The 216,867-nt window shown below is 42.7% G+C and overlaps 1 protein-coding gene across 2 annotated transcripts; it reads left to right on the forward strand.

Annotated features, from left to right (window-relative positions):
- Positions 1-90,140: 90,140 nt before the first annotated feature.
- adcy8 (adenylate cyclase 8 (brain)) lies at positions 90,141-210,181 on the forward strand. 2 transcript variants are annotated; one of them, XM_055634162.1, is made up of 18 exons: positions 90,141-91,610; positions 93,768-93,917; positions 125,423-125,553; positions 126,081-126,192; positions 141,104-141,231; positions 150,026-150,184; positions 151,144-151,414; positions 165,530-165,727; positions 166,217-166,317; positions 170,260-170,461; positions 176,326-176,415; positions 188,063-188,235; positions 190,551-190,632; positions 194,080-194,238; positions 196,281-196,427; positions 204,959-205,051; positions 205,151-205,265; positions 209,661-210,181. In XM_055634162.1, exons 1-18 carry the CDS (start codon positions 90,753-90,755, stop codon positions 210,146-210,148), a joined length of 3,657 nt encoding a protein of 1,218 aa, XP_055490137.1. In that variant the 5' UTR covers positions 90,141-90,752; the 3' UTR covers positions 210,149-210,181. The 2 variants fall into 2 exon arrangements, with proteins under 2 accessions (XP_055490137.1, XP_055490138.1); XM_055634163.1 differs by lacking the exon at positions 165,530-165,727 and having other exon boundaries at positions 90,146-91,610.
- Positions 210,182-216,867: the final 6,686 nt, after the last annotated feature.

Below are 216,867 nucleotides of genomic sequence, written 5' to 3' on the forward strand. Positions count from 1 at the left end.
AACAAAGGAATCTCATCTTAGAAATGATAAACCATTCCTGTAAATGTTATAATAAACAGCTTTAGAAATAATATTCACAAAATAAATCACTGCCGTGGAAATTCAGGCCCTAATTTTCTCAAATAACTTGAATCCTAATATTTTTACATTTATAATTCCTAAATAAAAGTCTACGAACTCTAACCTTGGATACGGACCCGTGTCACTATCCCATTTCAATCTCATATTAATGTGCCAATATACTACATTTAGTCTACTTTGACTGAATGTCCAGTGCAAAAGTTCTAAATTACATTAATGAAAAGTGATTGTATCTCAACAAGTCCTTACCTTTGGAAAGTCAGACATGATACAGAATTGCCATGATTATCAATTAATAACACTTAAAAAGACCATTCCAGAGTTATTGGGTTATACAGCATGGAAACAGGTCCTTCAGCCCAACTTGCCTTTACCGACCACTGTGTCCCATCTACACTTGTCCCACCTGTCTGCGTTTGGCCTATTTCCATCTAACCCTGTCCTATCAATGTCCCTGTCTGATTGTTTCTTAAACATTGCAATAGTCCGTGCCTCGACTACTTCCTCTGGCAGCTCGTTCCACACACCCACCACCCTTTGCGTAAAGAAGTTACCTCTCAGATTCCTATTAAATATTTCCCTTTGGTCTTTGCTAATATTTATACTCTCATCTTACCATCCCATCCCTGTATCTCTTTATTCACTTCTGAAGCCAACCATAAGTTTGTCTATTTAAGCCATAACAAGCAGCTGTAAATTACATGGTCTATCAACTTTGTGCAAAGAAGTTTTAATGTCTTAAGTCAAGCCTTCATGCAACACTCCAGATGAGACCCTTCCTTATACTCATTGACATGCTGAGTTGAACAACACCTCAAATATATTTATGAACCTCCCTCCACTCAGTCCGTCTTAACCTATCTGATCTTCCGGTGGCTCAACACCTCAACACCCCCTCCCATTCCCAATCTTACCTTTCTGTCCTGGGACTCCTCCATTGGCAGAGTGAGGCCCAGCACAAATTGAATGAACAACACCTCATATTTTGCTTGGGTAATTTACACCCCAGTGGTATGAACATTGACTTCTCTAACTTCAGATAGCTCTTATTTTCTCTCTCTATCCCCTCCCCCTTCCCAGATCTCCCACTTGTCTTACTGTCTCCGACTACGTTCTATCATTGTCCTGGCCCCTCCCCTGACATCAGTCTGAAGAAGGGTCTCGACCCGAAACGTCACCCATTCCTTCTCTCCGGAGATGCTGCCTGACCCGTTGATTTACTCCGGCATTTTGTATCTACCTTCGAATATGTTTATTCTTAGTAACCATAGTCTGCTCTCAGCTTGTCTCCAATCTTGCAGCAGACCATTAACGATTGTATGAGTGGCCCAAGCTATACATCCTGAATAATGTAGCCCTTGGGCCGACTGTCTCAGACACTGCTGAATACATTGTTCCACAAAGGTCCTTGGTGTTAATGATGTTCTCATTGAAGTGCAGGTGCTGTATCCAGTGCAAAAGTCTTTGATCAAAAGCATCCAGGCTGCTGTTCAGAGGCATAGTTACTGACCGCATGTCTGAAATGTATGCCTGCATGGGGAAGAAGTACATGTTGTGTAGATAAACCTGTTCTCTAATAATCTGTGGCTCACTTATGCTTATGCCCCCTCGCTTTGGATTACATTCGAGTGGAGGCAGCTTTCTTATATTTCCATACTTCCTTATGAAAGTAAAGGAGGCAACTTATCAAGAAACTGAACCATCCTACCCCAACCAGAGAATAGCCCTGAACGATTATCTACCTCATCGGGGACCCTCAGACTATCTTTGATCGGAGTTTACTAGCTATACCTTGCACTAAACCTTATTCCCTTATCATGTAGGTACACAACAATGCTGGAGAAACTCAGTGGGTGCAGCAGCATCTATGGAACGAAGGAAATAGGCAACGTTTTGGGCCGAAATCCTTCTTCAGACCCAGTTCCCCAACTAGACCCAACCCTACCTCCCAGTTCGGACCCCAGCCGAAAAAAAACTCCATAGATGCTGCTGCACCCGCTGAGTTTCTCCAGCATTTTTGTGTACCTTCGATTTTCCAGCCTCTGCAGTTCCTTCTTAATCCCTTATCATGTATCTGTACACTGCGAATGGGTCGATTGTAATCATGGATTGTCTTTCCACTGACTGGTTAGCATGCAACCACAGCTTTTCACAGTACCTTGGTACACGTGACAAAATACTAAACTGATAATGAAACTGAGACTATTCAGCCCATTGGCTCTATTTCAGTCACAGAGCAATTCCATTCCCCCATAATTTTTTTCCTGTAAATATTTCCCACACATTCCCATTAATTCTACCATCCACTCTACACCACTGGCAAGTAACCATGGGCAAGTAACGTTCCAATCCAAGCATCTTTGCAAAGTTAAAGTAAATCAGAGCACCTGGATGAAATCCACACAGTCACAGGTAGAACGTACAAACTCTGCAAAAGCAACCCCAAAGGTCAGGATTGTATTGAGTTTTGGAGATGTGAGGCAGCAGTTCAAAGCACCAGCCATGTCATTCACTCTGCAACCCTTACCCCATCTGATTATGTTATTTCATTGCTTAAAAGCTTTCTATCAGATTTTCTCGATGCCCTTTTCCTGTTTTCTCCTAAGTATCCATCACTCAAATGTTTATTGCAAGAAAACTTGTCCAAGAGTAAAGATGCCAATTTTTCTCTGACCTCAGCTCGATGACTCATCACAAACTGTTCGATTGTCCCCCAGATGTCTCCCAATTACCTCCGATCATTCTCCTTCTCAGCAGCCTGATTAATCAATTGACCCCCAGCTCATAACCCTAACCCATCAAGTTCACAGGTCTCCAAGTCACTGATCATTCCTGACTCACAGATTAACTCACCACCTATCCTCAGATTCAACTCCCCCAAGTTACTTGATCTCTACAATTACATGGGGGCTTGTTACGTACACATCTGGAGAATTGTATAAGATTTTGGTCCCCTTACCTAAAAAGGAATATACTTTCTGCAGAGGGAGTGCAGTGAATTTCCTCCTGACTGGTTCCTGGGATAATGAGCCTATCATAAGAGGAGAGGTTGAAAATGCCCAGAGGGTGAATATGCGCTCTTGACCCAGTCTGAAGAAGGGTCTTGATCCAAAATGTCACCCATTCTTTCTCTCCAGAGATACTGCCTGTCCCACTGAGTTACTCCAGCTTGTTGTGTTTGGTTGAATATGCTAGTTCCCTATTCTTTGGATTTTAGAAGAATGAAAGGTGATCTAATTGTATGTACGTCATGTTTACAGTGATAGACATGGCTTATGTGGAGAGGAAGCCTCCCATAGTTTAGGTGTCTGACACGAGGTAGGTCTCCATCAATAAGGAGAAAAATTCTTCTCTACGAGGGTAAGGAATCTTTGGAATTCTTTACCCCAGTCAGTCATTGAATTAAAAACATTTCTGAATATTAAAGTAATCAAATGTTTTTTGGGAAGGGCAGGGTATTTGTAGAAGATCATCTACAAGTTCATAAGTTCATAAGTTATAGGAGCAGAATAAGGCCATTAGGCCCATCAAGTCTACTCCGCCATTCAATCGTGGCTGATCTATCTTTCTTTTTCAACCCCATTCTCCTGCCTTCTCCTTATAACCCCTGACACCCTTCCTAACCAAGAATCTACCACTCAAAACAATTGTTAAATAGTGGAGCAGGCTCAAGGCGCTGAATGGCAAAGTATTAATCCTATCCCTTCTGCTCTCGCATCTCATCACGTTGGAATGGATGAAACTACAGCATGCCCCAAACACAAAGACAGACAGTTTTTATTTTAATGCTAAATTAATCTAATTCTTCTCTGAATAATTGAAATGATCAATTGGGAAAATTATCAGTCACATTGTGGAATGTACAGCCATAGGGAGAACATTACTGGGAACATCTTCATAAACTTGCAAACAATTGGCAAACCTGATTGATTCCCATGAGATCTTCAAGGGACTGCTCCTCCAGTAGTCCAAGGTAAGTAATTCAGAATCAATTTACCAGCCAGCTTTCTTCCTTTTTGCAGAATCTTGATATTCTTCCATTTATGTCCCTTAACAAATCCAGCATTAGCATTCTTCAAAGAAGTTTGGATGGTAACTGTTTTCCTGCTGGGTGGAGGTGTCTTAACAAGGCAAGCACAATCTGGAGGCGAGAAGTGTCCCGTTAGAACCTGAAAATTGCAACATGGTTATATTTAATTGGATTCACAAGTGCTCTTAGTTGGAATATACTTAACAAAAGAATAAAATAGAATATTTCTATTAAAGTTTAAAACTCACATTGTACAATTTAAAATACATTTATTCTATTGAAACCTCACCATTCTGGGCACCCAAACTCATCAATTGTCCCTAATCAATCAATTCGCCCCTGACTCATATCCCTAACCCATCAAGTGCTCTGGTTCGCAGGACATCAGCTCACTGGTCACTCCTGACTCAATGATCAACTCTCCGCTTGTCTTCGGATTCACTTTCCCCCAAATTCACTGATCACATCCCCGACACAACATTGTAAACTCAGCAATCACCCCGCTCATAGCTCACCCCACCAACTTGCTAGTTGAACTCGACTCAGCACATAATGACTCACCAATCACCCCCAACTTACCCACTGGCCACCACTAGTTTGTCTCCAGTCCTCATTGCAAACAAATTCCAGAGAAGAAATAAGATTTGCACCAAGGTAGCATTTGATCAAATGGCATCAAGGTGCCCTGGTAACCGTGAAGTCATGAACATTTAGGAATAATGCACTCAAACGGTTATACTTTGCACAAAGAAAGAATGCTTATGGTTTTTGGTCGCGATTGTTGGAAGCTATCCATCCCAGCCCCAAAGCATTACTGTTGGACCTTCAAAAGGAAATGTCCTCAGTTCAGTCATGTTCTGTTGCTTCATCTTCCTTCCATCATCAGTTTGTAGGTCAGTTTGTTGATGATTGCATAATATTCTGTTTCATTCCCAACAAAGGAAGCAACCTATGAATGCTTGAAGCAAAACCCAGACCATATTCAGGCAAGTAAATGGCTTCCTCCTTAAACCCAAATCATTCCAATATCTACAAGTGACGGAATACTCTTATCTGCTGTGATATGTGTAGCTCCAAAAATACAAAGGAGGTTTGCCACCATCTATCTATCAATACATAACTAAAACTCGATCTTGTGCTCTTGCGTGGTTTTTCTATTTGCGCAAAAACGGTTCTCCTGTGCTGCTAGTGCAACAAGTTTCTTTCCAATCGATTGTATATTGTAAAGGTTATTAAGGTTTAAAAATCGTAAAAAAACATGGATGCGCAGATTTCTGTCAGTCGCCGCCACGCAGATTGGTCTCCTCTCCTGTCAGGCAGGAAGGGGCATCGCCAGGACAGTGACACCCTTCCTGTCACCATCACCGCACTGATTAGCTGCATCCACTGTCAATCGGCTGGAGGTTGCCATGGTGAAGGAGTGTCGCCGCCGCCTGATGAGCTGCTGCCGCGCAGTGCCTGGTGGGGACGATGCTGCCGCGGACCAAGCCCCGGAACTGGGCCTGTGCTGGAGCCGTGGGCCATGCCCAGGGACTGGGCCCAGATTGGAGCCAAGATCAAGCCTGGGAACTGGGCCTGTGCTGGAACCGTGGACCGAGCCCAGGGATTGGGCCCAGATTGGAGCCAAGATCAAGCCTGGGAACTGGGCCTATGCTGGAGCCGTGGGCCGAGCCCGGGGACTGGGCCCAGATTGAAGCCAAGAACAAGCCTGGGAACTGGGCCTATGCTGGAGCCGTGGGCCGAGCCCGGGGACTGGGCCTGGGCTGGAACCAAGGACGAGCCTGGGTCCGGGGTTAGGGACAAGCCCGGAGATGAAGTCGGGCCTGGACTGGATCCCAGGCGGTGGCCGAGCTGAGGGCTGGAGTGGTGTCCAAGCATGGTCAAGATGCCTCGGGGGCCACATGGCCACCACCATCCTGCAGCACAGCCTTCGCTTCCTGTTCTGCGGGCAGCTCTCGTTCGGCCGGCCATCACACTCACCTGGCCTCCGGCACAGCGAGCCCGGCTCCGTTAAGGCCCTGGTTCTCAAGTGTTTCGGCCGCCTACAGCTAGGGCCAAGTCGAGTATGAGAACCAGGCCGAGTTCCAGGCTCCAGCGCTGCTCTACGACCTGGGTAGGTGCTGGGGCAGGGAATGACGGGAGGAGGATGAGGGAAGTGAGGAGGAGGTAGATGAAGTGATAGAGGGAGATGGGGGGGGGGCAGCACTGAGCCTCGCTGTCTACCCGCTGGCAAGGGACCCCACGGGTCCCGGGACGTGCAGCGCTCCAGTGGTTCCTGCCCACGAGCGCGGACACCGGGCGTGGCCCTAACGCACCGCACCGTTACACGGAGAGAGGAATCGCCGCAGTCCGGCCCACAGCACAGGGAGGGGAGAGAAGAGGGTGGGAGGGGGGGGAGGGAGGGGGGGGGGGGGAGGGGGGGAGGGGGGGGGAGGGAGGGGGAGAGGGGGAGAGAGGGGGAGAGAGAGGGAGAGGGAGGGAGCAGAGAGAGGGGAGGGATGAGGGAGGAAGAGGGGAGGGAGAGGGATGAGGGAGGGAGAGGGAGAGAGAGAAGGAGGGAGGAGGGATAGAGAGGGGGGGGTAGAGAGGGAGGGAGTCGGGTGGAGGGGTGGTGGATTGCAGGAGGGTAGGGAGGGGGTAGGAGGGGTCAAGGGTGATGGGCAAGGTGGGATAGAGGGGGGAGAAGGGGACAGGGAAGGGTGGATTTAACGGGAGGGGGATAGGCATGAGTAGTGGAATATTGTGTTGGGGGAATGGGTGAGTGATGGAATAATGTGTTGGGGAATGGGTTGCGTTTGGGAACCAGGCCTCCCATGTGACAGGGATCCAACGGGTCCCACTTAGTCTAGTCAAAAAGAAAAGCAGCCCATTTGATTTGTACTTACCTCATCTGTCTCTCTTAAAATGAATTCCTTGCACCACTGGTGCACAACAAATGCAGTATACCATCTACAAAGTGCATTGCGGTTACTCATCTTGCAGTATACCATCTACAAAATGCATTTTGGTTGGTATTAATTATTCAGATATGTACGGGTGTACATCTGTAATGCTTTGTGGGTTTCTGGATAACCTATGCATAAAGGATTTTGAGTTTAAGAGGCCAATGGTTAATTCAGTTTCCATGAATTCTTAAATATTTCACGAGCACTCATACATTATACTTTATCGCACAGGTTGCACGTTGTACAAATAACTATTAACTCTTTTTGATAACCAGTCTTAATGAGATTTATTTCCAACATTAACTTGAGAGGCGACTTGATTAAGCAGTTAATCAAATAATTCAGGTGGGCACAGACATTAATGTTTGAGAGTTCACCAATATTCAACATCATCATTTGACCAAATCCCCTGCTACAGATACGACAACGGAGGATATGGCTTTGGGGGCTGTTGTGAAAGCCAGTGGCCAAATGCCTTATTACCTGAACAGGGTAGCTTTTATTTCACACTGAAAATTGAAATAACCATAACATAGCAGTTAATATATCCAAATTAATATTCAAAATATTTTTCCTTAACATAGCAGTTTTACTATTAAATGATTTTTATGTTGTAATCCCTTCAAGCTAGCCATCATTTTGCAGAGGAGTATTATTTTCTAGCATAGTGTCAAAAACAAAATCAATAACCCTCAAGCAAGATTACAGATTAAAAAATATTTTTTCTCAGCAAGTCATGCAGTGCAGGAATAAGATGACTGATGTCAGCCTTACATGGCCCTGCCTGCATTTGACCCATAACTCTCCAAACCATTTCCAATCATGTACCCGTCCGAATGTCTAACAAATGTTGTTATAGTACCTATCTCAACCCAATTACTGTTGTTTCATACACGCACCACTCTCTCTGCTAAAAATCCTCACCTTCAGGTTCCTTTGCATATTCCCCTCTAACCTTAAACTTATGCCCTTCAGTTCTTGATTCACCTGCCCTGGGAAAAAAGATTGCATTCATCCTATGTATTCCCATCACAATTTTGCACACCTCTACATGATCATCGCTCTGTGTCCTACATTCGAGTGAATAAAGTCCTAGTCTGCCCAACTTCTCCCTATAACTCAGTTCTTTGAGCTCTGGCAACATCCTTATAAATATTCTCTGCCCTACTTACAGCTTAATGGCATCTTTCCCATAGCAAGTTGTCATCGAGTCATTCTTATTATTTATTATTAAATCATTGAAAACATTAGCGACGCCGTGGTGCTGGTTTCCAAGGGGCAAGTGACGGAAGCATCACACAACTCTGTCCTCCATGCAGCTGGCAAGTTCCTCTTTTGTCTCCACACATGCGTCTTCCATCAACGTCTTCAGCATCGTCTTGATTGGCCGTCCCAGGTCACGTCTTCCATGGGTGGGTTCCCACAGCACAACCTTGTTTGCTGGCATTTCTGGGTGGCGGTGGCAGTGACCAGCGAGCCTTATCCTTCTCGACCAGATCTTCTGAGTCAGAAGTGGATTCTCCCCAGAGAGCAGGGCGTTGGTGATGTCCCTCCAACTGACATTTTGAACTTTTCTGAGCATTCGGGTGTAGATACCATCGAGAGACTTGGACAGTGCTCGAGGGAGAGTCCATGCCTCATGCCTGTACAATAATATGGTCTCGACAGTTGCATGGAAGAATCTCAGTTTGAGACCCTTATGGGCTTGTCCAACTTAGGCGACTTTTTAGGCAACTGCAGGAGACTATGGTCGCCACATGTTCACAGGTGGTTGCCGGGGAGTCGCTTTCATGGTCGTGAGGAGTTCCCGCATTCTGGGAACTAGTCGCGGCCTCATTTTGGTCGCTGCAAATTTTTCAACATGTTGAAAAATGAGCGGCGTCTAGAATGAAGCCTCCATGGAGAATAGCAAGAATCCCCATGCAGTAGGTGGGTCACCAGGAAGTCCTAGTGGGTTGCCAGGAGGTCAAAGGTTCTCGTAGGTTCTCATAGGTTGTAGCCAGTGCTGACCGGTGAATTTCATTGGCTCATTGGGAAAAAAAAACGTAAGCAGTCATTTTCGGAACCAAGGATAACCGACCGGTAATGTTAATGTCCGCCGAGCTTCGCAGTATCTCTGACTTCTTAAAAGTTGTCTCCACTCCTTCTCCCCCCTTCTCCACTCCTTCTCCCCCCTCTTTTAAGGGATTTACCGTACACTGTGCTTTAGCCATCTTAATTACAGCGCCAATCTTCCTCTTCATCGCGGTGTCACCTTGGCTTTGCAGCGTGTGAATTTCACTCAGACAGCTCTCCCCCCGCTTGCCGTGTCCCTCGCCTGCAAAACGGGCTGGTGAAGGAAGCGATGTGTGTGTGTTCCACTCTGACAGTTGCTGTTCCAGTTGCCGGTTTTTCAGGCGACTGCCGGCAACTTGACATTTGCCAGCAGTCGCCTGAAAAACTGCCTAAGTGGGACAGGCCCATTAGACATCCGAGGCGTCCAGATTTTCCGCATGTTATTGAGGGCTTTCTATGCAAGCGCTTTCCGGACCTTGATGTCATGGCAAAAATTGGTATCGTCTGAAATAAATACAGAAATTTAGGTTAAATTAACATTTTAATAGCATTGATTCAGCCGATTAAAGATAAGGACATTGGTGACCATTTAGTAAACTGGTGTTTAATATGGTCAATTAAAGGCATAAAATTAGCTTTAAATAAATCCTTGTGTTTCTTGGTGATCTTAATACCTAGATAAGTAAAACTTTCGGTAGTCAATGTAAATGGAAATTGGCCATAATTCGAAACTAGATTATTTAATGGAAAAAGCTCACTCTTACCAAGATTTAGTTTATAACCAGATAAACTATTAAATTGATTAAGTAATGCAACTATTGCCGGAATAGATTTCTCAAGGTTAGAGATGAATAATAACAGATCATCTGCATAAAGAGCTAGCTTATGTGTCTATTTGTCACGGACAATACCAAAAATATTAGGGGATTCCTTAATAGCGGTGGCCAAAGGTTCTAAAGCAATATCAAATATTAAAGGACTTAAGGGACAGCCCTGTCTAGTACCTCGAAAGAGCCTGAAAAAAAGGGGATCTCTGATTACTAGTAAGTACAGAAGCCTGCGGTATATGATATTTCAGCTTGATCCAAGAAATAAATTTTGGACCAATCTTAAATTTTTCACGTGTATTGAATAAGTATTCCCATTTACTCTATCAAACGCCTTCTCGGCATCAAGTGAAATGATATATTCTGGGGTTTTATTTGATGCTGTATATACAATGTTCATTAACCTCCTAATGTTAAAGTATGAGTAACGATTTTTAATAAAACCTGTCTGATCTTCAGAGATAATTTGCGGTAAAATATTTTCCAATCTCATAGCTAATATTTTGGAAAGAATTTTAAAATCTACATTTAACAGTGATATTGGCCTATATGATGTCGCTTCAGTAAGGTCTTTATCTTTTTAAGGATTTCATTAAAAGATTGTGGTAATCTATTCCTTTAAAAAAGGCTTCTTTAAATACCTTGCATAGCCAGGGAGACAATAAATTTGAAAAATACTTTTAAAATCCTACTGTAAACCCATCTAGACCGGGAGCTTTACAAAAATTCATTGAAAGGATTGCTTTCTGTATTTCTTCTTCCGTGATGGGTTCATCTAACAACAGAGACTCATTATATGGTAAATTTGGTAAGTTCAGTTTCTTTAAAAACTCATGCATTATATTGGAATCAGTAGGAAATTCTGATTGGTATAGGGAGGTTAAAATTCCTGAAAGGATTTATTAATTTCGTCATGGTCTACAGTTAGTGTACCATCCCGTTTACTCACTTTAGTAATCTGAGGCTTGGCCAACACCTCTTTCAGCGAGTAATTTACCAGATTTTTCGCCATGTATTTAAAATTGACATTTGGTTTTAAGTAGCTGGTTATCAATCATTGATACTAATAACAAATCATATCTCAATTGAAGTTCAACTCTATTCTTATAGAGCTCTAAACTAGGAGCTTTTTAATATTTTTTATCAATTTCTTTAATCTCGTCAGCCAATGTACGTATTTCTTTTTGCATTTGGTTTTTTAATCCCGCGGATTTGTCCATGAATATATGCCTTAAAAGCATCCCAGACTACACCATTGGATATTTCTTCAGTAGATTTTGTCAAGAAGTAAAAAGCAATCAGATCTTTAATAACATTAATAAAGTTTAAGTCTTGAAGCAAAGTAGCATTAAATCACCATTGTTTAACACTAAACTTGGAATCGGTAGTTTGATTGATAGTTTCAATGGTGATGATCAGAAATAGCAATTGCATCATACTCACATGCAGTGACTGATGAAACTAGCCGAGAATCTATTATAAAGTAGTCAATCCTAAAATAACTATGATATACATGAGAGAAAAAAGAAAATTCTTTGTCATTTGGGTGTAAGAATCTCCAAACCTCTAACATTCCGGAGTCAAGTAAAATAGAATTGATAAAACTAGCTGATTTATTTGGAAGCACATGATCAGATGTATATCTGTCAATCAAGGGATTCAGACAGCAGTTGAAATCTCCACTTATTATTAAAAAGTGTTCATTTAAATTAGGAAAGGATACAATTAACTGTTTAAAGAACTCAGGGTGATCAATATTTGGTGCGTAAACATTCACCATAGCAACTTTTTGCTTATAAAGAATACCAGTAATCACCAAAAATCTGCCATATGGATCAGAAATTGTTTCATAATGAACAAATGGAATTGAGGAGTCAATAAAAATAGAGACTCCTTTCACATTAGCCTGTGAATTTGAATGAAACTGCTGTCCTCTCCAAAACTTGAAAAATCGTTGATTGTCATCTTGCCTTACATGAGTTTCCTGAACAAAGATAATCTGAGCATTTAGTCTGCGAAGAGCTTTAAAAAATGTTTCCTCTTTATGGGATGGTTCAAGTATTTCACATTCCATGAAATGAAGTTAATAACTTTATCGATATTGCTTGTAAAAATCATGTGGGATGTAAAGGGGTAATTTCTTAAAGCCTAATAGTTCATGATACTGGAAGAAGAAAAATATAGGGCGGAGCCAGAAGTGACGACATTTCAGACATTTTTGTAGTTCAGATTTTGCACAAATGAAGAACACTAAATAAGAAACAAGAGACCCCCCCCCCCCCCCTCCCCCCCACCCCCACCCCTGTAAAGCCCGAAACTGACAAATGGACACTCAGTCAGCTAAATCCCTTCCCTACCACCATCTCTCCTAGCAACAGCACCCAATTTGTTCATTTTGTTCACGATTTAATCTTGTAACATAGACAATTTTCCTTGAACTTCCTTCAATTTGGTCGAAACTCCTTTCACCATTTCTTCCAAACTGCCAAATATTGTTTTCATTTCATTTTTCAGTTCATTTTTCAATTCATCGTTCATTTTCAATATTGCTTCTATGATACTAGTCAGAAGCTGTGGCTGTGGTTGTGGCTTTCCCCTGTTCCTTCCTTGGAGAGCCTCCTTTCCTTCTTGTCTCCATCCTTTTCAAAATTAAGGCATGTAAAAGTGTTATTACCACTTTATGAAAAGTCAAGTAGTCACAAGTAACATTGAAAGAGTGGTAAGTGAAGGTTGAAAGTTAAGGGAGCAAACGAATTTGCTCTGAAAAAGGTTTTTGGCCCGAAACGTCGCCTATTTCCTTCGCTCCATAGATGCTGCTGCACCCGCTGAGTTTCTCCAGCATTTTTGTGTACCTTTGATTTTCCAGCATCTGCAGTTCCTTCTTAAACAAACAAATTTGCAACCTTTACAGCATTCTGCCACTAGGAGAATCTCGCACTCCGTCTCGACGCTGCCGAGCATCTCCTGTGCCTCTCTAATCAGGTCAGACAGCAGGACGATGTCATCAGCAAAGTCGAAGTCTGATAAGTTGACTGGCCCGATTCTTTTCAAATGCCTTGGGGTGATTGTGAAGCCGAGGTCCACATGTTGCTTGAGCGCCTACCTCATGGCATAATCAAGGACAATGACAATGAGAAAGGGTGTCAGCGTGGCTGGCATAGTGTATTACAGCATGGAAATAGGCTGTTCAGCCCAACTCATCCATGCCACCCAAAATGCCCCACCAAAGCTGGTCCCATTTGCCTGCATCTGGCCCATATCCCTTTAAACCTTTCCTATGAATTTACTTAGCATGTCCATGTTCTATTTTGAAGAAAATACTCAATAATATTTGAATTGGATGGCCATGTGTAACTGATTTACATTTAATGCTGGTGAAGCATGTTTTCCAATTCTGGGAATAGTGGTGTGATCAGCTGGCTGCAAAAGTGTGGTTTCTTGAGCAAAGACTCTGTCAATCGCAACCATGTCCCATCACCGCAATAAGCCATCCAGCTTCTGCTTCAGTGCCTTCTGTCCTGTGACCTGCTGAGCAAATCTCCCAACACCAAATCACGAGCTTTCCTAATTGGAACCAGTAACATGCAGTGAGGTCAATGGCTGGGGAGGCACTGTCTTCTACCCCATCCTAACTTAGTTGTGTGTGTGTGTTAGTTGTCTGTGCGTGATGTGTGTGTGTGTTTGTTGTCTGTGCGTGATGTGTCTGGGAGGAAAGGAGAGAAGGGAGGGAGGGAAGTAGAGAAAGAAGGGAGGGCGGGAAGGAGAGAAAGAAGGGAGGGAAGGAGAGAACGGAAAAGAGAGAGAGGAAGGAGGGAGGGAAGAAGGGAAGGGAGGGAGGGAAAGGAAGGAGAGAAGGGAGGGAGAGGGTCAGCGGTGGGAGTGGATGCCGGGGTCCCAAGCCGAGAGTAGATTACTCCAGTGCGGGGCCCAATTGGGAGCGCTCAGCGGCCCAGAGCGTCCGAATCGGCCGCTACAAATCAACGAATCAACCTACCAGTCAGCGCTGCCCGCGGCTGGAAAATCAGCGCCGCCAGCGGTGGAATCCAGTGCTGCGCCGCTGCTGCTGAAGCTAGCTAACGTGGAGGGAGAGCGAGGTAGCGTCAATTATGTGAGCCTACGTAATTGAAGCTCGCTCTCCCTCCACTGGGCTCAAGACACGCCCCGTCAGTGAGGCAGACGTGATAGCTGCCTCCCCTGCTGCTTTTTCATTGTAGTTTTATGAAGAGACCAGCGAGCCTAAATTTAATATATCATAATATATTTATACATGAAATAAGTTACCTAGACTATGGAAGGTGAGGCCATGTAATGAAGGGATTTACAAACATTACATTGGTGACATGCAGAGAGATAGTAACAGGCACACGCTTATTGCCCGCGCTCCATACAGTTTCTGAGGGGTTGCGCAATCAGAGGGGAGGCTCAGCTCGCTGCTGCCTCACCTCTCAGCTCTCCCTGTATTTGCAGCGGAGCTGCGAAAATTTGGCGATTTTTACAATAAAAAATGATTGGATTCATATAGAAATTACATTTATAACAGATCAATGGAAAAATCTTTATATTTATTTTATTTTACTATTATTTTTCTTTACTTTTCTTCACAGCTATTTTCATTGGAAGTATGACAGGTGAGGCTCTGCCTCCCCTGACCACACATCCATGATTGGAACATGATTCCCCGATCTTACATGATTCCCCGATCTTACGTTGATGTTCCCATCTATCAACACTTACAGCATCCATCATGAATTCAGCTTTCTGCTTGACACATTATTAGAAGCAAAGACAAGTGATCTTACAAGGATCAAACCTGATCCTCTGGTGCCATGAGGCAGCCACTCAGCCTGCTGTGCCACTGTGTTGTCAAACAAGAAAAGGTTTGCGCATTTTAGTGAATCATTCTCTGAAGGTCGCAAGTAATATCATAAAGTTGTAGAGGCAATATTATGTGAGACAATATGTTAGGGAAGACAGTATAAGTGTACATAAAATACCTTGATTAGACTACAGATGGAATACATAATCCATTTTATTCTTCCCACACAGTGAGGGATTTGGAGCTTATGGAGAACCAAAACATTAATTCTCAATTTAAAACATTTTACTAACCCAGATAAACTTAGCAGAGCTGCCTCACTTAACTTTAGAAAACCATAAAACTATAGTGATTAGCCTGAGAATTATAAATATTGAAATAAGTAGAGTGTACCCTTGTGAATCAATCATTTTGACTGAATAGGTGAGGTAGGACTCATAAGTACAGGTTTTATCGGACAATAATTAGGCTAGATGTTAGAAGGTCTGAGATTGGAGGAAGACCACGTGAAGTCCTTCACGTTATTCCCTTTATCATGTACATGTACACTATGGATGGCTCGATTGTAATCATGTATTGGCTTGCTGCTGATGTTCGCATGCAACAAAAGCTTTTTGCTGTACCTTGGTACACATGACAATAAACTAAGCTAAAATCAATAAACTATAGTAAACTTCCACCTTGAGTTTTTGTGTTTTTTTACAGCCAAGTCACTGATCTTCAATTTTGCTTTCTGAATGTTTCAGTTATTTCATCACTTTTCAAATGTTTCTTAAAACCTACCCCTGGCCAACTATTTGCTTATCTGCTTGATGAAGCTCTTGTGAAACAGATTAGAATATTTCATGCCGTGGAACCTATTATAAAAATAATTGCTGTTTAATTTTCTTACGAACAGAATAGTAAACAACTCGAGTAGATATTGGCTCCTGTGATCAATGCTGATCTGTCAAATTCCTCCAACAATTGTTTGTACATTTTTGATAGGGGCACTTATTAAATAGATGCCTGTAAAATAATCCAGGTGCAATGTGAAACCCTGAGTTAGTTTTGATTATTTAATTTTAAGGCAATGAAAGGAATTTTTTAGATTATTTCCTATTGTAATGCTCAACATTTTACCTAGAACAGTCAATTTGCCCCATACTTTTAGTTTAGTTTAGTTTAGGATACAGCGTGGAAACAAACCCATTGGCCCACCGATCCACGCCCACCACCCATACACTAATTCTATCCTACACAATATGGATAGTTTACAGACACCAATTAACCTACAAACCCACACGTCTTTAGAATGTGGGAGGAAACTGGAGCACCCGGAGAAAATCCACGCCGTCACGGAGAGAACATACAAACTCCACACAGACAGCACCCGTAGTCAGGGTCAAAGATCCTATAGCAGAGCAAGATCGGTTACTCTCACGCAAAAGTGAAGTACGTTCATGGGTGGATTCATGGACGATTTTATGACTCATTTTAGCAACCAGACCCCGCCATCTTGTTCCGCCATCTTGCTCCGCTTTCTTGCTCCCGCCTTCTTGCTTCCGGCCAAAGATTGGATCCGCAGCGAGGAGAAGGAGTGCGGGGCCCGGGTCAGTGGGGAGAAGGAGTGCGGGGCCCGGGAGTGCGCGGCAGCGAGGAGAAGGAGTGCGGGGCCCGGGGCAGCGAGGAGAAGGAGTGCGGGGCCCGGGGCAGCGAGGAGAAGGAGTGCGGGGCCCGGGGCAGCGAGGAGAAGGAGTGCGGGGCCCGGGGCAGCGAGGAGAGGCCCAGGGAAGGAGTGCGGGGCCCGGGGCAGCGAGGAGAAGGAGTGCGGGGCCCAGGGCAGCGAGGAGAGAGAGTGTGGGGTCCGGGGCAGCGAGGAGAAGGAGTGCGGGGCGGCAGGGAGAAGGAGTGTGGGGCCCGGGGCGGCGAGGAGAGAGAGTGTGGGGTCCGGGCAGTGAGGAGAGAGAGTTTGCGTGACCCGGGGCAGCGAGGAGAGAGAGTTTGGGGTCCGGGGCGGCGAGGAGAGGGGCATAGGAGGGGGGGGGACATTGTAGTAAGGGGTCAGGCGAGAGAGTGCCGGGGGGATAAGGCCTAGTGTGTATGAAGTTGCAGGGAGGTTTACAATGTTTCTTATTTACAATGTTTCTTATTTAATGTCCCTTGTCTAGTCTGAAATAAAGTTAATTATTGGATTAGAAGAAATATAATTGTGTGTGTTATATACATTTATATAATTTTCATGTATGTGTGTTTATAAACATTTTATTCTTTAACAAGAATCAACAGAATTATGAACTAACAGAATTATGAATCTAACCCTATATCACGCACAAAAAGTCCCCCCCTGTCAATCACCCTGCGAGTCGGGTCGGTTCCGGTTACTACAAAATCAACTCAAACACTGCTTGTGAGCCATTTAAAAATAAATGATTTAAAAAACATTAAAAAAGACAATTACCAGAATCAAATTTTATTCTTGACAAGGAGTTTGAACTGACAGATTTATGAATCTGACCCACACAAACTGTTGCCCTGCAACATTGATTACAGTGCGAGTCGTGTCGGGTTAGGTAGGCTCAGGTTGCTAAAATGGGCGTGGAAAAATGCCCATGATCCCCTCCATAGCGTACTACACGTCAGTCCATTGCATTTAGCTGGAGTAATCCATCTTGCTCTGCTATAGGATCTTTAGTCAGGGTTGAACCTGAGTCTCTGGTGCTGTAAGGCTGCAAATATACCGCTGTGCCACTGTAAATTATTCTAATAGACCAATTCCCATATACTTGCAGTGGATCTGAAAACCCCTGGTATTTGCATTACAGCTGTTTGTTGTTAGCATTGACAAAGATATTGGGTAATCTTTCATATCAACATCTTTGTGGGGTGTTGGATTTTAATATAGGTAGGTCTGAACCTTAAAACCAGTGTAATAATTACAACACCACAAGAAGTTGAAAAATTCCTGTTACCATATGCTGTTGCTATGCATAAAATGCCTTTGTAATTCCAGATTGGTACAGTTGGATCCTGTGCACATCTCAACCTCAGTTATTTCACAGTAAAAATCTCAGATTTACTTTGTGAACTTACTAGAAGATCAAGTTCACAGATCCTTGCTTCCAGCTGAGATTTGCTGGAGAGGAAATCAGCTTTGCCAGAAGATAAGAAGATCAAAGAGTAATTAACTTCAAATGTCCTTCTTTGTCTGTAAAAGTGGCTTTGAGGCACCCTAAGGTTGCAAAAAACATGGTCCATAAATGCTAAGTCTTTAATCTTTGTCCATCTTCTTCGTCAGTTGGAGGAATTTTCATCATTATCCAAATTTGCCCTTGGCAACATACGGACATTTGAAAAGTTCATCGTTCGAGAAAATAAGATAATCTGGTCAAGTTTCCAAGCGTGATTCCTTCTCTCCACTTCTTTCCATGGCATTCTTTATTTCAGGCACTTACCCTGCACCCATTTAGTTTAGTTCAGTTTAGAGCGTAGAACCAGGCCCTGTGGTCCACTGAGTCCGTGCTGACCAATGATCCCCGCAAACAAACAATATCCTACACAGACCAAGGACAATTTACAATTTTTTACCAAAGCCAATTAACCTACAAGCCTGTATGTCTTTGGAGTGTGGGAGGCAACCGGAGTACCCGGGGAAAACCCACACTGTTTCGGGAAGAATGTACAAACTCCATACAGACAGCACACATAGTAAAGGTTCAAACCCGGGTCTCTGGCACTGTAAGATAGCAACTCTATCACTGCGCCACTGAGCTGCCCCCTACACAATGAATGGTGGCTTGCATAAAATACATTTTCCAATAAGGATATGCACTCTGCACCTATAAACAGTTGTCTTCAGTAACTGGACCTATTACTGCATTGTGTTGAAGACACAAGGAACTGCAGATGTGTTTTACAGCATGGGGCTTCCCATTCTCAAAATTTACTGTAGCTGCTTCATGATCATCTGCCCCCTTTACATACAGTACATGATCTTCTTCCTGGTATGGATCTCATTGAATTTAAGGCTTGCATGATACTTTCAGTGAATGGTAAGGGCTCCTCCCATCATTCCCATAGCACTGATGTCCTCCATAGTGGTCAAAGTGAGTGTTTCTGCTCGGGTTGCCATGGGAAGAGTGCCTTAAATGAATGATGTCTTTCACATAAAGCTACACAGCAATGCATCATGAAATGCATTACAGTGAGTTTAATCAAATAGATCTTGTTTAATTTCTACGTATAAATCATCCTGCATTTTGTGCTATTTCATATTTTTTTGCAAAGATCCATTTCATCTTAACATTCAACACATGCAAAGGTTAATGCACCAAAAATAGGTGAATTTCTCAAAACTACAGCTTTCATATAATAAAGTATTTTCCTGTATCAACTGGACATAAAAGATCCCAGGGCACCATTACATCGAAGAGCAGAGAAGCTATTCTCAGTGTCCTGGTTAATGTTAAAACTTCGATCAATGTCACTAAGACAGATCACCCTGTCATTATCACATTCCTGTAAATGAGAGCCTTGTTGCTCTTGAACTGGCTGTAATTGTTCCTACATTTTAAGACAACTACACCCCATCTGCCTATCAAACCTCCCTCCCCCTCGCCTATGTCAACCTATTACCTGCCACGCTTTGTCCTGCCTCTCCTCTTTTCCAGCTTTCTTCTTACAATCACTTTGAAGAAGGGTCTCAATCTGAAATGTCATCTAACCATGTTCTCCAGTGATGCTGCCTGATCTGCTGAGTTCCTCCAGCACTTTGTGTCCTTTTGTGTATTAACCAACATCTGCAGTTCTTTGTTTCTACATTTCATAATATTCCATTTGATTGACTGCGAAGCACCTCGGAATGTCTCCATAAAAACAGTGAAAGGCTGCGTACGAAAATAAGTATTTTTGATTTTACTGCGCAATGTCAGATGTTATGATTTCCAGATACAGGAACAGCTTCTTCCCAACAACTTCCCAACATCACATTTTCTAAACGTAGAGAGAAACCAGAAATCGTAGGTACAATGGGACTTGGGAGTGCCTGTGCAGGACTCCCAAAAACTTAATTTGTAAGTCGAATCGGTAGTAAGGAAGGCAAATTCAATGCTAGCATTTATATTAAGAGGACCGGAAAACAAAAACAAAGATGCAATGCAGAGGCTCTATAAGCCACAGGTCCGGCTGCATTTGGAGTATTGTGAGCAAATTTGGCCCCCATATCAGAGGAAGGATGTGCTGACTCTGGAGAGGTTCAAGATTCAAGAGAGTTTATTGTCATGTGTCCCAGATAGGACAATTAAATTCTTGCTTTGCTTCAGCACAACAGAATATAGTAGACATGGATAAATACAGAACAGATCAATGTGTCCATATAGCATTGAATATATATATATACACACATAAATAAGCATATAAAGTGCAATAGGCTATTAAAGTTCAGATTTTTGTTTGAGTTGAGTTTGATAGTCTGATGGCTGTGGGGAGGAAGCTGTTCCTGAACCTGGATGTTGCAGATATCAGGCTCCTGTACCTTCTACCTGAAGGCAGCGGAGAGATGAGTGTGGGGCCAGGATGGTGTGGGTCCTTGATGATGCTGTCAGCCTTTTTGAGGCAGCGACTGTGGTAGATCCCCTCGATGATAGGGAGGTCAGAGCCGATGATGGACTGGGCAGTGTTCACAACTTTTGCAGTCTTTTCCAGAGGAAACATAGAAACATAGAAAAATAGGTGGGGGAGTAGTCCATTCAGCCCTTCGAGCCAGCATCAACATTCAACATGATCATGGCTGATCATCTAAATCAGTACCCCATTCCTGCTTTTTCCCTATATCCCTTGATTCCTTTAATCCTAAGAGCTAAATCTAACTCTCTATTGAAAACATCCAGTGAATAGGCCTCCACTGCCATCTGTGACAGTGAATTCCACAGATTCACAACTCTCTGGGTGAAGACGTTTTTCGTCATCTCAGTCCTAAATGGCCTACCACCATGAAGCTTACAAACTCCACCTCACTGCCTACAAAGATGCCCTCATTGCTGCAAAATCTGCCTACCTCTCCTCGAGCCAACACTCTGCCTACCTCTACTCCGGATCTCTGCAACTCATTCCTCCACTTTTTCGCTGATAAAATCAGCACCATCTATCAATCTTTATCCCCTGTACCCGACTCCCCAGCATCTACTCCACCACCTACCAAGGCCCCTCCTTTCAACATCTCCACTGACCTCCTTACCCTTCCTCCACACTGCTTCCTCTCCCAGTTTGACCTGGACACCCCTACTGAAATCTCCAAACTCATCAGCTCTTCCAAACCCACTACCTGCTCCCTCGACCCTCTCCCCACTCCCCTGCTGAAGTCCTGCCTCCCTGTTCTCTGCCCCTACCTCACTAATCTCTTCAACTCCTCAATGTCCCAAGGAATTGTCCTCTCTGCTTTCAAAACTGCTGCTGTCACACCAATCTTAAAGAAACCTGGTCTTGATCCCTCCTCTCTCATTAATCTCAATCCCAATCTCAAACCTCCCCTTTCTTTCAAAAACCCTGGAGCGTATCGTTGCGTCACAACTTCATTCCCACCTGCGTATAACCTATTCGAACCCCTCCAATCTGGCTTTCGCCCCCTCCATAGCACATAAACTGCTCTCCTCAAAGTCCTCAATGACCTCCTCACCTCTGCTGACACTGGTTCCCTCAACATCCTCATCCTCCTCGACCTGAGTGCAGCCATCGATACAGTGAACCATAACATCCTGCTTACCAGACTTGGGGACCTTGGCATTGAAGGTTCTGCACTCAGCTGGCTCCGTTCCTACCTTTCTAACAGATCCCACTTCATCTCTCTCCATAACCACACCTCTGCTACAGCCACAGTCACTCAAGGCGTTCCCCAAGGCTCCGTACTCGGCCCCCTCCTCTTCATCATCTACATCCTCCCCCTTGGTCAGATACTCCGCCACTTCAACCTGGACTTCCATTGTTACGCCGATGACATCCAGATCTACCTCGGCACCAAATCCCCCCACAACCCTCCCCCCCTCTCCCATATCAACTCCTGTTTGTCAGCTATAAAAACCTGGATGCAACATAACTTCCTCAAACTCAACAGCGATAAAACAGAATTCCTCCTCATAGGCTCCAAATCCACACTCAGCAAAATCAATAACCCCACTCTCACCATCGACGGCACCACTGTCTCCCCATCTCCCCAGGCCCGCAACCTTGGCGTGATCTTTTTATTCCACCCTCTCCCTTGAGCCTCACATCCGCCATGTCATTAAAACCTCCTTCTTTCACCTCCGCAACATCGCCAAAATCAGACCCTCTCTCACACCTCCCGCTGCTGAAAGACTCATCCATGCCTTCATCTCCTCCCGACTGGACTATTGCAACTCACTTCTCCTTGGCATCAGCTCCACCTACATCAACCGACTCAAACTGGTCCAGAACGCAGCCGCCCGACTCATCACCCACACCAAATCCTGGCATCACATCACTCCAGTTCTCAAACAACTTCACTGGCTTCCCATCTCCTACCGGATCACCTACAAAATCCTGGTCCTCACCTACAAAGCCCTCCACCATCTGGCCCCCCCCATATCTCACTGACCTCCTCTCCCCTTACCAACCCTCACGGTCCCTCAGATCCACATCAGCCGGTCTCCTCTCCATCCACAAATCCCACCTCCGCAGTTTTGGGGACAGAGCCTTCTCCAGGGCAGCTCCCAGGCTCTGGAACTCCCCGAACTGATCCACAATTCCGTGTCACTCACCATCTTCCAGTCCTGCCTCAAAACCCATCTCTTCACCTCTGCCTATCCTTAGCCCCACGTCCCCCTCCCTTTTCATCTGTGCTTGAATTGCCTCATATTGTGTTTTGAATTGAATTCTGTCTTTAATTTGTGCACTACTCATGTCTCTACTATTTATTTCATTCTGCTTACATGTTTTTCCTCCACTTGCTAAATTTTTGTAAGGTGTCCTTGAGACTCTTGAAAGACGCCCATAAATAACATTTATTATTATTATTATTATCCCATTTTCTCAAACTGTGACCCCTGGTACTGGACTCCTCCAACATCGGGAACATTTTTCCTGCATCTAACCTGTCCAATCCTTTATGAATTTTATATGTTTCTATAATATGCCCTCTCATCCTTCTAAATTCCAGTGAATACAAGCCCAGTTGACCCATTCTTTCATCATATGTCAGTCCTGCCACCCCAGGAATAAACCTGGTGAACCTACACTGCACTCCCTCAATAGCAAGAATGTCCTTCTTCAAATTAGGAGACCAACATTGCACACAATACTCCAGATGCGGTCTCACTAGAACCCTGTGTAACTGTAGTAGGACCTCCTTGCTCCTAAACTCAAATCCTCTTGTAATGAAGGCAAACATGCCATTAGCTTTCTTCACTGCTTGCTTCACCTGCATACTTACTTTCAGTGATAGATGTACAAGCACAACCAGTTCACATTGCACCTCCCCTTCTCCTAATCTGACACCATTTAGATAATAATCTGCCTTCCTGTTCTTGCCACCAAAGTGGATAACTGCACATGTATCCGCATAATACTGCATCTGACATGCATCTGCCCACTCACCCAATCTATCCCAGTCATCTTGCAAACTCATAACATCCTAATCGCAACTCACACTGCCACCCAGCTTTGTGTCATCCGCAAACTTGGAGATGTCACATTTAATTCCCTCATCTACATCGTTAATATATACTGTTTTGTAAATAACTGGGGTCCCAGCACTGAGCCTTACGGCACCCATTCTGAAAAGGACCTGTTAATTCCTACTCTTTGCTTCCTGTCTGCCAACCAGTCATTACCCTCCCCCCAATACCACGTGCTCTAATTTTGCACATTAATCTCTTGTGTGGGACCTTGTCAACGGATTTTTGAAAGTCCAGATACACCACATCTACTGGCTCTCCCTTATCCATTTTATTTGTTGCATCCTCAAAAATTTCCAGAAGATTAGTCAAGCATGATTTCCCCTTCATAAATCCATGCTGCCTTTGACCGATCCTGTCATTGCTTTCCAAATGCGCTGCTATAACATCTTTAACAATCAAATCCATCATCTTCCCCACTACCGATGTAAGGCTAACTGGTCTATCATTCCCTGTTTTCTCTCTCCCTCTTTTCTTAAAAAGTGGGTTACATTGGAACTGATCAAAAATCGAGAGAACATTTGAAAATGATCACCAATTCATCCACTAGGGCCACCTTCTTGAGTACTCCGGGATGCAGACCATCAGGCCCTGGGAATCTATCTGGCTTCAGTCCCAATCGTTTACCGAACACCACTTCCTGACTAATGTGGATTCCCTTCAGTTCCTCCCTCCCACTAGATCCTCCATCCCCTAGTATTTCTGGGAGATTGTTTGTGTCTTCCTTATTGAAGTACTCCATTCGTCTTCACTAATCTTTTCCTTTTTACATGTCTAAAGAAGCTTTTAGAGTCAGTTTTTATATTCCCCATAAGCTTTCTTTCATACTCTTTTTTTCTCCTTAATTAACCCCTTTGTCCTCCTCTGTTGAGTTCTGAATATCTCCCAGTCCTCCAGTTTGCTGCTTCCTCTGGCCAATTTATATGCATTTTCCTTGGATCCTAGAATGATTCTAGGAATTAATATGTTAGCATATGATGAGCGTTTGACAGCACTGGGCCTCTACACGCAGGAGTTTAGAAGGTTGAGGGGAAGCCATTTTGAAACTTACAGAATAATGAAAGGCACAGATTGAGTGGATGTGAAAAGGATGTTTCCACTGATGGGAGAGTCTAGGACCAGAGGTCATAGCCTCAGAATTAAAGGGTGTTCTTTTCGAAAGGAGGTGAGGAGGAACTTCTTTAGTCAGAGAGTAGTTAATCATTGGAACTCACTGCCACAGAAGGCTGTGGAGGCCAAGTCAGTGGATATTTTTAAGGCAGAGATAGATAAATTCTTGATTAGAACGGGTGTCAAGGGTTATAGGGAGAAGGCAGGAAAATGGGATTAGGATGTAGAGATCAGCCATGATTGAATGGCGCAGTAGACCCGATGGGCCGAATGACCTAATTCTACTACTATAACTTATGAACTCGTAAACTTGTGAATAACCATCAGGCTCTTGAAGATGACAAACTCCAACAAAACAATGAACTATGAATGGTCTTGGTTGCACGTGGGACTTCTGGCCTTTCTATTGCAATAATATTGTTTATTTATTTATTTATTTCTTTATTGCTTATTATGTTATCAATGAATATTAAGTTTACACACCAGTTATGCTGCTGTAAGTAACAATGTTATGGTTCTGTTTTTGGTTCATATGACAATTAAACACTCTTGACTTGACTTTGCAAACTCTCCATTTAAGCTTTACTTTGGTTCTTTATTTGATGGGGTACTTGAGAAAATGGAATCATAGAAGAAAATGATATTTATGGTTTGCATTCACAGAGGTTTTCTAAATCCACAACTGCCACAACAATCCGTTAGACGGCAAAAATATGTCAGGAAAAAAAAGTGATGAAATATTTATGTGCGTCAAAACTGTGAGTAACATTTGACGGCATCAGGATGAGTGCGTGTGCCTTGAAATTCTTTAAAATGAGAATGGATTAGAAGATTTCCCTGTTAATCACTGCTCTGAAATTTTACACCAAAATCTTTGCCAAATTTCATGTGCACTCACGTATCACCAATCCCACAGTAAAAAGCAATTTATTTGTTCAATTTAAAGAATAACAACTCAAAGAGGAAATTAATCAAGGTTCTGCACTTTGTAGTCTTCTGAGCATACAGAAAAAGCCAAATCCTATCAGTGTAGTTCTTAAATCTTAGATCAGACGGTAACTGAAGTCTAACATTATTAAATAAACAAATCCCTCAATAAAATGTATAAATTAAATAAATGCTACCTATTTTATAAATAATTGAATGGGCTCACCATTTACGTTTTGAAATTGCCCAATGATATTTTTCAGACTTCCAAGTAGGAAAAGACCCATTTACAATGATTGCTTCATCATGTTGATGCCAATCATCCATTTACAGCCCTAACTTAATGACTTTGTTTAATCTGCCACACTTGTGTGGGGGACTTCATTTAAATGTGCGCAGTCAATCAGCGGTGTGGTGTTTATACAAAATCAATGATGGACATTATCACTGAACCTAGAGTAAGAGTCGAGAGTCAAGAGTGTTTTATTGCTATATGTCCCAGATAGAACAATGAAATTCTTACTTGCTGCAGCACAACAGAATATGTATATATAGTACATAAATGAGAGAAAAAAGAATTCAGTGTGTATACACATACACGCATACTCAAAAAACAAACAATTATAGTGCAATAATAATAATAGTCTATTGTAGTGCAGAGCTTATTTGTTGTTGTGTTTAATAACCTGATGGCTGAAGGGAAGAAGTTGTTCCTGAACCTGGACGTTACAGTTTTCAGGCTCTTGTACCAACTTGTACCGATCGCAGTGGTGAAATGAGTGTGTGGCCAGGATGGTGTGGGTCTCTGATAATGTTAGCTGCCTTTTTGAGGCAGCAACTCTGATAAATCCCTTCGATGGTGGGGAGGTCAGAGTCGGTAATGGACTGGGCAGTGATCACAACTATTTGCAATCTTTTCTGGATGTTGCTGGACGTTCAAGTTGCTAAACCAGGCCATGATGCAACCAGTCAATATGCTCTCCACTGCACACCTGTAGAAGTTCAAGTGAATCCTCTTTGACATAGCAAATCTCCGTAATCTTCTCAGGAAGTAAAGGCGCAAAGTAAGTAGTGTAAGGTATAAGGTAATGCAGATTGGGAGGGAAAGACACTTGTATGAGGTAATAATTGGAGGTAAAATTACAATGTTATGAACTTTTCTTTGCAGCTCATGATACATCGTACATGTATCAGAAAAAACATAGGTATCAAGGACAGGAGTAGACCTTTACTATAAATTGTCCCAAACGTCGGTGGATGGTAGGGGAATCTGCAAGGAGAGAGAATATGTTTAGAGATACAGCATGGAAAGTGGCCCTTTGGCCCATCGATTCCTCGTTGGCCAGCGATCACTTATTTACACTGGTTATTTACACTATGTTATCCTACTTCTCATCCACACTAGGGGCAATTTTATAGAGGCCTGTTAACCTACAAACCAACACGTATTTGGGATGTAGGGGGAAAGCGGAGCACCCGGAGGAAACCCCACAGTCACAGGGAGAACGTGCAAACACTACACAGACAGCAACCAAGGTCCGGTTGAACCTTGGTCTGTGACGTTGTGAGGCAGTGGCTCTACCAGCTGCACCACTGTGCCACCCAATTATGTTCTAGGGAAAAAAGGATTGATGAAATTGACCAAATCAGTCCATTAAGCAGATAAAAAAAGTCATTCTTAAAAAGTTCTCTATGTTAGAGGTTTATAGAACTCTGGTTCAGCTGCATTTGGAGTATTACGTGCAGTTCCGGTTGCCCCATTACAGGAAGAATGTGGAGGCTTTGAAAAGAGTGCAGAGGATGTTTATCAGAATTTTACCAGGATTGGAAGGTATTTTCTAGCGGTTGGACAAATTTTCAATGGAGCGTTGCAGGTTGAGGGAAGACTTGATAGAATTATATAAAATTATGAGAGCCATCGATAGGGTAGGCAGTGAGAACCTTTTTCCCATGGTGGAAATGTCAAAGTTTAGAGGGTTTAGCTTTAAGGTGAGCAGAGGAAAATTTAAAGGAGATGTGTGGGGCAAGTTTTTAAACAGAGAGTGGTGGATGCCTAAAACACATTGCCAAGGCTGGTGTGGAAACAGGTACATAAGAGGCTTTCAGATATGCACACAGTAGTGCAGGGAATGGAGAGATGTGCAGGCGGATAAGATTAGTTTATTTTGGCATCAGATTCAGCTCAGACATTGTGGGTGAAAGGGCCTGCTCCTGTGCTGTACTGTTCTACATTCTATTTCCAATGTGGAAGAATAGTAGGCCCCATTTGGTCATGATTGACCATGGGTGATGCATCCTAGTTTGCAGGTGAACAGATGTGGTCGGATGCAAGCCTGGGCAATGTCATATGGAGGACAGGTTGTTGCCCATGCAGCACCTTTCCCCTCTCCATGTCACTGATCGATCCAAAGGAACAGCAGGGCTGTTACAGTTTGGCACCAGCGCTGTCGCAGGAGCTGCCAGAGCTACCAGGTAGACAACGACAAACTGCCTTAGGGGATCCGACTGTGGATTTTCTTGAGGTTTACTCCAGGAGCCTTTCCCATGACTGGTATGGCCACAGGGCAGTGGAGGTTTTAAATCAGAGTTTTCCCTCTCCTAGATGGACCGCCTTCCCAGGCTGACAAGCCCCATCAGCCCAAGACTCATGGGGGCGGGAGCATCTACCTTCCCGCGCAGGTCTATAGCACCTGCCCACTGCCCAGAAGAATAATCTGGAAGAATGGCAGAATAACCTGGCATAAATTACATGACCAGATTGACCACCATAACTGGGTTGTTACATTGGACTTTGGGTCTAGCATCAGAATATATCAGCGAACATTGGTTCACAGCAGAGGCTTAGGTGGCAATTAAATGGTTCAAAGAGATTTGAGGAAGAATGTTTTCACCCAGATGGTTGAAATCTGGAATGAACTTCTTAAGTGGGTGGTGAAGGCATTTAGGAGTTGGTGGTGAAAGCATTTATGTCATTTAAGAATTATCTAGATGTGTATTTGAATCACAAGCACATAGAGGTGCTGGTAAATGTGAATGGGTACTTGATGGACAGCATGAACGCCGGGGCCCGAATGGCCTATTTTAATGCTCATTGACTCTAAGAATTATTAACATTGAAAATTGGTATATCACAAAGTAAGCATTTTTATTGTGCATTCTACCACATATGAGTACATAAAGCACAGAACATAGAACAATACAGCACAGGGCCAGACCCTTTGGCCCACAATGTCTGTGCCACACATGATGACAAGATAATCTAATCTATTCTGGCTGTTCATGAACTATGTCCCTCCATTTCCTTCATTTCATGTGCCTAAGAGCCTCTTGATCACCATTAACTGATTTAACTGATGTAAATTAATGGAAAATATATACAGAGCAATCAGAGACTAAAGGGCTTGTCCCACTTGGCCTTCATTTACGCGACAGGCCGGTAGTGACTAACGCACGGCAGTCGCGCGCGTCATCGTGCGTCCGCACAGCCGTCTGGAGCTCGTGACGTCATTTGAAGATAGACACAAAATGCAGGAGTAAGTCAGCGCGACCGGCAGCATCTCTGGAGAGAAGGAATGAATGATGTTTCAGTCCCGCTGAGTTACTCCAGCATTTTGTGTCTATCTTCAATCGTCTTGGCCCCGTTCTGGGAGTAGGAGTGGGGGCGGATCCGGATCCGCAATAGCCGTGAGCCCCAGGCCGAGTTCGGCGATCGTTTGCCTGCTTCTGCTGCTGTTGGAGGTGAGATGTTGCGCCACGCCAGGGTCTTGGGCCTGTCCCACTTTGGCCGTCAGTTACGCGACAGGCCGGTGGCGCGCGAAGAATTTGTGCAGGACGAAGTCCACACTCCTCCACGCCACTCCACACTCCTCCACACCACTCCATGCATCCGTCCCGCGCTACCCACACACGACCCACGCGCTACCCACACGCATGCTACCCACACACTAGCAGGTTGCACAAATGGCGCACAAATGATGGCCAATTGTAACAGGCCCTTAAGCTTGTATAAAATCATGAGAGGAATAGATCAAGTAGATGCACAGAGTCTCTTGCCCAGAGTAGGTGAATCGAGGACCAGAGGACATAGGTTTAAGGTGAAGGGGAAAAGATTTAATAGGAATCTGAGGGGTAACATTTTCACACAAAGGGTGGTGGGTGTGTGCAACAAGCTGCCAGAGGAGGTAGTTGAAGCTGGGAGTATCCTAACATTTAGGAAACAGTTAGACAGGTACATGGATAGGACAGGTTTGGAGGGATATGAACCAAGTGCGGGCAGGTGGAACTAGTGTATCTGGGACATGTTGGCCGGTGTGGGCAATTTGGACCGAAGAGCCTGTTTCCACACTGTATCACTCTATGACTCTTGATAACATTAAATTGGACATATCACAAGCAGAGATTTAATGATGGAATGAAGGATTAGTAAATTAATGTTGTGTGCAGGAACTTCTGCCTACTATGCAAATAAATGAATGATTGTCAGAAATCTGCAAGTTCTATGCAAGCCCAATGAGATGTGCCACATAACAGAAAGCTTAATGATGTCCGGAAGTGGCGGCGCTGTGAACGGCTGGGGCTCGCCTGCAGTCCGTTTGTCTTTTACTTTTTTGTGTTGTTTTTTTTCGTTTTGCCTAGTTATGTTTTTGGTTTTTAGTCTGTGTTTATGTGGGGAGGGTGGGGTGGGGGGTGAAACGGGGGTTGCTGTCACTCCCTTCGGGGGAATACGACCTTTTTGTCATATCCCCCTTCTCTGCCTCCGTCTACGCTGAGGCGTAGCGGAGCCGGCGACCTCGGGACTCTGGAGGCAGCTGACAGGACTCATCCTGGGCTCGCTCCCGGCCCAGCCCGGGATAGAACGGTGCTCCCGTGAGAGCGGCCTGGTGAGGGGCTGGAACGGTAAACAGCGCTCCCGTCGGAGTGGCCCAGCTCGAGGGAAGTACGGCACTCCCACTGGAGTGGCCCAGCCCGAGGGAGGAACGGCGCTCCCGTCGGAGTGGCCCAGCCCGAGGGAGGAACGGCACTCCCACTGGAGTGGCCCAGCCCGAGGGAGGAACGGCACTCCCGTCGGAGTGGCCCAGCTCGAGGGAGGAATGGCACTCCTGCTGGAGGGGCCCAGCCCGAGGGAGGAACGGCATTCCCGTCGGAGTGGCCCAGCTCGAGGGAGGAATGGCACTCCCGCTGGAGTGGCCCAGCCCGAGGGAGGAACGGCACTCCCGCTGGAGTGGCCCAACCCGAGGGAGGAACGGCACTCCCGCTGGAGTGGCCCAGCCCGAGGGTGGAACGGTACTCACGTGAGGGCGATCCGGTCCGGGGGCTGGAATGGTGCTCCGGTGGCTGGGACGACGTTCTGGCGGCTGTGTCCAGAGTCATGGGTTCAGCCGCGGGCCAGCGGCTGCGTGTGCTGGACTGGAGGGCGGCAGCTTCGACCACCCCGGGCCGCAGTGTTTGAACCGGCCCGTTCCCGGGGTTCGGTGAGCCGCGGGACTGTTTGTACCATCGCCTGGTGGGGAATCGCCTCAGCGCAGATGGAGAAGAGGAGGGAAGAGACTGCAGCCCTAAGATTTTTGCCTCCACCACAGTGAGGAGGTGTTTGGAGGACTCACTGTGGTGGATGTTAATTTGTGTTTATTGTTGTTTATTATTGTATTATTGTATGTATGACTGCAGGCACGAAATTTCGTTCAGACCGTAAGGTCTGACTGACAATAAAGGAATTCAATCAATTCAATTCATGTCAGAAACTAGAGCTCTTGCTCATGTGGATTGCATCTGTTTCCTGATTGCTTTAAACCTGAACATAACCTGGCATTAACACCATACATTTTCATGTCAAGCTTATTTAGACAAGTGCACAAAGTCAGCATAAAATTACCAACACAGAGAAATTTCCCCCATGGAATAAATTGCAGCTCAAAGCATACGTCATATGAGTAGAGCAGCTTGAACACTGCTGCATCTACATTATATTTTGTCTGCATAGTTCACATCCCACTCAAAGTGAAAGATACAATGGATGTTGCAATCCTACAAAATCAGCAGAAACTGGTACAAATGCAGAGTAGGCCTGTCAAGAATAAACAATTCTTTATGCAATCTTCTTAAAATCAGGTTTTAATAAAGGACAGTTGGAAATCCTTTGTTTATACAGAACCAAGGAGATAGGCAACGTTTCAGCCCAAAACCCTTCTTCAGTTCTGCAGGGATCTGTGCTGGGACATCTGTTGTTTGTGATATATATATATATATACAAATGACTTGGACATATGTATGGATGGGTTGGATAGTGTGTTTGCAGATGACACCAGGATTGCTGGAAATACAGACTGTAAGGAAGGTTGTCAAAGTACAGCGAGAAACAGATCCGCAAGAGACCTGGCGGAATGGCGGATGGAATTTAATCCCAGCAAGTATGAGGTGCTGCACTTTGGGAGGTTGAATGTAATGGAAATAATAAAGTTAATGGCAATACTCTTAGCAGCATTAATCTACAGAGGGATCTTGGGGTCCAAGTCCATAGGTCGCGGAGAGTGAGGCAACATAAATACATAGAGTCGTAAAGAAGGTGTATGACATGCTTGCCTTCATTGGTCAGTGGCATTGATTATAACTTATGGTGCAGCTTTATAGCACTTTGGTTGGGCCACATTTAGAGAATCGCATGCAGTTCAGCTCACCCCATTATAGGGTGTATGTGGATGCTTTGGGGAGGGTCCAGAAGAGATTTACCAGAATTCTGTCTTAATTAGGTATTAGCTATAAGGAGAGGTTGGACAGACTTAGATTGTTTTCCCTGAAACATCAAAGGTTGGGGGAGACCTGACAGAAGTATAAAAGCAAGTGAGGTACAGATAAGGTACACAATCAGGGACCTCAGGGTGAAAACATCAAAGACTAGAGCTTTAAAGTGAAAGGGGCAAAGTTTTTCACAGAGAGCGTGGTGAGTGCTTGGAACACAATGCCAGGATCAGTGGTGGAGGTAGAAATGATAGTGGCATTTAAGAAGCTTTTGGATTGGCACATTAATATGCAGGGAGTGATATGGGTGATGTGCAGGTAGATAAGCTTCGTTAATCTTGGCATCTAGTTAGGTAAAGTCATAGTGGGCCGAAGGGCCTGTCCGTTTGCTGTACTTTCCTATGTTTTATGTTAGAGTCAAAGAGTCACACAGCATGGAAACAAATCCATAGGCCCAACTTGCCCACACCAACCGACATGTCCCATGCTCCATTTTCAAGAGAGAGGTAGATTTGGCTCTTAGGGCCAAGGGAATAAAGGGATATGGGGTAAAAGCCAGAACGGGCTGCTGATTTTGGATGATCAGCCATGACCATATCGAAGGGCCGAATGGCCTACTCCTGCACCTATTTTCTATGTTTCTATGTTTCCCAACTACCTTAGTCCGACCTGCCTGTGTTTGGCCCAGATCTAAATCTATCCTATCCAAGTACCTGTCCAATTGTTTCTTAAACTTTGCGATAGTACCTGCCTCAACACCTTTGGCAGCTCATTCCATATACCCACCACCCTTTGTGTAAAAAAGTTACCCCTCCTGTTCCTATTAAATATTTCACCTCTCAACTTAAACCTAGTACATACAGTAGGTTTAAGGTGAGAGGGAAAAGATTTAATATAAACCTGAGAGGTAACTTTTTAACGCAAATGTTCTATCTCCAATTTTGCTCAACGTCTTTTTAGACAAAATACATTAGGAATGTGCATTCAGTTATTCCCTGGTAGTAGATGCCTTTCAGGCCATTATGGTTTTGTGAGGTGTGGCAGGCTCCCACTTTCATGCCAACCCAGCATTGCTTTTTATAACTGGCTGCAGCATAGTAGTTATCTAAAATATAAACTGTTTGGAAATAGTGATTATTTTTCAAATAATTTCACATTTCACATTACATGTTTCTATGTTTCATAGAAACATAGAAACATAGAAAATAGGTGCAGGAGGAGGCCATTCGGCCCTTTGAGCCAGCACCGCCATTTATTGTGATCATGGCTGATCGTCCCCTATCAATAACCCGTGCCTGCCTTCTCCCCATATCCCTTGATTCCACTAGCCCCTAGAGCTCTATCTAACTCTCTCTTAAATCCATCCAGTGATTTGGCCTCCACTGCCCTCTGTGGCAGGGAATTCCATAAATTCACAACTCTCTGGGAGAAAAAAAAATTCTCATCTCAGTCTTAAATGACCTCCCCTTTATTCTAAGACTGTGGCCCCTGGTTCTGGACTCGCCCAACATAGGGAACCCTATTAAATCGGCAAAATGTTAGCTCAGCATAAATGTTCAACTAGTGCTAGTGCCAAGAGCATATCTTCCTCGAAACACAGAACTCTGAACATAATAGGTTTGTCCTGTCAGAATAGTACTCCCAGATCTTGACCAATCTTCCAAATATCTACTTTATTTGTATACTTTTTAACAGAGTAATCTCCTGTGAAAAGGGTCAGATAATAGTTAGGATATTGAAATATAATAGTGAATTCAGCACCCAATATGGTTATAAATATCACACCAATGTGGTTACATATTGAAAAACATGTTTTGTTTTGTTTTTGCATTGGACAATAAAGGCTTTGTAATGGAGGGATCCGAATCAAATATTTGCAAACTCAAACAAATTTGTGATATTCAACAATTTGCACGCTATAATCAGGTTAATTTAGTTTAGTATTATCATGTGTACTGAGGTGCAGGGAAAACATTTTGTTGCGTAAAGACTATTGCAAGATTACAATCAAGCAGTCCACAACGTGCAGATACAGGAAAAAGGGTAACAGATGAAATAAAAATTTGAAAGAGTGTAATGATTATAATGTTGATAGCTGATCCACTTCTGCAACCAGCACACAAATAGGTTTGAGTAGGAACTTGGTATAATTGCGGGGGGCATTGTGGCAGAGCGGTAGAGTTGCTGCCTTAGAGCACTTTCAACTCCAGAGACCTGGGTTCGATGCCGATTATGGGTTGGATGCCGACTCACTACGGAGTTTGGACATTCTCCCTGTGACCACGTGGGTTTTCGCCGAGATCTTTGGTTTCCTCCCACCCTCCAAAGATGTACAGGTACTGTAGGTTAATTGGTTTGGTATAAATGTAAATTGTCCTTAGTGTGTTAGTGTGCGGGTATTGCTGGTCAGTGTAGATTTGGTGGGCTGAAGGACCTATTTCAATGCTGGATCTCTAAACTAAACTGAACCAAACTAATTCTAGTATACACACTCATACTTGCGATCTAGGAGTGAAAGCGAAGCTTTATTTTATTAAAATGCACCTGCATTATATAATGCTGACAACAAGGTGAGCACTATTATTGGAGACAAATTTATTTTGTTACTTTTAATATTGTCATAATTATATAATGGAAAACAATAAAGTACTGAAGTGTTTCTTACATAAGTGAAAATGAAGATTTTTTCCATGTAATAGTACATATGAAGGTTTTTAAAAGTTTTTTAAATGCACACATTCAAGTCTACATTGCACCACAAGATCTTGGAGAGGATTTTTTTTGTGGTTATGGTTGTATTTTAGAATTTCAGCAGGGAAATCATTTGTTCCTGTGGTCATGTTGATTTTTAGTTGTCACATGGTTTTAGAATTTCGACGTTTGAGATACAGTGTGGAAACAGGACCTTCGGCCCACCAAGCCCATGCCAACCCCGTACACTAGCATTATCTAACACACAAGGAACAATTTACAATTTACAGAAGCCAATTAACGTACAAACCTGTAGGTCTTTGGAGAATTGGAGGAACACCCTTGGAGAAAACCCATGCGGACAAAAAGATAAAATGCACAAATTCCATAAGACAGCACCATCTGTAGTCGGGATCTATCCTGAGTTTCTGCCGCTGTAAGACAACAACTTTACAGTTGCGCCACTGAGCCACCCCAACTTCTTCCATCCAGTAAAGAGAAATCTGTTTCCTGGAACAGTGTGGCATCCATCCATTAAATCCATTTAGAATTATGCGCAGGTAGATAGGAGATGATCTGGACGTCATGTTCGGCAAATACATTGTGGGCTGATGTGCCTGTTCTTGCATTGTAATCTTCTATGTTTTATGTTAGAGGCACTAACTGTCATAGGTGATCTTTTCTCACCTCACTAAACCTTTGAATTAACTGAGCAAGAGGGGCTGTGGGGAATTCAGCTCAAATGTATCTACCCTCAGAAATTCAACTATGTCCCACATCTGCAAGTTATGATTTTTGCCATTGGCCCAAAGACAAATCGAATCGCATCAAGGCTATTTTATCACTCGTCTTTTCCACTGCATTGCTGTATTACCTCTCTTTCAAGCTTACTACTGGAATGGAGATAATCTACAGGTTAAATGGAAAACTACCCAATTTACATCACCTGCACTCCAAAACCAAGTTCACTACAACTTCAGTCAGCTGCAGCATGCTGACAATGCTGAGTGTATGCTCAACCCAATATAAGTTTGAAAAATACTACGGCTCCTGATCTTTTGTCAGGACATGTTGCAGCCTTCCAGACTCAATGTCAGATTCTCCTAATTTACATTACTTATTTTCTCTGCCTGGAACGGAACTGGCTGTGGTATTTGCTCAGTTTCTCTCTATGTAGTAGCACAGCTTGACCAGCTAAGCATATCCTGGTGTCATGCAAATTGCAACTTACAGGTACATTCCTTGTGTGCAGCTGCCCTCACTTCATAGACTTTCTATTTATTTTCTCCTTTGCTATCAGCCTTGAGGCAGCACAATGGCGCAGCGGCAGATTTGTGCAGGTGCTGTCTATATGGAGATTTATGTTCTCCCTGTGACCATGTGGGTTTTCTGCAAGTGCTCCAGTTTCTTTCTACATTCAAAAAGATGTGCAGGGTTGTAGGTTAATTGGCTTAGGTACAGATTGTAAATTATCCCTTGTGTGGAGGATAGTGCTAACATACGGCGATCCTTGGTGGGCTGAAGGGTCTGTTTTCACGCTGTATCTCTAAACAAAACTAAACTAAATTCAAATCCAGTTGACCTAAAGACCAGATAACCTTTACAACATATCCCCATGACAATCTGACCTTACCCATTTAGAGATAAACCAATGATCCTATCTGTTGGTTCCCCCACTTTCTTCGCAACTTAAAACAAATGTATTTTCTCTCTTTCCCAGCTTTGATGAAAGGTTTTTGACTTTGTTCTCCTTTCCATAGATGCTGCTTGATCAGCCTGAGTTATTATTTGCTGACTATCTAGGCCCCAAATACTGATCCCTGCAGAAGCTCACCTGCAAGCCCAGAAAGAAAAGTATTGCATCTCTCTTGATTCTTGGCCATCCATCGTTTATCAATACATGTCAGTAAATTACCCCCAATCCCGTATGTGTAAAAGGCTGGATAAAAAATGTCAAATCCACTGTTTCTTCCTCTTCTCATATCCGTTATTCAATCCATCCGACCCTTCCACGGTGGGTACATTGGTTCAATTGCTGAATGCTGATTACAGGATAGGCAGTAAGAAAGACTATGGATTTCACTGCCTAAGATGTCTCAGTGGCTGAGTATATTCAAACTAGAAATCAATAGTCCATCACAGGCTCATCACTTCCTTCCATCCTGCCCATCTTCAAGGTGCATGCATGAGGAAGGCTAGAAGCATTGGCAAGGATTACCATGTGTTCTTACTCTGAACTTTACCTCATTTGGCTTTGCTCCATTTTTGTACTTTGCTATTTTTATTTTTGCATTTCTGCAGATTGCACCACAATCTTTGCATAATTCAGCAGTTTTGCATTTGCCATTATATTTGTTTGTATCTATTATTGCCATCTTCATTGCACACAAGTGTATATGATTATATGCTACCATGAATCTAAATCTGAAAAGATTTCCAGCTATTATAAAGTAAAGGGATATGGAATTAATGCAGGGAAGTGACACCGGGAGTTAAAAGTTCATGTTAGAGGAGACGGGATATCGGTATTTTTAAATGAAAAAAACGGAATTTACCAGCTCCACCTCTGACAAGACTAAGAACCAGACTGCTGGCCGTTCAAGACTCAGAGAAAACAACCCCTGAAGAATCTGAGGAGGAATCTGAAGGAGAAGGATTTATTGCTACTATGGAAGAAAATATAAAAGAACAAGAACAATCTTTCAGACAAACTATGGCAAAGGACTTTGGTGAGATTCTAACTAATCAGCTGACTACTCAGCTGGGAAAGTTAGAAATAAGAATGGATGTCGGGAATAAGGAAATTTGTGGAAAAATTTATATTCTACATGATCGCATTGAAGAAGTAAATACTGATTTGCAAGAAGAAATCAAACGGCTTGAAGAAGATTTCAGCAAAAAGTTGGAACCTGTTCTCCTCACTTTAAAAAAACAAAACAAAGCTATTAAAGATCTGGAAGCTACAACTACGGACATGTCTGATACGATGCAAAGAATGAAGGAAGACCTAGACCGTATTTCTACCAGAATGATTGACAAATGCCTAAATAGAAACATAGAAACATAGAAATTAGGTGCAGGAGTAGGCCATTCGGCCCTTCGAGCCTGCATCGCCATTAAATATGATCATGGCTGATCATCCAACTCAGTATCCCGTACCTGCCTTCTCTCCATACCCTCTGATCCCCTTAGGCACAAGGGCCACATCTAACTCCCTGGGATGGTTCAGGTCATATCTGGCAGATAGAACCATGCGTGTAAGCCTTGGTGGCTTTGAATCCTCCTCTGCTCCCTTGGCATATGGGGTTCCACAGGGCTCAATTTTAGGGCCTCTGCTTTTCTCCCTTTATCTACTTCCACTGGGCTCAATTTTAAGAAGGCATGGCATCTCCTTTCACTTTTACGCGGATGATAGCCAGTTGTACATGCCACTCAGGAAAGAAGATAATTATTCCCTAAAATCACTTCTGTCTTGTCTTGAGGACACTAAGTCCTGGATGGCCTTAAACTTTCTAGGACTTAACAAAAAAAAAACAGAAGTGATTTTGTTCGGACCTAATGGCTGCCGTGAACCTCCCTTTGTTGACTTGGGTCCACTGGCAGTGTTCGTAAAGCCAACAGTTTTAAACCTGGGTTTTATGATGGACGGTGATTTAAAATTAGATAAACAAATAGGCGCGGTGGTTAAGTCCAGCTTCTTTCACCTAAGGAAGCTGGCAAAGGTGAAGCCCATTCTCGAGCAGCAGCATTTTGAAACAGTTATCAATGCCTTTATTACATCTAGGCTGGATTACTGTAACGCACTCTACTCTGGAGTCTCACGAGCTTCGTTGGCTCGTCTCCAGTTGGTCCAAAATGCTGCCGCTCGCCTTTTAACCGGAACTCGAAAGAGGGAGCACATTACGCCAATTTTGGCCTCCCTTCACTGGCTCCCAGTGCACTTTCGAGTTCATTTAAAAATTATTTTATTTGTTTTTAAATCATTGAATGGCCTCGCCCCGCCTTACCTCTCTGAGCTGCTCCACCTATATGCTCCTGCCCGGTGCCTCAGGTCAGCGGATCAGCTGCTCCTTGAGGTACCAGGGTCTAAGCGGAAGCTCAGAGGGGATAGAGCCTTTTCTGTTGCTGCCCCGGCACTCTGGAACACCTTGCCGCTGCAGATCAGACAGGCCCCTTTACTGTCCATCTTTAAATCCTCCCTAAAAACTCACTTTTATTCAGTGGCTTTCAACACTGGCTGAGACTTTGTTCCTGTTTTAGTGCTTTTAATGTCTTTTAATTTTTATTGTTTTTATAGTCCTGTCGTCTTAATGGTTTTAGTAGTTTGTAATAACTTTTTGTTGACTTCCCATGTACAGCACTTTGTGGTAACTGATGTTGTCTAAAAGCGCTTTATAAATAAAGTTATTATTATTATTATTATTATTATTATTATTATCCGTCTTTTAAAGCCATGCACACACACAAGCTATACTCCAGATCCTCTGAAGATAGGCACAAAATGCTGGAGTACCTCAGCGGGTCAGGCAGCCTCTCTGGAGAAAAGGAATTGGTGACGTTTCAGGTTGAGACTCTTCAGATCTTCTTCTTCCCCCTGCTCTCCGTATCCTTCATTCTGCCTATTAAGTCCCACCATTTCCAATTCACGTGTTGTCCCTGTGCTTCCAACATTCCACCAAAATTCTTTACTGTAAATGCCTTTGCAGATCCCAACCCCATTTGCTGGGTTTCTCCCTTTGGGCTAGTAATTGAAAGCAAAAAACATAACTGGTGCAGTTGATGTAGCTGCTTAAGTGACAGTCAAAGCCTCATTACCTCTTTCTTCCATCTTCCATGAGGCATAGTGTTTTGGGGTATCGAAAGGAAAATGAAATTATAGAGATATTATAGTCAAGCAGCAGCAATCGAGGCTTCTCTGTGACCTTTGAAGGTGCCCGGTAGGGTTCCGTGGTATTCTCTCTGCAGTTCCATTGTAGAGTAGAGCTACAGATCCTTCAGATACATTCCTTCCTGCCATTCACCCTCTTATATCTGTTTGGAAAGGAATATAGGACCAAATGCAGACAAATAGGATGCATGGTCAGCATGGACAAGTTGGGCCAAAGGGCCTTTCTTTATGATGTACAGCTCTGAGTCTTTAACGCTCTATGACTCTTTCCACAATGATGGTCCACCGAATCTGCAAGGATTCTTCTTGTTCATAGAGTTATAGTCATACAGCATGGAATCAGGCCCTTTGACGCAACTTGCCCTTGCCGACCTAGATGCCCCATCCAAACACATTCCACCAGCCTGCCTTTGGCCCAAGTCCCTCTAAATGTTTCTTATCAATGTACCTGTCCAAATGTCTTTTAAATGTTGTTATAGTATCAATTGCACCATGAAGGGTGGCTTTTGAAACCATACTCAAAGATATTTTAACTGCCCTACTAAGAGTACAAAGGGCTGAATGATTTGCTACTGCGACCAATGTAACCTTGAGAATAAATTTGATACTAAAATCTCTGAAGTTCAGCAGTTATAAATACATTTAAAGCATAATTAAGGAAAATCTTAGGAATTAAGGAATAGCATAACACATGACCTGACAAACATAATCAATAATCTAAGAATAATGCTTTTACTCTTTAAACAATAAGACAAATAGAAACTGCAAAAGTGTTCCTTACAGCTTACCGCTCCTCAACTTAACAGATGGATCAGCATATTGTTAATTCATTGTTCTATATCTCTCCACATCATCGTCTCTACCTCTCGTTTCCCTATTTTTTTAATATTCTGCATGTAACAGAATATATTGTAGAGTTGATTGAACCAATCACAGTTTGAATGCATAGAAATCAAGCACTAAAGCTGTTAATGTTTAATTTCTATTGGATGTACATTATTGAATTAAAGAACATTTTTGATTATCTAACTGCCAATTTGACTTTTGTTGCACAGAAGCCCTCATCTTTAGTTGATAGCTCATATGCTGGTTAATCCAGTCAATGGAAAAGGATTTCAGAAGTAGAAGATGAAGTGTGTATCTTCACAATTCATCTTTAAATGGTGAACTGGAATCGATATTTTAAAGAGTACCTGACATTCCTTTAATAACAGCTCAGCTCTTGTCATCAGCTGAATTGATGGACAACATGACCATTCTGCACGGTGTTTGAGGTTGGAGTCTATGCGTGAAATTGGCCACGTTCAATTGCTTTTTTCATCCGGCATTGTTTTAAAAGCTCCTTCTCTTGCTCCTAAAGCACATTTAAAGTATTCTCTTACAAAACACCAAGGAATTTCCCTTCTCCAACCAATCTAGTAGTTAAAGGTTACTTGGTTCCAGTCAGTGGATTCTGAGATAGGTGATGAGGCCAATGTGGGAGCTACAAATACTGGCTCCAGTAGGGCAGAAGGTGGATGAAGTGATGGTTAGGCTTCTATAAACTCCCAATGCATCAACTTGAAGTTTTCAATGCTGATCCAATGCTCCCTATCTATTTGGAGTGGCCAGAGATATTCAATAGGCTTTTGATGCATTTCAAGGATTCTTTGAAAACATCCTTGAATTTTTTCTGTGGTAAATGAAAGTTAAAATGAAAAAACTCAGGATGCTGGATATCTGAAGTAAAAACACCAAATGCTGGCAAATCTAATATTTAAAAAGCAGGTCAGGTAGCATATGTGGAAAGAGAAACAGTCAATATTTCAGGTCTAAGCTTGTTTGTCAAAACTGGAAAAGAGGGAATTATAAGTGAGTTATTTTTTCTTCCAGTCTAACCAACATGGAATAAGTTCTCATCTGCTTTCAACAGGATTTCTGCCAATCCCTTCTCATTCATTCTCAATACTTTACATACCAATCCCCATCCTCTCTCCTTTTAAAAACTAACATATTTCTCTCGTCCCTCCAAACACTCGAGTTGAGGAGGTTATTTACTTGTAGGTGACCTGGTTAGTCTGTGTTCAAACATTATGTTTCAGTCAACATTGCTAAACCAAGATAGAGTCAGTAAACAGCAGAAGCATTAACTCCAAATAATTATTTCTCCATTTCATTCAGATTAGAATCACAGCCTTTGTGATTCTAATCAGAAGATGATAATTAACACAAGCATCAACAATGAACAAGAGGGCCATAAATTAAATTGAGGTAAAACCTTTGTGCTTTCCTGCCATGAAGGATTAATTCAAATAAAAATGCAATTGTGAATAATTCGGTGTTATCTATTTCGTATCAAATAATCTGAAGGTAAGGTCTGGAGAAAATGCCTGAAGAAGGGTCTCGACCCAAAACGCCGCCCATTCCTTCTCTCCAGAGATGCTGCCTGTCCCGCTGAGTTACTCCAGCATTTTGTGTCTACCTTCAATTTAAACCAGCATCTGCAGTTCCTTCCTATTTAAGAAAATGTCTATACAAATTGGTAACCTTTAAAAATCTGGGAATGAACACAAAAATCAAAGGAAATATGCATATCCAAAAATAGCAATTATCAGTTTAGAGTCAGGGAGTCATAGAGTGATACATCATGGAAACAGGCACTTCGGCTCAGCTTGCCCAAACTGGCCAACGTGTCACAGCAACGCTAGTCCCATCTGCGTACGTTTGGTCCTTATCCCTCCAAACCTGTCCTATCCAAGCAGTTTATTGGGATAAAGGTGGTGGAAAAATTATTAGTTCATGTTCATAAGTTATAGGAGCAGAGTTAGGCCATTCGGTTCTTCTAATCTGCCATTCAATCATGGTTGCTCTATCTTTGGCCCTCAATTTAATTTATGGCCCTCTTGTTCATTGTTGATGCTTGTGTTAATTATCATCTTCTGTTGACCCTCTCAACATCATTCTCTGCATAACTCCTGACACCCGTACTAATCAATTATGAATATATTTGTTGGCTAAACCTTTTTGTGACAATTAATTTTATTCCAGGAACATTCTGCCTGTAGATATTGGGTTAGGGAAAAATGTAAATCATTTATTTCTCCCAGTTGCACGGTTTGCACATACTTTACTGCTGTGCTGACTTTAGGCCAGGTCTAGATGCAACACTGGTATTCCTGCCAATTCATTGCTGATTCTAGCTTGCTGTCTGATGTCATCTATCTATCTATATTACTAAATCTCTGTTTTTGACCGCTTTTGACCTTCTGTGCTGCAATTTCCGAGAGAACGCCGCCACCTACGGCTGTCATTTTTGGCCACCTTGCTCAGAGCCCCCCTCCGCCGCATGTGTGCTGAGGATTTTTCCCGTCGATGAAAAATGACAGAGATATTAATGCTTTCACAAAATTCCACATTCTCTCTGCTGCCCCTGCTGGAGGGAGGGGGAGGGACTATACAACCAGGAAGTGGTTTGCCTCAATCAGTCTCTGCAAGTGATGTGCCTCAAATAGAGCTCTGAATAACACTGAACAAATGTCTCCACAGCTGTGAGTGCCCATAATGCGGTTTGAAAATGAATATATGGTTAGTTTGAGGTAACTCTCTCTCTCTCTCCTGGCTCCTCTCTCTTCTCTCTCTCTCTCTCCTCCTCTCTCTCTCTATCTCCCTCTCTGCATCTCTCTCTCTCACTCTCTGTCTCTCTCTTTCAGCCTCTCTCCTCTCTCTCTCTCTCCTCCTCTGTCTCTCGGTCTCTTGCTGTCTTTCTCCCTCTGTATTCTCTATGTCTGTCCCTCTCCCCCACTCTCTCTCTCCCTCTCTATTCTTCTCTCTCTCGCTCTCTCTCTCTCTCTCTCTCTCTCTCTCTCTCTCTCTCTCTCTCTCTCTCTCTCTCTCTCTCTCCCTCCTCTCTCTCTCCTCTCTCTCTCTCTCTCTCTCTCTCTCTCTCTCTCTCTCTCTCTCTCTCTCTCTCTCTCTCTCTCTCTCTCTCTCCTTCTCTCTCTCTCTCTCTCTCTCTCTCTCTCTCTCTCTCTCTCTCTCTCTCTCTCTCTCTCTCTCTCTCTCTCTCTCTCTCTCTCTCTCTCTCTCTCTCTCTCTCTCTCTCTCTCTCTCTCTCTCTCTCTCTCTCTCGCTCTCTCTCTCTCTCTCTCTCTCTCTCTCTCTCTCTCTCTCTCTCTCTCTCTCTCTCTCTCGCTCTCTCTCTCTCTCGCTCTCTCTCTCTCTCTCCTCCTCTCTCTCTCTCTCTCTCTCTCTCTCTCTCTCTTGAACCTGTTGTGCTAAACCTGTGCCAGTACCAATCAATCAATCAATCAATCAATCAATCAAGCTTTATTGTCATCTTGCAAGCAACAGTTGTACAGTGCAAAATTAAAAGACGTTTCCCAAGGAATAGCGGAGCATCGCACATGAAATTTAAAACGTTTCACACATAATAACACTAAAAACAATCCAGTCCCTGATGGAACAGTATAAATAAATAGTTAAAAGCAGGTAAAATACAACGTTAAAATACAAAAAACCAATCATAAAAATGTCCGGGGCAGCTGATTTGATTGGCCAGTGCCAGTTATTAAAGTATCCGTGCCAGCCGCAGAATCAAGTGACTGTGAGTACAGAGTGACTGTTTAGCAGCCTCACAGCCTGTGGTAGGAAGCTGTTTAGCAGTCTTGTTTTGCTGCAGTAAATATGATGGGAAAGCACCTTAACACAGTTAATGGCCCTATAACTCATTTATTATCAAAAGACCATTTAAAATGAACTCCAAGACGTCAGTAATCTGTACCATTTTAAATGGAACATTAGCATTAAACAACACTTCCCATTTCCTGAAAAAGAAATGTACTGGTTTCCCTTTTTTGGTGCTATCTCATCACTCTGGAGTGAACCCATACAAGGATAAGTGTGCCAACACCAGCCATAGGGCAGTCTATTCAGAATCTGCAGAGCATAAATGGATTTTAACATGCAACGGCTGATTTCCCGTGTCACAGCCTGAACCAGCAAAATTTACGTTTAGAATACCCGTATAAGGTTGTCTTATTATTCCCAACAAATCGGGAATTTAAGCTGCATAGGCCAATCAGACAGTAGGAAAACCTAAAGCGGGATCTTGATTACTTTATTTGAAGACCCGACTGACGAGGAAAAATGGAGGAAAATATAAAAGACCATTCCTCCTCCTTGTAGCGAGAATGTATCTTTCGCCACTGTTATGCCACATATTTTTGCAACCTGTGAATAAGCATGGCAGCAACATATCGATATACGGTGTTCTATTGAACCAGAAATTCATAAATACTGTGTGGTCCAACACCCATTCAATGTTGTCATGATCTGTACTTGATGATACACCAGTGACAATTGAGATTAGGTAAAACCATTACAGGATATTTTTACTTTTACTTTTACTTGATTGCACCCATGTGACAAACATATGCCACCATCATAATGTATCAACCTGAAGTTGAGCATGCAGAATATGCATATTCGCTCAGTCACTCTTTAACCCATAGAATGCACATAGGGTCTATAAATAGTTGATACCAATAACTGAAAAATTGTTAAATCATTCAAATCTCCTCCACCTCCAAACTGGAGATGACCTTCGCAATTTCCCACGTTAGGCCATTAGCATTATTTTGCAATATAACTGCAATATTTACTGACCAACTGCTGGAACTTTGGTAGTTTCAGCTAGTAATAGCATTGGTGTATTAACAATGACCTACATGGCCCTTTAGAGTTTGCCATGTAGCATGATGCCAATTCTCCCACTTGCACAGCTGAATCACAGCTATTATATTGCCAATTAGTCTTAATGAGTAGAGGCCGATTCTAACCACTAGGCTGTTACAGGTTTCTAGATCTGGTAAATCCACGATTTCCATTAGTTATCAGATTTTCTAAGATATCATAGAAACGATTTGGTATGTGATTTCAAGGCAATGATTCCTATACTAGTCCTTGCCTTTATTGCCTGTCCCAAATTGCCCCAGAACTGTGTGACCAGCTAAACCATCCTTGAGGGTAGCTAATAATCATCTACCTTGGAAGCCTGGGGTCACACATAGCCCAGCCCAGTTATGTATGTTGGAGTTCTTCCTTGAAGGACATTAGCAAACCAGACACATTTTTAAGAAAATCCAGTCAGTTCATTCTTCATGGCTGAGATAGCTTCTTATTTCAAGATTTACTTATCTCAATGTAATTAATTCCACAGCTTTACTTCCCCAGATCAGTTTCAAATACATGCTTTAAGACCAGTCTAGATCTTAAAAGTCTAGTCTGGGAATTTAGTTAATTAAACACAAAAAGCTACTGCGACTTGGGTGGGGGAGAGATGGAGAGAGAGGGAATGCCGGGGCTACCTGAAGTGAGAGATATCAATGATAGACACATAAAGCTGGAGTAACTCAGCGGGACAGGCGGCGTCTCTGGAGAGAGGGAATGGGTGACGTTTCAGGTCGAGACCCTTCTTCAAACGTCACCCATTCCTTCCCTCCAGTGATGCTGCCTGTCCCGTTGAGTTACTCCAGCTTTTTGTGTCTATCTTCAGTTTAAACCAGCATCTGCAGTTCCTTCCCACACAATTTTGTTAGTTTAGTTTCTTGTTACGTGTACTGAGGTACAGTGAAAAGCTTTTGTTGCATGCTAAACAGTCAGCAGAAAGACAAAACATTATTACAATCAGGTCATTTACAGTGTATAAGGGAGTACCGTTTAGTGCAAGATAAAGCCAATCACGTCTGGTTAAAGATGGTCCAAGGGTCACCAATGAGATAGATATTAGTTCAGGACTAATTTAACACCTGTGCCTCCATATTCTTATGAAGTGGCAATGCAGACACAACAAATAAACAACATTTGGTCCATTGAGTCTTTGCTGACTGCAAGAGCATTTCCATCAGTCCCATTCCCCGACTTATTGACTGTAACTAATTCTTCCTCACATTGGAGTCAACACCCAGCATTTTGCATGACACCCACCAACAATAGAGACAGTTTGCAATAGTCAATTGGCCTTTTAGCTCATCTTTGGGATGAGGGATGAAACCATACATGGCAATCGCAGGAGGAATGTGCAAAGTGCACACGTACATCAACAGAGTCGGGAGCCAACCCAGGTCTCCTGAGCCTTACAGCAAATTTATTCCATGTATGTGATGATGGAGGCAGAATTGTAGATATCATTGATTGGATACAATAAAACATTGTAACGAACAGACAGCAAAGATTTGTTGCGCTTCCTGCAACATGTCAAAGAGATTAATTATTAGTCATGATCCCTATACCCATTCCAACTTACTCTTTATGACCATAACCATGTCAAGAGCACAGCCAATGATTTGACTTGCACAGCACATACTGCATTTTATCACAATCCTTCTGTTTAAAAGACTGTGCTTCACATTGCTCTTCTTACTCATCTGAACAAACGTGCAGGTGTGCCATACGTAGTCTTTATATAAATATCAGCTCCATTTCGCGAGCAAATGCACCAGGGGATTGCAACAGCTAATCCAAAAAAGTATAATACAGTTTATAAAACCAATTTCAATATTTGATAACCAAGTAACATGTGCAGCTGGTGACAACAACACCGCATGAATTTGAGCCTGTTCAAATCTGAAAGGAATGAGAGAAATTGTGCTGGATCCCCATAGGTAGTAATTAACACCTAGACATGCTTTATTGCTGAATTTCATAAAATGGATCACTTAGTTGCAGTTCCAGTAAAGATTATTTTAAGGCGACTCACATTTGACTTGGTTAAACCTTAGTTTAACATTGGGTCAAACGAATGCTGTGACAGTTCCAAATCAGTGTGCTCAAATCCACAGTTTCTGATTTGCAATGGGAACTGTAGGTAAGTTGCAAATCACCGCCTTTAAACTTGGCATGCAAGAGTGGTATAAAGAAAATAACAAAAATAACACCTCATTATCAAGCAACAGCTGAGCATCAGAAAATCGAGTGTGAAATTTACAGTGACTGACTGCAGTTCTACGGATGGTGTTGTGTTATGAATGTCTGGAGGAAATTAAACCTGTTGTGGGTGTTCCAGGTGCCATTTCCCACCACAGGTCTGTAGATTTTCGAGCCACGTTTAATTGTGAGACATCTGGCCTATTTTCTCATTCCTCACTGTGGAAATGTAATTTAAATTAACAGGTGTCAAGTATTTGTCTGTTGGTTATGTCGCTTTTTTTTTACACTTTGTAAAATATTGGTACCTCTTCGCATTTTTCACGTTGACACAAGTACAAAATAATATTACCATACAGCCAAACTATAAAAAAGCAACAAAACACACAACTACATAAAAGTTGACATAAACATCCACACAGGGGATTCCACATTCCTCACTGTGATGAAGTCCATCTTCTTCCATCTACAGACAATAAAGTCCATCTTCTTCCTCTTTTATTCTCCAGCGGTCGGGGCAGTCGAACCATCCGCAGTTGGGATCCGCAGTTGGGGCGATCGAAGCTCCCGCAGCCGGCGATTGAAGCTCCCGCGTCTGGGCGATCAAAGCTCCTGCGGCTTGGAGTTCCCGAAGTCGGTCTCTAGCCTGAGACCATGAGCTCCGCGATGTTAAAGTCCGCAGGCTTCCACGGTTGGCGCCCCAAAGTCGATCCCCGACAGGGATTGCGAGCTCCACGATGTTAAGTCCGCAGGCTCCCGTGGTGGAGCTCTCGGTCGGTCTCCAGCAAAGGCCGCCAATTCCTCTATGTTAGGCCGCAGTGCGGACGGAGATACAATACGGAATAAAATTGCATCTCCGTCGCGGTAAGAGATTAGAAAACGTTTCTCCCAACTCCCCCCACCCCCCACATAAAACAAGCTAAAGAACACTAAAAACATAGATTTAACACATACAAACAAACAAACAACAAAGAAGGGACAAACAGACTTGTTGGCGAGGCAGCCATTACTGGTGCCACCCGTGAAGAGATGAGAATGAGCATGAGCAAGCAGACTTCTCAGCACAGGATTGATAGATTTTTGGGCATAAAGGGAATCATCTGGTACATAGCCCAAACGAGTGATGCAGAGGTAAAAGATTTTGATCTTATTGATTGGTGAATCATGAGTGGGGCCAAACAGTTTATTCCTCCTACTATCTCTTGTGTTCCTTTGTTCATCAGCTCACACACACAGGAGGTTAATCCATTTATAAACATAATATGATGCATGGCTCATCAACTTGGCACTGAAATAAAGCTTTAAACTGACGGGGTAATTTCAACCTAACCTTCCCATGTCAGGTTTTCTCCCCATTTCACCCCATGAAATGGGGTGGGTCAACATAATATGGATAGTTAATCTAATCCAAACAGTTTCCTGATCATTGTGTCCCAGTTTCTTCCCTGCTGTTATCAGGCAAATGTACCGGCTTAGACAACTAGAGAACAGTCCTCAGCTACTATCTACCTCTTTAGAGACCCTCAGACTATCTTTGATCGGATTTCACTGGACTTTATCTTGCACAAGACGTTATTCATGTTATTCCTTTCATCATGTATCATATACACTGTGGATAGCTTGATTATAATCCTGTATTGTCTTTTCACTGGCTGGTTAGCACACAACAAAACCTTTTCAAGTGAACCTCGGTATGTGACAATAAACTAAACTAAACTAACGTAAACTGAACTAAACTAAACAGATGGAATGCAACTTTAATGACGTGGCTAAATGAACTGTGAACATGAGATCTAAACATACACTTGTAACACCTTCAGACGCCTGCGTCTATATGCACCAAAAGAAGACCAGCACAAAACAGCTCAACTTCCGTCTACTCTTCAAGAGAGTAGTTAAAAGAGTGCATGGTTCCGGATGCTTGATAGAATGTTAGCAACTGACCTTCACATTGAGGTAGGTAAGTGTCAAGGGGACAGACCTCTGAAACATTGGATATCGGAAGTTCCTGCTTGCAAAGTGCCTAGAATCACACTAGGGTAGTTTGTAACACAAGCTCCACATCAGCTTTATGGATGACAACCACTAGTGTTAGATTGAAGAGTCAACGGCAGTATCAACCCAGTAAACCTAAAAGAAAGAGAAAGACTTGCATGCAATACCAACTTTCAATGTAGCACACAGTGCAGCACAGTAATGAACATAGCACAGTACAGCCAGGGCCGGCCTTAAGCCGATTGGACCAATTACTCCCAATTGGGCCCCGCGCCTAAGGGGGCCCCGTGCTAGAGTAATCTACTCTCGGCTCAGGTAGATCTACCCCGGGTGGAGGGGGGAGAGAGGGGGTGGAGGGAGAGTAGAGAGGTGGAGGGGGAAAAACGGTAGAAGGGGAGGGGGTGTGAGGGGGATTGGAGAAGGGGGAGAGGGAGAAGGGGAGTTGGATCGGTCCCTCACCGTCTCGGGGCAGCGTTCCCGCCCCTCCAGTCGCCGTGCTTCACGCACACAGCCCCGGCTCCACCCCTCTCTCTCCCCGGGAAGACACGATGAACAATACATGGAGGGCCGGGCCAGGCCGGGGGTTGGAGCAACGTTTACAAACCTCGGCCTCAGCTCACACCCATCTGCCCAGACCCCAGCATCCGCTGCTGGTGCCGGCCATCTCCTTCCCTTCTCTCCTCCCCTTCTAACTCTCCCTTCCCATCTTCCCTCGCTCCCATCTCTCCTTCCCTCCCGCCTTCCTCTCTCTCTTCCCCCTTCTCGCCTTCCCTCCCTCCCCTCTTTCACTCCTTCCTCTCTCTCTTTCACTTTTCTCCTTCCCTCCCTCCCTTCTTTCTCTACTTCCCTCACTCCCTTCTCTCCTTCTCTCCCTCCCTCCCTCCCTCCCTTCTCTCCTTTCCTCCCACATACATAACGTACAGAAAACTAACACACACACATCATGCACAGACAACTAACACACGCACACACACACACACACAACTAAGTTAGGGCAGGGTAGAAGCCCAAAGGATAGGATGGGGCTGAAGCCAAAAATTTAATGCCTGGACTAGTTTTTCGCCAATTGATTTTCCAGCATCTAGTAAAAATTTTTTTTTTTCATTTCAGTCACTAAAACAAGTGGCATTGTAACTACGTGCTTTTCAGAGGTGATCTACACATTTTGTTTGTTACTTGTAGGCTTACATGTATGCAATTTTATATTAAAAATTTAGCTTAGATCTGTTTGGTCCATTAACTCGCAGGCAATTTTTAAGCGCACATTTTGATTACTTTCCATTCTACCATAGATATATAAAGTCTATAATAGACTTTATTTGTATTTCTATGATTCTACTGACCTTGGCGGGGAACCTGGGGTTCACCAAAATTGTTCACAATTGGGTCCCGCACCTCCTAAAGCCGGCCCTGAGTACAGCACAGCATTGGCCCACAATGCCCATGCCAAACATGATGCCAAGTTAAACTAATCTTCCCTGTCTGGTGTCACAAATAAGAGGAGAAGGCAGGAAATCGGGCTGGGAGGGGAGAATAGATCAGCCATGTTGAAATGGTGGAGTAGACTCCATGAGCCAAATTGCCTAATTCTGCCTCTATGTCTTATGGGCTATGCCTGCACATGATCCATAACCCTTAATTCCCTGCAAATGCATTTGCCTATCTAAAAGCCTCTTCAATGCCACTATCATACCTGCCTCCACCACAGCCCCAGGCAATGCGATCCAGGCACCCACCACTCTCTGTAATGCCCCCTAATGTAGGAAACACAACAGTTAATTGGTGCCCAGCTAACTTCTACAGACATCAATGTGTTAGCAATCAGATAATCTGTTTTGATAATGTGGATTAACATGGTTTTAGAGATAACTTGTGCTCCTCTTCAAAGTGCGCACAGGTTTTTTCACGTCCAATTCAGGCAGCACATAGTACCTCAGTTTAGTTGCCAATGGTGCCCCACTTAGTACTGCACTGCCTTGTTAGCCCACATTCTTGGGCTCAAGTCTCTAGAGTAGCATTTCTGACTCAGAGGCAGAAGCACTGAACCACATCTGACACTTGTTCACATGTGCCATAGAAACCCTGCACACAAAAACACGACCTTTTAGATCAGCACAGTCTTGCACATTCAATCATTAATAGAAATAGGCACAGCAAGTACAGACATCTGCATAGTAATGCATAATAAATGTTGCCACTAATTGAAATATCATGCTGTCTGAGCCGGTGCTGTAGAGGTCATGTGATTTCAGCACATACTCATTAGTGACCATAATGGTTCAGATGTAAAGCAGCAATAATTACAGCAGTTATGTTCACCAGAAGGATATTTACCTTTGCCAGTGATAAACTAACAGTGCAAGGGGACCATTGAAAGTTCACTTCACCCAAAGGAATACTGCCCCAAACAGTGGCTCTGGACTATCATTTAATTGGTATTAATTAACAGCGGGCGATGAATTAACAGCAGAACATTGCATGGTTTCCGAAATAAAATGTCACGGTATGGAAAACAAATGATTTGGCCACAACCTCAACCACTGCAGTTTTAGACTGTAGACTCTAGACTTTAGAGATTCAGCATGGAAGCAGGCCTTTCAGCCATCCGAGTCCACGCCAACCAGCGAACACCCCATACACTAGCACTATCTTACGCACTAGGGACAATTTACAATTTAACATAAGCCAATTAACCTTCAGACCTGTACGTCTTTGGAATGTGGGAGGAAACCAGCCCACCCGGAAAAACCCCACATGGTCACTGGGAGAATGTACAAACTCCATACAGACATCGTCCGTAGTTAGGATTATATCTGGGTCTCTGGCGCTGTAGGGCAGCAACTCTACCGCTGTGCCGCTGTGTGGCACACTATTAACACTATTGTTATTTCTACAAGGAGCCGCTAGTAAATTCACTGGAAATACCAAAAGAGGTGACATTTTCTCCATCATATTTACCATGCTGTTAGCACAGAGTCAGAGGACTGCTTACTCTAATCAGTGTTTTGGTAACGTTGAGTGGATTTCAGGCAGTGTATTGAGACTGCTTGACTATTCCCAGTGTTAGTTTAATCTTTTTTCCTTCCTCTTAGACTCTCAGTATCAGGGATGAATTCCTTCCACTCCAGTTCTGTGGCATGAGATGGTTAATGAAACCAATGCAAAACCCTGAATTCTTGCCGCCGATAGGGCTAAACATGTTTGATGTAGAAGGCAAGTGCTCGTGAACTCCTTCCGCCATTTAAGTTGGTCATCTGGGTGTCCCCAATGACTGACTATAGATTCTCAAATGTACACAAAAATGTTGGAGAAACTCAGCAGGTGCAGCAGCATCTATGGAAAGAAGGAAATAGGCAACTTTTTGGGCCTAAACCCTTCTTCAGACCCTATAGATTCTCAAAGCTTGTTCCCAGCTGTCACTGTTCATAGGCCATCGAGCAGTACAGTGGCACAGCTGTAGAGTTGCTACCTTAAAGTGAAGACCCTGGTTTGATACTGACTACGGGTGATGTCTGTACAAAGATTACATGTTCTCCCTATGACCTGCATCACAGAGAGTTGTGAATCTGTGGAATTTACTCACAGAAGGCAGTGGAGGCTAATTAACTGGATGTTTTTAAGAGAGAGTTAGATTTTACTCATAGGGCTAATGGAACCAAGGGATATGGGGAGAAAGCAGGAATGGGTACTGATTTAGGATGATCAGCCATGATCATATTGAATGGTGGTGCTGGCTCAAAGGGCCAAATGGCCTACCCCTGCATCTATTTTCTATGTTTCTCTGGGTGACAATAGACAATAGGTGCAGGAGTAGGCCATTCAGCCCATCGAGCCAGCACTGCCATTCAATGTGATCTGGCTGATCATGCACAATCAGAACCCCGTTCCTGCCTTCTCCCCATAACTCCTGACTCCGCTATCTTTTAGAGCCCCATCTAGCTCTCTTTTGAAAGTATCCAGAGAACCGGCCTCCACTGCCCTCTGAGACAGAGAATTCCAGACTCACAACTCTCTGTGTGAAAAAGTGTTTCCTTATCCTCGTTCTAAATGGCTATCTGCCCAGAGAGTTCACCTCCACTGTTGTGACTGCAGCCTATATCCCTCCTGATGCTAATGCCAAGCTTGCAATGAAAGAGCTGCATACTGCCATTAGCAAACAACAGACGCACAACCCCGAGGCAGCCTTCATTGTTGCGGGTGACTTCAATCACTCCAACCTGAAGACTGTACTCCCCAAATTCCACCAACATGTATCCTTCCCCACTAGAGTAGACAAGACACTGGACAAAGTCTACACCAACATGGCTGAAGCTTACAAAGCCATCCCCCTCCCCCACCTTGGTCAGTCTGATCACGTCTCATTGTTCCTGCTCCCTAAGTACTCCCCACTCATCAGATGGGTTAAACCAACTGTAAGGACAGTTAAAGTCTGGTCAGAGGAAGCGGACTTCACACTTCAGCAGTGTTTTGGAAACACTGACTGGAAGGCGTTTGCAGCCCAGGCCACCCTTGACTCTCACACGGACATTGATTCCTATACATCCTCTGTTCTGGACTTTATAAACTCCACCATCAATAGTGTCACCTCCCTCAAACAGGTGACCATATACCCGAATCAGAAGCCATGGATGAACAGCGAGGTCAGGCTACTGCTGAAAGCACGGGACACCGCTTTCAGGTCAGGCGATGCTCGAGCCTACAGTTCATCCAGGGCTAACCTGAAGAGGGGCATCAGGAAGGCCAAGCACTGCCATAAGCTCAGGATTGAGGAGCACTTCAACAACAACTCCGACCCCCGACGCATGTGGCAAGGCATCCAGGCCATCACGGACTACAGACCCTCCAACATCACCCCCACATCCAGCGACGCCTCCTTCCTTGAGGAGCTGAATCACTTCTATGGCCGCTTCGACAGGGACAATCTAAAGACAGCCATCAAGGCTGTGCTACCTGCCGATCACCAACCCCTCACACTCACCCCCTACGACGTGTACGTGGCACTGAGTAGGACTAATGCACGTAAGGCTGCTGGCCCTGACGGCATCCCCGGGCGCGTGCTCAGTGCCTGTGCTGCGCAGCTGACAGACGTCTGGACTGACATCTTCAACCTGTCACTTGCCCAAGCAGTTGTCCCCACTTGCCTTAAAGCCACCTCCATCGTGCCAGTGCCAAAACACTCCACTGCGGCAAGCCTCAACGACTTCCGCCCAGTTGCACTTACCCCCATCATCACCAAGTGCTTCGAGAGGCTGGTCCTGGCACACCTCAAAAGCTGCCTACCCCCCACACTGGATCCCTATCAGTTTGCCTACCGCAAGAACAGGAGTACAGAGGATGCCATCTCAACGGCACTTCACTACGCCCTCTCCCACCTTGACAACAGAGGCACTTATGTAAGAATGCTGTTCATCGATTACAGCTCAGCATTCAACACCATTATTCCATCAAAATTGATCACCAAACTCGGTAACCTGGGCATCGACCCCTCCCTCTGCAACTGGATACTGGACTTTCTAACCAACAGACCCCAGTCTGTGAGGTTAGACAAGCACACCTCTTCAACCCTCACCCTGAACACCGGCGTTCCTCAGGGCTGTGTGCTGAGCCCCCTCCTCTACTCCCTCTTCACCTATGACTGCACACCTGTACATGGTACTAACACCATCATCAAGTATGCAGATGATACAACGGTGATTGGCCTCATCAGCAACAACGATGAGCTGGCCTACAGGGAGGAGGTCCAGCACTTAGCAGCATGGTGCGCTGACAACAACCTGGCCCTTAACTCCAAGAAGATCAAGGAGCTCATTGTAGACTTCAGCACGCACACCCCCATCCACATTAACGGGACGGAGGTGGAACGTGTTTCTAGCTTCAGGTTCCTGGGAGTCAACATCTCCGATGACCTCTCTTGGACCCACAATACCTCTACTCTGATCAAGAAGGCTCATCAGCGTCTCTTCTTCCTGAGGAGACTGAAGAAGGTCCATCTGTCTCCTCAGATCCTGGTGAACTTCTACCGCTGCACCATCGAGAGCATCCTTACCAACTGCATCACAGTATGGTATGGCAACTGCTCTGTCTCCGACCGGAAGGCATTGCAGAGAGTGGTGAAAATTGCCCAACGCATCACCGGTTCCACGCTCCCCTCCATTGAGTCTGTCCAAAGCAAGCGCTGTCTGCGGAGGGCGCTCAGCATCGCCAAGGACTGCTCTCACCCCGACCATGGACTGTTTACCCTCCTACCATCCGGGAGGCGCTACAGGACTCTCAGTTTGCCGGCTGTCACTCTAAACAACGTACCGGTGACTGCCAATCACCCACCACCCCCCCCCCACCACCCCCCCCCCCCCCCCCCCCCCCCCCCCCCCCCCCCCCCCGGACACTTATTATTTTTTTAATTCAAATCGTTTGCTATGTCGCTCTTCAAGGGAGATGCTAAATGCATTTCGTTGTCTCTGTACTGTACACTGACAATGACAATTAAAATTGAATCTGAATCTGAATCTGAATCTTATCCCTTATTCTTAAACTGTAGCCCCTGGTTCTGGACTCCCCCAACATGTTTCCTGCTTCTAGGTTGGCCAAACAGTTAATAATCTTATATGTTTCAATAAAATTCCTCTCTCATTCTAAATTCCTGAGTATACAAGCCCAGGCGCTCCATTCTCTCAGCATTTGACAGTCCTGCCATCGCGGGAATTAACCTTGTGAACCTACACTGCACTCCTTCAATAGTAAGAATGTCCTTTCTCAAATTTGGAGACCAAAACTGCACGTAGTGCTCCGGTTTCCTCCCAACACTGCAAAGAGTTACAGTTTTGTTGGTTAATTGGCTTTGCTAAAAATAAATTATCTCTTGTGTGCAGAATATTGTCTCGGTGGGATGAAGGGCTTGTTTCCGCACTGTTTCTCTTAAGTCTAAATTCCCCTGATTTAGCAAGGATTGTTGGGTGTTTCTGAGTTCCTGGTATCCAGATGGTTCAGGAAAGAGTGGAGAACCAGTGTGCTACCACCCTGCTGTTGATCTTTAGTGAACCCAGGTAATTTCTGGGGCAGGAGATGATTCGCGCCGTAAACAACCTCTCAAAGCACGCAACATGTAGAAACAAGGAACTGAAGATGCGGATTTACACAAAAGAACGCAAGGCGTGGAGTAGCTCAGCAGGTCAGGCAGCATCTCTGGAGAACATGATTAGGAGATGTTTTGGGTCAAGAACCTTCTTCAGACTGATGGGGTCCTGACCCGAAACATCACATATCCGTGTTCTCCAGAGATGCTGCCTGAACTGCTAAGTTACACCAGCACTTTGTCTCCTCTTGAGGTACTGTGGGTTCAGGCAGGTTTTATTTTAAAATACCAGTAGCTCACATGAAACTGTGTGTGTCAGGAACTGATCACTTTAACATAAACACTGAAGACCTAAACTTATCGACACGGTTTCACTGGGGTGTTGCTGATCACTGTAATAAGAATAAATATGGTATAATATTTTAGAAAATAACATGAAATGAAATGAATTTGAACACTGAGTTTTGACTGCATGATTAAACAAATGAAAATCGAAACAGATAATTATTTAATCTCATTGACATGTTTGTGCACAGTGCCATCATTATTATTTGCCTTTGCTGGGTGAATCCATGTGTAATGAAATCATTACGATCATCACCAGATGCAAGCAGTCACGCCAAAAAGGCTTCAATACTGCAATAGTAAATAGATGTAGTTAATTTAGAACTGAAGATTGAGTCTGACACATCAATGTCTGAAGATAGACACAAAATTGCTGCAGTAACTCAATGGGGCTGGCAGTATCTCTGGATAGAAAGGTAACATTTCGGGTCAAGACCCTTCTTCTCGACCCTAAACATCACCCATTCCTTCTATTCAGAGATACTGCCTGTCCTGCTGAGTTACTCCAGTATTTTGTGTCTATCTTCAGTTTAAGACAGCATCTGCAGTTCCTTCCTACACATGAATGTCTTATTTGCGTTATATCCCTATTGTTTCCAACTAAAAATAACATCTGCTTTATTTAAACCAAAACATCTTGATAACAAATAATTGTAACGCCAACCTAACAAGTTCACAACTAGAGTCACTCATTAACTTCAACCACCACTAACCAATGTAACCATTAATTAATACTGTAAATGAGACATTACACACGTGTAACTTCAAGATAGTCTTTAATATACATTCAGACTTAACAACATATTAGTAGTCACTGGCTCCAGCCTGCTACTGAACTGTGTAGCGGGAGAAGTGGGTGTTAGTATAAATGATACAGTCAGGCGGGATTAGTGATGCTAAGATATATATGATTGGTTGCATTCATAAACCAATCTACATCCTTCCCCTTAGAAGATTGAGTATGGTGGGTACCCGTGCCATTAAAGTTAAACAAAATCACCATATCTAACAGGCGGTTTACTGACACGGCCCGAACGCGTACGGACCAAACCCTCAACCCCTTCATCGGAAAGATTAGAGGGTGGCGACAGGACCGGAGGCGAGAAGGACGTGGAGGGGGCTAGAGGCAGCAGAGTGGATACAAAAACAGGAGGGGTGAATCTGCAGTTAGTAACAGCTGCGCCACGCAGAGGAGAACGGAACATGCGAGGGGTGGGGGACGTGCAGGGGCTGGTAACTGGATCTGCAGCAGACGGTTGGAGCAGAAGTGGTGGAGAGTAGGGACCAGTTGGCAGCGGACGGGGTTCCTGCACAGCCAACAGATGTTGACGACTTCTGCGGTAAACTGTCCCTTCATAGTCCACAAGGTAAGATCGAGGAGCATCAGCTGTGCCAACCACGGTGGCCAGGCAGGAATATCCACTCGCAGTTTGTAGACGAACAACCTGTCCCGGCAGCAGAGGCATGAGGGGTTTGCATGACCTGTCGTGTGACCGTTTCTGAATAGTGTAGCGGGAGAAGTGGGTGTTAGTATAAATGATACAGTGAGGCGGGATTAGTGATGCTAAGATATATATGATTGGTTGCATTCATAAACCAATCTGCAAATACCTTGCTGTTTTATTCCAAACTTCCAACTGCAAACTGGCAGACACTGGTAGAAATCTGAACATAGTTTCAACCAACAGTTATTTTCTTTAATTAATGCAAGATTTAGAAGTGACATAGATAGGACAAGTTTGGATGGATATGGACCTAACGCAGGCAGATGGGACTAGTATAGCTGGGACATGTTGGCCGGTGTGGGCAAGTTGGGCCGAAGGGCCTGTTTCCACACTGTATCACTCTATGACTCTATGACCTGTAGAAAATAAACATGTGTTGGTTGGCAAGTATGGGGGTTGCTGGCTAACATGCTAACCCCTCACACAAGTCCAAGAAAACACACTCAGTCCAGACAGACTGGTGGCAGAAAGTTGCATCATTTTCTCGGTTTATAAATGTACTGGGTTTGATGCAATCTCATCCCAGTTGCTAGTGGGTATAAATCAAACATACAGCTTCCCACAGATGAACTCCTATGACGTTTATGACTTTCCATATCTTTTCCACTTCTAGATCCCAGAACGCTCATATCTCAGGCTTTTTCAAGTTTATTGATGTGATTATTTATCCTGAAAAACCTCATATTTTCTGCCAGTAACAACCTTGCACCGTATTTTATAAAGAAATATGACAGAAAAAGAAAAAGAATGAAAGTAAAGTCATGAAGGGCAAATGCCTGACCTCAATATTTCCTTCAAGTGATTGAACACTTTAGGAATGCAAGTTCATAAACCCTACCCATCAATGCCCTGATGCTGCAAGTATGACATGATGGTTAAAATGAATCTATAAAAGTCTAATATCTATGCACACCCATTCACTTGCAAAATATTCAACCATAAATACACCCATAAAAAAAATCAGAAACTTAATACCATATTTTGTGTGAACAATAAATATGTACACCCATTGTCATTCAAATTCTGCAATTAAATTATGGAAATAAACATGCATATGTTGAACCTAATTTGAGCAAAGGTATTTCGAAGTCCTAAATTCTCTGGAGTTAAACTTAGATAACCCCATTTAAAAAGGCATGAAGCCTGTTTATCTAAGCCCATTTGATCTGTCACAGGAATTAAGTTTCTGTTGCCTTGTAATTAGAATTAATTCAATGAATAACTTGCACAAAGCAAGCTGTTTATTGATTTACTAGACTAAGTGGGACCCGTTGGGTCCCATGTTCACACGGAGTGCTGGTCCCACAAATCAATATTCCACCTCTCCACCAATTACAATATTGGTGGCCTGTGAGGTGGGGGCCTTTCTGAAGCACCAGTATGGGTGTTGTGGGTCAAATGGACTGGTTTTCAGACATTGTGGGCCGAATGGATTCTTGGGCTGGCAGCTCAGTCACTCAGGCCTGGTGGGCTGGCAGCTCAGTCACTCAGGCCTGGCAGCTCAGTCTCTCAGGCCTGGTGGGCTGGCAACTCAGTCACTCAGGCCTGGTGGGCTGGCAGCTCAGTCACTCAGTGTGTGTGTGTGTGTGTGTGTGTGTGTGTGTGTGTGTGTGTGTGTGTGTGTGTGTGTGTGTGTGTGTGTGTGTGTGTGTGTGTGTGTGTGTGTGTGTGTGTGTGTGTGTGTGTGTGTGTGTGTGTGTGTGTGTGTGTGTGTGTGTGTGTGTGTGTGTGTGTGTGTGTGTGTGTGTGTGTGTGTCACCTCACCCCAGTGTTTTTCTCCCTTCATTGGCTCCCTGTGAGATCCAGGATATACTATCAAGGTCCTTTATCCTCCTTCATTGTTTTAGATCTATAGAAAATAAAAAGAGGTAAAATGTCAAAAATTGTCTCTCTCCCCTCTCCCTCTTGTAGATTCCCCTTGTATGTACTGACTCACCTCACCACGGTATTTTTCTCCCTTCATTGCCTCCCTGTGAGATCCAGGATTGACTATCAAGGTCCTTCACGGCTGGTGGGCTGGCAGTTGACTCACTCACGGCTGGTGGGCTGACAGTTGACTCACTCATGGCTGGTGGGCTGGCAGTTCACTCACTCATGGCTTGTGGGCTCACAAACACACACACACACACCCTCCATCACACAGACACATGCACACGCACACACACTCACACACTCCATCACACACACACACACACACACCCACACACCCTCCATTTCTCACACACACTCACACCCTCCATCACTCACATTCACACACACACACACGCACCCACACACACTCAACATATATATGACAGTAAAACTCTACTCACGCAGTTGAGCATGGCCTCTCCACTGAGTGGGACTTCCAGAGTGAGCGGGACTTCCGGAATGAGCGTGACCTCTCCACCGAGTGGGACTTCTGGAATGAGCACGACTTCCGGAGTGAGCGCAACCTTTGGACCAAGCACTGTGCAGGCCAACAACTCAGACCAAGCACTGTGCAGGCCAACAACTGAGTTCAATCACAGTCGAAGCCAACATCTGAGATCAAGCACAGTGCAGGCCAACAACTGAGTTCAAGCACAGTGTAGGCCAACACGTGCGTCCAAGCACAGTGCAGGCCAACAATTGAGTTCAAGCACAGTGCAGGCTAACAAGTGAGTTCAAGCACAGTGTAGGCCAACAACTGAGTTCAAGCACAGTGTAGGCCATCACGTGCGTCCAAGCACAGTGCAGGCCAACAAGTGCGTTCAAGCACAGTGCAGGCCAACAACTGAGTTCAAGCACAGTGTAGGCCAACACGTGCGTCCAAGCACAGTGCAGGCCAACAAGTGCGTTCAAGGACAGTGTAGGCCAACAACTGAGTTCAAGCACAGTGCAGGCCAACAATTGAGTTCAACCACAGTGCAGGCTAACAACTGAGTTCAAGCACAGTGCAGGCCAACAATTAAGTTCAAGCACGGTGTGGGACAACAATTCAGTTCAAGCACAGTGCAGGCCAACATTTGAGGTCAAGCATAGAGCAGGCTAACAAATCACTTATTCCAAGCACAATGCGGACTAACAAATCATTTATTCCAAGTACATTGTGTGCTAACAAATCATTTATTTCAAGGACAGTGGGGGCTAACAAATCAATTATTCCAAGCACATTGCGGGCTAACAAATCATTTAAGTACATTGCGGGCTATTCCAAGCACAGTGCAGACTCACAGTTCAATTCACTCATGGCGTAGAATCACAGTTCTGGACTCTCACTCACGATCTTCCGGGGTGACTGACTCACGTCCGGCCTCCTGGCCCCCCAGAAGGGGCGTTACCTTCACCATAGTGACTGACAGGCGAGCGGACCAATCAGCTGATCTTACGATTTTTTAAACATTGATAACTTTTTTAATGACGAGGCAAGCTCCTCCCCTGCAAAAAACCTTGGTGGGGGTTGGAGCGGAGGAGGACGGTGAGTAAGATGGCGAAGAAATCATAGCGATATACGGTAGCATTTTTTCTAAAATGCATTTACAATGTAGGTCAGAAGTGGTCAAGATGAGACTTTTAATAATAGTATAGATTGCCGCGTTGCTCCATGGTTTTGTGGATTGGACTGGATTTATAATCCAGGGCATTTCATTGCAACAAAAGGCTGTGTGGAGGCCTAGTCAATGGATATTTTTAAGGCAGAGAATGACAGATTCTTGATTAGTACGGGTGTCAGGGGTAATGGTGAAAAAGCAGGAGAATAGGGTTGAGAGGAAAAGATAGATCAACCATTATTGAATAGCGGAGTCGACGATGGGCCAAATGGTCCAATTCTGCTCCTATAATTTATGAACATTAATTCATGAGGCCACTTTCCAAATCAAAATAAGCTCCAGACTATTGGGTCATTTCATGAGGAAGAGGCTTTATACTAACCATATGTAGTCTGAAGAAGGGTTGGAACGGGGAGGGGGTTTGGAGTGGTCGGGCAGGCGTGCGTGGGAGTCCAGCTGCGGGAGGCGTGGCGCGAGCGTACTTGGGCTGGACGCGTGGCTTTAGTCCACACTGACGGGGTGGCGGGGCCTGGAGGCAGGTGGGCCTCGATTGGTGGGAATGTGGGCATTGTGACATCAGCAGCTCAAGCAGCGATTATATTTTTTACATGCTGTAAAATATGAACAACTTACATGCTGTAAAATCCTTATAACTCCATGTAAACCTATTTTCATAATAATAATTAACTCCATGATGTTAGATTTCTAGCAAGACATTAACTGGCATCACTTTAGTATCAGCTTCGGAAACACTGGCTTGTGTGAGCCTGACATTTTGCTAAGAAATCAAATCACAAAATGAAATCAACTCATCAATCAACAGACAACCAATTGCTAGTGTCTGTGCTAATGAATTCAAATAATCCCAGTCAGATCAGCTTTAGAAAGGTTAATACAAATCTCCAGAATATTTCATTACAATTGTCAAGGTGCGCAAATTATCTTGCATCTTCCCCTTTGCAATATTATTAATCTAACAGTAGGAGAGAGTAGAGGATAATTAAGCCTAAGGATTTTTCTTTGTGTTTTCCTAGGCACTCCTCATTTTCTCCTGTTGTCAACCTTTTGTTAGAGAGCAACCCCAGAAGTTTAGTTTTACTAGCTGCCTGCTCAACTTTGGGCGGCATCATATAGAGGTTGGACATTGTTCAAGGCAACGCACTCAGAATAAAAGGATGTACCTTTAGAAAGGAGATGAGGAGGAATGTATTTAATTGTAGGGTGGTGAGTTTCTCTGAACACCTCCGCTCAGTTCGTCTACACCTACCTGATCTCTCGGTTGCTCAACACTTTAACTCCAAGGAAACAGAAGCAGCATTAGGCCATTCAGTTCCTAGCACCAGCCCTGTTCATATTTTAGGAAGGAAATCAAGAGGAATTTCTTTAGTCAGAGGATGGTGAATCTGTGGAATTCATTGCCAGAGACAGCTGTGGAGGCCAAGTCATTGGGTATTTTTAAGGCGGAGATTGACCGATTCTTGATTAGGAACATACCCATATTCCCAGCAGAATCAGTAATCAGAGGCATGGATCTTAACTGATTTCTCTTCCTAAATGATTGTTATTGGGATCACGTGCAATTTCTCTGCTGATAAGTAGAAACAGGGAACTGCAGGTGCCGGTTTACACAAATAATCTGAAGAAGGATTCCGACCCAAAACATCACCTATCCATATTCTCCAGAGATGCTGCGTGAACCACAAAGTTAGTCCAGCACTTTGTGTCCTTCTCACCTGATATCATGGCTGAGATTATCAATCTCATCACCAACTGGAAATTGAATTTGAGAACTTGCCGAGAGCTAAAAGTGGGGATTCTATCTGATGAAGAAAATTATACTTGTTTATCAACATAGTGGGTTGATGAAGGGATTAGTTTAATTTGGGATCATGTTCGTCTAAGATGTTGTGTGTCGAAAGGCCTGTTCCTGTGCTGTACTGTTCTACGGTCAACGTTTTATGATGACATTATGTTGCGGGATATTTGCTGAACACCTTTCAGAACTTAGTACTGAAGAGGAAGGGAATTCCTATTTAAGCAAGTATCATGGGGATTGTTAGATAGCATTATCTTAGAATTATCTCCAAGATTTCCTGTAAAGAGATTAAAGGGAGTAGCTGTCTCAACAGGACAGATTATACAAGTCTGATAGAGGGAGTGGGTCAAACAGGCCATGGAGCTTTTCTCATTTTTAATGAATTCTAATGAGAAATATATTTGCTGCTGTTTTAAGATAAGAGGTAGATTTGGCATTGCATTAATGTTCAGGATCCAATGCTGAAGAATTTTAATTTTTTTAATCTCATACCGTTCTCAAATTCCAACCAAACATATTTGGGTGATAATAGATTGACATGATTTAGGGACTTTTCCTCTGCTAAAAATTTATGGCATTTTCTTAAAGTTCAATATTTTCTAATCAATCAAAATAAAATTGAACCGTGAATTATCTAACATATGTTGTCATGTGAAAACAGCATTTCCAGGATTAATTTGAACATTAGATTGTATAATCCGTGTTTGCAATTTAGTGTGGTTCAAAGGATTAAAATCAGTGACTTTGTCTTGTTCCCCAGTTCACTCTCTGTGCCACGAAAGGAGAGCTCTGTTCATCTCTTGCACCACGCAATCCTAAATGCATATTTGCCATAATCTCTCCAATGCAATTTGTGTTTTATATTTTAAAGCCTCCAGTCAGAATAAGCTTGTATACAACATTTTTTTAGTATGAAATCTTCACTTCAGCGTTATGAGAAATTGACATTGACTGCAATCAGTACAATCAATTCAATAACCAATTCAATGTGCAAGGAAATCGCTTTCTAAGTTTTTTAAATATTTTAAGTCCTTTTCTAATATTTGGTTCTTATTACCATTTGAGTTTTTCGATTACTTTATGAATGAATTAAATACAAGGATATCCTTGCATCTTAACAACTGAGCATTAATATTTATAGACCAAATAAACCAAAGTTTATAAAAACCCATCCATTTCTTAAACCAGCAGTCTTAATTTATATTCTGTGCTAATCTGGTACCAATGCCAACAACTGTTTTCATATTTTACCACAGTGCTATTGTCTTAGTCATGAGCACCGTGTCACCTTATACAATGTTCTGCATCAACCTCCTCTGAGCATACAGTATGTTTTGGTTCAGTGGCAGAAATCTTGCTTTGGAGTCTGAAGAATGTGGGTTCAAGCCTTACTCTATTCCAACTGAGTCATGTTGAACAATTCTACTTGACTCCAAATAGAGTCCTTACTCTACTCTCCAATTCATTCACTGCCTCGTCCATCTGTGGCCAAAATAGCAATCATCTCTGCATGGCAGGGTTCTATAGGGACAGCATATCATCATTATCTTGGTCACACCTCCAGTCTTTACACTGCAGAGCTTTAGTCTTTAGACATACAGCGTGGAAACAGGCCCTTTGGCCCACCGAGTCTATGTCAACCAGCGATCACCCTGTACAATAGCACTATCCAACACGCTAGCACTATCCTACACACAAGGGACAATATACAATTTACAGAAGCCAATTAAATTATAAACCTGCGCGTCTTTGGAGTGTGGGAGAAAAACCCGAACACTCGAAGAAAACCCACGTGGTCACAGGAAGAACATACAAACTTGGTACAGACAGCACCCGTAGTCAGGATCGAACCTGGGACTCTGGCACTGTAAGGCAGCAACTCCAGCTATGCCACTATGCCCCTTTTTTTCTTCTTTATTTTAATTTTAGAGCAAAAAGCAAGCTCTCAGACAAGGCCAGGCTATAAAATCGCTGGACAGTTTGTAGGATAGACACAAAATGCTGAACTAACTCAGTGGGTCAGGTATCATACCTGGAGAAAATGGATAAGTGATGTTTCGGGCCGAAACCCTTCTTCACAGATCATTCAATCTCAGTTCTAAAATGTTTAAGTGACCTACCTTCAAACCCATTTTGGAGGAAGCAGTTGCAAATGTCTTCCACCTCTCATGAGAAGAAAGGTTTTGTGAAATCACTCACTAACTGCAATTTTAAGCTTGGCCCGTGTTCTTGATTTTCCCACAAGATAAAATTGTTTTTTTCTATCTACTCTATTGAATCCTTTAATCATCTCAAGCACCTCAATTAGATCGGCTCTTAATCCTTTATATTCAGGAAAATGCAAGCCTTCTTGATGCAACCAGCCTCATAATTTAAACCATTTGATCCTAGAATTATTCTACCAAATCTATGTCATATGCACACCTAAATTGATCTTTCCTTCTGAAGGTATGGTGCCCAGAGCTCATTGCGATAATCCATGTATTCATGGTATAACCATTGTACACTCCAAGTTCCACAAATTTCCCCTCTCACTTAATCCATCAATGTTCCTTTGTAACATTTTGCCCCATCTCCACTATTTGCTGTGACAAACAACTATGAGTAAACTTAGATGAACAGTTGCTTATTCCTTCATTGAGTCATTTATAAATATTGTCATATGCCAAACCTACTGAGAGACCCCGTAAATCCTATACCACCACTTTGAATTTATACCTATTTCCCCCTCTTCAACCTCTTATCCAAATTCCTAACCAAGCTGATAGGTTGTTTACAATTCCATGTCTTCTCACTTATACTAAAATGTCTTATGTAGAAATTTGCCAAGTACCCTCTGAATTTGATAAAGGACCTCGAGGTTAATGAGCCATGAGGAGGCAGTGACCATAACATGGTCAGGTTTAATCTACAATTGGAGAGGGAGAAGGGTAGATCAGAGGTGTCAGTGTTACAGTTGAATAAAGGAGACTATGTAGGTATGTTGCAAAGCCTACCTGAAGCGTCGCTGAAAATCAGTCCCAGCCCGTGTGCACGATTTTGGCGCCGTTTAGAGGGGGGCGGGTTTAAAACGCGATTTTTCACTAGGCTGTTCAAATCGAGGTTTTTCAGCTAGTTAATTATTAATGAAAAATCGCTGGACGATTCCGTAGCTGGAGCTATTTTTAGTTTTAAGGGCTTTCTATACTTGTTATAGTAGGTTAAAAATTAACCTCTAAACCCCCGACCGCCGGCAACCGGCCGGATCTCATACAGGGGAAAACGGAAGGTAGGCTGTTTATTTTTACGTTAAATAGGGCTTCTTAAGATCCCTTTATACAAAGTTTAAAGTTGCGAGTAGCTAATTTTGGCCCCATTATATCCCGCAGTATTTTTCTGGGCATTTGAGGGCACAAATCTAGTGCAATGTGAACGTTCTAAACCAGCGCGTTCACAGGATCCCACTAGAAAGCTGATTTAAATGGACTTTAATTTACAGCAATTGAACACTAAATTCCTTCCATTTGGCCTATAAATTAATGTAAATGAGACTTAAAAATCATGTTTTATTGTGAATTATTTGTGAATATTATTTGGACACACGCTATTTAAAAATGTTAATCATTTATTAAGAAATGGATAGATGTTTAGATCTAGTAATTGAAGTCTGAAATTAGCTACAATTGGGTAACTAACTAATTATATGCTTTAATTTCAGGTCATCCAAGTAAGATTATTTTATATTTGTTTCAGAATGCTTCAATTTATGATAACTGAAAATTTCATTCAGTTCTCTTAATTTTTAAGAAAGTTATGGGCTTTTGACTGTCCACGATCACAGCTTTTTTGTTATGTCCATAGAAAATCAATAGGGAACAAGATGCTAATTTCCGAGTATGAAAATGACCATAACTTTTTAAATACTTGAGATATGAAAGTGAATTAGGTGTCAAATTAAACTTATTTTTATGCTTTATCTGATGGGATAAATTGCAGACTTGATTTTTAAAATCTCAAAATTTTGTAACATTGCTAGACTATGAGGCCATGAGGGAGGAGCTGGCCACATTGACTGGAAAGATACACTAACAGGGATGACAGTGGCAAAAAAATGGCAGGTATTTCCAGGAATAATACAGAAGGTGCAGGATCAGTTCATTCCTAGGACGAAGAACGATTCGTAGGGGAGAAAGGGGCGACCATGGCTGACCAGGGATGTCAGGGACAGTATAAAAATTAAAGCGAAGAAGTACAACATAGCAATGATGTGCGGAAAGCAAGAGGATTGGGTAATGTTTAAAGAACAACAGAAGATAACCAAAAAGACGATATTGGGAGAAAAGATGAGGTACCAAGAATATAAAGCAGGATAGTAAAAGCTTCTTTAGGTATGTGAAGAGGAAAAAATACCAAAAAAGGTAAATTTATTATGGGGAACAAGGAAATGGCAGATGAGTTGAACAGGTACTTTGGATCTGTCTTCATTAAGGAGGACACAAACAATCTTCCTGATATAGTAGTGGCCAGAGGATCTGGGGTGACGGGGGAGCTAAAGGAATTCCACATTATGCAGAAAATGGTGTTGGATAGACTGATGGGACTGAAGGCTGATAAATCCCCAGGGCCTGATGATCTGCATCCCAGGGTACTTGAGGAAATGGCTCAAGAAATTGTGGATGCATTGGTGAAAATTTTCCAATGTTCTACAGACTCAGGATCAGTTCCTGTGGATTGGAGGGTAGTTAATGTTATCCAACTTTTTAAGAAAGGCAGGAGGAGAGAGAAAACAGGGAATTATAGACCAGTTAGCCTGACATCGGTGGTGGGGAAGATGCTGGAGTCAATTATAAAAGATGAAATAGCCGAACATTTGGATAGCAGTAACAGGATCGGTCCGAGTCAGCATGGATTTACAAAGGGGAAATCATGCTTGACTAATCTTCTGGAATTTTTTGAAGATGTAACTAGGAAAATGGACAAGGGAGAGCCAGTGGATGTAGTGTACCTGGACTTTCAGAAAGCATATGATAAGGTCCCACATAGGAGATTAATGGGCAAAATTAGGGCACATGATATTGGGGGTAGAGTGCTGACATGGATAGAGAAGTGGTTGGCAGACAGGAAACAAAGTGTAGGGATTAACGGATCTCTTTCAGAATGGCAGGCAGTGACTAGTGGGGTACTGCAAGGCTCGGTGCTGGGACCGCAGCTATTTACAATATACATCAATGATTTGGATGAAGGGAATCAAAGTAATATTAGCAAATTTGCCGATGACACAAAGCTGGGTGGCAGTGTGAACTGTGAGGAGGATGCTATGAGAATGCAGGGTGACTTGGACAGGTTGGGGGAGTGGGCAGATGCATAGCAGATGAAGTTTAATGCGGATAAATGTGAGGTTATCCACTTTGGTAGCAAAAACAGGAAGGCAGATTACTATCTAAATGGCGTCAAGTTGGGAAAAGGGGAAGTACAACGGGATCTGGGGGTCCTTGTTCATCAGTCTATGAAAGTAAGCATGCAGGTACAGCAGGCAGTGAAGAAAGCGAATCGCATGTTGGCCTTTATAACAAGAGGAATCGAATATAGGAGCAAAGAGGTCCTTCTGCAGTTGTACAGAGCTGTAGTGAGACCACACCTGGAGTATTGTGTGCAGTTTTTGTCCCCTAATTTGAGCTGGGCTTGTATACTCTGGAGTTTAGAAGGATGAGAGGATATCTCATTGAAACATATAAGATTGGTAAGGGCTTGGACACGCTAGAGGCAGGAAACATATTCCCGATGTTGGGGGAGACCAGAACCAGAGGCCACAGTTTAAGAATAAGGAGTAAGCCATTTAGAACGGAGACAAGGAAACAATTTTTCTCACAGAGAGTGGTGAGTCTGTGGAACTCTCTGCCTCAGATGGTGGTGGAGGTGGGTTCTCTGGATGCTTTCAAGAGAGAGCCAGATAGGGCTCTTAAAAATAGCGGAGTCAGGGGATATGGGGAGAAGACAGGAAGGGGGTACTGATTGGGGATGATCAGCCATGATCATTTTGATCTCGAAGGGCCAAATGGCCTACTCCTGCACCTATTGTCTATTGTCTATTGAATGCCCATATAAATAACACCTGAGATACTTCCTTCTCATAGAGTCATAGAGTGATACAGTGTGGAAACAGGCCCTTCGGCCCAACTTGCCCATATTAGCCAACATGTCCCAACAACACTAGCGCCACCTGCCTGCATTTGGTCCATAACCCTCCAAACCTGTCCTCACCTCGATTATTACCTCCCCAAAGAATCAGCTAATTAGATGCATGTTATTCTTCACAAATCAACACTGACTCTCTCTGCTTTACTCATGCAGTTCAAGTTCCAAGTTCTCACTCATTTTATCCCTTTTGACAGTTTAGCTCAAGGCAAATCTATATTACTAAAAGTCTGATCTTGACCACTTCCTGTTGTTCTGTATATTGATTTTAGAAAAAATGCTGCCACTTGCGGCTGTGATGTTTGGCCATCTTACTCAGTGTCCCCCTCCGCTGTGCAGGACAAGAGGATTTTTCCCATCGATGAAAAATAAAATAATTATTAGTGTTTAAAAAATGTTGAGATTCTCTTTGGATGCCGTTCTCCTTCCGGAGGGACTACAAAACCGGAAGTGTTGAGTGCCTCAGTCAGTCTCCGCAAGATGTGGGAGCGAGAGGGTCACGCCTCTCAGTCTGAGCTGTGAATAACACTGAACACGTGTCTACTAAACTGTGAGTGTGGTTTTACTGACCTTGAGTGCCCTTCATGTGGTTTGAAAATGAAGAGACATGAAGATTGGTTTGAAAAAGCAAAGCAAATGGTTGTTGGTGGTGGTTGGTTTGAAATAAAGCACAGCAAATGTTTGTTGTTGGTGTTTGGTTTGAAATAAAGCACAGCAAATGGTTGTTGGTGGTGATTGATTTGAAATAAAGCACTGCAAAATGGTTGTAGGTGGTGGTTAGTTTGAAATAAAGCACTGCATTAAAAGCCTAAACTTGACAACTTCCTGTTTGCACTGTATATTGATTTTCGATAAAAAGCTACCACTAACAGCTTTTTGGCCATTTATGGCCATCTTACACACTCATCAGGTGCAGAGGATTCTTCCCATCAATGAAAATTAAAAGTGTTATTAGTGTTTTAAAAATGTTGAGAATATCTCTCCTGCCAAACACGCCATGAAGGCCATGCCCCTTCCGGTGGGAGGGGGAGGAATTATAAAACCCAGAAGTGTGGGTGTGGCCCAGTCTCTGCAAGATTGGGGAGGGAGAGGTCAACTGAACACACTGAATGTCTACTGAACTGTGTGTCATGTTTATGTGGTGTTTATGTGGTGTTTTGTGTGGTTTTATGGGTGGTTTCACCTTGCTTGAAATTATATGAAAATGCATTTGAATGAGTTGGCTTTGCACCCTGCATGGTATTAAACTGCACTTGAATTTGGTGGCCTTGCACCCTGCTTGAAGTGGCATGAAACTGCAATTGAATTTGATGGCCTTGCACCTTGCTTGAAGTGGTAAGGAACTGCACTTGAATTTGGGGACCTTGCACCCTGCTTGAAATGGTAGGAAACTGCATTTGAATTTGGTGGCCTTGCACCCTGCTTGAAATGGAATTTCAAAGAATAGCCGTGAGTCAACTGCCAGCCCACCAGCCGTGAGTGAGCTGCCAGCACATCAGGCTTGAATGACTGAGCTGCCACCGCAAGAATCCATTTGGCCCACAATGTCCATACTAGCCCTCTGGAAACCAGTCCCTTCAGCCCACAACACCAATACTAGCGCTCCAGAAAGTGCGCCCCCTCCCACCCCTCCACTGGCCACCAATATTGGAATTGGTGGAGAGGTGGAATATTGCGTTGGTGGATCAGCCCTCCCGTGTGAACATGGGACCCAGCTTAGTCTAAGTGGTCCCACTTAGTCTAGTGTTAGACTGGTATTCTATGATACAGTATCTGAGATTATTTCCTATTCTAAAAGAAGACCATTTCCCTGGGTATCCAGTGCCTTCCACATGCCTATTGATGAACAGTTTTTTTTCTCCCACTATTCAAGTTGGTTAATGTGTATAGGGCAGATTTTAAATTCTACTCAAATTCCCAATCCCGGATTTGTTTATTGCAGGATCTGCAAATCTATATATCAGGGAGAATCTTGCCACACTGAAACTAAATCTTAAGACTAAAATCCAAACTAGTCTTTGATTATTTTAATTGGCAACCTCTGTCAACATTCTTTTCTGTTTTGTTTCTGAGCTCAAGCTAATTTAAGTGTCTGAGACAGTTATGCGTGATTCCTCGAAATAATTCATTAATATTCTAAGTTGCAAGAAATTTACCAAGTACTTTCAATGATTACAACTGATGTCCAGAAGGGATGTAAAGAATCATATTTGAACCCATATTCAGCACTTCCTATTCTTTGAGCATTTTCTTAAGGAGAGGATAAAATCTTTGGTCAGAGGGTGGTGAATCTGTGGAATTAATTGTTGGCTGGGGAGGCCAAGTCTATGGATATTTTTAAAGCAGAGATTGACAAGTTCTTGATTAGTAAGGTGTCAGGGGTTATGGGGCAAAGGCAGGAGAATGGGGTTGAGAGGGAAAGATAGATCAGCTATGATAGAATGAATGAGTAGAATTAAGATAGACACAAAATGCTGGAGGAACTCAGCGGGATAGGCAACATCTCTGGAGAGAAGAAATGGGTGACGTTTCGGGTTGAGACCCTTCTTTATACTGGTTGGCTGCCGGGAGTAGACTTGATGGGCCAAATGGCCTAAATCTGCTGCAAGAACCTATGAACTTGTGAAACCACAAAGTGGTGAAGTAACTCAACGGGTCCGGCAGCATCTGTGGAGGATAGGATCGGCAACTTTTCAAGTCGGGACCCTTCTTCAGATTCTGTGATTTGCTCATGATTCCAGCATCTGCATTTCCTTGTTTCTCTTAAATGAGGCAGCACTTTCTTCTAATTGAGAATACAAAAGCAATGCCAAAAGTATCACTGCACAACATGTCCGTCAGGTGTCAGTTAAACTCTAACATTTTTACATTCTACACAAATACTAGGAAAGTTAAACAATCAAGGAACTGGAGGAACAGAAAATACATTACTCCTGAAGGAGCCTTTAGGTACACTGAAGCATCTCCATCCCACTCGCACTTTAGTACATTGGCATGGAAAGATCTCAGAGATTGCCACCAAAATATTCATTCTTCAACTCCACTGATTATAACATTTGGTAACAATTCTCAAATAACAATGAGATTTGTTCTTAAATTGATAATTGAAGAAGCAGAATTAGGCCATTCGGCCCATCAAGTCTCCTCTACCATCCAATCATGGTTGATCTATCTTTCCCTCTCAATCGCATTCACATGCCTTCTCCCCATAACCCCTGACACCCATACTAATCTAGAATCTATCTGTCTCTGCCTTAAAAATAGTCTGTGACGGCCTCTACTGCCTTCTGTGACAATGAATTCCACCGATTCCCCACCCTTGTTTTGTTTTTGGATCCTGGGGAACTGATTGGGAAGCAGTCAGGGGGAGGGACTACTCCACCTGAAGAACATTTGAGGAGATTAGATTGCTAAACTTCTTATCAGGTGTCACCTCCTGTTTCCTTGAGCAGGCTTTACAAATGCTAAATCATGGACAATAATTAACAAACTCTGAATATCCACTTAAATCCTCTTAACCCCACAATTGTTTCTATTACACATGGGGGGAAGCTTTCCCTATCATTTGCCATCTAACCAGCACCACTGATACCCTTCTGGCAAACTTAAATAGCATTTAAACCTGTTATGCCCTTAGATTGCTTGATAGCTTGTGTTGTTTAGCCCAGGCTTATTTGAAAAACTATTGTGAAGGAAGGAACAGCAAATGCTGGTTTACACCGCAGATAGACATAAAATGCTGGAGTAACTCAGCGGGGCAGGCAGCATCTCTGGAGAGAAGGAATGGGTGATGTTTCGGGTCGAGACAGAGACATAGACATAGACATATTGTCTGAAAAAGGGTCTCGATCCAAAAAGTCACCCATTTCTTCCATTGCTGTCTGTCCCGCTGAGTTACTCCAGCATTTTTGTCTATCTTTTGAGAAAACACTGTACAGCCAAATATATATATTTATTAAAGAATTTGAACAGATATTTAGGTTTATAATATTGCAATTAAATAATCTCCAGAAGAAATGTCTTCATTTGAAATAATCAGTAACTTGGCCCATTGTTAGTTCTTTGTCCTTTAAATGAAACATTGCAGATTCAGAATGCTGTTACAAGAAGGAAAGGCTGACAATTTATTACGGAACTGAAAAGTACTGCATTGTCCGAATTGAATGAGAAGTTAAACGGATTCTCCGTGTTCTCCATTTGTGTATGCAAAACATTCCAAAACACTAATTTTGATAAAGTCATTCTCCAAGCAGAAGATTGGCTTTACCCAGCAATTAACAGTATCGATTACTGCAAAATTAGTCATTAGTTCTCTTTGCTTTGTCATGTTCATATTATATGAGCAGATATAGGCAAAATGGCCCATCAAGTCTATTCCGCCATTCAATCATGGCGCTGTGCACGGCTGAAAGCGCCCTTAGGGCACCGTGGGACTGGGGCATGATGTTGGTCATTAACTAACTGGTGGCCTCCATGCACTGACCACCTTGGCCCCATTGGCCACCTTTGCTGGGTTCATCCAGAGGAAGTTGGTGGACTTCTTCTGGGGCAACGGAAAGCACTGGGTCTCTGCAGCGGTCCTGAGACTCCCGATCAAGGAGGGCGGTCAGTCACTGCTGTGCATTCGCACACAGTTGGCAGCTCTCCACGTCAGGACCCTACAAAGATACCTGTACTTTGGGTGTCCTCCCAGGTGGCAGGTGCTGGCGATGCACTTTTTCCAACAGCGCCGCTGCCTGCAAGGGGGTACGCGGATACCGGTGGTGGACGTCACCACCCATATCCGCCCACCACCTGCAGAGGATGCCTGGCTTCTACTGGGACCTGCTGAGAGTCTGGATCTTGGCTGTTGTCGATTGGGGCCCACCTCTGCCGGCGGAGGGTGATGGCCGCGGTCATGAGAGTGGCTAGCCCTTGTCCCGCCCCATGTCGTGTCGGGGAGGCTCGAATGTGTGGAGTACTTGCAGCTACAAACCTCCGCAGCCGGAAGTACCCAGGTGCCGAAATCCTTCTAGGGAGCTGGTCCCACACAACCTGAACTGCCTTACCTCAATACCCCTCATATATCTCCGAGATGCAGAGAAGTGTCTCCTGTATGGGCTCCTCCTCCGCACCCTGCATTCTCTCGCCCTGGTCCACTGTCCTGACTCAAGTTGGCGGTCGGTGTTGCCTTTTGGTTGAGAGAAGGCCCCCCAGTGCGGGTCCCTCTACGCAGGGATTCTCCCCCTCCACGTCGGGGACCTGTGGTGGAGGGTACTGCACCAAGGAGTTCCTTGCAACCTGCTTCTCTCACGGTTCACAGACCCGCCAGCTGCTGCCACTTTTACGGGCTGGAAGAGTCTGTGTTCCACGCGTATATGGAGTGTGTGAGGCTGCAGCCCCTATTCCAATAGCCAAAGGGGCTGCTCCTTGCCTTCTGGCTGCACTTCACACCCACCAACCTCATCCTTGGACACCGTGTGCATAGAGGAGAGGGTAGGGCCGAAGATGGCCTGGTTGGGTTGTTCCTAGGCCTGACCAAGCTGGCCATCCAAGAGTCACAGCGCCAGGTGGAAGAGAGCTCTGCCTGAGCCGGCTGCCTGCCCCTTTTCCGGGATTATGTCCACGCCTGGGTAGTTTTAGAGAGGGACTAAGCGCTGTCCACAGGCGCCATGGGAGATTTCCGGGACCATTGGGCACTGCAGGGGATGGAATATATTCTCAATAAGGATTGTATTATAGTTATTTGAAAATTTAGTGTCTTAGATAATTTGGTGATATTGTACTATGGTGGTGGGTGTGTTACCACAATTTTGTTTTGTATTCTTTTGTATAATAATTGAATAAATTATTTTTGATTTTAAAAAAAAGGTAGGACCGGTAGGCCGGCACCGCAGACTCCGAACTCAGGCCCGAGCCACCGGCATTGACTAAGAACGTGGAGGGACGTGGAACATGAGGTCGGAGGTCGAGGCCGTGAAGAACAAAAGGGGACCTAGCGTGGGGGGAGCCACCAAGAACAAAGGTGTCCCGGCGTGCGGGAGCTGCCAAGAACAAGAGAGACCTGTGTTGGTGGTGGGGGGGGGGGGGGACAAAGAAGGGATCAACAATATTTAAGGGTACTTTGAAACTTTGTCTGCACTTTATGGCGACTCTTTTGTGTACTGTGTATGCAAAAACAATGAACTGGACCATCACGGTTCATGTAACAGGAAAGTATGTCTGTGTGTGTGTGTGTCTGTCTGTGTGTCTGTCTGTGTGTCTGTCTGTCTGTCTGTCTGTCTGTCTGTCTGTCTGTCTGTCTGTCTATGACTGATCTATCTTTCTCTCTCAACCCCATTCTCCTGCCTTCTCCACATAACCCCTGACACCTTTGGTAATCAAGAATCTGTCAATCCCTGCATTAGAAATATCCATTGACTTGGCCACTACAGTCGTTTGTGGCAATTAATTCCACAGATTCACCACCCTCTGACTAAGGTAATTCCTCCTCATCTCCTTTCTCAAAGAGATCCATTCAAAATTCTTTTCTTGGTTCTTGCTTTTGACAATTGTTTGGCATATTTACCTATACAGATAACAAGGTATCCAGAGAACTGGCCTCCACCGCCCTCTGAGGCAGATAATTCCACACTCACAACTCTCTGTGTGAAAATGTTTCCCCATCTCCGTTCTAATTGGCTTACCCCTTATTCTTAAACTGTGGCCCCTGGTTCTGGGCTCCACAAACATCTGGAACATGTTTCCTGCCTCTAGCGTGTCCAAGCCCTTAACAAACTTATTTGTTTCAATAAGATCTCCTTTCATCCTTTTAAATTCCAGAGTATACAAGCCCAGCCACTCCATTCTCTCAACAAATGACAGTCCTGCCATCCCGAGAATTTAGCTTGTAAACCTACGCTGCACTCCTTCAATAGCAATAATGTCCTTCCTCAAATTAGAGGACCAAAACTGCAAACAATACTCCAGGTGTGGTCTCACTAGGGCCCTATACAATTGCAGAAGGACCTCTTTGCTCCTATACTCAACTCCTCTTGCTATGAAGGCCAACATGCCATTTGCTTTCTTCACTGCCTGCAGTACCTGCATGCTTACTTTCATTGACTGATGAACAAGGACCCCCCAGATCTCGTTGAACTTCTCCTTTTCCCATCTTGACGCCATTTAGATAATAATCTGCCTTCCTGTTTTTACTACCAAAGTGGATAACCTCACATTTATCCACATTAAACTGCATCTGCCATGCATCTGTCCAAGTCACCCTGCATTTTCATAGCATCCTCCTCAAAGTTCACACTGCCACCCAGCTTTGTGTCATCTGCAAATTTGCTAATGTTACTTTGAATCATTGTATATTGTAAATAGCTGTGGTCCCAGCACCGAGCCTTGCGGTACCCCACTAGTCACTGCCTGCCATTCTGAAATTGACCCGTTAATCTCTACTCTTTGTTTTCTGTCTGCCAACCAATTTTCTATCCATGACAGCACTCTACCCCCAATACCATATACCACTGTACACCACTAAGATAGCTCTTAGAAAGAGCAAAGTGGGGCAGTTTTTCTCTCATCAAAGCCTATAAAGACATTATAAAGGCTCTAAATGTCTTGGATACTTAGAGACATTTAAAAGCTATTAAGATTTATTTAAAAAATGAAATAATTTTTTCAATCTTTTAAAAAAATGACTAAACATCATTAAAACAGATTTAATTAAACTATTGAAATAAAGTACACTAAATAAAATCCAATAATGTAAATGTGCCTACTTACCTTTTCCTAAACTCTCTACAAAGGTTGGGAATCATCATTTAAGCCAATCGGATTGCTGCTCCTGCTCCAAGTCTGGCTGATGTAGAACGGAAGGTGAGACCAGATCCCCCAGCATAATGCAGGGGAATCTCATCTCCACCTCTGAAGCTTGGCAAAAGAGATGGACTAGCATCTATCAGTCGATACATCCCACACTTACTGTGGATCTGTGCAATTCTGGGATCTACTTACCTGGGGCACTAAGCATCTGTAGTTCTGAGGAGGTTTGATTGTCTAAAATACTAAGTGGTTTAGACTTTATATTAGACTTTAGAGATACAGAGCAGAAGCAGGCCCTTCAGCCCATCGAGTCCGTGCCGTCCAGCGATCACCTTATACACTAGCACTATTCTACATGCTAGGGACTATTTAGAATTTTACCCAAGCTAATTAACCTACAAAAATGGTGTGGGAGGAAACCAGTGCACCTGGAGAAAACCCATGCAGTCACAGGGAGATGCTACAAACCCCTTATAGAGAGCACCCATAGCCAGGATCAAACCGGGGTCTTTGCCGCTGTAAAGCAGCAACTCTACCACTGTGCCACAGAGCCGCCCCATTAGTTATTAACAATTTAAAACAGCACAAAATGTATAATTGCAAGTCTCCTTCGATTACCGCATGATTGGTTAAACTGAAACTAAAGATTCTGACCAGCTTGTACTGGAGAGTAATGTCTTCTTTCAATATTCCATTTGCTACTCAAAAATAATGAGCATTTGTATGTCAAAGAATCATTGACCTTTCTTGGTCCTATGCTCATCCAGGGTTTTGATTAATCATGTCATTGTGGCTTGTATCATTATTGTTCCACCATCCATATATTCAATAAATGAAGTGCAATTTGAAAAATACTTGCATGAATGGACTGCCTTTGTGTCCCACTATTACCAATGTTCATAAATAAAACTAATCTCTACAATTAGAAATGTGTCCACAATCCTACATTGTACATTGTTATTTCAAGCAATAGATTTGATCTTACACCCAGAAATTAGCTTCTCTTTATTTTCAAATTGATAAGCAACAAAACTTGTATTTTACATGGCATATAATAATTTATACACAATTATGATGAAATGACATCCAAAGCCATTATGCTTTCAGATAATCTTTATAGTCAACATATAAATATTGGAAAAACAGTAAAATAGATAAATACACAATAAAAATGTGGTCTCAGGCTCGCAAATACACAGCACATTTTCCTGTTCGGATTAAAAAGATGTCTCTTGTCACATTTGATAATATTCTTTTGGTTATTCAACACTATTGTTTATAATTGTTCTACATTATAAAATTCTTATGCCCACGGAGAACCGATGCATTTTCTTTTAATTTTGTTATCTTGAGGGCACAATTTTAAATATGCAAAATAATATTACCTGTTGTGCACGTAACAATAAAGGAAGTAATTAATTCTGCTCATTTTAATACTTGGGTTCATCACAACCTTTGTTATAGTTTGCCTCATCAGTAATCCATCAACCTTTCTGAAACACAATTTCAATGAGGTATCTTGCAGCTCTTCACCCAAAATAATATAATTCATACATGTCAAAGACTGTAAAATATTTTTAAAAACATTTGGACTGGTACATGGACAAATCCTGACAAAAGATGCTGTCTGTCAGGAGCTTGTAAGTTCTCCCTGTGGGTTTTCTCCAGGTGCTCCAGTTTACACCCACATTCCAAAGATGAACAGGTTTTTAGGTTAATTGGCCTCATGAAAACTGTCCCTAGTGTGTAGGATAGTGCGAGTGTATGAGGTGATCATTGGTTGGCGCAGACTCAGTGGGTCCTGTTTCTACACAGTATCTCTAAAGTCTAAAGTCTATACACGGGGATATAAAGCAACATTGAACTCAGCTGGTCAGGCAGCACCTCCATGAGGTTTCAGGTCGGGACATTTCTTTAACCTGATATTCTGGTATTATTCCCATTATTCCCAGAGGTCTGTTAATTTGAATGACATGCTCGCTACAAGGAATGTTGAATCTTTGGTGTTTGTTCATGAATAACTCCTAACATGACTGGATAATATCTGGGCATCCACTCCAGCATTCCAAATCAGAGCAGTAAGAATGCTGCACTCTCCACAATGCTCCTCCACAGGAACATTAAGCCACAGCCATGCATGTCCTTTCAGGTGGGTAGCAATAAACTTACCATTGCATCCAAGGAAGTATGCCAATCGATTTCCCAAGGACTTGCCTAATATTATCTAATTATCACGCTGATGTGTGTGTTGGACTTTGCTATGGGAAATAGATTGGCATACTTCCTTGGATGCAATGGCACATTTATTTCAAACTTACATTGTTACATTTAATATGCACTGATTTAGATGTGAACCAAGCTTAAATATAATTATAGCATTTGGTGCCTCCCACCACAGGTCAAGACTTCGTCTGAAGGTTTCACCACATACCACATATCTGTTATGGATCCAAATTACTTAGAAAGAAATAGTCGAGTTTGATGCAGTGCCTCGAGTCAGCTGACCTGCTCTTCGGAAACAAAACAAGAGGATTTGAGCATAGGAGCAAAGAGGTCCTTTGCAGTTGGACAGGGCCATGGTGAGACTACACCTGCAGTATTGCGTGCAGTTTTGGTCTCCTAATTTGAGGAAGGACATTCTTGCTATTGAGGGAGTGCAGTGTAGGTTCGCAAGCTGAATTCCTGGGATGGCGGGACCGTCATATGATGAAAGAATGGAGCGACTGGGCTTGAATTCACTGGAATTTTGAAGGATGAGAGGCAAACTTATAGAATCATATTAAATTATTAAGGGATTGGACAAGCTAGATGGAGGAAACATGTTCCTGATGTTGGGGGAGTCCAGAAATCTGGGGCCACAGCTTAAGAATTAGGTGTACGCCATATAGAACTGAGATGAGGAAAAACTTTTCCACCCAGAGAGTTGTGAATTTGTGGAATTCTCTGCCTCAGAAGGCAGTGGAGCTCGATTCACTAGTTGCATTCAAAAGAGCTCCTAGGGCTAGCGGTGTCAAGGGATATGGGGAGTAGGCAGGAACAGGGTAGTAATTCTGGATAATCAGCCATGATCACATTGAATGGTGGTGCTGGCTCGAAGGGCCAAATGGCCTACTCCTTCACCAATTTTCAATGTTTCTACGTTTCTAAAACAATCGACACTGAGCGCTGAGGTGAGATCTCGGCGTCAATTGATACATTAAATTACAAACGAAAATACTTTGTTCACACATATTCGTGGAAATTTGGTTTAAAAAAATTGCCCCATCATTGGAAGTGAAAGAGTAAACCAACCCGATGAAATGTCTCCGTTCATCTATACTAGTTCTGGGTTTGCATCTGATGAAGTAGTTGGCTTGTAAATGCAGGCATCCTACTGAACCAATTGCCTATTGGGCTGATTTAAGAAATGTCCGGTGCATGTGGGTGTGAGTGTGTGCCATTTGTCCAAACGTTGAACCTAGGATGATCTTAGGAGTCTAGAAAATACTGGCGATTATCATTTTCATTTTTTCAAATGCCAAGGTCCATTCTCTCACGCACCCGCTTTTTTTGTTGTAAAAGTACCTAAAGGCAGCGTTTTGAAGCAGGATACCCCTTTATGTAATCGTCCTGTTACCTATAAATAACCCCCAGTGTGTGAGACCGCCATCCAGTGAGAGAGAAGTTGGAATTGCCAATAATATAGCCATTGGCATTTGAACGATTGATTGAACCCAACCACTTATGTATTCATGGCCTGCACAATATAAATCAACAGCGTAAACAGAGTCATAATGTTTTAAAATATTCCTATTAATTTATGTGTAGAGTAGATGCCCAAATTCACATATGTTGTAACCCTGTGACCAGCTCAAGCTATGTGTGCTGTAGGCTCACAATACAAAAGAGACACAAAATGTTGGAGTCATTCAGCAGGTCAGCCAGCATCTCTGGAGAAAAGGAGTAGGTGACGTTTCGGGTCGAGATCTTGCTCCGGAGATGCTGCCTGATCCGCTAAGTTACTCCAGCATTTTGCGTGTCTATCTTCGATATAAACCAGCATCTGAGGTTTATTCCTACACGTTCAATACAAAAGGGAGATTGCTCTCATTATAAGTATCCATGTAACTGTTTAAAACGCTTATATGTCACAAAAGCATATAGCGTTATAAATAGGCGACGTATACACACATAGGCAAAACACTTAGCACAACACAGAATTACACGCGCTCAGGCATTTTATATATAATTACCTATTTAGTAAGTAAAAATATAAATATGCTTGTCATTTTTTACAAGCACGAGTTTGGGCATTGTGGCTATCTGAAAGCAAAGGTACGATACCTACATAAATGCCTCAACAATATAATTAAGATGCAAGTGTCTATCCTTTCCTCCATTTAAACCAAGGTTCTCTCTGGTTTTCACCTTGTTACAGAGTTAATACTGTCCTGTATTTCTGTCTCAGACTGCTGGAGCTGAAGAAGGGTCTTGACCCGAAACGTACACCATCCTATTTTCTCCAGAGATGCTGTCTGACCCACTGAGGTACTCCAGCACTTTGCTGGAGTTCCCATTTTCGCTTGGCTTCTCACCTGTTCTCCCCTCCTTCTCGCTGCACGCCTCTGCACCGCTCCCCTTTTGCCACTCCCCCTTACTCAACTACTCCACCTACCTCTCTAATGCAATTTACACTCCTCTCCCACCATCCTCTGAGCTCCCCCTCAGATACCTGTGCCTTTGGAGCTGCCACACGGGCCGGCGCTGAATACCCGGGTTCGATCCTGACCTCTGCTGTTGACAGCGTGGGGTTTGAATGTTCTCCCTGTGACTGCGTGGGCTTCATTTGGGTGCTCTGATTTCCTCCCATATACCAAAGACGCGTGCCTCTGTATGTTAATTGGCTTCTGTAAAAGTGTTCCTAATGTCTATGTTAAAGTGGAATAACATAGAATTTTATTTCGAAGTTGCGTGAGTGACTACGTGAAGAGCCCACCATTCCGAACGGATCGCAGCAGTTCGCAACTGCTCCGGCAGGTAAGTGAATTTTACTTTCAGCGGGCCGCTGCGACAGCGGTCCCAGATTAGCTGATGGAGGAGGCCGTTTTTGGCGGCAACCGCCATTGGAGCTCCATACGGAAGCAGGTGGCTGATTTATCAGAGGCCGCTGTGGAAGCTCCAGATGAACTCGGTTTCATTATTGCCGGCCGGATTTTAGCAACCATGGAACTCCATTAGGAGTTGGGGCTGCCGGTACGGCTTGGGATCTCGCTGCTAAAAATAGCAGCAGACACTGTATTAATATAGCGGCTACGTTTCGTATCACTGCTAAGTTTACAGCGACTGGTGTTACCCGCGGCCAGGGCAGCGATCAGCTGCCATAGCGCGTATATAAATTATTAAACATAGAAATGCTGCTGAGGCAGCATACGTTGGTTCAGCATTATAGTCTGGCATAGCGCCTAAACATTTTTTAATAGAATTGCTGCTGAGGCATCATATGCTGGTATCAGCATTACAGTCTGCCATAGAATGTATACATTTAAACATAGAAATGCTGCTGAGGCAGCATATGCTGGTATCAGTATATAGTGTGTGCTCTATTCGTCGGGACATTTTGATATATTACACAAATTAATGGATTGGTAGTTAAAAATGGAGCTGGCAGTATTTTAATAGCAGTTGCTGTTCGGTCATGTTTGTGACTATGACAGCAGATAGGATATTTATTATCATACACCATATGGTGTAAAATAATTTGACTTGCTTTTGACACAGTATGGGACTCTACTGGAGTGGGTGGCTGTTCAGAGGAACTCCACTGCGGCTCCAGAAAAGAGCTCCTGGCTTGGGAAACCCTTTTTCAGCTGTGTCCATCAGACACCTGTGCAGCTATAGCTGGTACAGGGTTGCAGTATTTCTCCCACTCTGTCTAGCGGACTATAGGGGAGGGGTGACTCCGATTACAATGCCGGCTCATCTGAGTCATATGGGGGCCAGAGGTGCTCCAGTCCTTCCCTGTAATACTCCGTTGGGGCTCTAGAAGGGAGCAAGGACTCGGAGTCACTAGCAGGTGCAACCTGTCTGGAAAGTATAATGATGATCCCGACTTAGCACCGATCTGCACAGCTAGTCCCGGTTCAGCTCCCAGAGAGAGCAGCCTGAGAACCCCGAGTCGGGGCAAAGTCAAAGCCAAGTCTGTGGGACAAGTCCTGTCAGATGATTTGGGTCAAGGGGGTTCTGACCCCACATCTAGATGTGATTGGGCGTTTGTCTCAATTAGAACATCTGATGAATCAGATGGTGACACAAAAAATGCTCCGTATTACGAAGGCATGTCAGGCAGCAGCTCCTGGTTCAGGGTTGCAATATTCCTCCCACTCGGATGAAAGAAGTGATGGAGATGGTGCCAAATATTATGCTCCGTATTACGGAAGTATGCACAGGCAGTTCAAGTCATATGACTGTAGCTACCACTGGTTCAGGGTAGGAATATTCCTCCCACTTGAAATACTATCGGAAATGATGTCACAAAATATGCTCTGTGTTACGGAAGCATGCACAGGCAGTCCGAGGCATACGCTTGTGGCAATGCATGGTTCGGGGTGCACTATTTCTCCCACTCTATGAGAGTGTCAGAGATCAGTATAGAACCGACTCTGAACATGACTCCAAACATTTGGGCCTGAATCCCATGCTTGATGTGCGAGAATCGCATTAGGCAGAGGGGCCTGCTCTTGCCTCTGAATTTGCTGTTCCCTCGGGGACAGACAAGTCACTACAAGAAGAGTTGGCCAGTGGCAGCAGCTATCTAACAGATATGACAAACATGACAGATAGGGTCTGCAAATGGAACCTCGCTGAATATCCGACAAGCAAATCGACCCGGGGTCAGAGACACTGGTAAGGTCTCGTTATTAACCTCCGCAAACTCCGAAATGGAGCAGTCTGTCAGCCCAGGTTTGGGTTTACTGGCAGCATGGGCTGTCTAGTGGGTTTTCACTGTCTCTGGGATAGATCAGGTTGATGTAGAGACATTGGCAGGGTGCCTTGCATAGTAACCTCTGTAAGTGAAAAGTAGGTTACCCTGGTTCAAGGTAGACCATCGTGGAACTAGCTGGCCATATGGGCCATATTGACCAGGGAAGCACTGCCGCATCATCTGTGATTGAGCTTATCAGACTGCTCAGGAGAATGAAGTAGTTGTAGTCTTCCTCAACACATGGTTTATTTCTCCTCAGTTAATAGAGTTTCTGGTTCATTGGAATCATCATTGCCATCCTCTCTGAGATAGGTAGTTACCAGCAGATATTTTTTATCTGACCTGCAGGTACTTGTTGTGAATCAACAATGTATTTACAATAATCCAGAGTCTCTCAATACCAGTATTCCTGATTGAGTGGCGGGTCGAAGAGATTGTGTTGTGCTCTCTGGTGACTCAGACATGTGGTTTCAGTCAAAGGACTGCGAGGTAATTCCTGATTCAGCCTTGCATTATACTAATTTCCACTCTGAAGGAAAACGTTGAGTATTCATGGTGACTCTTAGTCAAGAGTTGACAGGGAACTCGTATTCCCACATCAAAGGGAGACTGTGGCTTCAGCTCTAGTTATTAGGTTCTGATTATATGTTATCAGCTAAATGTATGAATAACTAGATAATGCATCTTCCGCGGGTAGAGAAGCCAAAAAAAATTCCGTCCGTATGGTCAAGAGAGGAACAGGGGTTCCGAGTGCAACCAGTGACAGCTCAACCGAGGATGAGTGGTCTGGCCAAGGACTAGAGGGGTATATTTCTGATACTTCTCAAGATTACAGAAACATGGTGCAGGCCGAATCAAGTTAGCATTTGGCTAATCTGATCAAGGGTTTAGTTACCCAGTTTAAGATGGATGATTGGCTTTCTGCAATTTAACTGATTCAGAGAATCGATCTTGTAGTTGCATACTCCGCCATATCTACACACATGAGGCACAGATTCTGCTGTTTTGATAACAAAGCTAGTGGTGAAAGCCAATGCTGCCCTACTCAGATTAAAGGGCATTGTGTCATCGAGTTTTAGGTAATATGCAAAATTTGCAGCAGGTAAAACTTATGGGTTATCATCAGATACCTTTTGCGATATTACAAATGAGGCAACATGAAATTTAACAGTGCCAATTTTGCCTATTCATTCAAGCCATGGTAAGGCGACTGAAGCAACTCTTATTTACTCAGTCACGAATGATGGCTGGGGCAGCCTGTCTTCTCGGGCAGCTGGCTCTGCACGATTGTATGAGAAGCTTGTGAACAACATATGTGAGTTACTTTTAAACGGAAGTAACAGAGATTTGTGTGGCTTTCAGTTTGAGCCTAGAGAAGCGTTTATGTGAAAGCACAATTGACATTGTTTGTGCTGCTTTGTCATTCTCTATAGTACCATAAGTGGGACAATAAATTATTGGTTATTCACCCGCTGTTCACTACGTTATGCAGGGTCTTTTATTTGACCACTCTAATATCGTATACTCATTGTAGTGTGCGATGTATATCAGTAAACTATTATGTAAATATTCTTCTACTTGTTCCTAATGGGAGCAGTATTTTCAAGATGATTATGCTTTCAGCAACTTATCTCAGGACAAAGAACACAGCCTTTACTCAATCTCTGGCTTGATCTCTATGTCATAACTGACATTAGGGCAGCTTGTTATGGGTATGATCTCATAAGCAAAATGAGCAGGATTGCGTACATTTGAAGTTGACGGCATACCCACCAGAGCAGAGATCGGGGATGTCATTAGGTATACAAGTGCACTGAGTTTGCTAGTACCTATGAGATGAAAGATGGTTTCTTTTTTGTTATTCAATAGTCTCAAGATATTGTTATTATAAAATTTGGTTGAATATGCCTAGATATTTGCAGATAGAGTTCTGCACAGTGTTGCATTAGTTATTGTCTGACTCAACAGTTTATTGGGACTACCGTCCGGTTAAGAACAATGGCCATGTATGCAAGTTAGCATCATGATATTAGTAACCCATGGTTTTTCTACCATTAATGGTTTATCTGTCTAAGTGTTTTACACACAGATTGGGTTAATGCATGAAACCACAGAGCTTTGAAGTCTTCACGTAGTCACTCACGTGACTTCGAAATAAAATAGAAAGATTAAACGAGAATTCACCATTTGAAGTTTGATCTTTATTTTATGAGAAGTTGAAGTGAGGGATTACATGGCCTCCACTCCCAACCCTACTTCTGATAAAGATCATTCGGTAGTTCTAAGCTCGTTAATCTTCCCATAGCTTAGATCAGCAACTATTCTGTGGTTTCATACAGCTGCTCTAAAGTTTGACGCGCATACAGACTGGCGGGCTCTTCACGTATTCCCTCACTTTAACATCTCATTAAATAAATTCAAACGGTAAGTTCTCGTTTAATCTTTCTATTAATGTGAACGGGTGAAATAGTGTGATGGGTGACAATTCGGATCGAGACCCTTATTCAGACTGAGTCAGGGGAGAGGGAGACATAGAGATATGGAAGGATAAGGTGTGAAAACGAGAGATCAAATGTCTCGTTTTCACACCCGTCCACATCACAATGTCTCCCTCTCGCCTGGCTCTCAATCTGAAGAAGGGTCTCGACCTGAAACTAGGTACGTTAAAAAACTTACCTTCAGCGGCGCTGCAGTTCTGTCACTGGCCATGTGCGTGACTTTGTGCGGGTTTAAAATGCCGTTTTCCTCCAGCCTGTTCAAATCGATCTTTGTCAGGCTGTTTAGTTGCTGAAGAAAAATCGCTTTGACTGCCGTTTTATTAAGGTTATTAAAAATAGCGCTGGATAATTTAATAGCAGGAGTAAAATTAAAATCATCTTCTAAAGCCGTGAACGCCGACAACGGGACAGATCTCACCTAGGGGACAAGGCAAGGTACACCGTTTATTTTTACATATAAACGTGCTTCTTAGGATGCCTTTAATCAAAATTTCACGTTGCGAAAAGGTGACTTGGGACCGATACGAACCGGAAGTATTTTTCCTGCCGATATGGGATTTAAATTCACCGCAACCGCAACGTTCCAAACGATCGCGTTCCACAAAATCGCACTCGCAAGATGATAAAAAATGGCCATTAATTTACGGGAATGAAACACTAAATTCCTTCCATTTGGCCTATAAATTTATGACAATGAGATTTAAAAATCATGTTATATTGTGAATTCTTGTCTGAATGTTATTTGGACACTTACGCTATTTAAAAATGTTAACCTTTTCTTAAGAAATGGATAGATGTTTAAATCTAGTAATTGAATTTTGTAATTAGCTCCAATTAGGTAACTAACTAATTATATGCTTAAATTTCAGGTCATCCAAGTAAGATTGTTTCAAATTTGTTTCATAATGCTTCAATCTATAATAACTGAAAATGTCATTCATTTCTCTTAATTTTTAAGAAAGGTATGGGCTTTTGACTGTGCTTGATCACAGCTTTTGAGTTAAGTCAATGGAAAAGCAATAGGGAGGTTGCATGAAAGGTCACTGGGTCAGAGGGCTCGACACACGGAGCCGCTAAATCCATCTGGAGGACATTCGTCACTTCCGGTATATGTAATTAATGCTAAAAACGCGTACTTTCCTACCTGTTAAAAACCGCCAAAATTTTGAATTTTTGCGCTGAAAAAATTTGTGGGAGTCGGGGTAAGTGTGAGAGACATGTACCCAATTTTAGAATTCCAAAAGTGAAGTGAAATGAAGGTATCAAGAAGCGAGAACTGAAGGGACAACAGCAGCTAAAGTGCTTGATAAACATTGGCCGTGCAGATATCGGAATTGAAAATGTTGGGAATTATCACGTTTGCTCACTGCATTTCATCAAGTAAGGCATTATTTGTGTTTTTTCTTGATTCCTTTGGTATCTAAAACATCTCAGAAGTGATAAATCTGGCTGTAAATTTTTCTTCAGATGCGTTTTCATTTTGTATGTAAAAACCCACGGGAACCATGGGCGATTTAAAAAAATTACAGACAGATTTATCACTTCTGAAACTTTTTAGATGCCAAAGGAATCAAGAAAAAACACCTTAGTTGATGAAATGCAGCGAGCAAACGGCCAATGTTCGCCAAGTACTCTGTCTGTTGTTGTCCCCTTCAGCTTTCGCTTCTATTTGCCGTAATTTCTCATCACTTTTGGAGTTCTGAAGTAGGCTAAATGTCTCACACGCTTATCCCGATTTCCATAATTATTTACAGGCAAAAATTGACAATTTCAGCGGGTTTTAACGGGCCCGCTACGCTGGAAACAATGGTAAGTGCCTACCTGCAGTTCATCGCGTGTAATCCATTTGGAGTAGCTAGCAACAGTACGGGTCATGGGTCGTGACCCGACTGCTGGTGAAACCTCAACAAGATGCTAATTTCCGAGTATGAAAATGGCCATAACGTTTTTAATACTGAAGATACGAAAGTGAATTAGGTGTCAAATTAAACTTCTTTATATGTTTTATCTGATGGGATAAATTGCAGACTTGATTTTTTTAATCTCAAAATTTTGTAACATTGCTACTGAAACGACACCCATTCCTTCGCTCCAGAGTTACTCCAGTATTTTGTGTGTATCTTCAGTGTAAACCAGCATCTGCAGTTCCCTCCTTCACAACTAGTGTGATGGTTTACGTGGACACGACGGGCCGAAGGGCGATGCTGTATGGCGAAATTAAACTAAACGTTCGCAGTCGCATCGTGTTCTCCCGCTTGCATTCTACACCAAACCAACATCTAGCCTTTAGCATACTTGTTCGCAACTGGATTTAAATGCAAACATGCCAGTCGGAGCCCCGTGTCATGTGCTGGCGGCTACCTCAGGTCGCCTTGTCTCTTCACCACACTCTCTCTCTCTCCCAATGCCATTGTGTCACCTCAGACCCTACTCGGCTTCTCCCGCTGTCTCTACCTATGGGACTCGGGTTCCCCGTTCATCTCATTGCCACTGGATCGCGCTCAGCGCTTACTTTGCATTTCTCGCAGTCTATTCCCGACCGATTTATCCGCTCGTGCGTTGCCTCGGTTATATTTGTTCTGTGTTTTTGACTCCTTGTCCACGTTTCTCTCTCGCCCTCTCTCCTCTCACTCTCTTTCTCTCCAATCTCTTTCTCCCCCCTCTCTCTCTCTCTCTCTCTTTCTCTCTCCCCCCCTCCCCTCTCTCACCCCTCTCTCTCCCCTCTCTCACCCCTCTCTCTTTCTCTCTCTCTCTCCTGTTTCCCCTCTACCTCCAACACCCCTCCCTTGCACATTTGCTGAGAGCAATTGACGTCAGCGCCCCCTCCCCCTCTCCATCGCCAGCGTTTCTCAGTCAGCCTCTGATAATCCATTCTAGACCCGGCACCGATACCTACAGCAAGTACTGATGCCAGCGGTGAGACTCACACGGACCGCTCGGCTGCCTCCGCTCGCTAGCTCGCTGCTCTCAGTCCAGCCGCCCCGCTGGAGCGGTGGCCCGGTTCCATGGCTCCGACCCTCCCCTCCTCTCTCTCCCACCGAAAACTATTTCATCCCGGTCACTTCTGTCAGCGTGCTCACTTAGTGGGATGTCTACCGTTGCGTTTAATCTGACGGGGACCCGGCTTCTCCCGTAATCCGCAGACGGGCGGAGGCGAGAACCGAGGTGAAAGCATCTCCTGTACACGACTGACTGACTCTTCATTGCAGACGGGTCGGAGATATCTGGGCTCCGGGCGGAAAGGATGCGATAGATAGTACGAAGCTCCCGCGAGTATGGTCATTGGATACGAGAATGCAAGCTCTGGGCTCCGGCTAATCTCGCTTGCAAAGACTTCTTGGCTAAACATGGGAGAGGCAAGGACGCTCGAGGTAATTTCATAGCTCGCGTTACGGACGGCGAAATAGTTGACCATGGAATTATCGGAAGTTAGGTGTTCCAGCGCCAGCGACGAACTCTATACGATTAACAAGACTCCGGCGACGAGACCCAAGAGACTGCTTTGGCAAAACGCTGTTCGGCACATCACCGAGCAGAGATTCATTAACGAACAAACCAGCGCCAAAACCATCTCATCCTCGGAGGATTCATGGAGCCCCAACAGAAGGAAGCAATCTGCGGCCAAGACCTCGATCAGCGGACACAACAACGGGAGCACCAAGGTGTTTCCCGAGCGCGCCAGTAACGACTTGGGCTTCCTCCACCTCGACTGTGCCCCCAGTAACTCCGACTTCTTTCTCAACTGGGGCTACACCTACCGCGGGGTGATATTCCCAACTCTGAAGAACTCCTTCAAGTCCCGGGATCTGGAGCGACTCTACCAGCGCTACTTCTTGGGCCAGAGGCGCAAGTCGGTGGTGGTGATGAATATTTTGGACGTGCTGACCAAGCTGACCGTCCTTATCCTGCACCTGACCCTGGCCTCCACTCCCATGGACTTGGTCAAAGGCGTCTTGCTGGGAATCTTCACCGGCATCGAAGTGGTCATCTGTGCCCTGGTGGTAGTGAAGAAGGACACGACGTCGCACAGTTACCTGCAGTACAGTGGCCTGGTGACCTGGCTTGTCATGGCCACCCAAATCCTCGCCACCGGCCTCGGCCACGGACTCTTGGGGGATGGCATAGGTTACGTCCTGTTTACGCTCTTTGCCACTTATAGCATGCTACCTCTGCCCTTGATCTGGGCCATCCTGGCCGGCCTCCTGACCTCCACCCTCAACGTTGTGGTACAGTTGCTCATTCCCCGGGCCGTAGTCCCAACCACAAACCAGGTAGCCACGACAATCTTATATTTTTCCGGGCAGCATGTGAACCAACTCGTACAATGCCACACCGCCGAATCCAGCAGGGCGATCTGTAATTTCTATGTAGAATAAATATAGTCAAAATATTTTATTGTCATGCTTATCCAAATCAATTCACACTCTCCCCCGTTGACGTGGTTTTGTTTATCTTTTTTTATATAAAGTGAGATGTTTACCCAGCTGTGCCTGGAATTAACTGGAAACTGCCTTTAGATTTATAATCTCTCATCTTTCCTCACATACAGTCAACAATCTTTGTCTTCATCTATGCCTGATCCGCTTCTGGGATCTGACTCGTGTATCCGTGGGTCACAAGTGTCGCGTTGTGCGAGACTTGTTGGAAAAGGTTCTCTCTCCTGGGGTCATCGAATGGAATTTCATTCCGGTCCGATGGATGGGAGAGCACTAGCCGTTGGCAACCTATCGTTCCAGTGGCCGTGCCTCTCACACATGTTGATATAAGCAACGTGCATAAAGTATGTTTTTGTTTTTATTTAATCGCCGGTTTTGCGCAGTGGGCACTTTGCACTGCGGTGGCGCAGTCCGTCTCACTTCTGGACTGGAAGTTGTCGAGATAGTGGTCCCAGATATCCCAAAGTTGCTCAGTTACTAGACAGTGTATTGCTGACAGACTCCTTTGTTGTCAAAAGATAAGCGTTTATTTTGCTCACCGCACCGTTACTTTAAGGAGAGTAGAAAAAAAGCATTTCTTGAAAGCCAGTGCCCAGCGTTTGGGGCTCCCAAGCCTTTAGTTTTCATTATCACTCGGAAAGCGCTGGGAGCGCAGCTCCCTCTAGCGTCTGGGCTCGCGTTTCAAGACTGTCTTTCCGAACACGATAACCGAAAAAAACTTGCCAGGGGCACCCGTAATTATTGTTGTCATTGCAAAGGATTGGATTTGATTGTGATTTCCCCCAAAACAAACCAACGTCATTTATTTCCAACCAGCCAAGATGCCCATAACACAATAGACACACATCGTGTCGGTAAAGTTTTCCTTCACATGAACTCCGCAATAGGGTCCAAGATTTGAAGTTCTTCTGTATTTGCATTATTTCGCAGTTATTCCTCTCGTTTTGAGTGATCGTGCGTTTTGGAGAAGGGCCGCTTGTAATGAAAGCTTGGCAGGAACATCATTAACAACAGCAAATCCTTAACATCAACCAAAGATAGACACAAACTGCTGGAGTAATTCAGCGGGGCAGGCAGCATGTCTGGGGAGAAGGCATGGGTGACGTTTCGGGTCGAGACCCTTCTTCAGACTGAAACGCACGAGGAAAGAGAAACGATAAATATAGACGATGATGCAGAGAGATACAGAACAATGAATGAAATATATGCAATAAAGTAATGATGATAAAGAAACCAGGCCATTGATAGCTGTTTGCTGGGTGAGAACGAGAAGCTAATGCAACTTGGGTGGGGGAGGGATGGAGAGAGAGGGAATGCCGGGGTTACTTGAAGTTAGGGTAATCAATAATCATACAACTAAGCTGCCCAAGCGAAACATGAAAAACATTAACCAGCTGTTTTAATTACCTTAGTAATTTAAGTCTGTCAACTGCTCAACATGTTGCTACAGTTAACCCTCACTTTCAATATGAATAGAATAAATATTGATGGTTCAGTTGTACTTTATTGCCACATGTACCGAGGTACAGTGAAATTCAGATTCAGATTCAGATTCAATTTAGAAATCATGTTTCTAAAACGGGTTCTGATTAAACTGTTCTATTTAAATAATTGCAATATATTTGAAAAAAAATGTGAATGTCTGCTATTTAATGGAGGTATTATCTAATAAGGCTCGTTAAGAAGATTTATATTGAGCACCTGATTGTTCTGATAAAGCGTTTTACAGATAAGAGATTATCGTGGCGTTTCCCTTTAAAGACATTGACTAAGATAGTTCTAGCAAGTTAACGGCCTATAATAGCAATGGGGATCGATAGTCGTCTCTGTGAAGAGAACAATAATATTGATCGGGCAGGTCATTTTGACATTGCCTCACCTTGAGTTCCTCCAGCACTTTGTGTATTTTACCCTGAACAGGCGATACGACACCGTAGAAAAATGAACTGATTCTGGAGAGGAGAAATGAAGTGTTGGTCTTTACCGTTTCAGATGATAGCCCAGTCGGTATTATTCATGTGCATGAACACGGCAGGGATATTTATCAGTTACCTGGCTGATCGAGCGCAGCGCCAAGCGTTTCTGGAAACCCGGAGATGTATAGAAGCCAGACTCCGACTGGAAACTGAGAACCAGAGACAGGTAAGGATAATTTTTTTTAAGCAAAGGTAGAATTGACTTGAGTATAGCACTGTACAGTAATCCATGTGTAACGATTTTTTAATTATTAAGTTGTAACTGAAAATATAATTAAAAAGATACTTGCTGAGAAAATTATGATCAATTTATATTTAAAACACTGTACTATCAATAACTATTTTTCCTGGAAGGCCTCGTTAACATTGACCAAATAACTATTCAACACATGGAGTGATTGGAGCAAAATGTGGTGCAAATTCAAATTGAAGGATAACAGGACAGTGAGTTAATATATCATGTATCAACATTTACAGCAAAGCTAGGGAAAGGGGAGAGGGGTGGAATAGAAATCCTGTGTGATTAAAGGTAAAATCACATCAGTGAATAAAGAAGGAATAAATGTGATGAGCAGGTAATGGAGACTTTATGTTAACATTAATAAGAATGGATTTAAGATTGCAGTGAGTTGTGTATAAGTCTACTGGTATTTTTTATTATGAAGCACTTGTATGTGAGATTGCCGAGATGGGCAAGGATACAGCAAAGACAATGCCAATTCATTGGGAGATTTTAACTTTCACACAGATTGAGAATTGAAAAACCAGCTCTCGTCAGAATTCAATGATTCAACAACACTTTATTGTCATGTGTATCTAGATACAGTGAAATTCTTTGTTTTTGCATACAATCGGGTAAAATCATACAGCAGACTTCACCTAGGTAGTACACTAAGAGTCACCACTCTTTGTGTTGAGTTTAGGTGTTGCGTTGAGTTTCAAAGGAGTTGAGTTTCTTGACTGTTCAGCTGTGTTAAAGTCAACAAGGAGCAAGCCATGTTGAATTTTAGTAATGGGGGCAAATTTAATTAACAGCATGTTGATGCATGGACATTAGTTTGATATTAAAAAGGGGTAAATGAAAAGCAGTTTACGAAGAGGTTGGCCACTACAATAATGAGACACAGATGAGCTGGGTAAAGCAATCTGTGAAACAAAAGTAAAACAATGGAGCGCCTTTAGGAATGAAGTTAATGTGACATAGAAACAGGCCTCTCCAAAATACAGTGGACAAGTAAAGTTGGAAGAGATAAAGTAAAACTGCAAAGTCGCTCAAAAAGTTAAAAAGTGGCAAAAATTATAAGAAGAGGAGAAACACAAATAGAAACATAGAAACATAGAAAATAGGTGCAGAAGTAGGCCATTCGGCCCTTCAAGCCTGCACCGCCATTCAATATGATCATGGCTTATCATCCAACTCAGTATCCTGCACCTGCCTTCTCTCCATACCCCTTGATCCCTTTAGCCACAAGGGCCACATCTAACTCCCTCTTAAATATAGCCTATGAACTGGCCTCAAACTAGCTTCTGTGGCAGAGAGTTCCAGAGATTCACCACTCTCTGTGTGAGTTTTTTTTTCTCATCTCGTTCCTAAAGGATTTCCCCTTTATCCTTAAACTGTAACCCCTTGTTGTGGACTTCCCCAACATCGGGAACAATCTTCCTGCATCTAGAATGTCCAATCCCTTAAGAATTTTGTAAGTTTCTATAAGATCCCCCCTCAATCTTCTAAATTCTAATGAGTACAAGCCGACCCTATCCAATCTTTCTTCATATGAAAGTCCTGACATCCCAGGAATCAGTCTGGTGAACCTTCTCTGTACTCCCTCTATGGCAAGAATGACTTTCCTCAGATTTGGAGACCAAAACTGTACGCAATACTCCAGGTGTGGTCTCACCAATACCCTGTACAACTGCAGTAGAACCTCCCTGCTCCTATACTCAAATCAGAACAGTAACAGAACAGACAATAAGAGTTAGAAAGCCAGAATATGCAAAGTACTCATAAGATATTACAACATAAGTTCATTTATTGTCACATACACCAATTGGTGTAGTGAAATTCACTGGCCAGGTCAGACATACAATTTAAAAAAAAGCAACAGACTCAGAAAACACATTTTAAGATAAACATCCATCACTGTGACTCCTACACATTTCTCACTGTGATGGAAGGCGAAAATAAAGTTCCAAGTCCTTCCCTTGTTGTTCTCCCTTGGTCAGGGGCCTCGAGCCCCGCATTGACGGAACGGTCTTGAGTCCCGTTGCCGGCGGCGTTCGGGCCCTCCGCGTCGAGGCGATCAGCTCCCGCATCGGGGGGATGTCAGCTCCCCCGCGCGGGCAGTCAAACCTCGCGTCGGGGCTGGACGAACCTTCTGCAGCGTTGGAGCTCCCGACTAGCCTCTCCCGAGACTGCGAGCCCTTGATGGTAAGTCCGCAGGCCGCGGTGGTAGTGATCCCAGGCAAGGGATCTGCTCCGGTGGTAAGTTCGCGCCCTGCGGTGGGGCTCACGACAGTCCGAGACAGGTTCCAGCTCCATTGATGTAGGCCGCAGAGCCCGGAGAATGTGACCCGATACTTGATCACATCTCCGGGAAGGTAAGAACCTGAAAAAAAATGTTTCCCCCGAACGCCACATAAAACAATCACAAGAACATTAAAACAAACTTTAAACAAATGATAAAAATAACAAAAAGGATGAAAAAAATGAACAGACTGCCGGCAGGGCTGCCATCTCCCTCCTCCGGCGCCCCCTGGCAATATCAATGCAAACATCTTTTTTAATAATGTTCAGGAAGAGAGGCTAATCTAGAGAAATGTAAGTACATGGCAACTGAAAGGTATGATATAAATTAAGGCAAGGAAGCAGCAGTGGTTGAAGAGATGCTTAGAGTGGAAAAACAAGGTCTGAAGAGGGTCTCGACCAAAAATGTCACCTTTTCCATTTTTCCAGAGATGGTGGCTGACCCACTGAGCTGCTCCAGCTTTTTGTGTCTTTCTTCAGTTTAAACCAACATCTGCAGTTCCTTCCTACACAACAAGATAACACGTCAATCTAAGCATAACTTTCCAAGGAAACTAAGGTTATACAAGAGAGAACCGATACTGGAATCTTGAGCAGGAAACAAGGTGCTGGAGAAAGTCAGCATGTCAGGCAGCATCTGTGAGAAAGAAAACTCAAACTGTTTAGATATGGGGCAATCATTTGAAGCAGTGTAATTGGGACCAATTTATTATTAGCAAAATAAAACTAAAGAAGGAATAATAAATATCCACCCCAAATGTTTTCCTTTCCCCATTCCAGAGTTTTAAAGGAAGTAGGTGCAGAGACCTTAGTTGGCCTGACTGCAATATTGCAAAATCCTCTTGATTCAGGAAATATTCTTTTAGTCTGGAAAATTATGCATTACTCTGCTGTTTGAGGAAGGTGGAAGAGAATGGAAATAAATAATCATAGGACAGTTAATATGAAATATTTGTGCAAGATACTATTGCATTCCAATTATGTGGCATTCCAAGGGGAATTGGAAAAATATATCACATATAAATTATTGCGACCTAAATTTAAAGTTATGGATCAGTTGGCACAACGTTGATCTGGTTGGAATAGTGGCTGAGAGGCAGGAAACAAAAATAGGCAATAAAGAAGGCATAAGATGTGCCAACTTTGAAGTCCTCTTCTCTCTGAGGGGAGTTTGGTGAGACCCTCACTCGTTGATCCCCCTTTATGGTCACCTTTTCTCCAGCCAACAATGGGTCATTAGGGGCTCCACCCTTCCTTGGTCATCTGCTGTCAGCCCTGCTTTGTTCTGGCTGTTTCTTACCTCCAATTCCATCCCCCCTGCTTGCAGTCTCAAGGCCTGGATAGAGTGGATGTGGAAAGGATGTTTCCAATAGTGGGGGAGTCTAGGACCTAGAATTAAAGTATGTTCCTTTAAGAAGGAAATGAGGAGGAATTTCTTTGGTGGTGAAACTAATAATAATAATGGATGGGATTTATATAGCGCCTTTCTAGATACTTGAGGCGCTTTACATCGCATTATTCATTCACTCCTCAGTCACACTCGGTGGTGGTGAGCTACTTCTGTAGCCAAGCTGCCCTGGGGCAGACTGACGGAAGAGTGGCTGCTAATCTGCGCCTACAGCCCCTCCGACCAACACCAATCACTCACATACATTCACACGCAGGCAAAGGTGAGTGAAGTGTCTTGCCCAAGGACACAACGAAAGTATGCACTCCAAGCGGGATTCGAACCGGCTACCTTCCGGTCGTCAAGCCGAACACTTAGCCCATTGCGCCATCTGTCGCCCACAAATTCATTGCCACAGAAAGCTGTGGAGGCCAAGTAAATGGATATTTTTATGGCAGGGATAAATAGATTCTTGATTAGTACGGATGTCATGGATTATGGGGAGAAGGCAGGAGAATGGAATTAAGAAGAAAAGATCAGCCATGATTGAATGTCGGAGTAGACTTATAACCATATAACCATATAACAATTACAGCACGGAAACAGGCCATCTCGGCCCTACAAGTCCGTGCCGAACAACTTTTTTCCCTTAGTCCCACCTGCCTGCACTCATACAGGAATGCAGGAATAGCAAGATGGATTCAACAGTGGCTGAATGGGAGAAGCCAGAGGGTAATGGTGGATGGTTGTTTATCGGGTTGGAGGCAGGTAACTAGTGGGGTGCCTCAGGGATCTGTGTTGGGTCCTTTGTTGTTTGTCATGTACATCAATGATCTGGATAAGGTGTGGTAAATTGGATTAGTAAGTATGCAGATGATACCAAGATAGGGGGTGTTGTGGATAATGAAGAGGATTTCGACAGTCTACAGAGTGATTTAGGCCATTTGGAAAAATGGGCTGAAAGATGGCAGATGGAGTTTAATGCTGATAAATGTGAGGTGCTACGCCTTGGCAGGACAAATCAAAATAGGACGTACATGGTAAATGGTAGGGAATTGAAGAATACAGTTGAACAGAGGGATCTGGGTATAACCGTGCATAGTTCCTTGAAGGTGGAATCTCATATAGATAGGGTGGTAAAGAAAGCTTTTGGTATGCTAGCCTTTATACATCAGAGCATTGAGTATAGAAGCTGGGATGTAATGTTAAAATTGTACAAGGCATTGGTGAGACCAAATCTGGAGTATGGTGTACAATTTTGGTCGCCCAATTATAGGAAGGATGTCAACAAAATAGAGAGAGTACAGAGGAGATTTACTAGAATGTTGCCTGGGTTTCAACAACTAAGTTACAGAGATAGGTTGAATAAGTTAGGTCTTTATTCTCTGGAGCGCAGAAGGTTAAGAGGGGACTTGATAGAGGTCTTTAAAATGATAAGAGGGATAGACAGAGTTGATGTGGACAAGCTTTTCCCTTTGAGAATAGGGAAGATTCACACAAGAGGACATGACTTCAGAATTAAGGGACAGAAGTTTAGGGGTAATATGAGGGGGAACTTCTTTGCTCAGAGAGTGGTAGTGGTGTGGAATGAGCTTCCAGTGGAAGTGGTGGCGGCAGGTTCGTTGGTATCATTTAAAAATAAATTGGATAGGCATACGGATGAGAAGGGAAGCATTAAACTCCATCTGCCATCTTTCAGCCCATTTTTCCAAATGGCCTAAATCACTCTGTAGACTTTGGAAATCTTCTTCATTATCCACAACACCCCCTACATTGGTATCATCTGCATACTTACTAATCCAATTTACCACCCCTTCATCCAGATAATTGATGTACATGACAAACAACAAAGGACCCAACACAGATCCCTGAGGCACCCCACTAGTCGCCTGCCTCCAACCCGATAAACAGCCATCCACCATTACCCTCTGGCTTCTCCCATTCAGCCACTGTTGAATCCATCTTGCTATTCCGGCATTTATACCCAACAGTTTAACCTTCTTAACCAACCTTCCATGAGGAACCTTGTCAAAGGCCTTACTAAAATCCATATAGACAACATCCACTGCTTTACCCTCGTCAATTTCCCTAGTAACCTCTTCAAAAAATTCAAGAAGATTAGTCAAACATGACCTTCCAGGCACAAATCCATGTTGACTGTTCCTAATCAGACCCTGTTTATCCAGATGCTTATATATATTATCTCTAAGTATCTTTTCCATTAATTTGCCCACCACTGAAGTCAAACTAACAGGTCTATAATTGCTAGGTTTACTCTTAGAACCCTTTTAAAACAATGGAACAACATGCGCAGTACGCCAATCCTCGGGGACTATTCCCGTTTCTAATGACATTTGAAATATTTCTGTCATAGCCCCGGCTATTTCTACACTAACTTCCCTCAATGTTCTGGGGAATATCCTGTCAGGACCTGGAGACTTATCCACTTTTATATTTTTCAAAAGTGTTACTTTGAAACTCATAGTATCCATAGCTACTCGTTTCCCTTACCTCACATAATTCAATATCCTTCTCCTTGGTGAATACCGAAGAAAATAAATTGTTCAATATCTCCCCTATCTCTTTTGGCTCTGCAGATAGCTGCCCACTCTGTCTCTCCAATGGACCAATATTATCCCTCGTTATCCTTTTGCTATTAATATAGCTGTAGAAACCCTTTGGATTTACCTTCACCTTACTTGCCAAAGCAACCTCATATCTTCTTTTAGCTTTTCTAATTTATTTCTTAAGATTCTTTTTACATTCCTTATACTCCTCAAGCACCTCATTTACTTCATGCTGCCTATAATTATTGTAGATCTCCCTCTTTTTCTGAACAAGATGTCCAATTTCCCTTGAAAACCAGGGCTCTTTCCAATTTTTACTGTTTCCTTTCAACCGAACAGGAACTTAAAGATTCTATACTTAAAATTTCCCCTTTAAATATCCTCCATTTCTCTTCTACATCTTTCCCATAAAACAAAATGTCCCAGTTCACTCCTTTTAAATCATCTCGCATCTCATCAAAGTTAGCCTTTCTCCAATCAAAAATCTCAACCCTAGGCCCAGTTCTGACCTTCTCCATAATTATATTGAAACTAATGGTATTGTGATCACTGGACCCAAAGTGCTCCCCAACGCATACCTCCACCACCTGTCCCGTCTCATTTCCTAACAGGAGGTCCAGCACTGCCCCTCGTCTAATAGGTACCTCTATGTATTGCTGCAAAAAACTATCCTGCACACATTTTACAAACTACAAACCATCCAGCCCATTTACAGAATGTGTTTCCCAGTCTATGTGTGGAAAGTTGAAATCTCCCACAATCACTACCTTGTGCTTACTACTAATATCTGCTATCTCCTTACATATTTGCTCTTCCAATTCTCATTCCCCATTTGGCGGTCTATAATACACCCCTATAAGTGTTGCTACACCTTTCCCACTTCTCAGTTCCACCCAAATAGCCTCCCTAGACGAGCCCTCCAATCTATCCTGCCAAAGCACTGCTGTAATATCTTCCCTGACTAGCAATGCAACACCTCCACCTCTTGCCCCTCCAATTCTATCACACCTGAAGCAACGAAATCCTGGAATATTTAGTTTCCAATCACAGCCCTCCTGCAACCATGTTTCACTGATCGCCACAACATCATACTTCCAGGTGTCAATCCAGACTCTAAGCTCATCCACCTTTCTTACAATGCTCATAGCATTAAAATATGCACATTTAAGAAACCCCCCCGTCTCTTCTTCTCTGTTTATTTCCTTTTTTTTCTTTCTCCTCTTGTGTCCGAGTGCTTCCCTTTTCTGCTTCCTGCCTCCCATTCTGTCTACTAGCTTTCTCTATTTGAGTCCCTCGCCCCAACCATTCTAGTTTAAAGTCTCCCCAGTTGCCTTTGCAAATTTCCCCGACAGGATATTGGTTCCCCTCAGGTTCAAGTGCAACCCATCATTTCTGTACAGGTCCCACCTTCCCCAAAAGAAGTCCCAATGATCTAGGAACTTGAATCCCTGCCCTCTGCACCAGTCTTTCAGCCACGCATTTATCTTCCACCTCGTTCCATTCCTACTCTCACTGTCGCGTGGTACAAGCAGTAATCCTGAGATTGTTACCTTTTTGGTCCTTTTCCTTAACTCTCCTCCCAACTTCCTAAATCCTCCCTTTAGGACCTCTTCCCTTTTTTTACCTATGTCATTGGTACCTATATGTACCACGACCTCAGGCTCCTCTCCCTCTGATTTCAGGATATCTTGGATGCGTTGAGACACGTCCGAGACCTTGGCACCAGGGAGGCAGACCACCATCCTGGTCTCCCGACTGCGTCCACAGAAACGCCTATCCGACCCCCTAACAACAGTCCCCAATTACTATTGCCCGCTTCTTTTTTTCCCTACCTTTCGGAGCAACAGGGCTGGTCTCTGTGCTGGAGGCCCGTCCGCTGTCACTACCCCCGGGTAGGCTGTCACCCCCATCCGTACTCAAACATGAGTACTTATTTGCAAGGTGTACCGACATTGGAGTACTCACTCGTTCCTGCCTCTGCCCCTTGCCCTTCCTTAGCGTGACCCACATGTCTCTCTCCCGTGGTCTTGGAGTGACCACCTCCCTATAACTCCCCTCTATGACCTCCTCACTCTCCCTGACCAGACAGAGGTCATCGAGCTGCTGCTCCAGGATCCTAATACGGTCCCTTAGGAGCCCCATCTCTCTGCACCTGGTGCAGATGTGGATGTCTGGAGGGCCATCCGACACCATGACCTCCCACATCTGACATCCAGAACAGTACACTGCTCTGACTGTCATTCTCTCGCCTTACCCTGGATCTGATACCAGTATAATACAATAGAAACTGCTGGGTGAAATCAGCAGGTATCTGACTCACAAACAGCTGCTCCCTCTTGCCCTTTAAACTGCACCTTTATTATATAAACAAAAAGCACTGTACCTTTAGCACACTGTACTCTTAGCTCACTGTACCTTTACTAAAACACCTTACTGTACCCTTGGCTCACTGTACCTTTACTAAAGCACTGTACCTTTAACCAGAAAGCAGAAATGCTAACCTGAGGTTGCACCCAATCAGCTGCTTCCTCTAGTCTGCTTCCGCCTATCAGCGACTTCCACCAGAACCCTCCCTATGGAGTGTGGAACGTTACGGATTTTGGTAAAAGCCCTGACCCTCCTCCACACTCTCCAACGGTCCCGGGCCTCTGTAAAATAAAGCCCCGCGCCCGATTTAAGTACTCACCGCCCTGACCCTCCTCCACACTCTCCAACGGTCCCGGGCCTCTGTAAAATAAAGCCCCGCGCCCGATTTAAGTACTCACCGTCCTGACCCTCCTCCACACTCTCCAACGGTCCTGGGCCTTGATGGGCTGATTGGCCTAATTCTGCTCCTATAGTTTATGAACTTATGAAACGTTACCCATCCTTTTTCTCCAGAGATGCTGCCTGACCCACTGAGTTACTTAGAAACATAGTAAATAGGTGCAGGAGTAGGCCATTCGGCCCTTCGAGCCTGCACCGCCATTCAATATGATCATGGCTGATCATCCAACTCAGTATCCTGTACCTAGCACTTTGTGTCCATTTTAGGCATATGATAAGCTGGCCTTCATCGTTGTTGTTGATTACAAGTATCAGGAATTTATGTTGCAACTTTATAAAACTTTGGTTAGTTCACATTTGGAGTATTGTGCACAGTTCTAGTCACACCATTATAGAATGCATATAGAGCCTTTGGAAAGGGTGAAGAAGAGGTTTTTCAGAATGTTGCCTGGATTAGAGGGTATTCGCTATAAGGAGAGGTTGGATACTTTCATTGATTACCCGGGAACGTCAGAGGTTGAATGCAGACCTGAGAGAAGTATATCAAATTATGAGACACTTGTGGTTTTAAGGTGAGAGGGGTAACGTTTTAAGGAGAAGTGCAGGGCAAGTTTTTTTTTACACAGAGAATGTTGGATGCCTGGAATGTGCTATCAGGGCCATTGGTGGAAGCAATGTGCATTTAAAATGTGAAAGTGCATTTAAAATACTTTTGGATGGGCACATGGAAATGCAGGCATTCTAGGAATATGAATCACGTGCAGGTAGAGGAAATTAGTTTTTCCTGGCATTATTTCCAGCACAGACATTGTGGGCCAAAGGGTCTATTCATGTGCTGTACTCATGTATGTTCCACACCCATTGGCAAAATGTGATTAGCGGGTATTTGAAATAATCTGTTATGCCTACAACTATTCTCCGCTCTATAAAGAGAGCCACATGGATAGGCAGCATTGAAAACACTACAAAGGGAACATTAAATCCTGAACTATTATTAATAGACTAAGCAACTGGGCAAAACAGTGTAGAAAATATTTCAGTAGTGGCAAAAGTGTAGTTATCCACTTTGCATCAAAGAACAATATAACCAGGTACTGAATAAATAGAATAAAAATAGCACTGGATATTCAAAGAGGTATAAGAATATATGAACGGATCATTAAAACATTCAGTCTGAAGAAAGGTCCCAACCCAAAACACCACTTGTCTTTTTCCTCTACAGATGCTGCCTGACTCACTGAGTTCCTCCAGCACTTTGTGGTTTGCTCAGGATTCTAGCATCTGCAATTCCTCGTGTCTCCCTTAAAATAGTTATGCCTTGAAAGTTAGGAATAGGAGATTTAAGCACTGTTAAAGCAGTTGGGTTTCCAGCTTAGAAAGAGCATATTAACCTAGGAGGGGAGCGCAGTCTAGATTTACCAGAATGATATCTGTTTTCTAAAGTTTTAATTATGATAAGCAAATTGTTTCAACTAGGTTTGTATTCCCTGGAGTTAGAGGCTAAAGGTTTGAGGCATAATTTGTTCAAAGTTTTCTGAGATGTTCAAATGAAATGGCTAATTAGATGGAGAGAATTCTGTTGGTTAAAAGTCTATGATTTACATCAGAAATGGATCTTTCAGCAAGGTCTGTAACTTCACAATGATTGTGCCAGAGGGGAATCTGTCAGGGTATGGACATTATTACAATACCCTTTATGACCACATCAACATTGTACTCTCATGGGTAAGTCTGTCAGCATTAAATTTAATAGCAATGCAATTTAATAGATTTGAACCATTCTTATTGATGTTCCTAAAATAAATGGATGTTGCATGTTTTTTTTCAATAAAGCTAATTTAGATAGCGACATAGAACAAAATATTACTAAATACCCAAGGTAAATTAATTTATTTACTAAATGAAAATGTATTTAACCATATAACCATATAACAATTACAGCACGGAAACAGGCCATCTCGGCCCTACAAGTCCGTGCCGAACAATTTTTTTTTTTCCCCTTAGTCCCACCTGCCTGCACTCATACCATAACCCTCCATTCCCTTCTCATACATATGCCTATCTAATTTATTTTTAAATGATACCAATGAACCTGCCTCCACCACTTCCACTGGAAGCTCATTCCACACCGCTACCACTCTCTGAGTAAAGAAGTTCCCCCTCATATTACCCCTAAACTTCTGTCCCTTAATTCTGAAGTCATGTCCTCTTGTTTGAATCCTCCCTATTCTCAAAGGGAAAAGCTTGTCCACATTAACTCTGTCTATCCCTCTCATCATTTTAAAGACCTCTATCAAGTCCCCCCTTAACCTTCTGCGCTCCAGAGAATAAAGGCCTAACTTATTCAACCTATCTCTGTAACTTAGTTGTTGAAACCCAGGCAACATTCTAGTAAATCTCCTCTGTACTCTCTCTATTTTGTTGACATCCTTCCTATAATTGGGTGACCAAAATTGTACACCATACTCCAGATTTGGTCTCACCAATGCCTTGTACAATTTTAACATTACATCCCAGCTTCTATACTCAATGCTCTGATTTATAAAGGCTAGCATACCAAAAGCTTTCTTTACCACCCTATCTATATGAGATTCCACCTTCAAGGAACTATGCACAGTTATACCCAGATCCCTCTGTTCAACTGTATTCTTCAATTCCCTACCATTTACCATGTACGTCCTATTTTGATTTGTCCTGCCAAGGTGTAGCACCTCACATTTATCAGCATTAAACTCCATCTGCCATCTTTCAGCCCATTTTTCCAAATGGCCTAAATCACTCTGTAGACTTTGGAAATCCTCTTCATTATCCACAACACCCCCTATCTTGGTTTGGATTGAATTAGGATTGAATCAAAAAATACAGAAATACAATTACAGAAATACTAATTTCAATCCTATTATTCAGTAGTAGACTAAATTCATGATCTCGTGCAAGTCAAGAGATGTTTAAATTCCATGTACACAATAATAATTGCTCTTTGATTCTCCATGTCTCCATGTCTTTGGACACATACCTACCGTGGTTTCTCAAAAACACTGGGCTGCTATTCGGGTTCTAAAATTTATAAGAACATTTCTTTACGGTCTGTAGTATTTTCCAGAGATTTTAAGCAAATTTTGTCATTCAGAAAATTGTCTGCAAGTTGTCATGCATTTACGACAAGCACCAATTTCCCCTCATATAATTTCCAAGTGTAGTAAACAAAAAGTGATGCAAGGGTTAGATCCACTTTGGTGAAAAAGTTGTCTGGACATGCAGTTCTGTATTGGAAGAGCATTCTTAGATTCATTGCACGATAATTTTGTATCATATGTCATAAAGTCATAAGTGATAGTAGAATTAGGCTATTTGGCCCATCAAGTCTACTCTTCCATTCAGTCATGGCTGATCTATCTCTCCCTCCTAACCCGATTCTCCTGCCTTCTCCCCATATCCTCTGACACCTGTACTAATCAAGAATCTAGCTATCTCTGCCTTAAAAATATCCACTGACTTGGCCTTCACAGCCTTCTGAGGCAACGAATTCCACATATTCACCACTCTCTAACTAAAGAACCATAAGAAGTCACTTGAAATTTATAGTTTATTCTAGGTTTTCAGTCTTTTGAATGCAGGATTGATTTTAAAATATATGCAATCTGTCTAGTTTCACATACCTGGTGTGGAAAATATCTGTAAAATTTGGCTATTCATTGAAACATTTGGAAATATTTAGAGTACAACAATTTTCTTTCTGAATTTGAGGGGTAACCTTTTTACACAGGGCGGTAGGTGTATGGAATGAGCTGCCGGAGGAGATAGTTGAGTCAGCTACCATCGTAATGTTTAAGAAACATTTAGATAGGCATATGGATAGGAAGGCTTAGAGAGATATGGGACAAATGCAGGCAGGTGGGACTAGTCTAAATGGGGCATGTTGGTCAGTGTGGGCAAGTTGGGCCAAAGGGCCTGTATGACTCAATGACTAATTTGGAGATGGATAAATCATGTCACTGTGTGAATACTTCCTGACTTTGACATACACGGGTAGGATGCATAAACAATTAAAGGGTTTTCTTGGTGCCTTCTTCCTATGTAGCTTACTTTCATAGCTTGGCACGACAGGTTCAATAGAGGATTTTGCAATGTAAAATAAACAGAATAACAACAGAATACAATGCTATGACAAAATGTATAGTGTCACAAATATTTATCAGTTGGCCCTTTCTCTTTCAAGGTGTCATTTTGAGCTTTTCAGAACAAAATAACAGGTTTTACAAACTTTCCAAGTTAATGCTGATGGTGGTAAATCAGTATACTGTACATATATATATATATATATAGTTATATTACCTATGAAGAATTACGTTAAAAGTGTGGCAACATTTTATGTCTCGATAATGTAATGGAATCAAGGATATGAGCAAAATAATCTGTGATCATGGCTCTAAAACTGCTTCCCTAAATCTATTTCCTGACGTTCTATATGATGACATTACATGGAATCTGTTTCCCACACCCCTGGAGAAAGCCTATGTGAATGGTTTCTGATAAGCAACATTTAATTATGCTGTGTTTGAAAATTTTCTTTAACATTGTATCCCTGCGCAAGTAATGTTAAGCAGCCTGCAAAAATCTTTTTCTTTGGGCACCTTTTGCAATGCTTTTAAATGACGCAAATAATTCCCTTGCTGAAAAGGTGGCAGGGAAACTGCTTACAGGCTACTGCTGATGCCTGTGGACTCAATAACAAAATATGCTTTACAGCATCGGGAAATTGCTGAACTTGCAATCTATAAATCTGCCACCCAATATTTTGTATTAATCCCGGTACTAAAGGTACCAATATTCAAGGGGAAGATTATTTTAGATTTTGAGGGATAATTGTAACTATATATATTTAATGTTATGTTTTATTTAGGTGTTATATATTATGCAATCTTAGCCATCCATTCCAGCATGAATCTAAAACAGATTATAGTGACAACTGTTCCAGCTGCTACGGTCAGGCAAACGCCTCCGTTGCCATGCTGTGAGAACGGAGAGGTTGAGAAGGAGTTTCTTCCCAGAGGCAATTCGGACTGTAAACGCCTATCTCACCAGGGACTAACTCTACAGAACGTTTTTCCTTCCATTATTTATTATGTAAAAGAATATGTGTGTTATCATTGTGTTTATAATTTGTTTGGTTGTTTTGTTGTTTGTCTTTTGCACAAAAGTCCGCGAGCATTGCCACTTTCATTTCACTGCACATCTCGTATGTGTATGTGACAAATAAATTTGACTTGACTTGACTAAAGAGATATTGATGACAAATTGGAGTATAATTTCAAATTTACTGGTGGTGTAATCTAGGAGGTAATTAATTGGAAGCTCATTTTACTATTTGTTTAATTTTTACTTGCAATGGAACAGAAATATGGACAATGTGCAAATTTAGAATTTTGTATGACTACCCAAGTTACATATTAGTGTTCTAAATGGTGTTGAGTGTTATGGGGAGAAGGCAGGAAAATGTGATTGGGAGGCAGAGATCATCCATGATTGAATGGTGGAGTGGAGTCGATAGGCCGAATGGCCTAATTCCATTCCTATAACCTGTGAACTTGCAAACTTATAATGCACTTTATCACCCAGTTCCCAATTCGCAGTTAGTTTGCTCCTGATATTTTTTATTCAAACTGAAAAATAAATGTCCCATAAATTATCCATGTGTAAATAGGCAGTGTATGGGAGGTTAATGTATGTTTTGAATGAGGGTTTGTGGCTGCAGACTTCAGTGGTACACCACAGGGAAGGTATCTCACTCTTATGCATGGAGGAAAACCAATGTAATTATTGAAGGTGTGTATATGAGTCCAGGGGAAGAGAGACCAGAGGTGACAGAACTGATGGGATTGAGATGTAAGTATGGGGAGATCTTGCTCCCAAGGGTCAGGTCAGCTGGTGTGTCAGACAAAAGGTATGTGGGTGGGTGGGGGTTGGGTTTGAGGTTGATTATGGGTTTAGTTTAGTTTATTGTCATGTGTACCTAGGTACAGTGCAATGCTTTTTGTTGCATGCTGTCCAGTCAGTGGAAAGACTATACATGATGACAATTGAGCCAACCACAGTGCAGGGATACAGGATAAAGGGAATACCCTATAGTGCAAGATAAAGTCCAGTAAAGTCTGATTAGAGATAGTCTTATGGACCTGTCCCACTTAGGCGATTTTTCAGGCGACTGCCGGTGACTGTCATGTTGTCAAGAAAAACTGGCAACTGGAACGGCGACTTTCAGAGTGGAACACACACACACACACATCACTTCTTTCACCAGCCCGTTATGCAGACGTGGGACAGGGCAAGCGGGGGGAGTCCTGTTTGAGTGAAATTCACACGGTGCAAAGCCAAGGTGATACCGCGATGAACAGGAAGGTTGGCGCTGTAATTAAGACGGCTAAAGAACACTGTACAGTAAGTCCTTTAAAAGGGGGGGGGGGAGAGGGGGAGAATGGGGACAGAAGAAATGGAGACAACTTTTAAGAAGCCAGAGATACACGGCTGTGATGCTCGGCGGACATTAACATTACCGGTCGGTTATCCTTGGTTCTGAAACCACTGCATTCGTTTTTTTTTCCCCAATGAGCCAATGAAATTCACCGGTCAGCCTACAACCTACGAAAAACTACGAAAACCTTCAGCCTCCTGGCAACCCACTAGGACCTCCTGGCGACCCACCTTCGGCATGAGAATTCTCGCTAATGTCCATTGCGGCTTCATTCTCGTCATCGCTAATTTTTCAACATGTTGAAAAATTAGCACAACTATAATGAGGCCGTGACTAGTTCCCAGTGTGCGGGAACTCCTCAAGACCATGAAGGCGACTCCCCGGCAACCACCCGTGAACATGTTGCGACCATGTGGCGACTGCATAGCCTCCTGCAGTCGCCTAAAAAGTCATCTAAGTGGGACAGGCACATAAGAATCTCCAGTGAGGGGAGAGATGGTAGCTCAGGGTCGCTCTCCAGTTGGTGTTAGGATGGATCAGTTGCCTGATGAAATTGGGAAGAAACTGTCCCTGAAGTGACCAGTAGCAGCAAGCAAGAGATCAATGGAAAACTCAGGAGACAGATAGTGGCGTCTTGGGAGGCAATTGAAGGATTGTTGGGCGGAGTCAGATGCAATCATCTGTGAAGTTTAAGCAAGATTGTGCGGGAATATTTGAGAAAATGTTTGGAGATCCAATGGAGGGAGATTAGGGAAGAGTTGATTGAGGGTGTGGGGGTAGAGACCAAGAGATATTTTGGGACCAGTTGAGCAAAGAATTTAAGATGGAGAATGGAGGTTATTCGACAGTGTGAGTTGAGAGATTGTGAACATTTGGACAAGGGATTGGTTGAAGTGCAGAGAGGATGTAACTGGAAGGGACTGGTTGCAGATGGAATTTTTCAGTTAAAACCAAACTTCACAACTGAGACATAAAAATTCTCCTTGGTGATTGACTTTTCAAAAAAGAAATTAAATCTCATGGTGCAGTAATGCATTTCTCTACGCAATCAAATATCTAAACCATGATGTATTCCAGGTAGGATTAAGGTGTGGATGAAAAATTTATAACACTTTTCTAAAGTTGATATTTACAAATCCAAATGAATGAAAAAAGATATAAGCTTGTCGCCGGTAGTCATTAACATTTGGCAGATCTGTAATTTGTGAAGGTCAAATAAAAGGGAATCTGTTATATTTTGAGACTGAGGAAATAAATTCATGGCAGGTGCTTGCATATCCTTCTTTCTAATCACACCAGATGTAGATGCATCTCATAAAGTACATCAGTACTGTTATCAGAGTTAATGAGGCATTCTGCTGAATCTATTTCGACCAATTAAAATTGCAACAAAATGTAAGGATCTGAATTCGACATATATTATTGGAGGTAAAACTTTGCTTTGCTTCGCAATTAATCTATAATGCAAGAAGAATTATTTAGCTGAGATTCAATCAATACTGTCTTCACTTTGAAATGCAAATCTGATGTGCATATTGGTGTGTGAAGAACTTTATTTATGAATACTACAGATCAGTAGCAAATCCATTCATTTTGGTTTCTAGCTCATTACATTGCCTGTCAGCATTTGTGTGAGGTCACATCTGTTGTTAAAATTGGACAAAGTCAGCATGGATTTATGAAAGGTAAATCATGTCTGACGAATCTTATAGAATTTTTCGAGGATGTAATTAGTAGAGTGGATAAGGGAGAACCAGTGGATGTATTATATCTGGACTTTCAGAAGGCTTTCCACAAGGTCTCACATAAGAGATTAATATACAAATTTAAAGCACACGGTATCAAGTCAAGTCAAGTTTATTCGGGGTTCAGTATTGATGTGGATAGAGAACTGGCTGGCTGACAGGAAGCAAAGAGTAGGAGTAAACGGGTGCTTTTCAGAATGGCAGGCAGTGACTAGTGGGGTACCGCAAGTCTCAGTGCTGGGACCCCAGCTATTTACAATATATATTAATGATTTGGACGAGGGAATTTAATGCAACATCTCCAAGGTTGCGGATGACACAAAGCTGGGGGCAGTGTTAACTGTGAGGAGGATGCTAGGAGACTTGGATAGGTTGGGTTTAGTAGGCAAATGCATGGCACATGCAGTATAATGTGGATAAATAGTAAGATTAAACGAGAACTTACCAGTTTGAAGTTTGATCGTTATTTTATGAGGAGTAACGTTGAGGGATTACGTGAAGAACCCCGCCAGGACGCATGCGTGTCATTCTTCAAAGCAGCGGTGTGAAATCACAGATAACTGTAATGACTAAACATAGTAAGATTAGAGAAGAGATACCAGTTGAGTATATAATCAAGGGTGGGAGCGGAGGGCACGTAATCCCTCAACGTTACTCCTAATAAAATAACGATCAAACTTCAAACTGGTAAATTCTCGTTTAATCTTACTATTTTACTTTGGAGTCACGTGAGTGACTACGTGAAGATTTTAAAGCTCTGTGATTTCTTGCCGTGGAAACGGGTCCATGCATCACATCTGCCTTGATTATGAGGAGAATAGTGTTAACATCATTAGACATCAATGCGATATTGAAAACCCAATGATAAATATATTAACACCAAATTATAGCCCCTATTTATGGGGTAAATTATATTACAGAACTTAAAATTGTTTCTGCAAATGTTCCAGGTTCAATGACTGGTTTGTTATAAAATCGTTGGAGAGTTTTCTCCGTTGACCATCCTGCTGTCTTGAGGATTTGGTCCATAGGAATATCCAACTTCATAGCTGCCGATGTAGCTGCAGCCCTAGTGGAGTGAGATTTAAAAATGCTAGTGTCTACTCCAGCCTTTATTAGGACCTGTTTTAGCCATCTAGAGATGGTCTGGACTGTCACTGTTTTGAGTGGCTGTTTGTAGCTGATTATTGTAGCTGACATTTCTTTCCCTCTGATGATCTTAGTATACTCCATATATAATAGTAAGTGAGTTACAATACAGAGACGATCATCTCTCGGGTAGGCCCTAAATTCTGTTTTTAGGCCTGCTGACCCCTGTCTGTTTTGTTTGGCTAATTCATTGATGTGAAAAGTTAAATTTCCAGATGAAATAGTCATGTTGTCCAGCCTTAGTTTCTGTAGTGACTGGACCCTTTGTGCCGTGACCAAGGCCATCAGCATGACTGTTTTCATAGTCAGTTTCTGTAGGGACAGAGCTGTAGCTGGAGACCAGTTTCTTAACATGGTCAGTACAATGCTCACATCCCATATTTGGGAGTACCTGGTTCTTGGGGGATTAACATTAAAAATGCCCCTCATGAGTTTGGTTACCAGGGGGTGTGTCCCAACAGAATGCCGCTCTGTTCCTTGCCACAGGTATATTGACAGAACACTTCTGGCGCAGTTGATGGCACTATAACTGAGCCCCTCATCGTAATGGAGGCTTGCCAGGAATTCCAGAACAGACAGGATGTTCATAGATCTGTGGGTGATGTTTATTGTTGTGACAGTACTTCCCATTTCTTGATGACACCAACTACTGATTTTTGGTGGACTGTCTGTGGGCCGCTGAAATAATATCCACTGTTCGGTCCGTCAGTCCCAGGTGTGGTAGAGGTGCTTTCAAACTCTACAAATTAATAGGTTTATATAATTATGACATGGGTAACTTCGCCTTGTTGCGGGATGAACCAGTAAATTAGGTCTATGATGGATGGTGATGCATGGTTCTAATACCATGTCGAGTATCACCGGGACCCATGGTTGAGTAGGCCAATTGGGTACTATCAAAATACCAGATTCGGAGTCTTGCTGTATATTCCTAAATACCCGACTGATGAGGCAGAAAGGAGGGAATGCATAAATAAACAATCCCCCAATGCAGCGAAAATGCATCTATTGCCACTGCCCCAGGTTCTGGTTCCCATGAAGATAATTCGATAGCTGGTGTGAGCCTGGATGCGAATAGGTCAATATCTGGTGTTCCATACCGTGCTGTAATTTCAGCAAATCCATTTTCATCCAACATCCATTCAGTGTTTGCATTGAATTTGCGTGACCTGTTGTCTGCCACTAAATTTAGTTTACCTGGTAAGTAGGTAGCTGATATCCAAATATCTCTCTCTGGATACACTATTGCCAAATTTTGTTGGCCAGATTGTCAGATAATGTTGATTTGTTTCCACCCACATGGTTGATATATGCTACCATGGTGGTGTTGTCAATTTGTAGTCTAACATGCTGGTGATGTAACCCAGACCAATATGACTTAAGGCCATGGAATGCATTTAACATTCCCAGGTAGTTTATGCCCAGTGTTTGTAATAATGGTGTCTCCTGTGCATTCCATCTCCCCCACAGCTGGAGATGGAATTGGTAGCACCCCATCCAAGTGCACTGGCATCAGTTTGTAGTTCCATAGAAGGGTAGCTGATAATGTGTGGATTGGAACAATGCCTAATGTTATCTTTCCACCATTTTAGTTCCATTATGGCCTCTGTTGGTAGCTTCATTGGTCTGTCAAAATGACCACCATAATTTTTTGAGTGCTCGTATTTTAACCCTCTAATTTTTGATAATGTAAAGGTCCAATTTGTGTGGCTGGAAACGCAGCCACTATAATGCCAATTGTTCTTGCTACCAGTCTGATGGATGGTTTTGTGATGTCAATGATTTTGCTGCAAGCCTCTATTAAGACTGTAACCTTTTCTTTCGGCAAAGTCACTGACATGTGAACTGAGTTAAGGATGAACCCCAGATGATCCATTGTGTTAAATAACATCTGTGGTCACCTCTAATGGGTATTGTATAGTAAGCATCTTTTTAAAATGATGCTTGCCATGTAGTAACCTAGGAAATCAATTGCTTAGCAGTAACAAAGGTTTCCATCTAGTAATGAATATATAGTACGAAAGTATTCAAATTAGTCAAATCTATGATGATGTGGCAACCACCATCTTGTTTATGATAAAGATTTTGGACACGAATTCCTGTGATTCGTGTTGGGTTTCCTCCATTAGTCCTTTTTTATATGGCCACTGTAGTTCAGCATGCGCTTTTGATTTTGCCTGTAAGAATGAACATTCGGTTCGGTACATGCTGATCTGGAGGATTATGTTTTTGTATAAATTCTATGGTATAACCTTATACTTCTGAAAATATAAGTGTCGGTAGTTAATTTATTCCATGCATCCAGATAGAATTGTAATCTCCCACCAACCTCGCAAGGAACCAGACGCACCTACCTCCATGGTTACTATTGGTAGGTTTGTTACTTTTTCGGCATCCTCCGTGGACGTTGAGGTGCCTCCATGGACGTTGTGTCTGGATCTCACATTCCCCCAGGAAGATCGGTCTGGGCCATGGCCTAAAAAGACCAATGTTGAGTGTTCCTGGCCTTTGAGCATTCACCAGTTTGTCTTGGCCGACTGGTGGTGCGTGGGGGTGCTTTTTACTGGCCGAAGTAGTTTTTAGACGTTGCTTTAATGAGCCCCAGGGTTTTACCCTTTTCGTCAAGTTCTTTTACCTGTTTTGATAAGTTGCCTCCAAATAGTAATATTGGTGGCTTGGAGGTTCCAGGTTTGCATAGGCCTGCAAATTAGGGTCTAAAGCCGGTTGGATGGCACTTCTTCCTAATGCTGTTTACTCATATTGGTAGTTGCAAAATAAAGCCAGTGCATCCTGGTGATCTTGTGTCCTGTCTTTTTTGTTTATTGTGCGGGCGAAAACTGTAATTCCCGCTGTTGGGACTTTCAGAACTTTCTGCAGTTTCAAGTCCCTGGCTCTGATTGAGGCTCCGACATGTTTTCAAATACACTGGTTGACACTGGGAACATTCAGTGTTTTACAGTTCCCTGGTGGTAAGTGTCTTGCTGTGGTGTCCAATAATGCCTGTCCTTATAGCTGGTTGAATGACAAGTAGTGGATACTTGCAGCTATTTTAGGTTCCAGGTTTTGGCCAGTTTGTTCGGGTTGAATAAACTGGGACACCATATCCAATAGGTTTTCTTGCACCCCATGGTCACTAGGGGTATGTTCTGCACCCCTCTTCAGGGTCAGCCCAGAATTGACCCCCTGTGCTCCCCTCTGATGAGGGAGAAACACTATGTAGCCCTACAAGAGGTACTGCTGTAGGACTTACTAGCTGCCCACTGTGATTAGTCTCCATCTCCCGGAGCTTGTCACTTTGGAGTATTTACTCCAACAGCCGCTCCAACTGGCTCCAATGCTCTCGGGCACTGGCCACTCGCGGCTGCTCCAGTTCCTGCAGCCGCTCCAACCGGCTCCAATGCTCACGGGCACTGGCCGTCGCGGCTGCTCCTGAAGTCGCTCCTGCTCCAGTTCCTGCAGCCGCTCCAACCGGCTCGGGCACTGGCCGTCGCAGCTGCTTTTGTTCCCCGCTCCCAGCCGCTCCAACCGGCTCCAATGCACGGGCACTGGCCGCTCGCGGCTGCTCCTGAAGCCGCTCCAACCGGCCCCAATGCTCACGGGCACTGGCCGCTCGCGGCTATTCAGAGTCGGACTCATCGGAGTCAACGACTCTGTTAGTTTTTTGCTTTGCTCTACCGCCCGGCCGTGGCCAATGCAGGAGCGAAGTCAGGCACAGCTGTTCCCATTACGGGAGATTGGCGTGCCGTTGGCTGCTGCTGCCGGCTGCCCGCAACTCCGCGGTTCTCCCCCGCCAGCTTTTTCGCAGCCTTCGTGGATCTGGTCCATGTCTCCACCTGTAAGGTAAGTGGAAGGAACGCAGAGTCTCCTTACCTGCTGTTCCCGGCTTTCAAATTCTGCCGCTAAGGGGAACGTCGTTCCCCCTGCTGTGACTCGTTGCAATGCGTGTAGCGACACGCATGCATCCTGGCGGGGTTCTTCACGTAGTCACTCATGTGACTCCGAAGTAAAATGTGAGGTTATCCACTTTGGCGGCAAGAACAGGAAAGTAGACTATTATCTGAATGGTGGTCGATTAGGAAAAGGGGAGATGCAACGAGACCTGGGTGTCATGGTACACCAGTCATTGAAAGTAGGCATGCAGGTGCAGCAGGCAGTGAAGAAAGCAAATGGTATGGTAGCATTCATAGCAAAAGGATTTGAGTATAGGACCAGTGAGGTTCTACTGCAGATGTACAGGGCCTTGGTGAGACCACACCTGGAGTATTGTGTACAGTTTGGTCTCCTAATCTGAGGAAAGACATTCTTGCCATAGAGGGAGTACAGAGAAGGTTCACCAGATTGATTCCTGGGATGGCAGGACTTTCATATGAAGGAAGACTGGATAGACTCGGCTTGTACTCGCTAGAATTTAGAAGATTGAGGGGGGATCTTATAGAATCTTACAAAATTCTTAAGGGGATGGACTGGCTAGATGCAGGAAGATTGTTCCCGATGTTAGGGAAGTCCAGGACAAGGGGTCACAGCTTAAGGATAAGGGGGAAGTCTTTTAGGACCGAGATGAGAAGAACTTTTTTCATAGAGAGAGTGGTGAATCTGTGGAATTCTCTGCCACAGAGGGTAGTTGAGGCCACTTCATTGGCTATATTTAAAAGGGAGTTAAATGTAGCTCCTTGTGGCTAAAGGGATCAGGGGGTATGGAGAGAAGGCAGGTACGGGATACTGAGTTGGATGATCAGCCATGATCATATTGAATGGCGGTGCAGGCTCGAAGGGCTGAATGGCCTACTCCTGCACCTATTTTCTATGTTTCTAAAATACACCTTCAATGTTTTCTTCCATGTTTGACTATTCCAGCTCATTACCGGCTTTTGACTCTTTATCCTCTGTAATCTCGACATCTACAAAATTCTGCTGACCAAGTCCTAGATCATACCAATTCCTACTCATTACCCATGTTTGCTGAAATTCATTAGATTCCTGATGGATGTAGCTCAAACTTAAGATTCTCATTTTTTGTTTTCAAATCCCTGCATGGTTTCACCTCTCCACTTGTTATAGAGTCATAGAATTATGTTCATAAGTTCATGTGATAGGATCAACTTAAGCTATTCAGCCCTTCAATTCTACTCTGCCATTCAATCATGGCTGATCTATCATTCCCTCTAAACCTCATTCTCCTGCCTTCTCGCCATAACCCCTGACACCTGTACTAATCAAGAATTAATCTCTGCCTTAAAAATATCTATTGACAGCCTCCACAACCATATGTGGCAATGAATTTCAGCGACTCACCACCCTCTGACTAAAGAAACTCTTCCTCATCTCCTTCCTAATGGTACGTCCTTTTATTCTGAGGCAATGGCCTCTGGTCCTAGACTTTCCCACCAGTGGAAACATCCTCTCCACATCCACCCTTATCCAGGCCTTTCATTATATGCCAAATTATATGTCATTGTAAAAGGCCCTTTAGCCCTATGTCCATGTCAACCACAATGTATGTCTGAGCTAGTTCCTATTTGCCTGCATTTGTCCCATTTCTCTATATGTAACTGTCCAAATGTTTTTTTTTTAACATTATATTTGTGCCCACCTCTACAGCTTCCTTTGATAGCTTGTCCCATAAACCCGTCAACCGCTGTGTGAATTTAATCCGATTTAGAATAAGGCTGTAACGTAACAAAATGTGGAAAAAGCGATGGGGTCTGAATACTTTCTGAATGCACTATATATACTGTACAGTATACTAATATACCAACTTGATATATTATACTAATATATTAACTTGGAAAGTTTGTAAAACCTGCTATTTTATTCTGAAAAGCTCAAAATGACACCTTCAAAGAGAAAAGGTCAACTGATAAATCTTTGTGACACCAAACATTTTGACATAGTATTGTATTCTGTTCTTATTCTGTTCATTCTACATTGCAAAATCCTCCAACCACTGTGCCCCGTCAATTCAAGCACTCTGAATAATATCCCTCCACGACCAGCCTCCTTCCACCAAGCCATTTGTTTACAAGAATAATCCCAGGAATGAGTATTCCTGAAGTTTGAAGAAGGGCCTCGACCCGAAACGTCACCTATTCCTTCACTCCATGGATATGCCTCACACGCTGAGTTTCTCCAGCATTTTTGTCTACCTTTGATTTATCCAGAATCTGCAGTCTACTCCACTGGGAAATCTCCTCAAGGTATGCCTATTTCGTCTACTCCACTGGGAAATCTCCTCAAGGTATGCCTACAATACAATTTATTTACCAATGAAGAAGGGTCTCAACCGAAATGTCACCTATTCCTTCGCTCCACAGATGCTGCCTCACCCGCTGAATTTCTCCAGCATTTTTGTCTACCAGGAATGAGTATGTTAACCTATAATGAGCGTTTGTCGGCACTGGGCTTGTACTCGCTGGAGTTTAGATGAATGAGGGGGGATCTCATTGAAACATACAGAATAGTGAAAGTCTTGGATAGAGTGGATGTGGAGAGGATGCCTCAGAATTAGGGGACGTTCTTTCAGGAAGGAGATGAGGAGAAATTGATTTAGACAGATGGTGGTGAATCTGTGGAATTTGTTGCCGTTGAAGGCTGTGGAGGCCAGGTCAATGGATATTTTTAAGGCAGATATAGATATATTATTGATTTATACAGGTGTCAAGTTATGGGAGAAGGCAGGAGAATGGGGTGAGGAGGGAGAGATAGGTCAGCCATGATTGCAGAGCGGAGTAGATTTGATGGATTCATTCTACTCCTTATGGTTCTGGTCCTGGTAACAGGCCCCCCCAATCTTTGTACATACCCAATCCTTTCCATCGTTATGGTGATTTCATGTTTCATGTATCTTGTGTTTTATGACTGTTGGCAGATTAATTTCCCTCCTGGGCTAAATAAACTTCTATCGTATCAAATCGTATTGAATCGAATAATATCCCTCCATGACCAGCCTCTGACTCCTTCGACCAAGCTAAATTTGTATCCAATTCACTAGCTCACACTGGATCTCATGTGATATAACCTTCCGGACTAACCTGCCATGCGGGACCCTGTCAGAATGCCAGGGTGGTGCAGTGGTAGAGTTGCTACCTTACAGCACTTGCAGCGCCGGAGATGTGGGTTCGATCCCGACTACAGTTGCTGTCTGTACGGGGTTTGTACGTTCTCTCCTTGATCTTCAGTTTCCTCCCACACACCAAAGACGTACAGGTTTGTAAGTTAATTGGCTTGGTATAAGTATAAATTGTCCCTAGTGTATGTAGGATAGTGTTAATGTGCGGGAATCGCTGGTCGGTGTGTAATCCGTGGGCCGAAGGGCCTGTTTCCGCTCTGATCCTCCATTCATCCCACCGATTCCGCATCGACCATCACAGTGATTCCATGTTATTCCACTTTGTCATCCACTCTTTACACATTAGGGACTGTATACAGAGGTCAATTAGCCTACAAACGTGAACATCTTCGGGATGTGGGATGAAGCTAGGGCACCCAGAGGAAACCCATGCAGTCACAGATAGAACGTGCAATCTCCACACAGACACCAACCAAGGTCAGGATTGAATCCAGGTCTCTGGCCGCCCCTTGATAAAGTTGCCACATTATGAAGTGACTTATTAAAGATGCCCATCAGGGAATACCTCCAACCTCATAGTATCCCCATTATGGCACATCCGATTTTACCTTCTCACTAAAATCCACAAGCAATGAACTCTGGAAGACCCATTGGGAAGTCGGGATGAACTTTTTAACCCAATACCTTGACTGAATCACCCTTGTTAAATCCCAAATGCATCAACACCTCAGACAAATAATTCCGGATCAGTTCTCTACATGACAGAATAAAGATGCCATTGTCCATGAATAATCGATGCAGAATACAGTATACTGACCTGAATGATATAAAATAGCTAAAACTACTCAGTAATTATATTGAAAGCTGTAAATTGTGTAACTTAACTTTCTTACTGGGTTAAAAATACTTTGAGGACTAAGGATTTAAATTATTGGAAATATTGAAATAATCCTGGTTGTTATATTGCTTTCGGAAATGTCGACTAGTTTTATTTTAAGGTATAGAAACATAGAAAATAGGTGCAGGAGGAGGCCATTCGGCCCTTCAAGCCAGCACCGCCATTCATTGCGATCATGGCTGATCGTCCCCTATCAATAACCCGTGCCTGCCTTCTCCCCATATCCCTTGACTCTACTAGCCTCTAGAGCTCTATCTAACTATCTCTTAAATCCATCCAGTGATTTGGCCTCCACTGCCATGTGGCAGAGAATTCCATAAATTCACTACTCTCTGGGTGAAAAAGTTTATTCTCACCTCAGTCTTAAATGACCTTCCCTTTATTCTAAGATGGTGGCCCCGTATATGCCAGAAATAAAAAACAAAGATAACAATAACACTAAAAATGTTGACACTGTCAGGTCTTTCTTTTCAAATCTTTTTATTAATAAAAAAACAAGATAAACATAACAATGATATTGATACATAGGGATCAGGATTACATTAACAACAAATGTAACCTAAATATAAATCCAACGTCAAAATACACATTAGGTATAGACCCCCCATATCTCCATGAAAATACCCGCTCCCTCCAAAACTCCCTTTGTATTCTTCCCTTCCCTCTCGGTCCCACCCCAAAAAAAAAAAAAAACCCTGCAAACGCAAAATAAGCAACACTTGTCAAAAAACTCCCCCCTCGAAAAAAAAACAGAATCTGGGCTGCAAAAAAATTCAACAGTTTAGACCCCTGTTTGTCGTCAAATCCGTTCCACTGTATAAAGGTAAAAAAAATTATTATAACGGCTGGAGAGGGAACAATTTATTTTGTGTTAAAATATTGAATAAAGCTTAACCGAGGGGTCAACAATGTCACTCGTAATTTTTTCTAAATTTAAACATGATATCGTTTCAGAATACCAATGAAGTGTGGGAGGAGGATTAGAGTCTTTCCATTTAAATAAAATAGGTCTTCTGGCAATTAATCCCCCTCCCAAGCAATCAACCGACCTCTCAGGCTGGGTTTCCAGGTCCACAGCGACTCATCAGAAATTGGAAGTAGCACCTCATATTCCGTTTGGGGGAGTCTGCACCCCGGGGAAATGAACATCAATTTAGCTCCTGATATTGTTTTCCCTTGCTGTTTCCCCTTTTTAGCCCCCCTTTTTTAGTTTCCCACCCCACAGCCTTCGGGAAACAGGCTTTTCCCTTCCCCCCACCGACCCCCGCCCCTCACCAACGTTTCGGCCCGAAACATTGCCTAATCCTTCGCTATGGATTTACACCATATTAAGCCATTAACCTACAAACCTGTACGTTTTTGGAGTGTGAGGGGAAACCGGAAATCTCGGTGAAAACCCACGTGGTCACAGGAAGAACGTACAAACCCCGTAAAGATAGCACCTGTGGTCGGGATCGAGCCCAGGTCTCCAGCGCTGTAAGAGCTGTGAGGCAGCAACCCTACCGCTGCACCACCGAGTCGCCCGCCTCGCTACCATGCCACCCGTTCATACTCATTGAATTCAAAATTGGCAGAAATATCCAAATTATAGATAGTTCAATACCACCCAATTTGCAATACCATCCAAAATCAAACTTGCTCTAATGCCATGTTGGTTTCTCTCCTTGTGTCTGCTATCAGAAGCAAACATGGGATAATTTTGAACAAAACACAAAGTGCAGGTAGCATCTGTTTGAAGAAGGGCATCAACAAAAATTTACCTGATTCTGGCATCTGCAGTTCGGAGATAGACACAAAAAGCTGGAGTAACAGCGGGACAGGCAGCTTCTCGGGAGAGAAGGAATGGGTGACGTTTTGGGTCGAGACCCTTCTTCAGACTGGTTAGGGATAAGAGAAACGAGAGATATAGACGGTAATGAGGAGAGATAAAGAACAATGAATGAAAGATATGCAAAAATGTAACGATGATAAAGGAAACAGGCCATTGTAAACTTTTAAATGAGAAGCTAGTGCCACTTAGGTGGGGGAGGGACAGAGAGAGAGGGAATGCCGGGGCTACCTAAATTGAGAGAAATCAATAATCATACCACTGGGCTGTAAGCTGCCCAAGCGAAATATGAGATGCTGTTCCTCCAATTTACATTTATCCTCACACTGACAATGGAGGAGACCGAGGACATAAAGGGTTGGTGCAGGAATGGGAAGGAGCATTAAAGGATCCAGCAACCAGGAGATCAGGTTGGTTCAGGCAGGCTGAGCGAAGGTGTTCCGCGAAACGATCGCCCAGTCTGCGTTTGGTCTCACCGATATATGAGTCCACATCTTGAACAACGGATAAAGTAGATGAGATTGGAGGAGGTGCAAGTGAACCTCTGCCTAACCTGAAAGGACTGTCGGAGTCCCTGGACAGAGTCGAGGGAGGAGATATAGGGACAGGTGTTGCACCTTCAGCGGTTGCAGGGGAAGGTATCTTTGGTTTAAACCAGCCTCTGCAGTTCCTTCTGACAAATTTTGTCTGCAGTTCGGAAGAAGGTTCCTGACCCAAAACATCACCTATTCTTTTTCTTCAGAGATGTTGCTGAGGTATTCCTGCTCTTTGTGTCTATCTACAGTTCCTTGTTTCTCCATTCATTAATTTTAGTTTTGAATGATGGTGACATGGGTAATATTAATTTTTTTCTATTATTTTCTACTTCAATATTATGTCGACATGAATGCAAAGGAAAATCAGGTGAAACGTACAATTGATTTTATAACTCAACATCCTAATTTCACATTGTTGTCCAAAATTACTTTACCTTAATCCAAGTGGAAGTCAAAGGCTTTCCCACACACGCACTTAATCACAATTACAGCAGCATCTCTCTTTTTTCTACAAGGAAATACTAAGGCCAGGGTTTCTAAAACGAGCAAAAGAGATCACTGTGCAAGGGGCGACTGAAGTATAATCAACAATTGTGTGGCAAATTGAAAATATTGGAAGTTGCCAGCAGCTCGGGTTGCATTACTGAAGAGAGAAACAGGATTAATGCTTCAGGTAGACACAAAATGCTGGAGTAACTCAACGGGTCAGGCAGCTTCTCTGGAGAAAAGGAATAGGTGATGTTTCGGGTCAAAACCTTTCTTCAGTCTTCAGTCTGAAGAAGGATTGCAACACGAAACATCACCTATTGCTTTTCTCCAGAGATGCTTCCTGACCCGCAGAGTTACTCCAGCATTTTGTGTCTACGTTTAGTGTAAATCAGCATCTGCAATTCTTTCCGACACATAAATGCTCAGGTCAATGACTTTTCAGTGGAAAAGAAAATACTTAGAAATTAAACATATTTCTGGTTGCAGACAAAGGGGAAGGTGGACATCAGGGGAAAACATGTGCGACATGAGGGAGTTGGAGTGGGCTCGATGTGTTTGGAGCAGATATAAATAAGATCGTAATTAGTAAAGAAAGGGGAAGGGAAAGAAATATTGTAATTATAAGATGCAGACACACGGTGTTGCTGCCTTACAGCGCTAGCAGCGTCAAAGACCCGGGTTTGATCCCGACTAGTTCAAGTTCAAGTTCAAGTTCAAGTGAGTTTATTGTCATGTGTCCCTGTATTGGACAATTAAATTCTTGCTTTGCTTCAGCACACAGAACATAGTAGGCATTTACTATGCATAGTAGGCATAGTAGACTACGGGTGCTGTCTGTACGGAGTTTGTATGTTCTCCCAGTGACCACGTGGGTTTTCTCTGAGATCTTCGGTTTCCTCCCACACTCCAAAGACGTACATATTTGTAGGTTAATTGGCTTGGTATAAGTGTAAAATTGTCCCTAATGTGTGTAGGATGGTATTGATGTGCGGGGATTGCTGATTGGTGCGGACTCGGTGGGCCGAAGGGCTTGTTTCCGTGCCGTATCTCTAAAATGAAACACTACAGATGTTGGAAATTTGAAGCGATACATGTAAGCGGGGAATGACCAGCAAATAAGGCCAGTGCTGAGCCAAACTAACAAGGCTGGTTATCTGAAATTGTTAAATCCATTATTGAGGATTGAACTGTGCCTGATCAGAGACTGAGCTGATGTTCCTTGAACTTGTATTAGGCTGGAAGAACACGGAACATAGAATAGTACAGCACAGGAACATTCGGCACAAAATATCTGTGCTGAACATGATGTCAAATTAAACTATTCCCATCTGCTTGCATGAGATCTGGAGCCCTGCAATCCCTCCATTTGTATGTGCTTATCTAGAAACTGGTTATGAGGAGAAAAAAAAAGACTCAAGGCTATAGTGCACTCACATCCTTCATCCTAATAATCAGTATGGATTGTAAATAGTTGAAGCCCACCAGATTTTGATTACCAATTGGAAAATTACCCTTTCATCCTGATTCTCTTCTCGAGACCACTCAGCCTCTCCAGTTTTACACTCTATCACATACTGTATTCCCTTTGTTCTCTCCATTCCTCACCCACCACAATATATGTTTAATATATGTTTTAAATATATATGTTTAATGGCTAACCTTTCTAGTTCTGATAAAATATAGTCAACCTGAAATTTTAACTCTTTCCACAGATTCCATGTGAGTATTTCGAGCAATTTCTGTTTCTTTTTAGTGTATTTAATTACTGGTAATGTTAATTTTATATTGAGCAAAAGAAAAGCAATGTATAATCATTGTGAGAGAAGGTTAGTTTTTTGAGGCAAATAAAGGGTAGGAAAATAACAACATGGATTATATATATATATAAATGTGTATATATGTGTGTTTGTGTGTATATATATCAATATTTATATCCACATTATACCTCATTGGAGACCCTTGGACTATCTTTGATCAGACTTTACAGGATTTTATCTTGCACTAAACGTTATTCATGTTATCCCTCTTATCATGTATCTGTACACCGTAAATGGCTCGATTGTAATCATGTATTATCTTTTTGCTGACTAGTTAGCACGCATCAACAGCTTGTCACTGTACCTCGATGCTCATGACAATAAACTAAAACTGAACGAAACAATTACATTTGATCCAAATCTAGAGGATCCACCTTGAATATATTGCTACTAATGATATCCACGTGTTTTTTTTTACCTAATTAAGGAGAGGCTGGTTCTTTCAGTTTTGCCACAGTTTGTTGTATTGGAGATGATTAATGACATGTCAAACGTGGAAGATGAGCATTTACAGCACCAGTTTCATAAAATCTACATACATCGATATGAAAACGTGAGGTAAGAAAACGGTTTTAGCATCCTCATCAAAACAAACTTTGCCTAAATGAACCCATCTTCTACTCAGCACCACAATTTTATTTCTATTTACTTTTTAAAATGTTCCACAAAATGGGTTAAAACACATCAAAGATAGCCAGCTTCTTTTGACATCTAACAAATGTATTATTGAGACTTGCATGACTTGAATGATACCTTATTTTCTAGACTTGTTTAAACAGTTAAGTGGGCCTGTCAATGTGATGGAAATTGTTGGTCTTTGTTCTCAACATTTTTAATTATGCAATGAATGATAAAACCCACAAACCCAATTACCAGCTCTGCCAGCTGTGTGATCACACTAGTAGAGATATACGTCTCTCGAATGGAAGCTAATTTTCAGACAGATACTGTTTTCAAAGGGAACTGAAAAAAATGGTAACAAAGCTTGAAAAAAATAACTTAAACAGACTGTATTAAATATTGAAATGCAGCTTCATAAATTGAAAAAAGAAATATTAATGCAATATTTTCCATATTTTATTTAGCATTCTCTTTGCAGACGTGAAAGGTTTTACCAACCTCTCTACAACCCTGTCTGCACAGGAACTGGTGGGGATGCTGAATGAATTATTTGCAAGATTTGATCGGCTTGCACATGTAAGTTAAGCTAAGCATATGTAGTGATTCCACCATGTAATTGAATGTAGACACAAAGTGCTGGAGTAACTCAGTGGGCCAGGCAGCATCTCTGGAGAACATTCTGGGTGACGTTTTGGGTTGGGACCCTTTTTTTTGGAACACCAGTCTGCAGAAGGGTGCCAACCTAAAACATCACCCATACTTTTTCACCAGAGATGATGCCTGACCTGCTGACTTAATCCAGCACTTTGTGGCTCTCTTCAGTATAAACCAGCAACTGCAGTTCCTTTCTACACATGTATGTGAATCTGACAGGTAAACCCTAGCATCATATTAATTAAAAACAAATAAGGGCTTAAACCCATCATCACAGTGGTGCAGCAGTAGAGTTGCTGCCTTACAGCACTTGCTGAGCCGGAGACCCGGTTTCGATCCCGACTGCGGGTGCTGTCCTTACTTACGGATTTTGTACGTTCTTCCCGTGACCTGCGTGGGTTTTCTGCGAGATATTCAGTTTCCTCCCACTCTCCAAAAGACGTACAGATTTGTAGGTTAATTGGCTTAGTAAATGTAAAAATTGTCCCAAATGGATATAGGGTAAAGTTAATATGCGGGGATCACTAGTCAGCGCAGACACGGTGGGCCGAAGGGCCTGTTTCCGCGCTGCATCTCTGAACTAAACTAAAATCTAATTCTGATTATTGTCTTCACGCTGTTATCTTTTATTCTTATTGTGTTTGCCTTCAATTTGTTACAATCGTTTCTTAATTGATAAATAGTTTCAAATGATAGATGGCGTGAATGTTTCATAAATGGTGCGGTTTTCTAAATACAGTAAACTGTAATTAATTACATGCTGAGGACATATTTTACAGTAATACAGAATTCATTATGATGACGATAAAAGTAACAAAGAAATCTAGTCCACAGTGTGATTGAATTTATGGTTAATAGAAAGGAAGAAGTTCCATTTATGAATAAGGTTAGAGATTAACTCATGAGACCATATTTACATTTAATCCTCAAGATAAAAAATACAGGAGATATTTTCAACAACCAGCTGCCTGTCTTTCACCAAAAAGTAGGATTTGACAATAGAAAATCAAGGAAATATCTAGATGCATTAATTATTTTTAATGGTTTTCAATGGGTAAACAGTGTAATGTCCACCTGAAACAACGTAAGGCTGTTTATGCACAAATTAGGACTCCACCGTAATTTACAGGTGCAAATACTGCCCACCACTCACAGGCCCAAGCTGCTGTTTGGGTCTTTGATGAAACCAACCTGATGAACTAACCTGTTCAAGTTCAGCTCAGGTTTGCCAACAGTAGTTTGGGTGCAAAGGAGGGAGAGAATCTGGAGTAGCTCGGTGAGTCAGGCAGCATCTGTGGAATTTAATGGACATTCAATGATTCAGGTCATCTGAGACCCTTCATTTTGATTCCTGGATCTAGGAGACTGCAAATGGTGGAATGGCAAAAAAAAAAGAGGAACAGCAGCTGTAGTAACTCAGCAGGTTAGGCAACAAGCATGGAAGAAAATATGCAATTTTAATCTAAAATATTGACAACCCATTTCCCTGCACAGATGCTGCCTGGCTTCAGCTTCTCTCCTTTTTTGGCCAGAGATTCCAGCATCTGCATACTCTTGTGCCTCCAGCAGTTGTGGACAGTTGGCTTTGTTCCAACACTGGATTAAAAGGCCATCTACCTTTCCTCTTACGTACGATCAATTAAAATCTTTAAAAGATTTAAGCAAAAATACCAAGTGCTGGAGATCTGAACAGAAGGAGAAAGTACACAGTGCGACACTTTTAGTTTAGTTCATTTTGGAATATTTAGGTTAGTTTAGTTTTTATGTCTAAAAAGGGAAGACAGAAACCATATTATGAATATGATGAAATTAAATGACAAAGATTAATGAAATGCAGCTAAGTTACTTATTCAAGTGAGGAAATGTGTGCAATCTTGTATCAGACTGTATCAGGTGTGTAGTCAAAAGTTGAATATCACAATTAGTTCAGTGATAGCATTTTATGCTTAGTTTGCTTCACTGCATGACAAGGAATATTATCCAGATAATGGGCCTCTCACTTAGGCGACTCTTTAGGCGACTATGCAGTCGCCACATGGCCACCACATGTTCGTGGGTGGTTGCCAGGGAGTTGCCTTCATGGTCTTGAGGAGTTCCCGCATTCTGGGAACTAGTTGCAGCCTCATTATGGCTGCCGTAAATTTTTCAACATGTACAGCAGCGAGAATTCTCGTGCCGTAGATGGGTTGCCAGGAGGTTGAAGGTTCTCGTAGATTCTTGTTGGTTGTAGCCGGTGCTGACCGGTGAATTTCATTGGCTCATTGAGGAAACAAATGTAAGCAGTGGCTTTCAGAACCAAGGATAGCCGACCGGTAATGTTAAATGTCCGCCGAGCTTCACAGGCGTGTATCTCTGGCTTCTTAAAAGTTGTCTGGCTTCTTAAAAGTTGTCTCCACTCCTTCTTCCTTCTCCCACCCCCCCTTTTAAAGGGATGGCGGATGTGTGGGAGTGGGCGCCGTCTGTGTATGGCAGCCTGCCCACAGTCCGTCTCTACACCTTTTTTTATTTTAAGTCCTGTTAAAAAATGTTAGTGGAGGTCTTCTATGTGTGGGGGGTGGGGGTGGGGAAGGGGGAAACTTTATTTCTTAGTCACCTACCTGGTCGGAGAGGCAGCATTCTCCCCCTGCTTCTTCGCCCCGTCCTCGCGGCCTACCATCGAGAATGGAGCGGCGTTTCCTGTCGGGACCAGCCGGGACTACAGCTTCGGCGGTGGCGGCGCAGCGCTGGGATACCAACACGGAGCGGGCGATGCCTTGCCGGGTCGCCGTGCGGTAAGCTCCGGAGCGTTGTGGCCGTCGATCCCAACATCGCGGAGCTGGGGCTGCGGGCGTCTGGCCGCGGGCGGCGCTGGATTTGGAGCGCCGCAGAGCCAGGGATCGAGTTCACCGGGGTCGGAGCTCCAGCCGGCGCGGCCTGAGGACTACGAGTGCCCCGGTCTCCAGGGAGGAGGCAGCCGCTCCAGACTTTTCCAAGCCGCTGAGGAATGTTTCACCCGACGACGAAGTTCCATCTTCACGGCAAGAGGGCCCTGAAAATCATCGGACTGGCTGCACGGCCACAAATGGGCCCCGACCTCGGGTGTTTCACAGAGGAAGAGGACTTAACTTTCTGGTGCCTTTCCCCACAGTGGAAAGTTTTGATTCTGCTGTGGGGGGACGTTTGTGTTGAACTCTATAATGTGTTGTGTCCATTTTATTCTTTTTTTTAACCTTTTTCTATGGTTTGTAATGGAACTTATTATTTAATTTATGTAAAGCACTTTGGTGTCAATGCGAGTTGACTTAAAACGTGCTATATAAATAAAACTTACTTACTTACTTACCGTACACGGTGCTTTAAGCCGTCTTAATTACAGTGCCGACCTTCCTGTTCATCGCTGTGTGTGTCTGTATCACCTTGGCTTTGCACCGTGTGAATTTCAGACAGTGCTCCCCCCAGCTTGCCTTGTCCCCCGCCTCTGTGATGTGTGTGTGTGTGTGTTCCACTCTGACAGTCGCCATTGCAGTTGCCGGTTTTTCAGATGACTGCCAGCAACTTGACAGACACCGGCAGACGCCTGAAAAATTGCCTAAGTGGGACAGGCCCATTAGGATATCAATAAAATACAGAGGGATTGCTTTATTTTCAGAGTTCTATCATTCTCAGTCTTGAATATAATTCAACCGCTGCGATTTCTCTGTCATTGAATATATTCCAGATGGAGAACAATAGATTTTTGGACACTAAGAGAATTAAAGGGTATGTGGATCAGGCAGGGACGAGGACATGAGGTGAAGGATCAATTATGTTCTTATTGAATTGCAGAGCAGACTTCAGGGCATGTACAACTAACACCGGCTTCAACTTATAACATTCTCATGTTCATATTCAGATGAGACATTGAATCCATCTGCTTGCTCACTCAGCCATAAAATATCCCAAATCATTATTCACATAACACCGAGAGATGCTTCACAATCTCCTGGCCAAAATTTGTGTGCAACCAAAATCAGATTGCCTGCTGTTTTGCTGTTGTTTAATTTAGTCTTTGTCTGTACAAATTGTTAATAATTGTCTCTAACAAAAGTAACCACAGATTGGAGGCAATTAATTGGCTGAGAAATACTTTGGAGAATCCCAAGGTCAGGCAAGGTGCAGTAAAAGTGTATATTTTCATTCCATGTGCTGTCAGTACGTGTTGAAGAACCTGTATCTCAATCTGTGAGATGTTTGGAAGCACATTAAACCTCCCAGTCACTCTGTTTCGTTCCCCTCCTCTGTTAACTCATCTCCCATCCCAGAGTCCAATGTTTCCCCCATACAATATCTTTTGCCCCACCCTCCTGTCTCCACCTATATCACATTATCCAGCTCTACATTTCATTCCTCATCTTTTTTCCATATCTTTCAAGTCAAGTCAAGAGTTAAGAGAGTTTTATTGTCATGTGTCCCAGATAGGACAATGAAATTCTTGCTTGCTGCAGCACAACAGCATATGTAAACATAATACAGAGGAGGAGATAAAAGTTCAGTGTGTCTATATACCATAGACCATATATATACACAATAAATAAACAGATAAAGTGCAATAGGCTATTATTGTTCAGAGTTTGTTTGATGTTGTGTTTAATAGCCTGATGGCTGTGGGGAAGAAGCTTTCACCGTTTTGTCTCCTTTTCACCTCTAGCCTTTGTCACTATCTCCACCAATCTGCCAATAATTCCATTCTCACCCACATCCATCTATCATTTGCCAGGATTTGCCCACCCCCTCCCCCGCCTCTCTTTCCCAGCTTTCTCCTCCCTACTCCATCAGTCTGTAGAAGGGTCCCGACCTAAAATCTCTTCTGCCCATTCCCTCCACGGATGCTGCTTGACCCGCTGATTGCCCCAGCACCGTTTTTTTGTTCAGCATGATTGTAAGTATAGTACTCCAGAAATCACTGCGTGGAAGGACTCCTGATTCCACAAATGATTGGATTATGGAAAATGAATTTATTATGTTTGTACATGTATGTGAAGTGATAAGATCAGGTAAAAACAAGATATAACCATATAACCATGTAACAATACAGCACGGAAACAGGCCATCTCGACCCTTCTAGTCCGTGCCGAACAATAAATCCCAGAGCCAGACCATAACCCTCCATTCCCTTCCCAAAAAAACTTCAGATATATCACCGGGTTGATGGAAGAGCCAGAAAAAAAACTTCAGAATATGCTGTTGTTGAGCACAATCAACCTCTCATTCTGAAATTGCAATTAAAATAAACACAGTATTTGGCTAAGAGCAAAGGATTTAGCATTTATGTTAAAAAAAAAGAGCCTATATTAAAATGGTTCCCAAGAAAGAACATCAGAGGCGTTGTAAGGAACTCTTGTCTAGTACAAGGGTTTACCTGGACAATATTAAATCAGTCAGCAATCATTCACTCTCTGAATATACTTGTAACTTATACTCTGAATTCACTCTCTGAATATATGTGCAAAACCCAAAGCGCTGGTGGAACTCAGCAGGTTAGGCAGTGTCTGTGGAGGGAACGGACAGGCAATGTTTGGGGTCTAGGGATGAGACAAAGCCTAGCAAGTAATAGATGGATGCAGGTGAGGGGGGGTGGGGGTGGGGGTTGATAAGCAAATGGATGGAGTAAGTGCCAAAGGAGACAAAATGTGTCAGATAAGGAGACAAGAGTAGAGCCAGAAGGGAGATTATAGGTGGAAGGGGAGGGAGGAAGGGAGGGGGTCTAAAAGGGAAATGAGGGCCTCTGGGATGGGACGTGAGTGTGTGAAGAGGGGGAAAGTAGCAGGTTTATGAAGGAGGGGCTTGATTTTCAAAGTTCCTACATGTTTGTAGGTGTCAAAAGTGACAACATGTTAACATACAGGTGTCAGCAAAGACTACAGATGTATTAGAAGCATGTTCATGTCAGTACTTTGTTAATTGGTATCATGTCTTTTGATCATGATCACCAAATAACATTGGAAAGAAATATTTAACGTTCCATTTGTCAGTGCAGTCTCCGTCCTATCAATGGAATAGAAAAACAAACACGGATATCTTAAAAGGCACTAATCGAACAATTACTTTAAAAGGTAATGAAAGCTAAGTTAATTAGTGTATGCCTTTTCTAGCTAAACACTGGAAAATGTATAAAGAAGAACACAAAGTGTTGGAGTAACTCAGTCGGTCAAGCAACATCTCTGGAGAATCTGGCTAGGTGACCTTACGAGTCAGGATTCGAAACATCATCTATCTGGTGCTGCTGTCTGACCCGCTGAATTACTCCTGCACTTTGAGTCCTTTTTTATTGAAAAATGTAGATTATCCAAATGGAATTCATAAAGATTATGACGTAAATGGATAATAAAGCTGCTTGGTATTTACAAACGCCAGCTTTCATTTACAGTATATAGTACATTCAACAGTGTAACATATATCTAGATATTTCACAAAGATGTGTACACAGAAGCCTGAGCTGGGTATTTGAGCATTTGGACATAGACATAACAGAGGAAAGAGAAGTAGAGATGACCAAAAGATTTGTGTGACACATGCAAAAAGAAGGGGAACACTAGCTGGACCACCAAACAAGTTGGATTTTGTCATAGCGCGAGATTTATTTTATTTTCTCCTCAACTGCAATACACATGCCCACAGCCATGTAATCTAAAAACAGCAAATACAACCCAACATCCCACATCCTCACCTGAACACACCACCTCCCACCTGTCCAAGAAAGCATGCTTAGGTTTAATCAGAAAATAACATGCACTATTTTTCTCTGACCATTTAAATGTATTGAACATATTCCTGGAGACTAGAATGACTGTGCAACATATTTCCAGTGACCCAACCTTCCTGCTATTTGCAAGCACATTAGACACTCTTGGGATCTCAGCCAGCGGCCTTTTTAATATTTGCAGCAAATCTGCACTTACAGCCTGCATTGGGGATTATTGCAGAGGTCAATAATTCTGCCGAATTAAATAACTCTGAACAACTAATCTATATCTAGGCTTTAAAAACTTTTGCATTTTCTTTGCTGCACTCAATCTAACTTGTTCAAGTAATTAGTCTTTCATTAGATTTTGGTGATGGAAGGCCCTTCATCTATCTATGTAATTTTGTGTCCTTTATCTGATCATTTTCTTTGCTCTCTATCCCCTTGTTGCCAGCCATTAAGAGTGCTGATAAGAAATCCTAATACATGGTGTGGTTAATAGTCTTGTGGCACTGGTCATGAACTCTCATTGACTTGAGCTACCTAACCCCTTTGTATTTTACAAGCTCAGCAGCCATTCTATGTAGGACACAAAGTGCTGTAGTAACTCAATGGGTCAGGCAACATTTCTGCAGAACATGAATAGGTGACATTTACATAGATACATAGAAAATAGGTGCAGGAGTAGGCCATTTGGCCCTTCGAGCCTGAACCGCCATTCAATCTGATCATCCAACTCAGTATCCCGTACCTGCCTTCTCTCCATACCCCCTGACCTTTAGCCACAAGGGCCACATCTAACTCCCTCTTAAATATAGCCAATGAACTGGCCTCAACTACCCTCTGTGGCAGAGAGTTCCAGAGATTCACCACTCTCTGTGTGTGAAAAATGTCTTTCTCATCTCGGTCTTAAAGGATTTCCCCCTTATCCTTAAGCTGTGACCCCTTGTCCTGGACTCCCCCAACATCGGGAACAATCTTCCTGCATCTAGCCTGTCCAACCCCTTAAGAATTTTGTAAGTTTCTATAAGATCCCCACTCAATCTCCTAAATTCTAGCGAGTATAGGCCGAGTCTATCCAGTCTTTCTTCATTTGAAAGTCCTGACATCTCAGGAATCAGTCTGGTGAACCTTCTCTGCACTCCCTCTATGGCAATAATGTCTTTCCTCAGATTAGGAGACCAAAACTGTACGCAATACTCCAGGTGTGGTCTCACCAAGACCCTGTACAACTGCAGTAGGACCTCCCTGCTCCTATACTCAAATCCTTTTGCTATGAAAGCTAACATACCATTGGCTTTCTTCACTGCCTGCTGCACCTGCATGCCTACTTTCAATGACTGGTGTACCATTACACCCAGGTCTCGTTGCATCTCCCCTTTTCCTAATCGGCCACCATTTAGATAATAGTCTGCTTTCCTGTTTTGTCACCAAAGTGGATAACCTCACATTTATCCACATTATACTGCATCTGCCAAACATTTACCCACTCTCCCAGCCTATCCAAGTCACCTTGCAGTCTCCTAGCATCCTCCTCATAGCTAACACTGCCCCCCCAGCTTAGTGTCATCCGCAAACTTGGAGATGTTGCCTTCAATTCCCTCATCCAGATCATTAATGTATATTGTAAATAGCTGAGGTCCCAGCACTGAGCCTTGGGGTACCCCACTAGTCACTGCCTGACATTGTGAAAAGGACCCGTTTACTCCTACTATTTGCTTCCTGTTTGTCAGCCAGTTCTCCATCCACATCAATACTGAACCCCCAATACCTTGTGCTTTAAGTTTGTATACTAATCTCTTATGTGGGACCTTGTCGAAAGCCTTCTGAAAGTCCAGATACAACACATCCACTGGTTCTCCCCGATCCGCTCTCCTAGTTACATCCTCGAAAAATTCTATAAGATTCGTCAGACATGATTTACCTTTCGTAAATCCATGCTGACTTTGTCCAATGATTTCACCACTTTCCAAATCTGCTGCTATCCCATCTTTAATAACTGACTCTAGCAGTTTCCCCACTACCGATGTTAGACTAACTGGTCTGTAATTCCCCGTTTTCTCTCTCCCTCCCTTCATAAAAAGTGGGGTTACATTAGCTACCCTCCAATCCTCAGGAACTACTCCAGAATCTAAAGAGTTTTGAAAAATTATCACTAATGCATCCACTATTTCTGGAGCTACTTCCTTAAGTACTCTGGGACGCAGCCTATCTGGCCCTGGGGATTTATCGGCCTTTAATCCATTCAATTTACCCAACACCACTTCCCGACTAACCTGGATTTCACTCAGTTCCTCCATTTCCTTTGACCCGCGGTCCCCTGCTATTTCCAGCAGATTATTTATGTCTTCCTTAGTGAAGACGGAACCAAAGTAGTTATTCAATTGGTCCGCCATATCCTTGTTCTCCATGATCAATTCACCTATTTCTGACTGCAAGGGACCTACATTTGTTTTAACTAATCTCTTTCTCTTCATTTTGGACCTTGTGTCCTTTTTTGTAAATGAGCATCTGCGGTTCCTTAACTCTAGCTCATTCTGTATGATGCACATGTGATATCACATTCATCCATATGGGGTTAGGGGGGAGAGATAGATTAGCCACGAATGAGAGGCGGAGTATACTTGATGGGCCGAATGGCCTAATTCTACTCCTATTCCTCATGACCTTATAACCTGATTAAAAGGCATCACAAGTTTATTTCTATTTTGCACCTGTATAAGTCTCCATCTATTTTCATTATCTACGGTCTTTGCACCTCCAATTATCTTCCTGTCACCTGTGGAGTCATGAATCTTGATCATTGTTAATGATGGAGAATGGCAGGAACCCTGGCACAAGCTGTGCTTAAAATCACTCATGTTAATAATCTTTCTTTACCTCATTCAAAAGATGACCGGCGCTCTAACACGGTTTAGCCTACTTAACTACTTTTGAACAGTAATTGGTTAAAGTCTTTTCAAAAATCTAAATATGTTGAGGACCAACATTTATAACACTGTAAAATATGCCTTTGGATCAGAATGTGGAATTTGGTCTGTGCAGTTCAACCATGCACTGTTAACATATAAAATCTGTGCTGACTGCTCTCTGAATTTCGGCATTTAGATTGCCTTAATAAATCACGATAGGATCCATTTGATTAATGGCCAGCACCAATTCAAAGTAGCTTGCACTGATTAAAGTCAGTCGGCTCACTTTAAAGAGGAGCTGAATTATGGTTGGTACAAGGTGGTAGAAGACATTGCAAAGGTCTTCGCAGAGGTTGCAGAATACAAGTGATAGCGGGTATCATAACTTTAATGCAGGACTTTATTAATGAGGTAATTTATTGTCACATGTGACAAGTCACAGTGAAATTCTTTGCTTGCATCCACAAGGTATGCAAATAGTCGGCCATAAAGGGCACTCACTAAGTTACAAATTCCCCCCTGGCTAGATCCCCCTTTGTTATTCCCCTTCCACTTCCTCATGGTGGTCCCCCCACGCTGGGTCCCCACTGCTCTTCCCCCTCCCTCATGGCAGTCCCCCAATGCCAGCTCCATTGGTCGCAGGCTTCATCAACCCGCGAGGCTCCACTTCTGCCTCCGCCTCCGACCCACGAGGCTACAGCCCCCGAGGCCCAGGAAGCTTTACCTCCGACTGACGAGGTTGCAGCCTGCGAGGCCCGAGGCCGCGAGGTTCCACCGTCGGCCCGCGAGGCCAGGGCTTCCTGTTCACCCAATGTCAGTCAATATATTTTAAAGTACCGTTCTACTAATCTCAATGTCGCACCACCCTCACCAGTATTCACCTCCCAAGAATGCATAAAATTCAGGAATAGACCACAACTCTCCTATGTCTCATTGTACGCTGGGTAAATCTGCGAATGGTGAATTATGGGCATAATTGTCCTGCAGGGGAAAGGGCAGCATTGGGGCCAGCCTCTCGAGAACTGCCAAAAGAACCAGCAGGTAAAGGCAGGTGACCCTGTACAAAGAAAATCTTGGTGCATTGGCAGGCCTGCTTCAATTCCTGCACATAGCAAGAGGTTGGTAAATGGTGGTGAATCTGTGGACTTCATTTGCTGTAGAGGCCAATTGCACAGATATTTTTAGGGCACAGATTGACATATTCTTGATCAGTAAAGGTGTCAGGGGTTATGGGGGGGAAGGCTGGAGAATGGGGTTGAGGGAACGATATATCAGCCATGTTTCAATGGCCTTGATGGGCCGAATGGCCTAATTCTGCTTTATCACTAATGAACTTCTTTCGTGCAAGCTGTCCAGGTTCTAAGGTTGAGGCAGGCACTGTAACAGCATTTAAAATGCATTTGAACTGGTACATGGATAGGAAAGGTTCGGAGTGATATAGACAAATAGGTGTGGCTTAAATTAGGCATCTTGGTTGGCGTGGGCGAGTTGAACCAAAGGGACTAGCTTAGCTGAAGCATCTTGGTCAGCATGGGCTGAATGGCCTAATTTGCTCCTACATCCTATGAGCTTATGAACTTGTGAAGTGAGGCAGCCTCCACCTCATACCTCCTGCAAGTATCTGCATAGATTTTGAAAGGTGTCGTTGACTCATCTCAATGATGTCGACCCAAACTCCCGCGGTGCCTGAAGGCAGTTTCTCACCTTTCAATTCAATACGATCAAATTCACAGTTTAGTAGGAGAGAGGAAGCTCAGGCTGCCACCATGATGTCTGTGCATACCCAGATTCAGAGACACAGGGTAACGCAGCACAGCACGCCACAAGAATCTGTCCTCCAGCTGATGACTAGTATTCTTATGATGTGTATGAAATCATGAAAGGAATAGATCGGGTAGATGCACAGTCTCGTGCCCAGAGTGGGGGAATCGAGGACCAGAGGACAAAGGTTCAAGGTGAAGGAGAAAAGATTTAATAAGAATCTGAGGTGTACCTTTTTCACACAAAGGATGGTGGGTGTATGGAACAAGCTGCCAGAGGAGGTAGTTGAGGCTGGGACTATCCCAACGTTTAAGAAACAGTTAGACAGGTACATGGATAGGACACGTTTGGAGGGATATGGGCCAAACACAGGCAGGCCGGACTAGTGTAGCTGGGACATGTTGGCCAGTGTGGGCAGGTGGGCCGAAGGGCCTGTTTTCACACTGTATCACTCTATGACTCCATGACTCTAATTGTTGAGGCATCGTCCTGGGGAAGAGGCAGTGACTTTGTGAAGCACAAATCTGCTCTTCTCTTTCAAGGTGACAGCATATTTATTGTCATCACTGCAATTTCTTTTCAGTGCCCTTGATAACACATGGCAATCAGTGAGCCCTGATTACTGCCCTACATGATCACAAGATGGAGGCCAAAGCTTGCTTCTCTCAGCCCAGAATTTCTTAAGTCATCTTCCAATGCCATCTCCAATTATTCCCAATGAAAGGCAGTGGTTTCCCATAGCCTACGCTGCTGCCATTGAGAGTAATACAGGCTGACACATGTGATGGCCTGGTACTGAGAACTTCAATATATGGGCAACTGGTTAATGTTCCCATGGTTTTATCATGATTGGATACTCTTGCCATTATGCTGATGTAGTTGCTGAGGTGCCGCTCATGATAAGAGGCAACCTGAACTACAAGTACTGTGGCATAATGAACTGGAACTGTACTCGTTAAAATGGAAACACAAGAGACTGCAGATGCTGGAATCTAGAGGAGAAACAAGATTTCAATGAGCACAAAACAAATGGCTGGAGGAACTCAGCAGGTCAGGCAGCATCTGTGGGGGGAAATAGACAGACGACATTTCAGGACCGACCCAAGATGTCGCCAGTCTATTTCACTCCACAGATGCTGTGTGAGCTGCTGAGTTCCTCCAGCAGTTTGTTTTGTGCTCATTGAAATCTAAGTCTCATGTGTTGGACTTTGGATGGTCCAGTAAGGAATATGGCACCTTTCTCCTCCCCCCATTCCTATTATCCATCTTTATCCCCTTCCCCTTCTTCTCTTATACTGCAACCCCTGGCAAGAGAAGAGGGTAGTGCAGCAAGAAATCGACCATGAGGAATATTGAGTTCCACGCTGTTGCACAATGCAAGGCATCTGCAGAGCAGTTCAGGTATTGGGAGTCTTGTTTCAGGAGTCTTTTACCCAGGGTCGGGGAATCAAAAACAAGACCACATGTGTTTAGGACGAGAGAGGCAAAATTTAACATGAACCTGAGGGGCAACTCCTTCACTCAGAAGTTGGAGATACATGGAATGAGCTGCCAGAGGAGGTAGTTGAGTTAACGGTACTTTAAAGATACTTGGACAGATACATGGATAGGAATGGTTTAGAAGAATATGGGCTAAATACAGGTGACAATAAACTAAACTAAAAAAACTTTGATGGCGCATTCTGGTCAGCTTCAAAGACTTGATCCGAAAGGTCTGTTTCTGTGCTCTGTGACTCTATGAATCTATAACAATTGTTTGCCCCATTGGTTTGTGAGCCACAGCATTCCAGCCATTATATGCTAATTGTCCTTTTGCACAATGGAATTAAAAATCAGGAGGCAGGGAGAATCGCTATTGCCTGCCCTATCTCTGCTATGCTATGGTGTGGTAGGTCATAAATGAAGAGTGGAACAGACTAGTAATGAATGAATGTTTCATGACCAATTCTCGGCAGTGCCCATCGTGTTTTGGTAGCCTCAGCTGCAGCCAGGGAGCGAGTGAAATTGCCCAAATCTCATAATTCAGATATGGTGCCCTCAAAGCATCATGAGTGCAATCAATGTCACACTGCACCATCATAAAGCCCAATGTCTCATAAATACACATGCTCACAGTGCCGGCTGTTCCTTGCTTATGCAGAATAAAATGTACGCCACAGTCTTGGAGCAAATAGTCTCTGTGATCTCCATCACACAACAGTGAGCTGAAAACTGCAACATATTATAGATGTGAACAGAGGCAGTGAGATTGATGACCACCCTGACCTTAACATCCACTGGTGACGTCTTCCTGGTCTTGCTCTGTGGCATTAGGAGCGGTAGCAGCACTTCGGATAGGAAATTGCTGACGATACTGCAGCTACGGATTAGCTTTTAACATTGCTGAATGGGAGAAAAACACAAGGATATATTTTTTAAAGCAAAGATAGACACAAAAAGCCAGAGTAACTCAGCGGGTCAGACAGCATTTCTAGAGAGCAGGAATAGGTGACGATTCAGGTCGAGACCCTTCCTCAGACTGAGAGTCAGGGGCTCTGACCCCCATAACCCCCGACACCCTTACGAATCAAGAATTTGTCAATCTTTGTGTAAAAATATCCATTGGTTTGCCCCCCTCAGCCATCTGTGGCATTTACTTCCACAGATCCACCGTCTGACTAAAGTAGGAAAAATGTCCTAGCCTTGAGTCCTCATAACATCATGATTAATCTTTCCTGTACTTTTTCCAGGTGAATGACAGCATTATTATAGCAAGGTGACGAGAACTGTACACAATACTCCACATGTGGTCTCACCAGCGTCTTGTACAGCTGGAGCATGACATCCCATTTCCTGTATTCAACCATTACCAAGAAAGGCAGTCATGCCAAATGTTTCTTCAATACTATGTCAATCTGTGTTGTCATTTTCAGAGAACTGTGTACCTGTACCCCTTGGTCACTTTGTCCAACAACACTCTTCAAGGCCCTGCCATTTACTATAATTCCTGCCCTGGTTTGACTTACCAAAATACAGAACCTCACACCTGTCAGAATTAAATTCCATCTGCCATTCCTTAGCCCTCCACACTTGTGATATTTATGTAAACTTACACAGCTCTCCTCATTGTCCACTATACCGCCAGGTTTGGTGTCATCTGCAAATTTACTAACTCTATGTTAACTCTATTATCATCCAAACCCTTAATATAATGACAAGCGACATTAGACCCAGCACAGATCCCTCTACCACATCGCAGGTGGCATGCTTTCAATTGGGAAAACGATCCTCCTCCACCATTCTCTGACTTCTTCCACAAAGCCAATTTTGATTCCAATTTATTTAGCTCACCCTAGTCCCAGCAAATAGCAAAATTATATTGTATGTGTAAAGCAGCAAATATTTTGTTGAAATAGACATGCAAAAGGTTCCATCCTACAGAAGACAGTATATTAATTGAAATATTTTGATCATGTTTTAGGAGCATCACTGTCTTAGAATTAAGATCCTGGGTGACTGCTATTATTGTGTATCTGGACTCCCTGAGCCACGGCAAGACCATGCACACTGTTGTGTTGAAATGGGTCTTAGCATGATCAAGACAATAAGGTAAAGTTATCGCAATTCTTCATATGTATCACAGCTCATTAAAAATCCACCTTTAAAGCAGTAAGCATTCATAGTGCACCCTAACTTGTATATTTAATTATTAAAATCAAAATCAGTAGATATACTAATTATGAATATTTTTTACCAGAACTTAAAATGGATTTTTGTTTTTTCACAGGCTGAGTCTTAACTACAAAAAACATTCTGTTTATAATAAAAATGGGAGGTGGTGTTGTTTAAATGCATGGTCAATCTTGAAAAATCTTTGATTGTTTTGCATTCCTTCGAGTATGTCAGAGGCCATCAGCTGTGAGTGAGTGAGCTGCCAGCACAACAGGCTTGAGTGACTGAGTGGCCAACCCAACAGGCTTGAGTGACTGAGTGGCCAACCCAAGAATCCATTTGGCCCACAATGTCCATACTAGCCATCTGAAAACTAGTCCCTTCAGCGCTCCAGAAAAGCATCTCCCCCCCCCCCCCCCCCCCCCCCCCCCAGTATGGCCACCAAATTGGAATTTGTGGAGCATGGTGGAATATTGCGCTGGAATTTTTAAAGACAGAGGGACCAGCCTCCCATGTGATGCTGGGACCCAATGGGTCCCACTTAGTCTAGTTTTTTTCAAAATTATTTCTCGTTATTTTGAAGATCAGGCTGCTGTGGCTAAGCTTTGGACAGCCACATATGTGTATCACCTTCACTTGCTTCCTTCAAGTTCAATTTCAAATGAATCACCAAACATGCAGTCCCTGTATATTCACAACGCAAGGCTATCTGCTTTGTTTAAGCACACAGAAAAATAGTAGGCATTTTGTTTTAGCATTACAAAACAGAAATAAATGTTTTCCATACACCATTTCTCGTTATTTGAAGATCATACTGCACATGAATAAAGCTTTGGCCAGTGCAAATATGTGAAAACTTGCTTTCTTCAATAATCAAAGAGTTTATTTCATGTGTCCCCGAGACTTTGAAATTGCTTTGGAAAATAGTAGGCATTTGGGGAAGTAGCTATTCACTGAATAAATAAACTGGTAAAGTGCAAATAACAGAAAGTGGTTATTAATAATCAGAGTTTTGTCCGAGCCAGGTTTAATAGCCTGATGGCTGTGGGGAAGTAGCTATTCCTGAAGGTAGCAGGGAGATGAGTGTGTGGCCAGGATGGTGTTGGTCTTTGATGATACTGCCAGCCTTTTTGAGGCAGCGACTGCGATAAATCCCCTCGATGGAAGGAAGGTCAGAGCCGATGATGGACTGGGCAGTGTTTACTACTTTTTGTAGTCTTTTCCTCTCCAGGGTGCTCAAATTGCCGAACCAAGCCACGATGCAACCGGTCAGTATGCTCTCGACTGTGCACCTGTAGAAGTTAGAGAGAGTCTTCCTTGACAATCCGGACACTCTTATCCTTCCATAGAGTCATTGTTATAGAGTCATACAGCACAGATACAGGCCCTTCAGCCCAACCTGTCCATGCCGACCATGTGCATTCTCCCTATCTATTCCCCTTATGATCTTATGCACCTCTATAAGATCATCTCTCAGTCTCCTGTGCTCCAAGGAATAACGCCCAAACCTGCTTAACCTCTCTCTATAACCCAGTCCCTCGTTTCCAGGCAACTTCCTGGTAAATCTTCTCTGAACCCTTTCAAGCTTGACAACATCTTTCCTATAACATGATGTCCAAACTGTACACAATCCCCCATAATGATGTGCAGAAAAGTCAATTCAAAGCTGTTAGAACCTGCTGAGATCTGCAAGTATTGAAAAAGGAATCAGAAGGCAAAGAAGATATTAGTTATTGGTGAATATTTAGTTTCATGAACGAACTTATCCATGCATTGCAATTTTCCTGCATTTTCGGATTGTGCCAAACAAAATAGAATAGTAGACAGAAAAAAAAAAAAATCAAAGCCTTCGTGCAGGCATAACCAGGCACTCAAACCTGCATGGAAACTGAGTGGCAAGGGAAATAGCATCCAACAATGTTTGTAGAATTTCATTAACCACAAGCTACTGCATGGCTACAGTCTACAGCTGGCGTCTCATATCCGGAGTTCCGCAGGGCTCGGTGCTGGGCCCGCTACTCTTCGCGTTGGATATTAATGATTTGGACGAGGGGACTGAAGGCTTTGTGGCCAAGTTTGCGGATGATACGAAAATAGGTGGAAGGGCAGGCAGTGTAGAGAAAGCAGAGACTCTACAGAAGGAATTGGGAGAGTGGGCAGAGAAGTGGCAGGTGGAATATAGTGTAGCAAATAGTGGAGTGATGCATTTTGGTAGTAGGAATAAAGGCGTAGACTTTTCTAAATTGGGAGAGAATCCAGAAATCGGAAATGGTGCAAAGGGAGTGGTGGTGCAGGATTTCCAAAAAGTTAATCTGCCAGTCGAATCGGTAGTAAGGAACTCAATGCAAGCATTTATTTCAAGAGGGCTTGTATACATAAACAGGGATGTAATGCTGAGGCTCTATATGGAGCTGGTAAGGCCACATTTGGAATATTGTGAGCAATTTTGGGGACCATATTTGAGGGAGGATGTGCTGTCTCTGGAGAGGGTCCAGAGGAGGTTACAAGAATGATCCCAGGAATGAGTAGGTTAACCTATGATGAGTGTTTGTCGGCACTGGGCCTGTACTCACTGGAGTTTAGAAGAATAAGGGGGGACCTCATTGAAACATACAGAATAGTGAAAGGCTTGGATAGAGTGGATGTGGAGAGGATGTTTCCACTAGAGGGAGAGTCTAGGACTGGAGGTCATAGCCTCAGAATTAAAGGACGTTCTTTTAGGATGGAGATAAGGAGAAATTTATTTAGTCAGAGGGTAGTGAATCTATGGAATTTTTTTGCCACAGAAGGCTGTGGAGGCCAATCAGTGGATATTTTTAAGATGGAGATAGATAGATTCCTGATCAGCACAGGTGTCTGAGGTTATGAGGTGAAGGTAGGAGAATGGGATTAGGAGGAACTAATAGATCAGCCATGATTGAATGGCAGAGTAAACTTGATGGGCCAAATGGCCTAAATCTACTCCTATCACATATGACCTTATGATCGGAAACTACCAAATGGATTTCCAAGCATAACGGCTGCGTTCACGGTTAGATATATATATATATATCCATAGATAGACACAAAATGCTGGAGTAACTCAGTGAGACAGGCAACGTCTCTGGAAATGATCACCCACTTTATGTTTGTTCTCGCTGATGTATAAGAGTCCAAACGTAGACTGGGCGATCGTTTCGCTGAACACCCTCACTGGACCTAGCTGAACTCCCGGTTGCCAAACACTTTAATTCCCCTTCCCATTCCCACAAAGACCTTTTTATCCTCGGCCTCCTCCATTGTCAGAGTGAGGCTAATTGCAAATTGGAGGAACAGCATCTCATATTTCGCTTGGGCAGCTTACAACCCAGTGGTATGAATATTGATTTTTCTAACTTCAAGTAGCCCCTGCACTCCCTCTCCCTCAATCTCTCTCCCACTCAAGTTGCATTAAGTTCCCGTTTTCACCTAGCAAACAGCTGCATCACTGTCTGTATCTCTTATTTCCCTTTCCCCTGACGAGTCTGAAGAAAGGTCTTGACCCAAAACGTCACCCATTCCTTCTCTCCAAGGATGCTACCTGTCCCGCTGAGTCACTCCAGCATTTTGTGTCTATCTTTGGTTTAGACCAGCATCTGCAGTTCCTTCCTACCCATATATATCCTTCATTATCCTTCTTTTAAAGAATGTCATTGTCCTATCTGGGAGACATGACAATAAACTCTCTTGACCTGATCTAGTAGTAATAGCAGCAAGCTGAACAGATTTTCAAGTAAAGGTGTTTAATTAACACCACTCCTTTGAAGTACGAGTTGATATTTCCAGATACTGTTTAAATATTGATTCCAGACATTTACTTCAACAAGTTTTTCAAGATCCCACTGACAGAAAGCACAATTGGCACCATAATGCCTACTCAGGTGATATTTTACACATACATGTCCTCCCATGAATACATTAGGGTTCCGTTCCTCCGAACAGTTCACAAGACAGAAAAGTGGTTGCCCAGCAATATATTTAAATGAAAACATAAGCCAACCAGGCATGTAGTTAAACCAGGCATTTAACTCAACCATTCAGATTACTCTACAAGATGCAATGACGTTGCCACAAGCTGAGACCACACTATGCCTGCAGCAAACATCCTGCTGGTCTCCCAAATGCTTGCTCGTATGTACAAGCTGTCCATGCCTCATACGTTTGTAACCTGGGGAGGACCTGATTTAGAGCACATAGAGTGAACAGTGCATCACAACAGAAGATAGGCACAAATAACAGTAGTAACTCAGCGGGACTGGCAGCATCTCTGGAGAGAAGGAATTGGTGGCATTTCAGGTCGCAACCCTTCTTCAGACTCCTCCGCCTAGCGGAGTTGGTCCTCACCCTCAAAAACTTCACGTTTCACTCCTCCCATTTCCTCCAAACACAAGGCGTAGCTATGGGCACACGCATGGGCCCCAGCTACGCCTGCCTCTTTGTCGGGTACATTGAACAATCCTTGTTCAATACGTACCAGGGCCCCATCCCCGACCTCTACCTCCGTTACATTGACGACTGCTTTGGGGCCACCTCCTGCACCCACACACAACTGACTGACTTCATCCACTTCACCACCAACTTCCATCCGGCACTCCAATACACCTGGACCATTTCCGACACTTCCCTACCATTCCTTGACCTCACCATCTCCATCGCAGGGGACAGACTTCTGACCGACATACACTACAAATCAACTGACTCACATGGCTATCTGGACTACACGTCTTCCCACCCTGCTGCCTGTAAAGACTCCACCCCCTACTCCCAATTCCTCCACCTACGCCGCATCTGCTCCCAGGATGAGACGTTCCACACCAGGGCATCTGAAATGTCCTCGTTCTTCAGGGAACGGGGATTCCCCTCCGCCACCACAGATGAGGCTCGCACCAGGGTCTCATCCATACCCCGCAACACTGCTCTCCCTCCCCATCCCCGCACTCGCAACAAGGGCAGAGTCCCCCTAGTCCTCACCTTTCACCCCCACCAGCCGGCAAATACAACAAATAATCCTCTGCCATTTCCGCCACCTCCAACGTGACCCCACCACTCGCCACATCTTCCCATCTCCCACATGTCTCCCTTCCGCAAAGACCGCTCCCGCCGCAACTCCCTTGTTAATTCTTCCCTTCCCTCCCGTACCACCCCCTCCCCGGGCACTTTCCGTTGCAACCGCAAGAAATGCAACACCTGTCCCTTCACCTCCCCCCTTGACTCCATTCAAGGACCCAAGCAGTCGTTCCAGTTGCGACAAAGGTTCACCTGTATCTCCTCCAACCTCATCTACTGCATCCGCTGCTCTAGATGTCAGCTGTTTTACATCGGGGAGACTAAGCGGAGGTTGGGCGATCGTTTCGCCGAACACCTCCGCTCAGTCCGCAATAACCTACCTGAACTCCCAGTGGCTCAGCACTTCAACTCCCCCTCCCATTCCCAATCCGACTTCTCTGTCCTGGGTCTCCTCCATTGCCAGAGTGAGCAACACCGGAAATTGGTGGAACAGCACCTCATATTCCGCCTGGGTTGCTTGCGTCCGATGGCATGAACGTTGAATTCTCCCAGTTTTGCTAGCCCTTGCTGTCTCCTCCCCTGCCTTAACCCTCGAGCTGTCTCCTCCCATCCCCCCGCCCTCGGGCTCCTCCTCCTCCCTTTTTCCTTCCTTCTCCCCCCCACCCCCCACCAGTCTGAAGAAGGGTTTCGGCCCGAAACGTCACCTATTTCCTTCGCTCCATAGATGCTGCTGCATCCGCTGAGTTTCTCCAGCATTTTTGTGTACCTTCAGACTAGTCAGGGGGAAGGGAAACGAGAGATATAGATGATGATGTAGCGAGATAAAGAATAATGAATGAGCAGCGAGAGAGGATGTTGCAGAACTCTTGTCATAGAGAGGAGAACTTCTTCAAAGGAGACTTACCTTGAGGAGATTGAATCAATGGAAGGTGCATTGCAGCTAATTATGAAAACAAGCTGACTTAAGTGAGGAAGGACAGGCTGACACAAAGTGTTAGACTAGAAGAATGATATCCTCTGGTTTCCTCAAGTTAATGATACCTTTAGTTTCCCCCTCCCTGACTCTCAGTCCCATGAAGGGTCTCGACCCGAAACATTACTTATTCAATTTCTCCAGAGGTTACTCCAGCATTTAGTGTCTATCTTCAGTGTAAACCAGCATCTGTCATTCCTTCCAACACAAAATTATTTCAGCAGTCACTTTAAAATCAGCATTACAGCGGTCACAGTGGCACAGCGGTAGAGTTGCTGCCTTACAGCGAATGCAGTCCTGGAGACCCGGGTTCGATCCGGACTACGGGTGCTGTCTGTACGGAGTTTGTACGTTCTCCCCATGACCTGCGTGTGTTTTCCCCGAGATCTTCGGTTTCCTCCCACACTCCAAAGGTGTGCCAGTTTGTAGGTTAATTAGCTTGGTAAATGTATAAATTGTCCCTAGTGTGTGTAGGATAGTGTTAATATGCAGAGATCGCTGGTCGGCGCAGACCCAGTGGGCCAAAGTGCCTGTTTCCATGCTATATCACTAAACACTGAGCTAGATACGGCACTCTATTCAAAGCCGGCACCACAGGCATCACAGGGCACATAAAACTAGATACAGATAAGATTGTTTGCAAGCCTTGACCATCCTCTGCCCTAAAGCATCAGGAACTGGATGGGCTAGAACAAAATGTTGCACTTATTCAAAGAACAACCACAGCAGGCTGGCCATGCTCTTTGTGGCTGGTCCTAAAGGATGCACAACAATGCAGTTGTATGGAGAGAACAAGGTCATACTAAATTAAAATTAAGCCATAGATGAGACAACATCCACTTTCAAAAGAATTTCATGCAGAGTTGGCCGAATCAAATGTATTCACAAAATTGGACACCTCACGTCAGCTGTATGACTCTGTATCAACATGCATGACTGCAGGAGTGTTCTTGCACATAAGGAGCCCTATATAATCAAGACCAAGATTTTCTTGGCCACAATGGGTAAAATCGTGCAAGTGTGGCAATTTTCTTTCCAAAATCACCTGTTCCTTATCATAATCAGAGAAGAACATCTTCCAATTTTGAAGAAGATTCTCAGGGGATTGGATGAACACAATGCAAAATTGAAGTGTAGCAGTGCATATTTTTACGTTGAAATGTACTGAGCCCTTTTTATGAAGGCTACCGTCAGTGCACTACAACCAACGAAGGAAATGTTGCGGTTGTAGGAAATAAAGAACATAGAGCATAGAACAGTACAGCAGAGCAACAGGGCCTTTGGCCCACAATGTCCATGCCAAACATAATGCCAAGTTATATATATATATATACACACGGGAAGCAGCGCTAAATCCAGCTCAACTCTGCCTTTGAACCCACCAGCCCTACCTGGACTTACGGGAACAATGGCCCAGGCTTACAGCCAGCGCGGAGAAGCAGCCCATTTCTGCCTATCAACTCTGCCTATCTCGCCAGGTTAACCTACAGCCCTGCCTGGAATGACAGGACACCATCACGGAGCCATGGAGTTAGCGCTGCTTCTACATGATGGCTGTAAGCCTGGGCCGTCGATCCCGTAAGTCCAGGCAGGACTGGTAGGTTAACAGGCAGAGTTGAGCTGGATTTAGCGCTGCTCCGCACTGGCTGTGGGCCTGGGAGCGCTGCTCCCGTCTGACTCACGACGTCTCTGGCCGCCCCCAGATAGGGGAGGGGATCACTCGAGAGGGGACGGGTATGGTCCAGTGGCGGTTCGGCAGCGTTTGCGGCGCCGGAGACCCGGGATCGACCCTGGCTGCGGATAAGACGCAGATATGTGTCCATTCTGCGGCATGGCTGCCAAGAGTGTTTTCGCTGGTGCCCTATGTCCTGGGCATGCGCAGCCGGAATACAGAACTTGCTTATTTGCCTTTTACATTTTTTTTTAAAGTAATACATTCTACATAACTGGAGTTAAATGTAAATGTTATGCAACTGTTGTATCCAAATGAAATATTCCTACTAGTTGGAAAATGAATGGAGTCAAAACTACACTGTGTGAATCACCCCCTGAGTTTCTCCAACATTTTTGTTACCTTCGATTTTCCAGCATCTGCAGTTCCATCTTAAACAAACTGTGAATATTTGCACAGTGAAGCCTAAAATATTTATTTGTCTTTTCTTTTAATGAAGAGATTAACCTGTATCAATGATAGGCACAAAGTGCTGAAGTCATCCCCCTGTCCCACTTAGGAAACCTGAACGGAAACTTCTGGAGACTTTGCGCCCCACCCAAGGTTTCCGTGCGGTTCCCGGAGGTTGCAGGTGGTTGCCGGAGGTTGCAGGTATTGGAAGCAGGTAGGGAGACTGGCAAAAACCTCTGGGAACCTCCGGGAACCGCATGGAACCTTTGGGCGGGGCGTAAAGTCTCCAGAGGTTTCTGTTCAGGTTTCCTAAGTGGGACAGGGGCATAACTCAGCGGGTCAGGTAGCATCCCTGGAGAAAAAGGATGGGTGACGTTTCGATTTGGGAAATGTCTTCAATCCCTACCTGAAACACCACCCATTCTTTTTGTCCAGAGATGCTGCCTGAGCCACTGAGTAACTCCAATACTTTGTGTCTATCTTTGGTATAAACCAACATCTGCTGTTCCTTTCTACACATGTTAGCCTGTATCTATTTGCACAATATCATGTAATGATTCCGTAGAAGGTTTTATTGCTTGAAAACCTATAATTATTGTTTTCTTTGATAGATATGTGAGAGTTCATACAAAACATGAGATTGACATGCGTATAGGCATACACTCCGGGTCTGTACTTTGTGGAGTTCTCGGGCTTCGAAAATGGCAGTTTGACGTCTGGTCCTGGGATGTTGATATTGCAAACAAGCTGGAGTCTGGCGGAATCCCTGGGTAAATATCATGACCTTTACCCAACCTATAAGCATTTCAATCTTATAGAGTCATCATCATCGGTGGTCACTCGAATCGAGTATGACTGTCCTCTTTTGGGAGGACGCCTGTGCATGACTTTGTTTAACGTGGGGAGACTGGTGCACAGACAGCCACCACACAGTTCTTGACAGATCTGGGTCAGGATCCAGTGGTATGGAATCCAAGATGACTGGGGACCCTTTTCTGCTGCAGCCTTCATCTGCCTTCCAAGCCATTGTGACACTCCATTAAAATCAGCCATCATCCTCCGTCTGTTCCACCGTTGAGGCCTTGGTTGGATTGCTCTTTGTCAGGGACCTCCCCCTCGACTTTACCACCATAGGTGGCCCTACCACGAGCATAACTCCAGACAGCATCGCTCTCAGGACTTCCGGACCACACAAGCTTCTCCACTATGACAAGGTGGCAATCCACGGAGAAGAGTCATAGTCACAGACTCATACTGTGTGGAAACAGGCCTTTCAGCCCAACTTGCCCACATGGACCAACATGTCCCATCAATGCTAGTCCCACCTGCCTTTGATTGGCCTATATCCCTCTAAACCTGTCCTATCCATATACCCATATAAGTGTTTCTTAAACATTGCGATAGTACCTGCCTCGCCTACCTCCTCCCACCACTCGTCCCATTCACCCACCACCCTTTGTTTGGAAAAACTACCCCTCCAAGTCCCTATTAAATATTTCCACCCTCACCTTAAACCAACATCCTCTGATTCTTGTTTTCCCTACACTGGGCAAGAGACTCCGTGCGTCCACCTCTGTGCGCCCACCTAATCCTCTTATAATTTTGTACACCTCTACAAGATATCATCCGATGATCAATTCAAAAACAAACATATTTGTTATTAAGTTTCTGAGGGAGCAGATTTCTTGCTGGGATCTAGATGTGTTTTCTCTCACTTGGTGTTTTGCAGGAGGATTCATATCTCCAAAGCAACACTGGATTGTCTAAACGATGATTATGAGGTGGAAGAAGGGCACGGCAAAGAGAGGAATGAGTTTCTGAGGAAACATAACATTGAGACATATCTGATAAAGCAGCCAGAAGAAAGCCTACTAACTCTTCCCGAGGACATTATGAAAGAGTCCAGTACAACCTGTGACACAAAAAATAGCGTCGCTACATTCACCGAAGGTTCCTGGAGTCCTGAGCTTCCTTTTGATAATATTGTTGGAAAACAGAACGTAAGACAACTTTTAAATGATAACATTTCTCAGGTTTTACGGTTTGGTGCAGTTTGTGTATCATAATTGTTTGCATAGCATAAAAGCGATCATTTTCTCTTGAAATCCTGCAACCATCCTTGGTTCGTCTATTATACAAAAGGTTTGCGTACCTTATCCCTGATCACTGCTTCCAGACTGAGACCTGACTTTGCCCATAAAAGCAACCTTTTCTTCTGCACTTTCTGCAGTGCCTCTATTGCAGTGTTTCGGTAGAGTTGGATGCTAAAGAGGACATTGCCTCGAAATTAGATCAGGAAGCACATGTTCAGGAGCAATGTGAAATTAAACTTCATTGAAATATGAGGTATATAAAGGGAAATCATTGATCCTAAAATCACCAATTCATTGATCCTGACATTAAAGGCAGACGATGGAATAACTCTGGAGAAAAGGAATAGTGTGAGTTACTTCAGCATTTTGTGTCTATCTTTGGTGTAAACTGGCATCTGCAGTTCCTTCCTACTGATTTCATCTGATCCTGATATTATCCTCACTGTTTTGATCCTGACTATATTCCTCTTCTGATCCTTCTCACAATCCTAACCTGAACCCACACTTCGAATCCATGCCGGATGAAAAGTGTTTTGATATCTGTCTGCTTATAAAATAAGTAAACTAGTACATCATGTACAGAGAAAGATGGCTGCACACACACTCATGTTCGAATCAAAAACAGGAATGATTTATTTCCGTCAAAGGTCACTGACTGATTTACTGAGCATGTGCGAAAATGAGTACAACTTATATGCATAAATTACATGGATATTGTCACATCCTTTCTTTTTTGACAATTTGGGATTACATTTCTGACGATCCCAAAACATTGTAAACAAACACTTTTCATAATATTACACCGTAGTAATATGGTTTAACTTAACAGAATTAAACAACTGTTCTCTTATTTCACAATTTCAATCATAGTCACACTTGTGACATTTCAATAACATAAACTAAGCAGATAGGTCCATCACAGCAAAACACATTACTTTGTGACATAATCGACGTACCTTTCTGGCGGTCTGACAGCTCGACCTGCCCTAGTCTTTGTGATGGTGTTTCTTTCAGGAAGGTCTTTCTTTTCAGTGTGTACATTCTGTGCATCACTTCTAGTTTCTTCTCTTGTGTCACTTTGTTTTTGTTTTGCTTTCTCTGTGTTAACAATTTCACGAGTTGCCTCTTTTTCCTGTGATGCATGTTGTGTTGGTCTTTTCCATGTCAGCTGAGGTTGCAAAGGTGTCCCAGTCTTCTACACGCCTGGTGGTTTCTCTGGAGTTTTGTGTGGAGGTAGTTCTCCGGTCTTCTTCAGATCCACTCGGTTACGTCAGATTAGCAGTCCTGACTCTGTCTCGACTTCATATGATCTCGCATCCAATCATCTCTGAACTGTTGGTCTCTGCCGTCTGGTTTCTTGGTTTCTTGGTTTCTTGGTTTCTTGGTCCTCCAAAATATTCCAAATGGAATTTAAACTAGAGGTGGTGAAGGGAGGGCTTAAGCCAGAAAGAGTTATTGGGAAGAAAGAGCTACTTTAAATTTAGTTGCATCTGGTTGGGTAACTATAGTTGGGTGGAGTTTATTCCATGCTTTAATTATGCAGGGGAAGAACGAATTGCAGTATACATCTGTCTTTGTAGCTGGGATCACAAATTGGATTGAATGCCCTTGTCTGCTCCTAATTGGTTTGGGTTTGGTGTAGGTCTTGTACTCTATGTCGAGCTGACCATTTAACATTTTGTAAAAACAGGTCAAACGGTGAGCTTCACGTCTGTCTTGGAGAGGGTTCCACCTCAGAGAATTCAGAAGTTTGGTGACACTCGCTTCTCTCTCATAGGTGTTAGTAACAAATCGAGCTGCCTGTCTTTGGACACGTTCGATGGAAGAAATGTTTTTATTTGTGTATGGGTCCCGTGCTGCAACTGCGAGGGTGAAGTAGAGCTTCTCCTTGACAGAAGTTGAACAATGATGAAAGTTGCGCCTCAGAAAGTTTAGGACACCTGTTGCTTTCACCGTTGCATGATGAGTCTGACCATTCCAATGCAGATCATTCTGCAATTTGATGCCAAGATACTTGGTTTGTTTGGATTCTTCAAGGATGGCACCAAGTATATTGTAAGATGTTTCGCCTGGGTTCCTCTTTCTGGTGACACGCATAGTTTCACATTTGGAAGGGTTGAACTGCATGCCCCATTATTGTGACCACTCAACTATAATATCGAGATCCTTATGGAGAGCATCTTCATCATCAGCTGACTTAATTGGACGGTACAGCAAACAATCATCAGCGAAAAGTCTGGTCGTACTTGCGACTTTTTCATGGATGCCATTTATGCAAAGCAAAAATAGGTGTGGGCCAAGTACTGTGCCCTGAGGTGTACCACTCAACACTGGATGCCAATTGGAGCTCTTTCCGTTCACACACACACGCTGAAGATGTTTTGTCAGGAAACTGGAAATCCATTGTTTCGTGTTGGAACGAATACCATAGAAGTCAAGCTTCCGAAGCAGCCCCTGGTGTGGGATGACATCAAATGCTTTAGAAAAGTCCAACACAACTAAATCCGTGATGACGTTACTATCAAGGTGCTTGGCCAGGTAATTTGTCGTCAGAATAAGCTAAGACTCGCATGGTCTATGCCTCCTAAATGCATGTTGGTTGTCAGCAATAATGTTATGTTTGCTCACGTGTCGCATCAGATTACTATCAATTAAATGCTCCAGCTATTTGCAACAAGTACTTGTTAATGAAGCAGGACGATAATTCGCTGGGTTAGTGGTTGAACCCTTCTTAAAGAGAGGAGTGATGTTAACCTTCCTCCAATCCAGCGGAACATCACCTGAGTCAAGCGATTGTTGGAAAATGAACTGCAAAACTGGAGCCAGTTCTTCGGCTGCGATCTTGAGGGCTTGATTCTGTATCTGATCTGGTCCAATTGCTTTTGTGGTATTGATGTTGAGCAATAACATCTTGACACCTTCAACCTCCTGGTTTGAGTCTTATGACATCACCTTCCAGGATTGGCAAATCCTTGGCATGTTGGAAAATGAACTCACTGTGGTGTCAGTGAGGTATGCTCAGGAGCGCATATGTGCTAGATGCATGTCTTTCCCCTTTACCCACTTGATTTCGATGTCATAGTGTAGCATCCTCATCATCATGCCCTGGAGACGTCTTGGTGCTCTATGCAGAGGCTTTTTGACTATGACTTCCAATGGCTTGTGGTCACTGTCAGCGATCACTCTCTGTCCACAGGTGTACTGATGGAAGCGATCGAGAGCAAACACTATTGCTAGTGCCTCCTTTTCAATCTGAGCATATCTCTGCTCGGTTGGCGTCAATGCTCGTCTCACATAGGACAGTGGTTGTCCCTTCTGCATTAGTGTTGCACCTAGACCTGACTTGCTCGCATCACATTGCATGGTCAGCTGTTCGTCTGATGCGTAGTACACCGGGATTGGTGCTGTTGTCAACAGCTCCTTGATCTTTGACATTGCTGTCATGTTCTGATGACTATTCCTACTCTGTATCCTTGTGGGTCAATCTCCTCAAAGGCTCGAATGTGTTTGACAACCTTGCCAGGAATCTTGCCAAATAGTTTACACTGCCTTGAAATCTTTGGATTTCTGTTGGAATGGTAGGGTTGGGCATCTCTAGGATAGCTTGGATCTTCTTTGGATCTGGTTTCAAGCCACAATCTGTAATTATATGTCCTAGAAATGTGATACACATAGTTTTCACCACCGACTTCTTCCGGTTCAGCTTGATGCCTCTGTCTCTGCATCGCTGAAGATGTTGCAGTCTTGCATCATGATTCCTTTCTGCATCTTCTCTGGTGTCCCCTACTCCAAATAGGATGATGTCATCTGCAACACATTCCACTCCCTTTAATCCTTCTAGGGTTTGTTGCAGCCTCTTCTGATAAGATCTCTGCACTTACTTTCAGTCCAAATGGTAACCTCTTCCAGCGATAGCTCCCAAAAGGGGTGTTTATGGTTGTTATGAGACTCCTCTCCTCATCTAGTTCGCAGTGGAGATATCCTGACTTCAGATCGAATTTGGAAAAACCTTCACCTTGGACCGCTCAGGGAGTACATCCTCTATGACTGGTAGTCTGTGGATCTCCTTTTTTAGGACTTTGTTGAGGGGTCGAGGATCTATGCAGAGCCTCAACTCTGTGTTGTCCTTTTTCTCCGTATCGACCAGCCTGCTACACCATTCAGTCGGTTCTTTGACTTTAATCAAGATGTCCTGCTCGACCAGCTTCATGAGGCCATTCATGACCTTCTCTTTCATGGCTATAGGTACCAGCGTTGCAGAACACTGTGATGGGGTCACATCCTCCGTCCTAGTTATCAACTTGACCTTGCCAGGCAGTCTCCCAGGTCTTTCGTCGTCAAAGACATCTTTGTATTTCTTGAGTAACGAGTCAGCCTCGCTAACAGCATTCAGGCTCTTGAAGTTCTCGTAGTGCATCTGTTGTGCAGCTTTGCCGCTCAGGAACGGTGTGAGCCAGCCTTCCTCTATCACTATGAAGTGAACCCGGTACTTCTTGTTGCTCGTCTTGTTCCAGAGTAAGACTTTCGCCTTACCTTCCACCAGCAGGTTGGATCCGTTGTACATCTTTAAGGTGATTTTCTCTCATCTAATGTCCTCTTTGGTGGGTACAAGATGCTTGGGAATCACATTAATACTGGCACCAGAGTCAATCTGAAACTTGATGGCTGCTATATTGCTGACCTGCAACTCAGCGAATAGGCCTGAAGAGAAATTCACAGACCCTGTGTCGGAAATGGACGTTGTGTCACATGTCAGATGTGCAGACCCTGTTTCGGCATGCTCTCCTTCCTCTCCTTCCTCTGCTTGCAGCAGCAGGCAAAGTGGTTTTGACATCCGCGTCTGTTGCAGTCCTTCCCATACGCTGGGCATTTCTCCTTCCTATGCTTGTGCATCCTTGCACAGAACTTGCACTTTACTAGTCCCTGATTCTTTCTCTGCGAAGGAGCATCAACCATATTTTCCCTTGGTTTGAATTGTTCCACCTTGTGTATTGTCAGCTCTTCGCCGATGACCTGCATTCTTGCTGCTGTTACCTCCAAGGATTTACATATGTCCACAGCCCCTGAGGTGTCAGATTCCTCTTCTGAAGGAGTGTCTTCCTAGTTGACTGGTCTGCAATACCAATGACGATGCGATCTGGAATGAGGCTTTCTCTCAGGCACTCACAGAAGTTGCATGTTTTAGCAAGCTCCTTCAGCTCTGCAACATACAATTCAATGCTTTCCCCAGACTTCTGGTCTCGTTTATTGAAGACAAATCTTTCAGAGGTTTCATTCGTCTCTCCTATGATGATGGTAGACATCTTATCGATGATGACTTTCACATCTGTCTCATCTGCTACCATCTCGAATGTCAGGGTATTGTAGATTCCCATGCCCTCCGGTCCAAAAGTATGCAGGAATACTGCTTTTTGATACTATTTCTCCTTCTTTTCTAGTTCTGATATCATTGCATAATTTTCATACAATTGTTTAAACATTTTCCACTCTTCCACCCTATTCTCTTTGAGCTTTAGATTGGGTGGTGGAGCCACATGGCAAGATGGACTGCCCTGTGCCATTTTGAAATATCAGCGTATTCCCTCGCTCTTACTAGCTTATTTTATCTTTAAGCAGTCTCTCGCAGCACGTCGTTTTAAACTTCGACTCCCACAGTGCTGATTTACACGCAGCGTCTTATCTTTGTGTGCACTGACCTGCATTCACTCATGCATGCAGCAGTCCGGTCGCTGAGACAATGAAACATTGATTCCTGAAAGCTTTTCAAAGCATTTTTTCTAATCATCATAGTGTCCATTTGGTTCACAAATGTTCACTTTCACCGCTGCTACCATGTTTTGATATCTGTCTGCTTATATTATAAAATAAGTAAACTAGTACATAATGTACAGAGAAAGATGGCTGCACACACACTCATGTTGGAATCAAAAACAGGAATGATTTATTTCCATTTCAAAGGTCACTGACTGATTTAATGAGCATGTGCGAGAATGAGTACAGTTCATATGCATAAATACATGGATATTGTCACAAAGAGTTTTCTCGTCTCTGACCCTCCCCACAATCATGGAGCCCCCCTATGGTCATCTAACATGGGTCCTCTAATTTGATGTCCATTGTGTACTCTGGAATAGTGTGTGAAAGATGGCTATTTACTAAAGTTAGGCCTGTCATTAACACATGACATCTTGAATCTGAAAAAAGTGGATCAAGATGATTGAGAACAGTGTGCAAGAAATTATCTACATGAACTTCAGCAAGGCCTTTGACAAGATACCTCATGGTTAAATCACATGGGATCCAGGGTGAGCTTGTCAATTGGATATAAAATTGGCTTGAAAATAGTAGTCAGAATGTGATTCAAACTAGAAGCCTTCAATAGGTTGTGTACCATTGGAATTGGCACCAGGCCTACCGTTGTTCACTATTTTTATTAACAGTTTGAATGTGAATGTAGGTATAAGGCTTAGTAAGTTTGTACATTTTGCAATAGGATCATAAAATTGCAGAAAGCTGGGTGGTGGAGAATGGAAGGTGTTGTTTTTCTAGCAATTATTGATTCATCTACACTGTTTCATCCACCAGACTGAATTCAAGAACCATTTTCCAGTAACGGTGGTGTTGTAAATGAAGAAAGAGAGGGGAACATGATTTAAACATTTTGCCGAAAATTACAGTGAGAGTCTATTTTGCTATTATTACAAGCATCAGTCATTTACTTGCATGTAATAGTCAAATATTCTCTCAGTGTGTCATAAGCAGATCTTTAGTGATTGGCGTTAAAGTATGAACCCTTTGTTCTTTTGTCCTGAGGTATTCTTTCTGGATGCTGTTCAAATAATTTAATTGTTGTTGGACACAGTTAGTTATTGACCCACAATCCAGTTGCTGATCAATTCAGTCAGCATTAATTTCCAAACTGACATTTGATAATGTCAAAAATAGACAAAAATGCTGGAGAAAATCCGCGGGTGAAGCATTTAACTCGGCAGGTGAGGCATTGATAATGTCAAAATGTGGTAGAAATGAAAGGAAAGTTGCAAATGCTAAAAGTCCAAAAAAGTAAACATGAGAAATGTACCAATCAAGGAAATTTAGAAAGAGGTTTTGGATGGGGAGTCATTATGGGATATAGTAGAATCTGGGTGTCAGCTGTATTTACAAGTGGTAATGGAAGTATGGCACAGAATAATGACAAATGTTTCTGTAATTGGATAGTTATATGGACGAGAAAGGAATGGAGGGTTATGGTCTGAGCGCAGGTATATGGGACTAGGGGAGAATACGTGTTCGGCACGGTCTAGAAGGGTCGAGATGGCCTGTTTCCGTGCTGTAATTGTTATATGGTTATATGGTTAAATGTGTGTCACAAAAGTGTTTAATAATGATTCTTAAAAAGAATGTATGTGTGACATCAGAACTTGTATTAAAGGTTTATATTCTGTGGCATTTTTCGGAAGGGGAAGGTTGATTAGAAAATAGGTGCAGGAGGAGGCTATTTGTCCCTTTGAGCCAGCACCACCATTCATTGTGATCATGGCTGATCATCCACAATCAGTAACCCGTGTCTGCTTTCTGCTCATATTCCTTGATTCGGCTAGCCCCTAGAGCTCTATCTAACTCTCTTTTAAATTCATCCAGCGAATTGACCTCCGCTGCCTTCTATGGCAGAAAATTCCACAAATTCACAACTCTCTGGGTGAAAACGTTTTTCTCATCTCAGTTTAAATGGCCTCCCCTTTATTCTTAGACTGTGGCCCTTGATTCTGGACTCCCCCAAAATTGGGAATTTTTTTTCCTGCATCTAGATTGTCCAGTCCTTTTATAATTTTATATGTTTCTATACGATTCCCTCTCATCCATCTAAACTCCAGTGAATACAAGCCCAGTCTTTCCAAGCTATCCTCATATGACAGTCCTGCCATCCTGGGGATTAATCTCGTGAACCTACACTGCACTGCCTCAACAGCAAGGATGTCCTTCCTCAAATTAGGAGATCAAAACTGCACACAATACTCCAGACAAATACTCCAGACAAAACTGCACACAATACACTAGTGCCCCGTTCAACTGCAGAGGAACCACTTTACTCCTATACTCAAATAATCTTGTTATGAAGGCCAACATGCCATTAGCTTCACTGCCTGTAGTACCTGCATGTTTACTTTCAGTGACCTTCAAGGACACCCAGGTCTCGTTGCATTTCACTTTTTCCTAATCTGATACAGTAGACAATAGACAATAGGTACAAGAGTAGAGCATTCGGCCCTTTGAGCAAGCACCGCGATTTAATGTGATCATGGCTGATTATCCCCAATCAGTACCCCGTTCCTGCCTTCTCCCCATATACTCTAACTCCGCTATCTTTAAGAACCCTATCTAGCTCTCTCCTGAAAGTATCCAGAGAACTGGCCTCCACCGCCCTCTGACGCAGAGAATTACTCAGCAGAAGGACCTCTTTGCTCCTATACTCAACTCCTCGTGTTATGAAGGCCAATATGCCATTCGCTTTCTTCACTGCCTGTTGTACCTGCATGCTTACTTTCATTGACTGATGAACAAGGACCTCCAGATTCCGTTGTACTTCCCATTGAGATAATAATCTGCATCCTTGTTCTTGCCGCCAAAGTAGATAACCTCACAGTTATCTACATTAAACTGCATCTGCCATGCATCTGCCCACTCACTTAACCTGTCCAAGTCACCATGCAACTTCCTAGCATCCTCTTCGCAGTTCACACTGCCACCCAGATTTGTGTCATCTGCAAATTTGTTAGTGTTACGTTTAATCCCATCATCTAAATCATTAATATATAGGCCCCATCACCAAGCCTTGCAGCACTCCACTCGCCACTGCTTGCCATTCTGACAGGGGCCCATTTATTCCTCCTTTTCGTTCCCTGTCTGCCAACCAATTCTCTATCCATAATAATAATAATAATATAATAATAATAATTTTATTTATAGAGCACTTTAAAAACAAACATAGCTGCAACAAAGTGCTGTACATCACTAATCATTGACAAAAAAGTTAATACACACCAAAAATAACAATCAAAAGAAATAGTAGGAAAAGACATGTAAAATAAAGAAACATCAAAAACACCACAAACAGAAGCAAAGCCTCAGGCATGGTCAAAAGCCAGGGAGTACAAATGCGTTTTAACACTGGATTTGAAGATGGACAGTGAGGGGGCCTGTCTGATGTGCAGCGGCAGGGTGTTCCAGAGTGCCGGAGCAGCAACAGAGAAGGTGTATATATCCATGTCATATATCCTACCCCCAATACCATGTGCTCTAATTTTGCCCATTATGTGGGTCATTATCAAAGGCTTTCTGAAAGTTCAGATACACTACATCCATTGGCTCTCCTTCATCCATTTTATTTCTCACGTCCTCAAAAAATTCCAGAAGATTAGTCAAGCAGGATTTCCCCTTCATAAATCCATGCTGACATGGGCCAATCATTTTACTGCTATCCAAATGTGCCATTATTACTTCTTTAATAATTGACTCCAGCTTTTTCCCCACCACTGATGTCAGGCTAACTGGTCTATAATTCCCCGTTTTCTCTCTCGCTCCTTTCTTGAAAAGTGAGATAACATTAGCACCCCTCCAAACCACGGGAACTGATCATGACAAATGTGTGTTTTGGAGATTTGAGATTTAGTGGGGGAAATAAGAAATAATTGATGAGAGAGCAGAATTTCATTTCATGTTGCTCACGAAGGCTTGATTATGAAGCAGTGTCAGTAGTGCATGAGAAGATACACAGTATCAGCATGCTGCTGTCTGTCCATGAATATAGACAGTGTGGATATGGCTGTCTAGTGGAAAATAATACAGTTCAATAACAGTTCCTGCTTTTTTAACATGGTCATGTGCATGCATCATTTATAAGTAAATATAATTGGTCAGTATTCAATTAATGAAGTCTCTGCATTGTTTTTAAATCTGCATGTTTTATTATTTCAGCTATATAGTGCCTGACAATGTAATGATTTTTACAATAATAAGAATAATCATCTAGTGCTGCATGTTTTAAAAATAAATAAACAAAGGACTATAATATAAAGTGATGATAATTAACATGAATGTACCCTGTACAACTTTTAAGTTGGCTTGTTATGTAGGCATTATAAATTTTATAAGAAGTTTTTAAAGCAAGTAAAAAAAACTGCATTATCTCATTTTGCTGTTTGCAAAGTGGTTTACGAATAACACTATATTAAATTCATGCGTGATTACCTCGTCTATTTTGATCAAGCTTATTTTGTAAGAAAAATTGAGTTTAATCCCGTAGGGTGAAGTAATTCTCTCCTTTATAATTCTTGTGAATATTTTCAACTACGTTGTACTCCTCTGGTCATGGTTGTCCACGATCATTTGAACATTATTCTAGCTCTTTGTTATTTAACAAAACAAAACCCTGACTTGTGGGCTGGAACATATTTCCCTTTCATCTTACAGGCTTGGATTTGACTTCCCTATAATATTACTGAAGTACTGGAAATCTCTCGATTTATGAATTGCAGTTAGCCCATTATTGGAATTTTATAGTGAGGTATTTAACCATAGTTCATAGCAGGAACATAATTATTTAGAAATACAGGTAACCTAAATAAGTGGTCATGCATTGCATCTATCAGAAGGGTAAGAGCCACCCGAGACACATTCACAATAATCAAATGGCAAGCAACGCAAGTAATTTAATAAAAGGAATGACTTCATCTCTGGAGCTTTATGTCACCTTGGTTTAATATTTTGTTACATTTCTACTCCCCTATGCAGTGTTCCAGAATTAAACTTCACACACAGTATGCCCCACTACAAAAAGTAGCCATGTCACCGTTTAGTTTAGTTTAGTTTAGAGATTCAGTGGAACAGGCCCTTCGGCCCACCGAGTCCTTGCTGATCAGTAATTCCTACACACTAACACAGTTCTACACACTAGGGACAATTTACACATACACCAAACCAATTCACCTACAAGCCTGTACGTCTTTGGAGTGTGGGAGGAAACCGGAGATCCAGGTGAAGACCCACGCAGGTCATGGTGAGAACGTACAAATTCTGTACAGATAACACCCGTAGTCAGGATCGAACATGGGTGTCTGGCGCTGTAAGAGTGCAAATCTACCACTGTGCCACCGTGCTGCTCACTGGTTGAACAGCCTTGATCCATAGCTCCTTTCCTTCAATAATATGTTCCAATTTTAACTTCAGAAAAGCCTTTCCTTCACTAGAATCACACTGTCGTGCCCACACTCTCTCTGTCTTTTTATTTTTTATCACTTCTGAGCAAGATGACCAGATTAAATTAAAGACATCTAGATTTGAAACCATTTCTATACCTTGGGTACATTTCAATTTAGATTCCATTTCAATGCCCTGCAACAGTCAGAGCAAATTGACTTAACACAGATTTCTGCTGGTCTGGAATCAACCATCAAGCCTGGAGATGAAATTATTTTGTTCTGCTTTATCAGCCTCCTGAGATGTCACAATATTTGTATATCCCACAGATCATGGTAGTATTCTCAGTGGTGTAGAATATTCAACCAGCAAAACCATTTTGACAAACTTTATGAAAAGGGATATTGCAGCTTCAACCTTTAGTTTGTGTTTCACAAATAATGATGAGCAGACATAACTAAGTTTGTAAAGTGCACGTTTGCTAAACATTGTAAACATGCTTAAAGGTCATTTGACAAGGTTTTCTACTGAGTAATCAGAATTTTTTGAAGATCGGTTCTGTGCTTGTGTGTTGTATAGGGGGCGTCTGCATTTATCCTCTTAACCATAAATTAAGCAAAACTATTTTGGAAAAAGAGAAGTGAATGTATTTACATTTGGTTTCCATCTTAGTTAATTGAGAGAATGGTTGATGATGTACATTATCCTAGCTTTAACTTGTTACTGGCAAATACATGGCATTTAACCATTTGGCTTTAGTGAAAGTTTGGTTTTAGCCAAAATGCTAGGTAAAACATCAACTGAAACATTCTAAGTAATTCATTAAAAAAGTTATGTTAATGTTAATTCATTAAAACAATTAATGTTCACACTGATATCATTCTAAATCCTAAAGCGTAAGCTTCATCTAATAGATATGCTTAATGTTTCAATTTAGACACATAGAAACATAGAAAATAGGTGCAGGAGTAGTCCATTTGGCCCTTCATGCCAAAACCGCCATTCAATATGATTATGACTGATCATCCAAGATCAGTACCCCATTCCCACTTTCTCCTCATATCCCTTGAATCCGTTAGCCCTAAGAGCTATATCTAACTCTCTCTTGAAAACATCCAGTGAATTGACCTCCACTGCCTTCTGTGGCAGAAAATTCCACAGATTCACAACTCTCTGGGTGAAAACATTTTCCTCACCTCAGTCCTAAATGACCTACCCCTTATTCTAAAACTGTGACCCCTGGTTCAGGACTCACCCAACATCGGGAACATTTGATTTGTTCAAAGATAGTTCAAAGATACCGCATGGAAACACACCCTTTGGCCCACCTAGTCGACACCGACCATCAGTCACCCGTTCACACCAGTTCTATGTTATCGCATTTCACAACCACTCCCTACAGTAAATTACACGGCGCAACTTACAAAGTCCAATTAACCTACAAACCCGCACGTCTTTGGGATGTGGAAGAAAACCAGAGTACCCGGAGAAAACCCACACGGTCATAGGGAGAAATTTACGAACTGCACACAGACGGCACCTGAGGTTACGATTGAATCTGAGCCTCTGGCACTGTGAGGCAGCAGATCTAACAGCTGTGCCACTCTACCCCCACTCCTTTTTCATTTCTTAATTTCTTCAGATAAATAATAGAACGCCAAGAACATTGGAATAATTGACCACAAAGTATTAATTCCACCTTTTTAATCTGACCAAATGAAGGTATTTCCAGTCTCTTTTTGGCCATTTTTGAAAATAATGTAAATGATTTCAACCAGAGAACAAAAATGGAAAAAAATGTAGTGGAAAAAAATGCTGATGATTTGTTACTGTCTATTTTGCGCCTTAGTCAGATTTTAGTCTGTATAAAAACCCACAGATACTAATTAAAAAGATGATAATTACTCTAATGATAAAATTTTATAAATGATGTTTGAGTTGCTACTTTCTTCTAGTAGTAAACTTGAAACGTTTCGTCAGAATATTTGATTCAAGAACACCGTTAATATGCATCAACTATAATATAAGGGAATTTTTCCCCATTTGTTTTTTTTTGGTAGCAGAATTCTACAGCACCCACCATTATTCCACCTCCCCTATTCCATTGGTACATTATTCTAACTTTGTACTATTTGAGTCATGATGGATTATTTTCTATTTCAAATATATGATTTGTGCTGTGACTAATCCCTGCCCAAAATGATTTCTCTATGTTTCCAATAATACATTTTTGAAAGTAAAATCCCCACAGAAACAAAAACTATTATTAGAATTGCTGTGCAGAAAAGGCTACAAACTCTTAAATAACATGTACAATTTTCCTCTGGCTGCCACTTCAAAAGCAGCATCAGTCTAATACATTAAAGTAAGTGTTTCTTCTGCATTAACAACAAGCAAAGGACCATCTCTTCCTAAGGGAAACATTTGGAGTTAATTGCATCAAATGTAATCTCTGGTTAGATTGGAGAAGGAAGGAATGAAAATATCTTGAAAAATTTAGCTTATCTAGCATAAGGTTTGGCATTGAAAGCACACTGTCTCGCTAAAATATTAAAGTAACCTGCTGGTTATTTATAGATTTATTGCATGGTATTTGTGATTTGGTGGATAAATAGCAGAAGAGATTTGGTAGTTATTAATTCAAAAAAGGTTATGAATGTCATACTCTGAAAGTAAAAAGAGTACGAGGAAATTAAGGTATTTATTTTCATTCGCGGTTCAGTTGTAGATAATCTCCGCCTTGTCACATGTCCTTTAACTATTCACTCTAATGCAATTGAACAGAGGTCTAGAGGGGTTTATTCTCTTTGCATGTGCTTTCCCTAGACTCTGGCTGCCCTAACAAGAAATTCAATAAACCTGCTTCCAAACCACCTTGCACAAGCTTTGCATGTCCAGTCTGGGCCTGAGGAAATTAACAAGCGAATAGAACATACCATCGACTTAAGGAGTGGGGATAAGTTAAGAAGAGAGCATATCACGCCTTTCTCACTGATGTTTAAAGATTCCAGCCTGGAGGAAAAGGTAGCTGGGCCACAATTACGCATTTTGGCAGCCATAGCAAAAAAAAAGGACACGTTAAATGATACGAAAGATATAACAGCTTTAACAGAAAAGCATAAAATTATTTGAAATTCAAAGAGTAAAGTATTATATTATTGCTTATCTTTCCCATAATGAAGTTGTGTACTGGCGAATAAAATGAATACAGGCTTGATTAAACTGTGAAAGAAAATCTAATTAAAAGCAAAAGTTGTTGATGAAAACAATTCTTTTTTATAGTTCATCCATTGGATTTGTTATTTATTGGATCTTTATTTTAAATCTCCATGTAAAGTAACGCAAAGAATACCATTGGAAACTCAATAGTTGATTTTGAATTGCCGTTGCCCTTCCTGGTCGGCAAAATCTTGCTAATTTCCCAGAACTCCCATAGAAACAGATATATCACTGCAAAGCACCGTGGTGTCTGTGAGACGTGACCTCTTAATGTTTTGTGCTTCTTTCTTACAGTATTCACAGATGCGAGATGAAGTTTTCAAGTCAAATCTGGTGTGTGGTTTTATTGTTCTAATATTTATCTCAACAATACAAAGTTTACTTCCTTTATCAAGGTAAATATTACAAATTATTCTTCCTCCTGAAAGATCAATTGTGTTAGTTATTCTTTTTAGCACATGGTGTAATATAGCATGAATTCCAAAGACGTTCAAGTCAGATCGGGGGGAGTTCCCCCCGCCACGGGTACCATGTAATCCCGTGCTACCAGCTCCATGGTCGGATAGTCTAAACCGTCTCCCCCACCTGGTTTGTCAGGTGAGGAGGGGGCTGTAACTTCTAATAAGCCAACAGCCATCCACACTTCAAGAGAAGTTGCGATCACTGTAGTACATAGCATTGTAAGGAATGGTGATAAAGCACACACACCAAAATCCTATACTTCCAGCGGCGGCAGTCCACAGGAACTGGAGGACAGAGATGTGTGATGCGTCCGTCATCGTTCCCATTGGAAACTAGCACCACTGTGTCGCTAATATTTTCAACGATGATAAATGAATACAGGTTTGTAGGTTAATTGGCTTGGTAAAATTGTAGATTGTCCCTAGTGTGTGTAGGATAGTATCAATGTGCGTGGGCCGCTGGTCAGTGTGGACTTGGTGGACTGAAGGCCCTGTTTCCGCATCGTATCTCTAAACTGTAATATATTAGCAATAAGTGACATCTGGAGGATTTGTTTGCACATTTATTTTCACATTTGTGTGGCAGCAAATGTATTTGAAATGCTTCGTTTTGTGTAACTGAGCAGTTTTAACAAAAAGTCACAAAACTGAGACAAGAATAAACAAAGTATTGGAGTAGCTATAGAAGAGGGATATAAATCAAGAGATGAAATACATTTGCCAAAGTGAAATATTTTGATTACTGTCAATTACTGCAAAGCTAACTGGACATAAACTAAGAACATTTGAAAAATGGGTTTATGAAATACTGTTATCTCTTGTTTACTATTATATAACATGATATCCCAGCCTGACACATTCCTCTTCCCCATCTGTTATCCGCACATCAAGAAAGTAGAAATTCTAGATTAGGACTATATATCTTGTGATATCAGTTCATTAAGTCTACACGTGTATAGGCATGTTGAAGACCAGACATTAGTCTATAAATGAATCTATTAGTTGTTATACTGAACTGGATCTTGTAAGTGTTCAGAACTACGAAAGAACCGGAAATGTCACATATCCATGTACTCCAAAGATGCTGCCTGAGTTACTCCAGCACTGTGTGTCCTTTTTTGCAAACCAGCATCTACAATTCCTTGTTTCTAAGTGTTCAGAACCAACAGGTTAAAGCAAATTTCTGAAGCCCTGTCAAATTTAGTCAAGAATGCTAGTGGCCGATGTGAAATAATCGGATGAGCATTGCAAAACTTCATTTTCTCAATTATAGTTCAGCTCAGCATTTGAATTTAAAAGTACAAGATTGAAATATTCATACTTTAAGATTAAGGTGACAGTGACATGCTAGTTTGGGTTGAATCCATGTGGCAATAAACAGAAACGGACTATTTTGATAAAGGCCAATAGACCTGATAATTTTTGTTTAAAGTTTTTTTTCCCAAAATTTGTGGCATCGCTGCCAAAGCCAATATTTCTTACCCATTTCTATTTTCCCTTGAATGGTGGGGGTGAGCCACAGCCTTGAACTGCTGCAGTAGAGATGTGGGCGTAGCCCAGACCATCAGCACCTTCCATTGACTCCATCTACACATCACGCTGCCTCTGTAAAGCCACCAACATAATCAAGGACCTGTCTCACCCCGGTCACTCCCTCTTCTCCCCTCTCCCATCAGGCAAGAGGCACAGAGGTTTGGAACCCCATACCTCCAGATTCAGGGACAGTTTCTTACCAGCTGTTATCAGGCAACTAAACTGTCCTCTCACCAGCTAGCGAGCGGTCCTGATCCATCTATCTCATTGGAGACTTTTGAGCTATCTCTAATTAGACTTTATTGGACTTTATCTTGCACTAAACTTTATACCTTATATCCTATATCTGTACACTGCGGACGGCCTGATCGTAATGATGTATATTCTTTTTCTTGACTGGATAACATGCAACTAAAATCTTTTCACTGTATCTCAAGATTCAAGATTCAATTTAATTGTCACATGTCCCAATCAAGGTACAGTGAAATTTAAGTTACCATACAGCCATACTGTGAGAAAAACAACATTACACAATTCAGCCACAAAACATAAAATTTAATATAAACATCCACCACAGCGAAATCAACATTCCTCACTGTGATGGAAGGCAATAAAGTTCAGTCATCTGCCTCCTTTGTTCACCCGTGGTCAGGACTAAACCCACCGCACTTGTTGTTGCTGACGGTCCCTCTCGTCAGGATGATCGAAACTCCGATGTCGGGTCGGATCGGAACACTCCACCACATGGAGCTCCCGAGTCAGCCGCCTCTTACCAGAGACCGCTGCTTCACGGTGTTAAAGTCCACAGGCCCAGTCTCAGTATACACAACAATAAAAAAACAAACTAAACTAAGCTAAACTAAACAGAAATACCAAGCTTATTTGGAACTAATAATGGAGTGCAATGAGGGAACCAAGGCACATTGGTAGAATTCGCTAGAATTTAGAAGATTGAGGGGGGATCTTATAGAAACTTACAAAATTCTTAGGGAGTTGGACAGGCTAGATGCAGGAAGATTGTTCCCGATGTTGGGGAAGTCCAGGACAAGGGGTCACAGTTTAAGGATAAAGAGGAAATCCTTTAGGACCGAGATTAGAAAAACATTTTTCACACAGAGAGTTGTGAATCTCTGGAACTCTCTGCCACAGAAGATAGTTGAGGCCAGTTCATTGGCTATATTTAAGAGGGAGTTAGATGAGGCCCTTGTGGCTAAAGGCATCAGGGGGTATGGAGAAAAGGCAGGTACAGGATACTGAGTTGGATGATCAGCCATGATCATATTGAATGGCGGTGCAGGCTCGAAGGGCTGAATGGCCTATTCCTGCACCTATTTTCTATGTTTCTATGTCATTCAAGTTATAGCCAATGGAGATGCTTTATCTGAGAGAAATTCATGGATGAAAGCTGGTTTCAATCTAGATTAGGCTATTGTAGCTATAAACTCACTTTTCCAATCTGAGGAGGGTCAAGTTTGGGACAAATCCTCTGCTGAAGCAAAATACAGCAGGTGCTAGACATGCTCAGCAGGTCAGGTAACATATGTAGAGAGAATCACAGAACTAATATTTAATGTCAGTGATTTTTCATAGAACTGACAAATTTTGTTTTTATTTCAGGCTAATGTTTGTGGCAGTAGGCCATTGAATTTTTCTTCCTAATATGAGGAACTTGAATTGTAAGCAGTCAGTTCATGAGAAAGCCCAGGGTTGCCATTAAAATATAGAAATATATTAGCTTTGTTACGAAGTATGAGAACGTTGTTGCCTGGTGTACTTATGAAAGTTCAGCTCATGCATCAGGATTCTAATCTCTGAGATTTTCTGGTTACTTCCTGGCTTCTATATTGAGTTGTTCCTAGGGGCAAACAATGAAAAGATTAGCACTGGAAGAGTCGAGCAGTGGCAAAAACATTTACAACGCTTAGAAGTGTAATCAAATATCTTCAAAAGCATTGGCCTTTGTCACAATTGTACATTGTGTATCAATGTATTCTAATTCTCAAGTTACCTATGCACTCATGCCTGGAATAGGCCACACATGAAGATCCCATTCAAAATAACAGGAATTTGATCAGAAAAGTTAACATTAATTCTGTGAATTAAGAATGCTGACACCTTCGTCCAGTGGAAGTATGAGAGGCAGACACATTAGTTTTACTTATTTTTCTACAGTGAAAAATACATAAAGTGTATAAACCATCTTTCCATATTATCAGGCCAGGTCAACAATTCATAGAACATTAACTGGGTTAATTATTCTTGTGAACAAATGAAAGATTTTGTAAAGTGTTAGCTTGACTGTAAGTGTTTAAACAAAATAATTGTGTTATGTTTTCTCTTTAGGGCGTTGCCAATGATAGTCCAGTTTACCATTCTGATCATGTTACATGCTGCACTGGTATTAATTACCACCGCAGAGGATTATAAATGTCTGCCTTTAATTCTTCGGAAATCTTGCTGCTGGATCAACGAAACCCATTTTGCCAGGAGTGTCGTTATATTTGCCTCCATTATGATAAACTTTCTTGCTGCTATAATAAACATAGTACGTATTACATTATTTTCTGCTATTTTAGTAAGTTGGCTTTATAAATTATCAGTACCGCTTTAAACGGAACACATTTGGACATCGTGTAGTTTTAAATGTAGTATTCATTTAAGAATCTAATCTAATCTATTTTTCACCCTTCAAGCAAATAGTAAACAATAGCAATATTGTTTAAAAAAATAGCAATACCAACAGCAATATTTGCATGTTGTATATGGTTTTGCATTAACATAAAAAAATATTGGAAATAGTCAGGTCAGGTATCCTCTGTGTAGAAAGAAAATGGATTACTGTTTCAGTCAAAGATTTTTTTTAACCTGGAACATTGGTCCAATTGTTTGTGGATATTCATGGTCTTTTCAACCAGCACTGTCAAGTGGCTGAATCTGCCACTGCATTCCGATAGAGTTAAGTAGCAGAGCAAGGCTGTGCTGGAACTGTGCAGCATCTCCCTCTCAGACAACGACATCTCAGAACACGTCATATACGTGGCATTCGGCATCTCCACTCAGTGGGAATATTGACAGCACAATCTGGTCTTATAACCCAAGATTTTATTTCTGCAGTTGCTCCCTGACCATGCTAATTTTTCCCACAAATTGTCTGTTTTTGTAGATTTCTTGCATACATGCTATTTTTGATTTATATTTGCCATTGATACAGAAGAAAACAAAGGTAGTTCAGTCCAAGAATAGTAACAACCAACTAGTGGGCATAATGTTTACAGTCATTTCCCTATCAGATGTACTTTTAATAACCAGCAAACAAAAGCAGACATTTACAAAGGCACGAACATCACTGCGGCTCAGATTTCCTGAAGAGTTTGATCCACGTAGATTTAGAACATATTTAGTTGTAAAACTCCAAGTGTTTCATAATTATATCTTTTCTTATTCCAACCCACATTTCCTACGGTTGCACTTTCTGATGAACTTTACCTTGTTTAAATTTTAATGAGAGTTAAATTTGAGTCATGCAATGTGGAAAGTGGTCCTTCAACCCAATTTGCCAACATCAGCTAACGTCCTATCTACACTATTCCCACCTGCCTGCATTTGTCCCATATCTCTCCAAAACTGTCCTATCCATGTGCCTGTCTAATTGTTTCTTGAACGTTGCAATAGCACCTGCCTCAACTACCACATCTGGCAGCTCATTCCACACCTTAGATTCCTATTAAATCTTTTCCCCTCCACCTTAAACCTATGCCCTCTGGTTCTTGATTCCCCTACTGTGGGCAATGGTCTAATTTTAGTTACTTCTTAAATCTTAATCTTTCATCCTTGTGCAAACACACTTGTGTTTGTGTTATTGGGCAGCACATCGCCCTCATAGATTTTCTAAATCTTACTGATGAGGAGATGGAACTTTTGTCTATACTTTGCTGCCTCATATGAAGTGAAATGACTCCATATGACATCGATAAACATTTACTTCCCTTCTGTAGTGTTTCCATGTCATGCATAATATAGGGCATGAAAGACAAAACTGTATCATCACTTCAATTGTTTGTATGTCAGCTGCAAGTCTTTTTAATTCATACTTCCAGAGAAGTATTGACAGCAGATCCCCAATGTTATATCTAAGTAATAAGTCTAAATATCGATTGACTTCAATGTGAGTTCCAGTCTTTTCAAAGCAAATACCACTCATCAAAGTGACATTCTGAATTCAATTGGTTTTTACAATTGTTTTAATCCCTAGCTGCATGTGTGAGTTAGCTTATCATGTCATTGTAGGCAACTTGCTCCTGAAGTATCAATTTATCGGGTTCTCCAGTATTCACCAGCCCCAAGTCCACATAAGGCCAGAAAATGCAGGAACGAATTGTCACATACACATACCGCAAAGAGCAAGCAAAGACTAGCTGCTCCATCCAGTTCATACCCCAAAGCCAAATATTCTGCAGGGAAAGGCAAAATAAAAAGAACAAAAGCCTAGGGAAAATTGGGAAAGGAACTAATGGCAAACACTGTTCATCAGTCTGAAGAAGGGTTTCGGCCCGAAACGTCGCCTATTTCCTTCGCTCCATAGATGCTGCTGCACCCGCTGAGTTTCTCCAGCATTTTTGTGTACCTAATGGCAAACACTGTTTTATCCCCAAATGTGATTAAGCAAGTCAGCAGGAAACTAGGAGAGAACTGCAGATGCTGGTTTACACTGAAGATAGACACAGAAGGCTGGAGTAAATCAGCAGGACAGACAGCATCTCTAGATAGAAGGAATGGATGACGTTTCGGGTCGAGACCCTTCTTCAGACTGAAGAGTACGATGAGGGTCTCAACCCAAAACGTCACCCATTCCTTCTGTCCAGAGATTACACCTGTCCCGCTGAGTTACTCCTCCAATTTGTGTCTATCAGCAGGAAACTGTACTCAGTAATGAACTCCCACTCCACCAATAATCTCTGACTCAAAATACTTCATTCGATAGCTTGTGGGGGGAGGGGTGAGAGACGGAGTGAGGGAGAATGTGATTTGTGATGAGGATTCTAAGAAATAATTTAGGAAAGTTGTATGTGAGTTGTCAAACACAAGCATTTGCAATTTAAATTGAATAAATGTCAAGTTAACCACTTTGGTTCTGAAGACAGAAACCCTTATTATCAGAGTGATCATTGATTGGGAAAAGGAAAGATACAACAAGACCTGGATACAGAGGCATAGTCATACAGCATGGAAACAGGCCCTTTGACCCAACTTGCCCACGCCAACCACCATGCCCCAACTACAGTAGTCCCACCTGCCTGCGCTCTGCACGTATCCTTCTGAACATATCCTATTCATGATCCTATCTAAATACTTCTTAAATGGTACAATAGTACTTGCCTCAACGATGTCCTCTGGCAGATTGTTCCATGCACACACCACCCTTTGTGTAAAAAAGTTACCCCTTGGGTTCCTATTAAATCTTTTTCCCTGTTATTTCTTTTTTTTTTCTTTCCCACTTTCCTGACATTTCTTTTCCTTCAAACAACCTGCTCCAATCAACTTGAGTGAGTCTTAGACCTTCAAAGTTGGTCTTATACCTTGAGTCCTTATATGCCCGACCTATACAACAAGCATCCATCTGCAGCAATAAGTTGGGAATGCATTTCGTTGTCTCTGTACTGTACACTGACAATGACAATTAAAATTGAATCTGAATCGGAAGACAAATGTTATGATGCCCCTCAATGTTAGAGGATTTGAGTACAGGAGCAAGGATATCTTTCTGTAGCTGTACTCTGACTCAATAAGGTTCATCTCACGTTTTACTTGCAGTATTGATCTACTTATCAGAGGAAAGATCTTCATTCCAAGGAAAAGGTGCAATTAATGATTGATTCCTGGAATAGCAGGATTAATATATGGGGAGAGTTTGTGTTGGTTAGGGCTATCTTGGTTCTTGGTTTCTTGGTCCTCCAAAATATTCCAAATGGAATTTAAACTGGTGGTGAAGGGAGGGCTATGTTTGCCAGAATATAGAAGAATGAGAGGCATTCTCAGAGAAACCTACTGCATAAGACATGTAAAATTCTGACAGGACCAGACAGATTCAATACTGGGAATTTGTACCTGATGGTTAGTGTGTCCAGAAGCAGTATCCCAACCTCGGGTTAGGATTGAACTTTTTGAACTAAAATGTGGAGACATTTCTTCACCCAGCGGTTAGTGAACCTGTGGAATTCTCCCCCACAGAAGGCAGCATTCAAGAACGTGATAGATTTATTTTTTAATGCAAAAGGGATTTAGGGATATTGGGAGAAAGTGGGGACTAGGTACAGAATGGTATGATCTACCATGATCATTTAAATGGTGGAACAGGCCTGAAGAACTGGGTGGCCAGCCCCTGCTATTTACCGTGTTTCTGTGTTTCCCTCAATCACCCACATGTACAGTGGAAGTCCTAGCAATCTACTCTTGGTGTCAAAAATAACAATTTCCATATAATTAATCTTACATTTGAGATCAAATTGTGCTCAACACAGCTCACATCCCAGGCTGATACCTCTCTGTTCAACAGATCAACAAATCTGGAGTATGGTGTACAATTTTGGTCCCCCAATTATAGGAAGGATGTCAACAAAATAGAGAGAGTACAGAGGAGATTTACTAGAATGTTGCCTGGGTTTCAACAACTAAGTTACAGAAATAGGTTGAATAGTTAGGTCTTTATTCTCTGGAGCGCAGAAGGTTAAGGGGGGACTTGATAGAGGTCTTTAAAATGATGAGAGGGATAGACAGAGTTGATGTGGACAAGCTTTTCCCTTTGAGAATAGGGAAGATTCAAACAAGAGGACATGACGTCAGAATTAAGGGACAGAAGTTTAGGGGTAATATGAGGGGGAACTTCTTTACTCAGAGAGTGGTAGCGGTGTGGAATGAGCTTCCAGTGGAAGTGGTGGAGGCAGGTTCATTGGTATAATTTAAAAATAAATTGGATAGGCATATGGATGAGAAGGGAATGGAGGGTTATGGTATGAGTGCAGGCAGGTGGGACTAAGGGGAAAAAAAGTTGTTCGGCACGGACTTGTAGGGCCGAGATGGCCTGTTTCCGTGCTGTAATTGTTATATGGTTAACAGAGAATTGCATAGATGAAGCTATTCTGAGGAAATATCCAGCATAGCTATCGTTCTTATGTTTTGCCAACCCTGCTTCCCAATGTTTATTTAGGAATCATTATGCAATGTACTCTGATAGATTGGGAAATAGATGGTGCCTTTATTCCCAATTATCTAATAATCTATAATTTAAAAAAAAAATAGAGGTTGAAGACAATTGCTTTAGATGTTTGGCTGACATGAAAAATCATTAAGTATAGACAGATAATATTTAATTCATACAACACTTAAAGAGAAAAAAATGACAAAGCCACAGGGTAGGAGTTGGGTTGTGTGCCAGACAGGATTGTGCTTGCAAAGAGCTATCGGGGATCAGTGTGATGAATGACCTAATCCCAAGCTGTAACAATTCTATGATTCGGTGAATGATGCATTAAATTGCATACGTGCAGCTTATTTTTGAAAGACACATTTTGATATTACTTTGTGGGCGGCACAGCAGCGCAGCAAGCAGACCTGCTGATTCACAGTTCCAATGGTCCAGGTTCAATCCTCCCCTCCCCAGTGCTCTGTGTGTGTGTGTGTGTGTTGTGTTGTGTTGTGTGTGCACGTGCTTGTGTGTGTGTGCAGTTTACAGGTTCTCCCTGTGAACATGGATTTTGTACAGTTTCCTCCCAGATCCCATGGATGTGGGTTGGTAGGCTAATTCAGTGATTCCCAACCTGGGCCATGGCAAATTTCAGGGGGCCCACAGAAATGTTTTGAGGTTTACGGGGCCACAGGTTCAATGAAGGGGGCCACAGAGCTACCACCCTGTTGCCTCCTAAATTTCAGTTCTAATAAATTTAAATTATGTAGTTGAAATATATTTGATGTTTGTGGAATAGAATAAAAGAGAATATATGTGCAATTAATAGACACTGATATTATTATGGAAGGTATTATAATATTGAAGTACTTTTTTTCCACTAATAATGTCGGGGGGGGGGCACAGAAAAAATAAAAGATCCCAAGGGGGCCATGAGCTAAAAAAGGTTGGGAACCACTGGGCTAATTGACTGCTGCAAATTGCCACCAGTTAGAAGATAAATGATAGAATCCAGAGCGAGTTTATGGAAATGTGGGGAGAATAAAGTATACAATTAATGTAACCAGGGACCCAATATTTGGTGTGGTCTTAGTCTGAAAGGACTGCTTTCACTCTGCTTGTTCCCTGTCCATTTAAATCATATCAATTTCAAAATTACCTTGAATGTGATTTTGACTAATATAAGAATTAAATATATATTCCATCTAACGTTTGAGCTTCTTTTTCAGTTTTGGTGTGACTCTGATAAATCTACAAATGATAAGAACCAAACGTTCAACACCACTGCCATGTGTACAGATATATGCTTCTATCCTGAGGTACTTAAACACTCTCTTATCAGCATGCCTGTCTTTAATTTAATCTTCTAAGTGTGCCTGAGCTCTTTCTGATCAATCTTAACAGGCTGACTATGCATTATTATTGTAAAACATCACACACCTGAGCCGTTTGCTCATTCAGGCAGAAAAAAAAATACTCTAGTAGCAGGCTTTTCTTGGGTAAATAAATGAAAGTATCCATTGCTTGAGAATTAATAGCTTTCTCTGAATAGTGTTTTTGAACCTAACGAGGTGGGTTATGTTGATGATAGGGGATTGAACATTTAGTCTAAGTTGTTGTCTGCCAATGTTGCAACATAAAATACTGCAGATGCTTGAAATCTGAAATAGAAACAGGAGATGTTGGAAATACCCTGCGTTGCTAGAGAGAGAGAAATAGAATTGATGGGTCAAATTGATGACCTTTCACGGAATTGGATACAAAATAAATTTTAAAATTGTAGGCAACGAGAGGTGAAGAGAACAAAGTAGAGGAAAATTAGAGAAGCAGGAGGAGGAGAGAACGAATGACAGAAGCCAGAACAGATTGGATGACGCAAATGAGGTGACGTCAGCTGAAAGAGGGTCATGCGTAACATAAAAATAGGTCAGGGGGAGGTGCTAAATAGTAAGTGACACATGCTCTTCCAATATCATCAGAAGAATATTAAAACATGAAGAATATATACACAGTATGTGGAGGAAGGAACTGCAGATACTGGTTTACACCGAAGATGGACACAAAATGCTGGAGTAACTCAGCGGAACAGGCAGCATCTCTGGAAAGAAAGAATGGGTGATGTTTCGGGTCAAGACTTTTCTTCAGAGACTGAAGAAGGGTCTCGACCCGAAAAGTCACCCACCTTTTGAAAAAACACTGTTCAGTCATATAGATATCTTTTAAAGAATTGGGTGAATTGGAAGCTTCTCTGGAAAGAAAGAATGGGTGATGTTTCGGGTCGAGACCTTTCTTCAGTGTCTGAAGAAGGGTCTTGACCCAAAACATCACCCATTCATTCTATCCAGAGATGCTGAATGGCCCGCTGAGTTACTCCAGCATTTTGTGTCTCTATCTTCAGATTAGATACACAGTTGACATGGCCGCAGAGCCTACATTATTGTATTGGATGATGAATCAGAAGGTCAGATCTAAACTGCTAAATCACAAAACTAGGCCCGTTCCTGAATCTTAATTGAAGTGGGAGGAGGTCACTTACAAGGAGGTCAGAGTTGAAATTGGAAGGATTATTAAACCATCAGCAAGTTGGAATCTCAGGGTCAGCCTTGCAGGCTGAACACAAGCAATCTTCAGTGTGATTATCTAATATACTTTTTGCTTCCACACATCATGAGCAGCCAATGCAGTAATCAATAGGAAGAAGTCACTGTTTCACCTAGCAAGAAGGTTTGGGAGCCTTGGTGGCAGGGACGAGGTTGATAGATACGTGTTGCATAGGGAGCTGCTTTGAGAGTGTGAAGCATGTATTGATGGAAAGCAGACCAGAGTATCTCAAAAGGATCCATCCCAAAGGGAATGGTGAAAGAGGAGAAACTGGATCCAATTTCATAGACATCAAGCCATACAGCAAGGAAACAGTTCCCTTGGCCCAACTCATCCATGTTGAACAAGATCTACGCTGGTTACATTTGCCCATGGTTGACCAATATCCCTCTAAACTTTTCCTATCCATATATATGTGCCCAATTGTATTTTAAACTTTGTTATTTTACCTGCCTGTACTACTTCTTCTGACAGTGTGTTCCATTTACCTATCATCCTTGGTTAAAAGTTGCCCCTCAGATTGCTGCTCAGATTGCTTTCAGATCTTTCCTCCACTCACTTTATACCTATGGCCTCTAATTCTTGATTCCACTACCCTGGGAAAACAATTGTGCATTCACCCTATCTATACCCCTCATGATAATGTACGCCACTGTGAGATCATCCCTCGGTCTCCTACACTACAAGGAATAAAGTCCTGACCTACCCAACCTCTCCCTATAACCTAGGCCCTTGAGTCCTGCTAATGTCCTTAAAAAATGTTGTCTGCACTCTTTCCAGCTTATAGGCATCTTTCCTAAAGCAGAGTTACTAAATCTGAATGCAATATTACAAGTGTGGCCTCACCAATGCCTTACATAACTGTAACATAACATCCCAATGTCTATACTCAATGTCCTGGCGGTTGAAGGGTAGCCTGCAAGACCATGTCTATCTATGATGCCATAATGGTTACATCTCATTGGAGATTTTGAAAAAAATGTGATGAATGATTTGTTGAATGTGGGCCAGTAGGGTGGAAGTTGAGGATTAAGATAATCCTAGCCTGATGCTGGGTGGGAGGAAGGGGGACTGAGCAGAAATAAAAAAAATGGAACATATATGGCTGTGATAACAATCACAGTAACTTGATTATCAACAAAAAAAAATTCCAATATGTTTCATAGAAGTGTTGTCAAACATAAATCAACACAATGTCAGGAGGAATACCGTGAGACGATGTTACTAAGGGTGATACTAACTTGAGCAAAAAGGTGTATTTAAGGCCTGATCTGGAGAAATGTAGAGTAATAGTTTCAATCTCCATACAGGAATGGATTTGGATTGCATGCAAATATATATTTTTTTAATATAACTTTCTAGTTCTTCCAGTTCAAATGGAGGCAGCTCTAATGAATGTCCCTCTGTCACTTCTGCATGTAAATTAATAGTTGCAAGAACAAAATCAATTTTTAGTAGAGGTTGTACACAAGAGATTAATGTGCAAAATTAGACCACATAGTATTGGGGGTGGGGTATTGACATGGATAGAGAACTGGTTGGCAGACAGGAAGCAAAGAGTAGGAATTAACAGGTCCTTTTCAGAATGGCAGGCAGTGAATAGTTGGGGTACCGCAAGGCTCAGTGCTGGGACCCCAGTTATTTACAATATATTAGCGATTTAGACGAGGGAATTAAATGTAACACCTCCAGGTTTGCGGATGACACAAAGCTGATTGGCAGTGTGAGCTGCGAGGAGGATGCTATGAGGTTGCAGGGTGACTTGGATAGGTTGGGTGAGTAGGCAGAGACATGGCAGATGCAGTATAATGTGGATAAATGTGAGGTTATTCACTTTGGTGGCAAGAACAAGATGGCAGATTATTATCTGAATGGTGTCAGATTAGGAAAAGGGGAGGTGCAATGATACATGGGTGTCCTTGTATATCAGTCACTCAAAGTAAGCATACAGGTACACCAGGCAGTGAAGAAAGCAAATACTGAGAGGATTTGAGTATTGGAGCAAGGAAGTCCTACTGCAGTTGTACAGGGCCCCGGTGAGACCACAGCTGGAGTATTGTGTGCAGTTTTGGCCTCCTAATTTGAGGAAGGACATTCTTGCTATTGTGGGAGTGCAGCCTAGGTTCACCAGGTTAGTTCCCAGGATGGTGGGACGACTGGGCTTGTATTCACTGACATTTAGGGTGAGAGGGAATCTTATAGTAACATATAAAATTATTCATGGATTGGACAGGCTAGATGAAGGAAAAATGTTCATGATGTTGGGGGAGTCCAGAACCAGGGGTCACAGTTTAAAAATAAGGGGTAGGCCATTTAGGACTGAGATGAGGAAAAACCTTTTCATCCAGAGTGTTGTAAATCTGTGGAATTCTCTGCAAAAGAAGGCAGTGGAGGCCAATTCACTGAATGTTTTCAAGAGAGAGTTACATTTAGCTAAAGCAATCAAGGGATATGAGGAAAAAGCAGGAACGGGATACTGATTTTGGATGATCAGCCATGAGGATGATCAGCCATGGAGGTGCTGGCATGAAGGGCCGAATGGCCTACTCCTGCAGCTAGTTTCTATGTTTGTTGGCTCAGCCTAACAACCTACTGTCAGGATCCAGGTCACACACTAACATATTTTAAGGAGACTGTGTGCCTGCATCTTTACAGTCATTCAAAGGGAAATTATTTTATGACTGAAGAGTAGGACTGAGCTCTATATGTTAATTATTTTGAGCTCCACAATGACTGATTTTTCTCCACCTGCCCGATTCTATCCCATATCCCAACTTGTCCATTTCTTCTCTCACACCACCACAAACACTATTTAACCCCTATACAATTATCCTCAAGATCAGATTTTCATATAGGATACTCCAAAGTCACACGTGATTAAATTCACCGTGAAAGGGTGAGTGGAAATTGATTGGAGTTGGTGTCATGTGGTTTATAATAGGAATGAAGTATAATGGTATAGAGCCTTCGCACATTTGACTGAAAGAAATTGCATCTCTCTGAATTTGGGTGTTTATTCAAAAGTGTTGGAGGCAGCAAGAGAAGTGGCGTTAAAGTGGAGTAAGGAATCATAGGTATAATATGGGACTTGGCTCCATATCTTCAGCAGATATCATGGAATCTGCAGGTGCACAAAGAACAGAAGACGATCTGGGATAGATCCTTTGGGGACTTCACTGCAAGCTGAGAAGAGAAAATGTTGTGGACAATTTCCTGGCTGTGAATGGAGAGGAACCAATTGAATATTGCCACTGAGCTGAACAACAGCACACACACATCGGAGAATGGTTCATTATATCAAAGATTGGGAAAGACAAGGAGGGATAATGCTGGTCCCTGGCTAGTCACAGAGAATGGAATTTATGTATTGAGCAGTTTTATTTTGTGGCAGAGGTAAAATGCATTGAAAGGATCAAGCATGTTGAGAAAATCAGGCATAGATTTGTGAGTCAGCAACACTTTCAAGTACTTTTGAGAGAGAAATGGAAGGTTGAAGATGAAGCAATTTGCCGGGACATTGGGTTAAAGGGAATTAAGCCAATTTTGTAAAAGTAGGAGCCGTGTAAGAAGTGGTATAATGATAAGTTGTCATGGTTCTAGGAAGAAAGCTAAACCAAAGCGTGATTTAGACTAAAACCTATTGACTTATTGACAATTGGATTGAATCACCAGCTCAATTTAAATCACACTCTTACAGCTAGAAGGATGAGTTTCTTAAATTTAAACATAGTGTGAGGTCTTAAATTTGGTCAGAAAGAAAAAGGAAATGTATGTAAGTTTTAGAAAAATGAACAGGACATTTAAGGAATATAAAGCAAGTGGGAAAGAACTCATGCAGGCAATTAGAAGGGCCAAAGAGGGCCATGCAATATAATTGATAAGTAGGATTAAGAAAGTACCACGGCTTTTTATACTTACATAAAAAAAAAACAAGAGGATAACTAGGGAGAAGAAATGACCGCTCAAGGAAAAGGGAGGGAATTCATGATTGGATTCAGAGGATGTAACCCTTAGCAGAATTGATGTTCATAAGGTCGCGCTAAACACAGGAAACATGTTCGTGATGTTGGGGGAGTCCAGAACCAGAGGCCACAGTTTAAGGGGGTAAGTCATTTAGAACAGAGATGAGGAAAAACTTTTTTCACACAGAGGGTTGTGAATCTGTGGAATTCTCTGCCTCAGAAAGCAGTGGAGGCCAATTCTCTGTATGCTTTCAAGAGATAGTTGGATAGAACTCTTAAAGATAGTGGAGTCAAGGGATATGGGGTAAAGGCAGGAATGGGGTACTGAGTGAGGATGATCAGCCATGATCACAGTGAATGGGGGTGTTGGCTCGAAGGGCCGAATGGCCTACTCCTGCACCTATTGTCTATTGTCTCTTATCTATTGTCTGTTGTCATAAGTGATTGTAGTAGAATTAGGCCATTCGGCCCATCAAGTCTACGCCACCATTCAATCATGGCTGATCTATCTCTCCCTCCTAATCCCATTCTCCGACCTTCTCCCCATAACCTCTGACACCTATACTAATCAGAAGGAACATTGGGGTCCAAGTCCTTAGCTCCTTGAAGGTGGCACTGCAATTAGATAGAGTGATGAAGGTGGCATATGGTCTGCTTGCCTTCGTCAGTCAGGACATTGAGTATGAGGCAGGAAGTCATATCGCAGTTTATAGGACTTTAGTTACGCTGCATTTGGTGTATTATGTGCAGTCTGGTCACCCCATTACAGGAAGAATGTGGCGGCTTTGGAGAGGGTGCAGAAGAGGTTTAACAAAATGCCTGGATTAGAGGATATTAGCTATTAGGAGAAGTTGAACAAACTTGAATTGTTTTCTCGGAACATCAGAGGTTGAGGGGAGACCTGGTAGAAGTATATAAAATTATGAGCGGCATAGATAGGGTAGGTGGTGCGATCCTTTTTTCAAGGTGAGAGGGGCAAAGTTTAATGTAGATTTGTGGGCAAACCTTTTACACAGAGAGTGGTGGGTGCCTGGAATGTGCTGGTGGTGCAGTTAGATACAATGGGGGCATTTAAGAGGCTTTTAGATGGGCTCATTGATAAGCAGGGAATGGAGGGATATGGATCTCGTGCAGGCAGAGAAGATTAGATTAACTCGGCATCATGTTCGGCACAGACATTTTGGGTTAAAGGGCCTGTGCCTGTGCTGTGCAATTCTACATGCTACGTTATAATGAACAGTTAACAGCATCCTACAGAGCTAGTTGAATGATTCAAATGGTGCCACAATCAGCTAATACACCTATACTACCACATGCATCTCTACCCTGAATTTTACAAGTTCACGTTGTAGGAGTAGAATTAGCCCATTCGGCCCATGAGTCTACTTCGCCATTCAATCATGGCTGATCTCAGCCTCCTAATCCCATTTTTCTGCCTTCTCCCCAAAACCCTTGACACCCATTCTAATCAAGAATTTGTCTATCTCTGCCTTAAAAAGATGGGGTGGCACGGTGGCGCAATGGTAGAGTTGCTGACTTACAGTGTCAGAGACCTGGGTTTGATCCCGACTACAGGTGCTTGTCTGTACAGAGTTTTTACACTCTCCCTGTGACCTGTGTGGGTTTTCTCTGGGATCTCCAGTTTTCTCCCACACTCCAAAGACGTACAGGTTTGTAGGCTAATTGGTTTGGTGTAATTGTAAATTGTCCTTCATGTGTGTAGGATAGTGTAAGTGTGCAAGAATCACTGGTCAGCGCGGTCTCAGAGGGCCAAAGGTCCTGTTTCCAAGCTGTATCTCTAAACTAAAAAAACTAAACTGAACGTCTAATTAATTAGTCCTTTTAAATAGAATATTTAAATTTAGATAAGCCTGGAAATTACTTTGAGCTTAAAGCATTGACTTAACATTCTTCTCCTTTGTTTTAATGAGGTATTAACCCATTTTAAATTAATTTGTTAATGCTTCCGTTGAAATAATGGACAAGGAATTGTAGCTGTTAGAGCAATCCTATAATATCATTATTTCCAGGCTCCAACATTCAAAGCCAATTGAACCTATCAATTATATTGAAATTATCAATTATTTCACTAATCTTAATTTTACATTTGTTTACTGATTACATTTATTTTTCAAAACAAGGAGATTACTTTATCATCTCAGAACCTGAAACAAATTGCACTTGTGAGGATCAGTAGGGAGACACAACAGAAACGTATTAAATTTAATAAAGGCAATGTTATTAATGTGCCATTTTCTCACACCTCCAGGACACATTAATGCACAATATAAAAAAGGTAAAGGTCTCTTCTAATACTAGTTACTAATGACTGTGAGACAAATTCTGTCCTAAGGTCACTGCTGCAGCAACTCTTGTGATAATTTAAATAAATCCATTAACTTAAGATTTATATGGGCAAAGTCCATTCAGTCCTGAGTGCAGATGTCGCAGGGAAAACAATGCAATTCATATAATTGATCAACGGTTCCGTCAGCAATGCTAACTTAGCACTAAATTATTAATAGGTAACTACATCAACCATGACATGGCATTTTTGTCTTCCAGAGCAATGTCCTAACATTCTGCTCCTTTATAAGCCTGCAGTGTAATAATATCACTGATGTCAGTGCAGCGTTTTCTAGAAATAACTCGTGTACCAATTCCACCAAAAAGGTTTTTTGGGTTTGAGGTCCATTATTGCCAGGAGCATGTGACTTAATCTGATAATATTCTACAGTGCCAAGGAAATACTGTTTTTTGTTGTTGATTTAATCGGTGCAATAATTAAAACCCTTCTGCCATGTGGTAGAACAACAAATCAGTCAATTTTTTATCATCAAATCTGAAGGATCGCCACACTTTGGCAATTCATGTATCTTATATAACGCCAATTTTCATCACTACCAGTCATTGGAAAGGTTTCAGATGCTTACAGTCCAAGTTCTGAAATTTCCCTAACCCCCAACACTTTCCCACCTCGCACAAAGCATTGCGCCTTTCCATCTCTGTCCTCTTTTCTGAAGCTGTTTACAACCTCGCTCTCGAACTAAGCTCTTGATCAAACCCAGGTCTCTGACACTGGTATCTCTGTGTGTGTTTTAGTTGTAGTTTTAGAGATACAGCATGGGAACAGGCCCTTCAGCCCACCGAGTCCATACCGAACATCGATCACCCGTTCACACTAGTCCAGTATAGTTCAGTATAAAATTGTTCCTGCAGTGCTCATTGGAAACTTCTTGGGATGTTTGCCACATTAATGGGGCTCCAGAAATATTTAATCAGATTAATTGGTCATTTGTCAGATTCACTCATCTGTTGGACTTTGCAATGTACAATACCTACCTTGATTGCAGTAATGACTGGAAATTTAGATCTGTCAAAAATAATGTAATTTAGATCCTGTAATGCAGAGGAAAAAAAACACTTTACAGCAATTGCCATTCCAAATGCGATGGTACAAACCTGGGAAGCCTTGCTACAGAAGTGAAAGGTTGAATGCAGTGAACGGCACACAGTTTTGGTATCCCTCTAATAGAATGGTGCATATAAGGTTCACCCGATCAATTCCTGGGGTGTAGAGCTTGTCTTAACTAGGGAAATATTTAGTAGATTGTGCTGTACTGTTGTATGTTCTATGAATGATAACATAGGACAAGGAGAACAGAGAAGGGACCAGGAGCAGGTAAAACATAAAGTATGAGATGCTATTAAACTTCCCGAGGATACGTTAGATTGTCACGTGACAGATGTAATGGAACACTGAATGCATTGAATTGTATTTTGGAATAACCTGGAATCAAGAAAAGCAGTATTTAGTTTCATATTGTTTCATTCCTTTAGATAAATGTCAGTGAATTAATACTTCTCAAAGGATTTTAATTCTCTCTGTAATGTAATGCCAATTTGGTATTTTCTTCTGGTGTCATGTACATTACTCACACTAGAAGAGTGAGTTATTAACTAACTTGGAAACATTGTCCAGGAATGTCGTTGTGATAACCATATGGCACGTGATTTCAGACGCTAGTCATTTGGAGAACACACCCATAGTTGGTGTCATAATCCAAGATACCATAGCTTCTCAAAGCTTTAAAATAGGGAGAAAAATCTTCAGAAAGAAGAAGGAAAACTAAATTTAGGCGATAAACAGAAGCGCATTAATTTTAGAAGCTCTACTCAGTGTGTCTAGAATGAGGTAATGGAAATCTCAGTACAGGTGCACAACCTTTTATCCGAAAGCCTTGGGACCAGACACTTTTCGTAATTCAGAATTTTTCGGCTTTCGGAATGGAAGATTTTTAGCGTAGATTTTAACGGCTGGCGCAGTGGTAGAGTGCTCGGCTCATATCAACAAGGTCGCGAGTTTGCGCCTCGATTCCGGCAGTTACTCGATCGCGAGTTTGAGTAGTTTTTTCTTGCAGAATAGGAGAGAATAGGGAGGGTTAGGCTGGGATCATTCTCTGCGAGATGATCTTAGTGCGGGAGACAAGTGTAGGAGAGGTGTACTGACTGTGTGGGCAGAACTTTGGAAGTGATTGCCCACCATTCTCAAAAGCCGCTGTGTCTCCCTGTCCCTCCAACTCCAGAGGAATCCGCTCCCCGATGGGCCGCTACGGCGACAAGTGGCAGTTCGCCCACAGCCCGAGCTGCGCCCCCTCATCCGCAACCCGGGTTCCTCTGGAGTTGGAGCGGGGCTGGGCTAGAGTTGTTGCTGGCTGTGAGTCTCTGGGATCTCCGTGCTTGCAGTGGGCCTGGGGGTCGGTGTCCCGATGAGGGGGCGCAGCTCGGGCTGTGGGCGAACTGCCACTTGTCGCTGTAGCAGCGCATCGGTGAGCGGCTTCTGGTGGTCCTGACATCTCTCAGCTCCTGTCCAGGGGGACGGCCGGAGACGTCAGGACCAACAGGAACCCGCTCCCCGATGCGCCGCTACAGCGACAAGTGGCAGTTCGCCCACAGCCCGAGCTGCGCCCCCTCATCCGCAACCCGGGTTCCTCTGGAGTTGGAGCGGGGCTGGGCTAGAGTTGCTGCTGGCTGTGAGTCTCTGGGATCTCCGTGCTTGCAGTCGGTGTCCCGTTGGTCCTGACGTCTCCGGTCACCCCCCTGGACTGCAGCTGAGACTGGGAACTGTACCGCCCTTGCCCCCTCCCTCTGCAACGGCAAACAACCCCACAGTTCCCAGTCTCAGCTCCTGTACAGGGGGGGGTGGCCGGAGACGTCACAGCCCGAGCTGCGCCCCCTCATCCGCAACCTCAAGACCAAGACGCACCTTGCACACCATCAGCTTCGGTCCCTACGGGGAGTGTGTTCCTCTGGAATTGGAACGGGGCTGGGCTGCTGCTGGCTGTGGGTCTCTGGGATCTCCGTGCTTGCAGTGGGCCTGGGGGTCCGTGTCCCGTTGGTCCTGACGTCTCTGGTGACTGGCCCTAGCTCCGACGTGAAGACAGTGCAAAGCCCCCGCGCCGGTGCAATGGGCGGGGAGCTGGAGAGGGGAGGGAAGGGGTCACACACATGGCCGGGAAGCAGAGGGGTGTAGGTGGGGTGAGACTTAAGGGAGCGACAATTTGCTGCTGCCTGCCCGCTGAGTTAAAAAGTTCTCATGCAAGGCTCACGATACACTGTGTATCGTGAGTCTACCGTGGGAACTTTTTAACTCAGCGGGCAGGCAGCAGCAGATTGTCAATTATTAACCCTCGCGCAATATACCCTCACCTTCTATTTTATGAATGGGGATTTAGTTCCCCTTTCTTCGAGGACCGACCGGAGGTTCCGCTGTCACCTCTGCGGGCTGCCCTCGGTGAACGTTTTCAAGGACCTTTCTTCAAGGACTGAAAAAATGTCGCTATTCGGAGGTTTTCGTTATTTGGAACTTCGGATAAAAGGTTGTGCACCTGTACTGCAGCCCAAGCCTCAGATTTATTTTTCTGTTTTAGGAGTTAAACAAACTTTTTACAGCCACTGATGAAAATAAATAAGATGCAAAATGTAGACTATTTATAGCTTGTACTGCTTGACTGGCAGCATGGTGAATAATGGATTGGTGTGTTATCATTCGGAGTCATAGATAATGAAAGCTGATGCCATGATCCCTCCGTACATCCACTCCATTATCTACCATGGTATAGATAGGGAACAAGTCCAGAAATGAGATTGAATGGGAGCAAATTGGTACCCAGGGTAACTAATGCATCTCATGAAGGTTAAATATATTGCCACTGTGAGTGTAAAGTGATAGAGAGTACTGTGGTTTATTTAAGACCTAAAAGGAGGGAACTCCAAGAAACACTAGAGCATTTAATAAAGTAATTTAGTTCTTAAATGTACGATAATAATTTTACCGAATATCTGAAGTACTTTCTGTTGCGAGTTGAAGCTCTAACGTAACCCTTGTGTGTTATCTGTCTAGTATTTTGTGTTTACTGGAGTGCTAGCGATGGTGACCTGTGCAGTGTTTCTCCGTCTGAATTCCATCTTGAAACTTGCTGTTTTACTGATAATGATTGCAGTTTACTCACTGCTGACTGAAACCATCTACAGCTCGCTCTTTGTTAGATATGACAACTTCCATCACAGTGGAGAGTAAGTGTTTATGTTCTTTTACATTCAATGCCAATTGCATTACTTAGAAGTGACAGTGTGGTAGTTTTATTTTGAGTTCTGTTGCAATGATGCTTAATATCCAGGAGCAAGAATGGACTAGACTCAAATCTAACTCCCATCAGTTCGTAGTACGGATCTCAGTGCATGCCTGAGTTCCATATGGTTCCAAGGTCCCATTAGAGGAAAGCCTAGAGGGGAATTTTAAGGTGATATATGACGTGTCTCTATCTCCCAGCTACAATGATATTGGTAGCAAACATGTCATACTTTAAAATACATAGGTATCAAGTTCAGGGAGTGGAGAAAGAAGGAATAGAATTGTAGAAAATCACAGTCCCTACCAAATGAAAACATATAACTTAAAACAAAAAAGCTCCAGCTAATTTGGGGATATTCAGCACAGAAATAGATCATGTGGACTTTCAAGTTCTTGATTTTTTTACATAACATGGTGCAGAAGAGACATTCATGATGTTTTAAAGATCTAGAAGAAGAATACTTGGTTTGTCTTCCTGACATAAAGTACTTGCAATGGGACCAGTCACCAATTGCACTTTTATCCTGGATTTTGGTTCAATTCGTGGAATAATTATCTAGCACTAGTTTAGTTTAGTTTATTGTCACATGTACCAAGGTACAGTGAAAAGCTTTTTGTTGCATGCTATCCAGTCAGCGGAAAGACTGTACTTGATTACAATTGAGCCGTCCACAATTATGCAGATAATGTATGTTTCTCTCCCATGGAATTTATTTTCCCATTAAAAACACTGCCCCAAGTGATAAAAAAAAAGCTTCAAAAAACAATAACATATAATATGACTGATATACAACTGGGGCGGCATGGTGGTGCAGCGGTAGAGTTGCTGCCTTACAGCGACAGAGACCCGGGTTCAATACTGACCACGGATGCTGGCTGAATGGGGTTTGTACGCTCTCGGTTTTCTCCGGAAGCTCCATTTTCTTCCCACACTCGACAGACATATAGTTATGTAGGTTAATTGACAGGTAAAATTGTAAATTGTCCCTAGTGTGTGTAGGATAGCGTTAGTGTGCGGGAATCGCTGGTCGGTGCGGAATCAGTGGGCCGAAGGACCTTTTTCTGTGCTGTATCTCTAAACAAAACTAAATGAAACTAAACAGTTTTCTAATTATATGTAAAGATTTATTTATTATAAATAATAAACTTATTAAAAATATGTTTATTACAAATATTTCATTACAATGAAAATAAAAGCAGAAAGGGATAATTTAGATAAATCAGCACTATCATCTGATTATTCTGGGTCTGAACCTGTCTGTGAAGAACATGGATATCCTACCCTTTGCATGCTACAATTGGCTGGCCAATCTTCAAGTGGGCAGGCAGGCTGCTGCTAGTCTGACTCCACATATCACACATCTTCACCAGTCACTCATGGGTGATGCATATGCACAAACCCCCAAATTGCCCCAGCCTCCAGCAATAGTGGGCAGACTTCTTTGATTTATTCTTGAAAGAGTTTTTGCACGTTAGTGAAACGGCAGCATAGAAATTAACTTGTAAAGAATTGGTGGTCAAAACCCATCACCTCACAACCTTTGTAATTATGTTTACCTGACCTGGCCCCATTTATCTTGGAGCTTGATGGTCCTCCATAGATATAACAGGGCCAGGAACAGATTTTAAGGCACATTGAGACTTTTTGCCCCTGCTACTCCCATATGAAAGAATAAACTTCGGAGTCACCCTTTAATTACCATTTCACTTTAAGCAAACAGTTCTCTCCTACTTTCCTGCCAGCCTCCATGGAATTACATTCGGTAGCACAGTAGCACAGCGGTAGAATTGCTGCCTTGCAGTGCCAGAGACCCGGGTTCGATCCTGACTTCGGGTGTTGTCTGTATGGAATTTGTGCATTCTCCCTGTGTCTGTGTGGGTTTTCTGCGGGTGCTCCAGTTTCCTCCCACATTCCAAAAACGTTTGTAGGTTAATTAACTTCTGAAAATTGTTCCTAGTGTGTAGCATAGTGCTAGTGTACGGGGTGATCTCTGGTTGACATGGATTCTGTGGGCCAAAGGGCCTGTTTCCATGCTGTATCTCTAAAGTCGAAAGTCGAAAGTAAAACAGGAGACTGGAGAAACTTCCTTCAATGTGAATCTCAAAGCTTAAACTTTGCTGGTATCTTTTGTTGTAAACTGCATTTAGTGTGGAAATTCTTACTATCAAAAATATGAAATGTATAACAGTGATGATGACAATTATATTTCTCAAGTATGTTGTTTAAAAAGAGATGTACCTATTTGTTCTTTTGTAGCAGAGACTTCTTAGGCACGAAGGAAACCTCCTTGCTGCTCATGGCAATGTTCCTTTTGGCTGTATTTTATCATGGACAACAGGTAATTTCAAGCTTTATATATTCACTGTCTGCACAATTACAATGATTGCAAGATTAATTTAATAATTTATTTCATTCATAATGATAATTTTCTTCATGACTTATCTAAGGAGGAAATAATGCTTGGTCTCAACTTTCTACAATCTATAATAGTGACTTGGTTGAGGGGGTAAAGTAAAATATATCCAAATTTGCTGATGATACAAGATAGGGCAGTGGTATGGATTATGAGGAGGATGCACAAAGACGCCATGAGTCTGCAGACAGTGGAACTCAATGGCCAAGGACATGACATGTGAAATGCAATGTGTATGTGTGCTCACCAAACTCAATAGAAAAGATAGATATAAAATGCCGGAGTAACTCGATGGGTCAGGCAGCATTGGATAAAAAAGAATAGATGACGATTCGGGTCAGAAACCTTCAGACTGAAAAGAGTCTAAACAGCATCTTCCGTTCCTCTGCAAAATAGAAATCTATTTTTTCTAAATAATGGGAGATTGAGAAGTGTTGGTGTTCTCCTTGGTTCCTCTTTCCCTACTCTACACACTGCTCCCCACCTGCAGGCTGGTGCGAAAGACTGAACGATCTGTTGCTGATAATCTTAATCTGGTTGTGGCTGATAACTGCACAAATTGTGGGAGCAATTAGGAAACAATAAGCAATAGTATTTATTGCAAGAGGTTTTGAGGGCAAATTAGAAACATATAAACATAGAAAAGTGTAGGCCATTCGGAGTAGGCCATTCGGCCCTTCGAGCCAGCACCACCATTCAATATAATCATGGCTGATCATCTAAAATCCGTACCCCGTTCCTGCTTTTTCCCCATATCCCTTGATTCCTTTAGCCCAAAGAGCTAAATTTAACTCTTGAAAACATTGGAGGCAACTTGCCCCATTTATATTGGGCCCCTGTGACACTGCACCTGGACTATTGTGTGTTGGTTTGGTGACCCGGCCAGAAAGGGAAAGATATACCTGTGATTGAGTTAATGTAACAAATGATCACTGAATTGAGGTGAGGAATTGAGGGTTTGTCACTTGAAAATAAATCAGACAAACTCTCTCGAATTTTAGAAAAATAAAAAATAATCTCATTGACCTGATTAGAGTGGACATAGAAAGGATATGTCCTGTCATGGAAAAGCCTAGAATCAGTGGTTCTTAACCCTTTTGGCACCAGTATGCGCATACGCGAACAAAATACTGTATGTGGTATGTACCTTTGTTAGGTTCCTAAACATGGGCTCAACAAATTGATATGTTATTTGTGTCCCCTTCATGATCCCCGGCAAAGCACCAAATGACCCCCAGGTTAAGAACCACTGGCCTAGATCCAGTGGGCAGAGCCTCAGAATAACAGGATGTACCTTCAAAATGAAGACGAGGGAGAATTTATTTAGCCAGAGGCTGGTGAATCTTTGGAATTTATTGCCACAAAAGGCTGTGGAGGCCGTCATTGGGTATTTTTAAAGCAGAGATTGATAGGTTGTTAATTCATAAGGGTGCCAAAGGTTACGGGAAGAAGGCAGGAGAATGAGGCTGTGAGGGAAAAGTAGATCAGCCATGAATGAATGGTGGAGTAGACTTGATAGGCCGAATGGCCTAATACTGCTCCTGTGTCTTGTGAACTAATTAACTAATATTTTAACTAATATTTTCATATCCCAGATCATCATATCTGGGACTATCATGTGGTTCCTTAAATTACATTTCCACTTGGTATTTAGCACCAGTTCCACCTCCTTCTAAACCAGGCAATTCCACTTTAACATTGTAATAGAGCATAGGTGAATATTTATATTCACTGTCATTAATATGTTTGCTCATGACCCAATAACACCTACTGAAAGGCATTATCTCAGCACATCGCAATTAATTGTTTTCACACTTGTAAGTGAAAGACAGAATTTCTTTTCAACCCACAGGATATACTCTGACAAATCTATTCATCCTTTTTTAACAGGAGAAAAATGTAGAGGTAAGAGAGAAAGAAGATAAATATATAAAATAATTAATGGACTGAATACCTATAACAAGAAGTACATGTGTAATGCAGTTTTTGAAGAATGATAGACATTTATAGCCCATAAAAGCAAACATTAAATTGGATCCATATCAATTCGTCACAATACGGTAAGAGTGGTTACATAGTCACTCATGCCATGTATTGTGTTTTATACTTTTGGGCATGTGAAGCATATATACAATGACAAAGCCAGACACTGTAGATACTGGAATCTTGAGTAAAATAAAAGTGTTGGAGGAACTCAAGGGGTCAGGCAACATCTGTGGAGGGAAATGGACAGTTGACATTTTGGGTTGGTCTTCAGACAATGTTGGCTCTTTGGATCTACTACTGGTACAGCTTTATATGCAACAAGAAGAGCCAATGTTCTCTCAATATTTGTCCAAGGTGTTCATGTGCAGCTGTCAGCCACATTCTATGTGATGCCCTTTCCTCCATCACAATCTCTAATAAGCCTGCATGTAATTGAGTACCGTTTAACAGGGTTTGTTAAGATTTGCTTTCTGAGTGGTTCACATTGTGTGTTGAATTTCACATCCATGACTCTAATCATTATCTATGAATCAATTTCATAGCAACATTTTTGCATGATGAATATGTCGGTGTGTCCCATATTCCAAAGTTTGGATCAAACAGCGTTATTAGCTGTAGATAGACACAAAAAGCTGGAGTAACTTAGCGGGTCAGACAGCACCTTTGGAGAAAAGGAATAAGTGATGTTTCGGGTCGAGACCCTTCTTCAGACTGAGAGTCAGGGGAAAGGGAAACGAGAGAAATAGACGGTGAATGAGAGAGATATAGAACAAATAAATGAAAGATATGCAAAAAAGTAACGATGGTAAAGGAAAAAGACAATTGTTAGCTGTGTCCGATGTGAGACCAAGTACAGACAATGAGGCTCAACAAGACGATTTTGAAGCTGGTACAACTTGGGTGGGAGAGGGATGGAGAGAGAGGGAATGCAAGGCTTACTTGAAGTTAGAGAAATCAAGATTCTAACCAATCTTGCAAGCTGCCCAAGCAAAATATGAGATACTGTTCCTCCAATTTGCATTTGGCCTCACTCTCACAATGGAGGAGGCTAGGACAGAAAGGTCAGTGTGGGTAACTGTAGTATCAACTTGTCAACTGTAGATGTAAATTCAGCTGTAAATTTAAGCAGAAACACAAGTAATTGAGTTTTTATACTGCAATATTCATAATTCAAACATTTCTTTAAGTGACACCAGCATCATAGAAATTTGTAAAATATTAATCTGAATAATATAAAATGTAAGGAAAGGAACAAAATAGCATTATGCTCTCTATGTATAGATTTGTAGGATAGATGAATTAAATACATTGGATAAAGACATGAGGAAATTAATATTTTTCAAGAAGAAAACCAAAATAATTATATTATTTTTAATATCTCCTTAGTTGGAATACACAGCGAGACTGGACTTCCTTTGGCGTGTTCAAGCAAAAGAGGAAGTTAATGAAATGAAGGAGCTTCGAGAACATAATGAAAATATGCTCCGAAATATTCTGCCAAGTCATGTGGCACGTCATTTCTTGGAAAAGGAAAGAGACAATGATGTAAGTACATTACATTACAATACATTTACAACTGATTTAATCCATTACCACCGTTTTGACCCAACAGCAGTCTTTTGTGTTTGCCTTCATATAATGAATGGACAATCATAGTTTGCCTATTGCGATCACTTCCCTTGTTATCAACTATAATAATGCATATCAATACTGGATTAACCATCTTAAATCCAGATTGGGATTGGGACGACAGATGGCGCAATGGGCTAAGTGTTCGGCTGGCGACCGGAAGGTCGCCGGTTCGAATCCCGCTTGGAGTGCATACTGTCGTTGTGTCCTTGGGGCAAGACACTTCACCCACCTTTGCCTGTGTGTAAAATGTAATGTAATTATGTGAAGCACTTTGGGGTCAATGCAAGTTGACTAAAAATGTGCTATATAAATAAGATTATTATTATTATTAAATAAATATTGTTGATTATGTTAAACCCCTCTTTCAAATAAATCCATGTAATAGAGTTAAAATTATATCCATGTGCTTCCTGTCACGCTTCCCGTCTGCCAACATATTCCTTTAATCAAGGATATTCAAGATTTCTACTGGAATTAGAAGGGAACTTCACAAATTCATACAACATTTATATTTATTGCCTTTCAATAGTCTATTGGTCAGACCATTTGCCATAGTCACTGTGCCTAGTAAACATATCAGGAAAGTAAAAGGTAACCCAAAGAAGGTAAATTATTTATTTGTGAGAAGTAGAAATGTTTCACATTCATAATTGAGACAGTTAACTTCCCAGGCTGCTAATTCTCTTCACAAATGTCTGATTCTAGCAGTTGGGATGAATACTTGGCTGCAGGAGAGTGCACTGTTCCAGGTTGGTGAGCTGGAAATGGAAGTCATAGAGTCCGAGAGTCATAGAGCATGGATACAGGCCATATGACCCAACTTGCCTACACCAGCCAACATGCCCCATCTACACTAGTCCCACCTGCCTACAATTGGCCCATATTCTATCCCCTCACCCTATCCCATCCATGTACCTGTCTAAATGTTTCTTAAACGTTGCAATTGTACCTACCTCAACTACCTCCTCCGAAACCCCAAATACCAACCACTCTTTGTGTAAAAACATTGCCCCTATTCTGTGTAAAAGATTCTGTGCATTTACCCTATCTATTCCTCTCCTGATCTTGTTCACCTCTATAAGATCACCCCTTATCCTCCATGCTCCAAGGAATAAATACCTAGCGTGCTCAACCCCTCCCCATAGCTCAGGACCTCGAGTCATGGCAACATCCTTGTAAATGTTCTCTGCACCTTTTCTAACTTAACAACGACATGTCCTTTCAGGGTATTAATGACCTTCAGTTCATCAATCTTTGAAATGGAAAGTGAACTGAGTTCACTTCATACATCAATTAAGTCATATTTGGAAAAGGTATATGCTCAGTAAAAATGGTTAATTTCCTGAAGTTCATATATCACTGATGTGTGATTCTTCATTGGTTTTCAATGGAAGTTTTGGAGGCAGTAATCACACAAGAGGCACACAATCACAATCATAATTCCACGTTTCTTGCTTTCAAGATGAGGAATAATCCACAGACAAATTTATTTACTCTTACTTAATAGTTGGTAAGCTCAAATGAATTCAAATTAATACAATTCATTGAATCAAGAAACATGGAGATTCAAACAGATTTTGATTCTCCATGTTAAGACACAAAATGCTGGAGTAACTCAACCGGACAGGCAGCATTTCGGGAGAGAAGGAATGGGTGACGTTTCGGGTTGAGACCCTTCCTCAAAATTCTTCTATGTCTTGACCTGAAACGTCACCCATTCCTTCTCTCCAGAGATGCTGCCTGTCCCGCTGAGTTACTCCAGCATTTTGTCTCATCTTCGATTTAAACCAACATCTGCAGTTCTTTCCTACACATTGAACCTCCATTTTGCTTGATTCAGGTTATTGATTGGCATTCTTTTACACACCAAAAACTATAAATTATGAGAAATAAACTGTAACTCGGTAATTGATTGCTCATGAACTTTATTTCCATTATTGTTCTTTTTGCACCAGGAGCTTTATTCGCAGTCTTATGAATCTGTGGCTGTGATGTTTGCCTCAATCCCAGGATTTGCAGACTTCTATTCCCAAACTGAAATGAATAACCAAGGAGTAGAATGTTTACGATTGCTAAATGAAATAATAGCGGACTTTGATGAGGTAACTTGGCACTTCATGTCTTTATGATATCTTGGGCTTGTATTTCTTTTGCTGGGATCATAAGATCATAAGTAAAAGAAGCAGAATGAGGCCATTCGGCCCATCAAGTTTACTTCACCATTCAATCATGGCTGATCTATCTCTCCCTCCTAACCCATTCTCCTGCCTTCCCGCATGACCGCTGACACCCGTACTAATCAAGAATCTATCTATATCTGCCTTAAATATATCCACTGACGGCCTCCACAGCCTTCTGTGGCAAAGAGTTCCAAAGATGCACCACCCTCTGACTAAAACAATTCCTCCTAATCTCTTTCCTAAAAGAACATTCTTTAATTCTGAGGCTATAACCTCTAGTCATAGACTCTCCCACTAGTGGAAACATCCTCTCCATGCCCACTATCCAAATATTTCATTATTCTGTACATTTCAATAAGGTCCTCCCTCATTCTTCTAAACCCCAGCAAGTACAGACCCAGTGTTGTCAAACGCTCTTCATATGATAACCTACTCATTCCTGGTAGACAAAAAGCAGGAGAAATTCAGCGGGTGAGGCAGCATCTATGGAGCGAATGAATGGGTGACGTTTTGGGTCGAGTACCTTCTCCAGCTTTTTGTCCACCATCGATTTTTACAGCATCTGCAGTTCTTTATTAAACTACTCATTCCTGGGAACATTCTTGTAAACCTCCACTGAACCCTCTCCAGAGCCAGCACATCCTTCCTCAGATATGGTGCCCAAAATTGCTCACAATATTCCAAATGCAGCCTGACCAGCGCCTGATAGAACCTCAAAATTACATCCCTGTTTTTGTATTCAAGCCCGCTCTAAATAAATGCGAGCATGTTTAAGTATAATGGGTTACTGTCTTCATAATAAACTATCTGACAAAACATTATTGCTTTGCTAACGGATAGTAACAATATTTCATTTTTTATCTTCTTGGTAAAATCTAGGCTGTGCATTGTACATTGTAATATCACATCATGAAGTTGGGGAATGAGGAAGGGGGCAAGAATTAAAGACAATTATTGCTGTCCAGATAGTGGAGTTAAGGGATATGGAGAGAAGGCAGGAATGGGGTACTGATTGCGGATGATCAGCCATGATCACATTGAATGGCGGTGCTGGCTTGAAAGGGCCGAATGGCCTACTCCTGCACCTATTGTCTATTGTCTATTGCCAGAGATTAATGGGCCTGTCCCACTTACACAACTTTTTCGGCGACTGCCGTTACCCGTCATAGGTCGATAAAGGTCGTTGAAATATTTCAACATGTTGAAAATCGATCGGCGATCAGAACAAGGTACAACTCTTTGGGCGACTACTCACGACTATACAGGCTTCACCCAACGACATGTCGCTTGTATGGTCGTGTGTAGTCTCCTCAGTCGCCCAAAGAGTCGTAGCGTCTTTCTGGTCGCTGCTGAATTTTCAACATGCTGAAAATATTTGCCGACCTGCAACGACCTATGACGGGTGCCGGTAGCCGGTGAAAAAGTTGCGTAGGTGGGACAGGCTCATTACATTTCCTTTATTACAACATGGAATTATTGACTGTGAAGTGTTACTGAGGTCTTGAGGTGTGAAAGGTCTATGTAAATTAGCAAATTTGCAAATTTGCAGATGACACAAAGCTGGGTGGCAATGTGAACTGTGAGGAGGATGCTATGCGAATGCAGGGTGACTTGGGCAGGTTAGGTGAGTGGGCAGATGCATGGCAGATGTCGTTTAATGTGGATAAATGTGATAGTATCCACTATGGTGGCAAAAACAGGAAGGAAGATTATTATCTAAATGGTGTCAAGTTGGGTAAAGGGGAAGTACAACAGGATCTGGGGGGTCCTTGTTCATCAGTGCATGAAAGTAAGCCTGCAGGTACAGCAGGTAGTGAAGAAAGCGAATGGCATGTTGTCCTTCATAACAAGAGGAGTTGAGTATCGGAGCAAAGAGGTCCTTCTGCAGTTTACAGGGCCCTGGTGAGACCACACCTGGAGTATTCTGTGCAGTTTTAGACAATAGGTGCAGGAGTAGGGCATTCGGACCTTCGAGCCAGCACTGCCATTCAATGTGATCATGGCTGATCATCCAAATTTTAGTCTCCAAATTTGAAGAAAGACATTCTTGCTGTTGAGGGAGTGCAGCGTAAGTTGAAAAGGTTAATTCCCGGGATGGCGAGACTGTCATATGCTGAGTGAATGGAGCTGCTGGGCTTGTATACTCTGGAATTTAGAAGGATGAGAGGGTATCTTATTGAAACATGTAAGATTATTAAGGCACATTAGAGGCAGGAAGCATGTTCCCCATGTTGGGGGAGTCCAGATCCAGGGGTCAAAGTTTAAGAATAAGGGGTAAGCCATTTAGAACAGAGATGAGGAAACACTTTTTCAGACAGAGAGTTGTGGGTCTGTAGAATTCTATGCCTCAGAGGGCGGTGGAGGCCGGTTCTCTGGATATTTTTAAGAGAGAGCTAGATAGGGGCTCTTGAAAATACGGAGTCAGTGGATATGGGGAGAAGGCAGGAAAGGGGTACTGATTGTGGATGATCAGCCATGATCACATTGAATGGTGGTGCTGGCTTGAAGGGCACCTGTTGTCTATTTCCTATTGTCTTAAGGATATTATTCATAAGTTCATGTCATAGGAGCCAAATTCGGCCATTCGGCCCATTTAGTCTACTCTGCCATTCCCACTATTGTAGGCGAAATTCTGGAAGCTCTTATGAAAGAACAGAGCACTTGGATAACAATAATAGTCAGGCAGATTGAATATGGATCTCTGAAAGGAAAATCATACTTAACAATCTATCAGCGTATTTTAAGTTATAACGTACAACAGATAAGGGCAAGACAGTTGATGTGGTGTGTTTGGACTTTCTGAAAGAGTCACATAAGAAATTATTAAACAAAATTAGAAAGGATAATATTGGAGCTAACTTAACGGCATGGATTGATGATTAATTAACAGACAGAAGCAGATTGGGATTGATAATTATTTGGTTGGGAGGGTGTGACCAGTAGGTTACCATGAGAATTGGTGCTGGGACCCCAGCTGTTCAAAACCTATATCGGTGACTGGGATGAGGCGATCAAGCGTAACATATTCATGTTTGCTGATGATAATTTGAGCTAGGTATGGGGTAGGTGCAGAGCATCTTTAGGGGATATAGACCAGGAAAGTGAACAGACAAGGAAGGTAAATGGAATGATAGATGATAGAATAGAATATGAAAATCGTAAGGTCTAGAAAGATGTAATATCTTTTTAAATGGCATGGGATTGAAAGGTGCTAGTGTTCAAAGGACTTGGGGATTCTTGCACACAAATCACTGAAAGACACTTTACAGATTCAGCAAGCAATTTGGAAGAGACAAGTGAGAAGTTGACCTTTATTGTAAGAGAATCAGAGTACATTTTGATCCAATTATTTGGAGGCATGTGGAGACCACATCTGGAATATTGTGACCGGTCGGGCCTCTGTACCCAAGGGAGGATATACTTGCAATAAAAGAAGTGCAAAGACAGTTCACCAGATTGGTTGTTGTAAAAGGAGAGAATTAGCAAACTAGGTCCCTGCTCAGTTGAATTTAGAAAAATGACAGGTGATCTCATTAAACTGTTCATCGGGGATGATAGAATAGATGTGGAATTGATGCTTTTCCCGGCTAATGTGTCATGACAGTGCGGGGAAAGAAATCTTTAAACAGGGGATCATAAATCTTGGGGATACTTGATTATCCGTGGAATACTTGGTTATCCATGTTTGTTACTTATATTCGTAAACAATTGCGAGTCCTCTTGCTAATAATTGCCCAGTTTGGTGCGAGTAGAATACTGAGAGAAGATTTTCAATAATTTAGTTTAGTTTATTGTCACGTGTAGCGAGATACAGAGAAAAGGTGTTTTGTCGCATTTTATGTTGTCTTCACACTGGATAAAACTGCATTTTCTCCAGTTTTCACACCTGCAACTCTTGCCCGATGACAGAGGCAAGAAGAGGAAGTGTCCAGGGTGAGACTTATCCTTGATTATGCTGGTGGCCTTGCCGAGGCAGCATGAAGTGTAGATTAAGTCGATTGAAGAGAGGTTGGTTTGCGTGACGGTCTGGGCTGCGTCCACAATTCTCTGCAATTTCTTGCGTTCTTGGATGGAACTGTTCCCAAACCATGCTGTGATGCATCCCGATAAAATGCTTTCTACAGTGCATTTGTAGAAGTTAGTGAGAGTTGTTGGGAGCCAAACTTCCAAAACCTTCTAAGGAAGTAGAGCCGTTCATGTTCTTGGCCATTGCATCGATATGGCTAGTCCAGAACAACTTGCTGGTGATGTTTATTCCCAGGAAACTTTCTACCACATCTAAGCCATAAGGTCATAAGGTCATAAGTGACCCATCAAGTCTACTGCACCATTCAATCATGGCTGATATATCTCTCCTCTCTAACCTCATTCTCCAGCCTTCTGCCCATAACCTCTGACAGCCAGGACTAATCAAAAATCTATCTACCTCTGCCTTAAAAATATCCAATGACTTGGCCTCTGCAGCCTTCTGTGGCAAAGAATTTAACAGATTCACCACTCACTGACTAAATAAACCTCTTCTCATCTCTTTCCTAAAAGAACAGGCTTAAGGCAAAGATCTCTAGTCCTAGAAGGCAAAGATCTCTAGTCCTAGACTCTCCCACTAGTGGAAACATCCCCTCCACATCTACTCTATCCAAACCTTTCACTATTCTGTATGTTTCAATCTTCTAAATTCCAGCGAGTACAGGCCCAGTGCTGACAAATGACGATGGTCTACTTTAGTGCCGTCACATTCGATGATATATGTACTGCTTCGCTATCTCCATTGTCTCGCTGATTTAAGAGAAAGTTTGTTGTCTAGACACCAGGTTATGAGGTTCTCAATCTCCTTCATATACTCCATCTGGTCATTGTTTGATATCTGGCCCACAATGGTGGTATTGTCTGTGAATTTGTAAACTAAGTTGGATTTGTACTTGGCTGCAGAGTCATGGGGGTATGTAGAGTAAAGAAGTGGGCTGAGAATGCATGCATGCGGGGCACAAGTGGTGAAGATTATTGTGGAGGGTGATTTGGCCCCTGTCCTCCATAATTGTGGTCCATTGGTATTTAAGGTGGTATTATAGGTGGTACTAATAGCAGAACTGTAGTCTATGAACAGAAGTCTGACGTAGGTGTCTCACTTATACGGGTATTCCAGGGATGAGCATACGGCCAGGGAGATGACATTAACTGGGGACCTGTTGTGGCGGTAGATGAAAAACAGTGGGTCAAGGTTGCTTAGTAGATTGGTTATAATGCATTTCATAACCAGCCTCTCAAAGCACTTCATGATGGTCGCTGTTAAGGCCACAGAACAGTAGTCATTACCAGGGTGATCCCTGCATTCAGATTTTAGTATAGAAACTCTACTGAATTCCACAAAGGGCTTAGACATAGTCAGAGAGTGTTGTCTCATAAGCAATATTATTCAGCTTTATTGGAAATTTAGGAGCCACAGAAGGTTTGCATCCACTTTCACAATAATTAATATAAAAGACAAATATTGATTTTCTGATTAAGCTTAGTATTTAACTTTTTCAAATCTCCAGAGTTCTAATATAAAATTCAAAGGCCATTGCCAACTCTTATAATGAAGCATGCAATTAGTACCACTACTCTATTTTTCATATAATCTGGCATTTATTTTCACTTTTAAGTGGCTCTGCAATTTCCTTTGTAAATTTATTTTTGAATCTGCTGTCACTATCATTTCATACAATGTATTTCAGTTTCTTATTACATGTTATCAAAACGTTTCTTGATTGTAAATATCTCAGAGAAATCTTCTCATAACCTCTTTGGTTCAATAAAATCAATCCCAGTTTGTAAAGACTCTCCATTTAACTGAAGTCTTTCATCTGTGGTGCTATGCCAATAAATTTCTTATGCACTGTGCAAAAAAAGGTAGCAAGAATTGAACACAAAACTCTAGGTGTGGCCAAACCAGTCATTTGCTTTTATCTTGTGTCTTTGCTTTTTTAACAATCTTCCCAACTTGTCCTGTCACTTTAATGCGCATGTATGCAAATTCTCTCCAATACCCCATTCAATATTATATATTTTAATTTACAGTACATCATATATTTTATACCAAAGTTAATTATCTCTGAATTATTTGCTACTTTATAACATTCTCACTTTTGAGTTTTGTGTCATTTTTTAGATTAGATTAGTTTAGATTAGATCCTTTATTTGTCATCCAGACCTTTCGGTCTGAACGAAATGTCGTTGCCTGCAGCCATACATATAATAATAAACAACAAAACACACAATAAACACAAATTAACATCCACCACAATGAGTTCACCAGGCACCTCCTCACTGTGATGGAGGCAAAAGACTTAAGGTTACTGTCTCTTCCCTCCTCATTCTCCCTCTGCGCTGAGGCGATATGTTGTTACCCCACCGGACGATAATAGCGAGTCCTGCAGCTCAACCGAGCTCCGCGAACGGGCCGGTTCAAGCTCCACGGCCCGGGATGGTCGAAGCTGCCGCCCTCCATTCCAGCGGACGCAGCTGTTGCAGCGGGAGCTCCGGAAAACAGGCACCAGCCTGTGACCTGCGAGCTCCCGACGATGTCGTCCATTGGCCCGCGGCCGAGCCCCGGATTCATGTCGCCGCCGCCGGAACGCCGCCTCAGCCAACGGAGCACCGTCACAGCCCTGCGCCGGGCCGCCCCCACCGGAGCGCCGTCCCAGCCCCGAGTCGTGCCACTGCCACTGGAGCGCCCGAACGCCCCCACAGCTCCGAATTTGACCAGCCTCGCGTTGGTGAGTCCTGACTGGCTCTGCCTCTGGAGCCTCGAGGTCGGTCGCAGGTTGGAGGCCGCCAGCTCCGCCATTAGGCCTCAGCATAGACGGAGGCAGAGAAGTGGGGATTCAACAGAAGAGTCGCATTCCCCCGAAGGGAGAGACAGAAAACCATGTTTCAGCCCCCCCACACACATAGCACAACCTAATAACCAAATATTTAACTATAACAAGACCAAAAAACAACAAAATAAAGTAAAGACAGACGGACTGCAGGCGAGCCGCAGCCGTTCAACAGCAGCGCCACTTCCGGAATTTACAGAGTCAGAGTCATAGATACAGTGTAGATACAGGCCCTTTGGCCCAACTTGCCCACACCGGTCAACATGTCCCAGCTACACTATTCCCACCTGCCTGCGTTTGGTCCATATCCCTCCAAACCTGTCCTATCCATGTACCTGTCTAACTGTTTATTTACCATTACCATTTCCATTTGATTAACTACCTCACGTGGCAGCTTGTTCCATACACCCACCACCCTTTGTGTGAAAATGTTACACCTCAGATTCCTATTAAATCTTTTCCCCTTCATCTTGACCCTATGTCCTCGAGCCGTCGATTCTTCTACTTTGGGCAAGAGACTCTGTGCATCTACCCGATCTATTCCTCTTACGTCGGGCGAATAAGCAAGCCACACGTGGTGAATCAAAGAGATCTTTATTGTCAAAGCAAAGAAGAACAACACACACACGAATGGGGGAAGGTTGACCCGGGACTCATTATTTATACTAGGGCACACCCCTAAACCTCGTGACAACTCCTTCCCGCCATTTCCCAATCACGGGACCCTACCCCCGACTGCCGAGAGTTCAGAAACAGCCATATAAGTGCTTCCAATTGTTTTGTAAGTGGGCTAACCAAGGGTGGCACCACACTCTCATGATTTTATACAGATACTCTCATGATTTGAAAGCTTTGAAATTATGCTATATATAATTTGTCCAGGTCATAAATATATTTGAACATATATCAACCTATCACTTTTTCCCATTTGAAAATGGAAACCCAATCATTTAATACTGCAAATAAAGTTAGTTAAGTGCAGTTTGCCTTTGATAGTGTTTGGTGGCTTTTTTTCCCACCAACTTATAATCTTCCATGTGCCATTTGAATTTTTCCTCAATTAATTTCTCAACTACTCCCTGCCACTGATATTAGGATATGACTGGTATGTGATTGTATAGTTTATCCCTCTGCTATTTTTTTGAATGAAAAATATTAGGACTTAGTTGAAGAGATGAGCTTTAAGGAATAGATTAAAGGAGGAAAGATAAATAGTGAAGGAAATTTTGGGGAGAGAGTTCTAAAATGGGAAGAGGCACATCTGTCAAAATCAGAAATGAACATGAATTCTGAATGTGAATGAGTGTCTGAAGAAGCATCTCTACCTGAAATGTTACCCATTCCATCTAACTAGAGATGCTGCCTGTCCCGCTGAGTTACTCCAACATTTTCTGTTTATCGTCGGGTTAAGCCAGCATCTGCAGTTCCTTCCTGCACATGAATTCTGAATGAAAGGAGGCAAATGTTTTTGGAGAATTGAAGAATAAGGGAAGGTTAATGAAATAGGGAGGATAGAGCAGTCTAAGTTCAAGTCTGGGGGCGGAGCGCTTTCTCAATGTTGTATAACTGTTTTACCCATCTTGATACCTCTTGCAGTTGTTGGGTGAAGAGAGATTTCAGGACATTGAAAAAATCAAAACAATTGGAAGCACTTATATGGCTGTTTCTGGATTGTCTCCTGAAAAGCAGGTAAAGAAAACAAAACAATATAAGCAGAGTGCATAATTTATGACATCAATGTTTAATGTATAATCACCAAAGTTTACTCCTGTCCATTGCCATTTGCAGCAATCTGAAGAGAAATGGGGTCATCTATGTGCTCTGGCAGACTTTACCATTGCTTTAAATGAAAGCATACAGGAGATAAATAAACATTCTTTCAATAACTTTGAACTTCGAGTTGGTGAGTATAATGTGATAGTGCATTTTGATTCACTGTTGTATTTTCCCATAGTGTAATAATCATACAGTGTGGAAACAGGCTCTTCGGCCCAACCTGCCCACACCGACCAACATTTCCCAGCTACAGTAGTCGCACCTACCTGCATTTGGCCCACATCCCTCTAAACCTATCCTATCCATGTATCTGTCTACGTGTTTCTTAAATGTTGCGATAGTCCCTGCCTCAACTACCTCCCCCGGCAGCTCGGCCCATACACCCACCAGCCTTTGTGTAAAAAAGTTATCCCTCAGGCTGCTAAAAAATTTACAACCACCCCCTCCCTGACCTTAAACATATGTCCTCTGATTTTCGATTCTCCTACTCTGGGCAAGAGTCTCTGTACATTTACCCGATCTATTCCTCTCACGATTTTGTACACCTCCATATGATCATCCTTCATCCTGTGCTCATTTGTTCAGGAAAATTCCACTTTATTTTACTTGTATTTAAATGTTTGATACAGTTGATTACCATTGCTTTTGTCCATTTTGTCCATTTTTGGTGTGTTGGATTGGATGAAACATATTGCCTAAAACCAAATCAGGTCAGCAGAAATTTGCTAAATTTGCTCCATTTTAACAAATCGCATTTGTGGTTTAGTTTAGTTTAGAGATACAGCTCGGAAACGGGCCCTTCGGCCCACCAAGTCCGCACCGACCAGCGATCTCCGCATATTAACACTACCCTACACACGCTAGGGACAATTTTACATTTATACCAAGCCAATTTACCTGCAACCTTGTACGTTGTTTGAGTGTGGGAGGAAACCGAAGATCTTGGAGAAAACCTACACATGTCATGAGGAGAATGTAGAAACTCCGTACAGACACGCACCCGTAGTCAGGATTGAACCCGGGTCTCTGGAGCTGTAAGGCAGCAGCTCTACGGCTGTGCCACTGTACCACCCTCCGTTATCACCCATTTTTAAAAGGTTAGGAGCCAGTGTGTGGATTTACATACTACAGTGCTACCAGGCCCAGTGGCTGCTGACAAATAAAATTGACTTTGACTTTTTTTGACTTGACTGTATCATTTGATTTCTACCTGCTGGGAACCTGGTCTGTATTGTTAATGATCTATCAGGAAAGTAGTCATGCAAGCTGCCATAACGGTGGGAAGAAAAGGGGTGGGGGTGAGAGAAGGGGAAAACAGTTGTAAGAGAGGAATATGAAGAGAAAAAGATAAATCAGGGTGTGGAAGATCAGGAGGGGGGAAACTGGAGGACGGGAGTTATTGGAGTAGAGTCAGAGTCATAAAGTCATAAAACATGCCCGTCGGCACAACTCGTCCACACCGACCAAGATGCACCATCTAGTTCCATTTGCTCATGATTGTCCAATATCCCTCTGAACTTTCCCTATCCATGCACCTGTTCAAGTGTCTGTTGAATAGTATCTGGTTTAACTCCCTACTCTGTCAGCTTATTCCATATACCCACCACTGTCTGAATGAAAAAATTGGATTTTGATTCCCCAACCGTGAATAAAGGGCGCGAAGGATTAAGCAGCTCTGCCATGCTATGGAGCATCCCTGCCAGGCATTGTCCTCATCGGATCCTGAGCTCAATTGGATCAGAATGCTGCCACAGTGACTATCATGGCCACAGCTAACACCATGCAGTGTAGAAATGTTGGTCAGTCCTGCTGTCAGCAAAAGAGCAGCACTTGTGTTGAGTTGAGTTTATTGTCATGCGTACAGCAGTACGGTGAAAAGCTTTTGTTGCATGCTAACCATTGGCTCCAATGTGGTAGATAGTTGTTGGTAGGATCGTTCAGTTGCCTGATAACAGCTGGGAAGAAACTGTCCCTGAATCTAGAAGTGTGCACATTGCATATGGCAATCAACGAGAGGAAGCAGTAAAAATAAAGACAATGTTTCAATGAGGACCCTTTAATTCTGATATGTATATGTTTTACTGTGAGTGAAGTTGACCCACGAGTTATAGGTCACAACCTTTTAATCCACTAATATTTGAAATACATTTTTATGTCCTTCATTCCATTATACATTGGTTTAATGCTTCTACAACTTTTCAGTCTCCCTTTTAGCCTAACCGTGGTAGTATACATAAACATGTTGGTGTGCTAATTTTACAAATACAGGTGTATAATATTCACACTTGACATTACTTCCCTATTCTTTCCATTATAAAGTATTACAGTGACACATAGTGGAAGGTAATATGTACTACAAAAAATATCTTAATAACATGGTAAGATACTGATGAAAATGATTTTTTATTTGGGGGGAAACAGAATGAAGAGATTTTAGCTGTAATTACTTAAATATTTTCCAAGGATATCAATTTCTATGTTTACACCAAGATAAATATGTTGATATAATTGAAGTCATGATCTTTAATCTTCAGATTAAAATAATTAATTCTCTAGATGTATTTTGTTATATACATTAACAAATTAAGCTTAATAATGGTTTGTCTATATTACAGCGTATTACAGTGTAAGAAATTCAGTGTAAGAAATTACAGTGTAAGAAATACATCAATTCTATATTTCACTTTTCCTTTTGCTTCAATTATTTTGTTTGTGACACTTTAGAATTTTTGACTGTTACAGGCACTTAATAATTGGAAGTTAGACACAAAATGCTGGAGTAACTCAGCGGGACAGGCAGCATCTCTGGAGAAAAAGAATGGGTGACGTTTTTGGTCGAGACCCTTCTTCAGACTGATGTCAGGGTAGTGGGCGGGACAGAGATAGAATGTAGTCGGACACAGTAAGGACTGGTGGGAGAACTGGGAAAGGGGAGGGGATGGAGAGAGAGGGAAAGCAAGGGCTATTTGAAGTTAGAGAGGTCAATGTTCATACTGCTGGGGTGTAAGCTACCCAAGCCAAATATGAGGTGCTGTTCCACCAATTTGCTCTGGGCCTCACTCTGACAATGAAGGAGGCCCAGGACAGAAAGGTCAGATTGGAAATGGGAGGGGGAGTTAAAATGCTGAGCAAGCGGAAGATCGGGTTGGTTAAGGCAGACTGAGCAGAGGTGTTCAGCGAAACGATCGCCGAGCCTGCGCTTGGTCTCGCCGATGTGCAGGCATTGACACATGGAACAGCGGATACAGTCGATGTGGATGGAGGAGGTGCAAGTGAACCTCTGCCTCACCTGGAAAGATTGCCAGGGTCCTTGGATGGAGTCGAGGAGGGAGGTAAAGGGGCAGGTGTTGCATCACCTGCAGTTACAGGGGAAAGTACCTGGGGAGGGGGTGGTTTGGGTGGGTAGGGATGAGTTGACCAGGGAGTTGCTGACGGAACGGTCTCTGCGGAAAACAGAAAGGGATGGTGATGTGGTCAGTAGTGGGATCTTGTTGGAGGTGGCGAAAATGTTGGAGGATTATATGCTGTATGCGACGGCTGATGGGGTGGAAGGTGAGGACAAGGGGGACTTTGTCCTTGTTACGAATGGGGAGCAAGAGCAGAGCTGCGGGATATCAAGGAGATTGATAATCAATATTAATTGAGGACATTAATAATTGGAAGATGTTGTTGTTGTTGTGCTTAGTTAATAGTTTATGTCACCATGATGACCCTGTGCAAATACCATCCAATATTAGGATGGCACAGTGGCAAGGCTGGCCGAGCTACTCTCTCACTGCGCCAGAGACCCAGATAGGATCCTGACCTCGGGTGACGTATGTGTGGAGTTTGCACGTTCTCCCTGTGACTGTTTTGGTTTCTTTCAGGTGCACCATTCACCTTCCACATCCCAAAGCCGAACGGGTTTGTAGGTTAATTGGCCTGTGAAAATTGCCCTCAATACATAAGGAGTGGATGTGAACATGGGATATCACGGAACTAGTGTGAATGGGTGATTGCTGTTCAGCATGGACTCAGTGGGCTGAACTGCCTGTTTCGAAGCTGTATCTTTCAATTCAAATTATCCCAAAATAGTAAACTATACAGATCAAGACATTGCCATACTGTAATTAATCTCTGGTCTGTGCCATTTGTCTTAATTTAGGACAGTAATTGGAGGTTTAAAATAAATCAAACTTAATGCCTACTCATGCTCATTGACCCCCAATATCTGCTTTAAATTGCTGTGTTAATGGGGGGAAAAAAGGTAAGAACGAGACCAAGCTCCATTGTAATGTGTTATACCTACTCCATTATCAGATGGCTGCCAAATCCTTTCCCTGGAATCATGAAAAATAACTAGTGAGACAAAATCCTAAACCCTCTGGAACTTTAGCCCATAATAAAATATATTTTCAGAAAATGCAATGGGGAAGGGTTGGTGATTAATGGAGTTAGATTGCCATGACATCAACTGTGATTTCTGGAGTATTTAAGACATTGGAGATGAATAATTGACATAATAATGTCTTTCTCCTTACAGGTATTAGCCATGGCTCAGTCGTTGCAGGGGTTATTGGTGCGAAGAAACCTCAATATGATATCTGGGGTAAAACTGTAAACTTAGCAAGCCGCATGGACAGCACAGGCATCAGTGGCAGAATTCAAGTGCCTGAAGATACCCACCTTATCCTGAAGGACAAAGGATTTGCCTTTGAGTACAGAGGTGAAATATATGTCAAAGGGATAAGTGAACAAGAAGGGAAGATTAAAACATATTTTCTTCTGGGAAGAGTGCAGCCAAATCCACTTATCATGCAACCAAGAAAGCTAACCAGTCAATACTCATTAGCAGTTGTTGTCCTTGGACTTGTACAGTCATTAAACAGACAAAAACAAAAACAAATTCTGAATGAAAATAACAACTCCGGCATAATTAAGGGACACTACAACAGAAGGACATTACTTACTTCCAATATACCTGAGGCAGCGACACAGGTTGAAAGCACAGAAAAAACTGAAATGCCATGATAAAATTTTCATCGTGTTGACATTTTGTATTTCTTTTATATGTATATACATATAAATATATATAAATAAAAAGGTTTACTTTTCTAAAACTGGTCTGGTGTTTTAAAATGTGCATCGTTATCACTGAAAACTTCATATCCAAGTTCAATAAGCAAAAATACTTATTTATATGATTAACACAGGTGAATTTATGTAGTTTACTCGTGCAATTACAAAAATGTTTTTTTTTATGAGCACACCGCAAAGTAAGACCAGAAATACAGAAATGAAACAACATTAAGTTGTTCTCATCTTCTTCTTTAAAGAATGGAGGAATCAGAATCAATAGCAGCATTCTGAAGTGAATTGTAAAGAACTATCACAAAATTTAAATTACATTTGGAGAGGTACATGGATAGGAAAGGTTCGGAGGGAAATGGGCCAAAAGCGGGCAGGTGGGGCTAGCGTACATGGGGCATCTTGGTCGCCATGGGCAAGTTGGGCTAAAGAACCTGTTTCCATGCGGTATGTCTCTATGACTCTATATAACAGATGAAAAGGAAAGCACCACTGATTATTTGGAAAACCTTAGGCCATGGTCACTAAAATGAAGGAGGAGTGTTCAGGATAGCATTAATAACCTCAGACCAAGGTATTGGGAAGATGCAAAAATCTTAAGTAAGTAGCAGAAGAAATGCACCACTACTAATCTGTTCCATCTCACATCTCTTGTTCTATCTGTGGAAATGTCTGCAGTTCCAAAATTGGCCTTAACTTATCCCATAGTGTGGAGGAAAGAACTGCAGATGCTGGTTTAAATCGAAGGTAAACACAAATTGCTGGAGTAACTCAGCATCTCTGGCGAGAAGGAATGGGTGATGTTTCGGATGGAGACCCTTCTTCAGACTGATTGGAAGCAGGTCATCTTTAAGCCAAAGCGAAAGAAGAAGCTTCAGAATTCCCATTTGTATCTGAAATCACAGATTGCATCTATAAGAGGCCTGAAGTCCCATTGCAAATGCCTGCACTTACAAGCACACCAACCATTTTGCACTGTCTACCGGCATGTTGAATATCTACCTCGTCACACATTTGCCTTGCCTTTCCCTTTAATGGTGCATTTGAAATGATCCATGAATTTAACTTGACTTTTTAAAATAGATTTATCAGTACATGAAAATAACAAACTGTATACGTTTATTTCATGCAGTAAGAACACTTTGAGGTGAACTCATCGTGGCAATGTTTTTCACCAATATTGGTTGATTATGAAAGGTGGCCTTGGGGAGGGAAAGCAATCATGACGAGCTAAACCTGTTTTTTAACAGATATGATGGAGCCTCTTCCCAGCCTCCCCCCTGCTCCCCGACAGACTCTCCCCCTGCTTCCCGACAGACTCTCCCCCTCTCCCCCTCAATCCTCCTGGACCACTTCCTCTGCCCTTTCTTTGTCACACCTGACCATCGAGGCTGAGCAGGTGAAGAAAGAGCCGAGCAGACTCCACCCAGGCAAAGCCAAGGGTCCCGATGGTGTCAGCCCTAGGGTACTCAAGGCATGTTCCAGCCAGTTGTGCATACTCCAGCATATCATCAACCTGAGCCTGAGCCTGGAGAGGGTTCCTGTGATGTGGAAGACATCCTGCCTGGCTCCTGTACCAAAGAGGACACTTCGCAGCTCCATCAATGGCTACAGACCTGTGGTGCTGACCTCACACATCATGAAGTCCATGGAGAGGCTGGTGCTGGTGCTCACTAGCTTGCGCCCCATGGTTAAACCCTTCCTGGACACCCTGCAGTTTGCTTACCAAACAAAGATGGGGGTTGAGGACACCATCATCCACCTGCTCCATCTTTCCTATGCTCACCTGGATTAGCCGGGAACCATTGTGATTGTCATTTTTTTTTTACTTTCTCCGTTATATTTAACAGCAGTTTGATAGGGAGCAAACTGACAAAGGTGCGGGTGCATGCTCCATTGGTGTCCTGGATCACCAACTACCTGACTGGACAACCACTGTATGTCAGGCTACAGAACTGTGTCTCGGACATAGTATTGAGCAACACAAGGTATGGCCCTCTCTCCCTTCCTGTCTATCTACACTTTGGACTTCAGATACAACCCGGACTCCTGCCACCTGCAGAGTTTTCGGATGACTCTGCAATTGTGGGCTGCATTAGTGAGGGAGCGAAGCTGCATACATGAGATGTAGTCGACAACTTTGTTGAGTGGTGTGGGCTGAATCATCTGCAGCTCAACACTGACAAGACTAAGGAGTTAGCGGTGGACTTTAGGAGAGGAACATCCCTGTCCCCCTGTCTCCATCAAGGGTGTGAATGTGCAGTTTACCAAGGAGTACAAGTACCTTGGAGTTTACCAGGACAGTAAACTGGACAAGTCCAGGAAAGCTGAGGCATTGTATAAGAAGGGACAGAGTCATCTGTTCTTTCTGAAGAGGCTCTGCTCTTTAAATGCCTGCAATAAGATGCTGCAGGTGTTCTATCAATCGGTGGTAGCCAGTGCCATCTTCTATGCTGTTGTGTGCTAGGGCAGCAGGGCGAAGACCACGGATGCCAACAGAATGAACAAGCATATCAGGAAATAGAACAAAAAGCTGGAGTAACCCAGTGGGACTGGCAGCATCTCTGGAGAGAAGGAATGGGTGACATTTCGGGTTGAGACCCTTCTCCAGACTGAAGGCTGGCTCCGTCCTGGGGGCAGAGTTGGATTCACTGGAGGTGCTCTTGGAGGAGAGGATGCTCCTCAAACTGTAGAGCATCTTGGACAATACAGCTCACCCCCTCCATGACACACTGGTTAACCGGAGGAGCACCTTCAGCAACAGTCTGGTCTACAAAGATGCAGAAGAGAACACACAGGAGATCCTTTTCCCTCTGGCTATCAAACTGTACAACGTCTGTCGTGACTCCCTTGCTTGCATCGCCCCCCCCCAATCCACTCCCCCTCCCCCCCCCCCCCCCGTCGCCCATTCCTTCTCTCCATAGATGTTGCGTCACCCGCTGAGATACTCCAGCATTTTGTGGCTACCTTCGATTTTACCAGCATCTGCAGTTCTTTTTTACACAAGACCACCTGCGCCCCCTACCAATAGTTGACCTCCCGTGCCCCCTGCCACTAGTAGCGCAGAAATGTTGCACACAAGGGGGGGGCTTATGATTGGCTCAGGAAGGGGGCTGTGGCTTGGTCTGCTCTGATCAGAAATGCCATAAAGGATAGTGTTGGGCGCCCTTTTGGTGAGAGAACCTCAGCCTTGGACCGTGTCGCGAACGGTGTCTGATGATCTTGAACAGAACATGCTGTGGCGTGCTCTGCTGTGTACTCGGGAATTTGCGAGTGCGTTCAGGGATGTTCTGGGATACGTGAGCGTATGTGCCTTATTTAGTACTGTAATAAATTACTGAGTGAATCAAAAATAAATTACTGTGTGAATCTGAATCCTGTGATTTATTAAACACAACAAGAACTTAAATGAATTGAACCAATTTTAAGGGATCAATAATTTTAAATGTAGAACGCTCTAACTTATTAGCCTATTGGGTACTTTTTCCTAAAATTAACCTGATGAAAAACTAAATGTGGTTTCAGAACCTTAGACCTTGATTCTTATTGAAAACCATACTGTGCTGAGTGGGCAAACCTGGCTAAATGTGGACACAAAGATATTGTCAGGATTGCTAGTGAGTGATGCCATATAAAAAGGACCATTGGTATGAAATTAAACTGGTGTAATTGCTAGAAGTTAAAATTAAAGGAAGAAATATGGTACCTTTTATGCTGGTAGGCAAACAAGAGAAAAAAAATAGCCATCTCAATGTGATAAGAGATGTTTCATGTGTTAAAATCAATTTTCTTATATCCACCTTTAGATTCAATTCAACCAATTAATTCTTGGGCATTTGACTTCTTTTGAGAAGACTTTATTATTGGTTATAATGCTTAGTTTAAAAATAAAGATATTTAGCATTAAAAGGACAGCATTAATGCGTTAATTTCCAAGATACCCAACCCAGGCGACTATTTGCGTGCCAGCCACAGAAGCAGATCTACAATCACATATTACAATCGCTCCACTCTTTTAAATCTCTTCTCTTACAGCGACATTTATCTTAGATCGGACTTTACTGGCTTTACCTTGCACTAAAAGTTTTTCCCTTATCATATATCTGTACACTGTGAAAGGCTTGATTGTAATCATGTATTGTCTTTCTGCTGGCTGGTTAGCATACAACAAAAGCTTTTTACTGTATCTCGGTACACGTGACAATAAACTAAACTGAAATTAAGGTGTTAGTGAACTGTTTTCTTGAACATTTACAGTCCAGGTGGTGAAAATACTCTAACCAGTGTAGTTAGGCAGAGAGGTTTAGGATTTTGACCCGATGATAAAACATTTGGAAAATGTATTTCAAGGTCTTGCTGATGGTAGCAACTTCACATTTTATAATTCATTGAGTAAACTATGAATTCAGATTTCATGAAATGTAATTGTCTACATGTTCTGCTCATCGCCAAATTCCGTTCTTATAATTTCTCCAGCAGCACCACAAATACTGAGATATACATGAGAAGTGCCCGATTGGAATTGTGTAACCTAGCCCCAACTTAATATCTTCCTGCCAAGGATTGTCAGATGTCACAATTTCAAGATACACCAGTTGAAATGAAGATATTTCTATCTTCAAGTAGAGAACACGAAAATAAAAAACACCATCCTAATCCCATCGTGTGCGGACATGACACCGACAGGCGAGAAATCGAAGCAAAGAAGTGAAAGCCAAATAACCAAATGGAAAGGAAGCCGAAACGCCAACTAACCAAAAGGGTAGGATGCCTAAATGCAAACTAACCAAAAGGACGGGACGCCTAAAAGCCAACTAACCGAAAGGTTGCGTCGCCTAAAAGCAAACTCACCGAATGGCCGCTCTGCCGAAACGCCACATACCCAAAAGGCAGCGTCCCCTACAAGCCAACGGACCGAATGCCGCTCAACAGAAAAGTCAAATAACGAACAGGACGTTGCCGGGGGGTGGGATTTGTCAGCGATTGGTCCAGACCCCTGTGTCCATCACATCACTGTGGCGGGTTGAACATTGTCCCACACCTCCACTCCACCTGACCCACAACCCGCGGAGGGGTTCATGCCAACAGAATGAACAAGCATATCAGGAAATATAACAAAAAGCTGGAGTAACCCAGCGGGACTGGCAGCATCTCTGGAGAGAAGGAATGGGTGACATTTCGGGTTGCGACCCTTCTCCAGACTGAAGGCTGGCTCCGTCCTGGGGGCAGAGTTGGATTCACTGGAGGTGCTCTTGGAGGAGAGGATGCTCCTCAAACTGTAGAGCATCTTGGACAATACAGCTCACCCCCTCCATGACACACTGGTTAACCGGAGGAGCACCTTCAGCAACAGCCTGGTCTACAAAGATGCAGAAGAGAACACACAGGAGATCCTTTTCCCTCTGGCTATCAAACTGTCACAACTCTCTGTCGTGACTCCCCTTGCTCTCCCCCCCAATCCACTCCCCCCCCCCCCCCCCCCCCTCTCCCCCCCCCCCCCCCCTCCCCTTCTCTCTTTCTTCTCTCCATAGATGCTGTCTCACCCGCAGAGTTACTCCAACATTTTGTGGCTACCTTCGATTTTACCAGCATCTGCAGTTCTTTTTTACACAAGACCACCCGCGCCCCCTACCAATAGTTGACCTCCCGCGCCCCCTGCCACTAGTAGCGCAGAAATGTTGCACACAAGGGGGGGCTTATGATTGGCTCAGGAAGGGGGCTGTGGCTTGGTCTGCTCTGATCAGAAATGCCATAAAGGATAGTGTTGGGCGCCCTTTTGGTGAGAGAACCTCAGCCTTGGACCATGTCGCGAACGGTGTCTGATGATGGTTATATTATGGTTAATATGGATAATAATCTGCCTTCCTGTTCTTGCCACCAAAGTGGATAACCTCACATTTATCCACATTAAACTGCATCTGCAATGCATCTGCCTACTAACTCAAACTGCATCCTCATAGCATCCTCCTCACAGTTCACACTGCCACCCATATTTGTGTCATCTGCAAATTTGCTAATGTTACTTTTAATCCCATCATCTAAATCATTAATGTATATTGTACATAGCTTCGGACCCAGCACCGAGCCTTGCCATATCCCACTAGTCACTGACTGCCATTCTGCAAGGGACCTGTTAATCCCTATTCTTTGCTTTCTGTCTGCCAAACAATTTTCCATCCATGTCAGTACCCTTACCCTCTTGCTCGTGAAAATGATGAGGAAATGTACCATTGGGCAGGTAGCCGGCTTGCTTAAGAGTCTCCCTTTCTGCTTTATCCTATCCCAAGGAAATTGGGCTAATAGTTTGAATTTATATTTACATTTTCTTTGTGCTATGCTACCAGCATTGGTATTTTTTGCTGGGGAGGTGGCTTTCAACTACATTTCTCTTTATTGCCACTGACATTTAAATTATATTATATAGATTAGTGAAAACACATGTGTTGCATGATTTAGAGAAGCTGTTTGGAATCAATTAAAGTAATTGTTTTAACACATTGGATTCACTTTTCTAAAATATGCATTTCCAACTTCTGAAAAATCGGGCTAGATGCGCATCAAAGATGACTTGCCTCCTGGCTTCATTTCACAGAGGATGCTGTCATGTAGCTGTACCATTTGCTGTTGGATATTCTGCCGAGCTATCTAGAACAGGGATAAAT

The sequence above is a fragment of the Leucoraja erinacea genome, chromosome 4 (assembly GCF_028641065.1).
Source record: "Leucoraja erinacea ecotype New England chromosome 4, Leri_hhj_1, whole genome shotgun sequence".
Classification (NCBI taxonomy): domain Eukaryota; kingdom Metazoa; phylum Chordata; class Chondrichthyes; order Rajiformes; family Rajidae; genus Leucoraja; species Leucoraja erinaceus.

What these genes read in the sequence shown, in the direction of transcription:
- adcy8 (XM_055634162.1), top strand. Translation starts at nt 90,753, where the DNA reads ATGGAATTATCGGAAGTTAGGTGTTCCAGCGCCAGCGACGAACTCTAT. An exon ending in AGTTTACTTCCTTTATCAAG is followed by an intron (nt 166,318 to 170,259) that starts GTAAATATTACA and finishes TTTTCTCTTTAG; the next exon opens with GGCGTTGCCAATGATAGTCC. An exon ending in AACTTCCATCACAGTGGAGA is followed by an intron (nt 188,236 to 190,550) that starts GTAAGTGTTTAT and finishes GTTCTTTTGTAG; the next exon opens with CAGAGACTTCTTAGGCACGA.